Below are 259691 nucleotides of genomic sequence, written 5' to 3' on the forward strand. Positions count from 1 at the left end.
ATTGATGCATTGTCTTCTAACTGTCCAAGAATAGGATCCAAAGTTTTAGGAAATATTTGTTCCCATAAATACAAAGGAGGATGTCTCTCCTCATACCTCTGGCACTTTAGCCAGACTGCCAGACTGTGCACCACAGAGCCAATCAGGAGAGAATACATACAGGTCAACGGTGCCAATTGAAAGTCAAGGGGTGTGTCTGTGCCTTTGGGATTACTCTTTCTTTACAGAGAACCCCTGTGGTTCAAGTCAAGAGCTACTCTTCCCCTTTCAGTCTGCTCTGCGCATGTCTGAACGTGACAGAGCCAGCAGCCAAGAGAGTTTTTCACAGTGTCATGAAAAATTATTACACTTATGAATGTATGTGAAATGCTAATATGTATTAGATCCAGTACAATGGAATAACTAAGACCTGAATTTGAATGCAGTGTGTTCCGATTCCTCCTTCTCTTTCTGTCCAGCAGGGTCAAGCAAAAACACTTGGCCTGATGGTTCATGCAGATACTGGGGAAGCAATATAGAAATGTATTGATCCCTTAAATGATTTTTCTATTAAATGACCCATATCACAACCCTCATACCTCTTCACAAAAATGTACCCAAATCAATTTGGAAAAAGGATTTTACTCACAAAAGACGTAGGAAAATGGACAAACTAAAGGGTGTGCAATATAGAAGGATAGTCAGTGGACATACTGCACCTTGTTTGAAGTCATTAGGTCACAAGACCAAGGAGCTATTGAAATTTTACATTTAGAAAAATTCATATAAAAACGTGTGAGATGAAAATGGACAAACTAAAGGGTGTGCAACGTGAGTCGACATTCTGAACCTTGTTTGAAATCACAAGGTCACATGACCAAGGAGCTATTGAAATTCTAAATTTTGAATAATTCATGTAAAATCATGTGAGATGAAAATGTACAAACTAAAGGGTGTGCAATATAGAAGGGCAGTCATTGGACATTCTGAACCTTGTTTGAAGTCACTAGGTCATATGACCAATGAGCTATTGTAATTCAAAAATGTAAATAAATAATTTAAAATAGTGCAAGATGTAAATCAACAAAAAAAAGTGTGTGCAATGTGTGTCTATGCCATCGGGTTAGCTACAACCAGTTTTGAAAGTTTTAGGAGTAATGGTTAAAGAGCTATTGAAATTTGAAACATTTGATTTGTCACTATGTTGACGGTCCCTAACTGCTGTTGGTTGACGTAAGAAAAACTACAGGCGAATATCCAACCTGAAACTGTCTTCACCTCGGTTGTTCCCCATGTGTAAATGGCAGAAGAGTGCCTCTGGTCCAGGGCGTTAGTGCGAGTTCCTCCACTAGGCGTTGAAGGCGCCCTGGAACAGAGCTAGCAGAAGGGTAGCTAAAGCAAACTATTGTCATTAACTCGTGACCGTAAGCCCGCCCCGTGACATCGTACTTCAAAACAAGGATGCATCTCGACTTTAGAAATGGAATAGTTCGCCACAATCAAAGATCACGCGGATACGGAAAAGCTGTAGAAACTGCATACTTGTCAAGTTCTTATCTACTCAAAGGTAGGAAAAGTGTTGATGAAGACATTAGACTTTTCAAAAAACCTTACAGTGGGGCACATTTGGCATAGTCTATAGCAGGTGTATTCAACTCTTTCTTATTCTACGAGGTCCGGAGCCTGTTGGGTTTCTGTTCTATCTGATCATTATTTGCGCAGACCTGGGTCTGAATCAGTCCCTCCTGATTAGAGGGGAACAAAAAAACGCAGTGGAACTGGCTTCGAGGTCCAGAGTTTAGTTTGACGGGGCTATACGTTTCGTTTGCATGGGTTATGCTTCATTCTAATTATTTCTAAAGCAGTTGACAAATCAATTAGATATCAACTCAATGAAAAATCGGATACTTTTTGTTAGTTTACTTCTGATACATTGTAACAACATTGTAACATAATTGTGACATCGACTGTCAGCTACTGATGCAATTTGTAATGCATCGCTGCGTTCTCTTCTTGTTCTAAAGCCACCCTTTTCCATTTTAGTCAACAAATGTTGAAGTTGTCATTTTGGCAATAGTTTTTCACAGTTCCTAAAACTATTTTGACCTCATTGCTTTCGCTTCAGATGTTGTCACTTGTTGTCCTGCTGATGTTTCAACCAGGAGAGGGAGGCACCTCACCTATCTCCTGTTACAATGATCAAGGGGAAGCTGTTGACTGGTGAGAAAACAGCTTTGGGCAGACTGAAGATTGAACTGATATGACCTTCTTCCCTTAGGTCTGTTAGCTACTTAGTCACAGACAGTGTGCATAGCAAGGTATGCAAAAACAACACAAAGTACTGAGAATCAAACTCTATCTCTCCTTCTCTCTCGGTTGCTTTCTCTCAGGTTCTATCTCTACAAACTCCCACATGTTGATCGGAATTTCCCAATGAAGGACAGAGTTATCTACTGATGGACAAAGGGAGCGAGGGATGGACGGATGGAAAAGTGTTGGTGAATGACAGCACTGGAGCCCTGGGGAGGACAGTGGGCCAGCTGTATGAGCAGGGGAAGGTCTGATTCCGTCTATTATTAATATCAGACCACATTTCAATGAGCTGTGAAACTTAAAGGGAAAATCCACTCAAAAACTATCTGTTGATACAGGCCCAAAAGGTTTTTTCATGTTGATATGGCCAGTGACACTTTGTTTCATGGAAGTACAATATCTTGAAACTTGACTGCTGACAAGCAAACCATTTTGGGATTGTATCAACAGTGGACTAATGAAAAAAATACCAAAAGATAGTTTTTGAGTGTTTTCAAATCAAATCAAAGTTTACTTGTCACGTGCGCCGAATACAACAGGTGTAGACCTTACAGTGAAATGCTTACTTACAGGCTCTAACCAATAGTGCAAAAAAGGTGTTAGGTGAACAATAGGTAAGTAAAGAAATAAAACAACAGTAAAAAGACAGGCTATATACAGTAGCGAGGCTACATACAGACAGTCAGTTAGACAGGCTGATTGAGGTAGTATGTACATGTAGATATGGTTAAAGTGACTATGCATATATGATAAACAGAGTAGCAGCAGCGTAAAAAGAGGGATTGGGGGGGTTGGGGGGTGGCACACAATGCAAATAGTCTGGGTAGTCATTTGATTACCTGTTCAGGAGTCCTATGGCTTGGGGGTAAAAACTGTTGAGAAACCTTTTTGTCCTAGACTTGGCACTCCCGTACCGCTTGCCATGCGGTAGTAGAGAGAACAGTCTATGACTGGGGTGGCTGGGGTCTTTGACAGTTTTTAGGGCCTTCTTCTGACACCGCCTGGTGTAGAGGTCCTGGATGGCAGGCAGCTTAGCCCCAGTGATGTACTGGGCCGTACGCACTACCCTCTGTAGTGCCTTGCGGTCAGAGGCCGAGCAATTGCCGTACCAGGCAATGACGCAACCAGTCAGGATGCTCTCGATGTTGCAGCTGTAGAACCTTTTGAGGATCTCAGGACCCATGCCAAATCTTTTTAGTTTCTTGAGGGGGAATAGGCTTTGTCGTGCCCTCTTCACGACTGTTGGTGTGTTTGGACCATTCTAGTTTGTTGTTGATGTGGACACCGAGGAACTTGAAGCTCTCAACCTGCTCCACTACAGCCCCGTCGATGAGAATGGGGGCGTGCTCGGTCCTCCTTTTCTGTAGTCCACAATCATCTCCTTAGTCTTGGCTACGTTGAGGGATAGGTTGTTATTCTGGCACCACACGACCAGGTCTCTGACCTCCTCCCTATAGGCTCGTCGTTGTCTGTGATCAGGCCTACCACTGTTGTGTCGTCTGCAAACTTAATGATGGTGTTTGAGTCGTGCCTGGCCATACAGTCGTGGGTGAACAGGGAGTACAGGAGGGGACTGAGCACGCACCCCTGTGGAGCTCCAGTGTTGAGGATCAGCGTGGCAGATGTGTTGCTACCTACCCTCACCACCTGGGGGCAGCCAGTCAGGAAGTCCAGGATCCAGTTGCCGAGGGAGGTGTTTAGTCCCAGGATCCTTAGCTTAGTGATGAGCTTTGAGGGTACTATGGTGTTGAACGCTGAGCTGTAGTCAATGAATAGCATTCTCACATAAGTGTTCCTTTTGTCCAGGTGGGATAGGGCAGTGTGGAGTGCAATAGAGATTGCATCATCTGTGGATCTGTTTGGGCTTTATGCAAATTGGAGTGGGTCTAGGGTTTCTAGGATAATGGTGTTGATGTGAGCCATTACCAACCTTTCAAAGCACTTCATGGCTACGGACGTGAGTGCTACGGGTCTGTAGTCATTTAGGCAGGTTGCCTTTGTGTTCTTGGGCAAAGGGACTATGGTGGTCTGCTTGAAACATGTTGGTATTAGAGACTCAATCAGGGACATGTTGAAAATGTCAGTGAAGACACCTGGCCAGTTGGTCAGCATATGCACGGAGCACACGTCCTGGTAATCTGTCTGGCCCCGCAGCCTTGTGTATGTTGACCTGTTTAAAGGTCTTACTCACGTCGGCTACGGAGAGCGTGATCACACAGTCGTCCGGAACAGCTGATGCTCTCATGCATGCCTCAGTGTTGCTTGCCCTCGAAGCGAGCATAGAAGTGATTTAGCTCGGAACATGTTCCAGTCTGTGCTAGCAAAACAGTCCTGTAGCTTAGCATCTGCTTCATCTGACCACTTTTTTATAGACAGAGTCACTGGTGCTTCCTGCTTTAATTTTTGCTTGTAAGCAGGAATCAGGAGGATAGAGTTGTGGTCGAATTTACCAAGTGGAGGGCGAGGGAGAGCTTTGTACGCGTCTCTGTGTGTGGAGTACAGGTGATCTAGAATTTTTTTCCCTCTGGTTGCACATTTAACATGTTGATAGAAATTTGGTAGAACTGATTTAAGTTTCCCTGCATTAAAGTCTCCGGCCACTAGGAGCGCCGCCTCTGGGTGAGTGGTTTCCTGTTTGCTTATTTCCTTATACAGCTGACTGAGTGCGGTCTTAGTGCCAGCATCTGTCTGTAGTGGTAAATAAACAGCCTTAACAGTTTCATTTGCAGTAACACATAGCAGTATTTACCACTGCTGAAGTTGTATTTTTGGTAGCTGGCTCCTCAGAATGTTTTTTGTCACAGTGGAATGAGACAGAATGACACAGAAAATAGAAATGTGGAACTATAACTTTTTGTGGGTTGTTTGTTTCACTGTCTAATTTTCACTAAGGTGCAATTGGAGTTTTATTTTCACCCAGAAAGCCATGATAAATAAATACAGCATATGACGTTATCAAAGAACAAACACTATTAACACTATAATCCTTGTTTCTGAGTTTAGAGTATACAATATGCATGGAAGTGTATATCTTCTGATGATGAGTGTGTGTACTTTCCCTTGCAGAATGATGACATTGCATACATCCTGTACAATGACCAGAGACCACCCGAGGAGGGAGAAAGAGGATTTGGTTTCCTTAGTAGCCGAGGTGGCCACACTAAAGGCCAGGACAATATAAACCTCAGCTGTATACTGTATACAGGCATCACATTATAATGTTAATCTCAGCACCCGGGCATCTGGCCAGCTACTCCATTTGTAGTATGTTAATGTTTTTGTCTGTCAAGAAAGTACTGTTGTGAAATGACTCAGTGACTGGTATCTCCCTCTCTCCATCTCAGGTGTTGTCTTATTGGACAAGACACAGGGCTACTGGTTGGTCCACAGCACCCCTCATTTCCCCCCTGTAAAGGAAATAGGGAAATATTCCTACCCAGGTAGTGGTGTACAGAATGGACAGAACTTCATCTGTGTGACCTACCCACTGGAACGCTTTCAGGCCATTGGTAAGACTGTAATCCTGTAAAAGTCATTTGGAATACTATAGGTTTACCATAGAATTCTGAAAAAGGATCTTTGATTATCCACCCTGTTATAATGCATCAAACTGTGAATTGTTTCAATTTCATGCGACTGTTTCATGCTGAGACAGACTCTCTATGCGTACAACCCGATCCGACTGGGATATGTTCCCCATAGCGTCGGACAATAACATTGATGAATACGCTGACTCGGTGAGCGAGTTTATTAGCAAGTGCATCGGTGATGTTGTACCCACAGCAACTATTAAAACCTTCCCCAACCAGAGACCGTGGATTGATGGCAGCATTCGTGCAAAACTGAAAGCGCGAACCACAGCTTTTAATTATGGCAAGGGGACCGGAAACATGACCGAATACAAACAGTCTAGCTATTCCCTCCGCAAGGCAATGAAACAAGCTAAGCGTCAGTATAGAGACAAAGTAGAGTCGCAATTCAACGGCTCAGACACGAGAGGTATGTGGCAGGGTCTACAGTCAATCACGGACTACAAAAATAAAACTATCCCCGTCGCGGACGACGATGTCCTGCTCCCAGACAAACTAAACAACTTCTTTGCTCGCTTTGAGGACAATACAGTGCCAACGACACAGCCCGCTACCAAAACCTGTGGGCTCTCCTTCACCGCAGCCAACGTGAGTAAAGCATTTAAACGTGTTAACCCTCGCAAGGCTGCCGGCCCAGACGGCATCCCTAGCCGCATCCTCAGAGCATGCACAGACCAGCTGGCTGGTGTGTTTACGGACATATTTAATCAACCCTTATCCCAGGCTGCTGTTCCCACATGCTTCAAGAGGGCTACCATCGTTCCAGTTCCCAAGAAAGCGAAGGTAACTGAGCGAAATGACTATCGCCCCATAGCACTCACCTCCGTCATCATGAAGTGCTTTGAGAGACTAGTCAAGGATCATACACCTCCACCCTACCTGACACCCTAGACCCACTCCAATTTGCTTACCGCCCCAATAGGTCCACAGACGACGCAATCACACTGCACACTGCCCTAACCCATCTGGACAAGAGGAATACCTATGTAAGAATGCTGTTCCTCGACTACAGCTCAGCATTTAACACCATAGATACATACATGTGGTCTGCAGTTGTGAAGCCGGTTGGACATACTGCCAAATTCTCTAAAATGACATTGGATGCCACGTATGGTAGAGAAATTAACATTCAATTATCTGGTAACAGCTCTGGTGGATATTCCTGCAGTCAGCATGCCAATTGCACGCTCCCTCAAAACTTGAGACATTTGTGGCATTGTATTGTGTGACAAAACTGCACATCTTAGAGTGGCATTTTATTGTCCCCCAGTACAAGGTACACCTGTGTAATGATCATGCTGTTTAATCAGCTTCTTGATATGCCACACCTGTCAGGTGGATGGATTATCTTTGCAAAGGAGAAAGGCTCACTAACAGGGCACAACATCTGAGAGAGAAAAGCATTTTGTGCGTATGGAACATTTCTGGGATCTTTTATTTCAGCTCATGAAACATGGGACCAACACTTCATGTGTTGCGTATATATTTTTGTTCAGCTTAAGATGAGTGTCATTAAATTGTGATGGGAGTTCTCAGTGGAGGCCAACTTCCATCGTCCTCAAAACATTTTCAATGTCACGCTCGTGTGTAGAAACGGACCAAGGCACAGTGGATGTTGAGTTCCACATTAGTTATTAAAGTGAAAACTTAGAACAAAACAAATAAACAAAGAAACATGACTAAGTGATGCACCAACACAAAACACAACATAATATCCCACAAACACAGGTGGGTGAAACTACTTAAATATGATCCCCAATTAGAGACAACGATTACCAGCCGCCTCTAATTGGGAATCATACAAATCACCAACATAAAAAACAAACTAGAACACCACATAGAAATAAATAAACTAGATCACCCCCAGTCACGCCCTGACCTACAACACCATAGAGAAACAATGGCTCTCTATGGTCAGGGCGTGACATTCAATCTCATCTTAGCCACAGTCAGTGGTCTAATACGTACAGGCATTTGTCTGCTACTCTGTTTGAAGAATTTGAAAAGTCATCATTCTAAAAAGTCATGTAATAAGTCATATATTAAGATAGTACTTGTCTTGGAGCTTGGTGCCTATTGAAACACACAGACAGACAGATTGATCAGTCAATTACTTTTTACACAATTCATTGTTTGAAGTGTTCAATTGACATGTATTATGCTTTACATTGCAGGAGAGCAGTTGCAGATCAACCAGCCCAATGTGTATGACTGTGGTGTCCCTGCTTCCTTGGCCTCTCTGGTGCCCGCACTGGCTGACGTCTGTAACAACAGCCAAGGGCAGATGGCCTATAGCAACATACCGCACACCCAACCTGCATCCAATCGCAGTGTGTCTCTCACCTCATTGGGTGGAACCGAGTTCATCAGCTTTGCCAAGGGGAGATCATTCAATAATGGTAAAGGAACAATTTAGAAACTATTTGTTTGTAATTTTTTAAACTGTTGAAGTGTTGTTTCATGGTTAGAATGACTATTCATGTCTTTCCCGTTTTGTAGTTGTGAATGACCCAACATTTAACCACAATATCCCCATTTCCCCTCCTGTCTCCCATTAGATCTGTACCACTCCTGGGTGGCTCCCTCCCTCCAGTCAGACCTCCTAGTCCAGTTCTGGATCCCCTCCACTGGCATCCTGCCCTCTGACTGCTCCCTGGGCTGGAAGGTCCTGGACATCCAGCTTATCTCCCCAGGCGGGAGGATCACCTTCAAGGCCTCCAACGACCACTCCAAGTGGGCCGTGAGTACCACCGGGGGTGGGGTGGATAGAGCTGCTGGCTGGGTGTGTGTGGGCGACATCAACCGGAACGAGGCTGAGGAGAAGAGAGGGGGCGGGACAGCGTCTGCAGGACGCCACGGTGTGGAAGGCCTATCGGACAGCGGCGCTGGAGTGTGAGATGTGCGGGGGAGGGACTAGCGGGTGTGATGTGGACGTAGAGGATGCAAGGCACTACCAGGAAGATATGAATCAGTAAGCAGCAGTGTTTCATCAGTGTAAAGTTACTAGTATGCACACAGTTCCCTGAGCAGCTAGGTTTATTAGCATTATTGAGCTCCATGAACAAGGTACCCCATAGAATGTTGATTTAATAAAGTACCAGCATCTAATTCACTTTTTTTATGGCAGTTTTGGAGTGTTTCATAAATTGCCATGAATAGAAACATACTTGAAAGGGAAGTGGCACTCCTATAATAATTAAAGAATGAGCACTTTGCTAAATTCTGTGTAGTTCTATGAGTTGCTAATGACTGTAGGAAATGTTGATTGTGATCTCAGGTACATTTTATATGCGTCTGTTTTCAACCTTTTTTTATGTATAAATGATTTTTTTTTAAATGATCGTGCACAAATATTTTGCATAAGGTTCTTCATTAAACTTTCTCATCCACCAACAAGCTAGATACTAAACCACAGTCTGAATCTTTTATATGTACATCTTTGTACATTTATTTGATAAGAATAGACACAGCAGAATTACAGCACACATCCGGGGAGTTGCATAGAAATTACTCATATTACTGTCACATCAAAATGCATAGAAAAAGGAAATGTATCACACAAAACCAACAGGGCATATGTAGTGCATAAAACATGCCAGCTTCTACAGCACTGTGAATGTACATCATATGTACTGTACATTCCAATGCATATATCACAGAGGCTTCATGTCAAATAGCACCCTATTAAGCCCACTACTTTTGACCAGGTCCCATAGGGCTCTGGTGAAAAGTAATACAATATATAGGGAATAGGGTGACATTTGGGACACTTTAAGTGGTTCAAGCACCAATGAGACAAAGGCACTAAACAATCAGTAGCTTAGCCTGGCGCTAACACTTCATCAAATTACGTTACCCGGAATCCTCTCTCCTCTCCCTGGAACTACCGTATCTATGCTTCAGCCTTAGTAGAGACTTCAACAGCACTGGCCAGAGTTCACAAGAGTTCATCAGTTAGGGCCTCCGACAATCTGTCCCCCATGCGCCCTTATGCATACAGGTTTTTCTTCCTACTGGTCTCATCCTCATAGGAAAGAAGCAGAGCCTTCTGCAAAACCCTCTACATTCAGTTCCTGGACTAAAGACATTGCATAATGAAACCTTATAGCTGTCAGATCTCTATCAAATGTCAGAGGAAATATCAATTAAACATCATTCAGTGATTGGTGAGAATCCCTCACTAACCTCGCATGGGTCTTTGAGGACTGACTTTGGGAGCCCTGGTTGAAATACTCTTCAGACAGACTTCCATTCCAACTACCAACTAAACCCATTCAGAGACCATTGATAAAGATTAGCTTATGCTGTATTAAAAAGTATAGCATTAAGGTGCAATGGTAGACATCTTTTCAATACGCACAACATAGTCTGGACTTTCATTAGTGTCTTCACATGAATTGTTTAGGTTAGAGTTTGTGGGTTGGTGCTGTTATGCCTAATGGTTAGTACTCAAAATATGACTATATTCTATATGGGAGTGGCAAGGCTGTATATGTAAAGTTATTGTATTTTACATAAGATACTACCAGAACTATCATTCAATATGTATGCACAAAGCCCAAGCGAAATTATCATGTATATCTTTGACACGTCTTGACCCATTTCAAATGGTTGCAATTTGAGGCAATTTCATACATTTCATGTTACTTCACAATGAATAACATGTCATTCTGACACTTGTTGATAGCTCCTTGGGAATGTAAACACAATCATGACATCGTCCATACATAAAAAACATATACATACATACAAAGTACATAGTTAAAACATTTTGATGAGCCCCCGTGCTTTGCTATAATGAGAGGATTCAGTGACTCTGACACTTATTCAGGTGCATTATGTCATAATGTCAGCCCAGTGCTCTCCCCATCATTCATATTCCTGCTTGAATCCAGTCTCTATGGAGAAATGTAAGACTTTGTTGTGGTCAATTCAAAGAGGTCATATCACCCAAACTACTTTGATTTAATGAAGTTCTCTACTATCAACTCATTTCTAGGATGGCACCTGAGGCACATTCCTCAAATACTCAAGATGATTTGGATTCCTCAGTTGCTCTTGGTTACAAGGCTATTCCATTTGGTTAAATAGGAAATAAGATGCCAATGGTCAGAGAGACTTAAGGAACAGCACCATTCACCATCTGTTAAAGATTTGCATTGGTCTTGTTCTAGGTGTATATTTGCAGTAGTATGTATTGCCAACGAGAGAGACATGCACCCTTCTACACTAATGGACTTCCCTGGTGTACACAAACGGGCAGCATATTTATTGAAATGTCCCAGGTAAGAATACGTTCATCAAACAAGTTCAGACAGGTTTCAGGATACATTTAGCTAGAACAAGCTCGGTCAGAATGTGTTTCCACTTCGGAAAAAGATTAGGAAAGACAAGGCCACATCTCACTGAGATATCTGCCTGCATTCTTATCATCATTCAATATGTATGCACAAAGCCCAAACTATCGACCTGTCCTTGAGAAGCACTAGCTACATTATGTCTCAGATATAGCCTATTTGGGAAAGAGCTGTCTCCGCCCCTTGGCTTTGATTCGAGGGAAGGTGGCACTAGTTTCTGTGCTGATTGGTTGAGAGCGAAAAGGGGTGTTGCCTCCTTGTCTGCGCAGCAGGAAGTCCACACTAGAGGAAGTCATGGCATAGAAGACGTTTCCTGTGGCAGGGATGACCAACTCTACAGGGCAGAACAAGAAAAGTCATCACTACAATAAATATGAACAGTGAACTGTTAAAGTGATTTCGCATGATCGGGTTGAGAAATGTCTTTACCTTTTCCATCTGGCAATAGTTGGATCAGCTCATATCTGGATGCTTGTTTGGGGTCCTGACTGTGTTTTTCTAAGGCAGAACTGATCACAGTGGGCGTCTTGTCATTGCTTGTCACCTGAGGAAACAGAGAAGAAGAACGACAATGATACCAGACAGCTTGACTCCTAGTTATAATATCCTGTGTACAACCTGAGGAAATGTTTTGGACTACTATCATTAATGGATATTTGTGGATTAAAGTAAATGGTCATGAGTGCAGGGTGCAGTGCAGTGTATAATTTGATACCAAAAAAAGGCAAATATCTCTAATTAAATCTCAACTCAATATATCATTATCCCAGCTCAGTACCAGTATGCTTCTGTACATATTCCCATCTTGTAAATCCATCCGTATCCTGACGATCCGCATATCAGGCCCAGACCCTTTGTTGTTATTGGTGGGATTGTTGCCACAGGAGACTGATCGACGATGTGATTTGATGGGAGTGGATGGTGTCAATGCAGACGGGATGGGGTCATTGGTGGGAGGGGAGGAGTCAACATCCAGACAGGAAACTGAGGGGGATTTCATATGCTGAAATAATAATAGTGATGAAAATAATAAAAAAACATTATACTTACTGATATGACAAGATAAAAAGTGGCTGTTGCGTGAAGGCCAAAGCAAATAAAAAGACACAGAAGAGAATTAAAAGATCAAAGATTTTCCTCTTTTAAAAGTGCTCTTCTGTATGTTTTTACGACATTTGTTTTAAAACAATCATATTTGATTACTAGTAAACAGCAATACTTAGCAATAACTACGAGTATTTGCGCATGAATAGTAATTGCATGCTCTGCAATTCTAGCTGGCAATGCAAATATATTTTTGGGAAAGTAGGTAAAATAACTGGAAATAATAGGTCTCATTTTGTAATTACCTTGGTGAATTTGGAAAGAAAGTGACAGACGGGGGAGGGGAAGTCAAAAAGACCGTCACTGTCAGCAACAAGGCTGGTCCTGGAGGAATTCAGGCTGTAAGGAGGTGAGAGAATCATATCATGTATGTTCATCACGCACCGTAATCTGCATGACAACAACCTACAAAACATCTTACTCAACCCCTGAGAAATACATAGTAAATGTACAAGCTTGGCTTTCAGCTCTTTCCAATGTTGTATGTTAATTTACCAGCTCTTGCACTGTGTGAGGATATTTTTAATGGAAAACAGTACGGAGGACTTACCCCCAGACCCCCAAGTCAATTTTCCACAACTGATTACTTATGGCCACATTACTACAAATTTGACAGTCAAATAGTCAAGATAGTCACTATATATACAGTATATAGTATGTGGACACCCCTTCAAATGAGTGGATTCGGCTATTTCAGCCACACCCGTTGCTGACAGGTGTATAAAATCGAGCACACTGCCATACAATCTCCATAGACAAACATTTGCAGTAGAATGGCCCATACTGAAGAGCTTAGTGACTTTCAATGGGGCACTGTCATAGGATGTCACCTTACCCACAAGTCAGTTCACCAAATTTCTGTCCCGCTAGAGCTGCCCAGTCAACTGTAAGTGCTGTTATTGTGAAGTGGAAACATCTAGGAGCAACAACAGCTCAGCCACGGAGTTGTAGGCCACACAAGCTTACAGAACCGGACTGCCAAGTGCTGAAAAAATTGTCTGTCCTCAGTTGCAACACTCTCTGCCAAGTTCCAAACGGCCTCTGGAAGCAACGTCAGTACAATAACTGTTCATTGGGAGCTTCCTGAAATGGGTTTCTTAATCTTAACAATGCCCCCGTGTACAAAGCGAGGTCCATACAGAAATGGTTTGTCAAGATTAGTGTGGAAGAACTTGACTGGCCTGCACAGAGCCCTGATCTCAACCCCATTGAACACCTTTGGGATGAATTGGAGCGCCAACTGCGAGCCAGGCCTAATCGCCCAACATCAGTGCCCAACTTGTGGCTAGAAGCAAGTCCCCGCAGCAATGTTCCAACATCTAGTGGAAAGCCTCCCCAGAAGAGTGGAGGACGTTATAGCAGCAAAATGGGGACCAACTCCATATTAATGCCCATGATTTTGGAATGAGATGTTTGACGAGCAGGTGTCCACATACTTTTGGGTCATGTAGTGTAGTATAGTTCACAGACAATGCTGACTGGCCATTCTTTTACAATAGTACTGAGCCCATATAACCAGTGTATTTCACTATACATAGTGAAAGGTATCTGCAGTGAATACTACCGGCATGTTGTGTGTAGAGTGTAATAATAGGCCTCATTACTTTGGGCACCGTGTGATGATGACTGTAGGGTTCAGGGTACGACCAGAGCTCGGTTCGCACGGCACCTCAATTTCATTGGACAGTCTGTAACTGCAGACATCATGTAATGTGATTAGCGATCATCATAATTGTAGAGTTCCGTTTGAAATAACATGTATGTACAAACGTGAATGTTTTGATTGTAAAATGAATAAAACCTAAAGATAATCACGGCTTACCTTTCTTCTTCATTTAACGAGGGTACACTTTGGTACCACTGTAGGAATGCCTCGTCAGTGAGGAAAACACAGTTTTTACAGGAAGACTGCAGTAGTCGGATCTGAGCTAAAACCTCAAACTCCTGCAAAGAGAAAAACAAATCATTATCATCAAATTAATCTCCAGTAGTAATGGCACACTGTCAGTTAAATTGCTAGAAGTTAAACATTAATATGTGCATGAATGCACCGCTTCAGAATTCAATACACTGCCACACATTTAATGACACAACAGAAAAGCAATTTATAAAGACCATCTGCTATGTTGAGCCAGAGGCTAATGAATTGGTCTGGATCCTGGAATAACTGAACATGTGGACAATGGGCGATGAGGAATTTAAACAGTAGCAGTGCAAAGGCCCTGATTGCACCACTTACTCGTCTCCTCTTGTCAAAGTTGATGTAGCCGTTCTGAAACGGAGGAACAGGATATTATGTCACTGTCAATGCAACTTATTATTTTTTTTAAATGTACAACTTCACCACTAGAGCTTATGACCCAACTTCCTGTTGATGGACACATGATGAGGGATAAATGACTGTACATGAAGGGACTCACCTCTAGTCTGTCTTTGACGGCCGTGTCCAGCATGGTGAGGTCTGTGAGGAAGATCCCCAGGTAGGGTACTGTGCCCTGGGCTGTGGACTGTGTGAGAGAGGGGAGGGGTGGAGAATAATGAAAAACAGAGGCATAGGGCTTCAGGCTTCCCAGACACAGATGAAGCCTACTCAATGCATGCTCAGTGGAGAACCTTGGGTTAAGACCGGTGAATGTACTGTATATCAAGTTGTCCTTACTTAACCATCAACAATTCCTATATTGAAGAAATACCAGCATTGCATTACGCTACATCAGCAAAGGGGTATTTGATGCCCTTTGTACAGTATATTCCATGCTTCTTCCTTCAAGGAAAAAATGATTATGAGCTTTGTGAGTGACTTCAAACTCGCTTATAGGAGCACTTACCCCTATCTGTCTCCTGTTGGTCATCTTTCCGTCCAGGTTGGCGAACTTCGAAGTGCCCTCCTGAAAAACACAGACAAACATCTAAGCATGACAATCTGGAACACAATCTAGAATTTAGAACAATGGCTATGTGCTCCAAAGCCCTGTGTAGTAACTGTGTAGTAGGCCCTCAATTCCAGACAAACTGAGGAAGCAGCTTGCTTGGTAAATTATCAAAGCACAGCAGAAGGCAGTGTGATATTTTTCCAACATCAAAGCCTGGAGTGAAGCTTTCAAACGAAAGCTCCGGCATATGTTTCGATGAATTCCTGCGTGGATGCCTTGGTGAAATTGCAGCTAATGTAAGGTATTGATGCATGCGCAACGCATAACAGTGAATGAAAATGCTGCTAATCCTACCGATTTCCAGCCCCCCCCGTCAGAAATTCACAATGCAATACATGTTTAGAAACGGGTGAATTTAGATTGACAGGACATGGACATTGAGAGGCTGTACACTCCCAGATTAAGCCTTCCTCTAGGTTAAAAGGCATGATTCATGATTCAAAGTGATTTTTAGCCCCGGAGTAGTGCTTAATCTGGATCTGTGTAGCGCAACCGCTCTTGAATAGATATGAATTTGAGTTGAGTTAAACACGTTTGGTGTGATCTCTGATGACACTTCACATGAGACCTGTCCTCTTCTCATACCACTTGTATTATGGGATGTCTGTCAGTGCACTGTGTGTGTCTGTGTCTCTGTGTGTATGTGTACATGCGTATGTACATACAGTACGTGCGTGGTGTGTGCGTACGTGTGTGCAGTAACTCTCAATCACTGTGACTCACCTCTTTCAGCAACTCCCTGCTCTGGGAGTAGTTGTCCTTCTCAGAGAAAATGTTGGACAGCTCCTCGTATCTCCTCACTGCTTCCCTGTCAGACAGAGTCACATGACAACAACAATGAGCCATGCACCCAAAGAGGGTATTAGGGGCCTGGACTGACATTTCTCTGCCGTCTACTGGGCCTTACTATAATCCACATCCAAGCGAATCAGCGAGCCATGATTAGTTTAGCTACGATTGGGGAAATTATAGCAAGATGGGATGATCAACGCGCGGTAGTGTTTTGGAACGTTAAATGTGTTTGACTATGGGAAAGGATGGTGTTATATCAATGACAACGTGATTAAATTCCTGAGTTTTTGAAATGGCTGTGTTGTAAAAGACAGTTATGACAATGATATTGTTACGAGAATGACAATGTTATGGGAATGACAATACTTTGAAAACATCTGCAATACAAGTACGTTTTGCTGTGGTCAAGTGGTCTAGGCCGCTGCCTCCAGTGCATATGTACTGCTGTAGCATGGGTTCAAATCAGGCCGCCCATTTCAGCACACTCTCCTTTACCTAGAACCAAAAGGGTTTTTCAGCTTTCAGCATAGCAGAACCCTTAGAAGAACCCCTTTTGGTTCCAGGTAGAACCCTTTTGGAACCCTTTTTTCTAAGGGTGTATCGCTCTCTATCCAATAAACATACAAAGACAAAAAAAAAAAGTATGTTTTTCTGTTATACCAATCGGAATGCTTCCTCCACCAACCTGTCAGTTTCTAGCCACGTCTTCCTTAGTCTGTGTACTGGGTTACTCTGCAGGGCAGACACGATGGCGTAGAGAGACGAAAAGTTTTTCCTGGCTCTGCATTCCTGTTGAAACACACACAGTATAGCATTGTCTGAGAATACCTGCAGCCGGATCAATGGGGTTGTTTGGCACTCGCTGTCTGACATGGTCAACTATATACATTCCTAAAGTGACTTCTCCCATAAAAACCTGTTCATGAGGTGACGTGAGTGTTTTGGCAACAAACCGTGATATCTAGCCTGAGAGTGTGTGTGAGATTGTGTGTGTTTCAAACAAGTTCCTTCACACACACAGGAGCTAGCTAGGCTTTTAGTCGTGAAGGAGAAAGAGGTCTGGCAGTGACTCCATAACAACATAACATGTGTCCATAACAACCATGTGTCCATAACAACCTGAGGATGGTGTGTGTGTGTGTGTGTGTGTGTGTGTGTGCGTGTGCGTGTGTGTGTGCGTGTGTGGGAGAGCGTGTAAGCAAGTAAGCAAGAAAGTGTGTGTGATTGTGTGTGTGGAGTCAGCAGGAACAGCCCTGCTGCAAGCTGCTAATGTTCTCCTAAGTTACAGGATGGCAGTACTACATCTACTGTGAGCACCTTTACAGAGAGAGGAAAGTATTATGCGGAAAGTCAAGTACAGTGTAGTCTTGTTAATGTTTTGAGAAAGACAGCTTAGTATTCTGCTCCCAATTCTCTACTTCAACCCAAAATCCCAAACCTATTGCTGTTGTGCCCTTGAGTGAGGTATTTAACCTCGAACTTCCTCCAGAGGAATGCTGCTTCCAAACTCTCAACGGGTGTGTGTGGACAATAAAGTTATTCTATTGTAATGATGACCGGCTGACCTCTGCCACGCTGATCCATTTCTCCAGGAGGCAGGCTCTCTGCTGGCTGCGGAGCTGCGTGGGCCACAGGCACGAAGCCATCACGGCATTGGCCAGCCGGTTGAACTGGCGTACAGTGGCCCGGACGGACCAACATACACCCTCGCGGCCCTTCTTGTCTCTCTGAGACCACAGGGAGCCCAGGCAGTGGTACGGGACCAGACGCACAAACAGCTCCTGTTAGGAGAGAGTGGGGGAAGAGGTAAGGAGTGAGTGAGGGACCAGGATTGAGGGAATAAGAGGTAGAGAGTGAGTAAACATTGAGAGAGAGAAAGAGAGAGAGACAGAGAGAGAGAGAGAGACAGAGAAAGAGAGACAGGCAGACAGAGAGAGAGAGAGAGAGAGAGAGCAAGGCATAGCCAGAAAGATTGCAAGTATGAGTAAGTATGAGTAGTATGAGTAAGAAAGGGTCAGAGAGACATAACAATAGAAAAAGAGGAACACAATTAAGACTGTGGTAAAGTGCATGTTCCCATGATCTATATAAGGTTAGGCGGAGTAATGATACCGTAGGGGTCAGAGGTTAAACCCACCGTCTCTATCTTGGTGAGCTGCTCAGCAATCAGCCCAGCAGGGAAGCCCAGGATATTGGTGGGATCAAACTTAGTGGGGTCAGCAGGAGGGCTGGCGATGGTCCTATCTAAACGACAGAGATGATGCAATACTAATCCCAATGAATGTAGGTCTATATTAACTGATACAAATGAAAGGCTTATTCAGTCGGGTTGGCAGTGGAAAGAGACATTAGGGTGGTCTTACAGAAGCAGGTTCCACCAGATTTGGATGGTAGACAGCAGACAGTGGGAATAGAACACTGAAGATCATCACAGAAAACTACTGGAAACAATTTGGAGGAGAGTTCTGCCCATATATATCTATGGTTATGCCACCCACAAAATCCTCATATAACCTCAGGTTGGCAGTGCCATGACTGTCATAAACCCAGAGTGTATAGTGACCTGAACTAGAGTCAGGCAGTAGGGCCTGTTCATTGAGCTCCTCTGCCAGTCTGAGGAGGCGACCCCTGATCTCTATCCCAGAGGGGTCGGAGGGCAGCAGGGGGGCCAGGCGCAGCAGAAGACCAGGCTCTCCTAGAGAGCGGAAGTCCTCAGGATACTCCGACAGCCACATACTGAACACCATACACACCGCTCTGGGAGAGGGAGAGCGGAACGGGAGAAAATATGCATGAAGTGTGCGCACACACACACACACACACACACACACACACACACACACACACACACACACACACACACACACACACACACACACACACACACACACACACACACACACACACACACACACACACACACACACACACACACACGAGAGGGATCATATAGTATCAGACTCACCTGTTGAAGGGTTGCCTAGTCTGACTCCTTGTACTTTCTCCTGGTGGATGTTGCAATCTGGAGAAAGAGGGAAGAAAAGAGAAATAAATAGAGAGACAAAAGTTCCTTTGAGAGAAAAAAAAGCTGAATAAGAGATGGTTTCTTCAGGGTAACGCAGAGGCATCACAACGTCTCCTTTCCTTCCCTTGGTCTTTCAACAGCACTTCAAAAAGGTTTTGTAACACTACATACAACCAGTGTGCAATGCATTGTTTCCTCTGTCTTCCCTACCTGTCGATGAGGATGTCCAGCACTCTCTTGGTGGAGGTAAAGGAGCGATAGGTGGAGAGGAAGATGGTGATGAAGGAGGAGTCTCCCATGGCGAAGGAGTGGAGGAGGTGCTGCACCAGCTTCTCCTCTGTTCCCGCCTTCACACTCTGCGAACGAGAGCTGGACTGGAGGGAGAAAGAGAGAGATTCATAACAATACTACCATGACAATACAGACTTACAAAGATAACGTGTAAGGATGTAAGGTGTAATTATACTGTCATTTCTGTGCATTGTATAATGGTATGTATTCTCACTGTTGCACTGGTGGGGGCGCCATGCTGTTGCTTCACCACTACATGGTATATCACTCCGTCCTCTTCCTCCTCCAACACAGTAGACTGAGGAAGAGAGAAAGAGTATGATTAAGATTATGATTCAGAAAAAAAAGTGCATAATTCATACTCTGGCACAAATCTCCCACTGTCAACAAAATCTAGTTATTCATGCTTATCTCAAGTTGCATTGACCTACCAAATCCAGAGGACAGTACCAAGTTGTCTTCATGGGGGAAGTCTCCCCCTGTGGAATACAATAACATCCAATAAAAATAAGTGCTGTCACATGACCAGAACCAGAACCTTAGGTTTTAACATAAATCCCCGACGTTCCCATGAAGCATATTATGTTATTAGAATTGTACAATAATAAACATACATATTTAGGAGTTTCAGAGGGCAAAGCAGTTTTAACAGAAAATATCTGAATGGGTTGAAAAGAGAAAACAAACAAGCATGGGTGAAATATCATCAGAATCTGTTCAGGTTGTAAGTGGAGTAGTCTTAACACAAAACAACCCACAGTCAATTGTAAATGTAACTAAACCGATGGATCACAACATCTTTCATATGTTTTGGAAAGCAAACAATGCATCATTTCGACAGAAATGACAACATTACATGAAATAAACCCTCTGAATACTTGCAAAACAGCTGTGATACTGTACTGAAATGACCTGCTCACAGTTTCACTGAACCATTCCATGAAATAGGCCGACTATGAGTACAATAGCAAAACATCCTAATGTACCTGGGGGGGGGGTAATGCCTTAGTGGATATATCAGTTTACATGAAAATGTGATTTTCCATGCTGAAAAATGCATGAGAAAACACAGTGACGTCAGTCTGACATCAACAATCCATACCAGTGACCCAAACAGAAGACCGACTGGTCATATGTGAATCATTCAACATGTAAAACCACAACAACGTCAACACGTTTTAAAGCTATTTAGGGCATTGCACTGCCTCCTTTTGCATTAACTTCCCCCTTCAGTTGAGATCCAACCACAATATGATGATAAGCAATTTCCAGGTCAACATATACGTGCAAATGCATTAAGCACAAAGCAGGTCATATAGACCACTGACCAGACATCACAGTTACGCAACAACTGCTGTATCCTATAACATGTCTATCAGTTTCCTTTTTTGACATGCGGAGGTGCCTTCTGTAATCACCTTCAGTAACCACTCATTCAAGTCAATTGGAGTACTGAAGGTCCATGCTCAGTTAATGTAGTGAAATGATCTTATTTTGGGCTCCCGAGTGGCGCAGCGGTCTAAGGCACTGCATCTCAGTGCTAGAGGAGTGTCTGTCTGAGACACTACAGACCCTGATTCGATTCCAGGCTGTATCACAACCGGACGTGATTGGGAGTCCCGTAGGGTGGCGGAGAATTGGCCCAGCGCCATCCGGGATAGGGTTTGGCCGGGGTAGGCCGTCATTGTAAATTAGAATTTGTTCTTAACTGACTTGCCTAGTTTAACAAAGGATGAATAAAAAAATCCATAGTCTGTCTATTATCATGACATAGGTTCAGAACATGTTGGTCGACCTACATGTTTCTGTTGTTGATCTCATATGTCTGTTGCTCTTTCTCTTTCCCCCCTATCTGTACCTGACTGACATTGACCCAAAAAAACACAAGTTACCTTTGTCTCGACAAGTCCAGACAGGCTACAAGCCTTTAGCTTCTTTGAGAACTTCACAAGAAAGCCACAAACACCATCTTGTCCACTTTCTTTCATCGGTCTTTTTAGTTTCCTATTTTCTCCTTGACCGTCGTTTTTCAATGACCGAGGGATTGTTTGTCTTTCAGTTTGTCTGGCTCTCGGACACACATAAACACACCTGGAGCCGTCATTAGGTAGGGCCACCCCCTCTGTGTGCCTGCGTCACATGGACACACCCATAACACACACAGAGATAGACGTATGCACACGTATACACACACTCACTCGCAACCAGGCACACTCACTCACTCACTCACTCACTCACTCACTCACTCACTCACTCACTCACTCACTCACTCACTCACTCACTCACTCACTCACTCACTCACTCACGCAGGCAGGCAGGCAGGCAGGCAGGCAGGCAGGCAGGCAGGCAGGCAGGCAGGCAGGCAGGCAGGCAGGCAGGCAGGCAGGCAGGCAGGCAGGCAGGCAGGCAGACAGGAGAGGGATGATATAATATTATATAATATTATAATATATACTCACCTGTTGAACACACAGGGAACTCACATAGCCTACACACAATGAGAAGGCCTGCAGCTATTGGCTGAACAATACCTTCTCTCTTTCAATCCCTCCTTCCCTCTCCCCCACTCTCTTTCCCTGTGTGAATGACCTACGTTTGTAACTAAACCTGTTTAACTATATCTCTTCCCACAATGAATAGAGTAAATTTAGAGGCAGACCTAATTGACTAAACTCATCCTCCATCATCAACATTTCAACAAACCTGCTCTGAGGATCATTACATCCTCTGACACTGACCTGTTAATATGTGACATATGCTAATGACTTCATAAATGTTCCTAGTCAACTAATAAAGCAGGAAGCACGCCCTGTTTACTCAAGGGGCTAACGACACTATGTTGACACACAGGTGAAGACTTTCACAGCCTCACAATGATAGACTTGTTCAGGCTACAGCCTGTTAGCACTAGTAGAAGCTAGGTCTGGCTGTTAGCATGTTAACCAACTGACCTCCTCCTGCAGGGAGGAGGTCAGAGATCTGGCAGTGTGGTGCCAGGACAACCACATCTCCCTCAATGTGAGCAAGACAAAGGAGCTGATCGTGGACTACAGGAAAAGAAGGGCCGAACAAGCCCCCATTAGCATTGACGGGGCTGTAGTGGAGCGGGTCGAGAGTTTCAAGTTCCTTGGTGTCCACATCACCAACAAACTATCATGGTCCAAACACACCAAGACAGTCGTGAAGAAGGCACGACAACACCTTTCCCCCTGACGAGACTGAAAAGATTTGGCATGGATCCCCAGATCCTCAAAAAGTTCTACAGCTGCACCATCGAGAGCATCCTGGCCGATTGCATCCTGGCCAATTGCATCAACGCCTGGTATGGCAACTGCTCGGCATTCGACCGTAAGGCGCTACAGAGGGTAGTCCGTATGGCCGACTGCATCACTGGGGCCAAGCTTCCTGCCATCCAGGACCTATATCCTAGGCGGTGTCAGAGGAAGGCCCAAAAAATGGTCAAAGACTCCAGTCAACCAAGTCATTGACTGTTCTCTCTGCTACCGCATGGCAAGCGGTACAGAAACACCAAGTCTAGGTCCAAAAGGCTCCTTAACAGCTTAAGACTCCTGAACCCCCCCCTTTTGTTTTTACACTGCTGCTACTCACTGTTTATTATCTATGCATAGTCACTTTACCCTTACCTAGATGTACAATTACCTCGACTAACCTGTGCCCCCGCACCCGGTATCGAGTCAATATAGCCTCGTTATTGTTATTTTATTGTGGTCCTTTTTTTTCTTTTTTACTTTAGTTTATTTAGTAAATATTTTCTTAAAACCTTTTCTCAATAGGGGGTGCTGTTGGCACTTTGTAATAATTTCGTTCCCAAATTAAACTGCCTCGTACTCAATTCTTGCTCGTACAATATGCATATTATTATTACTATTGGATAGAAAACACTCTCTAGTTTCTAAAACCGTTTGAATTATATATGTGAGTAAAACAGAACTGGAGTTAGAGCAATTTTCCTATGAGGATGTGAGAATGCTGAAATCTGCCGGCTGTTCTGAGATCCGTTTATAAATCTGCCTGTCTTCTATTGGTTGAGATGCACTCCATACGCCTTCCCCTGGATGTCAGCGAATAGTGAGAATTGAAATGGTGTTGCTAGGCAGATCTGAGAGCTTATAAATGGGCTGGGAACGTGGGGTCCGTCCTTTGTTCTCTTCGCCAGGACGCAGAAAGGACCTCTGGCTGTCGTTATAGAAAGCTCCCGTTATAGCCCTTAGATATATCCGGCTCTGTTTTTATTCGATATAGGTGTTAAAGACATCATAATGTTGTTATTTTAAACCGAGTTATATCAGTTTACATCATTATATTGCGATTTTCGGATATTTATTTATGCTGCGTTTTAGTGAGTTGGACACGTCTTTGCCACATGGCTAATGTTTACTGCTAATTCCAACGTTGAAGACTACATTCTACAACCGAGCAACGATTCTTTTGGACAAAGGACAACTTGCCCAAGATTCTGATGGAAGCTCATCAAATAGTAAGAACTATATATGATGTTAATTCGTTGTTCTGTTGAAAAATGTTAAACTCATATTCCGCCATGAATCTCAGTGCGGTCTCGCTTTAACGCACGCTGTATGTCGTAGTAACGTTAATTTTAAAAATCTAACACAGCGATTGCATTAAGAACTAATGTATCTTTCATTTGCTGTCCAACCTGTATTTTTTAGTCAAGTTTAGGATTAGTTACTGATTAGATTAGGTGCCTCTCCCAAGATTTCTCCCGACATATTGTTTGCATTTTGGCTACTATTCTCATTGTATAACCACGATTTGTGCCGCTAAATATGCACATTTTCGAACAAACTCTATATGTATTGTGTAATATAATGTTATAGGACTGTCATCTGAAGAAGTTTGAGAAGGTTAGTGAAAAAATTAATATCTTTTGCTGGTTTATTCGTTATCGCTATTGTTGGCCTGAATCAATGTTGTTGGCTATTGTAGTAAGCTAATATAATGCTATATTGTGTTTTCGCTGTAAAACACTTAAAAAATCTGAAATATTGGCTGGATTCACAAGATCTTTGTCTTTCATTTGCTGTACGCTGTGTATTTTTCATAAATGTTTTATGATGAGTATTTAGGTAATTCACGTTGGTCTCTGTAGTTATTCTAGTTGCTTTGGTGAGAGTTGTGATGGTGGCTGCAATGGTAAACTATGATTTATACCTGAAATATGCACATTTTTCTAACAAAACATATGCTATACAATAAATATGTTATCAGACTGTCATCTGATGAAGTTGTTTCTTGGTTAGTGGCTATTTATATCTTTATTTGGTCGAAATTGTGATAGCTACCTATGCAGGAAAAAAATGGTGGAAAAAAAGTTGTGTCTTTTGCTATCGTGGTTAGCTAATAGATTTACATATTGTGTCTTCCCTGTAAAACATTTTAAAAATCAGAAATGATGGCTGGATTCACAAGATGTGTATCTTTCATCTGGTGTCTTGGACTTGTGATTTAATGATATTTAGATGCTAGTATTTACTTGTGACGCTATGCTAGGCTATGCTAGTCAGCTTTTTTACTGATGGGGGTGCTCCCGGATCCGGGATTGTGATGAAGTAGAAGTTAACTCTATTTCTTGAGCTGCATTGTTGGTTAAGGGCTTGTAAGTAAGCATTTCATTGTAAGGTCTACATCTGTTGTATTCGGCAGTCGTGGAAAAAGTCATACTTGAGTAAAAGTAAAGATACCTAGAAAATGACTCAAGTAATAGTATAAGTCACCTAGTAAAATTCTACTTGATTAAAAGTCTAAAAGTATTTGGTTTACAATATACTTAAGTATTAAAAGTAAGATAATAAATCATTTCAAATTCCTTATATTAAGCAAACCAGATGGCACCATTTTCTTGTTTTTTATTTATTTATGGAAATCCATTTACATCATTAACAAACGAAGCATGTTGGTTAGTGAGTCCGCCAGATCAGAGGCAGTAGGGATGACCAGGGATGTTTGGTTGATAAGTGTGTGAATTTGACTATTGTCCTGTCCTGCTAAGCACTCAAAATGTAACGAGTACTTTTGGGTGTTAAGGAAAATGTATGGAGTAAAACGTACAATATTTTCTTAAGGAATGTAGTGAAGTAAAAGTAGTCAAAAATATAAATAGTAAAGTAAAGTACAGATACCCCCAAAAAAGACTTAAGTAGTACTTTAAAGTATTTTTACTTAAGTACTTTACACCATTGGTATCCGGCGCATGTGACAAATAAAATTTGATTTGATTTGAACTCTAGCTAGCTTAGACTACTAGCCATTGTTAGCCTGTGTAGCTCTGTTTACCGGCACCTATAACCATACTTTCTGCACACATATGACTCTATGCAACAGACAGAAGGAAGGTTGTGTAAATACATGGACTGCAAACCAGTTGAAGAGGATTTCTAGCCTTGGTTTATTCACCTTAATGTACACAGAAAGAATATAATACACAAGGACTTTTAGAGATGATTATTTCTGTGTTGTCATCAATGCTAGCCTACATCAGGTCACGAAAAACAGTGACTACAGGCTTTGTACTGTAGGCCTACAGTAGCACTATGCATTCAACTAATCAGGGTGTTATAAACTAGGCTAACAGCACAGTCACTGTTTCTAAGAGACTGCAGTTGTAAAAGTGAGGCAAAATACAACTTGTTTACATTTTTAACATAGGTCTACTGTAGACCTACTTTTCTATGGTATTATGTTTTTGTCTCAAGCAGTAGGTCTAAGGTTAAGTTTACCCACAACTCTTCCTGGTACAGTTACCTACAGTAGAACCACTTACTTGGGACCATCCGTGTCAACCTCAACCAAACACAATCACCACATCTCAGTCTGTGAGTGGCGATGGAACAGGGAGGCACCAATGAGGATGTCTAATATTGTGGCATGTAACAACCCCTACAGTGTTTCTGTTCTACCAAATGCACAAAATCTTTGAATCTGTTTGAGTGCATTTTCCCCAACAATCAATGCAAGGACTTGGCTACTCCACTGTAAGGAAAAGCTGGCTCACGGAGCAGATGATAATAATCATGGAAGTAAGTGGCTGTGGTTCATTCCATGAGAAACATCTTGATAAGGAAATTTGCTTGACTCTCCTCAGATACCGCATCATTCAAATCTCCCATTTTGTCTGCTCATGTTTACAGATTTTGTCCAATGTTATCTTTCGTTCGCCCACTTTTTCCATCGCTGCTAGTTTTAACTTAATGTTCATACTCTTTATGTGGAACCTCTCTCATGATTCAACATGCTCCTTGTCTCTATATTTCCATCTTTTCTCTCCATAGAGGAAGTACATAATGAGCGGAGACAAACACAGGAAGCACGACGTGCTGTTGTGACGAGCTGCTATTTTTTCTCTCTCTCTTTCCCTCACAACCCGGCCTCCTCTGACCACTACGATAGGCATCGGTGCAGGGGGGGAAAGCAGGAAGAGCCTCCCAATCTCTCAATCTTCACCCCCTGTCTTTACACAGTCTCAAGTTCTACTTCCGTCACTTGTTCGTCAACATCAGACATTTTGGGCTATGTCTCTTTAAATAAGTATCTATGGTTGTTATACAGTATGATCAAATGGGTATGTGAGCAAATGGGAGCGTATTGTCATGTGAAAACGTAATCCCACCACTGAAACCAATATTGTTGACTACTTTACACAGCAGTACAATTGGGGCTCGTAAATATATCCTCGTAAGTTTTATTTAAAGATGCCTATTGTTTTTTTTTAGCTCCCTACTCTCCCTCTCAGGCTCCCACCCCTTCCTTCCCATCTTTCCCCGCTCTTCTTCTCACGCTTTCATCTGTGCATCCCATGGTACCCTCTCTACTCTTTAAAGTGAGCCCTGGTGGTATTCTAGAGCTGCTCTATTTCCTTATATCAAAGTCTTAAGGTTGTTTTAACTATCAGGGTCATATTGGCAAGACACTTCGTTTTTTTTGTTCAGAATGAATATTCAGTAGACTATATGGGTCACCACATATGACAAACCATAGGCCCCATTTTAAGATAAGCGGAAATACTACTGAAATGATTCCACCAAGCTATACCTGCAAAACAAATGTTGAAACCTGACCTAAAGAACATGTTGCCCTGTGTGGAAAAGTTTCATTGCCTGCAGGGGGGGGATGGATTGTCATTATGAGGCCTGACCCCATTGTCTAAATCCATTCACATGCATCTAAGTTTCCCTCATTAAAGAGTGAACAAGTGGCTTGATTCAATTCCACTTGATAGAATGGCCTCTGAAACCCAGCCTATGATATCTGAGTGGAGTGGGGGATGTGGCAGCTGTACAACACACAACACATAGACCCACCCGCTGGTGGCCACCCATAGATTATTTAACACGGGTGGCAGGGTAGCCTAGTAGTTAGAGTGTTGGGATAGTAACCGAAAGGTTGCAAATTCGAATCCCCAAGCTGACAAGGTACAAATCTGTCGTTCTGCCCCTGAACAAGGCAGTTAACCCACTGTTCCTAGGCCGTCAATGAAAATAAGAATTTGTTCTTAACTGACTTGCCTAGTTAAATAAAGGTAAATAATAATAAACACGAGACACCTAGTACAGTGGCCATGTCATGTGACACAAACAGAACAAGAGGGAAGTTACCACTGTAGCTGGTGCCTGAGTCAGTGTGACTTCTTTTTATAGCTCCGGGGAGTTTCTTGAGACTGCATGCTAAGTGAAGTCAAAGCCAATGAGACGAGCTTCATGTGCACTACGCACTAAAGCCAAGTAGCAAGTGTATGAGAGTTAGTCAGTTGAAAATTATGGAGTTAATTGACACGTAATTAAGAGACAATCAAATAAATCTTAAATTGAACTGATACGGTCTGCAATTATTGGGTGAATATAATGATTTGTCATATCAAAGTGATGAAATTACATTGGCCTAAGTGTCATAAAATTGTGGCCCCCTCCCAGTTAGGGGGAGTGATGAGCTCTACAGCAGTCTCACAACTCAATCGCTGGTTGAAAACTGGTTTCTGCTCCCAAAAGATAGAATTTGTAGATAATTGTCCCTCCTTCTGGGACTCACCCACAAACAGGACCAAGCCTGTCCTGTTGAGGAGTGACGGACTCCATCCTAGCTGGAGGGGTGCTCTCATATTATCTACGAACATAGACAGGGCTCTAACTCCCCTAGCTCCACAATGAGATAGGGTGCAGGCCAGGCAGCAGGCTGTTAGCCAGCCAGCCTGCCAGCTTAGTGGAGTCTGCCACTAGCACAGTCAGTGTAGTCAGCTCAGCTATCCCCATTGAGACCGTGTCTGTGCCTAGACCTAGGTAGGGCAAAACTAAACATGGCGTTGTTCGCCTTAGCAATCTCACTGGGATAAAGACCTCCTCCGTTCCTGCCATTATTGAAAGAGACTGTGATACCTCACATCTCAAAATAGGGCTACTTAATGTTAGATCCCTCACTTCCAAGGCAGTTATAGTCAATGAACTAATCACTGATCATAATCTTGATGTGATTGGCCTGACTGAAACATGTCTTAAGCCTGATGAAGCCTGATGAATGTACCGTGTTAAATGAGGCCTCACTGCCTACTCAATCACTTTTTATAGCTACTGTCACGCCCTGACCATAGAGAGCCTTTGTATGTCTCTATTTGGTTTGGTCAGGGTGTGATTTGGGGCGACATTTCTAAAATAAAAGGAAAATGTACGCTCACCACGCTGCACCTTGGTCTTCTTCCAGCATACAGGCCTCCTGGGTCATATACAGAGTTCCTCACTGAGTTCCCTGAATTCCTATCGGACCTTGTAGTCATGGCAGATAATATTCACATTTTTGGTGACTTTAATATGGAAAAGTCCACAGACCCACTCCAAAAGGCTTTCGGAGCCATCATCAACTCAGTGGGTTTTGTCCAACATGTCTCCGGACCTACACACTGCCACAGTCATACTCTGGACCTAGTTTTGTCCTGTGGAATAAATGTTGTGGATCTTAATGTTTTTCCTCATAATCCTGGACTATCGGACCACCATTTTATTATGTTTGCAATCGCAACAAATAATCTGCTCAGACCCCAACCAAGGATCATCAAAAGTCGTGCTATAAATTCTCGGACAACCCAAAGACTCCTAGATGCCCTTCCAGACTCCCTCCGCCTACCTAAGGACGTCAGAGTACAAAAATCAGTTAACCACCTAACTGAGGAACTCAGTTTAACCTTGCAGAATACCCTAGATGCAGTCGCACCCCTAAAAACAAAAACATTTGTCATAAGAAACTAGCTCCCTGCTATACAGAAAATACCCGAGTTCTGAAGCAAGTTACCTGAAAATTGGGACGGAAATGGCGCTACACCAAACTGGAAGTCTTCCAACTAGCTTGGAAAGACAGTACCGTGCAGTATCGAAGAGCCTCACTGCTGCTCGATCATCCTATTTTTCCAACTTAATTGAGGAAAATAAAAACAATCCAAAATTTATTTTTGATACTGTCGCAAAGCTAACTAAAAAGCAGCATTCCCCAAGAGAGGATGGCTTTCACTTCAGCAGTGATAAATTCATGAACTTCTTTGAGGAAAAGATCATGATCATTAGAAAGCAAATTACGGACTCCTCTTTAAATCAAAGCTCAGTTGTCCTGAGTCTGCACAACTCTGCCAGTACCTAGGATCAAGGGAGACACTCAAGTTTTTTAGTACTAAATCTCTTGACACATTGATGAAAATAATCATGGCCTCTAAACTTTCAAGCTGCATACTGGACCTTATTCCAAATAAACTACTGAAAGAGCTGCTTTCTGTGCTTGGCCCTCCTATGTTGAACATAATAAACAGCTCTCTATCCACCGGATGTGTACCAAACTCACTAAAAGTGGCAGTAATAAAGCCTCTCTTGAAAAAGCCAAACCTTGACCCAGAAAATATAAAAAACTATCGGCTTATGTCGAATCTCCCATTCCTCTCAAAAAATGTAGAAAAAGCTGTTGCGCAGCAACTCACTGCCTTCCTGAAGACAAACAATGTATATGAAATGCTTCCGTCTAGTTTTAGACCCCATCATCACTGAGACTGCACTTGTGAAGGTGGTAAATGACCTTTTAATGGCGTCAGACCGAGGCTCTGTATCTGTTCTCGTGCTCCTAGACCTTAGTGCTGCTAATGATAACATCGGTCACCACATTCTTTTGGAGAGATTGGAAACCCAAATTGGTCTACACGGACAAGTTCTGGCCTGGTTTAGATCTTATCTGTCGGAAAGATATCAGTTTGTCTCTGTGGATGGTTTGTCCTCTGACAAATTAACTGTAAATTTCAGTGTTCCTCAAGGCTCCGTTTTAGGACCACTATTGTTTTCACTATAAATTGTACCTCTTGGTCATGTCATTCGGAAACATAATGTTAACTTTCACTGCTATGCGGATGACACACAGCTGTACATTTCAATGAAACATGGTGAAGCCCCAAAATTGCCCTCCCTGGAAGCCTGTGTTTCAGACATAAGGAAGTGGATGGCGGCAAATGTTCTACTTTTAAACTCGGACAAAACAGAGATACTTGTTCTAGGTCCCAAGAAAAAAAGAGATATTCTTTTGAATCTGACAATTAACATTGATGGTTGTACAGTCGTCTCAAATAAAACTGTGAAGGACCTCGGCGTTACTCTGGACCCTGATCTCTCTTTTGACGAACACATCAAGACTGTTTCAAGGACAGCTTTTTCCATCTACGTAACATTGCAAAAATCTGAAACTTTCTGTCCAAAAATGATGCCAAAAAATTAATCCATGTTTTTATCACTTCTAGGTTAGACCACTGCAATGCTCTACCTTCCGGCTACCCGGATAAAGCACTAAATATACTTCAGTTAGTGCTAAATACGGCTGCTAGAATCTTGACTAGAACCCCCCAAAAAATGTGATCATATTACTCCAGTGCTAGCCTCTCTACACTGGCTTCCTGTTAAGGCAAGGGCTGATTTCAAGGTTTTACAGCTAACCTACAAAGCATTACATGGGCTTACTCCTACCTATCTTTCCGATTTGGTCCTGCCGTACATACCCACACGTACGTTACGGTCACAAGACGCAGGCCTCCTTACTGTCCCTAGAATTTCTAAGCAAACAGCTGGAGGCAGGGCTTTCTCCTGTGGAGCTCCATTTTTATGGAATGGTCTGCCTACCAATTTGAGAGACGCAGACTCGGTCTCAACCTTTAAGTCTTTATTGAAGACTCATCTCTTCAGTAGGTCCTATGATTGAGTGTAGTCTGGCCCAGGAGTGTGAAGGTGAACGGAAAGGCACTGGAGCAACGAACCGCCCTTGCTGTCTCTGCCTGGTTCCCCTCTCTCCACTGGGATTCTCTGCCTCTAACCCTATTACAGGGGCTGAGTCACTGGTTTACTGGTGCTCTTCCATGCCGTCCCTAGGAGGGGTGCGTCACTTGAGTGGGTTGAGTCACTGACGTGATATTCCTGTCCGGGTTGGCGCCCTCCCTTGGGTTGTGTTGTGGCAGAGATCTTTGTGGGCTATACTCGGCCTTGTCTCAGGATGGCAGAGATCTTTGTGGGCTATACTCGACCATGCCTCAGGACTACCTGGCCTGATGACACTTTGCTGTCCCCAGTCCACTTGGCCGTGCTGCTGCTCCAGTTTCAACTGTTCTGCCTGCGGCTATGGAACCCTAACCTGTTCACCGGACGTGCTACCTGTCGCAGACCTGCTGTTTTCAACTCTCTAGAGACAGCAGGAGCGGTAGAGATACTCTGAATGATCGGCTATGAAAAGCCAACTGACATTTACTCCTGAGGTGCTGACCTGTTGCACCCTTGACAACCACTGTGATTATTATTATTTGACCCTGGTGGTCATCTATGAACATTTGAACATCTCGGCCATGTTCTGTTATAATCTCCACCCAGCACAGCCAGAAGAGGACTGGCCACCCCTCATAGCCTGGTTCCTCTCTAGGTTTCTTCCTAGGTTCTGGCCTTTCTAGGGAGTTTTTCCTAGCCACCGTGCTTCTACACCTGCATTGCTTGCTGTTTGGGGGTTTAAGGCTGGGTTTCTGTACAACACTTTGTGACATCAGCTGATGTAAGAAGGGATTTATAAATACATTTGATTGATTGATAAATGAAGTAGTATAATATCTCACAAACACATTCTTTCCTAAAAAAGACACGAGAACTTACAATGGAAACAATTATCTGCGTACTTTAGGGTTGAAAAGGAGTAAAACCCAGACATTAGTGACAGAACAACAAGGCTGTGTGAGTATAGAATAACCCAGCAATGGACTGCCACAACTAGTCTGATAAAACCTTTACAGCCTCTGTCTCAGCCAGTGGAACATAAACAAAGGTTATACATTGTGAGAAAAACACGAATGCTGTCAACCTGTCCAGGTTTGCACACTTTCAAATCAACCAACACAACCCTTTCTGTTTCAGGAAAATTCAACTGGATATAAATAAATAGTGAATTATATTAGAAAATACATGTAATATGGTCATAAGAGTAATGCTCAAGAAAACAACATCTTAGCAGAAATGTTACAGTAGTCTACTTGGAAATCTCAAGACATGAGCATTTTCTTCAATGCTTGGTGGTCAAACATCATCTCATTCACTGGCATGCCTTGATGGAAAGTACCTCCTCTTTAGTGTCCGTCTTCGAAATCAAAATGACTGAAATCCCTGAGGTTCTTTGAAAACCAACTGACCGCATCTGCTGTTTACTCAAGGAACTGGTAGGGGAGCTCTGTTACCACGGTTTCACAGACCACTGCTCTAATACCCTAACCCCCTACCCTGGTTGGTCTGAGGAATGTGATACATTTTAAAGGGCAAGACTAAGAGGACAACCTGACTTAAAGCTGCAATATGTAACTTTTTGGGCGACTGACCAAGTTCACATAGAAATGTAAGTTATAGATCTGTTATTCTCATTGAAAGCAAGTCTAAAACGCTGTAGAGCTGTTCTATGTGAGCTATTTCTATGCTTCCCGGTCTTAAGTTTCATTTTTAAGACTTTTACTTTCGGTTTTGTACATCAGCTTCAAACAGCTGAAAATACTATATTTTTGGTAATTGAAAAGATTTTTCACAGCGGTTTAGACGGTAGAATGATTCTAATAGTTTGTTTTTTCCCTAGCACTGCACAGCCGATTCATATAATTAAATCTTGATGGTGAGTTGGTTATTTGAATAAGCTATGTAGTGTTAGGGCAAAAACCAAAATGTGCACCCAGGACAGTTTCTGTATCAAATCAGCCATTTGTTGGATTCCCCATAGATTAATTTATTTAATATGAGACCACTGGAGAAAGTTTGCTATGTGAGAGAACAGGAAACAGTGCCCTCCATAACTTCACAGGTATTAAAGTGCAACTGCACCTTGATGTATCCTTCATCACAATTTTCTTTATCTTTATTTAACTAGGCAAGTCAGTTAAAGAACAAATTCTTAATGACAGCCTAGGAAGAGTGGGTTATCTGCCTTGTTCAGGGGCAGAACAACAGATGTTTACCTTGTCAGCTCAGAGATTTGATCTTGCAACCTTCTGATTACTAGTCCAACACTCCAACCACTAGACTACCTGCCTCCCCAGATGAAACTACTCCTGCAGTTAATTGCTGTGAATGAGTTACTAACAGTACATGTTCCTAATCAAGTTAATCAAATATAAAATCACTTCCAACCTCAGAGGAGTTCAGTCCAGTACTCTCAGTCACTTGTCCTGATTGGCTGCTGAGGCGAACATTGTCAGGCGCTAAAGGCCGGTAGCCAATGAGAGGTACATCCCTTGACTCCACCCCTGGCAGGTCCATCCCACCTGTTCGCATACTACGAGGGATCATGGTGCCGACGGCTAGAGACACAAAATAAACAATAGGCACTTATGGGGTTAATTGGTTATAATTTAAATGTTCTACTCAGAAAATGAGAGTCAATGGCACAGGACCAACATAATTTTATAGTTCATGGACTTTAACCAACTCGGAAAGGCATAAAAAAATAAACACAATAGTATATATATTGTACAATAAAAATAATTGTGTACCAAAGCTTTGGTGGTAGCAGTTCATTTGTTTACATGATGATTTACATTTCACTGTGCCCTGCTCCAGCATTGAATTTGAATGCCAGCTCTTCCTTCCTTTTCCCTTCTCCCTCCCTGAGATGTGGATTGCCATGATGATGGAAATCTAGAAAACACTGTTACACCGTAGGGCAGGAGGAGGATGTTGACATGTACCACTATATATATTTAGAGACAGCAGATATTCATGTGACCATGCATTGCTGATTCACATTAGTGAAACTGTTTCAGAACATTTTTTGCCAAGCAAGTGTGGTGTAGGCTACTGTATATGAATGTACGGCATATGGATATGTCAGAAGACTTCTTGATCTTGTATGGTTAATGTCATTACTTCAGTAAGGATGCTAAATGTGTTTAAATAGGTGGAACAAACATTTTATGTTTACTCTTTATCTGTGTAATTAAGGGTTTGCTATTGTTATTTTATTTTACAGCTGCTCTTTAATTATTTGTTACTTTATTTCTTATTCTTTTAGGTATTTTTCTTAAAACTGCCTTGTTGGTTAAGGGCTTGTAAGTAAGCATTTCACTGTAAGGTCTACTACACCTGTTGTATTCGGCACATGTGACAAATACAATTAGATTAGATTTGATTTGGGCTACCTGTTATACATAGCTTTTTGTCTGTGAAATTAAATGCACTTTTCTACCCTACATGCACTGTTATACAATCGGCTTATATGGGACACTAATCAACTCAATCACATCATCTTTGGGAACATGGTACTAAACTTTGAAGTGTATTTCAGTCTTGAGGGCCTACATATAATTAGGCCTAGTGTTATTAAACATATATATATTGGTTATAGGAAAACATATCTGTAAAATGTGTCTATATACTGACTGTTAGTTTGTCATCATAAACAACCAACGGTTATCCACCAGTCTGAATAACTTCCATTCGTGACATTGCTGCCTTTTTGAGGAAGGCAAACATTACATTTTGGTCTGCATGAGTGAGTCCACACTGTAACTAGGCTACAGATGGTCACACCCCAATTGCATATGTTCCCTTTCAATTCAACCAACCGATGGGTGGTGCTGTATTGACTTCTCAACCAAATTGTGTTCACCTTCAATCATAGGAAACAAGACACTATAGGGGTTAAGCCTAATATGATGATAAAGTTTGCGTGTAAAGCATTTGTTTTTTTAGTAACCAAATACACAAGGTTTAGGCCTATTTGTAGAATGCCATATATATTAAATGTTATGAGGGCCCTGCAATTAAAGAGATGATGAAATTACAAAATGTCATTCATGGCTATATCGTATGATCGAACTTACTGAATGTTGAGTGTCCAACTACGGTCAGCTAAATTCCGCCAGCATTGGATAGCTGTAGTGTTTGCCGCCGTGGAATATACGGTTACCGGTTAGTGGACGAATGTCGCGCCCATCCGTTCCAGCACCGACGTCGGAAGAGAGTTTCTCACCCCCTCTATCAGTATCTGTGTCCCCCTCTGGTCGCCTGTCAAGCTTCTAGTGCTGATAGCAGCACTGAGCGCATTCGTGTGCCGCACACTCCCTCACTGCTTTCTGTGCTCTGACGGCGCAGTTCCTGTAGACGTGTGCTCAGCGCGTTTAGCAACATAGCCTACACTTGTCTCACTGGCTGAGAGAAGGGGAAAAAGTGGTACTCTCGGAAATATAGTCTATTTGGACTGTGTGTTTGGTGTACAATATGAAAAATGTCAAGTCATCTATGGGCTCCTAAAATTAGGGTTTAAGAACAAAACCAATAATTCCCTATGGAAAGCACACACACACACACATACGTGATTTAACCTAATATTTTATATGCTGGATTTTTGTGACATTTTCTTTTGGCTATCTGCCACATTTTTTTCTCAATGCTGACAGTAGCGGAAAACATTTCCAAAAGGAAATTGACCCAAACACTGCTGGAAGGCATTAGTGTGTCATGCCCATAGGGGCCACAAGGGTATGTGCCCCCTCAGATTTGTCCTTTTTTTGTTTGTTTTTATTTTTTCATGTAAAAAATCTCTCTATTATGCATGGTAATACCTTGGAACAGATTTCCAAAATTAAAATCACTTGGAGCTGATTTGCTGACTTTTAGCCCCCCCCCCCCCCCCCCCCCAAAAGAAAATAAAGGTTTTTATTTATTGGTTTGAAAACTTGGGGGGACAAATAAAATCACTCACAGTCCAAATTCGTCCTGTTGAGGAACCCTGCTCTGGTGTGTGTGTAGTCAGTATCGTCAGTGGAGGAGGAGAGAGAGAGTGTAGAGTAACACACATAGCGTTTCCTTTGATTTTATCTGCCGGGGATGGACTCGTAGGAGGAATGTTTGTAAATGAATTTGATCAATCTATTTAGACTATTGATTCCTTCTTGATGAATAAATAAAACAAAAATGTTTTATTTCTCTGTAATACTAGCCACTTAGCAATTTTATGAAGTTGGCTTTCACTAGCCAGCTAGATACACTACATGGCCAAAAGAATGTTAACTCCACTTCAAATGAGTGGATTCGGCTATTTCAGCCACACCCGTTGCTGACAGGTGTATAAAATCGAGCACACAGCCATGCAATCTCCATAGACAAACACCGGCAGTAGAATGGCCCATACTGAAGAGATCAGTGTCTTTCAATGTGGCACCGTCATAGGATGCCACCTTTCCAACAAGTCAGTTTGTAAAATGTCTGCCCTGCTAGAGCTGCCCCGGTTGTGAAGTGGAAACATCTAGGAGCAACAACAGCTCAGCCACAAAGCGGTAGGCCACACAAGCTCACAGAACGGGACGTCTGTCCTAGGTTGCAGCACTCACTACCGAGTTCCAAACTGCCTCTGGAAGCAACGTCATCATGAGAAGTGTTCGTTAAGCAACATTAAGGCATTTATATACAATTTAAAATATTGCATAATTCATAACACTTTACCGAATACATTTAGTGTGTTCCCTCAGGCCACTACTCCACTATCACATATTTACAATTCAACATCCGTGTGTAGAGTGCGTATCTTATCATGTGTATGTGTGCCTATGTCAGTGTTTGTGTTTCATCACAGTCCCAGCTGTTCCATAAGGTGTATTTTTATCTGTTTTTTTAATTACATTTTACTGCTTGCATGAGTTACTTGATGTGGAATAGAGTTCCATGTAGTCATGGCTCTCTGTAGTACTGTGCGCCTCCCATAATCTGTTCTTGATTTGGGGACTGTGAAGAGATCTCTGGTGGCATGTCTTTTAGGGTATGCATGGGTAGCTACCAAGCCATTTCAGGCTATTAATCAAGTCAGAGAAGCTTGTCTAACTATCTTAGCTGGCATGCCTGCTGGCAAGGTTGCTGGACTTTAGAAAAGCAAGCAATTACTAATGACTCAAATTCCTTTCAATCTTTTACCCAGATTTTAGTGGAGATGCAGAGAAGCATATTTAGGGCTATGATACTATATACCAGTGTGGTAGTTGTACTAAACTCCTAAGGTATAAAAGGTCTTGAAGAATCAATGTGCATCGTTCATTAAAATAACAATTGAATAGTTAAAGAGGTATGCTTAGATAACCCATTCAGATAAATATATTTTTAACATAGTCATAATTATTATGGCTCTAGATTGCAGGAAAAACATTGTCAGGTGTTTGAAAAATGCTAAATGCTCCAACTCAGGGGGAGGGGGGGGGGGGGGAGCAACCCCCTTCTATAATAATGGGTGCATAACCAAAGTTCCCTCATGACCAAAGTTCCCTCTAAGCTGCGTGTGTGCAGGCTTGCAGTATCCCTGAGACTGCCACGCAGGCAGAAGAAATATGAGCCCATGGAGAGAAGCACGAGATTGAACTTCATTCAACTTTCTAGAGTTTTCCCTGTTAGTTAACACTATTAATATTTCCCTTTACTGTGGCAATGGTGATTTAATCAATGCAATATTAGCCACTTTCAATGCAACATACCAAAACAAAACGAACCATAGTAAAACAAACTATGCAAGAGATTTTGCTGTAGGCAGAACGCATCAGCGTAGGATTCTATTACATTGACTCGCATGACTCAGCCCGTACTCTAAACAGACCTTGCGGCATAACCAATCAGAGCTGCAGTAGGCCTATATGCAAATAGACAATTCGATATATGGATCTGTGCCATTTACTTTGAACTGAACTGTGTTTACAGCATGAGCGATCGTGAGTAGATGTGCTTGTTTTGAGATCAAGGCGAGAGTTGCATGTAGCCATGTGAGCACATTTTGTTAATATTCTTTGCTAGTTAGTGAGTTAGCACAGTTATAGATCATTTGTAGTCAGCAATAGGGGAGTGATTGCTTCCTACAAGAGCACAAAACGTGTACAATTCTAGACTTCTTTGAAAAGCTAGTCAGGCAAACAGCATTTTTTTTGTCTTAAAGGGGCAGTGTTGTATTTTGAGGCATGCTTGAATAAATTCTTGTTGCCAATAGGCAGAGGGTAGCATAATTTGTCTGATTCTCTGTAATAATGGTATGGGAATAATAATGCATTTTATTTTGTAAAGTGGTTTCTTGCATCAAACAATACAACAACATTTTCAGTCACCTCCTTGTCTGAAGGACAAGTGGATTAACAGGTTCATGTCAAGATCTGTATGTTTTTTTTTAAAGTCTCATGGAATGTAGGCCTACATTGAACAGCACACATTTGCTGCTACTGTAGGCTGAATGATTAAACAGCTATTTCCATGTTAATATGTTATGGGAGGCTTTTTCTTCATTGTTTTTTGATGGTAGGCCACTCTGGTAGGCCTACATTATAATCAAATAGCCACAGTAGCCTACTTGGCCACTGTTAAAACTTTAACTTAAAGCGGGTAGAGCCTCAGGGCTCATAGTAAATGTTCACAATGTTCAAGTTTTCGCTCATCAGACCTGAAATTTGCTCAGTGCTCAATTAGAGGGAACATTGTTCATGACGCCCCTGGATGTAGTAGCACATTATCCTAATAATGGTGGTTATTTCCTTCTTTCGCTGTAAGCTGACTCTAATATTCTTAATTAAACCCTTCTATAGACACAAGCCACACTGAGCTTTTATCAGAAGCTCACTGAGTTTTTATCAGAAGCTCATGACTGTCTGCTTCCCCTCCTCTCTGTCTCATGACAGAACTGCTCACAAAGCCCCGGCTGTGTGTGTGAGAGGCATCTTTATTCCAAAAGGGAGAGCACATGAAAGGCATCAAGTTGTCACCCTTATGACCTCTGCACAAGCCCCGTATTAACCTGAATAGGGGTCCTTTTTCTCTTCTGTGATGATACTTAAGTTGGGCTAACGGGCTCACTATCCTTACTTGGTAAATAGTGAATCTTGCTGTGAGACTGCTAGAAGCATAATTCCGTTTTGCCATTATTCAAAGTGATCCTCATCCAAATGCTAATGATACATTTCAAAATATCTCTGTGAACTGAACTGTAGTTCAGCTAAATGCCACCACTGCATTTTTATTAGCCTCCCACTACACTACACTATTGACAAAGCAGTGCATTAGAAGGTGTAGTGTGCTCGCCATCTAGTGTTGCCAATGAGGAACTCATTGTCATCCTTTAGAAATGCCAGTGGCCATTTTGAGCACAATACTACCATATGCTTGATCAATTCAAATGACAAAAACAAGCAAATGAGCAAATACATATAATCTAATGATACAAATAACATATAAGAAACACCTCATCACTTGTTGTTTTGACTATTAAAATATAGGCTATGTTGCCTACTCATAGAATTGTCCGTGCTAAATTATGTTATGACACTTTAAAATGCCCTTTAATCTGCCGTTCATAAATTATATACATGAACATGTGTGAAATTTCTAGGGCTCATAATTAACCAATGGTAAATAAGTCAAATTGTTACTCATTCTGACATTGGTTATTACCATGTTATGTTATCACCCAGTTGTTGTGAGAAATGAAAGCTTGTGTGACCAGTGATATTCATGGTGATAGTGAGCAGTGACAAGTGATGATGACATTATTGAGCGTAGGTATATATTACCGAGCAGTAAAGAATAGATGATTGATCATAGATAATCAATATTTCACACACAATATGTGTATTAAGAGGAAATGTATAGGACAATTATAGACTATTGTAAATCACATTCAACAATTCCCTTTGATGACTACAGTGACAAGTGCTCAAAGTAATCCAAGCCTTAAATTATCCTTAATTACTTAGGCCTAATAGGCTAACTTTGTATAGTGTCCAAAACCTGAAAATAGGCTTATCTGGCAAGGGGACCACAAAGACTGCACAAAGTAACTCTAAATAAACAATCACAATGTTTATTATACATATTGTATATGGCAGCCTAGGCTATATAATGAAAATGTGTAGTAATATTAAGAAATTAGATAATTTATGATTACATTATGATTATAGTTTTATTTTAGCTGGAAGGAAATAAAAATACTTACTATAGCAAGAAAACTATTTATTGTGCAATTTACTGAATGGCAAAAAAAAAAAAAGTGAATAACACGTGTGAGCGCAGCTTCCACTGGCCCTTCTAAAACTTTCTCCAGGACTCCAAACTTGCAGCACCCTTCTTTGGAAGGTACCAATTAATGAGGTATGTAAACTTCCACTAATTGCCCACTTAAACTCCAGCGACTATCATCGTCGGCAGATTTTTAACTGGCTTTTATCACAATTGAGTTAATTCTTCAGTAAACACAGCTTGCCTTGTCATAACGGTTTAGAGGTAATTTCTTCGGATGTTAAGGTGTTCCCGCCGCCGTTGACCCGGTCCCCCCCTATCTCCCTCCCACTCTATCTCTCGGTGTTTTATGTCTGCGTCACAACAAGTCGGTCGAGAAAGAGGCAGGGATGATGGCGTCTCTCGCGGGTTGATTCGCGTGCTGCTCTGACAAACACGCTTAATAGCATCAATAGGTGGAGAAAAGAGAGCAAAGGCACGGGAACATGACGAAACGACGTCGCGGAGGACAGACAAACCATACAGACCGAGAGAAAGACGGACGTACCGACGGTGTCTCACTGACGACTTGACAGACATACGCGCTTGGCACAGACACATACATGCACATCCACTTTGGCACACACGTAGGCTTCACATCCAACCGGGCAGTAATTGAGACGAGAGGAAAACAGAAGAGATAAAATATTTCATGTCAAGCCGGCACAGGAATCGCTGTGACCCCAACGGAGAGGAGTTCGACTTGACAGGTAGCAATGGCTCTCTGTTGATCCAACAACACTGTCTATGTTAATTTTTATTGATTTGAAAATGCTATTATGTATCATGTGTCTCTTTGACTTGAGTGCCTGCACTGGAACAACCGCTGGATGTGCAGAGATTATGTCCATAGGCTACAGCGATTCCTTTCTATTCAAGTTTGTCGTTTTAGATTTTCAAAGAGGATACAACACAGAAGTGCATGAGAAAGCAAAGTATAGAGGCGTACAGTGGTGTTACAATCAAACTACAGTGCAGTCATCATGCAGTGGTGAATGCATTTTCTCACATGTGTTGTGTCATAATGGTTTGTCCTGCTCCATGCATGGGCATTTACACTCATCATTTAATCTGCTGGATTTTGACTGTGGCTATGCTGGGTTTGTGAGAATGTAACCCCGTATCCACTCCAGCCCAGTGCCTATGGAATGATAAGGCCATAAACCTCGGCAATGGCAGCAAAGTATTCAGTGAATAAATTGGATTTCCATTTCACATGAGCCCCCTCCTCTTCCTCTCCCCTTCTCTCTCTATCTCTCTCACTTCTCTTCAGGATGGGGGGAGTAAGTGAAGGGGATGATGTGTTAGCTCGATGGAGTGATGGACTACTGTACCTCGGCAATGTGAAGAGAGTAAGTGTGTGTGTGTGCGTATGTGCATGCGTGCGTGTGCACATTTGGAAAGTATTCAATTTAGGTTTGAGTGAACAATTCCACTCTGTTTCCATCACTCTCCTCAGGTAGATGGAGTCAAGCAATGTTGTCTGGTGAGATTTGAGGACAACTCGGAATTCTGGGTCCTAAGAAAAGACATTCACTCTTGTAAGACTTACAACTTACTCTTGTTTTCCTCAGTTAACACAAAACTTTTAACAGAGGGTTTTTCTGCACTGTGGAATTACTTTTTAATCAAAGAAATATCCCCTAAAATGTTGATACAAATATTTTACACATATCTACCCTTTCTATAGCTAGGGGGCTAATTGAGGATGCTCCAACTATTATCATATTTGAATCATCTTTACTTTTACCCTACCTTGATTCACCTCAGGGAGATTAAAGAAATTCATAAAATATTTTTAGATTTTTCTCTCAGCTTTGAAAAGTTTGTTCTTAATTTGATGCTCTCTCTCCATTCCGATCCATTGTAGTTCAAAAGAATGTTGCGCAATTAAGGTCTCTAGTCAAGGTTGAAATACAACATTCCCTGGAAATGTTGGCAATTCTGATGGGGTACTTTTAGGTGTAATTGGTGTATTTATGAATTTATTAGTGTAATGACTCCATAGGGAAATGGCGCCCCCACGTAGTTAGTGTAAAGTGAAGGGAAGCACAGCCAAATATCCACATGTCAAAAGGAGTGAAATCTGAAAGGGTGCAGGAGACATTGAAATCAATGAAGTGGCAAGGAAATGAATCAATATACATAAATTAACACTTTTGTGTGATCTCTCTCTCTCTTTCTCCCCCTCTCTGTTACTCACTCCTTTTCTCTGTTGCTTAAGTCTCAGTTGGAGTGGAAGAAGTTTGCTGTATCTGTGATGCCCCGCCTCTTAAAGAACCTCTCATCAATTGTCTTAAATGTCGTCACGGTAAGAAAACACAGCATGTTATGTACTCTTCATAGAGGTATTTTCAAATAATAACTTATGACGGATAGGCACAACTATTTTAAATAAAGTAAAAAACAACGGCATCTATTTTTTTCTTCAGGTTTTCTACCAGATAATATACACTGAGTGTACAAAACATTAGGAACACCTTCCTAATATTGAGTTGCAACCCTTTTGCCCTCAGAATAGCCTCAGTTGTCGGGGGAAATGGACTCTACAAGGTGTCGAAAGCATCCCACATAGATGCTGGCCTATGTAGACTCCAATACTTCCCAGAGTTGTGTCAAGTTGGCTGGATGTCCTTTGGGGGGTGGACCATTCTTGATACACTCAGGAAACTGTTGAGCGTGAAAACCCAGCAGCGCTGCAATTCCTAATGTTTTGTACACTCAGTGTATAATATTTAATGAAAAGAGACAGGGAAAAGCCCTCCATCAGTAACATATCCTTAGTATGTGAATTACAGTAAACACTCTCCATTCCATCAAAGGTTATCATCCTGAGTGCCACACTCCATCCATTGAGCCGGAAGCTGACAGCAATTCTTGGATATGTCGGCAATGTGTCTTTGCAGTGGCGACCAAGGTTAGACTGCTAATCTTTGTTTCACACGCTGCCTCTTGGCTCAGGGAAAATATCCAGTTCAGACTTGTCTTTTTTTTAAATCTATCCAGAGGATTTCAATACCAGTGTTATGTTAAACAATGTTGTCAATGGATATATCTGAAGGAAACCACAGAAATGTTACAACTCTGTATTATTCACCATAGGGATTAGATACTCTAAGTTGTGCCTGGACATCTGACCAGTTCGTCAATGCAGATTTTTTCAAGATTATACTGTATTATAGTCATTATGGTCAGTAATTCATGTATGCTCCAATTCTGTAGTGTAGGTGTTAGATGAGGGAGCACTGTGGTTAAGGGCTAATTGCTCATCGGTCAATCTCATTGACCTGACTTTTCTTAAGATATTATCTCACTCAGCTGACCTACAATAAAATGAGATGAATTGCTTTTTCTGGATAGTTCCCATCCAATGTCATCTATCTTGAATGTACTGACATGACCGTGAGTGGAGAGGTCGCTGTAGTGAATCGATTTGTCAAAATTGTCTTTCAGAGAGGGGGAGCCATCAAACGAGGACGGTTTGCCCGGCTCATGCAAATCATGAAACTTCGGCTGCCCTATCAGCTGTCATCTTTAGACTGGGACCCACAGCATCTGACCAATCAGCAGCAGTGTTACTGCTACTGTGCCGGACCTGGAGAGTGAGTGACAATTTATCGCTTCTAACAGATGCCCTCAGTAGATAAATTATGTTATACAACGGGTGGGTCTAATCATGAATGCTGATTGGTTAAAACCGCATTCCAGATGGTGTCTATTCTACAAGTTACCACCGGCTAAGTCTATGATGTTAAAATGCCTATTTACTCTGTTCCATCTGACTGCGCAATCCACTGATCTCCACTATAAAAAGCATCTAGACATTCTCACATTTCTTTTCGATTAACATTTCGTTTTTAACAGCGGAGATTTGTATGAACCTTGGTATCTGTCTCTCTGACATTTGCAACATTCTTTCAACATTCAAATTCTATCTCCAGCTGTCCTATCTCCAGCTGTCCCATAGTAACAAACGTGTTGGGAGTCGGGATGAGACAGACATGCAGGCAGCTTTTCTCAGCCAGTTGAAATTATGAATCAGCATAATTTTTATACATTTACATTTAAGTCATTTAGCAGACGCTCTTATCCAGAGCGACTTACAAGTACATACATTCATACTTTTTTTGTACTGGCCCCCCGTGGGAATCGAACCCACAACCCTGGCGTTGCAAGCGCCATGCTCTACCAACTGAGCCACACGGGGCCTATATAGATATATATACAAATAACTATCAATAGAAAACAGGTCAAACGAAACAAAGTGCAGCTAGTTTGCAGTCTTTCCATCTTCAGTTTGAAGTGATTGTGTTAGCTGTGGTGTTGGCCAGCTCCTACGAACAGCAGTGTCCTAAAGAGAAAGCACATTTTTTATGCCAGGCGAAATCGCGCATCATTAGCTCATTGTTATGGATGTATCCAAATAAATGTCACTAGAAAACAGCTTAAACAAATGCAAATGCAGCTACTTTGCTCTTGTTCTGGCTGCACTGTTTGACATGACTGTAAGTTAGCCGTAGTTGGCTAGCTAGCAAGCAAGAATAACAATGTTGCAAGTCAGTATTTCAATGGAACATTGAGAACATCCATAGATACAGAACAAAAAGACTGAACGACTGGGTCGCTTCTCTGGCAACCAAACCGATAGAACGAACGACCAGCCAGCTTGGGTATCAACCCTACATTTGTGTCGGGACTATATCTTGTGGAAGGATGAAATAGTATGAATAAATTAATCAAAATAACGTTTATAATGAAAATATGTCAATCATTATTTGAATATGTTGTTAACCCGTTGTATTAAAGTGATAATGCCCTCAAAGCCAGTGTTTGGAGGATATATTGGCATGGTTTGCCGGCCCTCGACTTCGTCTTGGTTCTAACAATACCCATACAAACACTGTTTCTCGGGCATTATCACTTAATAATAACATTTTATAACTAGTGTTTAGCACATGTATTGGTCAATAAGCTTTACTATTCATTTTCCTTACCAACAAAAACAAATAGAATATTCATGTCGGAACCCTGTATGTCCTTTTCACCATTATACAGCTCTACTGTCAAGACATAATGTGTTTTTCAGTTGAGTATTGCAGCCTCTTGAAAAATACATAATATACTGTACTCTCGTCAGGTGGCCACCAGATGTTAGCTATGTTTAGGCCATTGGGGAGTGTGGTTAATGTTTTTATTTATCAACTGCAGGTGGAACTTGAAAATGTTGCAGTGTGGAAGTTGTGGTCAGTGGTTTCATGAAGCTTGCACACAGTGTCTGACCAAGCCGTTGTTATATGGAGACAGGTGAGACCGAGTATTGTTATCTATAACCTTGTACTGCTTCTTTGCAGTGCCATTGTCAAACCATAACAGAGAGGTTATAAAACTGGCAGTGGTAGGGCTAATGCTGTTAGTGTTTATTGCTAATAGCAGTGCAGTTGTTATTCTGCCTCTCTGGTGTCCAATGTAATGTGGTAGAGGTAAAAATGAATTCAAATTAGTCCAGTCCACTACACCATTATTGTCACATTAACCATCTGTATTATCCTACTGGTTTAATGTCCATGATATATTATACTACTCTTTGTTTCTGCATAGAAAAATAATGTTTGAGATTGATGGTGAGGTAGAATGTGGTGGGTTGTTATATCTGCTAAACAAGTGATGGAAACTGGGAAGAATTTGCCGACAGTAGCAACCATGTGCTATGTTATGTTTCCATTGACTTTTATATCTGGTCAATCACAGACAAAAATAGAATCATCTGTGTTTCCTTTTTTTTCTGAAAGGTTTTATGAGTTCCAGTGCTCAGTCTGTGCAAACGGACCAGAGACAATTCAACGGCTACCCATGAGCTGGTAAAGCTATACAGTATCTGCTAAGAGAAGATTACATCATTTAAACTGCAGGGATTATCACACTGAAACACTCTTGAAAACAAGTTTCTTATGACAGGTTTATTGAGTCGTGTGGGTTACAATATGTTAATTCCTCTTACTCAATAATGTAATGAAAAGCTTTGTGATGTGATAAATTCTGAACTAACTTTTTCCTGGTGTGTTTGTTGTAAATACAGGGTAGATTTGGCCCATTTGGTGCTCTACCACCTCTCCTTGTGCTGCAAGAGAAAATACTTTGATTTCGACCATGAAATCATGTCGTTTGCCAATGAGAATTGGGACTCTTTGCTTCTAGGCTCGGTATAAACATTTCCTCACTTACGTGCTATGATGAAATGATGTGAAAGTGTTAGCTAGCGTAATTCTTAGCAGTCATGTGGTAATTATGTGCTTTGATTTCATTAGCTACTTGTCGTTGTTATTTAGCACATTTTAAATGGTAAATATCACTTGTATTTTATGTGGCTCTCAGGTACTACAGTTGCATTTAAATCAGTCATACACTTTTTCCATTAACTGTTCACAAATCACATTAATAACTAACTACGTTATCCATGGAAATGTTTACCTTTCACCAATGAATGTCAATGTGTCTCTAAATGTGTTAACATTTGTTTCAGGCTACCATCCACAGTGTTAATCAAGCTCTTGATTTTCATTCCTCCCTGTCCCCCAGCTCTCTGACACACCAAGGCAAGATCGCTGTCACAATCTGCTCAACGCTTTGAACTCCAACAAAGACAGGTGAGAGTCTGCATATGATGCGAAGAATAAATAGAAGCCACAGCTATGCTTGACCAAATTTATGATAGCGTTGCTTCTGGAATTGTACATAAGGGTAAAGAAAATACAGTTAGTTAATTGTTTCTTAACTCTTTGATATTATCAATAGAGAACGATAAGAAAACAGACAATAATGATAACTTGTTTTAAAAAGAATGGTGACCTGACTTTACAAAGTTGTTGTCTACAAGTTTCAAAGTTGTCTTTTTCTCTGTGATGTCATCCAGGTTTGTCTCTGGTAAAGAGATCAAGAAGAAGAAGTGTCTTTTTGGGCTCCAGGTCCGAGCTCCGCCTCCCCTGACCTCTGATTCGTCCCCCCTCATCACTGACCCGCCCATCAACATCACCCAAAGGAGAAGGTCAGAGTAAGGACAACTTCTGTGATTTATTATTCTCTCATCATCACAAACACAAGCCTCAGGACCCAACTCTTTATATGGATACATTCATTCTAGTAATTAATTACACATTTACAAATGTGAAAAAGAGAAACACCTTGTACACGGTGGTCCTTCCAGCTGGATAGGAACAACTGATACTAATTAAACAGGCACCTGTGTGCCTCATTAAATAATTTAAGGGAAGAACTCACTTATTTCACTCTGGTGAATATGTTTATAACTAATATTTTTATCAATAAATACATCGTCTGTAGTGTGTGTGCATATGTGCGTGTGCACATTCGCATGTGGACATTGATTCTCTCGCTAAACATTCTCAACACCATCTTCTCTTTTATTCTCTATAGGCTTAAAATAAAAAACACCACATTTATACCCTGACATATAGTACCAGTCAAAAGTTCGGACACACTTACTCATTCTAGGGTTTTTCTTTATTTTTACTATTTTCTACATTGTGAAATAATATGGAAGACATAAAAACTATGAAATAACCCACATGGAATCATGTAGTAACCAAAAAAGTGTTAGACAAATCTAAATATATTTGAGATTTGAGATTCTTCAAAGTAGCCTTTGCCTTGATGACAGCTTTGCACACTCTTGGCATTCTCTCAACCAGCTTCACCTGGAATGCTTTTCCAACAACCTTGAAGGTGTTCCCACATATGCTGAGCACTTGTTGGCTGCTTTTCCTTCACTCTGCGGTCCAACTCAACCCAAACCATCTCAATTGGGTTGAGGTCGGGTGATTGTGGAGGCCAGGTCATTTGATGCAGCACTCCATCACTCTCCTTCTTGGTCAAATAGCCCTTACACAGCCTAGAGGTGTGTTGGGTCATTGTCCTGTTGAAAAACAAATGAAAGTCCCACTAAGCGCAAACCAGATGGGATGGCATATCGCTGCAGAATGCTGTGGTGGCCATGCTGGTTAAGTGGGCCTTGAATTCTAAATAAATCACTGACAGTGTCACCAGAAAAGCACCCCCACACCATAACACCTCCTCCTCCATGCTTCACAGTGGGAACTACACATGCAAGGATCATCCATTCACCTACTCTGCATCTCAAAGACATGGCGGTTGGAACCAAAAATCTCAAATTTGGACTCATCAGACCAAAGGACAGATATTCACCGGTCTAATGTCCATTGCTTGTGTTTCTTGGTCCAAGCAATTCTCATCTTCTTATTGGTGTCCTTTAGTAGTGATTTCTTTGCAGCAATTTGACCATGAAGGCCAGGTTCACACAGTCTCCTCTGAACAGTTGATGTTGAGATGTGTCTCTTACTTGAACTCTGTGGAGCATTTATTTGGGCTGCAATCTGAGGTGCAGTTAACTCTAATGAACTTATCCTCTGCAGCAGAGGTAACTCTGGGTCTTCCTTTCCTGTGGCGGTCCTCATGAGAGCCAGTTTCATCATAGCGCTTGATGGTTTTTGCGACTGCACTTGAAGAAACTTTAAAAGTTTTTGAAATGTTCCGTATTGACTGACCTTCATGTCGTGTTTCTTTGCTTATTTGAGCTGTTCTTCCCATAATATGTACTTAGTCTTTTACCAAATAGGGCTATCTTCTGTATACCACCTCTACCTTGTCACAACACAACTGATTGGCTCAAACACATTAAGAGGGAAAGAAATTCCAAAAATGTACTTTTAGCAAGGCACACCTGTTAATTGAAATACATTCCAGGTGACTACCTCATGAAGCTGGTTGAGAGAATGCCAAGAGTGTGTAAAGCTGTCATCAAGGCAAAGGGTGGCTACTTTGAAGAATCTCAAACATAAAATATATTTTGATTTGTTTAACACTTTTTTGGTGACTACATGATTCCATATGTGTTATTTCATAGTTTTGATTTCTTCACTATTATTCTACAATATAGAAAATAGTAAAAATAAAGAAAATCCCTGGAATGAGTAGGTGTGTCCAAACTTTTGACTCGTACTGTAGTTTTCTAAGTAAAAACATTGCACCACTCCTCAAGTTATTGACTGTGTCTCTGTGTTGTTGTGTGGAGCAGCCCATTGTCACTGCCCTGCCAGAGGAGAGCGGTGGGGCCAGAGTCACGCAAATCAAAGCGGCGCATCATGGAGACACAGGTCAGTGCTTCTGTCTCGAACCAGGCATCAAGGGAGAGATCAGCCATCAGCCGCCCCCTCACTGCATAGCAAAGAGCTGCCTGACATTGGAATGACTTGTCAGTCACAGTCAGTCAGTGGGTGGAGAAAAGGTTCTCCTTATAGCCAGTGTTGTCTGTTTACATGTTCTTCAAAGCCCAGCCTACACTATTGAGTTGAAGCTGGTTTACCGTTTATGACTCGATCGAATATGACAACATGTTATGGTCACAGGTTTAGAAATATATATTTTAATATGAATAGAAAATACACATCCTTTTATACTACTGCTCAGGCTGCCTCCCTTATCCCGAGACAATAAATGTTATAGATCGGTCGTATTTCAGCGGGCAGCACTTCCAGCAGACTGTTGTATCCTGAGCGGACATGAATCATCTGCCATCTTGGGGCAGGTTGGTTATCCCAGGGAAAGTGAGAGGGGAAGGTACGCTGATATGCGGCATCTGGGAGCTCTTCCAAGTGCACTTTGCAGTCGATTACAGTTTGGCCAGGTGGCGCTGGCACTTTGACAGTGCAGCATTGACAGAGCACCTCGAATTTAAAGGGACAGCGCGCTATTAAGGGGAGGGGATAATGCTAGTATACCACTGCTGTATTTACTGTATATGTTGTGGGTCACAGTCCAGCATTGGAGGTTGACAGAGCTGAGGGTGTGCTGAGAACTGAGGAAGCAAAGGATATAGTACTGATGCTTTTGTTGTTATGGTAGCAAGCTCACACTGTAAGAAATGCTACCTCAGTCTCCACAATATGAATCTACTTATCGTAGGCAATGGAGGTGACAGATACTTTTGTATATATATAGTGTGTATGTGGACACGGCTATTTCAGCCACACCTGTTGCTGAACATCACACAGCCATGAAATCTCTATAGACAAACATTGACAGTGGAATAGCCTTGCTTAAGAGCTCAGTCACTTTCAACGTGGCACCGTCACAGGATGCCACCTTTCCAACAAGTCAGTTTGTCAAATTTCTGCCCTACTAGAGCAGCCCTGGTCAACTGTAAGTGCTGTTACTGTGAAGTGGAAACATCTAGGAGCAACACCGGCTCAGCCGCGAAGTGGTAGGCCACACAAGCTCACAGAACGGGACCTCTGAGTGCTGAAGTTTGTAGCACGTAAAAATCGTCTGTCCTCGGTTGCAACACTCACTACCGAGTTCCAAACTGCCTCTGGAAGCAGTGTTGGCACAAGAACTGTTCGTCAGGAGCTTCATGAAATGGGTTTCCATGGCTGAGCAGATCACCATTCGCAATGCCAAGTGTCCGATGGAGTGTTACAAAGCTTGCCGCCATTTGACTCTAGAGCAGTGGAAAGGCGTTCTCTGGGGTGATGAATCGCGCTTCACCATCTGGCTGTCTGATGGACGAATCTGGGTTTGGCAGATGCCAGGAGAACGCTACCTGCCCAAATGCATAATGACAGCTGTAAAGTTTGGCGGAGGAGGAATAATGGTCTGGGACCGTTTTCATGGTTCAAGCCACTTTTTTCCAGTGAAGGGAAATCTTAACGCGCATACGATGACATTCTAGACCAGGGGTGTCAAACATACGGCCCGCGGGCCGGAACCGGCCCCCAAGGAGGTTCGATCAGGCCCGCAGGATAATTTGAAAGTGGAAAAAATGCATAAAAGACATGGAATTAATATTTTTAATTCGCTGCAATTCATGGATTATCCGCTAAGGGGCGCACTCTTTCCATCAGAGTAGAAGACAAGCCGCATCACTGAGACAGACTGAAAACAGCAGACGGTATCAATGCGCCATCTGCTGCTTGTTACGACGTTGTTAATACCTTGGTCTCTACCTCTCCGCTACACCCTCATTAGCCAAAATGTCGTTATCCAAACGGAGAAAAGTAGATAAGGAGTGTAGAATTTTCAAAGAAAAATGGACCACGTCCTATTTATTTACAGAGATGCACGGAAAACCTTCGTGCTTGGTGTGTTTGCAACAAGTTTCGGTATTGAAGGAATATAATATTCGACGCCACTACGAGACTCATCACAGCGAAAAATATGACGGCTTGCAAGGACAACTGAGAAGAGATAAGATTAACGAATTGCTGGCGGGTCTGAGGAAACAGCAGTCAACTTTCATCCATTTTCAGTATGTATTGTATGTGTATGTATGTTTCATGTATGAAGTTTACAGATTTACAGGACAGGCGAACACTTTCTTCATTACACATTTAAAATCACTCTCCTTAGTTTGTAAGGTGTACGCAGGGATTACATTTAGATTTTATATGCGTATGTGTAAGTGGTTTAAAAATTCCTTTCTTTAAAAGTCTCATTTAATCTTAAAGTGCATTACTATATTTTTCAGTACCAATTAAAGTTTTGTGCCTTTGTACAATCAGTGGGATCAGTTGCAATGCATATTTGTGAATGATAAAAGTAAATTGCACATTTGTCTAAGGAAATATGAGGTGTTTCATGAAATGTTTTGTAAAAGGATAGTTCATTAAATTTCAATATTTTCCTAATGTTCTTGTGCTTTTTTACACCAAAACAAAGGAAAGACATGATATTTTGGTTATTTATAGCAGAGTATGGTATAATTTTAATGGTCCGGCCCACTTGACATCTCCCTAGGCCGTATGTGGCCCACGATGCGAAATGAGTTTGACACCCCTGTTCTAGACTATTCTGTGCTTCCAACTTTGTGGCAACAGTTTGGGCAAGGCCCTTTCCTGTTTCAGCATGGGCAATGCCCCCATGCACAAAGCGAGGTCCATACAGAAATGGTTTGTCGAGATCGGTGTGGAAGAACTTGACTGGCCTGCACAGAGCCAGGCCTAATCGCCCAACATCATTGCCTGACCTCCCTAATGCAAGTCCCCGTAGCAATGTTCCAACATCTAGTGGAAAGTCTTCCCAGAAGAGTGGAGGCTGTTATAGCAGCAAAGGGAGGACCAACTCCATATTAATGCCCATGATTTTGGACTGAGATGTTCGACAAGGATCATGGATCATGCTATGCCTTGATGAGACATAGTAAGTGATGATAATTAAGTGAATCGTGATACAATAGCAATATCATACTGTAAATAATTTCAAAGTTACTGCAGCAGTGTGTTCACGGCATACAATACAAGTGTGGGATGTGGAATTGTAATGCAGGTTTAAAGCTGTCACGTGAAAATATATATTTCCTTTTGGAAAGACTAGCCCTTTGTACTAACAAAGTTCCAGCGTCCGGCATTTTTAAAAGTGAAATGCAATTAAAATTTTTAAATGATATGTATCAAATGATACAGTATGTTAACAGACCTTGGTTTTTATTTAGATGTATTCACAAGCAGTATGGATTCTTCTATAAAGATAACATGAAAGGGCATGAACTGAAGTATCATGTCTAATGTGTGTTTGGATCCACTGATTTGGCGTCAGAACACTAGCTAATCAGTGTTTCTCCTGTGTCCAGCCTTGTCCGCCCCCGGTCCCAGCCACCCCAATAGATCTGGTGCCATGTTGCCATGGCTACGTAGGTGGAACTAACCTCTACAACTCCAGGAAGGAGGAGGAGCTGAATTTGGGGTTGGTACTGTTATTGTATTGGTTACACTTTAGATACTGTATAACAAGTAATAATGCATTGTACTGTATTTACAGACTGTTACCGTTTTTTTTTTACATTACATCCTCATTGATTTAGGCTACCCTTCTCAAATCAAATTATTGGTCACATACACGTGTTTAGCAGATGTTATTGCGGGTGTAGCGAAATGCTTGTATTAGACAGTATGTCAGTGGAAATCCATGCATTGTTGCTTTTTGTCCGTTTTTAAAAACATGTTTAGATCCTTGCTCTTTCCACAGCTCTCCACCTAAGAGGATGTTTGCCCTGTATCACCCCACCTATAACGGAGCCCCAGCCATCTCCAGAACCCTGCATCACTATAGGTCAGTATTAACCACAGCTCCTCCTGCTCTCTGGGGACTACCCTCAATCTAGACATATAGAGAGGAAACCATAGCTGTGCCTGGATGTCAATAGCAAAAAGTATGAATCGTGAAATATTAATATCTCTCTCTCTCTCTCTCTCTCTCTCTCTCTCTCTCTCTCTTCAGTGCGGAAGACCCTTGTCGAGTGCCGCCCCCCTGCCTCCCCTTCTCCCTGTCATCCTCCCACCATCACAACCACAACCACCACCAGCAGCACCACCAGCACCAGCCTGGCCAGAAGTTGGATCCCTGCCCCTCCCTCATGCTGCGTGACGTCCCTTCCTATCCGGGCGGCGTGGGGGGAGGGGGTGGGGGGGATGGGTCAGCTGCCAGGGGCTGGGGGGGCGGGGACGGGGTGAGGATTTTGGCGAGGCGAGTAACGCCAGACGGGAAGGTCCAGTACCTCGTGGAGTGGGGGAACATGAGTGTGTACTGAGAGAAAATGAGAGAGAGATGGGGGGGTGGAGGGAGGATCAACACACCAGAGTGCTTGGCAGCAAAGAGGGGATATTGGGGAGAGAGAAAGAAATAATGACTGTCGTGGAGGTGCCACATCAGAAATGTGTGGCAACTTCAAGTACAAGCAAAACAAAAACCCCACACAAGGCAAATCCAGGTTGCTCAAACGATATCGCCTCCATTCTATATCATCACACTACGTGTTACTATATCTCCCTATTTGCTAGTGTTTCCCCTATATTTGTACTGTATACCTTTGGAATATGCCTTTGCATTTATCATGTTTACGTTTGAAGATTGTATATACAGTATTTGATTATAGGCAATTTGTTACGTTACCTTTTGTCATACTTGATTTACATGATAGTATGTAATAGAAATATATTAGGAGCCGCAACAAGGCTTTTTGTTTTATAGTTAGATTTATATATTCACAATATATTATTATAGAATGATTTGATGATGTGGTTGCATAGTGCCTATCTGGATTGTGCATCTGCAGATTGAGAAGTTGACCTGAATCAAGGGATCAGGTGATTGAAATGTATGATAACTATTCTATAAGGTTTTCTTCCTCATCCACCAATTGCAATTTGAAGTGTCACGACAATGTTGTTTAGGCTTTCACACACAGAATTAGTGTAAAATACATTCCAAACAAATATCAAAACACTTCAAGATTACTGATCAAAATCTTTGATCAGATAGCCATGGAAAATGGCTGCTCTTTGAGCCAGATTTGACTGTCAATTTGTTGAGGGGTGCTTTACATTCTTTTAGGGAAGAGAAGTCAACAAAGGGTATTATGTGCAGGTGAAACTATTTGTACTGTTTTCCATTTTCAGGTCATAGACAGAGGAGTCGGCTCCTATCTTCCAGGTTTACACTGAGGATGAGAGATAGCGTTAACTCTGGCCCACTTCAATGCTGATACCTAAGCCCTAGTCTGGACACTGTAGATCTGACAATATTGGATAGATATGAGCAATATGGCTTATGTTACATCCGGCCTATCAGAGGGAAAGGTGGAGCTTTCATCATATTTCTCATATATCCGATCCTTTCAGATGTACCCAAGTGTCTAAGGGGTAAGGGCTATGGGTTTGTGTTTAATTTGGAACTGGGCCCCAGAGATCATAGTGGAACAGGAGGTTGTGTATAGAACTCTAGAATATCATAGTGCAAGGTTCAGAGTTTATATTTATACAGATTCTTTATTTCTGCCTTTGTGGGATAAAACACAGATAAGAGTAAATGTGTGTGTTGTATCCCCCAGAAGACAGATTGTGTTACAGGTATAGTTACAGTAAATAACACAATAGGCAGTTATACTGTTATAATCATGTCAACAGAAACCATTTTCAGTCATTTTTTTAAACCACAACAAGATGTCGCCCATTCCCCAGATTGAATGATGTGAAATATGCCATCTCTTACTTAAGCAATAAGGCCTGAGCGGGTGTGGTATATGGCAAATATACCACGGCTAAGGGCTGTTCTTAAGCACAACCAAACGCGGAGTGCCTGGATACAGCCCATAGCCATTGTATATTGGCCATATACCACAACCCCCAGAGGTGCCTTATTGCTATTATAAACTGGTTAACAACGTAATTAGATCAGCAAACAAGTAATTTTGTGTCATACCTGTGGCATATGGTTTGATATACCACATCTTTCAGCCAATCAGCATTCAGGGCTCGAATGACCCGGTTTCTAATAGTGAATAGATGATTGCTCAGCCTGGTCTCATAGACTAGACGTAACATAGTAAATGTAAATCCGGAACACTGAAATTAGTATGATATGTTACATTTGGTATGGTTAGATAAGACAGAAGGTTACTTAACCCTTTAACTTAACTCCTCACCTTAACCCCTAGTGTAGTTAACGTTAGCCACCTAGCTAACTTTAGCCACAACAAGTTGGAATTCGTAACATATCATACGTTTTGCAAATTCGTAACATGTACAAATTACAATTCCTAACATATAATACGAAATGGATAATGGACATCCACAAATTTTACATATCTAATTGGAGTGTCACAGATTTACATTTACTATGTTACGTCTACCCCTGAGTCCAGGTTGGATTGCTAAGGGTTTGGCACGTTTCTAAATGGCAGTGCAGGTCAAATGAACCTCCCAACTCAGTCCTTCCCATCCCAGTTTAGGACTTAGATCATTCTCAGTGAATTTGGCTGTAGTTGAATAGGAAGAGGTCTGTGGAACCATCAGTTCGATGGTAATGAATGTATCTGTATGTTTTCTATGGTAAAGTATGTCTATAGACCCGTCAAGTGTTTGTTACTGTAGGTTATAGATGGAACTATACAAAATTACTTCAAAGGACTGGGGTAAATCTGATTTTGAGTTGAGGAATAAGAAGCTAAGAGAGTCTCTATAGCCTTCTCTTTTTTTATTTGTAGTCAAGTCCAAGTTTGGTTTGATGTATTTTTGGACTTTTGGTCAAATTACGTTTATACATGTATAACCTAGGCTGACACAGCCAATGTAAAATTTAAAAAATTAAAAGTTGCCCTTCACATCTTACCAATGTGCTTTGAGTGTTTTCTGTTCATTTCTTGTTTAACTTACAATATGTATAGGCCTATTTGTATTTACAGTAGGCTAGCCAATAATAATATATGTTGAATTGCACTTCAGAGAGTTCTATTCTATTCCATTTTATTCTATTGGTATAGCAATAGACTCCACACCCCATTCACATGTAGGTATTTTGTGATGAATCAATAGCCCTTCTGCCAGGCAAACCGACTGGCTAGTCCTTATGGCTCTGTTGCCAAGAATCTCTTTGCCATGGCATGTCAAGAGCAGTTGATTCATTGCAGTGACATTTCAGATAGCCTACTGAATCTTAGAGGGCTATGATGATGCATACTGCAGTAACTGTATGTTATCCTGTATAGATGGTGTCATTCTAATTAGCAGATCACTATTGGCCTTTACATAGGTCGTTAGGCCGAAATGTATATTCAGCATTAAAGGTTTGGATGTAATAATGTATAATGCATGTACTTACCCACATTTCCCACTAGGAGGAGGTGTAAAGGAAAGATTAAAGTGCATTACCGTTCAGTCTCCAACTGCAGCTGCAAGAGTTTACCGCCAGGTGGTAGCCATAATCCAAGTTTGACACCGTACTATAGCAACTGAGCCGATCAGGACGCCATGTTGGCTCTATGGACCACTATTGGATCCAAGAGGAAATTATCAGCTTCCAACTGCACACGTGATGCCATTCTTGAGCCTGATAATGTGTAGGTAGGCTCCATATCAATTTGTGCATGTGTACATTGGACGAATAGAATGCACATGTATAACTACCTTTAGCTATATTCCTTTTAGGACACCAGCAACTTAAAATGTGTCGCTAAAAATGATCAATAGCCTTATCAATAATTTTGCCCATAATCTTTGTAATGGAACAAAAAAGTTCAGGAATAAAGATGAAACCATTTAGCTCTGAATTTAGAGCCTACAGGCAAATAAAAAAAATGTGGTTCGTTTTGACATTTGAGATGAGTTGGTGGAAGTCATTCTCGAAAACCATTCATTTAACCTACCCCTTGAGAATCTTTCCATTGACCATGTCACCAGACATAGGCTTAAAGCCTAAAATAAGTTTCAGACTTCCCAATAATCTAGTTTATAGCCTACCACCAAAACGAGAGAGCTATAGCGAACTGTAATGTAGTCTACCGCGTTATTGGCAGCAGCACCAATCGGTGTAGTGTGTTTGTGTGTGCGCACGTTTGTGTGTGACTGTGCGTGCGGTGGCGTGCGCGTTCGATAGCGGTAGAAGGGGCCGTATTCAATAAGGCGATTTTAGCCATCATTGCTTCTTGAACTTCAAGGAGCAAACATGGAACATACAATGCATAGATAGGCTGTAGATAAAATGGAAAGCGCACACACGCGCGCACTCACTCATCCGCCCCCTTTCTCTCTCTCTCTCTCTCGTGTTTTCCCCCCACACCTCAATAACGGTGCGTGCGATATATTTGTGCATATATTTTTATTCACAGGGATACATTTTCAATGGCTTTCGGTGGTCGTGGATTATAATTTATATTTCTGAACAGCAGTGGAATATTGCCTACCATCGACTCCAATTGTGAATAGCGTATTCCTTATTTTTTGACTGGTGTGTGGTATTTTTGTTGCATGCCGAGAGACTGTCAAAACTCGAAGACCACGTTCAATGCCGTTGGAACATGTCCTATGTCCCCTTTCAAGGTAGGAGAACACTATTCCACTATTGCATCTCCCTCCCTCCCCCTCATCTCTCTCTCTCTCGCTCTCCATCATACAACACAGAATTTAGCAAAGGGGTGCGTTAACGCGGCGTAGTGAAAACACAGGCAGGTACAGCAAGAGGTAGTGTCTTCGAGATAGCTACCTACCTGGTTTTTATCACTGTGTGCCAGTCAATATGTCACTTTGCCTGTGCATGCTGAGTAGGATAGTCCATCGTGTTGCAATGTGCTGAGGTGTACATGCCTGCTGGTATCACATTCTTGCAAGTCAATTTCCCTGTGTCCTTAGATCATGGTCACAGGCAGCCTACTGTATCTCCATGACACTGTAACTTTGCCCCTCTAGTATTGAGTCATATCTATTCAATGTGTGCAGTAAGGAGCCTGAAGGGGTACTTATTTGCTTGTTTTGGAGACTCAATATTCAATGAGTTTGTAGTGGAGGAAAATGGTCCATGAAAGTGTATGTTCAAGTCAGTTCCCTTGGTATTGTGACACCTCAACCATGACTAATGCTGTGTGAACGTGAGTGCAACGTGAGCCCCTTCAATCATTCGGCCTTCAAATGCTTTGTTTATGGTAATATATCTTGTTGATTGACTGTATGTGTAAAATGTTATGGTTACTTGAAAGTTTGGTGGGACTTTGAGAGATCCAAGCGTTGTATGGTACACTGAGTCCAGTCCCTATTACCAAAGTATCTCTGTACAGCAACTGCAAATCTTGTCTGAGGAGAATTTATGTGTGTGTGACAGAGAGAGAGAGAGGGGAAAGAGAGAGAGTGAGAGAAAGAGGTAAAGGGAGAGAGAGAGCGATAGAGAGAGGGGGGGGGGGTGAAGGAGAGAGAGGGAGACTTGAGGCTGCTGAGTTGTGATGTCTTGTAACACCGGGTACAGTAAGGACACTGCTGTACTGCTGTACTGGTTGTGCATTGACAAAGTTCAACCCAACTCATGTTCAGCAGCCAATACATGAATGTCTTAAAGTTATCAGTCATTCAAAGAGAATGGCCGGTTCAATCTCTGTAATATGACGCTTTTGGACATCTTCTAACACATCACATGCGGATATAGCCCAACAGCCTCTTGTGTGAGCACAGCAATAGAAGTTGGTTGCATAATATTGGTGAGATGTTACGCTACTGTATGCGAGCCCACTCTTCAGAGATCACTGCAAGAAAAATGTGTGCACAGTAGTATAATACCTTCAAAACCCATGTCAATAGGAATGTACAGGCCATACTCTTTCCACTACAATAGATGGCACCATTAACCTTTTAGATGTAACAGGTTTTCTGGGTAGAGGAGTCTGTGTTTGAATCTCAAGGTAATGTTATCAAAATTAAATCAGGTGATCAGTCACATCTTTTTTTACTTATGGCTGACTGAACAGTAGTTCCCTATAAGAACACTTGTTTTATCTCTCCTTGACGAACACCATGCCGAAATGCATCCGTTTTAAAGTTGTTAGACTGAAAATGCCATAGAAATAATATAGTATTTTGTGTTTTACACCAATGTTTAAATGTAGGCATCCCAATACCATGGTTACTCAAAAGTCATTAGGCCTATGTGAGTATCATATGGACATTTAATGTGAAGATAAGATACTGTAGGTCTCTCTCTCTCTCTCTCTCTCTCTCTCTGTCTCTGGCTGTCTCTGGCTGTCTCTGTCTCTGTCTCTGTCTCTGTCTCTGTCTCTGTCTCTGTCTCTGTCTCTGTCTCTGTCTCTGTCTCTGTCTCTGTCTCTGTCTCTGTCTCTCTCTCTCTCTCTCTCTCTCTCTCTCTCTCTCTCTCTCTCTCTCTCTCTCTCTCTCTCTCTCTCTCTCTCTCTCTCTCTCTCTCTCTCTCTCTCTCTCTCTCTCTCTCTCTCTCTCTCTCTCTCTCTCTCTCTCTCTCTCTCTCTCTCTCTCTCTCTCTCTCTCTCTGTCTCTGTCTCTGTCTCTGTCTGTCTCTCTCTCTGTCTCTCATGGTGCAGATGGACAGCATGGAGCACCAGCCAGCCACTGAGCCAACCCAGTCATGTCGATTTTACAGTAGTTTGATACAGCAGCTCTTGTCAAGCATGGGCATTCATTTTAAAGAGACAGTGCACCGCCAATGCACTGACTGCAGCACTCCTCTCGTGTGACATAAGGGACTGTCTTACACCCTCCGCCAATCGAGCTGTGCCAGGAACCATCATCTGTTAGGCTATTACTGTACTGTATGCTCGAGATCTACCGTGTTCGATGATCTGTCAGGGGAAAAGCTCATTCATTTTCCAATGGGTGTTGAGTACATTGGAGTTCTGTTTGCAGCGGATTGAAGTGTTATATAGAATTAATTATAAAATCAGTAAATGATTCCACTCACTAGATACCATCTCGTCTGATGTCAATTCATTGTAGTGATCATGGCATTTTGTGAGTTAAAGTGCCTGCTTCGTGAAGTTGGGAATTCAAACACCAACTTCCCTCAAGACATGAAAAGTCAACATTCAAGAACGTCAAGCGTGTCTATGCCTCAGCCTTTTTCAGCGATGCTAACAGCTAGCGTATACATGCAAGCAAAGACAGTGTTGTTCAGGATCCTCAAGGAAATATCGTTTTCATAATTTTGTCCCACAGACGTAAAGTCAATCAAAGTTCAACTGCCCCTCATTTGCTTGTATCTGCATACTGTTTAGCGTATTCACGGCATAGTGCAGCGAACGTATGAATAAGCACAGGAGGTGGCGTAGAGCAGTTTGATGGCAAGATTATTTACGCATATTAACATTTACTGGCTGATGCTTTAAGGTCTTTGGTTTTGTACTAGGTCAACCAACAACTTGCCTTTATCATAAAAAGTGTTCATATTGCACCATAGACCATGATGCTATACGGCACAGCGAGATAGGGTCCAGATTGAAACATGTTCCAGGCCCTAAAGTATCGTGCCTTGTGTTAGATAACCATGCTTAATTGAAAGTGTCCACTGCAGCATGTGTCATTCTGCCAAAGCACAGTATAAAATGTACACGGTTTATTACAGGGTATCACAGTGCTCCAATGTCCTTGATGGTTTCTGAGTGTGACATGATAAAGTGTCCTCTGGGTAGTGTCAGCAAAAATGTTATTTTGAGGGCTGCCAAATAAGCCATGTTGTCTGGGGGGAAGGACATGTTTGTTGTGGTTGAAAGACCTTAAAATGATATTGTAATAATGCTAATAGCAGTAGTCCAAAAATGAAATCAGACAAACTGAATGTTTTTTTGCTACTGTAGTTTGCTTGAGTACTGAGCGAGCGCATTAATTATAATACACACTATAATTCACATTTCCTGACTCAAATGAAGATCCTACATCTGTAGTCTATGGATATAGGACCATGTCAGGGAACTCTCTCCCCCTTGAACAGTTCTAGTACAGTGAGTTCAGGCATGCCGCTAAGCCTCTGTCCACGGCTCCACTCCCTCACTATCTCTCTGTTCTACAGCAGTACTGATTGAACCTGGTGGTGAAAAGGCCCAGACATACCCCATCCGCTAAGAACCTTACTGCTGATTCTGAGGAAATCTACATATGGATCCCATCAGAAATGAGTAGCTAGGAGAAATGGTTGCTTAGTGCAGACCACACTATGAGAAGGGGCCTCACTTATTCAATTCCACCGCAAAGCCTGGAGCCCAATGACTCAATGAGTTTGTGTTTAAAGGATGCTCGTCTTTTGATTGATCCTGTCAGGATTCACTCATGGCAAAAGGTCAGGATGAGCTATCTCCTCTCCTAAGCCAATCAGAGGGCTGCCAATCCGGGATAATGGTTGGCTCACAGGCCTTCCAGACATTATGTCATTGGATCCCACGGATTCTCATGATGCACAGACAGGTTGTGCCTTCAGATCTGGAGATATTCAACAACTTACTGTACATATGTCACTATATTAGTAATAGAAAAAATAATATGAGTCATGGAGTCAGAATGGAGCAGTTAGTGATGTTTGTAGGGACGATTGAATGACAAAAAGCTGATTATAACTAAAAACAGCAGGTTTCACTTGCAGATGTATCATTAAAAAATAACATTTAGTTGTTAAAGGTGTGATGTTAGTTTGTAATGTACAGGTAGGATCTTAATTTGATCAGCCTGTTGCAGGAGAACGTTCCTGCAATACAGGACATGTCAAGCTTGTAGTGTATTTGAGGTTTAAAAATGTATTTGTAATTTCCACTTAGAAATCTCAGACTTGATTTTCCCTTAAGAAAAATGCATCAACCCCTACAAAAATGTCCATTAATTATAATCCACATCATTCAAATTTCCAGCTGCTGCAAGATACTTTTCCTGCTGTAGCAAACTGGCTCAAATGAAGATCCTACATCTGTAAGATGAAACATTACTTTTATGTTTTTGGTTTATACCCATACTGTACATTAATATTATTTATATGCAATTAAATTATTTGCACTGTATAGGGCTTTTTCAAACAACCCTTTCTGACCCTTTTCCATCAAAGTATCTAAAATAAATGTCCTGTGATAGCTTTCGGGAGAGTCTGAATTCCACACCGTGTCATTTGAGATGCTGATAGTACAGCCTGTGATAAGTGCCCCCTAAAATAACAGATTATTAAAACACTCCTGTGGTGCCTCAAGCAGGATTACAAATTGGAGATTTGGGCTCACAAAGATAATGTTCACTGAAGCCTTCTATGCACCTGGGATCCAGAGTTACAATGAGAACCAAGAGATATTGCACTGTTGGGTAGATAATCAGTCACCTGTTGAGATGTCCAGTCCCAGACATTTGAAGTCTATTTTCAGTGTTATGTGTACATTTCACACTTTTTTTGTAAGTCAAGGGGGTAACACTTGATGTAGGATGTCATAATGTATAGATTGCATACATATTATACCCAGTTGTAATAATGATGTGGTGGCCATGACAGTAGCAGATAACCTCACATTACTCATTGATATACTATAGAACTTGACATTTGAATGTTAGTTTGTTTTCTGATATGGCGTAAGGTTTAGGAGAGTTACAGTAGCCAGTCATGACATCATAATGTGCTGACAGGACTTTACAGCCATCTTATTACAGTGTTATAAAGGCAGACGGCTAATTCAAATGTGCTCTCAAACCATCAATACCATGCTAGCGATGGGCTAATTCGTCCCTCCTCTCGTGACGCTAATAGGCGGCTGATATATGCAGTGTGCACTTTTACTGAAGGTGGTGAGAAAAGAGGCCTGAATTCTCACGGGATGTACCTCTCATTCACTTCAGATGCACAGATACTGCAAAGAAGAATGGTGCATTTTAATTAGCTGTAATCAAATACACTGATATGCTGATGCTCAACAACGGGGCCATTGGACCCTGACATTTCAGAGTAGTCTATTACCATTTTAAAGTGTTTCACTATTACACATTTAGGGTAGTGTCTCTACTTCAGAAAAAGATTTGTCATTTTACAAGGCTCACAAGAATGTGCGTGTGTGTGTGCCGTGCATGTGCTGTGCATGCTTTTGTGTGTGTGTGTGTGTGTGTGTGCGCGTGTTTGTGAGTGTGCTTGTGTACAGATATAGGATATTAATTTGATCACCCTGTTGCAGGAGCACTTGTAGTGTATTTGAGGTAAAAAGGCTTCTGAAGTTTGTAATTTCCACTTTGAAATTTCAAACTTGATTTTCCCTTACGGAAAATGTATCAACCCATTCAATATTGTCCATTGATTATAATCCACATAATAATACACATTTCCTGTCTCTGCAGGATTATTTTCCTGCTGTAGCAAACTGGCTCAAATTAAGATCCTACACATGTGGGTATGTGTGTTTGTTTGTGTGTTTGCGTGTGCGTGTGCGTGTGTGCGCGCGCGTGTGTGTGTGTGTGTGTGTATGTGTGAGAGAGTCTGTGTGTGTTTTTATTTGTTAACTTCTACTCTGAAGATCTCATAAAGGTTAGCAGGCTCACTCTGCATGCCTGGCGCTATATTTAGCATCTCATCTCCACCACATTTGAATCTTCACCACACAAAATATAAGTGCATTTCAACTGTATTTGCTGGCATTCATGCAATGTTTAAGTGATATGCCCTTTTGTTATTTCAAATAATGAATCATCTAAATTGGAGTGGATTGTTGAGAGAGACTGGAAATGCAATCCAATTTCTAGTGTTTTTTATGTAAGTTTTCTTTTCAGGAGGAAAGCTCCTGTCCTAGTGGTTTTCAGAGAGCCTATCTTGCAGTTGTTGCTCTGTTTGGCATTTCAATGTGGAGTTGAGTTGCTCTGTATGAGAGTGGAGATGATGGCAGAACATCCTGATTTCTTTGATCAGAGGCAGAGTCGAACTGGTAGAAATGGACTGCTGGGAGAGAAAGGTGTGAGACACCTATTAAACACTTTTAATTGTAGCTTCTCACTTCAATGCCATGTTTGAGGTCTCCTTTCCTCCATGAAGATACTACACTGGAATTCACATTCACTTTAACCACAGAACTGGCTTCAAAGTGTCTCAGTTTGTTTGACCTAGCGAGTGGTGAGTGTTCATATTAGCTAGGGGTGAAAAGTTGACTGAGATTGTGTTGACCAAGCAAGCGGGATTGAGATGAAGAACATGACACACAGGGTTATATGGACTGAACAAAAATATAAAACGCAATATGTAAAGTGTTGGTCCCATGTTTCATGAGCTGAAATAGACATTTTCATACGCACAAAAGCGTATGGAATTTCTCTATAATTTTGTGCACAAATTTGTTTACATCCCTGTTAGTGAGCATTTCTCCTTTGCCAAGATAATCCATCCACCTGACAGGTGTGGCATATCAAGAAGCTGATTAAACAGCATGGTCATTACACAGGTGCACCTTGTACTGGGGACAATAAAATGCCACTCTGAGATGTGCAGTTTTGCCACACAACACAATGCCACAGATATCTCAAGTTTTGAGAGAGCGTGCAATTGGCATGCTGACTGCAGGAATGTCCACTAGAGCTGTAACCAGAGAATTTAATGTTAATTTCTCTACCATAAGCCGCCTCCATTGTCATTTTAGAGAATTTGGCAGTACGTCTGCATGAGGCAAACGGCTGCATGAGGCAGATGGTGGTACTGATTTTCTTATCCACGCCCCTACGGTATCTGTGACAAGAGATGCATACAGTGGGGCAAAAAAATATTTAGTCAGCCACCAATTGTGCAAGTTCTCCCACTTAAAAAGATGAGAGAGGCATGTAATTTCCATCATAGGTACACTTCAACTATGACAGACAAAATGAGAAAAAAAAAATCCAGAAAATCACATTGTAGGATTTTTAATGAATTTATTTGCAAATTATGGTGGAAAATAAGTATTTGGTCAATAACAAAAGTTTATCTCAATACTTTGTTATATACCCTTTGTTGGCAATGACAGAGGTCAAACGTTTTCTGTAAGTCTTCACAAGGTTTCCACACACTGTTGCTGGTATTTTGGCCCATTCCTCCATGCAGATCTCCTCTAGAGCAGTGATGTTTTTGGGCTGTTGCTGGGCAACACGGACTTTCAACTCCCTCCAAAGATTTTCTATGGGGTTGAGATCTGGAGACTGGCTAGGCCACTCCAGGACCTTGAAATGCTTCTTACGAAGCCACTCCTTCGTTGCCCGGGCGGTGTGTTTGGGATCATTGTCATGCTGAAAGACCCAGCCACGTTTCATCTTCAATGCCCTTGCTGATGGAAGGAGGTTTTCACTCAAAATCTCACGATACATGGCCCCATTCATTCTTTCCTTTACACGGATCAGTCGTCCTGGTCCCTTTGCAGAAAAACAGCCCCAAAGCATGATGTTTCCACCCCCATGCTTCACAGTAGGTATGGTGTTTTTTGGATGCAACTCAGCATTCTTTGTCCTCCAAACACGACGAGTTGAGTTTTTACCAAAAAGTTCTATTTTGGTTTCATCTGACCATATGACATTCTCCCAATCTTCTTCTGGATCATCCAAATGCTCTCTAGCAAACTTCAGACGGGCCTGGACATGTACTGGCTTAAGCAGGGGGACACATCTGGCACTGCAGGATTTGAGTCCCTGGCGGCGTAGTGTGTTACTGATGGTAGGCTTTGTTACTTTGGTCCCAGCTCTCTGCAGGTCATTCACTAGGTCCCCCCGTGTGGTTCTGGGATTTTTGCTCACCGTTCTTGTGATCATTTTGACCCCACGGGGTGAGATCTTGCGTGGAGCCCCAGATCAAGGGAGATTATCAGTGGTCTTGTATGTCTTCCATTTCCTAATAATTGCTCCCACAGTTGATTTCTTCAAACCAAGCTGCTTACCTATTGCAGATTCAGTCTTCCCAGCCTGGTGCAGGTCTACAATTTTGTTTCTGGTGTCCTTTGACAGCTCTTTGGTCTTGGCCATAGTGGAGTTTGGAGTGTGACTGTTTGAGGTTGTGGACAGGTGTCTTTTATACTGATAACAAGTACAAACAGGTGCCATTAATACAGGTAACGAGTGGAGGACAGAGGAGCCTCTTAAAGAAGAAGTTACAGGTCTGTGAGAGCCAGAAATCTTGCTTGTTTGTAGGTGACCAAATACTTATTTTCCACCATAATTTGCAAATAAATTCATTAAAAATGTGATTTTCTGGATTTTTCCCCCTCATTTTGTCTCTCATAGTTGAAGTGTACCTATGATGGAAATTACAGGCCTCTCTCATCTTTTTAAGTGGGAGAACTTGCACAATTGGTGGCTGACTAAATACTTTTTTGCCCCACTGTATCTGTATTCCCAGTTATGTGAATTCCGTAGATTAGGACCAATACATTTTTTTCAATTGATTGTTGCATGTTGCATTTATATTATTGTTCAGTACAGGTTCCTTTCTAGGTTAAAGTATAATGGCCTTACCATCATTCCACACTGCCATTGACTATACACAGTCGCTTTCCACTGACATGTGGTGCTGAACATCAGAAAACCGATTCAGTCGCTGTCCACTTCAGTGGTGCTGAATGCAGAGGTAGAGTATCAGTGCTCTACAACAGCTTTGCTGTCAAAACAAGTTTTGTTTATTTGGTTCTACAGTTGACCTTTTTCACATGAGAGAGTAAAAAAGAGAGAAAGCACACACAACTATATATTTGTGCAACTTGATCAGAGTTATAGATACAGTTAAATTACACTCATTTTGTAGACCTTGGGCATACATGTGGCACAAGGGACTTTAACAACGATAAAAAAACATCTTGTTTACTTGATTGAAGTTGCAGTCATGGTGACCAGATACAGATCTAAATGATGTTTTTGGGGGAATATACAATTGAGATCAGTTATCCAAGTCACTAGTTTTTTGAATGGAAAATAATGTTAGTTGTTGAATGAGACAGAGGGAGACTACTTTACTGAGCAAAAAGTAATTTATTTGGCATGCATTTGATCAGATACACAAGTTAATCTTGTCTGCTCAAGTCCTCTTTCTTGTCCTTTCAGATCAGTAGCTTCTGTACGGCTCCTGTCACCCAGACAGCAAATGTGTCACCACATGACCACCGATACCATGATGACACAGGAAGTTGTATAACCGTTTGTGTCGATTGAGCGATCTGATTGATTCAGTCAGGGGAAGGGGTTGTGTAAGGTAATTGGGGTGATGATGATGTCATTGCTCCCTCTGAATGTAGGAACATTTGAACATGCGGAGAAAGATGAGGAGAATACACAAAAATAGGAAAAGCTGACTTACATAGTTAATGAAGGTATTGCAGTATTTATAACTGAAACAGACAGTTCACACACATAGTGGTCTTGGACGCCCAAGTACAATTTTAATGTATTTGTTTTAGTGCAACAAGGGATGAGATAACATGCGGTAACATGCACAGACACGTTTAAGAGGGTCTGGGACTCAGTTAGGGTTTGTCTTACTATCTCATCCCTTACACTTCTCATTTGAAACCTAATTCAATGTAATGATATTAATAAATAGAATCTGGCAGTAGGGCTGCTCTGTTCTGGTAGCCTGCTGCTGGTAGATCCTGTTGAGATTAGGACGTTTTTTTGCCATGGAAGGCATATGTCCATTCATGTTAATGTGTTAGCGTATGCACTGTAGAAAACCCTGAGGTGAGCTCTGTGCAGTTGCTTAATTCAGGGGGTTTCAAACTAGGGTCCTCGGAGGTGCTGCAGGGGGTCCGCGATTTTTATAAATATATTTTTGGGTGAAAATACTTTTGGGGATTTTTTTATGTGATTTCTTTTTTTGCTAGCTGCAACAGAATACCATCGTGTATACCAATTTTATGTTTCTGTGTCCAGTCTGAAAAAGTTCAACGACTGGAAGTCTACAGGAACAGTTAGCATGCTAGCTGTTCCTGTTCATCCGACTCTGGGAAAGTATATAAAAGGCTTCATTGCCAAAATCTCAAACTATCCCTTTAATATGGAGGAAATTACAGTCCGTCTAAGTGGTAATTTATTGGATAGAAAAGCAGTTTCAGTGTCAACTTAAATGACCAAAACAAGATAGAAAGCATGCAGAAAAGATATTGAACTATATACACTGAGTGTACAAAACATTAGGAACCCTTTGCCCTCAGAACAGTCTTAATTCGTCGGGGCGTGGACTATACAAGGTGTTGAAAGCGTTCCACAGGGATGCTGGCCCATGTTGACCCCAATGCTTCCCACACAGTTGTGTCAAGTTGACTGGATGTCCTTTGGGTGGTGGGCTATTCTTGAAACACACGGGAAAACTGGTGCACCTGGCACCTATTACCATACCCACGTTCAAAGGAACTTAAATCTTTTGTCTTGCCCATTCAACCTCTGAATGGCACAGTTACACAATCCATTTCTTAATTGTCTCAAGGCTTAAAAATCTTTCTTAAAAATCATGAACTTCACTCAGTACCAGAACATTTCAGCCCAAAACCTGATTGCCTCTGCCAGGAGGCTGAAACTTGGCCGTAATTGGATTTTCCAGCAAGTGGATCTTACAGCAAGACAATAACCCCAAGAACACATCAAAATCAAATTGTTAATTGACCACAAAATCAACATTTTGCAATGGCTATCTTTGTCTCCGGACATGACCCTCATTGAAAACCTGTGGTTTGAATTGAAGAGAGCAGTCCATAAGCACAGACGAACGATATCAAGGATCTGGAAAGATTCTGTATTGAGGAGAGGTCTAAAATCCCTCCCAATGTGTTCGCCAATCTCATAAATCATTTTTGAAAAATGCATTGCGTTATCCTCGCAAGGTGAGGTATTGAAAGGTATAGAAAAACAGGGGTGTCGATAATTTGACCCCTACCTTTTTGAGATTGTTTTTTATTACTTGTTAAACAAAATATATTTCTCTGAACAACTGTATTAGTATAAAACAATATAATTTCCCTTTTCAGTATTTGAGTTATTTATTTAATACAGTCATTTTTGCTCATCTTTATCAAGGCTGTCAATCATTTCAGACCCCACTGAACATGACAGACATCTTGGTGATGAAGTGAAAGCAGAAAACCCATAACTAAATTCCATTTAGATGGTCTCTGTTGATTCCTACTCAGACATCATTGCGTTGATCTGTCAAAATCAAGGAGGCAAAACGGTGCCATGAAATACCCCAGATGCCTCTGATCCAAGACACCTCTGGCTTTTTCTCAATCAGAAGGTTCTTTCATAATTCCACCAAGGGCAACACAGGGCCTCCCAGTCAGACTCCCCGCCACTCCTCTGTTTGTCAGACGAGATGAGTTAAGCTGTGTAGGAGTTTGAGAGATTGCCATTTTGGGTAATATAACAATGACACAGTTCTTAGTCTATCTCTGGATTGAGGACAGATCACTATAATTATTATTTATCTCTGAGGACCAAAGGCTTGACCTGCTTTCTCTCAGTGGAGCACCCCTCACATGGTGACATAAGACAGGATATGCAAACAGAGAGACAGAGAGAGACGGGAGAACACAACATGATAGATGATAGACGTGTGGAAATAAATACAGCAGCATTGTTACCTGTGAATGTGGATCACTGTGGTTTTGCATTCACAGTAATTCTCAAACACACACACACACACACACACACACACACACACACACACACACACACACACACACACACACACACACACACACACACACACACACACACACACACACACACACACACAGAGAGAGGCCTGTGCGGTGTCAGTGTAGTGCGGACCTCTGTGTTCACCTCTACATGAAGTCCCATTCATGTATATTTTCTCTATACTCAGCACATTGAATATCACCTTCACACAGGTTGACAGGGCAGAACAGCACATCACCATGAAGGGTTAGCAGACAAAGCAATCCTGCATCTCATTTTCTATAGATGTTGTTCAAGCCTTAGTAAAGAGAGTTTTGCAGCACAACTTGGGGGATTGCTGTGTAGCCCCATGGAATAGTCAAGTGAAGGGAAAGGAGAGAGAGAGAGTGATACTGTACACTCTAATAAGCCAACCCAACTCTGCTACTGGCAGTGCAGTCATTCCACCCTACTGCTCTAGCATCCTGGAGGAGGGACAGGAATGGAGAGAGAGAGAGTGTTGTGTAGCAGATAGTGAGAGAGACGGTGGTAACGAGAGGCAGGGAGAAGAGCGTGAGAGAAGTGAAAGGGAGACGGGTAGAGTGAGAGAAGGGGGACAGTAGGAGATACAGTACATGTGTGAGAGAGAGTGAGGAAGCGAGAGAAAGAGAGCGAGAGAGAGAAATGGGCTGTGGGAGTGGGGGACTGAGAGACAGATATGTGGAAGGGAGAGGAGAGCGATAGATGGTGGGGAGATGGAGGGAGGCTACCAGGGAGTTTGTGGGAAAGTTTAATTTAATTTTGATTCATAGTAGGATGATCGGAACATTGATTTCACCTTTAAATATTATAATTTGATTTTATTATCGCCATATATTCAAGCAGACGGCTTCCTTATAAATATATAGATCTTGTTTCCTCATCTTATGTTGTCTTACAGTAACAGTATTGAACGTTTTGGACTGTGGTATCTGTTGATGTATTTTACACAGCCGTGTAAGGAATAATTTAGTATTGTTCACCACCAACATATGTCTATAGTGTATAGATAGATAGATGGACAGAAAAGATGTGCGCGTGCGCATCAGAGAGAGAGAGAGCGAGAGGGAGGGAGGAACAAGTCCGTTTTTCATGGATGGCTGGGTTGCTATGGGAACAGGATGTGGGCTCCCTTTTCCCAAAAAAAAGTCTCCTCCTTCCCTTTTTCCCTCTCTCATCACTTAATTTATCGCTCTCCTTCTTCTCAGCATCCCCAGTTCTTCACCTCTCCTCTCTTCCTATCCCCAGCTCATCCCATCGCTTACCTCCTCTCCCCCTTCTTTCTATCTCTCCTATCATCCATCCTTCCCTCCTCCCACTCATTTTCTCTCTGTCTACTCCTCTCTCCCCCTGTCCATCTCGTTCCCTGCTGTCTCCCCTCTTCCACTATTCTCCCTCTCAATCTTTCCCTATCCCTCCATCTCTTCCTCACTTTCTCCTTGTCTCTGATCATCTGTCTCTTTAACACTCACTTATATTCTATTCTTTTCTCGGTTGTCATGGCAATAGGCTGGGGGCGTGAGGGAGAGAGCGCGAGCGAGCAAGAGTGGGTGTTTCGGAAGTGACATCTCTTGGGCAGTAACCTTGTTTCCTGTGTGTGGAGTTGGGGGCGGATTCACACGTAAAGTGCAGCAACAGTGACGCCGTGTGGACAAATACGTGGTAGTGGCGAGCCCTGCTGTGCCAGACAAGGGCTGACTGAATGATCTGATAGGTGAGAATACACACACGCGCGCGCGCACACACACACACACACACACACACACACACACACACACACACACACACACACACACACACACACACACACACACACACACACACACACACACACACACACACACACACACACACACACACACACACACACACACACACACACACACACACACACACACACACACACACACACACACACACACACACACACACACACACACACACACACACACACACACACAGGCCTGTGCGGTGTCAGTGTAGTGCAGACCTCTGTGTTCACCTCTTCCTTGAGGCCAATTGTGACACATCCCTGACATTTGACGTCTCTCATGACACTGATGGCCATGTACTAAATGCCCCGAATCAGCGTATTAAAGAACACCATTGCAGGCCAGTGTATATTTTCATAATTACATCAAATCTGGGCAATAAATTCAAAAGCATTCATAGAGTATGGAATGGTAGGATACCCCTGTTGATTCCGAATGATGTGATATAGAAGCTACGTGGGCACCAAATAACGTATAAAATGTGTACATACTGTACAGTACATTAGGCTTCCTTCCCTTGAAAGTAGCCAACAAGGCCATGCTGGCGTTGGTACGTTGCCCGACCCGGGCGGCCTGAGGATATTGCATGTTTATTTTTAGCTCTGCTTTAGAGCTTAGTGATGTGTATAAATTAACATTACCCCTGTTGGGCTCAGTAATGACAACGTTGAATAAAGCTGTCCAGTCATCTGATGGCTGCTCTGCTCCTTGGCAAACTGCAAAGGTAGGCAGGAAAGCATGGCGTTACGTGCCCACAGAGAGAGACCTCAGCACATTCTGAGAGCGTTAACAAGAGAACGCGAATACAGTGTTTTTTATATTTAGAACACAGAACTAGCCCACCTAGATTGGACCGCACCCACCGCATGCACCATACCCTACATGCATTTTAGCTTCTACTCATTGAAATTCCCTCCAAGGTTTTTCAGATGATGAGGCATGAAGGTGGAGGTACAGATTGTAGCTGGAGCACATATTGTGGGTATGATTCACTGATATCCCCAGTGGATCCACAACATTGTGACTTTCATTAGGTATGCTGCTGTAGGTCTAGAACGTTTAGTGTCAAAGACTTTCTCTCTCCTTGTCCAATGTGTCTCTGAAAAGGGGGAACTAGTGTCACACTCATATTTTGGGATTCCTGGGCCTTGGAATTTAGGCTATATGTTGTCTGCGGTAATGATGATGGTGTTTGGGGGCTCCTGAGTGGCGCAGTGGTCTAAGACACTGCATCTCAGTGCATCCGGCCATGATTGGGAGTCCCATAGGGCGTCGATACAATTGGCCCAGCGTCGTCTGGGTTTGGCCGGGGTAGGCCGTCATTGTAAATAAGAATTTGTTCTTAACTGACTTGCCTAGTTAAATAAAGGTTAAATAAAATTAAGATGATCATAATGATGATTGAATTGATATACTGTAGTCGTCTCAATACTCTAAACTTTTCTTTCCACATTAAAACATTGATATTGTGAATGTAAAAAGTAACACTTCAACTGCGAAACAAGTAAAGATCCATGTACAAGGAGGTACATCATTCTAGCTGTAGGACAAGATGATATGGTCTGTACATTTTTCTCCATGCCATTCTCAGAGATGATAAAGATTTGTTTAAATATATACTGTATATATACAGTACCAGTCAAAAGTTTGAACACACCTACTCATTCAAGGGTTTTTCTTTATTTTTACTATTTTCTACATTGTAGAATAATATGAACTATGAAATAACACATATGGAATCATGTAGTAACCAAAAAAGTGGTAAACAATTCAAAAGTAGTCACCCTTTGCCTTCATGACGCTTTGCACACTCTTCTCTTGGCATTCTCTCAACCAGCATGAGGAATTTTTTTCCAACAGTCCTGAAGGAGTTCCCACATATGCTGAGCACTTGTTGGCTACTTTTCCTTCACTGTGCGGTCCAACTCATCCCAAACCATCTCAATTGGGTTGAGGTCGGGTGATTGTGGAGGCCAGGTCATCTGATACAGCACTCCATCACTCTCCTTCTTGGTCAAATAGCCCTTACACAGCCTGGAGGTGTGTTGGATCATTGTCCTGTTGAAAAACAAATGAAAGTCCCACTAAGCCCAAACCAGATGGGATGGCGTATTGCTGCAAAATGCTGTGGTAGCCATGCTGGCTAAGTGTGCCTTGAATTCTGAATAAATCACAGACAGTGTCACCAGCAAAGCACCCCCACACCATCACACCTCCTCCTCCATGCCTCACGGTGGGAATCACACATGTGGAGATCATCTGTTCACCTACTCTGCGTCTCACAAAGACACGGCGGTTGGAACCAAAAATCTCAAATTTGGACTCATCAGACCAAGGGACAGATTTCCACCAGTCTAATGTCCATTGCTTGTGTTTCTTGGCCCAAGCAAGTCTCTTCATTTTATTGGTGTCCTTTAGTAGTGATTTCTTTGCAGCAATTTGACCATGAAGGCCTGATTCACACAGTCTCCTTTGAACAGTTGATGTTGAGATGTGTCTGTTACTTGAACTCTGTGAAGCATTTATTGGGCTGCAATCTGGTAACTCTCATGAACTTATCCTCTGCAGCAGAGGTAACTCTGGGTCTTCCTTTCCTCATGAGAGCCAGTTTCATCATAGCGCTTAATGGTTTTTACAACTGCACTTGAAGAAACTTTTCGAAGTTCTTGAAATTTTCTGCATTGACTGACCTTCATGTCTTAAAGTAATGATGTACTGTCCATTTCTCTTTCCTTATTTGAGCTGTTCTTCCCATAATATGGACTTGGTCTTTTACCAAGTAGGGCTATTTTCTGTATACCACCCCTACCCTGTCACAACACAACTGATTGTCTCAAACGCATTAAGAAGGAAATTAATTCTACAAATTAACTTTTAACAAGGCACACCTGTTAATTGAAATGCATTCCAGGTGACTAGCTCATGAAGCTGGTTGAGAGAATTCCAAGAGGGTGCAAAGCTCTCATTAAGGCAATGGGTGGCTACTTTGATGAATCTCAAATATAAAGTATATTTTTTGCTTACTACATGATTCCATATGTGTATTTCATAGTTTGGATGTCTTCACTATTATTCTACAATGTAGAAAATAGTAAAAATAAAGAAAACCATGGAATGAGTTGATGTGTCCAAACTTTTGACTGGTACTGTATATAAAGATCCCTCCATGCCCTGGCCTATATTCATGGCCTAGATTTTGTGATTTGGTCAAATTCTTAATGATATGTGAGTGTATATGAAAACCCCTAGGGGGCTCAGTCACAATAACCACAGTGACTGTGAGTCCATGATTGAAAAGTGACTTAGAGGTTGAAATCAGGGTTATGTAATCTCTCTTCATATCGTACGGTGAATCATACCTTGGATTCTACCACTGTGATCCCCTTAATAAGCTTTGCTTATTTAGCAACTCATTTATAATTCAAGGGCAGCTTTTTTCATAATTAAACTTTAATATAAAACAAACTCAGCTGCATTCGCTACAATTAGACAGATTGCCTTTTGTGCTTGGCTTCCTACTTGGGGGGATACAAGCATTGTGAATACAGTGAATATTTGAGAAAGCTTTTATTTTAAAATAAAGGTTCTGACAGGGTTGTTTGGTTGAAGTAGGCCTATTTTCAGGGTCGGAGTGGCTCTCTTTTTGGCATAGTGTCAAATGGACAGCATGGCCCGCTGCTGTGAGTGTGCCGATGGTGCTGTGTGTCAGCCGAGTCAGGGCCTGTTACATCATTCAACCTGCAGGGGCCTTTCCTTTCTCAAACATGGGGAAATGCGCAAGGGTTAAAGTGTGCTGTCTGGAAAGTGAAAAGGTGTAAGTAGACACTAGACAGCTGTTGTTTGTACCATCTACAAGATGTATGGGTAAGGGTTAAATAAAGTGTGTTAGAGGGTTGACTCTGGGACTTGTACAATCTGCAGATATGAAGTGTGTAAATTGTGAAAACAGTCTTGGTGTGAGGAGTGGGGAATGTCACTCGGGCTAACCTCTCGTTGAGGGCTTGTTTCCGGCCTTGTCGGGAGGTGTCTGTGGATTCACTACACAAGGCTGTCTGGAGTGAGAATAGCGTTGAGATGTTTGCTTCACATTCTGCTTGAAATGTAAAAATGAGGCGAATGGAAAGGATAGCAAAAGTGTTTTGATGAAAACATTAACATAGCCCCTGACATAACTTAGAGGGAAAAGAGAAAGAAATATGAAAGAGGGGAACATGGAAAGAGACTGGAGGAAAGACGAATAGGAAGGTCAATACGAGAAAGACAGTTGAGAGAGGGAGAACCAGAGGGATGGGCAGAGTGAGTATAAGTGATAGAGATACACACTAGGAAGTGGAGACTATGAAAGAGAGTGAAAAAGACAAAGCATCGTGCCCTGGTTATTTCTCAGTGACCTAGCATCATGCTGACTGCTCTGGCTAATTGACTCCAGCAGTTGTAGTGGATCACCAAGCTTCTTTTGCTCTGTTTCATGCCACGGCCCTTCTGCTTCAGGACCCCGGGTCTGTCTGAAGAGCTGCCTGTCTGTTATGGCCGTCTGGTCAGAGGGGGAACCTGGGGACGAACAAAGGCATGGCGATGCATTAGCGATGTAGTATGAAGATATGGTCATTTAGCACACGGAACTTTCTGGGTCCGGGGACCCCTTTTGTGAGAGCAACTTCATCAAGGACCCCCTCATAACCATAACACAACTCGCAGTGCGATGAAAATGTCATACAAGGAGATGTTTTACTGTGACATCTGCAGTGCATGGCTGGGCGAAACAAGTCCCGGTCCCAGGGAAAGAACATTTAAAAAGCCTGCCTCTTGGCATCGGAGAAATATATTTTTCATTTTCAAGCTAATTTCATGCAATAAAAAATAAATAATCATAGGCAGAAAGAAAACGTTGCAGTTTTAAAGATGAAATTATAGTGCATTTATATTCAAAACAAAGAAAAATGAAAAATGAATAATTGGTGGATATCCCTGTGAGCTTCCCAGGCCTTGCTGCCCATGGTTAATAAGAACCTACATTGTAGATGAATAATAATGACATTGTTTTGTGTTAGATCCTCTAAACCAGTGGTTCCCAAACTTTTTATGGTCCCGTACCCCTTCAAACATTCAACCTCCAGCTGCGTACCCCCTCTAGCACCAGGATCAGCACACTCTCAAATGTTGTTTTTTGCCATCATTGTAAGCCTGCCACACACACACTATACATTTATTAAACATAAAAATGAGTGTGAGTTTTTGTCACAACCTGGCTCGTGGGAAGTGACAAAGAGCTTTTATAGGGCCAGGGCACAAATAATAATATAATAATCAATCATTTTGCTCTTTATTTGTTTAACAAAAATGGTGAATAACTCACCACAGGTTAATGAGAAGGGTGTGCTTGAAAGGATGCATGTAACTCTGCAATGTTGGTTTGTATTGGAGAGAGTCTCAGTCTTAAATCATTTTCCACACACAGTCTGTGCATGTATTTAGTTTTCTTGCTAGTGAGGGTCGAGAATTCACTCTCACATAGGTACGTGGTTGCAAAGGGCATCAGTGTCTTAACAGTGCGATTTGCCAAGGCAGGATACTCTGAGTTTAGCCCAATCCAGAAATCTAGCAGTGGCTTCTGATTTAAATAAAATTCACAGAATCGCTTGTTGCAATTTCGATGAGGCTGTCTTGTTCAGATATCGGTAAGTGGACTGGAGGGCATGAAAGGGATAACGAATCCAGTTGTTTGTGTCATCCGTTTTTCGGGAAAGTACCTGCGTAATTGCGCACCCAACTCACTCAGGTGCTTCGCTATATCACATTTGACATTGTCCGTAAGCTTGAGTTCATTTGCACACAAAAAATCATACAATGATGGAAAGACCTGTGTGTTGTCCTTGTTAATGCAGACAGCGAAGAGCTCCAACTTCTTAATCATAGCTTCAATTTTGTCCCACACATTGAATATAGTTGCGGAGAGTTCCTGTAATCCTAGATTCAGATCATTCAGGCGAGAAAAAATGTCACCCAGATAAGCCAGTCGTGTGAGAAACTCATCATCTGTCACGATCGTCATTCGGTGAAAGAGAGGACCAAGGCGCAGCGTGATATAGATACATCTTCTTTTATTTGAGAAGATGAAAATGAACACGAACACTAATACACACTAAACAAAAACAACAAACGACCGTGAAGCTACAAACGAAAGTGCAGCCACAAGCTACTAACGTCAAACATAGACAATTACCCATAACCTACCTAATGCCTATGGCTGCCTTAAATATGGCTCCCAATCAGAGACAACGATAGACAGCTGTCTCTGATTGAGAACCAATCCAGGCAACCATAGACTTACATAAACACCTACACTGAACACAACCCCATGAACTCTACAAAACCCCCTATACAATACAAACACCCTAGACTAGACAAAAACACACAAACATCCCCCATGTCACACCCTGACCTAACTAAAATAATAAAGAAAACAAAGATCACTAAGGCCAGGGCGTGACATCATCATGCAAGCGGTCAGACAAGGGAAAATTATGGTCAGTAAAAAAAACTTTAAGCTCGTCTCTCAATTTTAAAAAAGTGTCAATACTTTGCAACCTTGATAACCAGCGCACTTCTGCTGTTGTAAAAGCATTACATGGTCACTGCCCATATCATTGTATAGTGCAGAAAATACACAAGAGTTCAGGGTCCTTGCGTTATCAAAGTTAACAATTTTCACTGTAGTGTCCAAAACGTCTTTCAAGCTGTCAGACATTCTTTTGGCTGCAAGAGCCTCTCGATGGATGTTACAGTGAACCCAAGTGGCGTTGGGAGCAACTGCTTGCACGCGCATTACCACTCTACTATGTCTCCCTGTCATGACTTTTGCGCCATCAGTACAGATACCAACACATCTTGACCACCAAAGTCCATTTGATGTCACAAAGCTGTCCAGTACTTTAAAAATATCCTCTCTTGTTGTCCTGGTTTCCAGTGGACCACACCTAAACGTAACGGACATATACCAGGAGCTGTGCCAGGCCCGGCACGTCTGTTGACTCATTCAGCTGTAACGCATAGAATTCACTGGCTTGTATGCAAAGCATTAATTGTTTCAAAACATCTCCTGCCATGTCACTGATGCGTCGTGAAACAGTGTTGTTTGATGAAGGCATTGTCTGTATAGTTTTTTGGGCCTTTTCCCTCAGCATTGTCCCAGCCGTACCCATGGCAGCAGGAAGAATTAAAGTCCTCCACAATAGTATGGGGCTTGCCTGTCCTAGCCACTCGGTAGCTCACCATATAAGACGCTTCTAGCCCCTTCTTATTAATGGTATCTGTTGCTTTTATACATGTATTACAACTCGAAAGTCATCTTAATTCTCGCTCAAAAAACTCCTGTGGCTTATTTTTCAAATTGGCATGTTTTGTTTCTAAATGTCTGCGCAGAGCGAAGGTGAGTTGTGAGATAGTACTGTTGCACATATAACACACCATGTCTTAGGAAAGGACCTATTCCCAATATAAGTGAACCCAAAATCAATGTAGTTCTCATCATATTTGCGCCTCTTCGATGGTCCAACGTCCCTGTCTGTTGTTCGGTGCTTTCCCGGGTAAGGGGGCAGTAGCTCTTTGCATCAGATTCACAACTGTCAGTGTCCATGCTAGCTGGGCTACAACAAATGTAGAATTACTGATGCTAGCATTGGATGTGCTCTTGGAAGCAGAACAACTTGTGTCGTCGTGGTGTAGTACTGCTGGTAGTAGCAGTACTACCAGTAGAGATTGTATGTCTCTCTATGGATGCGGGCCTTACTTTTTTTTTACCATTTATCAATTTTCGAGCAAATGGAATGAGCAGCAGCTACGTTTGGCTACATACGGACCGTTAGTGGAATTTCAGCGAGAGAGTAACGGTTAATGTGATTGGATGTTAATTATTTGACTAGGCTACCTGTATTTGACATTGTGTTGTTATTTCGCTTAACACTAGATGGTTTAATTTTATTTTTGGCAGTGAAACAAGGTTACGCAGGCTAGAAAAAAACCTCACCCAAATGTATAGCCCCGTTGGAAAATACAAATGGACTGTTTGAAAATGTGAAGAAAAAATATATATATATATTTTTAATGTGAATCACATTTTTATTTGGCATACCCCCGACGGCATTGCGCGTACCCTGTATTTTAAAAAAGTATTTATTTTATACATATTTAGAGATCTGGCCACGGACCCTCTGCAGTACCTCTTCTGCGGACGCCATTTTGGGAACCCCTGATTTTGCAGACCCTTTTATCCATATTTTAGGCTATGGCTACAAATCATAATAAATAAACTCTGTAGAAAGTGTGTTTTATTTTCTCTGAATCAGTGCATTGATTGGTGAGTTATTTACTGCATAATGGACCAGTCCTAGATTAATCTGTCCACTTCTTTCATTGAGCATTGTTGTTATGTGTGAAATGTGGACAAATGTGAAGAAGTCACATTGCATTTTCAGTGTTTTCGATTCAACTGATGCAGATATACCAGCTTGCAAACATAAACAACCATCTGTCGACGGGCATGTTCTGGCATGTCCTCCACCATCCAGTCACCCTAACTGACACATCTCCCCTCTCTCCTTCCCTCTCCCCTTGTTCTCTCTCCTCCCCAGATGCGAGGTGTGCTGTCCCCCCCTCCTATCGCCCCCATGCCCCTTCCTTTGCCGCTCCCTCCTACGACCACCCCGACTGGAACCCCCGTCTCTGTGTGATCTCCGGAAATCAGCTCTACATGTTGGACCAGGAGGAGGTACTTACCTACTGCTGCAAACACTATAGAAATACAATTTCACCCATCACCCACCCATTGACTTGAAAGGGGATTACCGTTCTAGGAATCATATTTCTATCTATTCTATGGCTCACTTTGCTGTACCATACTGTATTAGACTGGTTTGTTTGAACGGACATGAGTGTCTACAACACTGTCATGACAGTTTCTAAAGCCACAAAGTTTAATAAAAAATGACATATCTAAAAAAGGATATCACCACAATTGACCCTTTAGGCATGTAACTGTATTTGACATGACCTGACATTACATTGTATTCTGAGTACATTACATTGCCAATAAACATTGTCACTGATTTAATTCCCAGAGGTTTTCCTGACCACATGACATGACTAGGAAAAGCTCTGGGCCGGGTTCCTAGTTATAACACAGTATCTCATGTACATGTTGGACCTGAAGGAGGCCAGTGTTCATATTAAACACTCAAGGCAGGTGTCCTGGGCCACTGTCGCCTAAGGCTTGCTTATGGGAGGTTCAGTCCTGCACCTATTGTTAGCTTAGAATTTTGTGGCAAACAACTTTCGCACCAGTACCCCACCAGTACCCCTCTATACAAGTAGGTCACGTCTGGCTAAGATGGGCCTGTTAGACCAGTGCCCATAGCCTAGCAGTTAAGAGCGTTAGGGCCAGGAACCGAAAGGTCGCTGGTTTGAATCCCCGAGCCAACAAAGTGGAAAACATCATCTGTTCTGTCTTTGAGCAAGGCAGTTAACCCCCAACAACAACTGCTCCCTGGGTGCTGATGACGTTGATTAAGGCAGCCCCCTGCACCTCTCTGATTCAGAGGGGTTGGGTTAATTGCGGTAGACACATTTTGGTTGAATGCATTCAGTTGTGCAACTGACTAGGTATCCCCTTTCCCATCTGAGTGCTGATCTAGGATCAGTATACCTTTCAGATCATAACAGACATGACATGATTACATGACCAGGTGGGACCTGATTCTAAATCAGTACTCCTACTCTGAGACACTTTAGGAATATGGGACTCTTTCAAACTGACTGTTTATTGCTACCCCCCCCCCCCCTTAAACCCCCCCCTATATTATACTAAGTCGAATTTCAGCCTGCTAGCTCAGACCAGAAGGGGGTACTATTCCTTCACTTTTGTACCTGTATCGCCTTTGGACAGGTCTCTTTAAATGTAGACCTTGTAGTCAGATTTACAGATTGATATCCAATAAATTAATCCTAAAACACAATTAAAACACAGAGGTTTTACTTACACACTTAAGGTCTATTACACTACAATAACAGTGTTCATAGTACATTTGATTGAGAGTATGAGTCTATTAAAGATGATGTAATGATGTAATGGAGTACTGTAGCGGTACTTGCAGGGTAGCTAGCTGACAATATCTTTCATTCTCCTCACTCAGAAGGAGTATAAAGAACCTTATGATCCAGATAAGGGCCTTTTCAGCTATGGAGCGATGAGAAGAAGGCCCAAGTCAATTAATCAAAGGCTTATCCCTGTCTAATTGTGCCAATGAGGCAGAAGCTATGAATGGATTTGAGGCAGACCTGACGGGCCAATAGCCACCACCTTGGAGAGAGGATGAGAGGCGATTAAATATTCATGCCTGTCACTCACCTCATGCGGCGCGAGTGGGCCTCTCCATCTCTCTCTCTCCATCTCTCTCTTTCTCTCTCTCTCTCTCTGTCTCTCTCTGTCTATCTGTCTCGCTCAACCTCTCTCTCTCTCTCTGTCATACACACACACACCCCTCTTGATTAATTTCTGTTCGATTCAAATGCTTTTAGTGGCATGACAAAAAGCAATCATATGTTGCCAAAGAGGAGATAAGGTGGAACAGAGGGGTACCTCTCTCTCTCTCTCTCTCTCTCGCTCTCTCACACATTCTATTTCTCAGGCAACCTCTCCTCCCCCTGCTCCCTCCCTCCCTCTCTCCCTGGTGTGACTGACAGTAGTGTTTGGCTATCCCACAGACCTGCTCTCTCCTTTCTTTCCCAAGCAGCTCCATTGAGATGCCACTCTGTTTTGTTTTGTGAATGACATCCGTCAAAAGACCATTTTCTCTTCATTGCGGCTTCTTCAGTCTCAACTAAGGGGCTGCTTGAGGAAATAACAGTGCTCTGGAGGAATATGTGAAAATATCTGTCACGTCACCATTGTGCTATTCTGTGCTCCCCTATGTGCTTTATTCACCTCAGTAAACACGACAAGTGCTGAAAACTGGTGATGTTGAAAGCTTGACTTATGCATAGTCCGAATTAACCTAATAGATTAAGAGTGTACCCTTTCGTCCAAGTACAGAAGTCACTATACCTTCTGTTCAACACTTTATTGTTTGTGTAGCTTCTCCTACTTGCATACTCTCCACCTCAGAAGTCAATCTTAAAAGTGAACACTACACAATCCAACTTAACTTCACTCCCTAACAAAACAACTCTATGCTGCTCTGCCATTGACAGTAGAAGAGCACTGACCACTTCCCAGTGGGCTGCTGTTTGCCCTCTGTGCCCGTGGTGGGAGCGAGAGGATCGACAGTGATGGCTGCCACTGATATGAAGTGACAGAGCCCCGCATTGTGTGCACCAGACGCCACGCACCAGTGCCCTGTCCTCCAGTCATGTGCCCAGGCATCGCTCTCCCTCCCACTGTGCCCCAGTGTTACGCAAGCAATCAGAGGGCACTATTTCCTGCTAGCACGGCGCTAGCACTAGCATGTTAGTATCCTCTCTCAGTACTACTGAATCACATTAGCGTTAGCCTGCTAGGCTAATTCAAGATAAAGGGAATTAGAACAGGATTTGTCTCAGTATCCATGCATGGCCATTGTGTTGCATTCCCTGCCCATATGTTTGCAATGGCTTTGGCAGTGTTGATACTGTAAATTAATTCATTAGCGCCTGAGCCAACAATGCAGCGCCATGGTGGCATTTCCTGTAGCTACTGTTGTCACATTGCATAAAGCATGACTCAGGAGTAGTTAGCATTTTTACACATGCATGACCCTTGGGAACCCATTTGGAAACAGGGGGATGTGACAATTATGTAATAATAAGGCACACATGGATGGAAGGAGTCATGGGAAAGAAGCTCCTTCATTTGACCAATAAGAAAGCTCAATGCACTGTACATTGGCAAATCCTAAGGTTATTTAACAAGCGCTTTACTGCCTTTTGGCATTTGAATAACCATTACGCGCAACTGAAATAAGCCATTTTCAAAGGGTCACCACTTATTACATATTAGGGGTTATACACTGAGTATACAAAACATTAGGAACACCTTCATAATATTGAGTTGCACCCCCTTTTGCCCTCAGAACAGCCTCAATTTGTTGGGGCATAGACTTTACAAAGTGTCAAAAACGTTCCAAAGGGATGCTGGCCCGTGTTGATGCCAATGCTTCCCAAAGTTGTGTGAAGATGGCTGTATGTCTTTTGGGTGGTAGACCATTCTTGATACACACAAAAAACTATTGAGCCTGAAAAACCCACTAGCTTTGCAGTTCTTGACACACTCAAACCAGTGCGCCTGGCACCTACTACTATAACCCTTTCAAAGGCACTTAAATCTGGTGTCTTGTCCATTTTATCAAGGCAATTGGATTAATTTGCCTGGCTATGCATGTGTAAAGTGCATTTAAATGGAGTTTATCTAACATTCCAACTGAATGCAGGTATTGTGGGAAATGTCCACATAGGGGAGTAGTGGGACAGCTCTTCCACCAGTGCTCTGCAGCATGCTCAAATTTTACATACAAACAATGAAGATCAACTTTGGATTGGAATTTGGTTGGATTTAGTACTTAGGGATGCTCTCTAAATGCCCTCTTTTCTCATTCCAAGACGCCAAAAATGGTCTTAAAATCACTCTGTTTGAACGTTTCTCTTTGATTTTATCACATGCCAGTTGCTGTGTCCAATGCCTGAGGCGAGGGGAGGGAACATCTGTCAGTAATAGGACGTTATTGAGAGACTTGAGGACAGACAGTGGTGTTGGCCAGCCTAACTGTTTCTCATACTTCCAGGGACACAGAGGCTGATGTTTGTGTGTGTGTTTGTGTGTGTGTGTGTGCGGGAGTCTGTGTGTGTGCGTGCGTGCGTGAATGCGTCTGTGTGTGTGATTGTGTGTGCGCGTGTCGGGAGCAGAGGTAGTGGACTCAGCCGCTGTTTGATCACGACTCCGTTACAAAGTAATGGATTACACACCTGCCGCTCCATTACCACCCCCACCCCCCCTCCCCCCAGACACACAGCTCACACACCAAACACCACCCATCACAGCTGGGCCAGTAGTGACATATGGTCCAGGCAGCCTGCAGCATTGCTCAACTCTCCATGCCAGGCCCCCTCTCCTCTCCCTCTCACTCAGATCTATGGCTTTCATTCTCCCTCTACTCACCCACCACCCACCATCCACCCCTCCTTGCAGTGCCTGAGCACAGTCATCTGTCTATTTCAGTCTTAGCCACTTCTGCTCCTACTCTTGCCTCTGACTACAGTTTGCCTGATGCCGAAACCTAGTACAATTGACCTTCTTGTTAGCTATTAGAATTACCTCACGTATGAATGAGCTTATCTCTGACAACACTCAAGGGAGCCTAGGTCTGCATGCCAGTATTCAATCTACTTTTCAATTGAATTAAATGGATTGTTGACTCGCCCAACAAACACCGGAATACCCAGAGACAGAAACTCAAGGACAGAAATTAGGAAACACTGCGATACTGCATTAGATTCTCATTCCAATTATAGTCGTTTACATATTAGCAACGCAATCCCCATTAGCATGCTTTCTTGCTCCCTGCAGGTTTCAATGCTAGACCACTGCCCCTGTGTGATTGTCAGTGCGGGCCCCATGTGACCTCTGTCTAGTCTGCCAGTGTTGTGTGCCAACCTGCCTTGTGTGCCCACTCATGAGCATGGCTACCAGGGACGGTGCCAAGGCCGTGTCAAGTCCCCAGCTGCAGCGCCACTGTCCTAACCAGCCCCCCTCCCCTCTGCCAATCAAACACTGCCACGCAAGCTATAAATAGCGCTGAGGTGTTCCCTCTCGCAACCAGAAAGTGCTGTGTGTCAGAGTGGGTGTGTGTGTGTGCGTGTGTGTGTGCGTGTGTGTGTGGGTCTTTTCCATACACTTGTTGTGATGAATTGTGTCTGAATAGGGACACAGTGGAGATGAGGGGGGAGTGGGCTAACTGTGTTCAAGTGGACATCATTGTGGAAATTACCGTGTTTAGCATGCCATGATAGACTAGTATTTATGTAGGGTGTTTAAGATCAGTTTTGAGTCAGAGTTTAATGTGATCTAAACGGCCTCTCAGCTGCTCTGTGAACATTTTCAGTTCTTATTCTTAGTCAAAGTCACTACTCTCATTGAGGCAACTCCATGCCTTAGACTCAACTGAAGTCCGGAGCAGAACTTTCTGAATAAAAATGATTGATTAAGTAATAATACACTTAGATTATCAAAGCATTTAGCACTTACAGTATGCTGTATATTGATCACATTTCTTTATATTACTATTTTATGTGTATCGATACATTTAATTAGCAAAGTGCTCCTAGAATGCAGAAAGAAGCTCTGGTGCAGCACAGGCTCAAGGAAACAGGGGTAGAGAAGAGTGGATACAAACATTTAGGGACGTCTCTGAAGTCTTGTGAATGAATATATCCGTTAATTATCCAAAAATATAGCAACTATTACGCTTATGACATTATAAAAAGGCTTGGAGACAGATGGCTCATATTATTAACATGTTAGAGAGTATATCTGTGTTAGAAGGATATTCCTAGAGTGTTATGGTCCAATATTGAGGTAAATTTGATTACATCGAGAAATAACCAGAAATAATGTGAACGTTATAAACAGATGTTAAAATTAGGTCTGATGCATTTTAAACAGTGTGCTCGCAGTGTATCATAAAAAATATATAAACAGCAGAGCAAAGTCTTTCAGTGCACAAGCTTTTATGCATGCGGGTGCTGGACTCATAAAGATTGGGTGTCTTATAATACATTTTTCATAGAGGAACTCATTCCGTAACTTGCAATATATCTGTCCTCAGCGTGCGATGTATCTCACAACATACTCATTAGTGTGCACTAAGTGGATAATACAAGCATAATCATATATACACTTGATTTATGGTGTGTGTATCCCTGATTATGTTTTTAAAAAAAGAGGTAAACGTCAACAAAATGAATCCTGCCAATGACAGCGACGGGAGATGTCTTCTGGCTCACTGGGCTATGGGGGATTGTATACTGTGGTAAAGGACTCTATGGAGTGCTGTGCTCTGTGCTGTGTATCCACTAGATATGTCTAGCGCAGTAGACTGCATGTTATGTATGTTGGGGGGTGGGTGCTGTCGCCTGCAGTGGGTGTATGTACAGTTAAAGTCGGAAGTTTACATACACCTGAGCCAAATACATTTAAACTCAGTTTTTCACAATTCCTGACATTTAATCCTAGTAAAAATTCCCTGTCTTAGGTCAGTTAGGATCACCACTTTATTTTAAGAATGTGAAATGTCAGAATAATAGTTGAGAGAATGATTTATTTCAGCTTGTATTTCTTTCATCACATTCCCAGTGGGTCAGAAGTTTACATACACTCAAGTAGTATTTGGTAGCATTGCCTTTAAATTGTTTAACTTGGGTCAAATGTTTCAGGTAGCCTTCCACAAGCTTCCCACAATAAGTTGGGGGAATATTGGCCCATTCCTCCTGACAGAGCTGGTGTAACTGAGTCAGGTTTGTAGGCCTCCATGCTCGCACATGCTTTTTCAGTTCTGCCCACAAATTTCCTATTAGGATTGAGGTCACGGCTTTGTTATGGCCACTCTAATACCTTGACTTTGTTGTCCTTAAGCCATTTTGCCACAACTTTGGAAGTATGCTTGGGATCATTGTCCATTTGGAAGACCCATTTGCGACCAAGCTTTAACTTCCTGACTGATGTCTTGAGATGTTTCTTCAATATATCCACATAATTTTCCTCCCTCATGATGCCATCTATTTTGTGAAGTGCACCAGTCCCTACTGCAGCAAAGCACCTCCACAACATGATGCTGACACCCCCGTGCTTCACGGTTGGGATGGTGTTCTTCGGGTTGCAAGCATCCCCCTTTTTCCCCCAAACATAATGATGATCATTATGGCCAAACAGTTATATTTTTGTTTTCTCCAAAAAGTACGATCTTTGTCCCCGTGTGCAGTTGGTTGCAAACCGTAGTCTGGCTTTTTTATGGCGGTTTTGGAGCAGTGGCTTCTTCCTTGCTGAGCGGCCTTTCAGGTTATGTCGATATAGGGACTCGTTTTACTGTGGATATAGATACTTTTGTACCTGTTTCCTCCAGCATCTTCACAAGGTCCTTTGCTGTTGTTCTGGGATTGATTTGCACTTTTCTCACCAAAGTACGTTCATCTCTAGGAGACAGAACGCGTCTCCTTCCTGAGCGGTATGACGGCTGCGTGGTCCCATGGTGTTTATACTTGCATACTATTGATGGTATAGATGAACGTGGTACCTTCAGGCGTTTGGAAATTGCTCCCAAGGATGAACCAGACTTGTGGAGGTCTACAATTTTTTTTCTGAGGTCTTGGCTGATTTCTTTTGATTTTCCCATGATGTCAAGCAAAGAGGCACTGAGTTTTAAGGTAGGCCTTTGAATACATCCACAGGTACACCTCCAATTGACTCACATGATGTCAATTAGTCTATCAGAAGCTTCTAAAGACATGACATCATTTTCTGGAACTTTCCAAGCTGTTTAAAGGCACAGTCAACTTCGTTTATGAAAACTTCTGACCCACTGGAGTTGTGATACAGTGAATTATAAGTGAAATAATCTGTCTGTAAACAAGTGTTGGAAAAATGACTTGTGTCATGCACAAAGTAGATGTCCTAACCGACTTGCCAAAACTATAGTTGAGTGGTTGAAAAACAAGTTGGAATGACTCCAACCTAAGTGTATATAAACTTCTGACTTCAACTGTATGTATTAAACTTTTATGTCATCCATATTTTGCTGGAAGACCTGCTACATGTCTATGATATTACAGCTGACATGGTCATACGGTTAAACGTGGTTATATGACCAGCCGGCGAACCTCACACACATACAGTACCAGTCAAAAGTTTGGACACACCTACTCATTCAAGGGTTTTTCTTTATTTTTACTATTTTCTACATTGTAGAATAATAGTGAAGACGTTAACACTATGAAATAACACATATGGAATCATGTAGTAACCAAAAAAGTGTTAAACAAATCAAAATATATTTTATATTTGAGATTCTTCAAAGTAGCCACCCTTTGCCTTGATGACAGCTTTGCACTCTCTTGGCATTATCTCAACCAGCTTCACTTGGGTTTCCCACATATGCTGAGCACTGGTTGACTGCTTTTCCTTCACATTGCGGTCCGACTCGTCCCAAACCATATCAATTTGATATGATAAGTTAATTTGTGGAATGTCTTTCCTTCTTAATGCATTTGAGCCAATCAGTTGTGCTGTGACAAGGTATGGGTGGTATACAGAAGATAACCCTATTTGGTAAAAAGACCAAGTCCATATTATGGCAAGAATAGCTCAAATAAGCAAAGAGAAATGACAGTCCATCATTACTTTAAGACATGAAGGTCAGTCAATCCTGAAAATTTCAAGAATTTCAAGAAGAAAGTTTCTTCAAGTGCAGTCGCAAAAACCATCAAGCGCTATGATGAAACTGGCTCTCATGAGGACCGCCACAGGAAAGGAAGACCCAGAGTTACCTCTGCTCCAGAGGATAAGTTCATTTGAGTAAACTGCACCTCAGATTGCAGCCCAAATAAATGGTTCACAGAGTTCAAGTAACAGACACATCTCAACATCAACTGTTCAGAGGAGACTGCGTGAATCAGGCCTTCATGGGCTGAAATGGAACGCGCACACACACACACACACACACACACACACAGTGGTGGAAAAAGTCCCCAATTGTCATACTTGAGTAAAAGTAAAGATACCTTAATAGAAAATGACTGAAGTAAAACAGAAAGTCACCCAGTAAAATACTACTTGAGTCAAAGTCTAAAAGTATTTGGTTTTAAACATACTTAAGTATCAAAAGTAAATGTAATTGCAAAAATATACTTAAGTATCAAAAGTAAAAGTATAAATAATTCCAAATTCCTTATATTAAGCAAACCAGACAGCAAGATTTTCTTGTTTATTACGTTTACAGATAGCCAGGGGCACACTCCAACACTCAGACATAATTTACAAATGAAGCATGTGTGTTTAGTGAGTCTGTCAGATAAGATGCAGTAGGGATGACCAGGGATGTTCTCTTGATAAGTGTGTGAATGGACCCTTATCTGTCCTGCTAAGCATTGAAAATGTAACGTGTACTTTTGTGTGTCAGGGAAAATTTATGGAGTAAAAAGTACATCATTCTCTTTAGGAATATAGTGAAGTAAAAGTAGTCCAAAATATAAATAGTAAATTAAGTAGGGATACCCCAAAAACACAAAGTAGTACACACACACACACAAATCAGTACCATGGATAGCCACATCATATTTAACTTACGTTGACTGGACTCAATTGTTTTTGGTATCTTTTAGTTGTCACTGTATTAAACTAACCATCAGCATAGGTGATTTGATTCTGTTGAAATGTAGAAGTTAAAATGGTGCTGGAATAGTGGAGGCAGCTCCTGTTTTCTTTTCGACTTGCGGTAACTCTCCGTGGTTCTAAATCAATGGTTGTTTAGTAGTCCAAAAATGTCAGAAACATTACTTTGCTTGACCATGCTGTAGGTCATGTAACTGTCAGTTATATGCAATATGCTTTGTGGACTTCACTGGACAGAGGTTGCTGTCCGTTGTTTTGATGAAACATTGTTCTTCTTATTGTTTCAGCCTTAGGCCTATAAATCACAGTGTCAAGGCATATGAACTAACAGGTTATAGAGCAAGCAAGGTAATTATCACAATACCTAGGTTGTAATAAGGATTTTTTTCCTGGCTTGGCGCTACTGCTCAGTGATAGACATTTCAAGATACTATCCATTATGGTCTTCTGAAAATATAGCTTAATGCATTATGCATGTATGTTGACCTGACCTTGTCTCTCTGTGCATATGCAGGTACACCCTTTGTTGATGCGCGAGCGGCGCTCCGAGTTGCACAGGAACAAGCTGCTGCGGAGGACAGTCAGCGTTCCTGTTGAGGGGAGGCACCATCCAGAGATGGGTAAGTTGGCCATGGGCCCTTCTATCTCTCTGAATTCTTTCTGACCATAGAAATACAGTCAATAGCTTGGAACCTCTGACCATAAAGCACAAATGTAATGTTGTACTTCCTGCTTTTACTTCCTGCTTTACTCTTATGGGGACCCTCGCAATGGCTGCCAGTCCACCCATTATGGCGTCATTGACTTGAATCGGAGGCCCGTTCTACTCATTCTAGTTCTGTGTTTCTGACTCTACCTGTCATGGGCTGCTCTCACCTTTCTCTGCCTTTCTACTTCGGATATTTTGTGATTGTCTTTCTTACTGCCTCTCTGACTCGTTGTCTCTGCCTGCCTCTTTGCCTTACTCCACCTCTCTCACTCTGCCTCTCTGCCTCATGTATGTCTCAGCATTGATACACTCCCATCGTCCACATAGAGCGACTCTCCCCACAACAGTCTTGTGGGGATACTGCAATAGGCCACTCACTCCATATTTGACATGAACCTGTTCAGGTCTGACACAGCAATACTCTCCTATAACGGCACAGGCTACACAGGCCTACTGACTCCAGAAGAATGATGCTCATCACACTCTAAGCATCTCTATGATATAGCATGTCATCAAACAGCCTTCCATTGAGAGCCATCTGCAGTGAGAGCCCATCCACACTGAGGAGATGCCCATACTGAATGGGATCGATGCCCCCCATGCGGCCAAGGCACCCCAGGCATCCCATTAATGAGCTGATTAACAGAAACCTGCCATGCTGTCATCAGAATTCCACATTTACGGAGTCAGTGTCACGGGAAATGCTTGTGACACAGTGACCCATTTCAGAAAGACTGTGACCTACTGCATAACTTGGAACTGAGATAACTTAGTGAGATCATCATTGGGATAATCCTAAAGTGAGAGTAGATTGGATGCAAGCAAGTGAGTAGATTGCATACACGTGGATTGGATGGGATAAGGATAATCTACACTACCAGTCAAAAGTTTTAGAACACCTACTTTTTCTTTATTTTTACTATTTTCTACATTGTAGAATAATGGTCAAAACATCAAAACGATGAAATAACACATATGGAATCATATAGTAACCAAAAAAGTGTTAAACAAATGAAAATATATTTTATTTGAGATTCTTCAAATAGCCACCTTTTGCCTTGATGACAGCTTTGCAAACTCTTGGCATTCTCTCAACCAGCTTCACTTGGATTTCCCACATATGCTGAGCACTGGTTGGCTGCTTTTCCTTCACATTGCGGTCCGACTCGTCCCAAACCATATCAATTTGGTTGAGGTCGGGAGATTGTGGAGACCAGGTCATCTGATGCAGCACTCCATCACTCTACTTCTTGGTCAAATAGCCTTTACACAGCCTGGAGGCGTGTTGGGTCATAGTCCTGTTGAAAAACAAATGATAGTCCCACTAAGCCCAAACCAGATGGGATGGTATATCGCTGCAGAATGCTGTGATAGCCATGCTGGTTAAGTGTGCCTTGAATTCTAAATAAATCACAGACTGTGAACCCAGCAAAGCACCCCCACACCATAACACCTCCTCCTCCATGCTTTACGGTGGGAAATACACATGCGGAGATAATCTGTTCACCCACACCGCGTCTCACAAAGACAGGGCGGTTGGAACCAAAAATCGCAAATTTGGACTCCAGACCAAAGGACACATTTCCACCGGTCTAATGGGTTTCTTGGCCCAAGCAAGTCTCTTCTTATTATTGGTATCCTTTAGTAGTGGTTTCTTTGCAGCAATTCGACCATGAAGGCCTGATTCACACAGTCTCCTCTGAACAGTTGCTGTTGAGATGTGTCTGTTACTTGAACTCTGTGAAGCATTTATTTGGGCTGCAATTTCTGAGGCTCGTAAGAGCGAGTTTCATCATAGTGTTTGATGGTTTTTGTGACTTCACTTGAAGATGTTCTTGAAATGTTCAGCATTGACTGAAAAAGTAATGATGGACTGTCATTTCTCTTTCCTTATTTGAGCTGTTCTTCCCATAATAGGGACTGGTCTTTTACCAAATAGGCCTTTCTTCTGTATACCCCCCCACACCTGAGTAGGTGTTCTAAAACATTTGACCGGTATAAAACAAATCTTTGAAAATCCAATTTTGACAAGACTTCAAAAAAGAAAAAAAGGACACAAAGGCATGGAATCAAAATGACAGGCTAAACTGTCCAATGATACACAAGATCGAGATAGCAAACAATGCTCTATGGGGGATGAGGTCAAATAGACCTTCCGATGTTGTCCTCTACTCACTTAAGTGCTTCATTCCAGGGACACATACAGTACAAGTCATAGATTACTCTTGTGTTATAAAAAAAACAAGCTTGAATTTGTATCCATCTTGGTATGCATCCAATGTGTTTATGTACTGTATCTATACATCAAACGTGAATTTTCATTTATCATCGTTTTGATAAATGAAGACACTTGACAACAATCCCAGCTGGGTCCTGATGTAATGACCATCTCTGATGAAGACATTTGGCTCTGCATCTATGATTAGGGACACATACGATACTTCAGTACGCTCTTTGGATTGGATACGGAAAGTTACTCAGACGCAATTAGTCTACTTCCCCATCCACTTCCTTGTATTGCACCTTGAAAGCACGGAAACGGTTAAAGTTGGAGCAATCAACATGCAATTAAGGCATTCATCTTGCTAGATAATTGCAGTGTGCTGTAAATGTGTTATGCAAATATCTATTGTAATTAGAACTTCAACCTAAACACTATCCACAGATGTTCTGCATGCAGCCACACAGACCAACCCAAAGTCTTTGCTCTGTGCGGAGCTGTCCAAGGTTACTGAAACAGCTCTCATCTTTGGTGGATTTTAGCCCATGTTGGGCCCTCTGTCCATGGTGTTGAAACACCCTATGTACCCTGGACATATTTAAGGTACATATAAGGTACAGTAGTTACAATAGGGAGACAAAGGCCTCCCGAGTGGTGCAGCAATCTAAGGCACTGTATTGCAGCGCTGAGGCGCCACTACAGTCTGGGGTTCAAGAAGCGCGGCTTGGCGGGTCATGTTTCAAAGGATGCATGTCTTGACCTTCGCCTGTCCCGAGCCCGTTGAGTTGCAGTGATGAGACAAGATCGTAACTACCAATTGGGGGAAGAAATGGGTAAACATTTTTTTAAATGAAGAACAAAAAATGAATAGGGAGACAGACTGTGTGGGGCGGTAGTGCCAATAGTGGAGTATAAGGAATCTGGCTTGAATAGCAGTTGCTGCATTATGGTGGAGGTACTGTATTTAAACTATGTTAAAACCTTTTCTCAATAGGGGGTGCTGTTTTCACTTTGTAAAAATTTCGTTCCCAAATTAAACTGCCTCGTACTCAATTCTTGCTCGTACAATATGCATATTATTATTACTATTGGATAGAAAACACTCTCTAGTTTCTAAAACCGTTTGAATTATATCTGTGAGTAAAACAGAACTCAAGTTGGAGCAAACTTCCTGTGAGAAATCTGAAATCAGGCAGGCTGTTCTGGGGTCAGTTTATTAATTTGCATGTCTTCTATTGGTCGAGATGCACTGCATACGCCTTCCCCTAGATGTCAGCAAATAGTGAGAATTGGAATGGAGTTGCTAGGCAGATCTGAGGCCATATAAATGGGCTTGGAACGTGGGGTGCACTCTTTTCAACATTCGCCATGACGCAAGACAGACCTCAGGATGGCATTCTGGAAAGCTCCCGTTATAGGCCTTAGATATATCCGGCTCTGATTTTATTCGATATAGGTGTTAAAGACATCATAATGTTGTTATTTTAAACCGAGTTATATCAGTTTATATCAGTATATTGCGATTTTCGGATATTTCTTTGTGCTGCGTTATAGTGAGTTGGGCACGTCTGGGCCACATGGCTAATGTTTACTGCTAATTCCAAAGTTGAAGGCGACAATCTACAACCGAGCAACGATTCTTTTGGACAAAGGACAACTTGCCCAAGATTCTGATGAAAGCTCATCAAAAAGTAAGAACTATTTATGATGTTAATTCGTTGTTCTGTTGAAAAATGTAAAACTCCTATTCCGCCATTAATTTCGGTGCGGTCTCGCTTTAACGCACGCTGTATGTCGTAGTAACGTTAATTTTAAAAATCTAACACAGCGGTTGCATTAAGAACTAATGTATCTTTCATTTGCTGTCCAACCTGTATTTTTTAGTCAAGTTTCTGATTAGTTAATGATTAGATTAGGTGCCTCTCCCAAGATTTCTCCCGACATTTTGTTGGCAGCTTGGCTACTATTCTCATTGTATAACCACGATTTGTGCCGCTAAATATGCACATTTTCGAACAAACTCTATATGTATTGTGTAATATGATGTTATAGGACTGTCATCTGAAGAAGTTTGAGAAGGTTAGTGAAAAAATTTATATCTTTTGCTGGTTTATTCGTTATCGCTATTGTTGGCTTGAATCAATGCTGTTGTGTGGTTGGCTATTGTAGTAAGCTAATATAATGCTATATTGTGTTTTCGCTGTAAAACACTTAAAAAATCTGAAATATTGGCTGGATTCACAAGATCTTTGTCTTTCATTTGCTGTACGCTGTGTATTTTTCATAAATGTTTTATGATGAGTATTTAGGTAATTCACGTTGGTCTCTGTAGTTATTCTAGTTGCTTTGGTGAGAGTTGTGATGGTGGCTGCAATGTAAAACTATGATTTATACCTGAAATATGCACATTTTTCTAACAAAACATATGCTATACAATAAATATGTTATCAGACTGTCATCTGATGAAGTTGTTTCTTGGTTAGTGACTATTTATATCTTTATTTGGTCGAAATTGTGATAGCTACCTATGCAGGAAAAAAATGGTGCAAAAAAAAAGTTGTGTCATTTGCTATCGTGGTTAGCTAATAGAAATACATATTGTGTCTTCACTGTAAAACATTTTAAAAATCAGAAATGATGGCTGGATTCACAAGATGTGTATCTTTCATCTGGTGTCTTGGACTTGTGATTTAATGATATTTAGATGCTAGTATTTACTTGTGACGCTATGCTAGGCTATGCTAGTCAGCTTTTTTACTGATGGGGGTGCTCCCGGATCCGGGATTGTGATGAAGTAGAAGTTAAATGGTTGCAATTGCAGTAGCATATATAATGGAAACTATAAGCACTATAGAGTAAAAAGTGGTGGTATGTTGTGTACTGCTGCAAAATGTTAGATGTCACGTTTCTGAGCCATTCAGCCATAAAGGGAAGTTATTGAAACTGTGTAGCTGGGGTTGTCTCTGTACTGTAGCATGTTTCTGTATTTACTGGCAGGGTAAGTTACATTTGTGTTAACTTGTCATTTCGAACAGCTCAAAGAGCAGGTCTGACCTACCACAAAACCCCTGTTTACCATATCAGATGTTAACCAAGTGAAACTTAGGCTGTTTCAAGCAGGCCACCATAGTCCCTGTGGCCAAGGAAGCGACGGTAACCTGCCTAAATGATTACCACCCTGCAGCACTCACGTTGGTAGCCATGAAGTGCTTTGAAAGGCTGGCCATGGCTCACATCAACAGCATCCTCCCGGATGCCCTAGACCCACTCCAATTCGCATACCGCCCCAACAGATCCACAGATGACGCAATCTCAATCGCAATCCACACTGCCCTTCCCACCTGGACAAAAGGAACACCTATGTGAGAATGCTGTTCATTGATTACAGCTCAGCTTTCAACACCATAGTGCCCACAAAGATCATCACTAAGCTAAGAACCATGGGACTAAACACCTCCCTCTTCAACTAGATCCTGGACTTCCTGACGGGCCGCCCCCAGGGGGTAAGGGTAGGCAACAACACGTCTGCCACGCTGGTCTTCAACACTGGGGCCCCTAAGGGGTGTGTACTTAGTCCCTCCTGTACTCCTTGTTCACCCACGACTGCGTGGCCAAACACGACTCCAACACCATCATTAAGTTTGCTGATGAAACAACAGTGGTAGGCATGATCACGACAATGAGGGAGCAGGTCAGAGAACTGGCAGTGTGGTGACAGGACAACAACCTCTCCCTCAATGTGAGCAAGACAAAGGAGCTGATCGTGGACTACAGGAAAAGGCGGGCCGAACAGGCCCCCATTAACATCGACGGGGCTGTAGTGGAGCGGGTTGAGAGTTTCAAGTTCCTTGGTGTCCACATCACCAACGAACTATCATGTTCCAAACACACCAAGACAGTCGTGAAGATGGCACGACAACACCTTTTCCCCCCCAGGAGACTGAAAATATTTGGCATGGGTCCCCAGATCCTCAAAAATGTATACAGCTGCACTATCGAGAGCATCCTGACCGGTTGCATCACCGCCTGGTATGGCAACTGCTCGGCATCTGACCGTAAGCGCTACAGAGGGTAGTGCGTACGGCCCAGTACATCACTGGGGCCAAGCTTCCTGCCATCCAAAACCCATATAATAGGCGGTGTCAGAGGAAGGCCCATAAAATTGTCAGAGACTCCAGTCACCCAAGTCATAGACTGTTTTCTCTGCTACAAATAAAGTTTGATTTGATAGAGCAAGGTCAGCAAAGGGACTTGATTATGTAATATAATGAGAGAAACAATCCTTTTAAAGCTTTATTGGCATTGAAGTGCATGCTCCTGATCCTATTGGCTCTCTTGCAATAACATTCATTCAAAGAGTACATTCTGTGCTAATAGAAGGAAAATATATTGTTTTCTCTCTCTCTTATTAACCTCCTCAAAATTGGATGTGATTATCTGCATTAATGAAGTTGGCCTTCGATGTTATGTGTTTGAAATTGACTTTCACCACGGCTGCTCAGTCATTGAGAGAAATCCATGTTATCTGAATGAATTAACCTCAGGCTAAATCAAAAACATCATGTAGCTAGCTAACTGCTTATCTGATTGATAGCCTTTGGCTGAATGGAAATTCAATGTAAAAACACAACGTGTTGTTCGTATTTTCCTCCATTATAAACTTGTGTTCTCCGTCTACTGGGACAACATTGGCATTTGATATTTTATTTATAGGAGTTGTTCCACATCCCATCTTAAAGGTACAACACTAGCGTGTATAACTGAACTAATTTCTCCTCCAATAACTTTAAGAAAATGAATCATAATAAACAGTATAAATTATGGATTTTCCCCAGCCTTTTAACTCATTAAAACAACATGCAATGTCTTTGAGGTTCCACCAGGGACAAAACAACTGTCAGGGTAAGAGTGGAACTCAGATGTGGTTCATGTTTGCAGCATACTCCAGCAGCTACCGCTAACCTGCCAACCCATCAACAACCTCAGTACAGTTACCATGCATGTGCGTAGTTTGTATTCTCTAGCATTATATATTAGATTAGTGAGTCTGTTACTCAGATTTATCTTTGTTTTGAGCAATTCAGCCTCCGTTGACACCAAAGATCTACTGCAACATTACGCAATACGATCCCATTAGCCAACCCCAATTATGCTATTCTCTGTTTGCTACCACATGGGAATACTAAAGGACACTTCAATATGTTTTAATTGCAGCATGAAGCATACATAGTACTGTAGCAGTATCAACAACAGTATTGTTTGTTTTAGTGAGACTATTAGTACTATATAAAGTTAACAGTGCAGGATGACAGGGAGCCTGTGAGTCTGTCACTGATGGAACTGCAAATCCACCCCCAAAGCTGCCGCTTGTCTTTGGGGAGATTTGCTGAGTCATCTTGCTGTCTTAATGTTGGAACTCCGAATGAATACAAATGGAGCGCTACTGTAGCTTTGTTTAACGGTTCATGGACATGAGCAGGGGAACATTCACTGGGGAAAGGGGCAGAGAGAGAGAGATGGTTCGTGGAATTGTATGCCTACTAAGCTAGAATCAATACTGTTTTCTGGCAACATTTTACATCACTGTTCCCACACTTCTTCGAAATGACGTAAAGCTACTTCATGTGGAACAAGTAGTCAAATTATATTTCACTTAAAGGGAAGATTGTAGAATTAAGTTTATTTTAAAACATTATGATTTGTTTTATACCCTATCACTTTACATTTATATTTTGGGAGAAATTTATATTTTAACCGAATTTGACCGAAGTCAGGTCGGAAAAGCGTTCGGAAATGTAACATGAAGAGGAGCACTACAGGAGTAAGAGTGAAACCACTGCCCACATAAGACGGTGAATACCCACATCATACAGAGTCCTACTATTGTTAAAAATATATATTTTGGCACTCTGAATAAAGCCAATTTATCATCTGATCATATCCTGTGATTTTTTTTACTCTGTATCAGCTCATTAAAAAAATAAACACTAATACAGCTCGCTGGCCTTTTGCATAGCCCCTTTCCACCCCTGGCTTACCCCTACTAGCTAACCACTAGCAGTCTTGAAACACATCACTTATTAGCAGTTCAGCACATCAGCATTTCTCGCTGATACACAAAATCTGCTACACAACATCAAGATAAACCTTTACCATCATAATAGACATTGATCATCTATAACCGAACTGGCTAAGACTCTGTTGTTGGCCGATTGTAGCTATAGCTAATGACATGCTAACCTGAGTGCTACTACTAGCAGCAGTAAACCCAGGTATAATGGCTAAAACAAACATTGATTACCATGATATCCTGCAAAAAAAGATCAGTGTGTACTGCCCCTCAAAGCCGTAATGTTTTGTTGGTATAGGAGTTTCTGATAAATGTAATTCAAATTGCAAAAATATGTGTATAAGTGTATAGAATGTAAAAAAATCATTAACTTTTGTATAAGATGGAATATCAATCTACATTGTTAGATTTGTGGAAATATATTGTGCAACCTTCTCTTTAATAAGCGTAACAACTAGCAGTGTAGAGAGTGCTACTACACAGTAAATATGTATTCCTTGGGGCTGTATATTATAAAAAATTAGGCAAATGTGATTTAAAGATAATGTTTTTATAATTAACATCTTAGCTACAATACATTTTTTTCAAGACGGGTCTTTTAGAATCCTCTTTGTAATTGAAATTTTGACAAAAAAAATCCCCCTTTAATAAATGATTACTGATCAATTAGAAGGTACAAGAAATGACATGTTAAGAAATGGAGTGAAGCACCATTGAAAATACCATGCCTAAATTAGAAAATAGCTTTTTATGCAGAGCAGCTATGTAAATGTCGACATTATGTAAGTGCTCACATATCCTGTGATATATCCTGAGGATGAAATAGAGCAATAACAATAACAACAGCAGTAGCAGCACAGCTCCTGGTTTGACTGGCAGTTGTCCATGGGTCTCTTGTGTAGGCTGGTTTCCCTTCCTCAGCCCTGAGTGTGTAAGTCAGCTCTCATACATTGGTTGGCTGTAGTCTTAAAATACTTCCCTCTACAAAATATCTCTCTGCACCTAGACTAGGGTCAGGGATTTACTGCAACGTTCTTCAACTTCAATTAAACTCAGTCTCAAATAGCCACCTGTCCCTTTAAATAGCTGGGCATCGGCACACATTTCAGCAAATACATAAGTATTCAGACCCTTTGCTATCAGACTCAAAATTGAGCTCAGGTGCATCCTGTTTCCATTTATCATCCTTGAGATGTTTCTACAACTTTATTGGAGTCCACCTGTGGTAAATTCAATTGATTGGACATGAATTGGAAAGGCACATACCTGTCTATATAAGGTCCCACAGTTGACAGTGCATGTCAGAGCAAAAACCAAGCCATGAGATCAAAGGAATTGTCCGTAGAGCTCCGAGACAGAATTGTGTCGATGCACAGATCTGGGGAATGGTACCAAAACATTTCTGCAGCGTTGAAGGTCCCCAAGAACACAGTGACCTCCATCATTCTTAAATGGAAGAAGTTTGGAACCACCAAGACTCTTCCTAGAGCTGGCCGCCCGGCCAAACTGAGCAATCGGGGGAGAAGAGCCTTGGTCAGGGAGGTGACCAAGAACCCGATTGTCAATCTGACAGAGCTCTGGAGTTCCTCTGTGGAGATGGGAGAACCTTCCAGAAGGACAACCATCTATGCAGCACTCCACAAATCAGGCCTTTATGGTAGAGTGGCAAGACAGAAGCCACTCTTCAGTAAAAGGCACATGACAGCCTGCTTGGAGTTTGCCAAAAGGCACCTAAAGACTCTCAGACCATGAGAAACAAGATTCTCTGGTCTGATGAAACCAAGATTCAACTCTTTGGCCTGAATGCCAAGCGTCACATCTGGAGGAAACCTGGCACCATCCCTATGGTTAACCATGGTGGTGGCAACATCATGCTGTGGGGATGTTTTTCAGCGGCAGGGATTGGGAGACTAGTCAGGATCGAGGCAAAGTACAGAGAGATCCTTGATGAAAACCTGCTCCAGAGCGCTCAGGACCTCAAGACAACGCAGGAGTGGCTTCCGAACAAGTCTTTGAATGTCCTTGAGTGGCCCAGCCAGAGCCTGGACTTGAACCCAATCAAATATCATTGGAGAGACCTGAAAATAGCTGACAGAGCTTGAGATGATCTGCAGAGAAGAATGGGAGAAACTCCCCAAATGTGCCAAGCTTGTAGCGTCATACCCAAGAAGACTTGAGGTTGTAATCGCTGCCAAATGTGCTTAAACAAAGTACTGAGTAAAGGGGCTGAATACTTATGTGGATGTGATATCTGTTTTTTAGACATTTGCTAAAATGTAAAAAAAAGAAGAAAAAAAAGGTTTTTGCTTTGTCGATATGAGGTATTGGGTGTAGATTGATGAGGGAAAAAAACTGTTTAATACATTTTAAAATAAGGCTGTAACCTAACAAAATTTGTAAAAGGCAAGGGGTCTGAATACTTTCCGAAGGCACTGTATAAACCAAGGTCAAGGTCAAATTGCGTGGGACAAATTGACCCAGAACATCATGGATGTCACTATTCCGGTAACGGGTCTAATTTAATTGTAAAACATGTAATTATGGGGTCTACCGAGTGGCGCAGAATTCTAAGGCACTGCATCGCAGTGCTAGAAGCATTACTACAGACCCGGGTTCATTTCCGGGCTGTGCCACAACTGGCCGGGAGTCCCATAGGACAGCGCACAATTGGCCCAGCGTCACCCGGGTTAGGGGAGGATTTTACTTGGCTCATCGTTCTCTAGCGACTCCTTGTGGCAGGCCGGGTACCTGCGGGCTGACCCCGGTCACCAGTTGAAAGGTGTTTCCCCGACACATTGGTGTGGCTGGCTTCCGGGTTAAGCTGGCGAGTGTTAAGGAGCGCGGTTAGGTGAGTCATGTTTCCGAGGACGCATGACTCCACCTTTGCTTCTCCCGAGCCCATTGGGGATTTGCAGCGATGAGACACGATTGAAAATTGGGGAGAAAAAGGGCATTACAATACAAACAAACAAACAAAAAAAGAATTATGTGTTTTAGAAGTTTGAGACCCATACTTAGGAAAGTAGATGAAGGGTCATGGTGGAAGAGTTACGTAAAATAGTATTTTTGTGATTTTCAAACTCTAAGGGAAGCGTTAAATTGACAATAGTCTGCTGGGTGAGAATATAATCAATTGTTACATTTTATATGAAGAATCTGATGAACAGTGCAGCCTGAAATTGACATAGAGGCAGGGAAACAAAACGGAGTCCCAAAAAGTGACTTGTCAAAATGATCCTACAGAGTCACAACCAGGTAAGACGTGTTGATGTCTATATAATATCAGAAAGAGCAGATTCTGCAGTTTCCAAATGACTCTTAAAAATGACCCATTGAGCTGTTTTTCAAAATACAACTTTTGGGCAGAATTACTGTGATTACTGTCAACACTCAAAGCAGTTATATTTAAGCTCAAAATATGCCACTCTGTTTTTTAATGCATTTTCTTAAATTCATAATGTTCCTTAAGACCTCCAGGGGACCATGACACAATGTCCCAAGAACATTTTGAAAATGTCTTTGGGGATGTCCCCGGGTCCAACCAGGAACTACACAAATCCTCTAGGGGACCATGACACAACGTACTAAGAACGTTCAGGGGAACCTTCAGGGGTCAAACCTAGTACTATAAAAAGGTCTCCCAGAGAACGTTCCCTTGGGACCATTGCACAACGTCCTAAGGACTAGTAAAAATGAAAGTCATGAGAACGTCCGAGAAAGGTCCTGACATGGTCCTCAGTGACGTACAAGGAACTAGACAGAAGTACCCCAAAGAATTCTCCCTTGGGACCATCACGCAACGTTCTAACGTCAATGGGATAACATCCCACTGAGACCATTTAGGGACCTAATGGGAATGCCGCCGAATGTCCTCAGGTCATCTCCTGTTTGCTGGGATATAGACTAGAACAGTGGTCACCAACCTTTTCTTTATTGAGATCACTTTCTGAGTCAAAGTGCAAGCTGAGTTCAATTCTCTGCTGGGCACAGGAGATCAAGTGCGCCTACAACGTAGCCTTTTGTGTGATGTCAATTAAATGATCTGTAGCCTATAGGGCCTAACAGTGAATGGGAAAATAAGTACAGGGCAAAGTTATATTTCCAATGAAATTAACTTCCTAAAAATGATATGCTATTTACATTGACGGGAAAAAAAATGTGGCTTTTTTCATATGTAGTAAGAGAGGTCTGATTTTCTCCATGTACTGTAGGCCCTTATATTTCAAAACTCGAGTCTCAAGCTAGGTCAGTGGCGACCCGTCATTCAGGGCAGGTGGGGCAGAGCCTGTTATGAAACCCACCTGTTTAGTTTAAAAGAAAAATATATATTGTTTGCCTGTTTTGTTTGTTATTTTGGCATTAATGTGTTACATATCAGTTTGCAAACAGTGTAAAAAATAAATGTATTGAGTTGATAAAGCTACATGCAGACATGGTCTCTTTTTTGCTTTCTTGAGTAAGGCAGCTCCAAAATGCAAGTGTTTCAGCCTAGTTCAGTGCTTTCTGTGGAGGGGCAGCCAGCGGAAAATACAGAGCATAGGGATTGTTAATCTTCTCTAGTTGCGCCATGATTGGCTCAGTGTTCTGTCACTCATGGTGACATTACGTCATCTCAAAATCTACAGGGAGAGCTAGAAAGTTTAAGCCCCCTTGGGTGCTGCCATAGGTTTACATTAGAAGTGCCCATCCAAGAAGGCTCAAGGTCGTTGGCCACAGATAAAATGACATCAAATCACGTTATATCTACAGTAGCTTTGATTGGACTGATCATGTCAACATCATACTTTCAAAATCTTAACTAGCAAGTTAGAGAAAACAGTCATTATCATGAATCACACCAACAATCTACTGGTAAATCCTTTTCAATCCTTGTCATTTGAAGAGAAATGACAGATAAAATGTATCGGTGCTCATCGGCCATTGGACATAAACATTACACAACAACATATTCAACAATGAGTGGTTTGGAAGGAATCAGTGGCTAACTGCAAGCATTGCAAAGCAATCACTAATTTGCTTCCCGTGCCTGCTATTTGGTGGAGAGGGTGTGTGGTCCAAGTCTGGGTTTAAGGGTCTCTTTTCAAAGCTTAAAAGGATAAACATTCACACGCAACACCATAGGCCAGAAAAGGTGGAATACATTGGCCTTGCTGTCAATCCAGCATGACTTCCGACGCGTTCAAAACAACTTGAAATGCAGAACTGGGAAATCTCAGACTTCAGTGTGTTCTTGACAACTGGGAACTCTGAAAAAACGAGCTTCGACTGGGAAAATAAGTTTTGAACGGTTATCCAATACGGAATTCGAAGTCGGGAACTCAGGCCTCTTTCTAGAGCTCCGACCTGAAGATATCATGATTCGATCTTGTTTTTTTCCGAGTTCCCAGTTGTCTTGAAAGCACCATAAATCGAGAGAATGCCAGACTTTGATGACAAAGTTTCATGACAAAATTTGCCCACAATAAGGACCGCTGCACCACCTTCCTGTTCAAGTGAGCACAACACAATGGTGAGTCCTAAAATGTCTTGCTGCTGCATAAATTATGTAATATGCAAGGGAGATATGTATACTGCAGCTAAGAAAGTAATAGTAAGTGTATGTTGTGTAGTAAGCTGTTAGTAGCCCATGTGCATCACCTTAATAATTTGGTCCCTTTCCCCCTCATGACTTAGCCTACTGTTCTGACTTGGTGGTGCACATGTAGCCTACAGCCTGTTTTAGAGAAATGTCATCATCGAATATTGTAAGAGCTTTCATTGTCTGCTTATACAGTATGCCCCCTTTATTTATCCTTCGGTTCTGACTTGTGTACAGGGAGAATACTGTAAGAATGGCCCATGTTCTGAATTCTGTCGCTGTTCATTTCAAAAGTGCTGATATATAGTTATATTGACAACGTCCATCTTAGATGGCTCGTTAATGTCTTAATCAAAATTACGGATTGCCTCTTATTCGCTCATCGTTCCCTTATGCTATGGCTTGTACATCTTGAATTAATTGTTTTTCGCTGTGTGCTCGTCGAAGCTGCTGTAGACATGGTGACCTAAGCCAGGGGTTCTCAAAAATAATATACAATGTAATATTATGAATCTACAATGTATGTTCTTAACCCTGGGCAAAATAGGCCTGGTAGGTTTACAGGGATATTGGTATCCACAATAAGCCTATTCTCCACTAATTGTATTCTCCCCCACAATAAAAAAACAACAACATAAATGCACTGTAATTTAAGCTTTAAAACTGCACCCTTTTCTCTCTGCCTCATTAAAAAAATTGTAGAATTGCAGGACATTAGCTTTAAAGCTGCAATAACAATGAAAATCTCTGCCTCATTAAAACAACGGGTAGAATTGCAGGAAATTAGCTTGAAAACTGCAAGATGTTCTCTCCGATGCCAAGAGGCGGGCTTTTAAAACATTCCTTCCCAGGGCCCGAGACTTGGTTTGTCCAGCCATGCACTGCCGAAGTCATAGTAAAACTTATTGTATGCTATTCTTATCCCACTGGAGTTGTGTTCTGACTATGGAATAGCCTGCAGACTAAACTTAAACTTGAGACTCTTGTCCCTCTTGCCCATTTTAAATATTTATTGGAGGATTTTTATTTTTGTATTGCTTGTAACTGTTTCGGGTAATGCAAGTTCTTGTGCTGTTAGTAGAATAACATATGTGTAAATGTAATCTGTTCCTGTATTTTTTGTGTTATCTGTGATCGTTTTGTTTGTCTTGTGTAGTTTCTTAATCATTGTACCTAAACTATATGTGTAAACATGTATACGCAGGGCCCAGCTGTAAAAGAGACCTTGGTCTCAGTCTGTGTTCCTTGTTGAAATAAAGGTATAATAATTATGAATTTGCTATCACAAAAGGTGTCCCCTGCCCCCAAAAGTTTGAAAACCCCTGATCTAAGCTATCCAATTGGCCAGCAGAATGCCTACATGTGCACCTGATTTAGCTCTCTTGGCCTGCCGAGTTTGTATCTTCAGACAAATAAAATGGTTAAAATGGGAACACTTCGCCTACCCGGCATGCAGGGCAGATGAATCAAGTGCACCTATCACATTATTGGCGAAAAGGCTACTACAAAAATATATTTTTAAAATTGCCAGCATGATTGTACCTTTCGTTTAAGCTGCTGTACCAAAAGATTAGTTATCGCTGCATCCTCCACGTAAATGTCATAATGGGTACTGGGTGGCTGTATCACTGTCATTTGACCAAATGAGATCGATCGGGGCAGGCAGCCAGTTGCGGCCTTCTTCATTATCCCACATGAATCGTTCTGAAAACAACTGTTGAGTTCCATAAGTTGTCTGTCCAATATCTCATTCCATTATGCCTGTAAATCCAAGTTGCTCCTAACGGGGGCTGCATTCCCCACTGCATGGGTCCTGAGATCCTCAAAAGGTTCTACAGCTGCAACATCGAGAGCATCCTGACTGGTTGCATCACTGCCTGGTACGGCAATTGCTCGGCCTCCGAACGCAAGGAACTACAGAGGGTAGTGCGTACGGCCCAGTACATTATTGGGGCTAAGCTGCCTGCCATCCAGGACCTCTATACCAGGCGGTGTCAGAGGAAGGCCCTAAAAATTGTCAAAGACCCCAGCCACTCCAGTCATAGACTGTTCTCTCTACTACCGCATGGCAAGCGGTACCGGAGTGCCAAGTCTAGGACAAAAAGGCTTCTCAACAGTTTTTACCCCCAAGCCATAAGACTCCTGAACAGGTAATCAAATGGCTACCCAGACTATTTGCATTGTGTGCCCCCCCCAACCCCTCTTTTAGGCTGCTGCTACTCTCTGTTTGTCATATATGCATAGTCACTTTAACTATACATTCATGTACATACTACCTCAATTGGGCCGACCAACCAGTGCTCCTGCATATTGGCTAACCGGGCTATCTGCATTGTGTCCCGTCACCCGTCACCCACCACCCGCCAACCCCTCTTTTACACTACTGCTACTCTCTGTTCATCATATATGCATAGTCACTTTAACCCTATCTATATGTACATACTACCTCAATCAGCCCGACTAACCGGTGTCTGTATGTAGCCTCGCTACTGTATGTAGCCTCGCTACTGTATATAGCCTCGCTACTGTATATAGCCTCGCTACTGTTATTTTTCACTGTCTTTTTACATTTGTTTTTATTTCTTTACTTACCTATTGTTCACCTAATACCTTATTTGCACTATTGGTTAGAGCCTGTAAGTAAGCATTTCACTGTAAGGTCTACACCTGTTGTATTCGGCGCACGTGACAAATAAACGTTGATTTGATTTGATCTAACATGCGAGTTGCCAAACCTTGCTGGCAGTTTTCTGTTTCGGGAACTGGTAGCTACATCCCAATTGTGGATTCATCTGTAAGCTTAAGGATTTTATCGAAATCACCACCCAAGCCCACCCGTGCCTACGCCCCTGACACACACACACACACACACACACACACACACACACACACACACACACACACACACACACACACACACACACACACACACACACACACATACCTCACCTTCTCCTGACATGAAATGTGTTCCAGAGCTTTAGTACAGCAGCATATTATTATGGGAAATAAATGCCACCATTCAGTTGCTACTACACAGCAACCCCCCGCAACTCAGACTATTATGTTCTGACACCCCCCCCCCCCCCCCCCCCCCGACTCAGACTAGTACTGTATGTACTGACAACCCCAACAGCTAATGCTATACCATTCCAAAGGACCATATCTCTAACACAAGATGTCAATCATTTCTCTCCCTTATGGCTTTCATAGACCATGACTCGCTCCTTTTGCATACAAATGTATGCTTTTGCTATATTTCCTCTTTGTGCATCTCAAATAGGTGCCTGCCAGTTGCTACAAATGGGTTAGCCAAGAATCAGTAGTCGTTACTGCCATACACAATTAAATGGATGGAGTTGAAATGGAGGGAGTTGGGTGTTGAAGAAAGTGACCAAGCAAAGATAAAACAACCTTGGTCCTCACGTCATGTACAAGAGCATTTATGCCAGTACATCCGTTTACACAAAAGAGGCAAAAATAGCTATTGACTGGAGAGTATTGCTGAGAAATATAAGGACAGTGCGGTGTGGTCTTGAAGTCATAACGGATATTACATGTCATTATGATGGCCAACTTTCCTTCATGTAGTACAAATTGTATTAGAGCTTGCTCTAGCCCCTCTCTCTCTCTGTCTGTCTCTCTATCTCTCCATCTCTGTTTATCTCTCTCTCCCCCCTCTCTCTGTCTCTCTCTCTGTCTATGTCTCTCTGTCTCTGTCTATCTCTCCATCTCTCTCTCTATCTCTCCATCTCTCTGTTTCTCTCTCTCCCCCTCTCTCTCTCTATGTCTATGTCTCTCTCTATCTCTCCGCTCCTCTCTCTCTGTCTGTCTCTAACACCTTTATCTCAATGCCCCTATAGGTATGTATTGTATATCTATTAAATCTAACTCGGCTCTCTGGCTCTGTTCGCAAACGTAGAGTGTCGTTACCAGGCTCTCCAGCTGCACTAGTCAGGATCTTAATTGAATATTTGCACACAGCCATGTGCTGCAGCTCCGGAGGCACGTGGTTTTCCAGAGACAGAATACCGGTGTTGTCAGGCCAACACTCCCACTCTGACTGACTGTCAACTAAAGGCTCCACCGCGCTCTGTGAAGCTAGAAAGGAGCTCATATACTTGGTCTATCAGTAAGTTATAGAGTAAGAATGGATGGGAGATGGGGAGATACAGTATTCACACCATATGGTGGGTGAATGGGATGTTGTAAATGGGAAGGCGATGTATGTGTTATGGGTGTGAGGCTGTAGGGTATCTACAGAAGGTGTGCGAACATCCATGCAAATATCTTCACATGCAAGAGAATGCGTGGGCTTGTGTTGTGTATACCGCACTGTAATTGTGTGTGTGTTTATATGCCTGCTTGCATGTGTGTGTGTGTGTGTGTGTGTGTGTGTGTGTGTGTGTGTGTGTGTGTGTGTGTGTGTGTGTGTGTGTGTGTGTGTGTGTGTGTGTGTGTGTGTGTGTGTGTGTGTGTGTGTGTGTGTGTGTGTGTGTGTGTGTGTGCATGTGCGCATGTGTGCATGTGTCTGTACTGTAAACTGTGTCTGTGCCTCCAATGCGTTCCCAGTTTCCCACGTGCCTGTGCCTGTGCCCACCACTGCCAACATCCCAGTTTACTCTTCAGCCTTGGCACTCCACCTAGCCAGGTGGCACTGTGCACACTTCAAGTGTGTCCTCGTTTCATACCATCCCTCTATCCTATCTGATGGAGAGAGACAGGGAGAGAACTATGTGAACGGGTTGGACATTTGTATTGCATGGAGTAAGCAAGGGATGTGAAAAGAAAGAGTAAATGACAGTGGTGAGAGAGAGACGGAAAGATTACTACAATAGTACATCCGCCTTAGGTTCACATCACTAATGGTAACCATGGAAATAATTATAGAGCAGACACACAGACGTTAGAGAGAATGCAAGAGAGAGAGAGAGAGTGAGAGAGAGGGAGCAAGAGAGGGGGTGAACGAGATAAAATGTGTGTGTGGGAGGGGGTGTAGTAAATTGTTTTCTGCAATACTTAAATGAACCAATCCCTGTAATTCTTATAGCTCAGTGTCTTACTATCTGTAATGCGATGGGTTAAAATGTTGGTCCAAGCTTACAGTTGTCATGGAAACAGATCTAAGTCACCCTTTACCCATTTGGAAATACTGATTGCTTTAAATATACTATAAAGTGCCATCACCGGCGATGTCTTAAGTGACTGAAATTAAAAATGGCTGGCTTTTTAGCTGTTGGTGATAAAAGAGTACCGCAAATTGTGCTTTGATGTAGGTCTATGTGAAGATAGGCAGTGTTTTGTCACCATTACAGATGTGTTTGGGTACTTATGATGTACTCAGTTATCATTGTCTTTCCATGATAGATCCTGTTATTTGCATTGAAACCATTACACCTACCCCAGATTTGTCTTGTGTCTCTGTGTGTGTTTCTGTATGCATGAGCGGGTTGCAACTTTCAGTGTCATAGTCATATTGTTACGCTCATGCCTCCCACACACTTGGCCCTAGCTCTGCACCTCTCATTCTCCCAGATGTGTGTGTGTGAGTGAGAGGGGGCAGGAAGAGAGTGATGAAGGGGGTGGAGAGAGAGAAAGAGAGAGCGCATTCTGGGCACCTCATACTAGTACTGTACTTACAATCACTCCATTACTCGACTCCCACACCCTTTCAAAACATCGCTGTCCTATCCCTTTAACAAAACTAAGATAGAGCGAGAGAGGGGGAGATGTGAAGGCAAAGCAAGGCAAGGCATAAGTGCTGCTCCAACCATATACACCTGTGTGACACAGTCTCGTTCGACATAGGTTGGATAAGACCTCCATCGAAGGAGAGGCGGATTACTTGAGGATGGACTATACTTTCTAGAAACTGGATAAGGGATGCTAATTTGGAAATATTCACCCGGTTATTCTATGCTGTAGGACACTGTTCACTTTCGTGTTGCTGTTTCGCTGTTATTTTTGTATGACGTTTGCGTTTTGATGGTCACCAATGATTCGCGCTTCCTGTACTTGCAAGAGTAGCCTGTCCAGGCGCTGGCACAGCATCTGCTAAACTGCTGCTAGTTCAATATTCTCTGCCGATTTGGGAAATAAGAAAGCATCGGTCTATCAACGGAAAGAGGACTTCGAATATCTTTCCCTCTGCATAAGAGTAGGACTTGTCGGAGCGCATCCGAACGCGCACTAGCCTATATCCAATAATTGGCACACAGGACAGGCGGACCTCGCGCACCCCCCCACTCACACACATACACAGCTGCAGATGTCATGGGTTGATCTGCTTATTGTAAAAAACAAAAACTACAAAACATTAAATTAACCAAACATGTGTTATTATTATTTATTTTAATCAATTTTATTTTCTCCCGAAATCGAAATTGAGGTCTTGTAGAAAATATATCCTCCACACCTGGACAACATAATTTTGTTGATAGAAGGCATACAACCCTTAAAAATCATTGCTCAATTACAACCAAAACATGAGAGAAATTCGCCTCTGTAGATCTTCTGTAGGTTACCGAGGAAACGGCCGCGGGATTGGGGGCGAGGGCACCGGTGCGAGGGGACAGGGAGAGGCCGGGGAAGAGGAGCTCTCTGCGCGACTGCCCGCCGCGGAACAGCCGCTGCCGGTGCTGGAGAGCTTGGCTGGGGGGAGGTGGTGGAAGAATGAACCATACATCCGTGAGGAATTATAACAGTCGCTGACTTTGGAGACATAGCCTATTTCTAATTCTTCATATTTTTACATACTGTAAGAGACGTCTACAAATTCAATCAAGTATAGCATAGGATAGCTAATATTTTGGTGTTATTTATGGGTGGGGTAATAATAGCCTACAAAATCATCCTTATTCTGTGTAAGCTTACATGTGGCACTTTAAGGTCATGATAAATATATTTATGAGCACTTTTCAAAAGGATACAGCTTGAAGTTTAGACACTGCACCTTATGAGAAAACTACTGCCTCCCTTCATTGACCTATACACAAATGCCATGAGTAAGGCAATTCATTTTCCCTCTCCTAAATTGTACTTGTAAAAACCTCTCATATTTATTTCACTGAGTTAGAATAGATTTTTTTCATGAGTGAAACATTAAGTTGATCTAGAGATTTCTATTTCAAGATGCCTGGATAGTAAAGTCTGGTAATCAAGTCATTTATGTTTTTTTATGTGTTGAATATTTAAAGTGTGGACAAAGTTGTTGATAGTTATTTGGCTGTATATTCATTTTTGATTAGAATATATTCTACCGTCTTTGCTTGCTGGTGTTATTTAAATTGGATTCTTTGCTTGAGAGTTGACCTCAAGCACTGCCTGAGCAATATATCTGTATGGCCAACTCATATTCTCAGACCTGCAGTTGCTAAACTCAAAGGGTGAGGCACTCACCTGCTTGACAGCAACCCAGACAAATGCACTTAGGCTATCAGACAAATGCCATGACACACATTCACAATCACATCCAGTGTCAGCAGATACTCACTGACACCAATGTATTTAATTATTTATAGACACTAATGTCAAGGCATAGTGGAGGAGCATTGATTTACAGCAAGTTTGGGCCCAAAGGAATGTGACAACGACAACAATATCAAACAGACACTAAAACCTGTGGGAAACTATGGTAACTCAAGACAAAGTTGGATATCTAAAGTTATTTGCTTCGAATTGCCTCCACTTTCTTATCGTGGTCTGAATAGACGTTGGACATCTGAAGATACTTTAGAGGTCTGGGATCGAAGCACAACACCTCTCATCTTTCTTAGGTAGGAACCAACGCCGTCTTCTTTATTAGGTAGGAACCAAAGTTGTCATCTGATGTTTCATGTCCCATCTTGGTCATGACCAAGTATGTTGCATTCACCAGATTCTATTCAGGTTCTATACAGTAGGAACAGGCTTTTGGATTAAACAGGCATCTCGTTTTGTTGTACACACATGAAAGCATGTTGTCATGGTCCACTGTTCATGTATTACGGTCCGCTTTTATACTTTCCGAAATAGTAAGGAGATTTGTAACATCTTGCACCAATATAAGATGAAACATTTGAGTTGGGCAAGTTTAAGGTGATAGTTCACCCTAAACTCAAATCAAACCACTTTGAGGTCTGAAAACATATAGCAAACTTTGATTTTAGGATGAACTATAAATTTAACTCTTACAAGGCTACCTCCCTCTTCATTATTGGCCGTGATTGGCTAGAGCTAGACCAAGAGTAGAACATGCTCATTCTGGATATCTAGTTGAAAAATAGGAATATTGTATTGTCATGACAACGTATCCTTTCTGACATGCATCAAATTACACTAAGTAAGCTGCCGCTGCCTGCTAAGTGGCAAGCCTAAAAGCTAGACATAGTTTGTTTATCTGTTAAATCATTCATCAATTAAAACTCAGAAATTACTCCTAAGTGCGCATACCATAGAAATAATTAATTAGAACGGGTAAGGCCAAGTCAGTTTGACAGTACACTCAATATGGCCACCGGTATTACCCATCGCGGAACATTGACTTGAATGAGGATATCAGTTCTATAGATTCTATGTCTATGGCTCAGACATCCTCTAAGGCATGGTCATACATGTAGAGACAAGTGTGTTGAAATACGTCAAGAAAGATCAACATAGAACTACAATGGAGTATAGTGTATGTTGCACACAGGAGAGAAGATCCTACGTTTGGATTTACAGTTCTTGGATCAAAAGCTAACAGGTCTGCAGACCAGCATTCTATGAAAAACAATGGAAAACTAAATACAAAAAAGGCTCACAGCATTTCAGACACCCACTCCCTCTCCAGCCTCCATCGCTCTGGCTCTTGTACTCTCTCTCTCTCGCTCTCTGTCACTCTCTCTCCTTTGCTTTTTCCTTCTACCTTTCTACCTCTTGCTTTCTTGCGTTTACTCTCCTGTCTTGCTCTGTCCCTCCCACTCGTTCTCACTCTATACATCCATCTCTCTCTCCCTCTCTCTCTTTCCTCTCGCTCTCTGCTCTCTCTCTCTCTCGCTCTTTTACTCCCTCCCTCACTCTCCCTCCCTCCCCATCCTCTCTCTCTGAGGGACTAAGCTGGAAGCTGTTGCCACCCACACGTTTCATCTTCAGCTTTCGGCTTGACATCAGATTTACATTCAGAAGGAAAAGAGTGCACCATTTCACATGCCAATGCAAACTGACATGTTCACACATCCATGTGCATGCCAGTGCAAACTGTGCTGTATGCACACAGGCGCATGCGCACGTGCATCATTGGCATCATGTATGCTGTAGGCGGTGTATACAAACGCATGCACAATTGCAGATGAACACACACATCATGTGCATCCTATTGTATCCGTGAACACGTTCTCAGTATAAAAGGTTCTATGGGGTCAAATCAGATGCAGTAACAGAAGAATGAGAACCATATTGCTTTCTCCTCTATTTTTAGAAGGCTCGTTCCAACCATCTCCACATTCCTCTAACCCTCCCTTCATTATCTAATGCCTAGTACTATTTAATATACTACTATACTATTTAAGTCAGTCTAAGGCAATATGGTTTTTTACTGCTTTGCATTTGTCTGTCATTTCAGTTATGGTAGTACTAGACATGGTATACCCCAGATATCATGAACAATAACCGAATGATATCAGCATGACTATAGATTTTCCTTTCCCCCCACATTTGGAGCGTGTTTCCTCCCTCTGTTGCTTAGCGTTTGCGAAGGTGAATGTGTAGGATGTAGTTTATAGTCTCCTAAGTGTCTTTTCTGTTCGCTGGCTTTGTTATGTGTCTGTAACTCAAATGCAAGATACTTGGAAAATGTTGCCATGGAAACTAAATAAAAAGCCCGGGTTTGGATCAAGAGGGACTGGGTGAGAAATTGAATGAAATGGACCTATTGAGTCCCTTTTACCGATGGCTTTTTAACGCATAATCATAAATAAATATTTAATGTGGTCGATTATTGCTGAACACCATTAAGGAGTTCATATAGGACACAAATAATACTGGTGCTACTGAAAAACGTCACACAATTCACGCCTCTCGTTTGTCGCCACTTAAGATAGAAGTTGCTCTAACAACAGATCCCGGATCAGATTACTAATCTCTTCATCATAACCTGGACCGTGTAGGGATGTAAAAAGATCTGACCCTATATCAGTGTTTAGAAGCAACTTCAACACACTCATCTTGTCTCCCAACTCTGAGCATGAAGAGCATGAGGTGTTATAGTAACACATGGACATGACTGAACAAGTGAGGATATGTGAGGATAAGTGAGGATATGTGAGGATAAGTGAGGATATGTGAGGATAAGTGAGGATATGTGAGGATAAGTGAGGATATGTAGTTACATTTGACATGTATAAATAGCACATGTATAAATAGCACAGACCCTAAAGGATGTACGCTTGATCACACTTGACTACATTTTACACGTGTCTGACTCACCCATCATAATACATACATGATGCTGTTAGGATTTCAATAGCATGATTCCCCTCTCCCCTCCAACTTCATAACATCTGATTTCAGTTCATACAAAAATGACATACTGCTGCTATGACACGTGGGATTACACTTTCCTAATACCAAGTGACAAGCTAGCCCAGACCCCAGATGATCTTGTGTACCATGAACCCTACACAACAGTGTTAGGTCACTTGTCATTTACGTCTGCTTATGTCATTTCTAGAGCAGAACATTGTAGTATGAGGAAATGTTTGTGGTAATTAAAAGTATGTGGGTGCCTGGTTCAAAAGGAATTGTGAAAAAAGAAAAAAACAAGTGCAGGTTTTTCTTTTTTCAGTATAGAACAGAAAATTGCCCATAGTATGTTGTCTCTGGTCAGTTATACATTGTGGCTCTGTTACACACAAGTATACCATCTAGAATGAAGTATGCTAATGCATTGGGCAAGTAGTACGCTAGTATGGACATTGGAACATAGCACTACAGTACATTACTAGTGGAGATTAGTATGCACTACACTGCACTACACTGCACTACACTGCACTACACTGCCTCAGATCCTTTCTTGTAAGTTTGCATATCACTAAGGAATTGGAACAAAGACTGTTGGCATTTGTAAAGCTTTGAAATATCCACTTTTGGAGGTCAAACCGCAATGACTCAAACTCTCAACACCGTAATATTGTTTCTTTGTAGATAAAGCATCTAACACTTTATGTTTAAATGGGGCAGAAATCCTTGCTCGGCGATTACAAAATTTGCCATAATGAGAAAAAAGTGGTGTAATAAATATAATGTCGATTTTATATTACTAAAATATTGTAGTGAAACGGATCATTAATCCTAGTAATATTATCATAATGTTTTATTATGCACAAAGCTCTTATGAATAACTGCAGCCTATCAGGTATATTTAAGTGTTTTGTTCATAATCATTACCAAACATGTACATTATTTTCTTAATTTACTGAGCCAACTGACACTCAGACTTTGCCAAATGATTGTTGTTGCCTAGCAAGCGGTATGCTAAGGGAATCGCAAGGGTTTGTTCTGTTAGTACGGAAGCATCGGAACCTTTATTGCATAAACACTTCCACAATATCTGGTTTGGCTTCACGCTGTGATTTGAGAGCTTTGAGTGAAGGCCAATGGTGGTGAACAGCAGATACGGAACGACCTTGCTGAACTACTTCCCATTTCCGTAAACTCACCGTCACGCTGCAAGGCTCTGTGCACTTTCAAATCGAGCAAAAGGGTTCATTAGCCAATCATATCAGAACACAAAACCCAAAGATTTCAAGAGGGGTAACCCATGACAACCAGCGGTGACACTTTATTTGGATAGTCTGTAGAGCATCTACAGATGGACTATCAGCAACGTTTCAACTAACTATCTACTAACCCTAACCCTAACCATAACCATTACGTAACCCTTATTCTAAACCTAACCCTAACTGTTGCTTGTCAACAGATAGTTTGTTGATAGTATGACCATCTGTAGAGCATCTACAGATAGATTATCTGGACGATCCAAATCCACATTCATAAGAATAATATTTGCTGTCTTTTTGAATAATCTCTTTCACATAGTAGACTAAGCGTTGAAAAGAGTAAAGAAAACAGCTTGGTAGATCTCCACACAAATCAAAGGTTTTGCCCAATGAAATCTTCCACGAGACCAATATTTTCAGATAATCTTATGAATCTAAATTGGCAACAAAGGACAAAGTTTTCACCCTCAGGGAGAGAGCACGACGCCAAGTTGCTGACTGTTTCCAGCTTATCTAAATGCCTAGCTAGCTAAAGCCACAGAGCAGTCACACCTTAGGACTGTAGGAGGGATACCAGCTGAATTTTCATTTAGCTACTCAGGCATGGCTACAGTCTACTTGCTCTAGGAAAACTAATTTGTTTTGGGAACAATAGTTCCTCTTAGATTATGTTGCATTTTGACTGGGGCTGTATTTGGAGTTCATACATAATGACTGCCATTTTTCTAACTATGTGAACTGACCAGGAAAAGGTCACATGGTCAGGAAAAACTCTGGTCCCTAAAAATTTAGTTTTGTCTATGTCATAAGAGATCATGACACCAGGGTGCCTAGAGCCTGTAGTTTTCCTGGTTAGGTTATGTGGTCAGAAATACTAAGGTCCCTTAGTATGATAACTACCTCAATACAGATGTAGGATCTTAATTTGAGCCAGTTTGCTACAGCAAGAAAACAATTCTGGAGCAAGAGGAAATATTAATTATTATGTGGATTATAACTAATGGACATGTTTGTAGAGGTTGATATATTTTTCATTAGGGCAAATCAAGTCAGACATTTTTAAGTGGTAATTACAAATGTAAGAAGCCTTTTTAAAGCTGAAATACACTACAAGTAAAAATGTCCTGCTGTGCAGGAAAATTCTCAGAAACAAAAGAATGATCAAATTAAGATCCTGTGTGCTACCGATATTTACAAAGGACAATGATGGACTAGCAGTTGGTTCATTGGTCTTGGGATTTTCCGCTGTGTATAATGGACATACACCCTTTTTGGATTTCATAACCCTCTGTGATTCGTTGACTTGGTTATCATCACAATGAGGATCCTTCCCTAAGGCGCTCGCTCAGCTCAGTGCGTGGGCAGAGGAAAGTAGCATGACAGCAGAGTCATGAGAAAAGATTGACATTTTGAGAAGTAGAGGGAATGTAGAGACCAGATAAAGAGAAGGAATTCAGATAAATGAAAGGAGGATGAAGGAGAAGGATGGAGGAGACAATATACATTAAGTAAAGGGGGAAAGACGGGACCATGGGAAAACGTGAAGAGTGAGGAGAGGAAAGAGAGAGCGATGAGAGGCTGGAGAGAGGAGAGGATAAATGCACTTTTGAATTATGTAAAATAGCTGCGTGGGAGAGAGGAGTGTGTGTGTATGCCTGAGTATTTGTGTGTCTGTGTGATAGCAGAACCAGGGAGAGCGAGAGAAGGAGGGAAAGAAAGAGAGCAGATGAAAGAGAGAGGGAGAAGAGAGGGTGGGATAAAGAGAAAGACAGAGAATACAAGAGAGAGAGAGGGAGAGAGAGAGAGAGACAGAGAGAATAAGAGACAGGAAGAATATTTATAGCCTCAAATATGACGATGTTATCATTGATCTATCTCAAAAGAGGGTAGCAGAGAAAGGGATAGGGAGGGAAAGAAAGACTGAAATGAACGGGCCTCAGATGCTTTCCCACTTTCATTCCTGCTCCCTTCTTTCTATGATACTGCGTACATTAGTTATCTTCTCCTTGCCTTTCACAGATCTTCTCCTGTGTCCAGCCACTGGTCTCCTCCCGCTGGGCACACACTGGTTGAATGAATGTTGTTTCCACGTCATTTCAGCGGAATTCCTTTGAACCAACGTGGAATAGACGTTGAATTGACATCTGTGTCCAGTGGGTTCTGCCTTCCATCATGGATAGTACAGAGTGTTAGAGTGGGCTTGTGTGATCCATCTTCTCTACTGTCCGGCCACTGGTCTCCTCTGCCATCCATCATGGATAGTACAGAGTGTATTCCCTTACTGCCTAATTCACTGCATTAGGGACTGACTCACGGACGGTCAATAGGTGCTTTGTTTGTGAATGCTTCCCCCTGCTCCCCTCCCTTGGTCCCTGCCTCCTCTCTCCCCTCCCCCACCACACTCAGTGCAGATTGTTAACGTTTGCCTCTTCGAACGGCCAGGCAGAAAACCCATCCCTTTCAACTCACTCACCTCACCCCTCCTATGCCCTCCTCTTTCATCTTCCTTCCCATGCAGCTCTCCATCTACATCCCTAATTTTCCTGGTAGGAGGAGAAGAAGTGGGGGATGATGGAGATCAGGGTTAATGAGACATTATCATCGCATTGCTTCTCTCACCCTTAACCTTGCTCTCTTCCTTGCTTTTTTATACACACTCTACCTTCACTTCACCTTCTGTTTTTTTCACGTTACTTGTCAGTTTCTCACACTTTTCCGATCTCCCCTGACCGTATGCCTGTACTGTGTGTATCTTCTCTCTTTCGCTCCCGTCTCCCCGCTGACACACATGCCAAGTCCATGCCCTCTCTCGCACCTGTTTTTTGGATTCTCTCTCTCTCTTTCTCTTACCTGTCTTCTTCCCTCTCTCTCTCAGAGAACGCTCGCGCCCGGCGGAAGAGCATAGCCAACGTGAAGCAGCCAAGCATGGAGATCCCTCCCACTGCCCCCCCCCAACCCTTCCGACAATCCGTGAGTACCCCTCCCTCCTACCGCCCTCGCTCGCTCCCCCCGTCCCTCTCTCTCTCCCTCCCTTCCCACTCCCCACCACACACCTGTCGCAGGGCCAGTGGAACCCCTCCCTTCCCCCTCGCCCTCTCACCCTCTCTCTCCCCCTCCCTCCCCCATGGCCACTCCTGCCCTCAGCAACGCTACAAGAAAGGGGTCGGTACTCCCCCTCTCTCACTGCCCCTCTCCCCCTGCCTGTCCCTTAGTCTCCCCCACTCCCCCCCTTCTTCTAATTGGCCGGGGGACTGGAGGGTTGCCGCTTCCAGCACAGTGACCGGACGCCATATTGCACCTCTTCCTCCGATCGAGGTACATGACTCAGATGTCTCTGTATGTGGTGAAGAAACCCCCTCTAAACTTCACGTTACATCCTTTGCCAAATGCTATGGAGTTTTCTGTTCCCTATGCCAAATGTGATCCACCACTGTGATTCAGTTCTTCTGACTGTATGAGGCTTCAAAGTGTCAGACAGGCCGGCTAATCAAGCCAGAATGACTTATCTAGTCCTACCAGTCGGTTACTGTGACGGTCAGCAAATGAGTCAAATTTTTTGGTCACTTCTTTAAAATAGACTTCAGTGACACAAAGCTCACAAAAAGTGAATGGTTTGTCTCGATTCAGACCAATTCCTCGCAGAATGTAGTGTTCAATGTTGATGTGTAATGTGCAGATTGATATCTGAGTGGACGTTAGACATGGAGAGAGGTTGAACTCAGCCAATTCAGTAATGTAAGACTGTCATAAAAAGCATTGTGAGGTTATTCAGATACAATAGCAGCATGTCTCTCCTTCCACTCTGTGAGGAAAAGGCTGCATAGTAGCTGTATGGAACCTTATCCTGCATGTTGCGGGGAATGACATCATTCATTGATTTTCATTCTACTATTGAAGCCCTGTTCTCCCTGTCAGCACTTCTTATAAAAGACACAGTATCAACATAGATTAGACCTGTGTTATATACTGACTAAATCAGCTGATTAAAATCAGGGGAATATGGTTGCATGGAAGCACAGGACAGAACTGCACTGCAATATGAAGCTCCTATTTTTACTGAGGTCCAGTGTATGCTGTTGGATTGTGGGTATATTTATGGCACAACACCACCCACTGTTGGTTACCAGATGATACTACACTATTCTACTGCTGCTGTATTGTGGATGTATGACTGATATAATATGCAATAAATCTTTCTGTTGCTCTCCCCCTTCATGCATCTGTCATTCACTAAATCACATATGTCCTCTGTTCTTCTTCCAATCCATTTTGGGCACGGAATATCGATCTTTCCTTACTCACCCTATTCCCCCTCTCTACAACTCTGATCTTTCTCCTTTCCTGCGTCCCCTCCCTCCCTCTTTCCATCCCCGTTTCACACCCTCTCATTCTTCACCTCCTCCTCCCTCTCTCCATGGCTGCCCTGTTCAGAGTTTCCTCAGTAGAAGGTTGAAGGGCTCTATCAAGAGGGCTAAGAGTCAGCCCAAACTGGACCGCACCAGCAGCTTTCGACACATGATCCGCTTCCGTAGTGCCGACCAGGACAGGTACGAGTCTCTGTGTGTGTCTGTGTGTGATTCTGTGAGGGTGTGCGTGTGTTCCCTGCTCTCTCTGTTCCGGAGCAGGTCAGGCAGGCACTTAACTTGTCTTTCTAAGTGTGTGTGTGTGTACACTCCTACCTGTGTGTCCACATGTATGTGGGACTCTTAAAGATGCTTTCTTGTGCCTATTTTGGATACCTTTCAAGGACAATCTGGCATCTTTTACTATTACTCCTAGCTTTAGTGAAACCAGTAAGCCTTGACAGTAAGTGTTTGTTTCACAACCACCCCTTTCAGTGCCGCTGCACTCCCATTTTACATAGTACATTTTTTATGACTGCTTAATACATGGAGAATACCAATGGAAGATTTAATAAAAAAGTCCTGACCTCTCCATGGCAACCATCAGACAGCCGTATGGCCACAGAACAGACATACAGTTGAAGTCGGAAGTTTGTATACACTTAGGTTGGAGTCATTAAAACTTGTTTTTCAACCACTCCACAAATTTCTTGTTAACAAACTATAGTTTTGGCAAGTCGGTTAGGACATCTACTTTGTGCATGACACAAGTAACTTTACCAACAATTATTTACAGACAGATTATTTCACTGTATCACAATTCCAGTGGGTCAGAAGTTTACATACACTAAGTTGACTGTGCCTTTAAACAGCTTGGAAAATTCCAGAAAATGATGTCATGGCTTTAGAAGCTTCTGATAGGCTAATTGACATCATTTGAGTCAATTGAAGGTGTACCTGTGGATGTATTCCAAGGCCTACCTTCAAACTCAGTGCCTCTTTGCTTGTCATCATAGGAAAATCAAAAGATATCAGCCAACACCTCAGATTTTTTTTTTGAAATCCACAAGTCTGGTTCATCCTTGGGAGCAATTTCCAAACGCCTGAAGGTACCACGTTCATCTGTACATACAATAGTACGCAAGTATAAGCACCATGGGACCACGCAGCCGTCATACTGCTCAAGAAGGAGAGGCGTTCTGTCTCCTAGAGATGAACGTACTTTGATGAGAAAAGTGCAATCAATCCCAGAACAACAGCAAAGGACCTTGTGAAGATGCTGGAGGAAACAGGTACAAACGTATCTATATCCACAGTAAAACGAGTCCTATATCGACATAACCCGAAAGGCCGCTCAGCAAGGAAGAAGCCACTGCTCCAAAACCGCCATTAAAAAAGCCAGACTACGGTTTGCATCTGCACATGGGGACTTTTTGGAGAAATGTCCTCTGGTCTGATGAAAGAAAAATATAACTATTTGGCCATAATGTCCATCATTATGTTTGGAGGAAAAGGGGGAAGCTTGCAAGCCGAAGAACACCATCCCAACCGTGAAGCACGGTGGTGGCAGCATCATGTTGTGGGGGTGCTTTGCTACAGGAGGGACTGGTGCACTTCACAAAATAGATGGCATCATGAGGTAGGGAGAATGATGTGGATATATTGAAGCAACATCTCAAGACATCCGTCAGGAAGTTAAAGCTTGGTCGCAAATGGGTCTTCCAAATGGACAATGACCCCAAGCATTCTTACAAAGTTGTGGCAAAATGGCTTAAGGACAACAAAGTCAAGGTATTGGAGTGGCCATCACAAAGCCCTGACCTCAATCCTATAGAAAATTTGTGGGCAGAACTGAAAAAGCGTGTGCGAGCAAGGAGGCCAACAAACCTGACTCAGTTACACCAGTTCTGTCAGGAGGAATGGGCCAAAATTCACCCAACTTATTGTGGGAAGCTTGTGGAAGGCTACCCAAAATATTTGACCCAAGTTAAACAATTTAAAAGGCAATGCTACCAAATACTAATTGAGTGTATGTAAATTTCTGACCCACTGGGAATGTGATGAAATAAATAAAAGCTGAAATAAATCATTCTCTCTACTATTATTCTGACTTTTCACATTCTTAAAATAAAGTGGTGATCCTAACTGACCTAAAAGAGGGAATTTTTACTTGGATTAAATGTCAGGAATTGTGAAAACTGAGTTTAAATGTATTTGGCTAAGGTGTATGTAAACTTCAGACTTCAACTGCATCTCTCTTAGTCTCTCCCTCTGTTTTCTCATCGACCCTGTCACTCCCTTCTTCTCTAAATTACCCTCAGTTTACATAACAACTTGATTTCCTCTGAGAGGTTCTCTCTCCCACCGTCTTCCCCCTCTCCTTCTCTCTCCCTCTCGCCCTCTCTTTCTCGACCTCCCCCACTGTCCTTTATTTCTCTCATTCTGACTCATTTCTTTGGATCTATTTTTCTCTCTCTCTCCTATCTTTCTCTCTCTCTCTCTCTATCCCTCTCTTTCCTACTCTACTGTAAGTATTCAATGTTCTGATGCACCTTATGAGTGAATGTCCACAAAAACAGTGGCACGGGGAGAATGTGAGAGAGCTGGGTGCATCAGGGACATCATAGTAGGGAGACTGTTACCTTCTTTTCTCTGCTTTTTCTGTGTTGTGGTCTCTGTCATTCCCCTTTCTGTCATTCTGTATCTGTCTCCTCTTCAGTTCAGTGGCATTGTGGCATAATCGGTGTGTGTGTGTGTGTGTGTGTCTGTATGTATCAGTGTGGGCGGGCATGGCGGGCAAGCGTCATGGACAATTCTATTCACGTGTTGATCTGTTCCTTATGCATGTACAGTATGGCTGTCAATAGAAATATAGCTTTGTTGTCCAAGAACTATCATGATAACACTATTGTGGTTATGCTCAAATCTAATCTAATCCAGTGAAACTCTAATTGAATGCTAATGTGTTGACTTCTTCAGTTGACAATTAGACCCGTTGTGAGACTAGCGTCGCATTGTTTTTTGATGTGACCTCTTTTCAAGCTCACAGAACACAGGAGTTGTGAGTACAGACGGATTCCTTTGGCATGAAAAGCAGAATGGTTGCGTGCTGTTTCTCATTTTTTCAGGATCAGATATGCTCAAGTGTATCTCAGAAAAACTCCACTGGGCCTGCCGTTATGAAAGATCTCTGGCTCTCTGTGCCCTCAATGACTGATTGTATTCCACTCCGCTTGTCACAGTTCGATTTGTTAGTGAGATTGTAGGGAGCTATAAACAGAGGGTAGTCCCTTTAGTGCAAGAAGTGTAGACCGACATTCAAATGGAAAATATTGACAGTGGTTGCATTTTCTTTGGCCACATGGTGCCAGTTGCCTTGTTGACTTAATCATCCACCTAATCAAATCAAATTGTATGTGTCACATGCTTCGTAAACAACAGGTGTAGTCCTTACAGTGAAATACTTACTTACAGGCCCTTCCCAACAATGCAGAGAAAAGAATTGAAAAATAATAACACAAGGAATAAATACTGCTCCTTTTGACGGTGGACGGCACGCTGGAGTCTTACGTGGGCTCCACACTTCTGCGCACCTGAACCACTCATCAAGCGCAGGAGCTTCAGTCTGGCCCATGATCCACGGAGCCAGGTCCGGCTGAAAACCCAGAACACACTGGAAGGTGCTCAAACCAGTGGAGGAGTGTCGGGCAGAGTACGCCCAGAACTCACTACATGGGAGGAACCGAGCCCCCAGACGCTCGTCGGGGGGGGGGGGGGGGGGGGGCACTGTCACGTCTACTCCCGCTCCTCCCCTCCTCTCTCCCAGACAGCTGTGGCCCATTCCAACACCCGCTCAGTCAGCAGAGAAATAACCGTGGCAATCTTGGAACTCTCGGTGGTGGGGGCTCCCATCTGGTGCGTAAAGTAGAGGGAGCACTGAAGTAGGAAGCCACGGCATTTAGATGGGGTGCCGTCAATTTATCCGGGAGGAACAAACGGTCATCGCTGACCTGAATGGGTTGCGGAATGGGCTGTTGTCCTGGCTCACTGGGTCGACTGGTTGTAGAGTATCCTCCGCTAGTTGACGGCAACGCCTCCCGGGTATGTTCGAGATGTTGCACACTGCGAAGAACCTCTTCCATAGCTGTCCCCATTTGTGCCAGCTGGTCATGGTGTTGACGTAGAAGGTATCACTGCTTGTCGACCGTCTGGGAGATATTCTGTTTTCCTGCTGCTTCCATTGTTGGAGTCAGTGATGCCTCATGATGACGTGCAGGTGCACGTAATGTTTGATTGCAGGTGTGCATAATGATGGATTCTAGGATCGGTGGTTAGTATACGGGCGACGTCGAATGCCGGAGGGGAGGAGCGGGAGTAGACGTGACTATCAAGGCACAAGGCGAGACCCACATGCAGACACAGGAGGTAGATGGTTGGAGTCCTACAATGTTTAATAATCCAAAGGGGTAGGCAAGAGAATGGTCGTGGACAGGCAAAAGGTCAAAACCAGATCAGAGTCCAGGAGGTACAGAGTGGCAGACAGGCTCGTGGTCAAGGCAGGCAGAATGGTCAGGCAGGCGAGTCCAGAAACAGGCAAGGGTCAAAACCAGGAGGACTAGAAAAAGAGAATAGCAAAAGGAGTACGGGAAAAACACGCTGGTTGACTTGACTAAACGTACAAGACGAACTGTCACAGAGAGACAGGAAACACAGGGATAAATACACTGGGGGAAATAAGCGACACCTGGAGGGGGTGGAAACAATCACAGGAACAGGTGAAACATGTTCTAAAACTTTTGACCGGTAGTGTATATGTGGCTGTTTGGCTGTGGGAGAGTTACCCTTTATAACCACAGTTCAGAATGCTGTGTACTGTATCCTTGATGCGGTGTAATGTAATGTCTGGGATTCACTCTGCTCCTCTCACTGTGTCTCTGCTCCCCACCCAGAACGCGCCTGATGCAGAGCTTCAAAGAGTCCCACTCCCATGAGTCCTTGCTGTCTCCCAGCAGCGCAGCCGAGGCGCTGGACCTCACCCTGGACGAGGACGCCATCATCAAGCCCGTCCACTCCAGCATCCTGGGACAGGAGTACTGTTTCGAGGTGAGGCTGACATGACACACACACACACACAAACACAGATAGCGCTACTAATTAAACCTGGGTTCAAATACTATTTTGAAATCATTTGAAATCATTTTGCTGGGCTTGATTGAGCTCTGTGCACTGGAACCAATAGAAGAAGATAAAGTTCAAATCCTGCCCATCTGCCACTCCAGGCAGGCTAAAGCAAACACATGAACACATATTAAAGGTTTCAAGTAGCATTTGAACCCAGGTCTGTCTACTAATGTTACTAATGCTACTAATGTTAGGTAGAAGTCTCTCCATTGGCATCAATAAAAGGATTTATTGAATAAGGCTGTGATTTTTTTAAATGTAGTTATCTGTGGAAAAGATATCAAAAAGACAGCCAACAAGCGGCTCGAAATGAGCTCATGTCCCAAGTTGATTTTCTCAGAAATTTGTTGTGAAAACGGCTTTCACTGCATGGCTCACTTTCCCATAGCCGACGTGTACATGACACAAGTCTCTATGATTAAAGGACGTTGTTATGCCACTTGTCATCTTCTCCCAAGTTGCTAATGGTTGTGGCTGTTGATGTTACCGTTGGTAACCTCAGGTGACTACGGCTTCAGGAACCAAGTGCTTTGCATGTCGCTCGGGTGCAGAGAGAGACAAATGGATCGAGAATCTTCAGAGAGCTGTCAAACCCAACAAGGTGGGGAAACAACGACGAGAAATTAAGTTACTTCTCTGTCTGTCAGTGCTTCTCTCCTTCTCCCCTGTCTTCAATATGTCTGTGTCAATCTGAGCATTTCCTCATTTTTTTTACTGTAACCTCCATGTGCTCTCTGTTTGTCTATATCTGTAATGTATAGTCATCAAATACAGTACATGTTAAAACACAGCACTTCTACACTATCATCAGAGTTAAATAAAGAACGAAAAAGACGCAAACTCAGCACTTTAGATGCGGTTGATTAAAACAGATCTTCTAATTTCAGCTCAGCTTGATCTCCTAGGTCTGCGTAATAGGCCCCTTCCCCCCTCCCTCTTATCAAAAGAGACATTACACGAGACAGATAACTGCTCTTGATGGCAGCAAGGGAGCTGCAGTTATTAAGGCAAACCGAGAGGAAACATCAGCCCAAGTGGATTGACTCATCCAGATGCTGTGACTGCAGGGTTCCTGGCTGAATCACGGGGCTCCAAGGACTCGACACGGGGGCTCCGAAATATCCTCTGCACCCTCATGAATCTCCAACCAGATACATGATGGGAGAGATAAGACGAGGTGCGATGTCGATAGAGACCAGGATGTTCATTAGGTTTCGTCAACCATCGCTGGGTAGACAGACGCTCTTGATTCTTCTTCCTACTGAAATTCCTGATGAACGGTTGAAAGGGTTGTATCGGCGGACGTCCACATTTATTGTCAGGCGGCATACCAATGGAGTACTTAAGAAATAACAACTTTGGAAAATTGGTGATATACTTAGCAATCTAAATTCGGTATTAAGAGCTGAGCTAAGCCGGGGCTGAGTGATCCAGTGGCATTTCAGACTAGTTAAAATGACTGACCCCTGACTAGAACATCACTCTGTGCAATCTGCACAGCACGCTCTCCTCCCATGGGGGATTTCAGACATAGTTGGCTCTTTGTAAACATGTTCAGAAGATGCAGCTCTCTGCTGCAACATTACCAATCACACATCCACTTTCTGTCTCTCATGCCTCCAGTACATATGTGTTATCTAATTTATCTCCATCCGTATGTGTGCATATTCTTCTTAGACTGTTCTTAACCAGTGGTGGAAAAGGTACTGAATAGTCATACTTGAGTAAAAGTAAAGATACCTTAATATAAAATGACTCAAGTAAAAGTGAAAGCCACCCAGTAAAATACGACTTGAGTAAAAGTCTAAAAGTATTTAGTTTTAAATATACTTAAGTATCAAAATTAAATTGCTAAAATATACTTAAGTATCAAAAGTAAAAGTATAAACCATTTCAAATTCTTTATATTAAGCAATCTTGGTGGCACAATTGTATTTTTTTATTGACGAATAGCCAGGGGCACGCTCCAACACTCAGACGTAATTTACAAACAAAGCATTTGTGTTTAGTGAGTCCGCCAGAACAGAGGCTGTAGGGATGACCAGGGATGTTCTCTTAATAAGTGTGTGAATTGGACCATTTTCATGTCAAAATGTCACGAGTACTTTTGGGTGTCAGGGAAAATGTAGTAAAAAGTACATTATTTTATTTTGGAATGTAGTGAAGTTAAATATAAATAGTGAAGTACAGATACCCCCAAAAAACTACTTAAGTAGTACTTTAAAGTATTTTTACTTAAGTACTTTACACCACTGTTCTTAACCCACTCAACCCTCCCTCTCCCTTTGGCTTTCTTTTTCTCTTTGGTCTTTTTCCCTTTGGTTTTCTTTCCTCCCTGTTCTGCCTTGTCCTTTTGCCACCCTCTCTTTGCCCCTCTTCAGGACAACAGTCGGAGGGTGGACAACGTGCTGAAACTCTGGATCATCGAGGCGCGGGAGCTTCCCGCCAAGAAGCGCTACTACTGCGAACTTTGTCTGGACGACATGCTTTACGCACGCACCACCAGCAAGCCCCGGACTGACACCGTGTTCTGGGGTGAGCACTTTGAGTTCAACAACTTGCCAGCCGTGCGCAACCTACGCCTTCATCTCTACAAGGAGACTGACAAGAAGAGACGCAAGGTGAAGCGACAACTCTCTCACCAGTGTGCTAAACGGGATGAAACTGGTTAAAATTAAATTTTTTGCAGGCTGGTTAAATCACTGCTGGGGTTTAATGACAGCAGCTTGCCCAATGATTAAGACAAATAAATATACTTTAGTTTCATTACTATCCTCTTTTTCTCCTCTTTCTTAAAGGCCCAGGCCCCATAACTCTTGACCACAAAGTCCCACATTAAGTTTCTCTGATTTATGCCTTATTTCCCCTCTTCTACCAGGAAAAGAGCACATACCTGGGACTGGTCAGTATCCCTATCTCCAGCATCACGGGCCGACAGTTTGTGGAGCAGTGGTACCCGGTCATCCAGCCTAGCGTCCTGGCCAAGGGGCAAGCAGGGGGCAAGATGATCAATGCCTCCCTACGCCTCAAGTCCCGTTACCAGACCATGAGTATCCTGCCCATGGAGCTGTACAAGGAGTTTGCCGAGTATGTTACCAATAACTACCGGACTTTGTGTGCGGTGCTGGAGCCTCTACTGAGCGTGAAGAGTAAAGAAGAGGTGGCCTGTGCGCTGGTCCACATACTACAGAGCACAGGGAAAGCAAAGGTAAGTATTGGCATGATACATTAAACAAGTTGTTACTTCAGTAGTACACGGTACAATGCAAGGTCATATTCCTGTATACACCAACCTCACTGTATCCTGTGTATATACCAGATAAATGCTGTTTTTGATTTGATAACATAATATTGATGGAACTTGAGCACATTATAGTGAGAATGTATGCACCTTATATTAATTCAACCACCTCAAATCACCATGCTCTGTTGACTACAACTGCTAAATGGGTGGTGGAGGGGGGGGGGGGGGGGGGGGCATTACTGCCAAATAGATCAGTGTCATAACCGTATTCTTTAAATACATAGGATGCTGTGTTGCGATGTAACCAGTGTAACATGTGTCATGCTAATGTAACCATCCTATTACTTGATGGCCCATGTTCTACCAATATGTCATGCAGACGAGCCATTGTTTACTTTACTGGCTACACTGGATATTCATTTGGGCACTTCATGGTAGGGCTCAATGCCATGCTATGTAGGAAATGTGCTGAACAGGCAAACATCGCTTCCATTGGTCAATTACCAATCAAATTATTATTGAATCACAAAACATAACAAAACATTCCATAGCATTTTTTACCTCTCTTTTGGATTCTTCCACAACCACAACCTCAGGTTCCCTTCGAAATCAGACTGTCTCCACCAGTATCTCCCTGAGAAATAAATGTTTGTGTGATGTCACTGTACCGAATGTATAGCTAGATGATGCATTGTTTGGGTGGTCCTAGGTTGAAAATGCTGTCAACCATCTAGCTAGCTAGCATTATCATCTACAAACCAAACACACTATCATGTCAACAATCTGTATATCTAGCTTTAGCTAGTTGAAATAAAGGCATTGGGTATCTAGTGTGGTTTATGCAGTGTATACATGATGTAGCTAGTTATCATTAGATTCTTTGAGTACAACAAAACAAAACAGTCCAAATACAAAAGATGTCGGCTAGCTAGCTAGGTAGCCATGTTAGCAAGCTTGAACATTGAACACACTAAGGTTAGCAGCTAATGTAGCTAAAAAACACAGGCTAAAAACGCAACCCAACACCTACCTACCTGTTCATGAGGATGGTGGCCATTTCGGCACCACTCTTCCACCTTTCAAAATTTATTCCAATGTTTATCCGGTTTCTGGGTTGGTCATGAGCAGTCTTTTTCGTGCTTCTTTTTCTCTTTTGGGGTCGAGTTGATTCAGATCCAAGAACTGAGAATGATGCTTGTTTTTGTCTACATTTTCTGAAAATGCTGACCCTGCTACCAGGACAGTTTATCTGCAAACAAGTTAGCTAGCTTGTTGGCTTCGTCTGCTCTGCATTTGTTTCTGGTGGCTGTAGCTTGCAAGTGACTTTCACTTCCTCTCCAGCTCAGGAGCATGGCAGCAGGGTCGTTCGAGTAGACAGGATTTAGTGCGAAGACATACCTTGCCCAGAAGGCCAGCCCAAGGCGGCTCAGTGCTCAATCCCCTTGTTTTCGTTCAAAGTGAAAACACAACAAAAGAAGTGGGGCGGCATGGAGGCGCCCACAACCTGCGGATTCTATCTTTAAGGCACTATGAACTACAAAATGAACATTAGTTTGACTACTTCTTGGTTTTCTTACCAAACCATAAGCCAAAAGAGATAACAAATTACATTCTGACCTGAGGAAAGGCGTTATATCCTCAAAATTGAATTTGAGAGTACCCAATAGATTATAATTTCATGTTTTAAAAAGAAAGTCTATGCTATGTTGACGTTTTGTTTTTTCCCAGGATTTTCTTTCGGACATGGCGATGTGTGAGGTAGATAGATTCACTGACCGAGAACACCTTATCTTCAGAGAGAACACTCTGGCCACCAAAGCCATAGAAGAGTACCTCAAGCTGATTGGACATAAGTACCTCAAAGATGCAATAGGTGTGGCCTTCGAATGCTTCACATTAATCACTCAATACATGTTGTTGAACTGTTCTTGCTGTGATATATTCATTATCTTTCTGTGTTTGCCTAATGGTCAGTGATATTGTGTTTGTTTCAGGGGAGTTCATAAGGGCACTGTACGAATCAGAAGAGAACTGCGAGGTGGACCCCATGAGGACACCACCCTCTGTCCTTCCAGATCACCAAGCCAATCTCCGCATGTGCTGCGAACTGGCACTCTGTAAAATCGTCAACTCCCATTGGTCAGTAGATGACATATGAGTGCTTACTCTTTTTTTCATTCAATCAGGATTACTCCTGGGCTACAGCACCCAAAGACTTATTTACAGAATTTTGATTGTTGAACACCAGATTTGTATTCAGTAGTTGGGATACACTGCCTGACTAAAGCAGAATATCCTATCAAATGATAATAACACACTGAATATTTGTGTCTCTCTGCAGTGTGTTTCCTCGAGAGCTGAAGGAGGTGTTTGCCTCGTGGAGGGTGCGCTGTGCGGAGAGGGGGAGGGAGGACATCGCAGACCGCCTAATCAGCGGCTCCCTTTTCCTGCGCTTCCTGTGTCCGGCCGTCATGTCTCCCTCCCTGTTCAACCTGACCCAGGAGTACCCAGACGAGCAGACGTCACGCACGCTCACCCTCATCTCCAAAGTGGTGCAGAACCTGGCCAACTTCTCCAAGTCAGCTCATTCATTCACTACAACTTATAATGTTATGCTTATGCTAAAACTTTTGTAATATTTTGAGTATTTTTCCAGGACACAGATTAAGCCTAATCCTGGACTAGAAAGCGTGCTCAATGTAGATTCTCCATTGAAAGTGCTTATTAGTTATTAATCCAGGGTTGGGCTAATTCTGTGTCCGGGAAACCAGCCAATGATGTAATCTCTCTGAGTATACAGCATTTTGACTCTTCTTCTTCTCTCTCTCTTTCACACTCCCTCAGATTTGGTATGAAAGAGGAGTACATGTGCTTCATGAATGAGTTCTTAGAGATGGAGTGGGGCTCCATGCAACAGTTCCTCTATGAGATCTCCAACCTGGACAGTGTGAGCAACGCGGGGGGCTTCGAGGGCTACATCGACCTGGGCAGGGAGCTGTCCATACTGCACAGCCTCCTCTGGGAGGTCATGGCCCAGCTCAGCAAGGTAGGGAGGATCAGGGTAAATATTAACAATATAACCTCTACAATATATGACCAATAGATAACCAATGTGATGTTATTCAATAATGATTGAGTCCAATTAGGAATCAGTACAATAAAATAACTATATATGGTCTTGACACACCAGTAATCTGAAAGTATGAGTCAGTAGAATGAATGGAATGATTAAGTATACTTGCAATTTTCAAGGATAAGATACTTGAAAAATTTAACCATTTGAATGCTTTTCCTATTGTCATTGCTAACTTGTATTCATGTCAGTCTTCTAACCCTAACCCACAGGATGCTATTATCAAACTGGGTCCCTTGCCCCGCCTCTTGAATGACATCAGCATGGCCCTGCGTAACCCCCACCTGCAGAGGCAGCCCAGCCAACAGAACCAGACAGATAGAGTCCATGAGAGACAGACGGAGAGGCTGCTGTCACGACCCAGCTTCCACAGGGGAGTCTCCTCGGAGTTCCAGAATCTCATGATGAAGGATCTCAACAGGTAGTGCCCTGGCTTTATTTAATCCTATGGGCCTATTTCCTGGAAACAGGTTAAGTATAGTCCTGGACAAAAAAGCATTTTGAATGGAGAATTTCCGTTGAACATACTTTTTTGTCTAGGATTAGGTTTAATCTGTGTTGGGGAAACCAGTCCTAGGAGGATGGTTGGTTGGTACGTTTGTTAAAGTTTTGCCTTTCCCGCCATAAGGCTGTAATTGGGTTGTGCCTTTTGTGCCAAACTTATAATACACCTATAACCTTGTCATCGTCTTCTCCAATCTGTTGCCATGTGTTGTTGCCTTTCTTCAGCTCCATAGATATCACTCGCTTGCCTTCCCCTACATCTGGTGTGTCCGGTGGGGGGGTCATGCCGTCTCGTGCTCATGCTCAGCTGAGTTTCCAAGAGCGTGATCACCCACATCGAGCCTCCAAAGACGTTTTCTATGTAACCCGCCCTCCCTTGGCCCGATCCAGCCCTGCCTACTGCACCAGTAGCTCTGATATCACCGAGCCAGACCACAAGGTTAGTTGAATTCTAGAGTTTTGATAGCATTAAGATATGTTAGGAGCCATGTTCTACAGGAAACTATGTAAACTGCACATCTCCTTTCCATGTGGTAGCCAAGTCTGGCAGACGACTGCAGGATAGTATGGCAGCTGTGCGCTCATAGGAAAATGATGCATGTACCTTAGTGGTAAGTCATGGGACATGCAATTCAGGTATACAACCACCCCCCTCAATAGATAAAACACTTAATCAACTTATTGGCACTTTAGAATTGGGCACACAAGGGTGTTAGCTATATCAATCTAGTCTAGGTGCTCAGTGTCAATAAAGTGTATATCTATGATGGACCTCCAGGACTCCACAATGAACAGCGTGTCTAACCTGCAGTCGGTGGCCATGCTCAACTCCTCCCAGGCCTCCATCACCGGCATGGGCAGCTTCGGAGGGCTCAGCAGCCATGGTGGAGGAGGCCTGGGCTCGGGCCTGAGCGGCCAGCTCCGGGCCGGGGGCCGCCACTCGGCCGGCTCGGGGGGATCCAGCATGTCAGGGGGCCTCCGGCTGAGCCAGTTGAGCCAGATGGGCACCACCACCGACTCGCTGTCCCAGCAGCAGCAGCAGCAGGCCGCCGCCCTGAGATACCCGCTCTCCTTCCAGAACCCCCTGTTTCACCTGGCCACCGGCACTGCAGATGGACCCCACCTTCACCACCAGCACAGCAGGGCCCATCTCCCGCCGCCCCTGCTCCTGGCCCCGGAGCCTGACCCCGGTGGCTCGCACCAGGCCTACATCCCCCAGTTTGCCCACGGGGGGTTCTCCCGCAGCGAGGACCTGTCCACCCTAAGGACCGGGGCAGGGCACCTGGGGCAGCCAGCCATTATCCACTCACACAGCTATAGCGACGACTACAGCAGGGCTGATTACGCACGGCGGCAACTATCCATGCATGGGCAGGTATGGATTAATTTAAGGTCAAGAATGTGTTTACAATCATGTTCTACTTTTGTGCAAATTAGCCTTTTTGTCTCTCCTACATGATAATAATTTAATTGTTTGTAGCCTACATTAATAGGATTAGCATAATGTAAACATCTGAAACTTGGTGTTCTCTAATTGTCCTTGTTAGGATAATCTTCAACAGCAACAGCAGATGGGCATGGCCTCTCAGACTGGTACCTCCCACTCCTCCCTGGCCACACCCCCCTCCACAGTCCAGCCCGCACGCCAGAGCTCCATCGCCCCGCCTTCCGCTCAACGCGTCAAATCACAGACCTCCCATCAGCTGTCTGTCAGTGCGGCTGCTGCTCCCACACCATCCGCTAAGACACGACCGCCCAGTGCCAACCTATCGCCAGAGTCGGGCTACGGAGGTCGGCAACAGGCACCGCGGCAACAGCTGTCGGTCAAAGACAACACAGCCCCTGGACTGCCCCACCAGCAGAGCTCTGTCAGGGAGAGCCAGGGCCCCCAGGGGCCACCGGGAGGCACTACAACGACCATACAGCAATTGCAGCAGCAGCAGCAGCAACAGCAACAGCAACAACAACAACCACAGCAACAGCAACAGCACCTGCTTAAACCTTCCATCAGCAAACAGGTATGCAGGCTACTGTACTCTATTGTGTAATTCAATCTACCCTTAAATCTGACAACAAACTCATAGCTGTCACTGTTAGTTCCTCTCACTCTGAAAAGAGCATTATATAACAATTCCAACACACCTCTCAATTACAGTTCAACCATGCTATCTCTTGCACAGTTGTTTCTAACCAACCCCAGAGTCCCAGTGACCTGTACGATTAAATAGGGCCAAGGGTCACCCCCTCATGTAGTACACAGTAGTGGTGCGTGGGTAAAATCACTGGGGAAGTCAGAAAAAAAAGCCATATTACAACTTATGTGTTGTGATAATTGCTTTGTTTGCTCTATAACCTGTTAGTTCATATGCCTTGCGACCCTGATATATAGGCCTAAGGCCTAGTTAATAAGAAGACACAGTGGTAGAATAAATTCAACCACACCTGGCGAAGTCCACAAAGCATATTGCATGTAACAAACAGTTGCATGATCAAGTTAATGTTTCCAACATTTCCGGACCACTAAATAACTATTGATTTAGAACCACGGAAAGTTACCACAAGACGCAAAGAAAACAGGAGTTACCTCAACTATTCCAGCACCATTTTTTTTTTTTATTCAACATTTTGGGGTCACTTAGAAATGTCCTTGTTTTGGAAAGAAAAGCAAATTTTTTGTCCATTTAAAATAACATCAAATTGATCCTAAATAGAGTGTAGACATTGTTAATGTTGTAAATGACTGTTGTAGCTCGAAACGACTGATTTTTAATGGAATATCTACATAGGCGTACAGAGGCCCATTATCAGCAACCATCAGTCCTGTGTTCCAATGGCACGTTGTGTTAGCTAATCCAAGTTTATCATTTTAAAAGGCTAATTGATCATTAGGAAACCCTTTTGCAATTATGTTAGCACAGCTGAAAACTGTTGTTCTAATTAAGGAAGCAATAAAACTGGCCTTCTTTAGACTAGTTGAGTATCTGGAGCATCAGCATTTGTGGGTTCGATTATGGAAGTTTACATACACTTAGGTTGGAGTCATCAAACTCGTTTTTCAACCACTCCACAAATTTCTTGTTAACAAACTATAGTTTTGGCAAGTCGGTTAGGAAATCTACTTTGTGCATGACACAAGGAATTTTTCCAACAATTGTTTACAGACAGATAATTTCACTTATAATTCACTGTATCACAATTCCAGTGGGTCAGAAGTTTACATACACTAAGTTGACTGTGCCTTTAAACAGCTTGGACAATTCCAGAAAATTATGTCATGGCTTTAGAAGCTTCTGATAGGCTAATTGACATAATTTGAGTCAATTGGAGGTGTACCTGTGGATGTATTTCAAGGCCTACCTTCGAACTCAGTGCCTCTTTGCTTGACATCATGGGAAAATCAAAATAAATGAGCCAAGACCTCAGAAAAAAAATTGTAGACCGCCACAAATCTGATTCATCCTTGGGAGAAATTTCCAAACGCCTGTATGTACCACGTTCATCTGTACAAACAATAGTACGCAAGTATTAACACAATGGGACCACGCAGCCGTCATACCGCTCAGGAAGGAGAGCGTTCTGTCTCCTAGAGATGAACATACTTTGGTGCAAAAAGTGCAAATCAATCCCAGAACAACAGCAAAGGACCTTGTGAAGATGCTGGAGGAAACAGGTACAAAAGTATCTATATCCACAGTAAAATGAGTCCTATATCGCATAACCTGAAAGGCCGCTCAGCAAGGAAGAAACCACTGCTCCAAAACCGCCATTAAAAAAGCCAGAATAAGGTTTGCATCTGCACATGGGGACAAAGATTGTACTTTTTGGAGAAAAGTCCTCTGGTCTGATGAAACAAAAAATAAAACAGTTTGGCCATAATGACCATCATTATATTTGGAGGAAAAAGGGGGAGGCTTGCAAGCCGAAGAACACCATCCCAACCGTGAAGCACGGTGGTGGCAGCATCATTTTGTGGGTGTGCTTTGCTGCAAGAGGGACTAGTGCACTTCACAAAATAGATGGCATCATGAGGGAGGAAAATTATGTGGATATATTGAAGCAACATCTCAAGACATCAGTCAAGAAGTTAAAGCTTGGTCGCAAATGGGTCTTCCAAATGAACAATGACCCCAAGCATACTTCCAAAGTTGTGGCAAAATGACAACAAAGTCAAGGTATTGGAGTGGCCATCAAAAAGCCCTGACCTCAATCCTATAGGAAATTTGTGGGCAGAATTGAAAAAGCGTAGGCGAGCAAGGAGGCCTACAACCCTGACTCAGTTACACCAGCTAATTGAGTGTAGGTAAACTTCTGACCCACTGGGAATGTGATGAAATAAATAAAAGTTGGGGGGAGAGCTAGCATGTTGGAGTGAACGGCTGTGTGTGAGAGGCTCCTGCAACTTTTTTGCGAAATAATCTAACTTAACCTACTTTATGGCACTTTTTACAACAAACGTTTCTTTCCAATACAATATTGTAACTTTCTATGTGAAAATGCCGAGTAATAAGCGACCAAAGGACAATAAATCCACATCGGAGGCCTACTCCCCACCAAACAACGAGACAGACATGGCGGAAGGCACAGGTAACAACGTGACACTTACAGAACTTACCCGGGCTTTGGGAGAACTATGTGTTGCTATAGCTGAGGATCTTAAGGCTACTATTGCTGAACTGGACACCAAAATCGAGAGCACCATTTGAACGGTCGCTTCGCAGGGCCCGAGTATTGTGGACCTTGAGAAAGCTTCTGAATTCAACGCTGGTAGGATCGACGAGTTAGAGAAGCTATGCACGTCATTGCAGGATAGGGTGCAGAGGCTTTCTGTGAAAGTGGTCGACCTGGAGGGCCGATCCAAACGTCATAACCTTCGCGTTGTTGGTCTGGCAGAGGGGGTGGAGGCTGGCTCTCACCCCACCGACTTCTTCGCCAAGCTATTGAGGGATGCAATGGGATCGGATGTTTTGGCTTCAGATCCCCAGCTGGACCGTGCACATCGCGCCCTTGTCCCAGTGCCTGGACCAGACCAACGTCCTCGTCCAGTAATCATCTGTTGTCACAGTTTCAAGACCAAGGATCTTATCCTGCGCGAGGCTCGAATGAGGGGTAACCTGTTACATAAAGGGCACCCCTTCCGTGTCTATGAGGATTATGCGCCCGATGTGGCAAAGCATCGCGCCGACTACAGAGATGTCATGACCAAACTCCATCTTCGCCCAGCCTTGCTCTTCCCTGCAAGACTCAGAATTACCCCGCCTTCCAGTGAGATGATTTGGTCTCCTCTGTTTTGGACGCAGATAAGTTTATCCAGGAATATACACCAATCCCCCGTACGGGTTAGAGTGCCTTGTCATTATGTGTTAGGGTCTGCTCATGGACTCGAATCCACACTATACCATAACGGGTGAAATCGTATTAAACGGTCTCAGCAAGGGCTACCGAACATGTAAGACGCTGAGCCGACCAATGGAGGGAGGTCAGAGCTCTCATTTAACGTTAGTTTCACTTTCATTCCGGCTGGGTTCAGAGCGATGCCTGTTTGGGTGGCCTTCCAGGTTTGATCATTGACACTTTCGGATGGATATACTTATATTCCCCCATTTTTTTAGTTTTGTTTCGTTATTTATTTTTCAATTCTTACATTATTCTTATTACCATACCATTTATGTATTGCTTGCAGGGGACTGGGGGTGATGGTTGGGAAGGGGCAGACACCTGGATAGCAAGTTGATGTTTTGTGCCGTTCTGCCTTTGTCATAGCCGTGGGCCACTCCCCCGATTAGATTCCCACCAGCCCTCTGCGGTGCTTGTGTCTGTGTAGGTGTGTGTACATTAATTATTATTTGTACTTTATTATTATTTTATCTCTTAGCATTTTAGTATTATTATGTATGTGTATATTTTAAATTAGTGTAGATTATTATTCTGGGGTATGAATGTTTGTGTATGTAGATGTGTGTGTGTGTGTGTGTGTGTATGTATCTATATATATATATATATATATATATATATATATATATATATATATATATATATATATATATATATATATGTATACATTTAAAAAATATATTTTTGTATATATATATATTTATTTTTGTGTGTGTATGTATATATATATATATTTTTTTTTTTTTTGATTGGAGGTACGTTTAATTTAGCAAAATCCTTGTTCCGATCTCCTAACCCACAATATGTAAATGTACTGCTGTCTATGTCGGTTGCTGATGGTTTATGTTTAGACCGGCATTGCTTAGCAATATAATCTTGTGATGCTATATCTTGCTTATCTCAGGGATTGACCCAAGATGACGCTTAAGTGCGCAATATGTTTAAGTTGCAACTTATTCTGTTTAGGTTTATTAGATGCTTATTGAACACTTTATTTGCGGGAGCCTCCTCAGTTCATATGTTAGTAGAAGTTCTAGGATAGTGAGAGGTGAACGTATAGTTGGGATTTTATTTTTGTTTTACCTCTTGTTCGAGGTCGCGCTGTGCTTTTTTGGCATCGGCCAGACAATGTTTATTATTTTTATTTTTCTATGTTTCTCTCCTATTTGTGTATGCCTGTTAAATGTGGGTTGATGGGGGGGGGGGGGGTAAATGTTGGGGAAAGTAGGGGGACAGGGTGGAGAGTAAAGGTACTAGCCGGGGGGGGAGGGGTTGGTTGGATACTGCTCGGGTGTAGGTGCTACATATGCTGATCGTGATGGTTTGGTGCGCTTTCTTACCTTTTTATTGAGTTACATGTTATGCAGGCCACCATAGTAACTACAAACGAGAGGAGGGCGGGGCTTACATTCACTTCCTGGAATGTCAAGGGTTAAAACGAACCAATTAAGAGAGGCAAGGTCCTAGCCCACTTGAAAGCACTCTCGTCTGATATTATATTTTTGCAAGAAACCCATCTGAAAAACAATTCTCATAGCAGACTTAAATGTAGGTGGGTGGGGCAAGTGTATCACTCTAATGTCTCTGCCAAAACGAGAGGCACAGCGATTCTGGTACGGAAAGGAATTCCCTTTCTACATAAAACCCCTATTGCAGATAAAGAGGGTCGTTATGTGATCGTAATAGGAGAGATCCACTCTACTTCTGTAACTCTACTAAATATCTATGGGCCAAACATTGATAACCCCTCTTTTTTCAAAAGAGTCCTTGCCCTGATTCCAGATATCTCCCATACTAACCTGGTCATTGGAGGGGACCTTAACTGTGTGCTAGACCAATATTTGGATAGATCCTCTACCCGGCAAACCCCTACCTCCTATTCAAGCGAATGCTTGAATACCTACATAAAGAATTCTAACTTATTTGATATATGGAGGATCTCTAACCCTACGGGTAGGGAATACTCCTTTTACTCTCATGTTCACAATGTTTATACTCGAATTGACTACTTTTTGGTTGATGCGAAATTACTCCCCTATACCTGTAATGTGAGGTATCATGACATTATAATCTCTGACCATAGTCCACTCACCTTCTCCCTGAGATTGGGTGACATCGTACCAAACAAGAGGGTCTGGAGGTTGAATCCTCAGCTCCTCACAGAACCAACATTCTGTGAACATCTTAAAGACCAAATTACATTTTTCTTTGATACCAACGACAACACAAAGTCTTCCCCAGCATTATTGTGGGAAACACGGAAGGCTTATTTGAGAGGCTGTATCATCTCCTTTCAGGCTGCCAGGAGTAGGCAAAACAGAGGAAAATTGGTAGAACTGGAGGGACAAATTCACTTACTGGATAGGGAGAATGCTAGCCATCCATCTATGGAGAAACACAAAAAAATGACCTCTTTAAAATTTGAATATAATCAGATTCTCTCAGCTAAAATTGCTAAATCTTTTCTCTATGCCAAGCAAAAATATTTTGAGTTTGGTGACAAACCACACAAATTACTCGCCAGACAACTTCGAAAAAATGTGAGTGACCGAATGATTCACAAAGTTAAATCTGCATCTGGGGAATTACTCTCTTCCCCCAAAGACATCAATGACAGATTCCGTCAGTTTTATGAGAATCTATATACATCTAAAGTGGATCCTAACCCCTTAATTATGCAAAACTTTTTGGAGGACTGTAATCTTCCTGCCCTGAACCAGGAAGATTCTAACTTCCTGACTAAGGAAATATGTCTTGAAGAAATTCGAGAAACAATTAAATCTCTAAAGAGTGGCAAGACCCCGGGCCCAGATGGATACCCTGGTGAATTCTATAAAACATTCAGTAACATGCTCTCTCCCTACCTGCACAAAATGTTGGTTTAGGCCAATGAGGATGGAGCTCTCCCATCTACTTTGGATGAGGCGTTCATTACAGTTATACATAAGAAGGGTAAAGATCCGGAAGAGGTAGGATCATACAGCCCAATATCCCTCCTTAATACAGACCAAAAGATTTTAGCAAAAACTCTGGCTAACAGAGTTAGCTTTAATTGGCAAATTGGTCCATTCGGACCAGACCGGCTTTTATCACTAACAGAAACTCAGTCTTCAATCTCAGGCGCCTCTTCAACATTATGTATTCTCAGAGGTTACCTAACGTGGACCTTGCCGTTATGTCTCTTGACGCCGAAAAGGCCTTTGACCAAGTTGAGTGGTCCTATCTATTCAAGGTCCTACAGAAATGTTATATTGGAGATTGTTTATATAGGAACCCTTGTGCGAGAATACTCACTAACCAATCATTGTCACCCCGATTTAACCTTTACAGAGGGACAAGGCAGGGTTGTGCGCTGTCGCCTATGCTCTTCGCCCTAATTATTGAACCTCTCGCTCAGGCGATCAGATCTCATGCAATGCACGGCTATAATACTAAAGATACTCTAAATAAGATTTCCCTATACGCAGATGACATTCTCCTCTATGTAACAGAACCCCAAGCTAGTATTCCAGCTATTCTTGATGTGATTAATTTGTTTGGTACCTTCTCAGGATACAGAATAAATTGTAACAAGAGCAAATTAATGCCCAAACGGTTGCAAAACACCTCTTGGCTAGAACATCTTCCAGTTAAGTTATTTTCAGAAAAGTAGTTACCAAACAATACTCCTCACTATTTAAAGAGAATTTCCCCTCTCTGATGCAAAAACTCAAGGCTCTGCTTGGAAGAATTAATGCCATTAAAATGGTCTTCCTCACACAACTGCTCTACCTATACCAGAACATCCCAGTATTCATACCTAAATCCTTTCATAAACAACTGGACTCAATTATCAATCCTTTCATCTGGGATTATAAAACACACAGGATAGGTAAAAAACACCTCTGTAAATCCAAGATGGAAGGAGGATTGTCTCTCCCAAATTTTATATTTTACTATTGGGCCGCTAACCTCCGTGCTGTTACGTTTTTGCTGGATGACGCACCTCCGTCATCCAGCTGGCTTTGTATAGAGCGGGAGGAGTGTCACCCCTTCTCTATTGGCGCTGTGATTTTGTCGCCTGTCAATCTGGAGATGTCACTTTATCGTAACAATCCTATTATACATAGCACAGTCCGAATCTGGAAGCAAATCCACTTTGAGCTTAGACCAATATCATTGGTTGCCAGGAATCCCTGCTTTGCCCCCTCTAACCTTGATAACACTTTTGAGCGATGGGGAGAGTTAGGGATATGTACCATAGGGGATTTATATATAGAAGGGACCTTTGCTTCCTTTGAGTTGCTGAGGGAAACTTATAATCTTCCCAGAAGAAACTTTTTCAGATACCTACAAATTAGAGACTGTTAGACAACACCTCCCAACATTTGGGAATGCTAAACCTTCCATGTTTGACGGATGCATAAAAATATGCCCCACCTCAGACAAACTGATATCTCGTCTATATGATGCTTTTCAATCTGTTAGCACACCTTCTACAGATGCCATTAAGACAAAATGGGAGGAAGAACTAGGGCCTGACATTTCTGTGGCAGACTGGGAAGATAGCTTGGAGTATATCCACACATGCTCCATTAACTCCAGACATCGTCTCATACAATTCAAGGTATTACACAGATTACACTATTCCAAAACCAAACTGCATAGGATATTTCCTGATACATCCCCTATGTGTGATAAATGTCAGGCTGCGCAGGGTACACCACTCCACTGCTTTGCACTATGCTCTAGCTTGTATGGTTATTGGTGTGGAATTTTTAAGATCCTCTCTGAAGTTCTGGAGACTTCAATAGACCCAGACCCGCTTCTGATAATCCTGGGAGTGTCTGATTCCCTAAACGGATTAACCAACCCCCAAAAACAACTAATCTCTTACAGTCTCATTTCGGCAAAAAAATGAATCTTGTTGTTTTGGAAAAGGAGGGAAGCGCCCTCTACCAAATTATGGCTCAGCGAATTGGCAAACACTGTACACTTAGAAAGAATTAGATATATTCGGAACAATAAATTATCAACATTTGATGAAATCTGGCAGCCTTTCCTCTCTTACTTGGACCAGTCGGCGCTGGGAATTTGTACATCTTAACACACTCTCAATTGTAATCTTTTAATTTACCTTTGGGCAGCATGTGCTGGCCCCGCCACCCGAGCAGTCAGGAGGGGAATAGGGGGGAATAAGGGGGGGATAAAGGGGGAGAATAAGTTGGGGGTGACATCTACCCTCTTTCTTTCTACCTGTTGTTCTCTATGTCGTGTTTTGTATTATTTGTTTTGTACCCAGAACTCTGGGTCTTGTTGTTTCTGTCTGCTCTTTTATGTTTAGATAAGAATTGTATACTTGTCTTTTATACCTATACACCATTCTTGTGTGTGTTCAATAAAAAATATTTGAACGTGAATAAAAGTTGAAATAAATAATTATCTTTACTATTATTCTAACATTTCACATTCTTAAAATAAAGTGATGATCCTGACTGACCTAAGACAGGGCATTTTTACTAGGATTAAATGTCAGGAATTGTGAAAAACTGAGTTCAAATGTATTTGGCTAAGGTGTATGTAAACTTCTGACTTCAACTATATATTATATATATATATATATATATATATATATATATATATACACTGCTCAAAAAAATAAAGGGAACACTTAAACAACACAATGTAACTCCAAGTCAATCACACTTCTGTGAAATCAAACTGTCCACTTAGGAAGCAACACTGATTGACAATAAATTTCACATGCTGTTGTGCAAATGGAATAGACAAAAGGTGGAAATTATAGGCAATTAGCAAGACACCCCCAAAAAAGGAGTGATTCTGCAGGTGGTGACCACAGACCACTTCTCAGTTCCTATGCTTCCTGGCTGATGTTTTGGTCACTTTTGAATGCTGGCGGTGCTCTCACTCTAGTGGTAGCATGAGACGGAGTCTACAACCCACACAAGTGGCTCAGGTAGTGCAGTTCATCCAGGATGGCACATCAATGCGAGCTGTGGCAAAAAGGTTTGCTGTGTCTGTCAGCGTAGTGTCCAGAGCATGGAGGCGCTACCAGGAGACAGGCCAGTACATCAGGAGACGTGGAAGAGGCCGTAGGAGGGCAACAACCCAGCAGCAGGACCGCTACCTCCGCCTTTGTGCAAGGAGGTGCACTGCCAGAGCCCTGCAAAATGACCTCCAGCAGGCCACAAATGTGCATGTGTCAGCATATGGTCTCACAAGGGGTCTGAGGATCTCATCTCGGTACCTAATGGCAGTCAGGCTACCTCTGGCGAGCACATGGAGGGCTGTGCGGCCCCACAAAGAAATGCCACCCCACACCATGACTGACCCATCGCCAAACCGGTCATGCTGGAGGATGTTGCAGGCAGCAGAACGTTCTCCACGGCGTCTCCAGACTCTGTCACGTCTGTCAAATGTGCTCATGTGCTCAGTGTGAACCTGCTTTCATCTGTGAAGAGCACAGGGCGCCAGTGGCGAATTTGCCAATCTTGGTGTTCTCTGGCAAATGCCAAACGTCCTGCACGGTGTTGGGCTGTAAGCACAACCCCCACCTGTGGACGTCGGGCCCTCATACCACCCTCATGGAGTCTGTTTCTGACCGTTTGAGCAGACACATGCACATTTGTGGCCTGCTGGAGGTCATTTTGCAGGGCGCTGGCAGTGCACCTCCTTGCACAAAGGCGGAGGTAGCGGTCCTGCTGCTGGGTTGTTGCCCTCCTACGGCCTCCTCCACGTCTCCTGATGTACTGGCCTGTCTCCTGGTAGCGCCTCCATGCTCTGGACACTACGCTGACAGACACAGCAAACCTTTTTGCCACAGCTCGCATTGATGTGCCATCCTGGATGAACTGCACTACCTGAGCCACTTGTGTGGGTTGTAGACTCCGTCTCATGCTACCACTAGAGTGAGAGCACCGCCAGCATTCAAAAGTGACCAAAACATCAGCCAGGAAGCATAGGAACTGAGAAGTGGTCTGTGGTCACCACCTGCAGAATCACTCCTTTTTTGGGGGTGTCTTGCTAATTGCCTATAATTTCCACCTTTTGTCTATTCCATTTGCACAACAGCATGTGAAATTTATTGTCAATCAGTGTTGCTTCCTAAGTGGACAGTTTGATTTCACAGAAGTGTGATTGACTTGGAGTTACATTGTGTTGTTTAAGTGTTCCCTTTATTTTTTTGAGCAGTGTATATATATATAGGACACACATTACGACAAGAGAGACAACACTACATAAAGATAGCCCTAAGACAACAACATAGCAAGGCAGCAACACATGACAACACAGCATGGTAGCAACACAACATGACAACAACATGGTAGCAGCACAAAACATGGTACAAACATTATTGGGCACAGACAACAGCACAAAGGGAAAGAAGGTAGAGACAATACATCACGCAAAGCAACCACAACTGTCAGTAAGAGTGTCCCCGATTGAGTCTTTGAATGAGATAAAAAAAAAAAGATTGAGATAAAACATTTCAATATCACCTATGCTTTGTTTACTACAGTGACAACTAAAAGATACCAAAAACAATTTAGTCCAATCAACGTAGGCTAAATATAATATGGCTGTCCATGTTTATGATTCCTGTGTGTACGTGTGCGTGCATGCGAGTTTGTGCAAGTCTAAAACACATGTTGACTCACCTGTCAGAGTCTATCTAGAAGATAGTGAAGGAGTCAGGCGCAGGACACAGGTAAGAGTAAAAAACACTGTATTTACTCAAAACAAGAACGTAACAAAAATCGCGTATTAAAACAGGACATCGAACTCCAACACACGAAAGACAATCACGCACAAAACAGAAAGGGAAACGAGAGGGTTAAATAAGGAACATAATTATGCGATGGGAACCAGGTGTGTAAACAGACAAAACAAAAGGGAAAATGAAACATGGATCGGTGGCAGCTAGAAAGCCGGTGACGTCGACCGCCGAACGCCGCCCGAACAAGGAGAGGGAACAACTTCGGTGGAAGTCGTGACATCACCCTACTTGAAGAGAAAGGCCAATGCCATCCTCCTCTCTTTCATGTTGATAAAATAGTCTATCACTCTGTCATACAGTACACGCTTTTATTTTTTGTTGTCCTAGGCTACCTGGCTAAAATGCTTGCTCGCTAGCCTAACTTTCTTTCATGATCAACATTAGCTAGTTAACATTAGCCTTCTACATTTAGATACATACTGAACTTCCATCCTCTCAGGCCAGGGGCACAATGTATGAATTAATAGTTGGATCAGAATTGCCGTTATAAACATTGGCCAGTTCGGAGAATTAAGTAAAACCACAAGTCCAAATCCCTATCTCCACCCATGGCCAATTTAGGAAAGGGCAACTTTATTTAGATAGCTAGCCACCGGAGGACAACTACACAACGAGATTCAACAATTCAAGTTGTTTCTCAATGCGATTTGATAGGAGTGATGCCAAATCCAAACTGGCTTCCCTTGACATTTATATTTTATGCGCCAGGACCATTCACAGTTGAGCTCACTCAGTTTAGCGCAACGCTGATTGGCTATTATTTAATACTTTTTTTTAATCAAGGAAAGCCAAATGCTCGTTGGCTTCTCTTGCATTCAATGCTACGTCCGGCAACAATGTCATACTCTTTTGGCCCAGACAGCATCAGATAGATGGCCTACACATACAGAGACAGAGGGGCAGTGTTTTGCTCGCTCGGATGCTTTCTCCAGTGGGATATATTCAGCCTCTTGCGAATTGAAGGATAATTATGAAACACAGAGAGACGAAAGATAAATGATTTAATCTTTTCTTGTTCAATTTTTGGTGAAAGCCTGGCTTCCCTTGGCACCCATGAATACACGCCACTGCTAGTACTAGTACATATTCTTCATATCTGCTTTTTGTCTTTTTCCCCAGGGTTCTGGCCAGTCGCCTTCGACTCTTAACCCCCCGACCCCGGCCAATGAGAGAACAGTCGCCTGGGTCTCCAACATGCCTCACCTCTCCGCTGACATTACTCTGGAGGCTAACCGCATCGACCGCGAGGAGTTCAAGCTGAAGGAGTACTCCAAAAGCATGGATGAGTCTCGCTTAGACAGGGTAGATACATCTCTCCCACCACAGCTTTTGCAATACAAAGAATGGTAGCCTAAATTTGACATTTTCAATGTGTATGTGTTTATATAAAAAACAGTAGATAATTGTCTTAACAATATACTGTAGCTTTGGCATTGAAATCCCAATCTTCTAGGAAATCGACAGTAACAAAACGATGCCTCAAAAGAATGCAGAATTCGACTTAGCAGCATATTCAGCAGCAAACTGTGAGACTAGAGAACCGTAACACTGATCTGAGTCATATCTCCTTCTTAATGCACAGTGCAGATGTCAGGGATGTGCAAGTCAAGTCTATCAGTGGAGAGCAGATGGTACCGAGACACTTATTTATGAATAATTTAGATAGAAACAGCTGAGGATGAACTTGAACAACAGTGAGTCATTGAAAATAAACAAACTTTTAGCTCGCATATTCATATTTGACCGCATTACCACATTCAGACACCGCATTACCACATTCCTTTGTCCGAGTGAAGGTGTGTTCAGTCAACCCCCCAAAACATTTGTTGGTTGCTTAGTCATGTGTTGCTAATAAACAGTACAAATAACAGTACAAATTTTTTTTTTCAATATATTCCCTTCTGGAGTTATTTTCATAACAGACATAGCTAGATCTTTGTGCATAGTGAGCAAGTGAAAAGGGATAAACTGTGTGTCTTAGACTTTAGTGAACACTGGACAACAATGTGGTTGCCTCCATATTCCATGGTGACTTGTCGACGTGTATGACAATTGCTCAACCATTTTCTATTTCCAATGCGTTCTCTTCTCTCTGTCTGTCTCAGGTAAAGGAATACGAGGAGGAGATCCACTCCCTAAAGGAGCGACTGATCATGTCCCACAGGAAGCTGGAGGAGTATGAGAAGAGGCTCCTTTCCCAGGAGCAGCAGACCAGTAAGATCCTCTCACAATACCAGAGTCGCCTGGAGGACAGCGAGAGGAGGCTACGGCAACAGCAAGTGGAGAAAGACTCCCAAATTAAAGGAATAATCAACAGGTAAAAAGAGGGGTGGTGGAGGAGAAGGAGAATGGAGATGTAGAGATTAAGAGAAAGAGAAGACAGGTGTGGAGAGAGAACAAAAATGGAGTGAAGAAAATTAATTAATGTATTGTTGAGAACTATTGTCTGATTACATTTATCCAAGAAATATCCAACAATCTTCCTTAGGCAGGTGCTGATTTTTGGAAATCATCTGGGGAATATTGATGAATATACAGTATATGAGAGGCTAGATAATGTATAGTTATAAAATAGATACATTAATGTATGGAGAAATAATGGGGAGGCCTCAACCTGCACACTCAAATGTATGTAGGGATATTTTAATTTAAAAAAAGTTAAATGTAACTTTTATTTAACTAGGCAAGTCAGTTAATAACAAATTCTTATTTGCGATAATGGCCTACCCCGGTCAAACTCGGACAATTGTGCGCTGCCCTATGGGACTCCCAATCCCAACCAGATGTGATACAGCCTGGATTCGAACCAGAGACTGTAGTGACACCTCTTGCAGTGCCTTAGACCACTGCGCCACTCGGGAGCCATATATATATATATAATGGGACAGCTTCAAACTAACTGCACATTCATTTGAAAGGTGAGAGGTCAACAGTGAAAACCATTCATATGAATGATTCATGTTTGTACCTTAGGCAATTGGTTTTCACCCAGTCAGTAGGAAAATGTTCATTGAACATTCTTCTGACTAACGTTGACAAATTGACTTGAGATAAGGGACTTGAGAGAGGAAACTATTTGTGTAAATGTTCTGCTTTTGTTCACCACTTCTAATAATCTGCAATTGATAGTTAGATATGTGTCACAGGGAACTTTGCTACTTTTAATCCATTCCAGGGAAGAAGAAATGGAATGAAGACCGAGACAGTTCCTGGCTGTACTTAATGGAACCAATCCCATCCATAACCCCATAACTTGGTGCATAAAGAACCCAAAAGACATGTTTAGGCCCTTTGTGCTATTGCACTATTTGGCAGCCATTTTATTGCCAGTATATCAAACATGCTGCTTGTTTTTTTCCATCAGTAGTTTACCGGCGTCATCTGTGGTGTTTATTCCGATAACCGTAAACTGAGAGGGATTCACCTAGATTGAATCGAAAAGCACAATATGGGACTGAAAGGTGACATCATATGACTTCTATCTGCCCTATACAGTATGAGGCCATAATGGTGTTTTTGATCAAAAATGCATGAAACAAAGACTAAGGTAGTACATGACATCTTGTTGTCATCACCATAACAGCTTGACATGAGGATGAACAATACCAATCTTTACAAACTGCGACCACAGTTTGATAGTATTTCCCTATCTTATGATGTGTAAAGAGAACACAGAGTAAACCTAATTTAGTATCTAAATGACAAGTTCTCCTTCCCCTTTGGCATTGTTACAGTTGACAAGGTAATCTAGAGGATTCTATAAGTAGTGGATGGCTGCAAGGTTTTAAGACAGATTCATATGCTGTCAATGAATGAGATGCTATTAGCGTTTTTTTTATTGTTGATGGTAGAGAGTATGTTTCAAGCAATTTCAATGGCTCAAGTGGTTAAATCCACTGTCCTCCAAAAGGATAATTAACCATACATTCCACATTTCACAAAACCCAAACTTCTATCATTGCTTTTCAAATCTCATTCCCCATTCTTCTTCGAAACTACTTCAGATATTCTTTGAAAGCCTTTTTTTGTGATTTATCTTGGTGCCTCTAGAGTAGCAGTTATGTTTCTTAAGAGGAATATGAAAGATTATATTATATCAAAGAATATCAAACACGCTAGAGTAACACACTTTATCTAAATGTTATCAATACCATACTGAAGTACCAGTACTGTACCAGCCATACCAATAAGGATACTCTAAGATTCTATATGTACATTTTGTTATGATATTACCAATGTAATTAACTATTTTAATCTATTGAAATAGCAATATTGTAGCATTACGAGATGTGCAATAATAGATTACATTTAGCATTTATGAACAAAAGCATTACATATATGTATGTAGGCCTACATTCAGGCACACAAAGATATTGAGTATGTATACCTTACATGCATAGATACATCTATCATATGACCATACATACAGAACTCATACACTTAAAGGTTTTTTCAGGTCCCATTCAGTATCAAATGAACCCATATCAACATAAATTATATTGAGACTTCTGCATGTATGACCATGTATCCTGTAAACCCCTAAATACCATAGATACAGCATATGCAGTACTGTACAAAATAGTTTATAACTTATATCTTTGACTTACACATGGCTGTATAGTGTATTTGAACAAAAATGTTAATCGTGTAGCCAGATGGATATTGGTGCCATTTATCTAAAGTGTTAAGATTTATTTCTGTTATAATTTTGCTCTATGTCGTTGGTTTAAGTTTTGATCTGCAGTAAGTCATAGGAAACCGAAGGGTAAATGGGGTCGTTGTTTGCTAAAGTTAGAGCTTTGAGGGAGTAATTTTTTGAGATACGATGTGGAACAAGAATTGTTCACTATCATAAGATTGCCCCTCTTTTGGCATTGTAGCAAGCATAATATTGGTAGTCTGTATAGATGTATAATATTACATCAGTATTACTTTGAAAGTTTTCATAGAGATATAACTTGTCACTGTGCAATAAAGTCATTTGGATTGACATGGCAAATAGCAGCACATAGTGAGGGTTTACTGTTGATGTACATACAATTGACTACATGTGACCTTTGACTCACCCAATCGCCTGCCTTATTTCTATGTAACAGACAAGTCAGATATCATGACCTGTCCCTGACTTCATATTGACAAATACCCACATTGTTTTGACTGCATGTAAGACTTGACCTGACAAGTACACTACTTGAACTTGAAGTAAATAGATATACAGGTTTAGGTTTGGTACATATCACCCATGTGAATCACTGTCTGCCTTTTTTAGAATTCTACTGTATACTCATGTTACATTTCATTAGATCAGTGCCAATGTTTCAGTCAGTGCATACGTTTGATTCCTTTTCCCTTTCTTATTTTTGTCAAATAAATCCCTGTACATTATTTATGTAATAAAACATCTAACACCAATGTTTGAAACTTCACCTGTGGATTTTCATTATTTATTAATGTTAAGCATCAATTTAGTTGTATGTTAAGCATAAAGATATTCAGAGAATGCTTTCTCTGCGGAATTGCGACAGCTTGATTATGGTGGCAAATGACAATGGGTGATATGTTATCCTCTGTCCAAACCAACCACTCATTTTGGAATAGTTTGACTAAAATCTGTGCTATTTCTGTTTTTAGCTTATCTTATTGGCTCAGTTTTTGCACCAATCACATCGGCTGTCTGGTCCTCACTTTCTCTGTTGCCACTGCACAATGTCCTATACAGTTTCTTCAGAAAGTATTCATATCCCTTGACTTATTCCACATTTTGTTGTGTTACATCCTGAATTAAAAATGGATTAAAAAAAAAATCTCACCCATCTACACACAATAATGACAAAATGAAAACATGTTTTTTTTTATTTTAGCAATTTTATTGAAATACAGAAATATGTCATTTACATAAGTATTCACAACCCTGAGTCAAAATACTGTATGCTAGAGTCACCTTTGGCATCGATTACAGCTGTGAGTCTTTCTGGGTAAGTCTCTAAGAGCTTTGCACACCTGGATTGTACAACATTTGCACATTATTATAACAATTTTTCAAGCTCTGTCAAGCTGGTTGTTGATTATTGATAGACAGCCATTTTGAAGTCTTGCCATACATTTCCAAGTCAATTTAAGTAAAAAATGTAACTAGGCCATTCAGGAACATTCAATGTTGTCTTGGTAAGCAACTCCCGTGTATATTTGCCTTGTTAATTTCTTCGCCACATTTTTTTGCAGTTTTATTGTATGTTGTTGATCCAGTCTCAGTTTTTGCTTATCACAGTCTTTAAACTATAACTGTTTTAAAGTCACTGTTGGCCTCATCGTGAAATCCCTGAGCGGTTTCCTTCCTCTCTGGCAACTGAGTTAGGAAGTATCTTTGTAGTGACGGGGTATATTGATACACCATCCAAAGTGTAATAATAACTTAACCATGCTCAAAGGGATATTCAATGTCTGCTTTTTTTAACCATCTACCAATAGGTGCCCCTCTTTGTGAGGCATTGCAAAACCTCCCTGGTCTTTGTGGTTGAATCTGTGTTTGAAATTCACTGCTCGACTGAGGGACCTTACAATTATCTGTATGTGTGGGGTACAGAGATGAGGTAGTCATTCAAAAATCTAGTTAAGCACTATTATTGCACATTGTGAGTCCATGTAACTTATTATGTGACTTCTTAAGCACATTTTTACTCCTGAACTTATTTAGGCTTGCCATAACGAAGGGGTTGAATACTTATTGACTCAAGACATTTCAGCTTTTCATTTTTAATTAATTTGTAAACATGTTTAAAAACATAATTCCACTTTGACATTATGGAGCATTATGGGGTAACCCCAGCCAGTGACACACAATCTCAATGTAATCCATTTTAAATGTGGAAAAAGTCAAGTGGTGTGAATACTTCTTGAAGGCACTGTATTAAAATGAGTCATTCCTTTTGTGTAATTAGTCCTCTCTCAGCATTCTGTTCATCTCAGGAGTTTAACACTCTGAAGTTCATCCACTTTGTCAGCAATTTTTCACAGCTTTTCTGTATGACGTTAAATGAAAACAACCATGTCATTCAGGCGGAAAGTAGATGTGATAAGATTGAAGACAATGAAATCTATAATGAGCAGAGCAGAAGAATTTCATTACCTCAGAAATATTGACCAGGTAGGAGTTAGGATGTCATATGTACCCTTGTTCATTGAATCTCCATCACCAAACAGCTGATCGCCATCTTGGATTTGACTTCATGATTGCAGACTTTTAATTCATCCTTCACCTTTTGTGTCTGAAGAAAATATCAGAACCATTGCCTTGAATGACCCAGATCTTGAAATTCCAGAGGCAAGTATTTAATGATCCATGTTCCCTTCTCTGGAAAATAATTCTGATGCTGAGTAATCGTGTCAAAATGTGAATTTGCAAGGCAAGAAAAATATCCTGTGGAGACTGTAGCAATAAGCTTCCAAATATCCCTGCAAGACGACTCTTTGAAATTGTTATAACAAGGATTTGGAATCTGTATCATGTTGTGTCAGTTCAACTATTCCATGAGGATGAGGATGTATTGCTAATTAAACCCCATTCAGAACACGATGACGGCAAAACACCACAATCTAGACATCATTAGGCATGATTACATTGGAAAACACCCTGAATTGGACAGACACATCATGCTGAATCCCTTGGGGAAATATGCACTTCAACTGCCTCAAAAATGCTTCCTCGTATTACTAGAGCAGTGTATGTTAAACAGTTACAGCATTGGTTGAATAGATTATAATTTGGCTACCAGAGGTTTTAACAACACTACTATAGACCAGGTAATCGGTATAATTGACAAATCAACGTTTTTCAGGGCAATGACAGATCCAGCTTGCACCTGGACAGTCTTTATAAGCCTTACGCATTACACTTAGCTACTTAGTGTCTAGTTAACTCACAATTCTCTCACAACTGTTTGAACTCTCTCTCTCTCTCTCTCTCTCTCTCTCTCTCTCTCTCTCTCTCTCTCTCTCTTTCTCTCTCTCTCTCTTTCACTCTCACTCTCAGACTTATGGCTGTGGAGGATGAGATAAGGGGAGGAGCCGTGGTTGAGCCGCCAAAAGCTAACGTTAGGGTCTTCGCCGATCAGGTCTGTGATTTTCTTCTTCCGGTCGCCATGTCTGTAGGATGGCCTGTGTCTTTATCTCTCTATCCTTCTCTATGTTGTTTTCATCTCTTTGTTGATTTGTCCCTTTATTTTGTCTAGACAAGTCCTTGGGTTTGGGTGAGACTGTCATTTGTCTGTCAATCCGTTTAGGTGCTTTGAAGGTCAAAGAACGTCTGTTTACATCTTGTGTCTGTCTCTCGATCAATCTGTTTATATTCTGTCTGACCACATCCGGGTTGTAATCAAATCAGCGTCTGTGATAACTGTACATCTCAGACACGTCTATCAACTTTGTGTGAACTATATGTATTAAGTCAAGTTGTATTACCAGTCCAACACAAATGCAAGACAAAATACACGACTATTGAACAGTTTTGGTCCTGAGGATGAGTTAATTTGTCAGGCCGACAACGTCTCCAGCATCCACACTCAATGTCTCTCGGTCCATGCTTTTAGCCAGCCACTCATCTCCTATCAAACTCGTCAGGCCCGCCCTCAATCATGAGTCATGCTGCAAAGACATACCAGCTTTCAGTGTGTGTGTGTGTGTGTGTGTGTGTGTGTGTATCTGTGTCTGTGTCTGTGTGTGTGTGTGTGTGTGTGTGTGTGTGTGTGTGTGTGTGTGTGTGTGTGTGTGTGTGTGTGTGTGTGTGTGTGTGTGTGTGTGTGTGTGTGTGAAAGAGACAGAGTGTGTCAAACCCCAATGTCTCTTGCAAACGACATCACAGATGTATGCTCAAGCTTCTTTCATTCGTTTAAATCAAATCCCTGTTCCACCAGAAGATGAGTCCCACCCAACCGCTTCCCCAATCCAAACTCCTTCATCCCGATTATTCAGACTGAGCACCGGTCAAGCCCACCCTCAATCATGAGTCATGCTGCAAAGACATGCCTGATTTCTGTGTGTGTGTGTGTGTGTGTGTGTGTGTGTGTGTGTGTGTGTGTGTGTGTGTGTGTGTGTGTGTGTGTGTGTGTGTGTGTGTGTGTGTGTGTGTGTGTGTGTGTGTGTGTGTGTGTGTGTGTGTGAAAGAGACAGAGTGTGTCAAACCCCAATGTCTCTTGCAAACGACATCACAGATGTATGCTCAAGCTTCTTTCATTCGTTTAAATCAAATCCCTGTTCCACCAGAAGATGAGTCCCACCCAACCGCTTCCCCAATCCAAACTCCTTCATCCCGATTATTCAGACTGAGCACCGGTCAAGCCCACCCTCAATCATGAGTCATGCTGCAAAGACATGCCTGATTTCTGTGTGTGTGTGTGTGTGTGTGTGTGTGTGTGTGTGTGTGTGTGTGTGTGTGTGTGTGTGTGTGTGTGTGTGTGTGTGTGTGTGTGTGTGTGTGTGTGTGTTCAAAAGAGCGTGCGAGAGAGAGTGAGTATGTGTCAAACCACAATGTCTCTTGCAAACAACATGACACATGTACGCTCAAGCTTCACTGAGTCCCACCCAGCCACTTCCCCAATCCAAACTTCTTTATCCCAATCTGAGTCAAATCAGACTCAAAGAGGCAACAGACATTTTCTGACATGCAGAGATAAAAACAAAAGCAGAAAGTTTGAGCGGTGTGAACAGACAGTGCTCCCGCTATGTCCCAGATAAGAATGCAGCTGAATGCAGCACCCCTGCAAGGTGTCGAACGGTCAGAGCTTCAGCCACGCTTCCTCAAATGAGCAGTGATCCAATGCGTCTCTCCTGTTATTTCTCCATTCTGTACACAGCTCCCCCAGTGAGGGAGAGAGAGGGTGAGGGAGAGGAAGGGAGGGAGGGAGAGGGAGAGATTAGCCAGAAAGGCTTAGAAACTGTGGTTGAAAGGGGGTAAAGCCGTCCAGCGATGCATGGCGTTGTGTTCAGTTGCCAGACAAGCAGCATTTACATTTTACATTTAAGTCATTTAGCAGACGCTCTTATCCAGAGCGACTTACAAGTACATACATTCATACTTTTTTGTACTGGCCGCCCGTGGGAATCGAACCCACAACCCTGGCGTTGCAAGCGCCATGCTCTACCAACTGAGCCACACGGGACACGGGAGCCACACGGGAGCAGCAGACCAGAGTTTTGCGCTCGCACTGTTTCCACTCGGTCGAACGTGGCCAGTCTGTGGTTGACATGTAGTTGAGGGAGTTTCATGGTAGACTTGGCCTACAGCCTCACACAGCATTGGAATCGGAATCTATTGGTTCTTTCTGAGGGCTGAGAGATATAGTTTGAGTAGCTCTTCCCAAGTGGTCGTAGGAGCATTCAAGGCTGGGCATCCATCTTGATATTGGTTTTGTTTCCAAGCTGAAAGAGGCAGATTTGCTATCCAACATGAAGCTGTTTGGGTCTATTCCTAGACACAGTATTAAATCACAGCAGTCCAACATGGAACTTCTGATGACATTCATTATTTCCATGTCATGCTTCCACCCAGGTTTTATTTTTTCTCATGTTAATTGTCCATTATCATGCAACCACACGAACATTTCTGTGTATCTCCATTGTTCTGAAGGTTATAGTCAAGAAGATTATAAAAGGAAGCCATAAATTGTTGTGGGCCAATTGTTTGTGTACCATTACATTCCCATCATGGCTATTCCCAAGCAGAGCACTTCGGCATGTTTTAATGATTGCGTTTCCAATATCTGTCATTATTTGCAGTGAGCTGGCTACCATACAATCACTTGTCCATCGCCATGGCAGCAACAGGTGTTTAATGCTGGGTGTCTAGGTGGGGGTGTCGGTGACTCATAGGGTTCACGTTATCTTTATTACCCCAACAGTGGGCAGTTCACTAGGCTTTCAGCTTTTTACGTGGAATTTGTGGATTCATATTCCCAAAGCATTATGTTGAGAATACCTCCACCCCCTCTCTAGGAAATATCTGGTTTTAATGGGATTTCATTGTCAAACTTGATTAATGAGTTAATTTAATAATATTGCTTGAGTTTTTATTACTACCGTTTATACAAATGTTCTATCTTAATTTGATCTGTTGTAACAGAGAATTTTCCTGTTCAGCAGGAAATGCAAACTTGTTTATATTTGAGGGTTTAAAAAGCTTCTAACGTTTGTAATTTCCACTTTAAAATGTTTGACTTGATTTGCCCTATTGAAAAATATATCAACCCCTACAAACATATCCATTAATTATTATCCACATTCCTGTTGGTGCAGGATTATTTACCTGCTGTGAGAAACTGGTCCAATTAAGATATTACACCTGTAGGCAGCAACTAGTGGTAGCACTCTTGAAAGTACAGTAGATCAACCTGTCCTTGTAATGACTCATAACAAATAAATCATAATTTGGATGTTGTACTGTACATATCCTCTCCAACTTAATGTTGTATGTTCCATGCATCATTGTGAATATAATGCATGTCTCACTTTACATGGTTATCTCTATCACATCAGTTATCTACTGTCTCTATAACCTTATATGTCTTTAAGTGTGTTATGTGTCATTCAACCTTTTTTACATGTGTATGCATATTTATATTGTTTAACTCTGTTTTTTAATACTATTTATTCCTTGTTGCAGTAATAGTGGTGTTTAATATTTTTGCCAATGATTACTGCATCACCTTTTGCCTCAACTTCTAACCCCTCAGCTTCAGAGGAGATCAGAGATACCATTTTTCTGGACAAGACTTTTCAGTCTTTGGATCAATGAATGACATTTAGCTTGATTTAAAATGCAGCTATCTTTACTGCTAAACCAACTCAGTGGCCTTGTTGTTAGTGTCCGCCCTGAGATTGGAAGGTCGGAAGTTCGATCCCCGGCCGAGTCATTACAAAGACTAAAAACGGGACCCAATGTGTCTCTGCTTGGCTCAGCATTAAGGAGATAGGTCGGGGGCTATGGCCCTGCGATAGAGTAGCATCATGTCCAGAGGGTGTACTTGTACATCAAGCTGCCTCACGTTCTGGCTTGCACAAGATGGCTACGAACCCTCTTTACTGCTGCATGTGTGTATCAACAGCCTTGGTTTGCTTCCTCAGCATGCAGACTTGGTTGACATGTTGGGCCCTCTTGTGCTTTCAGGCTGCTGGGTTTGTGTTGGCGCGAATGTGGTGTGCGTTCCTTTGTGTTTGTGTGTGTCCTGTGGGCGTTGAGTATCCCTAATGCTCCTCAACCCTCGACACCCAACTTCTACCTTTTAATTTCTTCAGTGCACACATGCCTAGCCTCTCCTCTCCTCCTTTTCTCTATCGTTCCTCTCCTCTTCTCCTGTGTTGATGAGATACGGTGATTTCTCTTAGGGGAGGCGCCAATCCATCCTAGTGCAGCCCCGTCTCGCGCCCGTCCCACCCCGAGTACAAAGGTAATAAACCAACCAGCATACACTTCAGTGGTACTGCCTCTCTCCATCCATACATTCTGCCTCTTCACTTTGACTCCTCCACTGTACTGTATGTGCGTCATTGACCGTATGCAGCACCAACAGAAGCAGTTCTTGACTTACACAGACATGTCTTATACAGAAATTTGCACGTATTATCAAAAGCAATAGTCTTTCTTTCTTTACCTATTGTTCACATTATTTAGGTTATTTTGATTTTGTCAACAGCGATTTGAATAATGTCGAGCTTTACTGTAATAGAAAATCAATAAATGCTGGAGCTGAAATGTCAACCCAGAGTCAGGGGTAGACATAACATAGTAAACCAAAATCTGGGACACTCAAATTAGTATGATTGTTATGTTTGGTATGGCATGTATTAATATGTGGATGTCCATCATCCATTTCGTATGATATATTACAATTCATAAAATATGCTACAAATTTGCAATATGTATGATATGTTAAGAATTCCAGTTTGTTGTGGCTAACGTTACGTAGGTGGCTAGGTGGCTAACTCTAATGTTAGCTAGGTGGCTAATGGTAGCTAGGCTAGGGGTTAAGGTTAAGGTCAGGAGTTTGGTGAAAGGGCTAGGGGAAGGGTTAGCTAACATGCTATGTAGTTGCAAAGTAGCTATATGCTCAACCATCCGCCCCGACCAACTACGCTCCTTTAATTTTTGCCTTAAGTAACCTTCGGCCTGATGTAACCATACCAAACATAACATATCATACTAATTTGAGTGTACCAGATTTTTGTTAACTTTTACATCTAGTCTATGAGGCCAGGCTGGACAGTGCCTTTGGAAAGTATTCAGACCTCTTGACCTTTTCTACATTTTGTTACATTACAGCCTTAATTTAAAATATATATTTTTTTTAAATGCTCAGCAATCTGCACAAAATACCCCATAATGACAAAGCGAAAACAGGTTTTTAGACATTTGTGCAAATTTATAAAACATTAAAAACATTAAAAACTTTACATAAGTGTTCAGACCCTTTGCTATGAGACTCGAAATTGAGCTCAGGTGCATCCTGTTTCCATTGAGCATCCTTGAGATGTTTCTACAACTTGATTGGAGTCCACCTGTGGTAAATTCTATTGATTGGACATGATTTGGAAAGGCACACACCCGTCTATATAAGGTCCCACAGTTGACAGTACATGTCAGAGAAAAAACCAAGCCTTGAAGTTGAAGGAATTGTCCGTATAGCTCCGAGACAGGATTGTGTCGAGGCACAAGTCTGGGGAATGTACCAAAACATTTCTGTAGCATTGAAAGTTCCCAAGAACACAGTCTTAAATGGAAGAAGTTTGGACCCACCAAGACTCTTCCTAGTGCTGGCCGCCCGGCCAAACTGAGCAATCGGGGGAGAAGGGGCTTGGTCAGGGAGGTGACCAAGAACCCCATGGTCACTCTGACAGAGCTCCAGAGTTCCTCTGTGGAGATGGGAAAATCTTCCAGAAGGACAACTATCTCTGCAGCATTCCACCAATCAGACCTTTATGGGAGAGTAGCCAGACGGAAGCCCCTCCTCAGTAAAAGGCACATGACAGCCTGCTTGGAGTTTGCCAAAAGGCACCGAAAGGACTCTCAGACCATGAGAAACACCATTGTCTGGTCTGATGAAACCAAGATTGAACTCTAGTCAAGATCGAGGCAAAGATGAACTGAGCAAAGTACACAGAGATACTGGGGCGAAGGTTCACCTTCCAACAGAACAATGACCCTAAGCACACAGCCAAGACAACGCAGGAGTGGCTTCGGGACAAGTCTCTGAATGTCCTTGAGTGGGGCCCAGCCAGAACCCGGACGTGAACCCGATCGAACATCTCTGGAGAGACCTGAAAATAGCTGTGCAGCAACACTCCCCATCCAGCCTGACAGAGCTTTAGAGGATCTGCAGAGAAGAATGGGATAAACTCCCCAAATACAGGTGTGCACAGTTTGTAGCGTCATACCCAAGAAGACTCGAGGCTGTAATCTGAATACTTATTAAAATGTGATATTTTTATTTTTATAAAAACCTTTTTGCTTCGTCATTATGGGGTATTGAGTGTAGATTGAGGGGGAAAACAATTTAATACATTTTAGAATAAGTCTGCAACATAACAAAATTTGGAAAAAGTCAAGGGGTCTGAATACTTTCCGTAGGCACTGTACAGTGTAGCACTATATATTGGACATTTAGATTTATGTATTGTACAGATTTAATATACACATAGTGTATACATTAATGTATGTGACTCTTACACCACTCAGACAAATGTGGCAACATTGTTTGCACAAATTCAGTCATATACGGAGACTTCCTGAATGTGTAACTCTTTGCATTAGGTAAATTGCTTACCCTCTGAATTCAAACCATAAAACTCCAGCATCAATGGTAGAATTCCTGACTGAAATGCATCGAAATGTTCAGCTGTTTAATTCAATGCTCCATTTCAATGCTCCACTATTATCAAATGTTGGCATTTGCAAAACCTTGCAACTCCTTCATCCTTCTTCACATCCTTCATCCTTGTTCATCTCTCCACTACTTTTTTCTTTCAATTCCCTGTGTTGTTTTGGGATGATAAGCGAACTGTTTGATCAGGATATAGATGGTTGTAATATATACTTAGGGCTAGATTCAATCAGATTGACAGCTGAATAGCCGTTGTTTTGGCGGTGTCGGAACTGCGTTCGAGTTGTCAGATTCACAAGAAGCAACGAAACCACACCCAACGTAATCCGACAAATTCCATGCAGCCGCATTAGATATTTATGCAGCCGCGTTACCAATCAAACACTCAAATTAGATTGATAGGCTATAAATCTCTCCCATTAGCCTAACATCAATGGATTGACATTACATTTGAGAGTCATTATTTCTAACATCGATAGAGCCTACAATTTCTAGCACCGTTTTGAACTTCTAACGTGGTAGGGATAACAAGGAAGGGAATGGTTTGTGACGGACAAGAGCACACACTCACCGATATGTCAGCTCATGAACATCTAACGCGGTACGGATAATAAAACATTTGCTCTGCAGATGTCGGCCAACACTGGTTAACGATGGTTAATGCTCGATCTGATTGAATCCAGGCCATAGTTAGTTCTAGTTATGACAAACAGCTTGACAATTCACAGATACTCTATTAGGTACATGTACAAACACTGATGGCTCTGCTGCAGTAATACATATAAGTAGGCTCTATTTCAAGAACCAATATCAACAAGGTAACTGACTACATGCATATACAACAATACCCCTGCTCAAATCAACACAAACTCACTTACACACACCGCACGTGTCTCACAGAGGAACACGTTGCGGTGGGTCATCAACATATCCATTCAATTCGACTCATCTCCCCTCCCACCACTCCCCCAAATAAATGACGGGAATTATGGGAAATCTCCGTATCTGACACAATCCTTCCCTGAAAATAAACAACTGGTGTGCATATATGTCAATGTGTGTGTTTCTTTGAGAGTGTGTTTATATATTCCTGTGTGTATGTGTACTGTATGTATATGGCACCTGAGCACATAAGTTGATCCAATGTTCATGTATTGTCATTGTGAGTTTGATCAAGTGTGTCGCCAGTACTGTATTGTTGTTCTTTTTGCTCTGGGTCATACTTGGAGAGTTGTCTAGTGTCCTTTATATCTATGTCAGTCATCTACTGCTGTTATGGAATATTTGGTTGGTTTGTACGTCTAATTTCCACAATGATATGCCTAGTTTGAAACAGAAATGGAGTATTCATTTCCTATTCATGTTGCTGAGTAAGAACATTTGAGAATTGCGTACCAAAGCATACTAACAATGCACTTAACATTGCACAATTCATCCGCTATGTGTTGTTTTTGTCTACAATTTCCTAACTTTTATTAGTTGCAGCTTTTGTACAAACATAAACACCAGTTGTTCAAGTAAGCAAACTCTGCACATATGGATCTTTAACAGTGAGTGATGCACGTTTTATTTAAGTTGATTGGATCGCTGCTTCTTTTATTAGCATAGGTTGGCTATCTAGCAGCTATCTAACTTTCTTATCATAAAATATTCGCACAATTTTCTCAGTTGTATTGGCAGGTCTGGCTAAACTTGGATAAATAATGTGAAAGGGTTTGTAGTAATTTTTGTAGAACTGGTTTGAAAGTAATCCAGCACTGGTAGAGAAATACCACTTGTTCCTCTTGTTTCCATAACACATTTCCTGTTACTGTTGCTAGCACCAAGTAGGGAATGGGATTAGCATTTATGCTAACGGTAATATCCGTTGAAATTGGTTATCGCCGTGTGCTTTACAAGGTTCTGAGTGAGAAGAGAAAAGGTCTGCCAGTTCAATTCCACTTTTTGAAGGACATTTTTTGTTCCCTTTCTAGAGATGGAAACATGTGCTACACACAATGGACACACCCACCCTGATATTTAATGCTAATTAGTTTTGAAATCAAATGGCCTGTTTCCGACTAATTTCTGTACTAGATGCAGATCATAAAACCCTCTTGAAGTACCTTTTTTCTGACTTTCACTTCTCCAGTGCATAGTTCACATCTTAAGACTTCATACTCCTTGGTACAATCATATGAATGTTTTTTAGTCCTTATTGTTCAATGAAGTTATTACACATTTGAGGAAAGGAATTGGCATCTCAGTAAATGTCAATTCAGATTCTTCTATACGTGTAGAAAACTTTTAAATGATTCCACATTCCTGTTTTTACTTGGATACGTTAGACACCATTTCCTCAATCGAACACAACCTCTGTCAGTGCCAATAACCCAGCTATTTTCTTTCCTACTGCTCTAACAGACTGTACTGAACAGGACTGAACATGATGACTTGCATTCAGAGCTTGATTTAATTAATAAGTGAAATCAATCTGGTATTTGCAATGACGTTATTCTGCGCCAATGTAGGTAAGGATAGATAGCAAAACCAAACTTTGACTTATTCACTTATTACAAATTCCAACCCAGTGCTTTACAGATTTGGTAAATTAATGAGCATCCATTGATAATTGGTCAATGGGTATGGGTTAGAAATTCTGATTGGTGGATTAGACACAGTTGAGAGCTCTTGAATGCTAGCTTCTTATACAAGCTTTGTAGATCAGTATTTAGTCATTATGTTCTCCAATTCACATCTAAAGTTCTAAGAATTACTGTAACACATCTGCATGTTAGACTATTATAGTAATGCAATACTATAATATTATCATCTATAATGTTTTATTTTAAAGTACTTATTACTATTTAAATGTTAAAGTACTTATAAGGTTCAATGATGTGTGGGAATCAACCACACACTTGACAAGGGAACAAAGGTGCATGAAAAAACAATATCGAATTTCTGCACATTTATTGTGGTCTTAGCTAAGCTTTCGGTGAACGCTTTATGTTCTTCATTTATTTTCTTCTATCTGTGAAAGTTTTGCTCTGACGAAGGTCAATTGACTGAATGCTTAGCAAAAACCATGCTAAACCTGAAATGCGCATGGATTCTAATGTGCGTAAGATTAATTAAAGTGACACAATTGTATCACGTTATAGAGTCATAACAACTATTTGTGTCACCATGGTTTTCAAGCCTTTACTAAAGTATATTTAAGGAATAAGGCACGAGGGGGTGTAATACCACGGCTAAGGGCTTTTCTTAGCACGTCGCAAAGCAGAGTGCCTGGATACAGCCCTTAGCCGTGGTATATTGGTCATATACCACAAACCCCTGAGGTGCCTTATTGCTATTATAAACTGGTTACAAATGTAATTAGAGCAGTAAAAATAAATGTTTTGTCATAACCGTGTTATACAGTCTGATATACCACGGTTGTCAGCCAATCAGCATTCAGGGCTCGAACCACCCAGTTTATAATACAAATTAGAATGTATAGAAATTCCTTGAAATTAATCTCATTGGCTAAGACTGACACAACTCTCATTCTACTTGACTGCTCGGACTCCTTTTGACACCCGTCCCTGACTAGTACCCCCTTCTAACTCAGCATCATACGAAGATGAAGACACTCTGACATGTTGGTCAACCCGAGATTGTAATTCCTTCCACCATTTCTTTTTCTGACTGTATCCCCTCTCCTATGCTGTCCATCTCTATTGGTGTACCTCATACTTCTGCTCTGTAACTCATTTTCCTCTATTTCTCTTTCTCTGTTGTTCCTCCCATCCCTTGTCACTTATTTCTCTCCCTCCCTTACTCCCTTTGCTTTCTCAAATTATCCTTTCTTTCTTTACCTCCTGCTTTGACCCTCTCCTACCGGGACCCTCATCACCCCACACTATTTCCTCCATTCTATTCTTTTTACATTCGTAACTGATTCACCTATTTACTCTCCTCTACCCACCTGTTTGTTCTTCACTGGCCTCCTCTTTTTATTTGACTATTCCTTGCTTGTTTATATCACCCATACTCCCTCTCCTTCCATCCTCCCTGATGCCTTCTCTCCCCACATTTCCTGCTTCATATATGACTCTTTATATTGCCTCACTCTCTCTTTCCTGGATTGGCTGACTCGTTTACACCCTTGTCCATGCCACAAATCCCCCACTGAATGCCCCTTCTCCCACTCCCACTCCCATCTCTCCCCTCTCCTACTCCTCTTCTCCCTCCCTCTCTCTGTCTTGCTAGGGGGCCCAGCATTCCTCCCTGGGTTCAGCAGACCCCTGTGTGAATACTGAAGGTGGAAGAGGAGGAGGAGGAGGAGAAGAAGGAGAAAAAGAAGGAGGGATGACTACTGATCCTGACCCTACTATCTCTTCCTTGGGCATCTCCTCCACTGGCTTGCCCCGGAACGAGAATGGAGTCCCCTCCCCACCCGTAGACCCTCCTCCTCCCCCCACTCCTCATCTCCACCCCAGTCCACCCCAGAATGGAGAGCTCCGTGTCAACCCAACATCCTCCCCAGTGACAAGCACGGAGGCAACTGAGAGCACTGCAACAGCAGGACTGGGCATAGAGGAGAGGGAGCAGGTCAAAAACAACACTAAACCAAATCAGAGAGAGAAGACACAAATAAAAAAGTCTTGCCACATTTCCTTCCTTTTTTGAGGAGGACGAGATGACTGCAATCTTTCCCGTTTCTTTTATGTGTACTCAAACCAGAGAGAGAAGAAATGTGTGGGGGGCAGCAGTCATTGTACATTTAACTGTACAGTACGTTCAGCATTATCATACAAGACAACAAAAGGGCTTTCCAATGGACCTAATTTCCGTCATGCTCAAACTGGTCTTTGGTCAGTATCTGTCTTGCAGGACAAGATAATGATACCTTTTAGTTATCGTTGACATTGTGGGATCCTCATGTACTGTTTCAATCGATCAAACTAAAGAGCCTATCATACACTTGTATAGGCATAATCCCCAAACCAAGCGACTATGTGAGATTTTGCTTTGTGTGTTTGTTTAATCAAATAAAGACAGTAAGCAAACACTATATAACGTCTCACTCCCCAAAAACTTCTCAGTAGCCAATAGCATCCTACTATATACATGCGTGTAGTATCCCATAATTCCATCGATAAAGGTCTAGTCATTTCCTGTCCTGAAAACTCCAGCTCTCAAATTTAATTGGTAGAAATGTGGTCATCTGGCTTTGTAGTCTGGTTTCCTTAGTGCCTTTGAGTGTATTTTAACAGGGTTTTCAAATAACAGGCATAGATGATATTGACAGAAGGATTATTTTAACTGATGATAGTACATAAACAATCTAATCAAGATCCAAAAATAACTATGCTGTTTGAAATGCAGACTAACTACAGAGTCCAGAACAAGCAGAATACGGTTTCATTTTTGGGATTTCATAGACATGCCCTATGGCCTAAGGAAAGTGTGTGATGTTTTAAAAAATGTGTAAATTAAGGGACTTCCCATTCGTGGACTGGACTTGTGCAATGTTTTCTCTTCTCAATCTCAGAACCTATGTGTGATCAACTGGTGCTACAGACACAAACAGTGCCATTTCCAAATCAAGTGTGTGTGTCATAGCACTGCCTCTCATGTTTCCCACTGTCTGTATGTCTGTCTCTCTCACTCTGTCTGTTATTGTCAAGGTAGCCTATTTCTTTTATGTATTTGTCTATGTTTGTTTGTTATGTGTGTGTGTCGTGTCCTTATGTGTGCAATTGTTTAATGGAGTGGGAGCTGGGTCAAGTAGGGTGCTTAAACCAAATGAGACAATAACAAAGTTGTCAGGTAAAAAGTTTACCAGCAATTTTAAGGGGTTGAAAATATCAAAGGGATACTATTTGTGGACCTTCAGTGTCCAGGCATATAACGTAGTCACTTGTAACACCTAGTACACTTCCAAAATTGTTGTCATGGCTTTTTCTGTTTAGTACCACGTAAACTATTTATTTGATTCTTATTTTGGGGTAGCCAGTTAAGTCTAGCCTTTAAGTGCCTCGGTCTCAGATAATGACATTTTGGCCAGTAGTCAAACAGCGTTCAGACAAATTTGTATGTGGCATAGACTTTCTTCATGTCGTTTCGAGGGACTATTTTAAGTTAACGTACCATTCAGCTGAGCATGATGAATGCTAATGTAACAACATTTTGAGAAAACAAAGATTGTTTGGGGCATCGTTAGTAAAGAGTATTTCAAATCTAAAACATGTTACACAGTGCACTAAAAGGAATTCATTGCTTTGTGTCAACTGTTCAGATATCACCTGTCATTGAATACTGTTATACTGTGTTGTCATGTCCTCTTGTTTTGTGTATAACTTGTCCATTGTAATCTTTGTTTAGATGTGAACTTGGGTTCATTTTGGCCCTTTTAGATTCACACTGGTGGTGCTTTATAACTAGTTGGATAACTTTCCTTACTCTGGCTTAGCGTCTCAAGTGAATTAACATGCTTCAGACTGTCCTGGTTTTGCAGAACACAACACCGGTCTTATTTCACTTTTTTATTTGATTAAGAGTCAATTTACTAAGGGCCAGATCCTAACTTGATTTATATTGTTGCAGTTCTCCCATTGGCATCATGCATTACGAGTAAGTCTGAGTTTAACATGCAGATCTCAAGTTAGGATTCGGCACTTTGTGCATAGGGTCAAAATGCCTCCGCCAATGCTGTGTCGGTCAGTACTAGGGGATTAGCCATAATGTAGAGTGGATGAGATTCAGCGATATGAGAGAGATTTAGAGTGTTGAATTAAAAGTTAACCAAATGTGATTATTAATAGGGAGAGTTTGTTGTAGTTAACTTGTGTTAAGTCAGCTAATATGGCTACCTTTCGAGTGCCAAAACATATCAGTAATAAAATGGCTTTTAAAGCAGCTAGGGTTTTACATCTGCATTGAATAAAGATATGGGACTATACAGGGTCACTGGTTGATATATGAGCATTGACATTAATATACCTCAGAGATGCAGAATTGAGAGACTCAGGTTAACAAATATTTGCCTCAGAGCTAAACACAAACTGACAAAGAGATTAATCCTACTTTAGAGTGACTGCCATCCGATACAGTGGTTGGTCCAATGACATGGATTAAATTCACTTTAGTTGACAACTCAATCAAATGTAAATCAAAATTAGACGTTGAAATGACGTCTGTGCCTAGTGGGATGGCTATGATTGGATAGCAACTCATCAAGCACCTCCCCGTTCCTTCTCTCTCTGTCTTCCTTTTCTCCCCTTAGCCAATCACGCAGCTTCGTGGAGGACAATCTGGAACCTAATTGGCTGAGGCAACATGGGCAGCCCGCATGGCCTGGCCATATATCAAGAGCGCTCTCTCGTGATGCGATTGGCTGACAAAGGGAGAAGTTGGGCCATTGGTTCAATTCTCCTGACCTAAAGGATAGTCCAGAGCCACAGCTGGCCATGTAAGGATCTGCTGTGTTATTTACCCTACTTTACTTGGGCCCTCTCTCTCTGATTGGATGGCTGGACAATCTGTATTTGACGCTTGTGATTAGATATTTGATTTTCTTTTCAAGACGTGCCAATCTCGGGAAATGGTTTTGTTGGCTCATCAAGCATGTGAAGAACAGCTATGCAGATTGACATGATATAAACCTTTTGGGATTGAGCAGTAAGTGAAATGAAAGAGGGAGAGCTGCTGTGTGTAAGATGCATTTCAAAGGTGCTGTAATTTTTCTTTCCTAACATTTTTCTAAGATCTCACAATTTGTTGCTTTCATTTTTCCTTCCTACCATTTTCTACAGTCCACCCACTATCTACCCATTCCTCTTTCTATCTATTCTTAACCACCCACCTCAGTTTTTGTTCACTTTTAGACTTTTTATGCTCCTGTTCATATCTGCCATGGTTTTGGTTTTGTTCTTTCTTCTTTATCTCTATTAGTTTTACATTTAAAGGAAACTAATTATGCACAGCCTATTACAAGTGAAACTGCTACAAAACAAAATATTGCTTCAATTAAAACTTTGAAAAATGTAGACAATGCTATGATTTATATTTCTATAATAATGCATTATTCTTACCATAGTACTACAAAAACTATTAATTGGAAATCTTCCTGCGCAAATGTTTATTTCTTGATAATGACAAGACTCTAGTATCTAATGACAGTCCAGAAATGATCCATTTTATATCAACTGATTTTTCTTAAGACAATCTTATGGAACATTACCCTTTTGTGGAGAAAGATTGCCCTGGGATTGTGATGGATAAAAACACAAACTGTTGTTTTACCTGCTCCCCTCACAATGATTTGCACGTTGCTGTGACCTGCACCCCTCCACTTCTCTCTTGTAATCCCTGGAAGAGACATGTGAGGATGGATGTTGATTTTCTACTTGACAATCGCTGGGGAGCTCTCCATTTTACAGACGATCTAAAACTCCTTAGAAGAGGACATCCTTACCATCACGTTTTTGTTTTCTTATTTCAGTCTCTGATGTAAGCTTAGTGGAGCAGATGCGAGTTTATCATGTTTTTCCAGTGTGGTGAGACCGAATTCTGGAGCCAAATTTCTGTATAACTTCCATTTGATTTCTTTGTATGGACTCCACTAACACAGAAGCTAAATAAAACCCTGTGCCCTCCTTCACCTCTGACCACTGAAAAATGACACATCAAAAGAGCGAGAGATTAGAGGTTAATACCTTTTAAGTGATTGAATGTGTGTGTACATACAGTGTGTGTACAGTTGTTGTGTATATACTGGATATGTGTGTGTATATATGGTGTGTCTATGTGTATATACAGTTTGTTTGTATATGCAGGGTGTACAGTTCTTTCCTCAATCCTCTAATCTCTCTCTCTCTTAAATGACGTATTTGACTCCTCAAAGAATAAATGTTGGGGAGTGGAGAGGTTCACACTGGCAATTTAAAGGACAGCTGTCTGGGAAGCACTTTCTGTGCAGACACTGACCAATCTGACACCTCTGAACACCTACACACCTAATTATGCCTCTCAAAACAATCTCTGGCTTGCACTCATTTTCTCATCAACTGAGGCATTTTTTAAAATTATATTTGGGTGACCAAGCAATGTTTGTACATATACAGTATATAGAATAACTAAGATAATATTTCCAGTGACCTCCATCTCCTTTTCTTTGAATTCCTGTAACTATTATGATTCTTCGTTGTTATTTGATTTAAGTTTTACGTTTCTCTACATTAAATGTTTGCAATGGTTGTCATTCAGATTTATATATTTATCCAGACAACCCTTATCTAATCTTTCCAATTTAGTTCCCCGAACTCTGCCTCTCATAGACCCCTCTGTCAGGCTGAACATTTGGTTCAGATCACACTGTTACTTGTGAAGCAACTCTACCATGCAAGTAACACCATGTTATTAGCCATTTCTTCAAGTTCTATTAAGTGTGCCTCCAACTCGCCAACCCTCCCTCACCCTTGAACTTTCAACCCCACAGGTCACACATAGTCATACCCCTTGACAAGCCATAGTCCCCCAACCCCTCTATTTTGGTTTTAAAAAGGACAGACATTCGGGGCTTTGTGTATATTAATGGAAGAGTGATATTGAAGAGTGTATTGCCATTGTAAATGGATTTGTTATGAATGTGGATATTCTGATTATTTAATTATTATTGTAATAATGATTATGATTATTGCCACTTTGATTTTCTTGATTCATTCCTTTGATGCGGTCAATAACAATTCCTTCATTTCATTTTTGAATAAACCGGAATTTATATTTTTCGGGTGGGTGAATCTTGGAGATAGAAATACTTAAATAAATGAATAATAAACAAATAATTAACTTCTTAAATTAAGATGTGATATGTATTTTTTGTATAATTCCTACAGAACAGTCACCACAGTGAAAAATATCTTGAAACTCTTACAAAGGCCTATTGGCCATTTCATGGTTGATGCGGCCTATTCTGGGGTCCATATCATGAGTAGTTGACATTACCATAACCGATCATGTTTGCAAATATTATTTGATGAGGCTGTTGGTGCATTTCATGTGAGATAAAAATGAAGACTAGTCTTTTTAGTAAGTATTCACACCCCTTGACTTTTTCCACATTTTGTTGTGCTGCAGCCTGAATATAACATGGATTAATTTGAGATGTTGTGTCACTGGCCTACACACAATACCCCAGAATGTCAAAGTGGAATTATGTTTTTAGAAATATATTCAACCCCTTTGTTGTGGCAAGCCTAAATTATTTCAGGATTAAAAATGTGCTTAACAAGTCACATAATAAGTCGCAATAATAGTGTTTAACATAATTTTGTAATGACTACCTCATCTCTGTACCCCACACATACAAATGATTGTAAGGTCCCTCAGTCTCTGCAGTGAATTTCGAACAGAGATTCAACCAGAAGGACCAGGGAGATTCACCATGAGGCCAATAGTGTCTTTAAAACATAGTTCAATAGCTGTGATATAAGAAAACTGATGTTGGATCAACACCATTGTAGTTATTCCACAATACTAACATAAATGACAGAGTGAAAAGAAGGAAGCACGTACAGAATAAAAATATTTGCAATAAGGCATTAAACTAAAACTGTAAAAAAAAAAAAAACAATGTGGCAAAGAAATTAACTTTATGTCCTGAATACGAAGCGTTATCTTTGGGACAAGTACATCACATCACTGAGTACCACTCTTCATATTTTCAAGCATGGAGGTGGCTGCATCATGTTATGGGTATGCTTGTCATCTGCAAGCACTAGAGAGTTTTTTTAGGATAAAAAGAAATGGAATAGAGCTAAGCATATGCAAAATCCTAGAGGAAAACCTGGTTCAGTCTGCTTTCCAACAGACACTGGGAGACAAATGAACCTTTCAGCAGGACAATAACCTAAAACACAAGGCCAAATATACACTGGAATTGCTTACCAAGATGACATTGAATGTTCCCGAGTGGCCTAGTTACAGTTTTGACTTAAATCGGCTTGAAAATCAATGGCAAGACTTGAAAATGGCTGTCTCGCAATGATCAACCACCAACTTGACAGAGCTTGCAGAATTTTAAAGAGAATAATGTGCAAATATTCTGCAATCCAGGTGTGCAAAGCTCTTAGAGACTTACCCAGAAAGACTCACAGCTGTAATCGCTGCCAAAGGTGATTCTAACATGTATTGAGTCAGGGGCATGAATACACATGTAAATCTGATATTTCTGTATTTAATTTTCAATAAATGTGCAACAATTTTTATAAACATGTTTTCACTTTGTCATTATGAGTTATTGTGTGTAGATGGGTGAGAAAAAACTAATTTAATACATTTTGAATTTAGATTGTAATACAACAAAATGTGGAATAAGTCATGGGGTATGAATACTTTCGGAAGGCACTGTATGTAGCCTGATACATCATCCGGTGATAGCTTGCTAGCTAGTCACCATCTGACATAATGCAATAAAATTGTTTGGAAAGGTCCTTTCAGGACCTCTGCAAGCCAGAATGTTGAATACAGTTACATTTGAACTTACTCTACTGGTTGTTTGGTGGTTGGTCATTATGCTGGACAAAATATCCACAGGAAAGTGTTATTAAACTGACTTTTCTAAACCACCCCCTGGATTTTAGCATATGCTCTCATCATAAGCCATGACAAAATATGTAGAATTGCAGGACCCCCAAAAACCAGAAAAATAGCAAACATTTTCAAGAAACAGAAATAGAAACAAAATAGAACATACAAAAATAATCCATACCGTTCGGGAACAGAACTGTTATTTTAAAAGCACAAGAACCCAGTTAATAACCTTCTTTTAAGTTGCAGGCATTTTTACTAGTCCCACAAGAAAACGCAATAAAGCGCCTATGCAAAGCGCTCACTCTGTCACTCAGAAACTTATTCCAGTGTCTGCCTGCAAGCTGAAAATCTTTGTAAGTGTGTGTATTTAGGCTACCTGCCCATTCCTCTTCCAAAGCATAGGCTACTGTACTGTTGTTAGAATCGTGATTCAGAAGATAGAATCTATTAACTTTTTCAATGCTAGTTAAAAACTTCTACTTGCACACAATCCCGGATCCGGGAGCACCCCCATCAGTAAAAAGGCTGACTAGCATAGCCTAGCATAGCGTCACAAGTAAATACTAGCATCTAAATATCATTAAATCAGAAGTCCAAGACACCAGATGAAAGATACACATCTTGTGAATCCAGCCATCATTTCTGATTTTTTTAAATGTTTTACAGGGAAGACAATATGTAAATCTATTAGCTAACCACGATAGCAAAAGACACAACTTTTTTTCCCCACCATTTTTTTCCTGCATAGGTAGCTATCACAATTTCGACCAAATAAAGATATAAATAGCCACTAACCAAGAAACAACTTCATCAGATGACAGTCTGATAACATATTTATTGTATAGCATATGTTTTGTTAGAAAAATGTGCATATTTCAGGTATAAATCATAGTTTACCATTGCAGCCACCATCACAACTCTCACCAAAGCAACTAGAATAACTACAGAGACCAACGTGAATTACCTAAATACTCATCATAAAACATTTATGAAAAATACACAGCGTACAGCAAATGAAAGACAAAGATCTTGTGAATCCAGCCAATATTTCAGATTTTTTAAGTGTTTTACAGCGAAAACACAATATAGCATTATATTAGCTTACTACAATAGCCAACCACACAACAGCATTGATTCAAGCCAACAATAGCGATAACGAATAAACCAGCAAAAGATATACATTTTTTCACTAACCTTCTCAAGCTTCTTCAGATGACAGTCCTATAACATCATATTACACAATACATATAGAGTTTGTTCGAAAATGTGCATATTTAGCGGCACAAATCGTGGTTATACAATGAGAATAGTAGCCAAGCTGCCAACAATATGTCGGGAGAAATCTTGGGAGAGGCACCTAATCTAATCAGTAACTAATCATAAACTTGACTAAAAAATACAGGTTGGACAGCAAATGAAAGATACATTAGTTCTTAATGCAATCGCTGTGTTAGATTTTTAAAATTAACGTTACTACGACATACAGCGTGCGTTAAAGCGAGACCGCACCGAAATTAATGGCGGAATATGAGTTTTACATTTTTCAACAGAACAACGAATTAACATCATAAATAGTTCTTACTTTTTGATGAGCTCCCATCAGAATCTTGGGCAAGTTGTCCTTTGTCCAAAAGAATCGTTGCTCGGTTGTAGATTGTCGCCTTCAACTTTGGAATTAGCAGTAAACATTAGCCATGTGGCCCAGACGTGCCCAACTCACTAGAACGCAGCACAAATAAATACCCGAAAATCGCAATATACTGATATAAACTGATATAACTTGGTTTAAAATAACAACATTATGATGTCTTTAACACCTATATCGAATAAAATCAGAGCCGGATATATCTAAGGGCTATAACGGGAGTTTTCTAGAACGCCATCCTGAGGTCTGTCTTGCGTCATGGCGAAGGAAGGAAAGAGAGGACCCCACGTTGCCAGCCCATTTATAAGGCCTCAGATCTGCCTAGCAACTCCATTCCAATTCTCACTATTTGCTGACATCCAGGGGAAGGCGTATGCAGTGCATCTCAACCAATAGAAGACATGCAAATTAATAAACTGACCTCAGAACAGCCTGCAGATTTCAGATTTCTCACTTCCTCATAGGAAAATTGCTCCAACTCGAGTTCTGTTTTACTCACAGATATAATTCAAACGGTTTTAGAAACTAGAGAGTGTTTTCTATCCAATAGTAATAATAATATGCATATTGTATGAGCAAGAATTGAGTACGAGGCAGTTTAATTTGGGAACGAAATTTTTACAAAGTGCAAACAGCACCCCCTATTGAGAAAAGGTTAAGAATTCAAAAGGCCTAATTATAGTGTTTCACAAAGGATTTATTAACTACAAAAAGGCAAGATGTGTTTTTAATTCTGGTGCCACTCGGCACACACAAGCTTGTTAGCTAGCTAGCTCAAAGGACATTCAAAGTTCTTTCATAGAAGCCGGCCCTCTTAGGTATAATTCAGTGGACCTAATTCAGATAATGCATTTCATAACAAGATGCCCAGCACTTCAAGCCTCCTCCACTACCCTCTCTCGCTCTCTCCCCTCCCCACCAACAAAATGTCAGTCACATCTTGCGCCATAGTCTACACTTGTCTGTCCATCACACATGTAAACAACTACCTTGCTTGCTCTATCCACATTGATTGGTCAATTAATTTAATGAGCTAAATGTAAAAAACTGTTGATATCACAGGTTAAAAAAGGAACAGTAAGGAATGATATAAACCGGTTGTTTTGGGGGGTTTGAACTAGTTCAGAACTTTATTTTGCTGGTTGGAACAGTGGAACGGAACAAAAAAAATGTGGTTCTGTTCAGAACGAAATAAATGGAAAATAATTCTGGTTCCAACCCCTGGTTGTGGGGCCCCCTGGAGGTAGGTGCCCCAGATGTGGGGATCCGGCCCCGCTAGTATATGCATGCATTGTGTGTATGCATTTACATTGTTTGCTCAAACAAACCATGAGAGCCACACACAGATCCGTGTTTGGAAGTCCATTTAAGGCCTACTTTCCTGTGGATAATGGCTGTGTCCGAAATCTGTCTTGCCTACTACTTACTAAAACTGCATACTGTGTACTAATCATAGTACATACTATTTAGAACGTACTGTTTAGTAAAATCATATGCAGTAAGCAACAAATATCAACATACTAAGCTCATCCATATTGAGAATGCTCATCTAGTGCGCAAATGAACAATTGCATTCCGCCATTTGTTAAGTTTGGTATACCGCATCATCAAAGGCCTATTATCAGCTGTTATCAAACACACTTGGGTCTAGAAAGACGATTCTCTTCCTCAATAGTGTGCAGAGAATTCAACTAGAGGAAATGCCTAAATGAATATGACAGCGTTTCCCAAACTCTGTCCTCGGGACCCCAAGGGGTGAATGTTTTGGTTTTTGCCCTAACACTACACAAATTATCAAAGCTTGATGATTAGTTGATTATTTGAATCAGCTGTGTAGTGCCAGGGCAACAACAACAAAAAACGGGGTCCCGAGGACCGAGTTTAGGAAACCCTGGAGTATGACATCTTGGCATTTAAAGCATACTAAATGTATTTTTATTTCACATAGGCCTACTATAAAACGTTCTATTTCGCGTACCCAAAATGCCTACTATTTAGCAAGTATGGGTATTCAGACACGACCAGTGTCTCAGATTTTCAATGGCATAAGGACGACCAATGTCTAAGATGTTCAATGGCATATGGAAGTACTCAGCAGACACTAGGGCTGTGTTCAATATGACAAAATGATGTGCAATGTTCAATTAAACGGAAAAGGTGCTGTTCTGATCGACCAGTTGAAAAACGGAATGGGGAACGCTGTCAGCATGGCCACTGCCCTTTAAATACGTCACTTATTGTTCAAGCCACACCCCGCCACACCCACCAAATGGAGCAAATAAAATAAAATAAATGTTTATTGGGCAAGTACACAGCTTTGTATATATATATACAGTGCCTTCAGAAACTATTTATACCTCTTGACTTATTCCACATTTTGTTTTGTTACAGCGTGAATTGAAATTGGATTAAATGTTTTAAAAAATCTCACCCATCAACACAAAGAACCCATAATGACAAAGTGAAAACATGTTTTCAGAAATGTTTGCACATTTATTGAAAATGAAATACAGAAATACTAATCTGCATAATGTAAGGTTCTGTATTTATTTTCTTAGTCAACCTTGTGTTCTGTTTCTTTGTGTTCTTGAACGTAGCCCTGTCTTTCATTTTTACTCATTGATTTCACCTGTGTTAGTTACTCACCTGGTCTCATCAGCTCCTTATTTAAATACAGCAAATACATTGAGCACAACCCCACTAACTTTGCCAACGACAAGAGCAGGGTGGATTTTGTTGTGTCTCTACTCACAGGCAAAGCCCTAGATTGGGCCACCGCCATATGGACTGTCAACAGCACAGAACTCGGCTCCGAGACCCATTTCCACACCCTCTTAAAATAGGTATTCAATCACTCTCCTTCCGGTCGTCCTATAGGAGACCTCCCCATAGAACTTCAACAAGGACGCAATTCAGCTGCCGAGTATGCCCTCGAGTTCAGCACCATGGCTGCAGGGAGTGGATATAGTGAGGCTGCTTTACTTACCGTCTACCGAAGAGGGCTCAACAGGGAAGTTCAGGCGGAGCTAGCCTGTAGAGGTGACCCTCAGGATTTAAATCAATACATTCGTATGTCCATCTCCATCGACCACCTCATCGCCGATCGCCGAAGAACTCTGCCACCCAGGAACCCGAAACCTTCTCTTTCCGTGATTCCGTCATCCCGTCCGAGTCTTCCAGAGCCCATGCAGTTGGGTCATGCTCCTCTCCCGTGTATCGAACGTCAAAGGCGAATCCAAGAAGGGCTCTGCCTATAAAATATAATCTATTCAGCCATTGCCCTGGCAATGGAGAACTACATTGATGAAACACTCAAACGGTTTCATTCGTTCTTCTTCCCCGGCTGCGTCCAGCTTCTTCTTTGTTGGAAAAAAGGACGATGGTCTCCGCCCATGTATTGATTACCGTTCCCTGAATGACGTCACGGTCAAGAACCGTTTCCTTCCTCTGATCCCAGCGACCCTTGAACAAGTGGGCCGCGCCAACATCTATACAAAACTCGACCTGCGAAGTGCATATAACCTTGTCCGTATACGTGAAGGCGACAAATGGAAGAAGGCCTTTATCACCGCATGAGGGCACTACGAATACCTGGTCATGCCCTACGGCCTTACTAACGCCCCAGCCATCTTCCAATTCTTTATGAACAAGGTTTAACAGGATAGGATCAATCGCTTTCTCATCGTCTACATTGATGACATCATGATTTACTCCAACTCCCTGAAGGAAAACATACAGCATGTGCAAAAGGTTCTTCAATGGCTCCTTGACCATAACCTCTATGTGAAGACTGAAAAGAGCTCCTTCCATGTAACCTTGGTAAACTTCCTCGGTTTCGTACTGACACCTGGAGGGGTCAGCATGGATGAGAACAAAGTCCCCGCCGTCAGTAACTGGCCCAAACCCACCACCATTAAGGAACTCCAACGTTTCATTGGGTTCTCCAACTACTATCGCCGGTTCATTCGGAACTTCAGTTCTACTGCCGCTCCCCTCAGTGCCCTTACCAGCCAAAAAACCCGTACCCGTCAATGGACTGATACCGCCCTGACTGCTTTCAACAACTTGAAACGCCTATTTACCTCAGCTCCTGTTCTTCGCCAACCTGATCCGACTCTTCCTTTCACCCTGGAGGTGGATGCCTCCGAAGTAGGAGCCATACTCTCTCAGCGGGTGGGAACACCTTCAAAATCACATCCCTGTGCCTTCTTTTCAGGAAGTTATCCTCTGCTGAGAGGAATTACGATGTGGGGAACAGAGAACTCCTCACCATCAAGCTGGCCCTCGGAGTAGCGCCACTGGTTGGAGGGCGCACAACATCCCTTTCTCGTCCTAACAGATCATCGTAATCTGGAATATATCAGAGGGGCCAAGAGGTTAAACTCCAGACAAGCCCGCTGGGCTCTCTTATACACACGCTTCCATTTTCATGTTACTTACATCCCCGGAAAGAAAAACGTAAAAGCTGATGCTCTCTCCCGCCAGTTTGACCTTCTGACCAGTAACTCAGACCCTACACCCATTCTTCCTTCCTCTTGCATTATGGGGCCGGTACTGTGGGAGGTTCACTCAGCCATACAAGAAGCCCTAACCTCAGACCTGGCTCCTCCTGAGACAACAGCTGGGAGGAGTTACGTACCAGCAGCTGTTAGACCCCTAACTGATGCAATGGTGTCACACGTCCTTAGAGTCCGGCCATCCGGACATTACACGAGCCACCAAACTTCTAGCCCGTAAGTTCTGGTGGTCCTCACTGGCATCCGACGTAAGGGATTACGTACTCTTCTGTCCAGTCTGCGCCCAAACCAAAAGCCCTCGTCATCTCCCTTCCGGGAAGCTTCATCCTTTGCCAATCTCTCACAGACCCTGGTCCCACATAGATGTTGACTTCATCACAGACATTTCTGAATCCTCTGGTAACATCACCATCCTTGTCATAGTAGACCGTTTTTCAAAAAATGTGTCTGGTTCCTCTTCCTCATTTACCTAACGCCATGGAATTGGCTGAGTGTATGTTCCAGCAGGTGTTTCGTCTGTATGGGATTCCGGAGGACATCGTCTCTGACCGTGAGCCCCAGTTTGTCTCCCGGGTGTGGCTAGCCTTCTGTGACCAGCTGGGGGTCGCCCTCAGCCTCTCCTCCGGGTACCATCCCCAGACCAACGGGCAGACGGAACACCTGAACCAAGAAATAGGGAAGTACCTCCGCCAACAATGTTCTGGTGGTACTGTAAGGTTCTGTGTTTATTTTCTTAGTCAACCTTGTGTTCTGTTTCTTTGGCTTCTTGAACGTAGCCCTGTCTTTCATTTTTGTTCATTGATTTCAGCTGTGTTAGTTACTCACCTGGTCTCATCAGCTCCTTATTTAGTTCAGTTTATTCTGTTTGTGCCTTTGTGGGGTATTGTTTGACTCTGCTAAGCCTTTTTCTAACTCGTTTGTGAGAACCAGTTATAGCCTTCAGTCCTAGTTTTGATTTGCCTACCTGTGTATGACCATTGCCTGCCTGTGACCACGATTCCTGGATTCTGCATAGGCGAAATAAACACCTGCCGCACTCTGCACATGTATCTACACCTTTTTCTCCCTGAGTATTCATTACACAAGTATTCACACCCCTGAGTCAATACATGTTAGAATCACCTTTGGCAGCAATTACTGCTGTGAGTCTTTCTGGGTAAGTCTCTGGGAGCTTTGCACACCTTGATTGTAGAATATTTGCACATTATTCTCTTTAAAATTCTGCAAGCGCTATCAAGTTGGTGGTTGAGCATTGCTAAACAGCCATTTTCAAATCTTGTGTTTTAGGTTATTGTAATGCTGAAAGGTGAATTTGTCTCCCAGTGTCTGTTGGAAAGCACACTGAACCAGGTTTTCCTCTTGGATTTTGCCTGTAGCTCAAATCCGTTTCTTTTTATCCTAAAAAAAACATCCTAATCCTTGCCGATGACAAGCATACCCATAACATGATGCAGCCACCTCCATGCTTGAATGTGTTGGATTTGCCCCAAACATAACACTTTGTATTCAGTATTACTTTAGTGCCTTGTTGCAAACAGAATGCATGTTTTGGAATATTTTTATTCTGTACAAACTGCCTTTTCACTCTGTCAATTAGGTTAGTATTGTAGAGTAACTACAATGTTCCGTCCTCAGTTCTCTTATCACAGCCATTAACTCTAACTGTTTTAAAGTCTTTGTAGTGACTGGGTGTATTGATACACCATCTGAGATGGAATTAATAACTTCATGCTCAAAAGGATATTTAATGTATGCTTTTTTTTAAATGTTTACCCATCTACCACTAGGTGCCCTTCTTTGCAAGGTATTGGAATGCAGTGTTTTGTTTTCGCCAGGCATCATGAGACCCATGTCAGCCAAAAAGTTGACTGACGTTTGCCAAAAACACCTGGAAGCACCTTGATGATCATCAAGACTCTTGGAAGAATGTTCTATGGACCGATGATTCAAAAGTATAGCTGGGTCCCATTACGCCTGGCGAAAACCAAACACTGCATTCCACATTTAGAACCTCATACCAATGGTCAAGCATGGTGGTGGTAGTGTGGTTTAGGGATGCTTTGCTGTTCCTGGATGACTTGACTAGAAGAAACCATGAATTCTGCTCTGTATCACTATATTCTACAGGAGAATGTCTGGCCATCCGTCTGTGAGCTGAATCTGAAGCGCAGCTGGGTCATGCAGCAAGACAATGATCCAAAACACACAATCTAGTCTACATGGAAATGGCTAAAAAGCAACAAATTTGACGTTTTGGAATGTTCTAGTCAAAGTCCAGACCTAATCCCAATTGCGATGTTGAAATGAGCAGTTCATACTTGAAAACCCACAAATGTCGCTGAGTTAAAGCAGTTCTGCATGCAAGAGTGGACCAAAAAATCCTCCACAGCCATGTGAGAGACTGGTCAACAACTACAGGAAGTATTTGGTTGCAGTCTTTGCAGATAAAGGTGGCACAACCAGTTGAGTGTAAGGGGGCAATTACTTTTCACACAGGGACATGGGGTGTTGCATAACTTTGTTTATGAAATAAGTATGTAATTGTTGTGTTATTTGTTCACTCAGGTTCACTTTCTTTTATTTATTATGTTTGGTTGAAGATCTGATAACATTCAGTATCAGAAATATGCAAAAGTAGAGAATATTAGAAAGGGGGTAAATACTTTTTCACCGCACTGTATATAGGATGAGTCATGACTAGAATACAGTATATACATAAAGTGGGTAAAACAGTATGTAAACATTAAAGTGACCAGTGTTCAATGATTCTATATACATAAGGCAGCAGTCTCTTAAGGTGCAGGGTAGAGTACCTGGTGGTAGTTGGCTAGTGACAGTGTCTACAAAGACAGTCATTTAGTTCAGTTACCTTCGCTTTCTTGGCTACAGGAACAATGGTGGACGTCTTGAAGCAAGTGGGGATAACAGAATGGGATAGGGAGCGATTGAATATGTCCGTAAACACTCCAGCCAGCTGGTCTGCACATGCTCAGAGGACGCGGCTTGGGATGCCATCTGTGCTGGCAGCCTTGCCCGGGTTGACACCCTTGAATGTCTTACTCATGTCGGCCACAGAGATTGGGAGCACACAGTCCTCATGAGCGGCGGGGGCCCACATCGATGGCTCCGTGTTGTTTTTCTCAAAGCGGGAAAGAGAGTGTTTAGCTTGTCCGGGATTGAGGCATCGGTGTCTGCGACGTACCTCAAAGTCTGTTCAAGAACGTTGAACATTTTGGGGAAACATGTCGTTCAGTACAAACCGTCACACAACGTAGCGAATGTAACTGAACACACCCTAGTAGAGTAGCCTAAAGTCAAATGAAGTTTATGCAACAATCTTACGTAAAGGGACTGTTAGGTCTTCTGGAATCTACGATAAGTGTGGAGATGTTCACACTCAGAAGCGTATAGGCTAAAGTGTATGCTACACTTATGAACAAGGTATGCATCTAGTGTATGAGGCCAGTTTAAAACGAATGAATCACTGCTTACCTGGTGTGTCGGTTCATGAAAAACGCACCCTAGCACACTACATTATCGAATTACAGAGCCATAGCCAACCAGCAAAGTGGCCTAATTTAATTCCTAGCACTTAAACCTAGGCGGAAAAAGAGATAGCTCATGTAGCTACAAAACAAGAAGCTCCAGCCGATTCAAACTCTCAAAGAACAGCATTAAGGAACAGCACTTACCTTTCTCTGTTGAAATAGATGTGATGATGGCATTCAAACTGGATCATGTGGTCCTTCGGTGATCGCCTTGTCTATCAATCAAAAACCAACAAGAAATTTTTATTTGTAGCCTAATTATTTTTTTCTCCAAAACATAAACCCAGAATATTCAGTATTCATCTAAATCACTCCTATGGGGTGACCATCCTAATCACAGCTCCTGGTCAGTCCAGTCCAAGCTCTTCCCTGTTCTGACACCCCAAAGGTGGAACCAGCTTCCGCCTGAAGCTAAAATATTTCCAAAATAGGAAATTATATACTGAACAAAAATATAAATACAACATGCAACAATTTCAAATATTTTACTGAGTTACAGTTCAGATCAGGAAATCAGTCAGTTGAAATAAATTCATTAAACCCTAATCTATGGATTTCACATGACTGGGAATACAGATATGTATCTGTTGGTCACAAATACCTTAAAAATAAGGTAGGGGCGTGGATCAGAAAACCAGTCAGTATCTGGTGTGACCACCATTTGCCTCATGCAGTGCAACACATCTCCTTCGCATAGAGTTGATCAAGCTGTTAATTATGGCCTGTGGAATGTTGTCCCACTCCTCTTCAATGGCTGTGCGAAGTTGCTGGATATTGGTGGGAACACATTGATCTAGAGCATCCAGAACATGCTCAATGAGGGACATGTCTGGTGAGTATGCAGGTAACAGGAAGTGTGTACAGATCCTTGCGACATCGGGCTGTGCTTTATCATGCTGAAACATGAGGTGATGGCGGCGATTAAACGGCACGACATTTGGCCTCAGGATCTTGTCACGGTATCTTTGTGCATTCAAATTGCCATAGATAAAATGCAATTGTGTTCGTTGTCCGTAGCTTATGTCTGCCCATACCATAACCCCACCTCCACCATGGGGCACTCTGTTCACAACGTTGACATCAGCCAACATGACGTCATTCACGTGGTCTGCGGTTGTGAGGCCGGTTGGACGTACTGCCAAATTCTCTAAAACAACGTTGGAGGCAGCTTATGGTAGAGAAATGAACAATAAATTCTCAGTTTTGGTGGACTTTTCTTGTCCCCAGCACAAGGTGCACCTGTGTAGTGATTATGCCGTTTAATCAGCTTCTTGCTATGCCACACCTGTCAGGTGTATGGATTATCTTAACAAAGGAGAAATGCTCATTAACAGGGATGTAAACAAATTTGTGCACAACTTTTGAGAGAAATAAGCTTTTTGTGCGTATCTTTTATATCAGCTCATGAAACATGGGACCAACACTTTGCATATTGCATTTATATTTTAGTTCCTTTTGTGAACTAACACTTAACTCTTTTCCCTCTTACTAACTCAGACTTTTCTGATAGCTACTTTATTGAGGAAAAATGTACTTACTATGACAGTGATATAGCAGTGGGCTAAATCACGGTCACACAGTGTTTCTTGTTAGTTTTAAACAAATCTACTTTGAAACAAAAGTATACACCTCACACACATGCTCATGGGCTTAAAAAAAAGACATCTGTACCCTGTCAGATAAATAGTTGACATGTATTCAATTTTGAGTTTGCATCCCAATATTACACTTTATATACATCTCAGAAGACTGAAAGATAACAAAACTGTTTGGCATAGAAACACCAGATTTTCATTTTTTATTATTAATTATGAAAACAATATGAATAACATTCTACCCTTGAGGCCACTAGGTCATTTGACTGCAGGAAAGAGGTACGATGAATGCACTAACTTTAAGTCGCTCTGGATAAGAGTGTCTGCTAAATGACTAATGTAAATTGCCTAGGCAACCAAAGTCTTGTTTGCTACAACACCTTGCTTGTTTCAGCAATGTGCAACAAAAGTTTCATCAAGTTCTAGAGTCCAGAAACGAACTCAACTGCACAAATGCCCATCAGTCCCGTCTTCAGTCAGGCGGTTTTTTTCGGTGGTTATCACTCTTATTTCATTTTCATGACAGTCTTCATCAATAATCATTGGTTACCCGGTTATTGTGCCATGCAGCCCTAATCACCCCAAAAATATATACAAAGTTTTACATTGCCAGGGATCACAAACAAATTAATCATAATGACTCTGGCTGTCTGGCAATCTAGCTAGGTTTCCACTAGATTCTACAGCCACAAAGAAAATATATTTTTTTGTTGCTTTTTGGTCTTAATTCAAGGTTAGACATAAGGCTAGCAGTGTGGCAAAGGTTTGGGTTAAGGTAAAGTCATATTTTAATTAATTAAGAGAACTTGTAGAAATGGCGGTGTTAATGACTTTGTGGCTGTGGTAACTAGTGCCGGTTCCGCGCGAACGCAGGTCTAACGTTTCACGCGAAGTCTCGCGCTGTTCAGGCGGTCGCTGTTTAATGGCCGCCCTCTTACTCGTAGCGATGTTTGGAACGGGGAATAACACAAGGAAACCATCGGGGTGTGATAGCTGACCGGGAATTAACACAAATACTGGGGCATTCCCTCTCCTAAACGGTTTCCGAGCGGATGGGCAGTTTGCCAAGCGACATAAGATACGAAAGCGACATAGTGGTTAGCGGGAGAGGATAGAGCTGCTATCTAACGTTAGCTAGTCAACACAGTTGTCGCTGCCGGTGAGGCAAGCCCGGAGCAACCCTGACAAGAGTGGGGTTGAAGAGGGTGGGAACGCAGACTCTGTTGGACTGGAGCGTGTGACTCTTGGCACCAGATGCTAACATGAGTGGACCTGGGCAGGATAGCGAGCCAGAGGCAAAAGTCCTCCTCATCAAGCGTCTATACAGGTGAGTTAAAGGCCTTTTGCTGGGAAACATTACATTAGCTAGCTAACAGTAGTAAAATAAATGGATAGCTAACCTTAGCTAGTTTGCTAACTAGCTAGCCATCTATTCAACTAGCTAGTTAGCTAACTACCCAGTCACCTGTCTGTCTGACTTGCATAAGCTAACGTTAGCTAGTTAACTGTACTTGTCACGAAGCCTTCGTCGAAGGGCAATGACATTTTTACGAAGTAGTCGGACATTTTCGATAGTATGGATTTTAAATAGCCAGATGTAACACAGTGGGAACTTATGAAGCGGATAGCTAATTAGCTAACTAACGTTAGCTTCTAGACAACTGAGCACTAACAGCACAGTAACAAGTTACTGTGCTATTAACGTTAGCTAGCTAACTTATTCCTGTGTCAACTTGCTTTCTAAATAACGTTAGTTGTTTAACTACGTTGTGATAGCTTCAGCTGTCAGTATTGTCACAGTACTAGTTAGATGATAGGCCTATCCTTGTTTGCTAACTAACGTTACCTAGCTAGTTAGTTATTTAGCAGCTAACTAGAAGCGTCTAACAGAACATCACCACATTAATAATGTCGACTGGCTACTTTTAACATGCATAACTAGGCCTAGTTAGGGCGAAACAACTTTTTTCACAAGCCCCTTTAGCTTTACCTACCTAGTTAGGAAGCTATAATGTCAAACATGATCTCAGTGTGAAACATGTATAACAGTTTATATATTCCAGTTATAGCTAGCTAGCTAACGTTAGCTCCCTACGTTGATAAGAATGAGTTTCCTCATTCCTCCAATGACCATTACCAAGTAATTCACCTGCCATAATAACTGTATCTTGCGTGCTCAGGGCAGTGGTTGAGTCGGTACACAAGCTGGATGTCATCATTGGCAGCAAGTCATCGTACCGGGAGGTCTTCAAGCCTGAAAACATCAGCCTTCGCAACAAGTAAGCATTTTACTCTACTCCAACCTTTGCCATTAACACTAAGGCAAAAGGCAAGCACTAACCCCAACCTCATCTGTCTTCTGTGCCCAGGTTGAGGGAGCTGTGTGTGAAGCTGATGTTTCTCCACCCTGTGGACTATGGTCGCAAGGCTGAGGAGCTTCTGTGGAGGAAGGTCTACTACGAGGTCATCCAGGTCATCAAGACCCACAAGAAGGTACTGAATTTAAGGGTGCTTTCCCATATAGTCCTCTTTAAAATAACCGATCTCCGTCCTCTTTAAAGTGAACTTTGTGGTAAAAAAGAAGCTAAAGAACTCTGTTCTCACTGTATTCACACTTCCCTTGCTTTTGAATGAGGACTCTACTCTTTTGTGGTCCAAGTCCTCTTTGCATTCACATTGCTATATTTAGAAATGACCCAAGATCTTTTTCCAACATTCACTCAATGCGCTCTGGGACAAGCCACTTCCATTCGGCCATCAGATTTGCCACCAATGCTCCTTATAGGACACATCACTGCACTCTATACTCCTCTGTAAACTGGTCATCTCTGTATACCTGTCGCAAGACCCACTGGTTGATGCTTATTTATAAATCCCTCAATCCCCCATATCTGAGATACCTACTGCAGCCCTCATCCTCCTCATACAACACACGTTCTGCCAGTCACATTCTGTTGAAGGTCCCCAAAGCGCACACACCCCTGGGTTGCTCCTCTTTTCAGTTCGCTGTAGTTAGCGACTGGAACGAGCTGCAAAAAACACTCAAAGTTGACAGTCATCTCCATCTCTTCATTCAAAGACTCAATCATGGACACTTACTGACAGTTGTGGCTGCTTCATGTGATATATTGTTGTCTCTACCTTCTTGCCTTTGTGCTGTTTTCTTGTGCCATGTTTTGTGCTGCTACAATGTTGTCACGTTGTGTTGCTACCATACTGTGTTGTCATGTGTTGCTGCCATGCTATGTTGTTGTCTTAGGTCTTTCTTTATGTAGTGTTGTGGTGTCTCTCTTGTCGTGATGTGTGTTGTCCTATATTTTTAATGCCAGCCCCCGTCACCACAGGAGGCCTTTTGCCTTTTGGTAGGCCGTCATTGTAAATAAGAATGAGTTCTTAACTGACTTGCCTAGCTGTTTGAAATATCTAATATATCTATCTATCTCTATCTATCAAATAATACATTTAATCAAAATATGTTATTGGACAGATATACCTACTTACATTTCGGAATCTAATATATTGCATTTAGTTAAAAGATGAGACAAAGTAATTGTAATCAGAATATACTATTAACATGTAATTATTATTGGTAACAGAATAAATAGTGGAAGAATAACTGCAGATTAAATAATGCTGTAATTGAAAATTGTACACCCAATGTAGGCTGCCGCCCCTTAAAGAGCTAGAATAGATTTGGACGTTATGTTGATTCTCACCAAATATGTTTTCTCACACTTCCAACCCCACAATCAAATAAACAGTGTATGAATCTCTCATATAGATCACATATTGCAAACAAATAATCTGAACTAAAAACACTACACATCTTGGAATGTCTGTGCGTCCTTGACAATCGCTAATCAATATCCAAAAACGGCACAGTGTTTTTTTTCTTCTTTTTTCTCTCAAACCTGCACATAATCTTCTCTCTTGTGGCACCAATGTGAGGGGTTATGGCAGGGAAAACAGTGTTGCATTAGTGTGTGTAATCACAAGCGAACCTGGGGAGCATTGCCCTAAATAATGGAACCGGACCACAGAATTCAAGTGAACTGAACTCAGACCACCTCTGGAGATGGTCTCAGTTTGCTTCGGGGCTCTTTTGAGGGGTCTGAGTTCCTTTTGGAGTGTTAACACTGCATTATGCAAACCACACTGAGTTCACAAAAATGTGCTAAAAGGGACTATGTGTGAAAACACCCTAAGTTATTGGGGATATGTTGACTGTGTGGCCAGTACAGTGACTGCTGAGCTCTCAGACATGCACACTTTATCTTTCCTCATGCCCTACACACAACCCTTAACTTTTATTTCTAATCTCTTCTTTTTACCTGGCCCCCTATTATCTCTGTCTTTTGCAGCACATCCACAGTCGCAGTGCCCTGGAGTGTGCCTACAGGACTCACCTGATAGCCGGCGTGGGCTTCTATCAGCACCTGCTGCTCTACATCCAGTCCCACTACCAGCTGGAAATGCAGGACTGCATCGACTGGACCCATGTCACCGACCCCCTCATCGGTGAGACACACACACACTCAGGTCAGCGGTGTCTGTGATTGACACAGTGTATAAATGATTGTATTTGTATTTGTAGGTCGGAAGAAGCCGGTATCAGCCACCCCTAAGGAGATGGAGTGGGCCCAAATGGCCTGCCATCGCTGCCTGGTGTACCTGGGAGATCTAGGTAATACAAACTTTATCTTTCTCACCAAAGAGATTTGAGACAACCTTATTTCTATGACCATGGAATATCATTCCCCAAATCCAAGGTCACGTTTATTTGAATGTACAGGAGAGGTTTACGGGAGGTTGTTTGAATGTTTTCCACAGCCCGTTACCAGAACGAGTTGGCTGGGGTGGAGGCTGAGCAGCTGTCAGAGCGGTTCTACCACCAGGCCCTGTCAGTCACGCCGCACGTAGGTGAGTTGACAACAAGGTGTTACCGGCTCTCCCTTTCACAGCACATTAACCACCATTTTTTACACTAACCGGTTTACTCACCACACCACCATCTACAAATGAATCACTCTTGTTATATTGCCCACATAGTGATGAACTCACACAGCACCTATTGATTGAGCTTTATTATATGACTGGTCAAAGCTTATGCAACTCATAGTGATCTAGCTGAACGGTTAGCGGGCTATTTGAGCCAAGAAGGGGAAATTCAGTAACTGTTAGTGGGCCAAAAGAGTGCATTCAGTCTCAATAAATCACTGATCCACATTTGAAACGTTCTGTCTTTTTGAGAGGGCTTCAGAGGGCTTCATCAGTCGAACTGAAAGTAAATATTAAATGGTCGCTGCTAAAGGAAAGCAATGTCTTTAGTGTGCCATGATGTTGACAAGTGTTTGATGTTTTGTTTTCAGGAATGCCTTTCAATCAGTTAGGTACACTGGCGGGGAGTAAATTCTACAATGTGGAGGCCACCTATTACTACCTACGCTGGTGAGTGGAGACTTCAACACGTCTAGATTTACTGCAGCACATCCACAGTCTATCTATGACTGGTCTGTAGACTATGCTGTGCTATTGTTCTCTACCTCAGTGGGGCAATGTAGTCACTCTGCTGGGGAGAAATATTTTCATGGCAGCAATTCTTATTTGGATCACATCAGTAGGCTCTATGTAGCATGTTTGAAATGGTAGAGGTTCTGAAACCAGTCTGTTAGGAGAAGAAGCCCAACTTCGGATCCAGAACACGTTAAAAAAAGACTTGCCACAGAGTGGTACCGGGACTATACCAGTATTGCAATACTCGTTAGTGGTGTGTTTACAAAACACAAAGCGGATTGAACTTTTGGAAAACAGCCCTGATTTTGGAAAGAAACATTGTTGTCATCCAGTCACAATTATTTGTTTTCCAAGCTATAGCACACACTATTTTACATACAGCAGGTTTTTAAAGGACCAAAGAGTTGGGTCTGCTTCGTGTTTTCATTGCCATGGGAAAATAATTGCGATACTGGTATCGTCACACCCCTACCACCAAGTATTGATCATGGTTTTCTCCTTTATGGTCCCGTGTTTGAACAGTATACAGTCGGAGACTCCCTTCGAGGGGGCCTACGGGAATTTGAAGCGTCTGTTTGATAAAGCTGCTAAGATGTACCACCAGGTGAAGAAACAGGAGATGAAGAAGCTGTCTCCCTCACGGCAAAGGTCAGTCTGGTTTCCTCACACCACAGCCCTGAAATGACAAATCACTAGGTCAGCATTGAAACAGGTATTGAGATAGTCCTCTTTGGGATTGTTACTCTTTCTTCAACTGTTTTCTTTCCAGATCCAAGGACATCAAGCAACTTCTGGTGAGCTTCATGTACCTACAGAGTCTACTGCAGCCCAAGAACAGGTTAGGACTCACTTTTAACCATTTAGGCCCTAGTCATTTATCTCAATAGGAACCTTGACATTTTGTCCATATATGACAAAGCTATCTGATGATAATAACAATTGATTGAATTTTTATAACCCTGTTTGGTCAGTCTCAACCTGCTTTCTATTGTCTGCTGGGTCCGTGTTTGTAATGTCTTACCATTTCTCTCCTCCCTGTGAGTAGTCTGCTGGAGACAGAGCTGACCTCTCTGTGTCAGTCGGTGCTGGAGGATTTTAACCTGGTGCTGTTCTACCTGCCCTCGCCGCCACATGGCCACGAGGCCACTTCCCCCAGCGAGGAGGAGCTTGAGGAGCACGACTCGCCCTGTGCCCTGCTCCCCGACGCCCTCATCTTCAAGATGGTGGTAACCTGCCTCATGGTGGTGCACAGCCTGAAGCGGGGAGGTCAGTAAGAATATAGATGTCTTTTTTTTTTTTTACAAATCGTTTTTCAAACATTATGCGCATAGGGTGTTGTAAGTAGAGCTGAGTCGGTAGGCATGCGAGGATAGTGACATACTGCAAGGGAGAAATAAGGGGATATGTTGTTTCGTTGTATTGCAAAGTTGATATGTCGACTTGTTTGTGTAGGGTCCAAGCAGTACAGTGCGTCAATAGCCTTCACACTGGCCCTCTTCTCCCACCTGGTGAATCATGTCAACATCCGCCTGCAGGCTGAGCTGGAGGAGGGGGAGAGCCAGGTGCCCCCGCTGCAGACCGACAACACAGGTGATAACAACACTCCCAGTGAACCTCATGCTGCCTATACACTATTCATGTTCTGTTAGTCCTCTGAAAACAAATGGAACGATAATGATATTTGTTTGCTCCTAGACGACTCTGAGTTGAGAGACCCGTCTGACCCGTTGACCTCGGAGGAGAGGCCCCTGCAGAACGGCTCCCTGGACCATGAGGATGAGGAGGACGAGGGGGGCCACCGGAGCACTGTGCCCCAGAAAGCAGGTGTCGGTGAGCGGAAGGCGGAGGAGGAGAAACAGAAGCAAAAGAAGTACGCCCGCCTCTCCATGCTGCGCCGCCGCCGTGCCACCTGCAAAGAAGACGAGAGCGACCTGAGCGAGGGCTTCGAGAGTGATGAAGAGGAGGAAATGGAGCAGAGGGGCTGCGCCGACTCCGGGGGTGCCTCGTCGGGAACCCCACTCACCCCCGCCACGCTGAGGAAGGAGAGCAAGAGAGGGAGGGAGCACCCGACAGAGGGGACCTGGGAGAGCGGCTCAGAGGAAGACGAGGAGGGCGGCACGGCCTTCGACGTGGAGACTGACTCGGACATGAACAGCCAGGAGTCCCGCTCCGACCTGGAGGATATAGATGACTCAGAAACCCCGGAGAACTTGGACACCCCTCCTCAGGGGGAGGTGCAGCCCGGAGAAGACGATGAGGAGCAAGCCAATCCCAGGGAGGACGACGACGGGGACACCCCTCCGGCCACCAATGGCCCCCTCCTGCCCAGCGACCCCAGTATCAGCAGTAACCTCCAGGCCATGTCATCCCAGCTGTTCCAGGCCAAGCGCTGCTTCCGCCTGGCGCCCACCTTCAGCAACGTGCTGCTGAGGCCCCACAGCTCCGCCACCAACCCCACACCCACCACCACCGACCCAGACGCCTCCTCCACCACCCCTTTCCAGGAGACCCCTCCTCCCCCGGGGGACTCACCCTGCGACGCCGGCCCGGGCACTGCCAACGGAACCAACGACAATGGTCAGTAACCTGCCCACACACATTGACGCTGTGTTGATTACTATGTCATTTTTGTATAGTGCAGGATATGAGTAAAAAAAAAAAAAAAAGATAAACTTCAATATAATGATGTACTTCTAGTCTGTTTTTAGTCTTTCCCAAAGACTACATTGAGTAACAGCACATTGCTAAAATATGCCATTTTATAACAGCACATCTGAGGTTCCCCCTAAGAAAACTAGGGTGTAGATTAAACACATGTTCATTTCTTTATTTGTCCATTCCCTGTAGAGGTGGATTCCGATTCAGAGTGTAGCGTGCACAGCAACCAATCGGTACACAGCGAGAAGACCCTGTCAGAGAAACTGGAGATTCTGACCAATCAGGGGCTCATCCAGGTGGTCAAGGTGTTTGTGGATTGGCTTAGAACCAACACTGACATTATCGTCATGTGTGCACAGGTAAAGGGGCTGGATTTTTCAGTAACCTAGGAGCACTTACAAACAGTATGCTTTGAAAAATACAAGTTAATCTTTGTATCAGCTGACTCGGGGCAAGGGTTTATAGTCTTCATCATTGTTGGCGTTTGTTTCACTGTCTGTCTTCCGCTCAATGTAATTCCGTTACTCTGTCTGTAGAGTTCTCAGAGCCTATGGAACAGACTGTCTGTGCTACTCAACCTGCTGCCTGACGGGAACAAGATGCTGGAAGCAGGCGAGTTAATAAATGCACCCGTTCTTTTTATGGGTTGTTAATCTGCGTTTTTTTAAATTTAACCTTTATTTAACTAGGCAAGTCAGTTAAGAACAAATTCATATTTACAATGACTGCCTAACCCGGATGACGCTGGGCCAATTGTGCGCCGCCCTATGGGACTCCCAATCACGGCCTGTTGTGATACAGCCTGGAGTCAAACCATGATCTGTAGTGACGCCTCTAGAACTGAGATGCAGTGCCTTAGACCGCTGTGCCACTCAGGAGCCCGATGTGGGGGCTTGAGTTGGCCAAATTCGTCTCTCCCCCTCTCTCACATTATATTTCTCATTCCATCTGTTCTCTATTCCTCTCCTTTGGTTATTTTAACCCATCTTTTCAGGTATGAAATTCCGAATGTGTCTCATTCTGTGGAGCACATGTGACAAGAAGTCACTTCTTAATCTCTCTCTCTCTCTCTCTCTCTCTGTGTGTGTGTATTTTAGAGCTGGGTCTGAACACTGAGGTGACGGAGCTGCTGAGTGAGTGTGAGCAGCCTGGCCTGGTCCAGTCCCTGCTGCTGCCTGAGGACCTGGCCCTGCGACACCTACCTGCCCTCAACCTGGCCCACCGCCGCCTCGACTACACCCGCCCCAGACCTTCCCTCAGCCCCGTACAGGAGGTACACACACCTAGCTTCCCTTAGACACCCTCACTGTTTTGCTGACCTCTCTCTACTTTACTATCTCACTTGATCTCTCTCTTTCTCTCCCCATCTCAGTGTGTGGTGCGCGTATGCTGCATCCGCAGCTTTGGCCACTTCCTCACTAATCTCCAATGCAATGTGCTGCACTTCAACCCGGAGGCGGGCATCTTCACTAGCATCAGCCAATCGGAGCAGGACAACCTGGTGCAGCAGGCCAAGGCCCAGATCCGCATGGTGAGCGGCAGTTGAATGAACCAATGAGACCAAAGCAGCAGCAGTCACTCTAGTTTCAGTATTTGTTTTACTTGTGAAGCTCAAATGACTGCAAACTATTATCTATTTCAACACTGTGTGTGCTTTTGTGTGTCTAGGCAGAGGAGGAGGCTCGACGAAACCGCTTGATGAGAGACATGGCTCAGCTCCGACTACAGGTCTTTCTTCTGGAACATTCCATTCTATCATAAACCAAACACTATCAATCTAGCTATCTGACACTATACTGAGTGTACAAAACATTAGTAACATTCCATTTCCATTACATACTGTAGACTGACCAGGTGAATCCAGGTGAAGGCTATGATCCCTTATTGATGTCACTTGTTAGGCCACTTCAATCAGTGTAGATGAAGGGGAGGAGACAGGTTAAAGAAGGATTTTTAAGTCTTATGACAATTGAGACATGGATTGTGTATGTGTGCCATTCAGAGGGTGAATGGGCAAGACAAAAGATTTAAGTGCCTTTGAACTGGGTATGGTAGGTGGCAGGCGCACCGGTTTGTGTCAAGAACTGCAGCGCTGCTGGGTTTTTCACGCTCAACAGTTTCCTGTGTGTATCAACAATGTACCACCACCCAAAGGACATCTACCCAACTTGACACAACTGTGGGAAGCATTGGAGTCAACATGGGCCAGCATCCCTATGGAATGCACTTGACACCTTGTAGAGTCCACACCCTGACGAACTGAGGCTGTTCTGAGGGCAAAAGGGGGGGGTGCAACTCCAATATTAGGAAGGTTTTCTTAATGTTTGGTATACAAAGTGTATATGTCTTAATTTACTTTTGCACCCAAAACCTTGAAGTGAATTTCATTAGATTTCAGCTGATGATGGTTAGGATGATTCCAATGAAGTATATTACTTAATGTTGAATGTACAAATACACTGCCCTCTGTAATTATTGGGATGGTGAAGCATTTTTTTCCTTTTGGCTCTATGCAAGAGTTTGGATTTGAAATCAAACAATGACTATGCGGTTAAAGTGCAGACTGTCAGCTTTAATTTGAGGGTACTTTCATCCATATCGTGGGAACCTTTAAGAAATTACAGCACTTTTTGCATGTAGTCGTCCCCCCCATTTTAGGGGAGCAAAAGTTTGGGACAAATTCACTTGTGTATTAAAGTAGTGAAAAGTTTATAGATTTGATTTCAAATCCACATTTTTAGGGTATAGAGCCAAAAGAAGCTGAAATGCTTCACTGTCCCAATAATTACGGAGGACACTGTATTATCCACTCAACATCCCATCAAGATATGCAATTTGTCACACGTCTTACCCTACAGTTGGAGGTGTCTCAGCTAGAGGGCAGCCTGCAGCAGCCCAAGACCCAGTCATCCATGTCTCCTTACCTGGTACCCGACTCTGCCGCCTTGTGCCAGCACCTCAACCTCCTCAGACATCTGGCTGGCAGTGGCTGCTTCATCATCATCATCCCCCGCACAGGTGAGCACAGAGCCATGCCCTGTCTGGGTGAATAAACCCAGTGTTAGACTGCATGACTGGATGAGTCTGTTTGAATGCAGTCATAATTTAAAGGTTTCTCACCAGAATTGCATGGAGATAAAATGGTGATAAATATGATTTCTATATTGCAGGGTTATTGAAGTATACGGGGTCCAGATTTGAATCAGGTTATTTACAGGGTGGCTAGACATCTTATACATGGGATTACTCTTATAAAGCATATTTATTAAAAGTACATTTTAAGTGCTTTAAGATAAGTCTAATTCAGTGCATGAAATTGTTTAAATAATGGAACACATTTATACTTGTAACACAGTTGACCTGCATCACATTAATTCCTACTTTCCTGTCTGTTTTAGACGTAGCTTCATCTTTTGTTTTTGTTTACACATAGTGAACCTTTTAGGCATAGCATATCTGTTGACCAGCATCATATTCTGTTCTATTTTCTTTTTCTTTATCATTTTGTTATTTTCTGTTTTAATTTTTTTACTTGGAAACCTCTTTATGCATGTCATATCTCAGTTGACTAACTTGTGCAGAGAAGTCTCTCTCCCCCCGCATCAGTAGAGAACAACTCCCTGTAACAAACTGCACCACCTCTGTGGGAACTTAAACTCCTCAAATCTTGTTGCAAAGTCCGCTTTCAGTTTATCTTAAAACTCTGACATCACGGGAGTGATCTGTACTGATGATAACTGAATATAGTTGCGCAGTGTAGGGAAATCAAATCAGAGGAGAAAATAACAAATCATGTCAACTGTTTTATCCCTCCCCTGTACTCCCAAATTTAAATCCTTTCAATTGATTGAAGATGTCACTGAAAAACGAACATCTGATACGGACTGTTCATCAAGCATTTTCACTAGATATGTGTTGGCTTTCTTGTGGCGTCAATCACGGAGAAAAGCAAGCTAAGCTAACACAGGCTGCTCTCTTGACAGCATTATTACCCGTGCTTAGCCACCGAGCATCATTATGTAAAAGTAGATCATGATGCTCAGCAGACCACGAAACAAGTGATGTTGCAGGCTAGATGTTGATTGGATAAAGTTTATCATAACCATGGCTGAGTCTGTGGTGTTTAACTCACTGCTGAGTTACACTATAGCATGCTTTGCGCTTATCAGGCAGTGTAGTGATCTCATCTGCTGTGAAAAAGCCAATAGGCGGGCAGACAGACCCTGTACCACTGTTAGCAGCTCTGATTGGCTGTAACTGGTGTGTTGGGTGATATTGATTGACAGCATTTAATGGGCGGGACTACAGGGAAAAAGATTCCCCCATTGGAGAATATTGAACAAGAGCTCATTTTGGCTCTAAACATCGCCCCTAAAAAATTGTTGCAGGATAAAAAAAAATAAAAAACTTTTCAGAATTGATCAGAAGCCCGTTCTAAATTGATAAACGGGCCTGATCTGTCCTGCTGGCAGCCAGTTGAATAGCCCTGCTATATTGTTTCGGCATTGGCTATTTGCTGGCTGTGTTTTGTAAGTTCCCGAGGGGATGACTGAAGCTGTGTTTGTCTTTCTAGTTAGAGCATGAAATGAATAGATACCAAAGTTAAAACATGATGGTTGACTGTTATCTGCTTCAGTGATTGATGGCCTTGACCACCTGAAGAAGGAGAATGCCGGAGCGAGAGACGGTATCCGCTTCCTGGAGTCTGAGTTCCGTAAAGGCAACAGGTATGTGTCTGTCTCAATCCTCAAGTGTGACGTATCGTAATATAGTGGGCCACATTTTAAGATCTGACAACAACAATCAGCCAACCCAGCACAAGGGAAGCCAGATCTTGTGTCAGAAGCATAGCCTGTTATCATTGAATGGGATATATTGAGTCGACAGTTCTCTGAAAATCGCCCTCTTTATCTTTTCATTCAATGTGCTTAGCCTTTATCCGGTGTGAAACCCTAGAGCCAATGATACACAGGTCATTGTTCCTTTTATATCAATGTATCTCACGTAACCGATTTCAAATGAGCTGGCTGTTGGGGCCCATATTGCCCTTACTACTTCAGATCTTAACAAAACAATGTTTCTAACTATAACCCACTCTGAATCTGTGATCCAGTAAACTAAAAATAGGCTGCGACCCATATGGGTGAAGACACTTGATGTTGTAAACCCCTCTTCCGTCCCCCTCTACCTCAGGTACATACGTTGCCAAAAGGAGTCAGGGCGGAGTTTTGAGAGGGACAAACTGAAACGCCAGGACATGGAAGCCTGGTGAGCCTCCATTTTGTCTTTCTGCAGTCTCTTCACATGGCCACCTCTCAATACTTAGCATTCTTATTCAAATGCTTCAAACGTGGTAAAAGATTTTATGAAAGCTGTAAAACTCCTTCCCAGTGTTAACTGTTTTCCTTATGTCCTGATTTCAAGGCATCTATACAAGACGGTGGACAGCTGTCGTCAGCTGACCGTCTCCCAGAGCAACGGAGACGAAGACACAACTGGCATGGTCACTATTCTCACCGGTCACTCAGTGGAGGATCTGTGTACCCGCTCTGCACCCATGAAGGTCAGTGAGCAACAATACATATCATAAATACAATCACTCACTCAGTTCTTTAGGCTCTCCAGCAACCACTGTTGTTATGGGCGGCTGGTCTGACTACTGTGTATTTCTGGTTTATCCCTTGCGTTGTACAGTATTGCTATTAATATTTCCCGGTTATAAACCATTTTGCAATGGTGTAGATCTTTGTAGAGAGCCAGAGTTCTTTCTGAGAGCAGTTTGGCATGTTCGACCTCCCCCATTCATCCTTCCGTGATATTTACCTTACTTTGTATGTTCATTGGCGTTAGAAGAGTTGACGTCTTACCCTCCATTGTCTGTGTCTCCTTGGTAACAGTCGGCCGTCCAGGCAGTGGCGACAGCAGGCATGGAGCTGAAGAACATTGTGGAGTTTTACCGTCAGTGGAAGGAGATTGGCTGAGAGGGTCGGGGGCGAGGTCGGCACGGCGGACAGCTGATCACACACTCACTCCCTCTCTCTCTCCCACTCTGTTGCTCTGTCTGTATCTGCGTCTCCAAGGAAAATCAACTCTCGGAAAGAAAGAAGGGGGTGATGTAAAACAGTTGAAGGAAAGAAAAGGCGAGACACATGGGCAAAGGGGGCAATAAGAAACAGCAGAAGACCCCCAAACATAAAGAAGTGATCCCAGAGGTCGGGGTGAGAATTAAGTGGGGACACTACGCACTTAAAGTGCCCCTGGTTCACATCATAACCAGGCATATACTGTATATGATAGAAACGAGTACATTACGTGTCGAGAGAGAACCACTCATACACATTCACGCTCAGTTAAATCCATTGGTTTAGATGTGTAGAGCAGTGTTTCCAGTTTCCTCCTTTCCCTCTGTTTGTGTTGTGAAGGTGGGACTATGTCAGCCCTATGGCTGGCTGGGTCTGGTCTGCCAAGGCAGGAGGGTGTGGAGTAAATCCCAAAGAGAACACATCTCTAGCGTGCCAAGCGATGAGCCTCTCGATACCGGAGTCTTGTAGCTCAAGGGTTACAAACGGGTTCAGGTCAATGGACGTACACTTCTCCAGGATTGTTTTCTTTCCTATCAGTTTTTTTGCGGTGTACTTTTTGTGTCCAGTGATTAATGTATTGTGTTATCTGTGTATGAGGAGAAGGAATAATGATGGTTTGTGCCCTGCTATATTGTTTTAATTTGGATTTTATTTTTGTACCCAAATATACTTTATTTTGTGTTTTTGTAAGCTGTGCTGAATACACACAGGAATGAAATGCAGGGGGAGGGATGGGGTTGTCTTATATCGTTTCCCTAAACCAGTCTGATAATCCTTTTGTTCTCAAAGAAATAGTCCTGACTTCTGTGTGTCATGGTGTCGTTTTAGGAAGAGGTAGACTCGGGTGGGTCAGCTTTGTGCTGTTGCTAGATGTTAAGGAGAGCGGGGCCTGCGGTTGTCCCAATATGGCGGTGCGAGGTGTTTGTGTTTTGACCCCTGTGAACTCCTGATATATCCCATCTACCATCATCACTAAATGTCTCATCATGCACAGTGCAAAGGAACTCGGTATGTGTGTGGCCACGCATTGAACAATAAAATGAACTCATTTTAAAATGTCTTGTTTTCACTCTCTTGCAGAAACCATTTACGGTGGCAACTTTACAAAGCTTTACACAATTCATGACACGGAACAGAACACTCTGAATTGGGAAAGCAACCTATTTGAACTGAACATACTCATGGCTGCACCCTTATGACAATAATAGCCATTGTTTCAGTAAATTGAACTCATCCAGAGACTGACCGGCCAACATTAAAATAAAATATTGTGTTTCAAATCAAATAGTCTGGTTAGCCATTTGATTAGCTGTTCAGAAGACTTAAACTCAGCAAAAATAAATGTCCCTTTTTCAGGACCCTGCTTTTCAAAGATAATTTGTAAAAATCCAAATAACTTCACAGATCTTCATTGTAAAACGGTTTAAACACTGTTTCCCATGCTTGTTCAATGAACCATAAACAATTAATGAACATGCACCTGTGGGACGGTTGTTATGACGCTTAACAGCTTACAGACGGTAGGCAATTAAGGTCACAGTTATGAAAACTTAGGACACTAAAGAGGCCTTTCTACTGACTCGTAAAAACACCAAAAGAAAGATGCCTCGGGTCCCTGCTTATCTGCGTGAACGTGCCTTAGGCATGCTGCAAGGAGGCATGAGGACTGCAGATGTGGCCAGGGCAATAAATTGCAATGTCTGTACTGTGAGACGCCTAAGACAGCGCTACAGGGAGACAGGACGGACAGCTGATCATCCTCGCAGTGGCAGACCACGTGTAACAACACCTGCACAGGATCGGTACAACCAAACATCACCTGCGGGACAGGTACTGGAGGGCAACAACAACTGCCTGAGTTACACCAGGAACGCCCAATCACTCCATCAGTGCTCAGACTGTCCGCAATAGGCTGAGAGAGACTGGACTGAGGGCTTGTAGGCCTGTTGTAAAGGTAGGTCCTCACCAGACATCACCGGCAACAATGTCGCCTATGGGCACAAACCCACCGTCGCTGGACCAGACAGCACTGGCAAAAATTGCTCTTCACTGACGAGTCGTGGTTTTGTCTCACAATGGGTGATGGTCGGATTCACGTTTATCGTCGAATGGATGAGCATTACACCGAGGCCTGTACTCTGGAGCAGGATCAATTTGGAGGTGGAGGGTCCGTCATGGTCTGGGGCGATGTGTCACAACATCATCGGACTGAGCTTGTTGTCATTGCAGGCAATCTCAACGCTGTGCGTTACAGGGAAGACATCCTCCTCCCTCATGTGGTACCCTTCCTGCAGGTTCATCCTGACATGACTCTCCAGCATGACAATGCCACCAGCCATACTGCTCGTTCTGTGTGGGATTTCCTGCAAGACAGGAATGTCAGTGTTCTGCCATGGCCAGCGAAGAGCCCAGATCTCAATCCCATTGAGCATTTCTGGGACCTGTTGGATCGGAGGATGAGGGCTAGGGCCATCCCCCCCAGAAAAGTCCGGGAACTTGCATGTGCCTTGGTGGAAGAGTGGGGTAACATCTCACAGCAAGAACTGGCAAATCTGGTGCAGTCCATGAGGAGGAGATGCACTGCAGCGCTTAATGCAGTTGGTTGCCACACCGGATGCAGACTGTTACTTTTGATTTTGACCACCCCTTTGTTCAGGGACACATTATTCAATTTCTGTTAGTCACATGTCTGTGGAACTTGTTCGGTTTATTTCTCAGTTGTTGAATCTTGTATTGTTCATACAAATATTTACACGTTAAGTTTTCTGAAAATAAACGCAGTTGGCAGTGAGATGACGTTTCTTTTTTTGCTGAATTTAGTTTGGGGGTAGAAGCTGTTAAGAAGCCTTTTGGACCTAGACTTAGCGCTCTGGTACCGCTTGCTGTTGGAACACATTTAATGTTTTTTATTTTATAGGCGTGTTCCAAAGTTTCAAAACACCCTTACCTATTGAAATATGGTAGTTCTGTTCCACTTTCCTCTCTAACTTCTCATTCTGAACCCGTTCAGTGTAGTCTGGCTCATCAATCAATCTCGGTCCTGTGAGTAGGTCTCTGTGTGCCATCTATCCTGGTCTCTTCTGTTGTGAGGTCTCGTGCCCCTCACTACCCTGGATGCCTGGGCCCCATGCCCACCATTCTGCATGGCAGTGAGTAACCAATCCCCTGGCAGCGGGGTCAGCGCCATCCCAACAGAAGATGGTTGGCACCACACAGGGCTGGCCCACTTTCTGGTGTTGGGGAGGTGAACAGTCCAGGGCCCGGTTTCCCAAAAGCATCTTAAGGCGAAGTTCATCGTTTGAACCTTCGTAGGAGCATATGATAGCAGATAGCAAAAATGTGTAGAATTTTAGGAAATTAGCTTTAAAACTGCAAAATGTTCTCTCAGCCTCATGGCAGCACTTTTTTTCTCTGCCCCTGGCAGAATTGCAGGGCATTCGCTTTTTAAAAAAAATGACAATGTATAGAATAGCATTAGAAAACAGCATTTTTGTCTCTCTGCACCATGGCAAAATGTGCTAATGCACATTTTGGCAGAGGTTAATGCCCCGTGGCCCCCTTGACCCCAAATGCGGTAGTCTGGCCCTGGGGGTGCTGAGGGAGGATAAAAAGTCCTAACAAAGCATTTTGTCAATATGCCTCTCAGTCCATGAAAAATAGGCCCTGTTTTTCATGTAGATTTGGTTCAGTTTGAATATTATGAAGTGACCTGCCTGCCTTGACTTACTGAGTGAGAATTTCTGAAAAATGTCAACTTCGCCTATATGATTATGGTATTGAATTGGCTACAGAAGAAAATCAGCACCATTGAAATCACCCAATAGTCTTCGGATCTGTTTAAACAATGTAATGTGAAAAACGTTTCAATGTGGCATTTTTATTAAGGAAATTATATAACTGTCTGTGCATGTAAATTATAATAATTATGCGATGATATGGGATTCCTTAAAAGCTTGCTCTCTGCCTTGTCTCCTGATTCTCCATAACAAGGTTTTCTTTCTTGTCCCCGTCCAATCAAAAAGTCGCTGTGTGAGGAGGGTGGGATTTCGACGTTGGGGCAACGGGTTTGCAGTGTTTTTATTCGCCTGTGAAGGAATGCAGGACATAGACAGTTTATACAGATTTACACCAGCCTCCAATGGTCAGGATAATCGGATTTACAATGGAACTATAGTTTATTACAAGCAACAATTGTTCATTTTGGTCAGTGACTACATTGCACCAGTGAAGATTCGCGCAGATGAGATCACCGCCAATATAAAGCTGAAAGGTTTGACTTCGTTTCTTTCTCTTCACGTCCCATAGTTTGCTTGTTACAATGTAACAACCTATAGTGTGTGTGTAGGCTACTGGATATGATTACCGGTAAGTGGCGTTTTTCTTTCCAAGCACTGTCTGTATTACTCTATAGGCCTACTTCTGAAAACCATCACTTGTTTTTTTATTGTTGGGCTACCTCTCACATCGCTATATGACCCCTCCCACATATAGATAGATAGGTCTATAATATATCAACCAATGTTATTCGAGGTCTTTTAAAGTACATTTTTTAGTGTGCGATGTTTCTTTCGAATAGCCTATCGAATAGCCTATCGATTTTGATATTTTCGTTTTTGTTTTGATGCTGTGTGGGTGTATGCGAGGGTGTACCTGCGCGCGTGCGTTTATGTGTGTGCGCCACTTGCGTGTAGGTAACTATGGAAATCCTGAAAATGTTATCTAGGAATATGTCTCCACGGAAACAGACTTTTCAGCTATTATGCAAATTATATTATGTAACCTATATATCTTGTCATTTAAAATATCATTACACTGTTTTGTCGGCATATTTGACTTTTTGTGTTCACATAAAAAATGGATTGATGAAATTGGCAGTGTAGCCTGTCATGAGTGTGTAGGCGTTTTATTGTCTGAAGTGTGACAAATTTGACATTGCGCCCGAACATATAGGCAATTGGCCTATAACAATTTTCATACAATGTGATAACAATATGGTAGGCTATCCGACATGAAAATTAAGACCAAATAGTCTCTGAAAATAGATTAGAGATCCAGTACTCCTCTTTCTTGGAAAGCAAACATGCATTAAAAACGCGCACGGGGGAACATTCTTGGTCTTGTAATTTCTGGCCCGCAGCACAGATAATGGCTTTTGTCTTGTTATTGTTGCTGCAACAGCACACGTGATCGCGCAGAACATTTCTTCAATCTCTCCAGGGTTCTTCTGGGCAGGGGCTGTGTAGAGAGCTACTAGGATAGGCCGATAGACCGCCTACAGTTCACCAAGACTGTGAGGCAGTCCTTCCCTGGTTTCACATCTCGGCTCTCTTTAGAGCATATTCTCCCTCCACATGCCCGACTCCCACGGTAAATGCTATTCTCTTGGGAAAAATAGATCCCAATCTCTCACCAGAAAGTTTCTCTCTGAGATTGTCTTTTTAGCCTGTGCCATAACAGTTTGTCTGTGATTGTTGTGTGTCTGCCTTTACCATTTCTCCAGTATTAATGTCATATGAATGTGACTTCAGGCATTGTACATTCCTATAAAAAGTCTTATTCATTTGAATTTGAACAGGATATAGGATTGAGTGCTCTTTGTGAGAAACTGTGTCCAATTGTTGGATCTCGTTTCTCTCATGAAGCTATGCACTCAGCATTTATTCTTTCTTTTGCTATGTTCATGTTGTTGACAACTTCAGAGCAATGAATTGAGTTTCACCCTCTGCCCTGCCTCTGGTACAGGGCGTTAGTGCGTTACTCTACAAAGGTAGGGCGAGAGACAGGTAGGACAGCTACCTTGCCCTACCTAGGTTATATGAGTTAAACATTTCGTAGACCAAATGTAGATCTCTTCCCTACATATCTGGTTGGTCTAGTCTACTGTTGTTGCCACTCTATTGCTATTGCAATGACAAGTTGTAACTTCTTATAGTTAATCACAGATGATCACACGTGATATTACTGGTTGACACCACACCTGCAGCAAGGAACTGTGTGACCCTGTTTAAATCATGTCAAATGCATTGTGAGAGAGTCATTCAGCAGTTTGTAGATTGGTGAAAGCAAAGGTTCTGTTACGCTTTAAACAATGTATTCATGTTAGATCAGTGATTACAGGAAAGAAGCGACGAGAGGAAGGATGCATTTAAGAAGAAAAAAAATCTACCTCTTACTGGACTTAACAGGTGATATTCTAATCCATTTATCACTATCCTATAATAATGTCATATGGCATAGTGGCATAGTGTGAATTTAAAGTCCTCAACAGACAGTGTTAATGAGTTCTCCATCTAGGTCAATGGGAGGGTCTGATAGTTAGTTCAGCTATACATGGAGTTATTTGATGGATTTATACCTACTGCAGTACAATACGGACAGAAACCGGTGAATCCTGTTGTTCAGGGTACACTTGACCGTCAGTCATATTGTTTGTGTGTGTTGAGGTGATGTCTTCCATGTTCCATTCCCAGTACAAACTGTACAGAATCATGCAGCTAGATGACAATGCAATGTTCTATGGGGCGAACGATGTGCCTTGTTCTTGTTTGCATAAAACTGACATGTGCCCATGTCAACATGCTCCCCACATAGACTTCTTATCGTCAGCTCCTGAGTTATAAAGTATTCTATTGAGGAAGGTCACGTGACGAGAACACGAGCGAGGGAAAGAATTTCAGAATTCAGGAGTTGGGCGAGAGAGTGGAACAGAAAGAGGGAAAAGTGGGAGAGAAGCTGCGTATTCAAAAGAGGTGGAGAGGGGTAAAGGGGAGGTGAAGAGGAGAGAGGGAGGAAGGAAGGAGGGAAAAATTTGAATATTTGTAGATTGTGAAACATGTTGGTAGGGGAACTGTGGATGGTCACCGCCACTGGCAGTCACTGTTTAGAGTGCTTGTTTTCCCCTTGTTTGCGGTATGTGGCAACCATTACCATGCTCTTGCACACAAACAAACAAAGACAGACACTCACTGATACTTAAACAAACACCTCTGACGGAGGGTTTAACCTACCTCTCACTTTCTTGTTACTGCTTTGCACAATTGTATAGTATTGTAGATAGAAAGTCACAAATGATCAAGTCCTTGCCAATAAATTATTCTGAAGAGAAATGTGTTGCTACTGTGCAGAACAGCCTTGTGAGTGGGTGGTGTAGTTGAGAGTGGGTGGTAGTGAGCACATGAGAAGTGGTTGTTATCACAGAGGCCCATGAGCAACACCTCCAAGACCTCCCGTTATTGGACTACACCAGAAGTAGACAAACAAAATTCCCATTCTACTACTGATGGAGACAGTGGAGGCTGCTGAGGGGATAACGGCTTATAATAATGTCTGGAATGGAGAAAATGGAATGGCATCAAATGTATAGAAACCATGTGTTTGATACCATTCCACTGATTCCGTTCCAGCCATTACCACGAGCCCGTCCTCCCCAACCAACTGTGGATGGAGAACGAAATCGGATTCGGAAAGGACCGCACACTGTTAGACACACCCTGGAATCCAAACTGATATGCTCAGTTCCACCATTGTTTTAGATTCCAGGCTATAAATCTGTGTTATTCATAAGTAGTTTGACTGGTTGTGACAGAACGTGCAGTTCTTTTAAAAGTAAACTGAGAACTGTCGTCTATGCGCTCATTGCAATGCGCTCATTGTCATGAGATCTAATCAGATAAATCGGTTTGGACCATTACCCAATCATCACCTGGTCACTTAGCAGATCTTTCCCATAAACACGGACATGGATGCCAATAGTTTGTGCTTGGCAATTCAGATTCCAACAAAGTTAACAAAATTGGGGCGTACCCTAAGCCAAAATATGTGGACATGTTTATTTTCCACTCTGCAGTGAGACTATTTCTTACTCACATGATCACCTGACATTTTTACAGCTGATTAGCAATGAGGCTGCTGGGAAGAGTCAGTTTGGGAGAGGACAGTTGGAGTCATGATGAGTCCACTTAGAATTAAAGATGACTTCATAGTGGGGTGGGTTAGGATTAAGAATAATTCATTTAGGCTTGTTTTCCTTACCACAGTTTCTCTGCTGCAGAAAGGAAGCCAGGGACCGTATTTACAGTCGGATCTAGGATCAGGTCCTCCCTGTTCATTCAATGTTATTCATTATGATCTAAAAGGCACCACTTATGCAAGATCAGCAATCCTACTCTGAAACACTTTCTGAATATGGCCACAGATGTTTTAGTCATCTATGTCTAGGTGGTGATTTGTGGTAACCAAAGTGAGTATTCCGTACACTCCCAAAGTCCTTTTACATTATACAGGCAACATTTTGACCCTATAACTAGGTTTTAATCAGGACCACATTTACAACATGAACTTGCTTCTTGGGATTACTCAATTAGCAGAATAAGTATGTGTGCATACAGGTGGGCATACAGGTAGTGCCATCCCAAGGAGCACACGAATCCAATGAAAAGGAGAGCCTAGGAGGCCAAAATGGAGGCCACGGTGTATTCACAGGACCACTGAGTGTACAAAACGTTGGGAGCACATTCCTAATATTAAGTGGCACCCCTTTTGTCCTCAGAACAGCCTCAATTCATCGGGGCATGGACTCTACAAGGTGTCGAAAGCATTCCATAGGGATGCTGGCCCATGTTGACTCCAATGCTCTGAAAAAACCCAGCAGCGTTGCAGTTCTTGACACACTCAAACCGGTGCTCCTGGCACTTACTACCATACCCCGTTCAAAGACACGTCTTTTGTTAAGCCCATTCACCCTCTGAATGGCACACATACACAATCCATGTCTCAGTTGTCTTAAGGCTTAAAAATAATTATTTAACCTGTCTCCTCCCCTTCATCTACACTGGTTAAAGTGGATTTAACAAGTGACATCAATATGTCAGTCTATGTCATGGAAAGAACAGGTGTTCCTAGTGTTTTGTACACTCAGTGTATATCATATCCATATGTGCAACCCACTATCAAAGCTTATTGTGAATTAGACACTAATTACTTGGATTGCAATGTCATACAGAATTCAATATAATATTGTGTGTGTGTGTGTTGAGCAGAATGGCTACTCATTTTCATAGAGCCCAGGCCAGTGTGTAACAGTTGGCCCTTGGTCCTGCTCTCTCCAGACAGGGCCTCAGTCACAAAGCACACTTTGTCCCAGTAAATAGGATACGGCCTGCAGCTGGGCCACCATGCAGTGTCCTGTCCCCTCTCTCTGTCTCTGTCTCCCCTCACACACTGTCACATCACAGAGCCTGAGGTATGCACCATAATGACAGGGCAACCTCCAAGTAATATTTAAACTAGCCAACACTGAGATAAGTGCTCTGACTATGACATATCATCAGACCAGAGCAACTTCCGTTCTGAGCCTTAGGATAGGACTTATATGAGGCTGTTGTAGTAACTGTACTCTCACAAAGGAAACCGTATGGATGGTGGTCACAGAAGGTTTGTGGCACCTTAATTGGGGAGGACGAGCTCGTGATAATGGCTGGAGCGGAATTTAGTTTGATTGTGCTCTTTAACATACACGCTTAGAAAAAAAGGTGCTATCAAGAACCTAAAAGGGTTCTTCGGCTGTCCCTATAGGAGAACCCTTTGAAGAACCCTTTTTGGTTCCAGGTAGACATCATGATCCTTCCTCTCCTGGCATGTTTATCCATCCTGTTTGCTTGTTCAGCACATACATGCTCTGCTGTTTGTGTGTGCCTCAGTGGCTATCACACAGTATTTCCTGTAGTGATGGGAAGTTTGACTCTTTTTACTGACTCAGATGAATCTTTCGACTCATTTCGTTCATTTGATTCAGTACCTAGAGCGCGCAGGACCCCCTGCCGGCGAACGATTAACTTAAAACTTGAAAGGCTCATGATTCTACAAGCCTCCCGTTCACCACAGGGGGCTTATTGGAGCTGTCATTTGTGACTGAGACTTACTCAAGTGTGCTTCAAACAATGTACATTGGTGATAGCTAGGCATACAAACCAGACTAGATTGTGAACGACTCTTTGCGGAATGACTTGACTGCCGAGAGGGAGATATCGTTCGCGAACTGCTGCAGGCCCCCAAACGTTTCGTTCTCGATTTTGTTGAGCAGAGGCAGGCTGTTTAGGCTTCTACAAAGCTGTGTAGCTTTCAATAATCAACTAATTACATTAATTCTTACACCATGAGATCAAATACCAGTTCTAAACATGTATTCTTCTTCTCTATCTATTTTCCTGCACGCACATATGATAAACAGCTGGTGGTCGGAGCACGTCTCTGGAACCACTGAGCCGGAGAAACGCGTATGAATCATCGTGGCCAGCAGAGCAGGTCAAACGAACGACTAAAAGGAACGAGTCACTCTGAAAAATATACCATGACTCTCAAGTCAGTTAAAAAGGTTGTTAAAAAATAATCATTTGTGAACTGCACATCACGAATTTCCTGTTCCTCACAGATTCACACAAGTCACTTCAAAGTCTAGCGTGCTCCCAATTACTGCCTCTTCAATTTTAATTATATTATATTGAATTCGGTATGACGTTGCAACCCAAGTCATTTGTGTCTATTTCACAATAAGCTTTGATCGTGGTTTGCACACATTGATATGATATACACTGTGTACAAAACATTAGGAACACCTGCTCTTTCCATGACATAGACTGACCAGGTGAATCCAAGTGAAAGCTATGATCCCTTATTGATGTCACTTGTTAAATCCACTTCAATCAGTGTAGATGAAGGGGAGGAGACCGGTTAAAGAAGGATTTTAAAGCATTAAGACAATTGAGACATGGATTGTGTATGTGCCATTCAGAGGGTGAATGGGCAAGACAAAATATTTAAGTGCTTTTGAACAGGGTGTGGTAGCAGGTACCAGGCGCACCGATTTGCTGCTGGGTTTTTCACGCTCAACAGTTTCCTGTGTGTATCAAGAATGGACTACGACCCAAAGGACATCCAGCCAACTTGACACAACTGTGGGAAGCATTGTAGTCAACATGGGCCAGCATCCCTGTGGAAGGCTTTCAAAACCTTGTAGAGTCCATGCCCTGACAAGTTGAGGCTGTTCTGAGGGCAAAAGGGGGTGCAAGTCAATATTAGGAAGGTGTTCCAAATATTATGTACGCTCAGTGTATTTCCATAAAGGGTATCTGAAATACCTTTCAGTTATAGAGACAGTGAGAGATGATGAGTGATTTAAATATCAGTAAGTAGGGCAAAATGAAACTTCCTCAACAGAAACTCTCAATAGACGATGACAGATTTGCATGAAACCAACAAGCGTTTTTTTGTGTTTTTGCCAGCTGATAAATGGCAAGCACAGCATGCCTGCAATATTGAACATGGTGTGGGTTGCTGGCTTCATAAGCAAAAGGCTCTTATTGACAATCTCCCTTGCTATCTGAACAGAAGGAGTCCTCTGTTCAATACTACATAGCAGGAACATGTTATTGTCATGCTAGCTTTGTTAGCTAACAGCCCACCATAATGTGACAATGCTAACCACTGTCTAAATCTGAGTCCATGTCTGGGGATGTCTAGAGAAGGTTGACACAATGGAAGACTGTGTTGAGTCCAGTCAAAAAGGACATTATGACAAAAGAAGGAATACTCATTTTGATGGAACCACGAGAAAATTCTATGGAATGTTTTTGTATTGGTTTGTAATTTGAAATCAAGTGGAAACAGAGTGAACTATTCCCCAACCGATTCACATACAGTGGATGTGTCATGTGTGATATGTAAACACATTTCTCGTTCTGATGGGTATGTAACAGTCATCACACAATATATCTGAGTGTATGTCAGTACAATTTCTAGAGCATTATATCTAACAGCCATTTTCTTCCCTTTCTCTCTCTGCAGTGTTTCCTTTGTGGTGGGGGGGTGGGGTGGCCAGCGGTGGTGGGGGCTGGGCCCAGGGCTGGGGCCAAGGCTGGGGTTGGGACCGCTGTATGCAATGGGAACCAGGGCCTGGAGAGGGGGCCCAGGCCCCAGCGTTTGACTGCCCAGTCTGGTGTGTCCTCTGCCGGGGATGCAGGGCCAGGCTCAGGGAGGCCTGCCAGAGAGGGAGGGGAGCCATCAGACTGCCCACAGACATGCTTAGCATCAAACTCCCCCAGCTCTTCGACATCCACCAAGTCCCCAAGGTAAGAGTGACCATACTGAAAGAGAAACCTTTCGCAACCATTTCACAAACCTTCAGAGGTTTCACAGACTGAATATTCAACCCATTTCTGTAAATAAAAAAATAAAATAAAGATTGCCTTTCGTGAACTAAAACTCGCACTTGACTTTTCCCCCTACTTGCACTGACTTTGCTGAAAGCTACTAAAAACGTACCTACTATGACTGAGATATGTGGTTGTCCCACCTAGCTATCTTAAGATGAATGCTATCTTAAGATGAATCAACACTCCTGCTCGAAGACACTTTTTGAAATACAGGCCCAGATGTACCAGACTAGGAGGACAGGTCTTGATGGCCTCCAGTTGTTTGTTAGATAATCTCTATAGTAGCCTATGTACTGTGTATCACAGTGTTTTGCCTTCAGGTGTTCCGGGAGGATGGCATCATCTCGGGATACCGTCACCCCCAAAGCTCCGCCCTGGACTGCATCCTTAGCAGCTTCCAGATGACCAATGAGACAGTCAACATCTGGACCCACTTCCTGCCCACATGGTATGTACACCAATGCAAACACTCTGAATGTAGACAAGGAGATCAGATCCATAGATAGCTGGAGGTATTCTGTAACAATTAGGGCTGGTTTAGACTGGAAAGCATACATATCAGATTAGTGTCTTCCTGTCTTCGTATCAAATCTTCCGATCACTCCCCCATTTCATATGAATTGAAACTGACGGTGTTGCGACGCGTCTCATTTCCCAGGTACTTCCTGTGGCGCTTCAGCGTCCTGTGCTCCACACTGAACTTCCTGTCGGAGAGCTACACCTGGCCGCTGCTGGTGTACATGCTGCTGATCTGCGTGTACCCATTCACCTCCAGCTGTGCACACACATTCAGCACCATGTCCCCCGAGGCACGCCACATCTGCTACTTCTTCGACTACGGCGCACTCAGCCTCTACAGCCTGGGTAAGGCCCGCTGCATGACGTCTGACTGTCTGCACTTCACAGTTAGACTATTAGTGCTTCCTTTACCTTTAGTTATTTTTTCTGGTTACATTTCCTCCAGTACCAAGTCTGCCTACTCTCACAGTAGGCTACTGCTTCCACTAATCCGACCTGGTGCAATACCACAGGGTAAAGGCCACGTGCAATCTTTCAAGTTCCAAAAAGTCTCGGCGAACTTGGGCAATCAGTTGCACGATTAGAACTTTGTATACTACTTCCCACATTTGTAACCATTGTTTGTGTGGTTACTTCATTGTTCGTGTATGTTTGATTTGGCGCTGTGTGTGTCGTGTTGCTGTGCTGTCTGGGCTTGTCAGATTCACTGTAATGAAGGTTTTTTCACCCACAAAACCTCATAATAATACATGTCTTGTTCAAGTATCAGATCAAATCAAATCAAATGTTATCGGTCACATACACATATTTAGCAGATGTTATTGCGGGTGTAGGGAAATGCTTGTGTTCCTAGCTCCAACAGTGCGGTAGTATCTAACAATTCACAACAACACGCATAAATCTAAAAGTCAAAGAATGGAATTAAGAAATATTTCAAAAATTAGGACGAGCAATGTCGGAGTGGCATTGACTAAAATACAGTAGAATAGAATACGGTATATACAATTGAGCTGAGTAAAGCGGTATGTAAACACGTTCGACAGCTCAATACCAACAGTGAAATCAGAGTTTGTTTTCTTTTACAATTCTTTCACCTTGGAATAATGTTTGTCTTTTGTTTAAGACATCCAGCCTGAGGGTTGCTCATCCAATAGAGAAGCCATACAGGTCTACTTACAAACAGAAAGCATGTCGCACCAGATTGCACTGTCAGATTTAGGTCAACAGGCAGCATAGATTAAAATATCAGCATATGTTTTCCTCTTGGATCCAGCATCTGGGGAAAGTTTTTATGGATGTGTGCATACCACTGTTCTACACCTTCACATGTACATTTTCCATGGATTCATGTCTGTGTCCACGTGCTTGCTCAACCAATTCACATACTTGGGTATTTGCATTCTGCTTGTGAATACGTGTGCTTTTCTTGGGTGTGTGTTTGCTTGTATGGGTGTGTGTGATAGGCTTGTCCCTCTCTTTCAAACATAAACCTTGTCTCTTACTTTGAAAACGTGCCTTTTCAAATCCATATTAATGGATATGAGGCCCCTGCAATATGATCCTTGATCTACCACAATTCTCCTTACTGCCGAAACATACCCAGCACTAAATGTCCAGACGTTTCTGGGATAAGAATTGCAAATGTTTACTGTAGATGGTGTTCTGCAGGCAAGCTTATTTAAAACAGCTTCTAGATTAATTGGAAGTACATCATTGGGATTAAAACGGGTGTTGAAGCATATATACAGCAAGTGCAAGGCCAATGTTTCATTAGTAGGTTATTAAAGCCTAATTGATACATTATGATCATTGCAATTTATAATTATTTCAAGTGCTTGGTGAGTGTATGGTAGGTAAATGCATGGTAGATTTAGTTTCAGATATCGTATGTTTTTTTTAAAACCTTTCAGTGTTTTTGTGTGTTTGTGTCCAGGTTGTGCCATAACCTATGGCTCCTATGTGATGCCTGACTGCTGGGTCAACAGCTGGCTGCACCAACACTTTGTGCCCATTGCCATCTGCAACACACTATTCTGCACCAGCCTGTCCTGCTATTCTAGGTAGGCAGACAATACGGTATCCTACCCGTGATGCATCCCTCTCCTCGTCGTTGAAACCATTGTAACTTTCCTCCCTCTGTTTTTATTTGTTTATAGATTCCTGGAGATGCAGTTTCCACACCGCAGTAAAGTTCTCCGGACAGGGGCATTTGTCTTTCCATTCATCTTTGACAACATCCCTCTATTTTACAGAGTGAGTGTATTTTGAGAAAGTGTAGACAGAGTTCACAGAAAGTCTGCTTGTACAGTCATTGGGTTGCATTCTGTTTGTTATGTTACAGTTTAGATCCGATTAATGCCTCTCTTTAATACATTGACCAGGACTTTTGGCTCATTAACTTAGAAACTGATTTTGTGTAGAATAAATAAAGATTTGACCACATGCTGTTAAAGCTTTTAATCCCTTGGCCGCTGTTTGTGCCAATGATCTTATGTGGGTTTGTATATGTGTGTGTGTGTGTAGCTGCTGCTGTGCTGCGGTGGCAGCTGCTGTCACAGTGAGGCCCTGCCCAGTCACTGTTACCACCTCCTCTTCGCCTTCCTCACCTGCTTCCTGTTTGCCTCACACCTTCCAGAGAGGCTGGCCCCGGGGCGCTTCGACTACTTCGGTACGTCCACGCCCGGTTACCATGGCAACCGGAATTGGGAGGTTATATCAGTTATTGATCAAGCTTTAGCTAGTCTGGCCTGAGGCCAGTTATTGTTGTCGCATATCAGTGTCCTTTCTACTGTGTCCGTGATGGCACTGTAGGCAAATATTTGAACAGTGACAATTTGAGCAATCCTGGTAAATCCTTATTCACTGCAGTATGATCAAATTCAAGCATTTCTAATGACTCTCTCTCTCATTGATCTCTCTCTCCTTCTCTCTCTCCTCTCTCAGGCCACAGTCACCAGCTTTTCCACATCTGTGCCGTGGTGGGTACCCACTTCCAGATGGAGGCGGTGCTAGCAGATATGACCTCACGCAGGGCGTGGCTCATTGCGCAGGCGGCCGTACCCTCCTTCCTGAGTACCCTGGGGGCACTGGCCCTCAGCATCATCCTCAACCTAGGCATCATTGGCATCTTCAGTGCCCCTCTGCTGTGGGACCCCCACCACAGTGCCAACCACCCACTGACGCCACCCGCGAAACGCAAGCAACAGTGACACTCCCCACAACCAGTGACCAACCAGTATGTTCAAATGAAAAGGGTTGGCTAAACTATTCTCCCAGTCGCGAACTTTGGAAATAACAACCATAAGAAGTTGTATTCTACCTTTTAAAACCAGGTAGTATTTGTATAAACCCATTGCATTATTATCACAGGATGTTTTTTTTTACATGTTATTCTAACGTCATTATAAGGTTTGTTTAGGAGTTTATTAATGTGTTCACTGTTTACTTTGAAGCCGAATACCCAGCTATTTTTATGAAGCCTTTCAGTTATTCAGTAGCATTGTTTACTGTTTAAAGTTGTGGAAGTATTTCGAGTTAAAGTATCATATGCCAACTTCTTTTCACTTATTCTTGAAAGGATCTGGGTTGTATGAAGCATATGTGATGTCTAACAACACATAAAAGTGCCTTCTTTTATATATAGTGACCCAAATGTTACCTAAGTACCCGTAACATTATTTCTGGTTTGTGTAAATCTCAAACTGGAAAAATCTTTAACTGTAAATTTGCAGGGAATTTTCATATTAATATATAAGTATTTAGCTACTGTTTTTCAATTGTCCTATATATTTGTAAGCCATTATTAGAACATCTCAAAACCCATATTTAATATAAAGTATGACTATCCATTACATGATTCTCATCACTAACTGGACTACTTAGTAGGATTCCACCATTTTGTTTTAATATTCAAAAACCATCTCATTTAAATCTCCACTATGACTTGAATAAATGTACAGACCAGTGTAGTGCTCTCTTAGATTGCCTGCTCTAAACGTCTACACTCTCAGAAAAAAAGGTGCTATCTAGAACCTAAAAGGGTTCTTCGGCTGTCCCCGTAGGAGAACCCTTTAAAGAACCCTTTTTTGGTTCCAGGTAGAACCCTTTTGAGTTCCTTGTAGAACCCTTTCCACAGAGGGTTCTACATGGAACCCAAAATATTTCTATCTGGAACCAAAAAAGGTTTCTCCTATGGGGACAGCCAAAGAACCCTTTTGAAACACTTTTTTCTAAGTGTGTACCTGAAAGCTACAGCACTGTACCATGTCTATGATTAAAAGACAGGTGCCATTTTACAGAGGTACGTTTCCATGGAAACTCCATGGTTCTTTGCAGTTTGTGTTCCTGTGAATGCTCAGTCACTTTAATTGTTCTTTGGAGTACTCTTATTTGTTACATCTACAACATACATTAATGGTCATTGGATACATTTTTTGAAACACTACGTGCTGTTTAAATGTCAGGGAATTACTGAAATTCTCTCTAAAACATACCCATCATTGTAACATCGATAGGACATACCAAATGATCTTGTTTATAACAGCTATCTGATGGAAGAAATCTTAGATGATGGTGCACAACAGAACTGAGTGATGTCTCCTCATCTCCCAGGCATGTGGATGTGGTCAGTGAAGGTCAAAGAGTCTTGGCACTGTCGTATTCATGTGGTATCGTGGTGGTCATTGCAAGTTTATGGCAAACCAATATACCACTCACCCCATGCTGATATAACATTGTCAGTGGCTATTGTTTACATGTATCCTTGAAAAAGAGTGTGGTATCTCTTGAGTATTTAATCCTTGTAGTATATATAACAGCACTTACTGTTTCTGTTCAGTTGTAAAGCGTAGTGCATATGTACAGGTAACTGCCAAAATAAAGGAAACACCAACATAAAATGTCTTAATAGGGTGTTGGGCCATCACGAGCCAGAACAGCTTCTATGCCTTGGCATAGGTTCTACAAGTGTCTGGAACTCTGTTGGAGGGATGCGACACCATTCTTCCACGAGAAATTTCATAATTTGGTGTTAAATTGATGGGGTGGAAAATGCTGTCTCAGGCGCCCCTCCAGATTCTCCCATAAGTGTTCAATTGGGTTGAAATGTGGTGACTAAGAGACACACACACCCTTTAAGCACCCTATGCTCCTTTGAGACCCCTCTTTCAAAGTCACTGAGATCTCTTCTAGCCATGGTAGCCAAAATAATGGGCAATAGGGCATTTTTATACATGACCCTGAGCATGATGGGATGTTAATTGCTTAATTAACTCAGGAACCACACCTGTGTGGAAGCACATGCTTTCAATATACTTTGTATCCCTAGTTTACTGAAGTGTTTTCTTTATTTTGGGCATTACCTGTATATTTGCATGATTATTTTTGTAAATATTATAGATTAGGAAAAATTATTAATAACATCCCCAACATCATATGATCATTTCTTGACATAATAGCACTTACATGTACCACACTAGACCTAACACACGTCATTATTTTATCATGTAGCTCTGTATTCAGTATGTAGGGGAGACCAGGGTTGGTTGTCACAGTGCTTATAACTTCCAAACTAGAGGGCGCTGTGTTATAATTTTAAGATTAAAATGTGTGAATTCTTTGAAAGAACTAATCCACCTGGTCGATTCATGTCATCTTAACAAAACATTTATAATTTTTTTAATTCATAGCTGAACGTTTTTTTTTTTTTAAAGTTTTCGGAATTTAAAAAAATATATAATGTTTGAATTATGGAAGTATACATGTAAAAGGATATTTACATTTACATTTAAGTCATTTAGCAGACGCTCTTATCCAGAGCGACTTACAAGTTGGTGCATTCACCTTATGATTTTTATAGGGAGAGCTACATTCCAAACCTATTTCTGAGTTCCTAGGTCAAGTCATGTGGTAACTAGCATCTTAATTAGCATTGGGTTCTTTTGCTGTAAACCTTCCTTCCCGCCATATCAAAATGTGTTGGGAATAATATATGTAGGGTGGAGAGCGTTAGCACATTGGGAAGATGTCGCCGAGACATCAGAATAGAGTCTTGATGCCTGGCCGACATATATACTATATAGAACTGTAGAATTTAAAGTGGAAGTATTCTAAAAACATCTGTGAGACGTCTTGCCAATTAGCAAACGATGTCTAAACTGCATCTTCCCCATTCATCATGTGTACATCCATTGGCTAAAGGTTTCTCTGCTATCTGGGTTTGTTGCCTTTCTCTCCCAAACATATTTTTTCTGTCACACACCGACAAATGTACACATGTGTGTGCAACACACGCACACACAAATTGACTCAAAATGTCATATGTTATCCTGCATTTTGTTAGGAATATCATTTGATAAAAGAAAGGCTATTTCTAAGACGCTGTAAACTATATTGCTTGATTTCCTTTTACAAAAGGAATAAACTACTAGCCAACATTGTGACAACCAACCCCATCAGTGGAGACTGCCTAGGGGAGAACGGCGCATAGTAATGGCTGAAACAGAGCGAATGGAATGGCATCAATCACATGGAAACCATTTGTTTGATATTATTCCACTGATTCCACTTCAGCCATTACCACGAGCCCGTCCTCCCCAATTAAGGTGCCACCAACCTCCTGTGAACCTCCTGTGTGACAACCAACCCTGCGATGGGGCTGGTTGTCACAAGTGGACAGAGTGTGTTTGATGGCTTATTACTCCTTGTTGGAATAAGACATACTAATAGGATCCCTATTTCAACCCAAGACCTTGGTCTTTCTGTTAATGTTGAAAAGAGTCTTGTTATATATACTGGTGCTGAGAAATACACACCAGAGTAAAACGTGTGACAACCAGCCCAAGTCTCCCTTAAAGGCTTTGGGTGGTTATGAGGGAATAGAAAGTGATATTGTGTCAGTGAGGGAAATGGACTGTGTTGCAGGTCGAGCAGAGTGTACAGGCAGTATAGGCAAACACACATACACACATAGACACACTTCATTTATCTCCAACGAGAGCCCTATTGTTTGAAAACCAATTTTTGTTTTGAGGGTTAGTGTATTGAACACAGAAAGACCTATATATTTGCCCTTTTCATCATCATTATACCACTCAGTTTTCCACTATTGATTTTGGTATGGTGCTTTCATCGTCTTACAACTTGTTTCTTGGGAGTGGGTCGTGACTAGCGTGTGGCCGACCATATCGACCATAACTGTATCTGAATTGACATATTGTAGTGCTGATATACCTGCAGTTGGCGCATATAACCTATTGTCCTTTAAGTTGTTGAATATTTGAATGTTTAACTACATTTCTAAACATTCTGTTATGCTTTTGTCATTGAAATCTACTTTCGTTCAAACTAGATTATCGCTGGGGGAAAAAGTGATGACCTATTTAGTTCAAATGCGTCTGTTTGTTCACGTCGATCCCTTTCATGAAGCTAATATGATGATTCCCAAAGTGTGTTCATATTGAATGGCATGTTACAGTAAGTAAAATAGGAAGCTATGCAAAGATTTGGTTGGATGACACAACAAGCCACACACCAAGGAACTTCCAGTGACTCCTGAAGAGTGCTCGGTTTTAGCAAAGAGGGAAGAAGCGGTTTGAATGAATGTCTGTGCCTATTTTCCTTTCATACTACCTTTAATTCAACTTTTATTTTAATTTAGTATATATGCTGTGTTTTGTGTGGAGAAATTAATATAGTTCCTGGGCAAAAAACTGAAGAGAAAAAAAATGTCATTGTTTGCTATCTTGTTACTAAAATTGTGTCAATGCTGCCTTATTAGAGTGTATTCATCACTGGAATCATTTCTCTAATAAAAATTACTTACCACATATTTGACAGCATTAATGTGTTTGTCTGTCGACTGTGTATAACAACTGTATCAGTTGAAATGTTGGATCGTATAGGGGAGGACTGCAGTTACTTTCCAATACACTAGATGACAACCTTTCACTGAGCAATGATCTACTGTAAAACAACCAATGTTCTACTGCAAGAGAGAACCAAGTATTGGTGTATGTATGAATGTGAGCAGTAGGGGGCATGATTGAACAAGGCTTATTTTTTTGCCTTGTAGCCAACAGTATGTAGCCCACCCCATCTACAAGAGTGGAAAAGATAGTTATTTTGACAGATTCTACCAAATTGCGATAACATACAACAAAAAACACTGCTTATCTTGTTTTGAGGCAATTTTAGGTATTTTTTTCTCTCTCAGTCAATGGTGAAGATGCTGACATATTGGTCTCTAAACTTCAGATGGGGAATAGAGGCTCTCTGTGCCTTGGGAAAGAGTGTGTATTAGGGTATCTTATTAAAAAGGAGGAGTGATAATGAGGGAGACTCGCTTGGCCCTAGTCCTGGAAGGAGATGGGCAGTGGAAAGTATATCTCTATAGGGGGTTGAAGGTATAGTCCCGTCTCCGCCTGTAAGACGTCATAGGAAACAGTGGTCCAGCATGAGCCTAACAAGTGTTTTCATTTCCAATACACTAAAGAGAGGGAGAGAGCCAGCGATATAACATTACTCACAACCCATTAGCCCTCCTAAGGGAGTGGATATGGAGAAAAGGGAGGGAGAAAAAAAAGTGTGAGGTGAAGAGAGGCTGCTGTAATATATCCAAAGTGTGCTTGTTTGTTTGGGGGGGTAACCTAAGGTCATATAAAACTTTATTCTTCCAGTAACTGATGTGTCTGGTGAGACTTCCAGTGAGAAAGTACTGCTGTGTATGAAAGGTGCTTTTGCAGGCTAAAACGTTTAGGTACAATTAGTCTGTATTTGTTCATCCTCCGAAATATTATAAAAACATGTACTGTAAGATGGTAGACAATTGGAAACTGAGCTCCTTGAACCAAATGGTTGTTTTATTCATGGGCAGACGATATACAAAGTGTTGGGGTAACAATATTTGAACATTGCCATTTTTTTTTACATCAATAAAGTATATGTACATATTTACATTCAAAGGCGTCCAAATTGTTTTACTAGTCTTGTAAAATGTCTGCTTTTATTTTCAAGGTGAAAGGTTAAAAGGGAAAGTAGACCTTGTTGTGTCACGGTCTCTATTTCAATTCCATCTGTCACTCTCCTCCTGAAGCTTCGATCATTGTTATCCATCTGTTACATGTGAAACCATTTCACTGTATCTCTCTCAACCATCTTGTCCCTTACTGGACTTCAGCAGCTTGCTTTGATGTTAAAGGCTGATGTTAAATGCTTTGGGGTCACTATAAGGCATGTTAACATGGCTATTTCCTATGAAAGCTATGTAACTGTACCTGAACCTATGAGCTATAGTTTTGCACTGCATACACATTTTTGTATTTGTAGTATACTCACTGGCCTTGGACAGAGAAATCATTATACAGTATTTAAATGCAAAAAAAATGTAAGAATTGTATGTCAGGAAAAACACCTTCCTGGCCTTTAATAGAAGTTCCCACGCTGTTTTTTCAAAAATATTCCTATTTTACAATTAGTCGTCATTGTTTTGTCCTCTGACAGAAAATTATTTAATATACAGTAAAACATTTTAAACAGAGTAATACATTAGATAAATAATGAATAAGTCAAAAGAATAACTGTACAACTCTACTAAAATGTTTGTAAATATAATATTGTACATTCGAATTAGAATGAGTAGGCGGAGAAAGGCAAAACATTGTACTGTATTCCATTAGCTATAAACAACTGTAGTGAACAATATCAACAGTAGACGACGTCTGGTAAAACTTACCATTGCACACACACACACACACACACACACACACACACACACACACACACACACACACACACACACACACACACACACACACACACACACACACACACACACACACACATTACTGTATTCAGACATTTTCAATCCAGATGATGGTTGGGTTTTGGGTTATAAACAAATTGGGTTATCAAATAAGATTATATTGATAAGGAGCATCTCCCTTAATGACCATTTACTGTTAGTTCATATTCCAAAATGCTAATTGATAATTGATATCCCAATGCAATGCAAGTGATAGCCATGAAGAACACAAACTTTGTATGTAGTTTCTTTACTATGGTCTGGGCTATGCATATGAAAAATGAAGGATCTGATATAACTGCCTAACAATAGAAAGCTTTCTGATTAGTGCACTTGACTTGGCACAATAGGTTTCTCTATATTTTCACTCCTGCTGATTATATCACACAGCTTGAAAATGGAAAGATGGCGTCTCACTGTTCCAATACATCTTGAACATAATGGTAAAGCTGTTATTATCAAAATTGTAGATGTTTGAAATTTCACCTATGAAAAGTATGCTTGGGCTTGAAAATCACTGAGCCCCTTAAACTTCACTAAAGTAATTCAACTTTCCATGTTCTCAGGCAACAGTAAATCCCAGAAAGTATTCAGACCCCTTGACTTTTTCCACATTTTGTTACATTACAGCCTTATTCTAAAATGGATTAAATAAATAAAAATCCTCAGCAGTCTACACACAATACCCCACAATGACAAAGCACTTTTCTTTTTCTTTTTTACATTTTAGCAAATGTATTAAAATATAAAAACAGAAATGCCTGTTTTTACATAAGTATTCAGGTCCTTTGCTATGAGACTCGAAATTGAGCTCAGGTGCATCCGGTTTCCATTGAACATTCTTGAGATGTTTCTACAACTTGATTGGAGTCCACCTGTGGTAAATTAAATTGATTGGACATGATTTGGAAAGGCACACACCTGTCTATATAAGGTCCCACAGTTGACAATGCATGTCAGAGCAAAAACCAAGCCATGAAGTTGAAGGAATTGTCCGTAGAACTCAGAGACAGGATTTTGTTGAGGCACAGATCTGGGGAAGGGTACCAAAACATTTCTACAGCATTGGAGGTCCCTAAAAACACAGTGGCCTCCATCATTCTTAAATGGAAGAAGTTTGGAACCACCAAGACTCTTCCTAGAGCTGGCCGCCCGGCCAAACTGAGCAATCGGGGGAGAAGAGCCTTGGTCAGGGAGGTGACCAAGAACCCAATGGTCACTCTGACAGAGCTCAAGAGTTCCTCTGTGGAGATGGGAGAAACTTCCAAAAGGACAACCATCTCTGCAGCACTCCACCAATCAGGCCTTTATGGTAGAGTGGACAGTAGGAAGCCACTCCTCAGTAAAAGGCACATGACAGCCCCCTTGGAGTTTGCAAAAGGCACCTAAAGGACTCTCAGAACATGACAAACAAGATTATCTGGTCAGATGAAACCAAGATTGAACTCTTTGGCCTGAATGCCAAGCGTCACATATGGAGGAAACCTGGCACCATCCCTATGGTGAAGCATGTTGGTGGTGGCAGCATCCTGCTGTGGGGATGTTTTTCAGTGGCAGGGACTGGGAGACTAGTCAGGATTGAGGCAAAGATGAACGGAGCAAAGTACAATGGGATCCTTGATGAAAACCTGCTCCAGAGCGCTCAGGACCTCTGACTGGAGCGAAGGTTCACCTTCCAACAGGACAACAACCCTAAGCACACAGCCAAGACAACGCAGAAGTGGCTTCGGAACAAGTCTCTGAATGTCCTTGTGAGCCCGGACTTGAACCCAATCGAACATCTCTGGAGAGACCTGAAAATAGCCGTGCAGCAATGCTCCCCATCCAACCTGACAAAGCTTGAGAGGATCTGCAAAGAAGAATGGGAGAAACTCCCCAAATACAGGTGTGCCATGCTTGTAGCATCACACTAAAGAAGACTCAATGCTGTAATTGCTGCCAAAGGTGCTTCAACAAAGTACTGAGTAAAGAGTCTGTATACTTATGCAAATGTTTATTTCAGTTTTTTATTTGTAATAAATTTGCAGGAAAAAAATGTTAAACTATTTTTGCTTTGTCATTATGGGCTATTGTGTGTAGATTGATGAGGGGGAAAACGATTTAATCAATTTTAGAATAAGGCTGTAACGTAACAAAATGTGGAAAAAGTCAAGAGGTCTGAAAACATTCCCAAAGGCACTGTATAGTCTGCATTCCTCCAATCATGCAAAACCCTTCATCAGGACAACACCCATTCAGTCACACAATAAAACACTCACAGTAAACACTTGACAGGTCTTCGCTGGCTCATCCTTTTCCTCCCGCTCCCAGTCAGCGGCACACGGAGTTAGGGCTGGGTCGTCATGAGACGAGGCGAGCTGGGGTAGTAGGCAAAGCTGAAGCAGCATGGATGTTGCCAGTGTCCGTACAGTATGTCCAGCTTTAGGGTTAAGAAACAGTGACCAGGAAGTAGGAAGTAACCCCCATCTTCATAGTCTTCCCATCGCTTCAGGGTAAAGTTTCTCTGAGGCACAGATCTGGGATCAGCTTCCCCTCCCCCAATCCTATCTGTAACCATTAGTGGCCCAAAAATACCCAATATCAGCATCTAGGAGCAACTTCACCCTACTCCCTTCCCAACACAATGGTCCCTATCAGACCAGATCCTAGCTAAGTCTGACCTGAGCAAATATGCAATCAGAGGGGGTGTCGGTGTGTTTAAGACACATAGAGGTAAATGACTGCAATGCTTAGGTTCAGGATTGCCATCGCACAGTCCTTTACCTAACTCCCACCCCTTCCCAATACCCATCATCCCTGACCGTAAGTTCCCCTACTTCCCCTTGCCTGGACACTGCCCCAGCCCCAGACCTCCAAGCCTCTACCCCAGGATGTCCAGGTAGATAGGGGGGCTCTTGACAAGGGCAAGGAGGCGGCTGTGGATGTCCTTGATGACCAGCCTCTGCTGGGGCTCCCTTTGCCAGCAACCCTGCATCAGGCCGTGCACCTCTTTGGGGCAAGTGCGTGGTCTCTCCAGCTCCCGGCCCTGTGTAATGCACTCGATAGCCTGTGGGGGTGCAAATAGAGGCAGAGGGAGGGGGTTAGAATTAAAAGGTCTGCTAGCTACAGTAACTCCAGGTTTTTGCAATGCCTCTTTATTTGGGGCTATTACCGCAGGGTTTGAATGTTTTCATGATTGTCACTTTTCATTCATTTGACCAGACAAGCTCAAGCTACGCCAGAGAGCTTAAGGTGAAGACACTTGGGTAAGAACAATAAGTGGAGTTGTCAAGATGAGTCGACAACTTCTGCGCAATTCTGGAGAACGTTCTGTGAGAACCAAAGATGTTGCCTCTAATAAGCTGGTGATCTTTCAAAACAATGGAATGGTATTCATCAGAAAAATGTCAAATTGACACATTCTTGTCAAATTGTAAAATTTACACATTCTTACACTTGGCATGGCTCGATGCATTTATCACTGTCAAGAACTGAATTGCACTATGCCTATTCCCATTCAAGGACAGCCCTTGGCCCCACACCACACAAAGAGCCAGCAACTTAACCCTTTTAAAGAGTTCAATATCCCTAACCTAATCCAATGAACTGAAGAGACCTGTCAGCACTAAACCTCATGATACTATAATGCCCAGCTAGCACATTTGGGTCCTTGGAAGTTTTGGGAACGTACATTTTTGGTTTCCCATTGGTTCTGGGAACGAAGCCATACATTTCCTGACCAGTAAAGCAGAAAGTTTTTTAAACGTTATTAGATTTGAAGTGATAATTTTGCCTGATATTTTTAGGTTCTGAAAACGTTTTACTATAGTTCCCTGAAGGTTTTCCTCTGAGGTTTTATTAACATTCTCAGAACGGAAATTATAGGTTATTTGAAGGTAATTAAATAGCATTCTGAGTTTCAATAACACTGCTAGCTTAGAATCATTGTTTTGAAACTCCAAGCACAGATAGGACTCGTGGAAATGAATTTTCTTAGGCATTAATCATGTAAAAACACATGTATTTTTTATTGTGGCACAGCGTCAGTGAGATTCAAACCTATGATCTTCTGTTCTTCAGCCATGGAATTTGTCCACTGCACTACCAGGATGGAGCTAGCATGCCATGTTTTTTTACTTATACAAAGCTGTACATTTTTGTCATTTTAGTTTATAACTTTTAGGAAATGTTCTGTTAAAGTAATGAAACACCAAGAAAATAATGTTTTTTTGTAAAGTTTCTTAAAAGTGCTGAGAATGTTTCAAAGCAACTATCCTGCACCATTCCCAGAAACTTGTGGAAAGGTTGTATGCATAATAACCATAGGACAACCACACTCTTACCGAGCTCTAAGAAACATAAGGTTCTCAGAACATTGTGTGCATCTTCATAAGTGAACAAAAATGTATAGTGACTTTCCAAGATGGCCGCCCGTCTCCTTATCTCAGACCTAGATGAAGTGTTTGGGATGATTTATCCCTGCCTTCCCTAATTAGACGACATGATAATTACACATGTCCATCATTGGCGGGGAAGGATTAGGTTAACAAGGTTAAACGTCATTGGCCCTGGGCAAAGATGAGAGCCAATGAGATTAGAATTGAGTAGACGGGAAAATTGATCTACCCTCCACTTGAAAGGAAAGAGGGTTCTAGTCCATAATGGTGTGTTGCGGTCAGGACAGAGTCCACTTCTTGGGGTGCAACCTAAAAGGGTTGGACTGGGCCCGCCATGATTACTATGAAGTCATTGATTGGCTGTATAGCAGACGGGAAATCCTAGTGCTCTAGTCTCCTTCTATGATCAAACACTTCCCCCTCTATCCACTGGCTGAATGATGATGTGGTACCGTATTTACACTTTGCCTGGACACTGTTCCATTACTCAACTCAAATAGATATCAGAGTTATAGCTACTTCATTATTACTATGAATTTAGAAGGTTTTGATCACCAATACAAAGATACCACTTTCACAAAAAAAGGTAGGTGCTTATATTTGTCCTATTTCACATGTGAATTGGAAATGTGTTTTTGCATATCCCACTCTCCCTGAGACACCATCAGAGAGTAGGGTCACGGCCAGAGTCTGCCATTATGAACAGCACCTGGAGAAATGAGCGTTGCTCAATGGAACATCAACAGATTCTTCACCTTGTCAGCTCAGGGACTCGAACCGCCATTCTTTCAGTTACTGGCCCAATTCCTACCTAGTGCCCAGTTCCTTACCTCACTGTTGGAGAGCTGGTACCAGGGCTGTTTCCCATAGGTGAAGATCTCCCAGAGGACCACTCCAAAGCTCCAGATATCACTCTCCGTGGTGAACTTCCTGTACATGATGCTCTCCGGGGGCATCCAGCGAATAGGAAGCATCGTACGGCCACCCACCTGACAGGAGTGAGGTCAATGGTCATTCAATTGTACATTCATAGAATTATAATTAATATGACAATTGAGATGTACCATGCTACTTCATATGTGATAAGCCTATACATTGAAAATATCAATATGTATTTTTTTGTAACATAGAGTTGGATATACTCTTTTGTGAAATGTTACGTGACAATGACGTGTTAGATGACAAATCCCCACCCTAAAAAAGTATTTCACTACTTCCACCTTTACCCTGTAGTAGTCTGTGCTGTAGATGTCCCGGGACATGCCAAAGTCTCCTATCTTGACCATCAGACCCTCTCCCATATCTCCCACCAGGCAGTTGCGTGTGGCCAGGTCCCGGTGCACGAAGTGAAGGGAGGCCAGGTAGACCATGCCCGAAGCGATCTGGGCGGCGATGTGCAGCATCTGGGGAAGAGTGAGCTGGCCCAACGGGGGCATCTTCACCTCCTCCAGGATATGGGCATCTGGACCGTGCGCCCTGGAGGACACGGGGAGGAGAGGTCACGACCTTTCGAGTTTTACAGGCTTTTTGGTGAACGGCGTGTGACATACTTTGGCTGACATCCATCGGGACCCGTATTCACAGAGTCTCAGAGTAGTGTTTATATAGGATCACATAGCCTTTTAGATCATAATGAATATATGGACCGGAAGACCTGATCCTGGATCAGCGCTCCTAATCTGAGACTTTGTGATATGGGCCCAGTTCTCCCAGATTAATTTAGGCTTCTGATTGGTGCTTCGACGCATGAACTTTTGCACCAACCTAGTGATGCAATATCAACATACAGATGGATGATTACTGCATGCAATCTGCAGATGGAACATGTTGGATGTATACAAGATCTTTTAAGTGTAATAGAGGCGGTCAGCTAGAGACCAAGCCATAACAAAACAACTTAACAAGATGGTTAATAGGAAACATAAGGCTTGTTATACGCCTTGCATTCATTTGGAATAATTTGATTCCGAGATGCATGATAGCCTTACTCTTCAAACGTTCCACAGTTTCTCTCAATATGGCATCCACCCCACCCACTCTGACTTGTAGCTCACTCCCAATAAGCTCCTCGATGTGTCCATCAATCCTAATAGAAATGTGTCACTTGCAGGAAGTTATCTATTCTATCACTATTAGTTTAACAGGCAGGTGGTAGGGTAGACGAGCAGCTGCCTCATAGGCCAAGAGACACACATCCATTCTGTCTGCTTGGAAATGTGATTTCCATCTATCCATGAATCTGGATAGTGTGTGCTGTGTCTGTGTGCGCATTGAGTCTCCATTCCCAGTCTGGACCCACTGGACACCTGGCAGTGGCAGACATACACTGTCGATGTCTGTTTCAATGGTGTCTCAGAGTACGTCCCATCTACAGTATCAACGTGGTGCTCTGTCTGAGTGCTCAGTGAACATCTCTCCTGCATCCATGTTGGACCAGCCTTGTCTTTAGAACTTCAGAGTGTAGACAGGCTATGAGAAGTTCTGTGGTTGACGTGGATATCTTCAATGATATGATATCCGAAATGCATCTAAAATCACATATTCAGTCATCCCAGATCACAGAAAGGATTTGGTACTCCCAAAACGATGTGTCCTTAACCACTGCAACACATTGTTGGTCCAAGTGGTCCACCCCAAGTGGGTTGTTGTCTTGGGAACACAACAGGGTAGAGCAGTGAGGACGATGGTGTCTACAAGTGTGGATTGGCATAGAAACAGTTGCATTTGTGTGGTTCATCAAGGTCAATTAAGTGGCTTTGCTGAAGAGCAGTGGACACAACGTTGCAGAGATGTCAGAACCAAACCCTCGGCTTCTAAATAGTTACCATGCTGAAGCTAATTAGGAAGAAGTTAACAGGGGAAGGTTAGCATGGGCGGCCATGAGGTTATCCCTGTGGGGATTTAAGTAGGTTCTGTTTCTTTTCCATACCTGAGGAAGCGGTTGAGGTCTCCATGTCTCATGTATTCAAACACCATCGCCAGTGGCTCTCCGTCTGTACACACTCCATAGAAGCGAACAATGTTCTGGTGCTGGAGCACTGTGAGCAGCTCAGCCTCTCTCTGGAAGTCCTGCCGGGTCGACTCATTGGCATCCTTCAGAGTCTGACCACAGAGAAACACAGTCACGGGAGGATATGACATCATCACGTTTAGGAGGTCTAAACTTCATGTAATGCACCTCTGAAAGTGTGGCCATGGATGGAAGTCTCATGCATACCTTGATGGCCACCAGCATTTTGTCACTGTCCGGACTGAGGTTGGCACACTCTGCCAGGTAGACTTTGCCAAACGCCCCCTCACCCAATTCCCACTTCAGAACTACATCCTGTCTTTTGATGTGCTGCACACCTGTACATACAAAGAGAAAGGCTTTTAACATTGGGCCTTATGAAACATTGTAAGATCACTGCATTACCAACTTTATCTAGGGAAAAACATGGTAGATATTAAATGCAATCATAATGAAGTTAGCACGTATCCACTCCCTAGTTGTATTCCGATTCCACTCACACATGTCTTTGTCTTTGAAGATGCCACAGAAGTACTGGGGGTTCTCCACAAAGCTGGACATGCCAGAGTCGTCAGAGGAAGGAGGGCTGGCCCCAAAGTTCAGGAAACGCAGTGACACAGCAAGATCATCCTCTGTTCCCAAGACAGATGAACCTGGAGAGAGAGAGAGAGAGAGAGAGAGAGAGAGAGAGAGAGAGAGAGAGAGAGAGAGAGAGAGAGAGAGAGAGAGAGAGAGAGAGAGAGAGAGAGAGAGAGAGAGAGACCTGAATGTGATACATCCATTTATTTTTCAGCAATTTATGGATGCATTGTTCAGTAACAAAGAAAATGTTGGAAGTGGACGTCGGAGCAGTAAGCAACTACTGTATTTTCTGCAGACAGTATTAAAAATCGTAAAACCCACTCAACAAGAAAACCACAGAACCCCCAGAGCCCCTGATAGAAAATGGTGGATGGCAGCAAGCGAGGGGAAACGAGTTGGCCAGGAGGGGGCCCACTTAGGCAATCAGGCCCACTTAGGCACTTTCTGGGGGGGTCCGAGAGGACCTATCACGCCTTCAGTAGCTGGTCTCCATCAGTCTTCTTTAATGGCCCACGCTGCTGCTAGGGGCTCCTGACGCCGTTCACTGCTCTAATTAAGGCACTCTAACCGAGCTGTTGGGCTGACAGTGTGCAAAGTTACAGCCTGGCGGAAACCCTATTTTGCCTGGCCTCATGTGAATTACTTTTAGAAAGGAATACAATGCTTGCTGTGGAACTATTGGCAATTCCAAAGTGATAATGAAATAAATGAGTTGGCATTGTCGCTGGCTTTTGGTTGTTTCAGTTTGGAATGGATATGCATTTTCAAAGTCTTTACCGTTGGCAAAGTGTCATATTCTCCTGGGGTTGTCTCTTATTGAATTATCCAGACAGGGAAATGTCAGAATTCAGTCTCAACCCTTCACTTTCTAACAACTGAGGTGTTTTGAGAACAGCTAACCCATCACAGGTTGTTTCATAGCCGTCTTCTATGAAATCTCAAGTAACGTGTTGCTTCCTTGTTCAAAATGACAACCGACAGACACTACTGTGGTATTTGAAACACATTGCATAGTAGAGTGTGTCACTTACGGTGAATACCAAACTTGGACTGCTGGCCGCACTTGTTGATGACCAGTACCATAATGAGGAGGAAGGCGCAAGCAAACACAGCCAGACCCACTGCCACCGACACCTGCACAGAAACATAATTAGCATCAACATAGCTTAGCATAGCATAACAGAAATTTGCTAAAACATTTGCATTCCATACTGTATGTTATATTATTACTATGTTTCAGACCCATTGAATGGTGTCTCACCCCAAACACTCTGCTCTCCGTGTTCTCAGTGACATCCTCATTAGATTTGTTGGTGGGAACTGGAGGGAGCAGAAAAGGAATCATTAATGATGGATCGTTACTCACAAATCACCTTGATAACCACATATAAAGTATGCAAGACACGGACACAGTGTATAAAAAAAATGTTGGGGGGGATACGTGGAGTATCTGAAATCAACATCCTGGGTAATTTACACTCCACTACCTGTGATAAGTATTTTTTGTTCTCGTTAGGTACAGTTTAGAAAGTTATCTGTTTCTACAAGGTAATAATCACTGTCAAAATAACATTCAAAAGGTTTACCTGGATCACTTTCTTCAAGGACTGGCATGAAGAAAAGGAGAGGATGACAAATTTAGACTAAGTATACAGTACATACTGAACATTCAAGATGAGACTGTATCTAACATAACACAAGTTGGTGAATAGTGAGGGTCAGTATCAGTATCATTGAGATCCTATTAAATTACTATTATTATTATTATTATTATTATTCTATGACCTTTAATTTCAGACAATCACCTGGGATGATGCCCTCAGGATCAAAGGGGTCAAAGGGGTTGTCCATGAACATCCCCGTGGCCGTGGCTTGGTCCACGCCCAGTCTGTTCCCCACGATGATGGTGTAGAGGCCGTTGTTCAGGTGGGTGGGCTTGTTGAGAAATAGACAACCGTGCTTCACAGAGCCGTCGTCCGAGTCGGGAATGAACTGTGTGTAGGTGTAACGGCCCTCGGTCAGGTTAAAGCCGTTGAAAAGCCAGCGGATGGATGGCTCAGGGTTCCCGTCCACCTTAAAGGGGAAACACCAGTGGTGCTGTGGCTCGGCGTTGTGCAGGAATATGATTTTGGATGGAACTGGATGGACGACATGAGATGTGGTCCGTTAGGATGTGTGAGTGAGTAAGGCGATAAGGTGAAACAAAGGCTATTTCTGAATTCAGAACACTGGTCAACCTACTGTACAGTGAGCAATACCCTCAAAATCGTTGACAATAAATGTGTGTAAATCATTAAACATGATATTAGAATGAAATCACATTTAGCTGAAATAATTATCCACAAAGCTATAACCATAGTTATCTACACATAAATGATCTCTATGTGCTGAATTTTCAGTTTACCACATCCAACCTGTTTCAGACAAAGTTATTGGTTGGTCAATAGAAGGTACAGCCTCATCCAAGTGCCCTATACTGTAGGTTCCTCCTATGCGTTTCCATGAATCAATGTTCTTTCATCTGCACTGTCAACCTGTTGACCTGGTATGAATAATGAATCCAGGTTTTGTTAGGGCCCCTAACCACAAGAGCTACCTGGAAGCACGGAGCTGACAAGAAGCTACAGGAAATGGCTTCTTTAGATCGAAGACTATGCTGATGCAGAGAGACCCCTCACTCTGACAATTTCCACCAACCATTCCACTGCTCTTAACCTATGACCCTACTGCAGAAAATGCTGTGCTAAAGGGATACCAAGGCATTTGTTTCTTTCCTCTTGAGATTATCTCTGGAAAGAGATGCTAAAGACAGTCATGGACGGCAAAAAAATAGCACAATTAGCACAACCCATCAGGTTTGACTTAATGTCCCCAATTTAGTTAATAGTGAGTTAGAAAAGAGCCCAATATGAGCTTTGTTGAACTCTGTACGAAATGAAATAATAAATTATAGTTAACCGTTAAACGTTTTCTTCGTAGATTAGATTTGTTTGATTGATTCTTGCAATCGGTTTCTGGGGTGTAGTCTATATTTTCATTTTGATAAACCTTTTCCCAAACAAGTTAATTTTATATATATTACTGAATGGATGCTGCCTCTGCAGCACCAATCGCTTGAATCCCAGGAAGTGGTCAGACCAGCCACTCAACAGAGCAGAGCCCTGGCTGTAAACACCGCACTGATCGGGGAGCTAATTAAGGGTAATTAAAGGCTAGCGGTTAATGAGTGTCCATCCACCAGGGGGAATGATGTTGATAGATTAGCCGCGCTAACGCACTTACAGGCTGCCAATCACTCCGGATGAATACTGTGTTCCGGAGTAGGAGGGAGAAGTCCATTAGCCATGGCTCTTATCGAATCTTATCACGCTTATCAGCCCATTTTCCTCCCGACATTCATTAACTGTCCCTCGATGCTCATGCATTTGGCTGCAACTCTTTTTGGGATTTATTTTCCAATGAGTGTCACTGAGTTGGTGAAATGATATTGTTTGGCCAATATTTACTGTAATGTATTGCTAATGCATCAACGCACTCTCTTCTGTGGGATCACAGTTTGCAGAAATTCAGATATTTTTCAGTAGTAAAGCTGGGCTAAGGCAAAACCACAGTCTCTGACAGTATAATGTCTCTTCTATAATCAGATGTCTGTTTTGTTCTGTCATCTGTTTGAGGTCTTTGTCCGCGTAGGGTTGATAAATGAGAAAAATGCAACTATAAAAATAATGCATCACCAATGTAACGTTACAGTGATGTATTACCAATGCTGTGGCAACTCGTCATTCAGGGCAGGTGAGGCACCTGTTTTGAGCCCCACCTGTTTAGCTAAGAATATATACATATACAGTACCAGTCAAAAGTTTGGATACACCTACTCATTCAAGGGTCTTTCTTTATTCTTTACTATTTTCTACATTGTTGAATAATAGTGAAGATAACAAAACTATGAAAAAACACATGGAATCATGTAGTAACCAAAAAAGTGTTAAAGAAATATACAAAATATATTTTATATTTGAGATTCTTCAAAGTAGCCACCCAGAGTGTGCAAAGCTGTCATCAAGGCAAAGGGTGGCTACTTTAAAGAATCTCAAATCTCAAATATGTTGTATATTTGTTTAACACTTTTTTGGTTACTACATGATTTCATATGTGTTATTTCATAGTTTTGATGTCTTCACGATTATTCTACAATGTCGAAAATAGTACAAATAAAGAAAAACCCTTGAATGAGTAGGTGTGTCCAAACTTTTGATTGATACTATATATATATACAGTTGAACTCTGAAGTTTACATACACCTTAGCCAAATACATTTAAACTCAGTTTTTCACAATTCCTGACGTTTAATCCTAGTAAAGATTATCTGTCTTAGGTCAGTTAGGATCACCAATGTATTCTAAGAATGTGAAATGTCAGAATAATAGTAGAGAGAATTATTTATTTCAGCTTATATTTCTTTCACCACATTGCTAGTGGGTCAGAGGTTTACATATACTCAATTAGTATTTGGTAGCATTGCCTTTAACTTGTTTAACTTGGGTCAAATGTTTCGGGTAGCCTTCCACAAGCTTCCCACAATAAATTGGGTGAATTTTGGTCCATTCCTCCTGACAGAGCCTACAGGTTTGTAGGCCTCCTTGCTCGCACACGCTTTTTCAGTTCTGCCCACACATCTTCTATAGGATTGAGGTCAGGGCTTTGTGATGGCCACTCCAATACCTTGACTTTGTTGTCCTTAAGCCATTTTGCCACAACTTTGGAAGTATGCTTGGGGTCATTGTCCATTTGGAAGACCCATTTGCAACCAAGCTTTAACTTCCTGACTGATGTCTTGAGATGTTGCTTCAATATATCCACATAAATTTCCTCCCTCATCATGCCATCTATTTTGTGAAGTGCACCAGTCCCACCTGCAGCAAAGCACCCCCACAACATGATGCTGCCACCCCCGTGCTTCCCAATTGGGATAGTGTTCTTCGGCTTGCAAGACTCCCCCTTTTTCCTCCAAACATAACAATGGTCATTATGGCCAAACAGTTCTATTTTTGTTTCATCAGACCAGAGGATATTTCTCCAAAAAGTACGATCTTTGTCCCCATAGTCTGGCTTTTTTATGGCAGTTTTGGAGCAGTGGCTTCTTCCTTGCTGAGCGGCCTTTCAGGTTATGTCGATATAGGACTCGTTTTACTGTGCATATAGATACTTTTGTATCTGTTTCCTCCAGCATCTTCACAAGGTCCTTTGCTGTTGTTCTGGGATTGATTTGCACTTTTCGCATCAAAGTACGTTCATCTCTAGGAGACAGAACGGGTCTCCTTCCTGAGTGGTATAATGGCAGCGTGGTCCCTTGGTGTTTAAACTTGCGTACTATTGTTTGTACAGATGAACGTGGTGCTCCCAAGGATGAATGCTCCCAAGGATGAACCGGACTTGTGAAGGTCTACAATTTTTTTTCTGAGGTGTTGGCTGATTTCTTTTGATTTTCCCATGATGTCAAGCAAAGAGGCACTGAGTTTGAAGGTAGGCCTTGAAATACATCCACAGGTACACCTCCAATTGACTCAAATTATGTCAATTAGCCTATCAGAAGCTTCTAAAGCCTTGACATGATTTCCTGGAATTTTCCAAGCTGTTTAAATGCACAGTCAACTTAGTGTATGTAAACCTCTGACCCACTGGAATTGTTATACAGTAAATGATCAGTGAAATAATCTGTCTGTAAACAATTGTTGGAAAAATTACTTGTGTCATGCACAAAGTAGATGGCCTAACCGACTTGCCAAAACTATAGTTTGTTAACAAGACATTTGTGGAGTGGTTGAAAAACAAGTTTTAATGACTCCAACCTAAGTGTATGAAAACTTCCGACTTCAACTATATATATATATATATATATGTGTCCTTTGACAGCTCTTTGGTCTTGGCCATAGTGGAGTTTCGAGTGTGACTGTTTGAGGTTGTGGACAGGTGTCTTTTATACTGATAACAAGTTCAAACAGATGCCATTAATACAGGTAACGAGTGGAGGACAGAGGAGCCTCTTAAAGAAGAAGTTACAGGTCTGTGAGAGCCAGAAATCTTGCTTGTTTGTAGGTGACCAAATACTTATTTTCCACCATAATTTGCAAATAAATTCATTAAAAATCCTACAATGTGATTTTCTGGATTATTATTTCTCATTTTGTCTGTCATAGTTGAAGTGTACCTATGATGAAAATTACAGGCCTCTCTCATCTTTGTAAGTGGGAGAACTTGCACAATTGGTGGCTGACTAAATACTTTTTTGCCCCACTGTATATATACTGTATACAGTGCATTCAGAAAGTATTCAAACCCCTTGACAAAGTACAGAGAGATCCTTGATGAAAACCTGTTCCAGAGCGGTCAGGACTTCAGACTGGGGCGAAGGTTCACCTTCCAACAGGACAACGACCCTAAGCACACAGCCAAGACAACGCATGAGTGGCTTCAGGACAAGTCTCTGAATGTCCTTGAGTGACCCAGCCAGAGCCCAGACTTGAACCCGATCGAACAGCTCTGGAGAGACCTGAAAATAGCTGTGCAGCAACGCTCCCCATCTAACCTGACAGAGCTTCAGAAGATCTGCAGAGAAGAATGGGAGAAACTCCCCAAGTACAGGTGTATCATGCTTGTAGCGTCATACCCAAGAAGACCTGAGGCTGTAATCGCTGCCAAATGTGCTACAACAATGTACTGAGTAAAGGGTCTGAATACTTATGTAAATGTGATATTTCAGTTATTTTATTTTTATAAATGTGTAAACATGTCAAAAAAACTGTTTTTGCTTTGTCATTATGGGGTATTGTGTGTAGATTGATGAGTAAAATCAATTTTAGAATAATGTAATTTTTTTATTTAACCTTTATTTAACTAGACAAGTCCGTTAGGAACAATTCTTATTTACAATGACGGCCTAGGAACAGTGGGTTAACTGCCTTGTTCAGGGGCTGAACGACAGATTTTTAGCTTGTCAGCTCAGGGATTCAATCCAGCAACCTTTCAGTTACTGGCCAAAAGCTCTTACCACTAGGCTACCTGCCACCCCAGTAAGGCTGTAACATAACAAAATGTGGAAAAAGTCAAGGTGTCTGAATACTCTCCGAATGCACTGTAGATATATATGCCCCGTTTATTTATCCTACTGTTCTGAACTGGTGTACAGAGAGAATACTCTGAGAACTACCCATGTTCTGAATTCTGTCGCTGTACATTTCAAAAGTGTTGAACAAATAGTTATATTGACAACGTCCGTCTTAGCTGGCTCGTTAATGTCTTAATCGAAATTATGGATTGCCTCTTATTCGCTTATGAGGCTAAATGAACTGTTTGGCTGCCAGACGAGCCTCTGCTGATAGCCAGGTGTAACGATGGTAAGGATTCACACTACGGTGCTGAAAAGAAAACTCTGCTGTTGGAACAGAAGACTCTAACAGTTTGTGAGCACCGTTTGTCACCGCTATAGTGAAATTAATGTATTGTTTAGTGTTGTGTTATGTAGTGGCTTTGCTGGTATGCATCAACAAAAAAATTATAAATGTTTGCTCCACCAAGATTTCCATGCTAAAATCGCTACTGTAGTTATGTATTATTGAGTGACAACTGATAACAATAATAATCTAAACAAAAGACCTGTGGCATGTTAAAGCAAAGTGACAAGGTGGGCTTATTTTTTGCCACAATTATTAGTACAAAGTATTTCATTCTGGGGAATGAATGTCTGGCTATACACATTGCTGCGAGAGAAAAATTGACCAAAAATTTCTCTCCCTCTACCTCTCCTGCTTTCATCGCAGTATGACAGCTCTCACTGAGTCTTTTATCTTTCAACACCCTGACAGCTTTAATAGTTCATTGGCACTCACATTCAATGTCCAACGTCACTTTCTCTTCCCCAGGCCCGGCCCGGTTCTCTGCCTCACAGGTCAAGTTGTGCAGGTTGTCTTCTGAGGACATATTCCACAGCTGCAGCTCCAGCTCCAAAGTGGAGCCCCAGAACCTCTCCTGCAGATGGAACAAGACGCAGAGGACAGCAGGGGTTTAGCTACACATGACAGTTTATAACAATCATGGAGACATCTGAGATGCAAGCAGAGTCTGAATGATCATGACAACGTACACGATAAGGAATCCTAAACACACCATAATACTATTTTAGTTTTAGTTCTGAATATTCCTTCATATATGACCCTGATCCTGTTACTAGAGTTTGTATTTGAACAGATGTTAGGCATATTAAGGGGAACAAAAAGTGCATTGTGCAATATCTCTGAAAAAACACTGCTCTAGCAGGTTTTCCCCAATCAGTATGTCCAGGTGACATCATCACTCAGTACCTGTACAGTATAGCGAGACAGCAGTTTATTCGTGCGCCACCTCACTACAGGCATGGGCACTCCTGTCACCTGACACACAAATGTCAGGTTGCCACCCTCCTGGACCTTGGTGTTGGCATGGACAATGGCGACATCCGGTACAGCTGCAAAACAATGGACCGAGAATGGGTTGGAAAATCTATTGTTTGGCCTGGGGTACTAAATGTTGATAATGACGTTTAATAGCAATCCTATCAGCAATGCCACTAATGCAATTAAGTCTAATAAAGCCTTGTCAGACTATTTCCACAATGATTGAACTATACGTGTATATGATATTCATACATATATTACTTTGTAATAATAAAGTACAATTTATCTCTAAACTGAGTAAAAATGGATCAATTCAACTCACTGCAATTCTCCATCTCTAAGGAGTCCAACCGTAGGGCATGGCCATTGGAGAAGCATTGTAGCGGTTGGTTGTCGAGGTCACTGTGGTCGTTAAGCTGCCATTGCTGCAACCAATGGATATCACAGGAGCACTCAAGGGGGTTGTCCCTCAAAACCCTGAAAGAGAACACAGAGAAAATCGGTCTCTTTTGTCCGAAAGTTTTCTCTCAATTGTGTAACCTTCTTGTTCTTTCTAAAGGTCTATACAAAGTATTCGAGGTCATTATTATCAAAGACGCACACAGAAAATAGAACATTCTAGAATTAATAGAGTGAATAGAGAGAAAAAACTCCATATAGAAAAGAATTCATCAGTGAAATATGTGTTGAAAATTCTCTGCAATCAGTTCCAAAACAGAGTGGAATGGGTCTATTTTGCTCATACAAAGTGACCATCTTTGAGTTGATAGTTCAGTCACAGGTTGACTAGTTGAAGAGAGTACAGAAGTGATGTTCTGAGTGGTGTTTTACTCACAGGTTGAGCAGGGGAAGAAAATGGAACACCTTCCAACTGATATGCTCCAGGGAGTTAGAAGCCAGGTTTCTGTGTGATACAATAAGGAGACAACATCCATCCAACAGGACATTCAGCATATAAATGGCAAAAAATCTAAATACAGTATTATACAATTTGTTGTTGAGCCTATGATTCCCCCCCTCTTTTCACCCATGTTAAGTTTTGCATAAGAATGGTCTGTGCATGGCAAACAGCTCAATATTTAAAACAAAAGAGAGCATTTTGTTTTTGCACTGTTTCCATGTGCTCGTCTTTGGACGCCCAACGTGTCAAGAGTCCTCACATTCACCCACAAACAATCAGCAGTCATTACAGCCTGGCTGTTTGTTATGTTTACACATGTCTTTGTTATATCTATTCAAATAAGTTTTTCTGTTCTACCGTGTGTCTGACACCTGTTTGTTTTCTCAAACGCTGCCATAAATGAGGAGAAAAATCCAAGTCTGTAATAGACTTTTTTGTGTTATCTATAATATTTTTGGGGGGATGAAGTAAATAAACATCCATCTGGAGAGATGGTTTTGTAAAATGTATGTTTTTATGTTGTTGAAATGAATCATATTGAACTAATCCCAAGATATGTTCACTCACTGCAGAACAATGCGGACCTGCTTAGAATTACTCTCTGCGTGGACACATTAGTGCCTCCAAATATACTCTGCTCAATTACCCAAGCAAGTCTTTTACATCAAGTGCTACATTCACAAACATCATTAGCACACCTTGTCTCACCGTTCTGTACATTAGGTGATTAGCCCAAACACTTCTCTGAGACGGTGGGTGCTATACTTGGCCATCGATCACTACTAGAGTGCTCAAGTTATATTAGCCTGATGATGCTGCTTGTACTTGTAAGAGGAGAAAGGAGAACAGGTTTTACTATATCAAATATTGTGTATTAGGAGTATGAGGTTAATTAATTTGATAAAAAATATGAAATATTGCGGGCGATTAGCAGTGGATTTCTGAGGCATATCACTGCTAAGATATGCTATCCCCTATGTATCCCTATTGTATCTTTTTAAACGTGCTGCAGATCACCATGACTGCTCTAAAATGCTTCTGCTGCTGACTGAGGGTGTAAATAAAACCTCTCAGAAGATGACAGCAGACCACACTGGGGAGTCCGCTCATGCAACCGATACATATTCACTCTGGCAGGTCCAATGGGGGCCAGCAGGGGTTCAATTATTTGTTTTCCTTGCTCCCAAAAGTTCATGTCAGATGGGTTAGCCATTGGGGCTTATCTATTACCAGCTCGATTCCTCCCAGGCCACAGGGGGAGGGAAGATGGCCGGGAATGGCAGCTGCTCCTAGCATCTTAATTTATAAACTGGGTGGTTCGAGCTCTGAATGCTGATTGGCTGACAGCCATGGTATATCAGACCGTATACCATGGGTATGACAAAACATGTATTTTTACTGCTGTAGTTACGTTGGTAAGCAGTTTATAATAGCAATAAGGCACCTCTGGGGTTTGTGATATATGGCCAATATACCACGCGTTGCGTTGCGTCGTGTGTACGAACAACCCTTAGCTGTAGAATATTGGCCATATACCACACCTCCTCGGGCCTTATTGCTTAAATATCTTAAGGATCAAGGAAGGGGGTACAGTATCAGAGCCCCCCCCCTCCATGTTCTCACCCGTTTTGGGTGGGGCTCTCAGTCTAAGACACACATCTGTTACACCCCACAGCCCCCTCTTTGAAATATTGATTAAGCGATAATGGACCCTTAGTGGAGTGTATTTATTATGCAGCAGTTGTCGATAATCCACCAAAATGAGCGAGTAAATGGTGACTGGTGGAAGTCTTCTCCGATTTCGCCAGAACCCTTTCAGAGCCCTTCCCACTACACCCCCTCCTCCTCCCAAACCGCCTGTCTTTCAGATTAACAACATCGGACATGTCACACACGTTTAGTAAGATGATGAGGACAAGATGGTGGAGATAAGGGTCAGCTACTGATGGAGGGATGATTGCCATGGATACAGGCAATATTGGGGAAGCTACTCTGAAAATATTGTTTACCAAGCTACCAATTACTTCACACTGTAAGAAGTTAAGCTACACTAAAGCTATCGTTAAGAAAAACATAGTTTGCTTAACTAAAGTTACTTTGAAGAAGTAGTTCACTACATCCATACTACATTGTGTGGAAATTAACATATCTAAATCGGAAATGTCATAGACTACAAATTGCAAGAACAGTTCACTCTGGGATCAGATGTTAACAGAATTAAGGGGTTATATTACCAACCACAGTTTTAGTTGGTATCCTATTAAAAACTAAAACAGTGCTTTAAGTGAGAATTAGGCAGGTCTGATAACGAAAAAGTAAGGAAATTCTTGCCTACTTCACCCATATTTTGTTTTATTTTCGCAAAAGAAAGTTGTGTGTAGTTCCAGTAGTTAGCTGCACCCCTACCTGATTCAAATGGCATTGACTACTGAAAACACTACCAAGATTTGAATTTAGTTCAACTACAACCAAGTTACTGCTAAATGTAGTTAAATTACTAGTTGTACAACATGTAGTTCACTACTCTCCAACACTACATATGGGCAACACTAATGCTAGTTTGTAGTTGTTCTTTTTCAGTGTGCTGTATAGTGTGTCTTTAGAAGGTAGTTGAAGGATTCCATTTGTGAGAAAGTTTGTATCACAGTGTTAGAAACACAAACATCAGAAAAATAATCTACAATTCACCCATCAGTGTTTGTTTTTCTAAAATAATTGATTATAAACGTTCTAACGAGTGGAATCCAAATCATTTCAATATGCTAAAAGTGGTCCAATATGTGGTGCATTGATTGTGACTACATTTGTAAAAACAGGTTGGTCTACATTGTGTCAACCCAATCCTTTTAACTTTAAATTGAAATGGCATGTTTCTTGTAAAACAAATTTAAAACACTGTTAAAGATGTAAGAATCTCAGGTAAGAATCTGTCCCGCATGGCCCACTACTGTTGAGCCTCTGATACTATACCAATGCATTTTGTGCCTTAATAACTTACACAGTGTCATTGTTGAATAAAATGGTATCAAATGAATTATGATTACATTTCAGTCATTTCAATCTGTATTTCAGCAGAAATCTATTGTTATGCAATTGTTATATTTTTGCAGTGACTCTGCTGAATAATAAGCTCAAGATCTCAAGGCTCGGGAGGCTTCCCCTTAATTGACAGCAACAAAGAGCTTGACCCAAGAATGGGTCGAGACATGACAAGGAAAGACAATCCCTTTGTAAAACCAAGGACACTTACACATATTGGAGCTTGAGGTTGTGTTGGAAAGCATTAGCCGAGATGTACGCCAGCCTGCAGAACGTGACCGTGCTGGGGGGTAGAGACACGACAGACAAACAAAAGACAGAACAGGAAGTGTGAATCACTGATTATGCTACTAATTAGCCACAGTAAACCCATAGTGTGTATATTAGCCAGTCTGTATTAGCTGTATTAGTTAGCGCCAGTCTGTATTAGCTGTATTAGTTAGCGCCAAACCATTTCCTTTCTTTGAATACGGTAGTGGTAAGGTACTCAGAAGAAGGGTTGAAATGAAATTACTGTACAGGACTGCAGGTTATGGTGCAGAATAATGGCCAATGGGCAACACAGGAGGTTTACCCCCTTGATTGAAAGAGCCATAAAGGGAATGAAATGTTGAGCTGTAAAGTTTAGTACTGCAGATTGCTATAACAAGGTAGAGGGCACATTGGAGAGGATGAATAGGGAGGGCTTATGTACTACAAGGTGGAGTGTAGAGAAGACTACTCACTCAATGACAGGACCAACCAAACATTTAAAGCCAAGTCATTCAAATCAACTGCTAGGTGTATTGTAGAACATTTTGCTACAAACAGACATCTACAAAAAATAATACAGCATTAGAAAAATACTGTACATATTACAAATTATGCAAGGTTACTCACAGATTCTTCAACTCTCTATAATTGGCAAGGTCTACTTCTGTAATGTTCTCCAGGTCGGTTTGATTTTCGATGTAACTGGGTAATGAAACAAAAAAGAAATACAATGTAAAAATTAAAAGGAAACATTTAATTATGGCATTCAGAGTTGATTTGAGTAAAAAATAAAAAAAAGCAACAAAAAAAACACTGAAAAGTAAAATACAAAAATACTGTCTAGGAACAATGAGCTGCGTAGGCCTATTATAAACAACAAAACAAAATGCTTGAATGGAAAATTATCTTTATTGTTATCAATTATTTTTACCCACAGCAATCCAGACCAAGCAGGACAGTTAATATAATGACCAATAGAAAAGGGTTTACATGTATTAAACGTGATGAAAGCCCTAAAAAGGTACTGAATTGACACAGTACAGCAAAGAGTATTATATTTTATAGTGAAATTCATGAGTGCATTGTCCAAACCATGGGCCTTTGTGGGCAAGAGCCTGACAACTGATAGCATAACCACACCAAGGCAGATGCAAAGAAAACAAACCACAAAGCTAATATCAAAACTAAATATACTGTAGAGAAGACTTGGAAAAAACATTTGTCTTCTTGTGAGACACTCAGTTGACATTGCTGATGGTAAATTCTTTTAAATGAGTAATTTTCCACTTTTCCAGACGAACCTATTATTTCACGAGAGGACAGTATGTCAACTCAACACTCATTTAACACAAGGTCACTTTACTCTTGAACTACAGTATCTTGAACCCCTTTGTATGTTCAATCTTAGAACAAAAATGTGATATCTAGAACCTAAAAGGGTTCTTCGGCTGTCCCCATAGTAGAACCCTTTGAAGAACCGTTTTGGTTCCAGGTAAAACCCTTTTTTGGGTTCCATGTACCCCTACACAGAGGGTTCTACATGGAAATGAAAAGGGTTCTTCTATGTGACAGCTGAAGAATCCCTTTCGAATCCATTTTTGTAAGAGTGTACAGATGTAGGATATAATTTGAGCCAGTTTGCTACAGCAGGAAAATAATCTTGCAGCAACAGAAAATGTGAATTATTATGCAGATTATAATTATTGGAAATTTTTTAGGTGTTGATACATTTTCCATAAGGGAAAATCAAGTCTGAAATGTCTAAATGTAATTACAAACTTCAGAAGCCTTTTTAAACCTCAAATACACCACAAGTTGAACATTTCCTGCATTGCATAAAAGTTATTCTGCAACAGGGTGATCAAATTAAGATCCTACATGTGTACACGACGTGGCCAGAAAAGTTAATTTTTATGTGGACTGTTATATAGCATCTATGATATTTCACCATTACTGTATCAATAACCATAAGTAAAGCAGCATAAAAGGACCAAGGGGAAAATATTTTCCTTCACTTGAACAATTTTATCAAGAGAAATTACAAGCTTTTTTCACATAGCCAAATATGATAGCTTAAAAAAGCAGCACTCAACCCTTTTTCATGACAATACCTGGGAAATTTGTCCTATATTTTCATTTGTGTCTGGTTGACATGACGACCGATAACCAGATTACAACCAGGTGAAGACTTCTCTTTCTGATCACTAAAATTGTCCTTTTACAGTCAGTATACAACCTGACCATGACGTAACAAAAGACATCAGCCAGACATCATTGCAGCCAGTTTTGCCCGCTGGGCAATGCCCCAAACATCTCCATCACCAAATATTTCCTTCTTTAACAGTGGGGCACTATTGTTTCAGTCTGTCACTACGCAACACAGATATTTATTTGATCCACGGAGCAGTAATGTAATTGCAGGGCAGGTGGAACGAGAATCAGCAATTGCCCCTATGCTTATTGGATTGAGCCAAGTGGGTCATATTTCATCTAGTGTTCTCAGGCGGGCATTTGCTGCAAATTCGCAAAATTTCATTTATAACTTAACAAATTAGGAATTTGGGCCCCTGTTCCACAGTTAATGGTTCCTTGTTTGTTCCGCTGAAACACATGCCGGAAGAGCAGCTCTTGCTTATTGATTGAATTGATTCAGAATGAATTTAGCAGCTCTGCTGGAGTTCTAAGTAACACGTTTTGCCACAGGTACTGAGAAGAGAGAGAGAGAGACGGAGAGACGGAGAGACAGAGTAACAGAGAGAAAGAAAGAGAGAAAGAGAGAGCCAGAGACAGACAGACGGAGAGAGAGAGAGAGAGAGAGAGAGAGAGAGAGAGAGAGAGAGAGAGAGAGAGAGAGAGAGAGAGAGAGAGAGAAGTAGAGGTATAGAGGGTGAAAGTCAAGTACTAGCTGGACATGCTGTAGATGCAGTCTCCCCCTTAACAAGCCAGATCGAGTGTTAATTGTTGAGAGCAGTAGAGAGGAACAAAGACAGAACAGCATGGGATTACAGCAAACGGCATTTAGTTCTGTGTTTCATTTTCAGTACTGTATTGCCTAAGTATAAAGCCATTTTCCAATTATCTGAAAAGAGTGGACAAAAGTGTGTACTGTAAAGTAAAAGATAACTCCTAAAAGATGCATCCTCCAGCTTTTGTATAGTTTCAGGCAGTTTTGAAAGTGGTGCGCATGAGCTAAAAGTGGTCCCCGTTTATTGTGTACTACGTCATCTAATTGTGTACTATGTCATCCATTTTGTGTGACATGTTACACATTTTTCAATTGGTATGATATCATATGAATGTTGCAATTCGTGTGATATGTAACAAATCCAACTCATGCAATATGAATCTGGATCCCGTAGTGCATATTTAGGTGGAGTGTACTGTGTACCCGTTAAAATATTATATATGTGTCTCTTCTATGGCAGTTTTATTTAAGTATATATACTCTGTTGGCTAATAGTCCTTCAGGGAACCACAAGCCTCCTGTACAACAACATGTTCTCAACAGGTTTGTGAGGATGACCCTCACCAGGCAAGGATGTATGTATCTGAACACCTTGCTGCTATAGTGCCTCTATGACTGTTTGCCGTCACCAAGGCAGAGTATCAGTGAAGCAGTATCAATATCAACACAATCCCACAGACCTGATCACTCCACTACCACCAACTCTGCTCTTATCGACAGTGTTCCCTTACAGCGCATCGCTCCCCAGTTCAGCCTGTGCGAAACCACCAGACACAAGATCAAACAGACTCTTTAACCCCAACTCAAAGCGGGGGAGTTCAGTTCGATGAGTTCTTTGAGTGGAATTTGTTCACTGGAAACAGAAATTGAGAAACTCCAGTTGTACAAATCATGGAAAGAGGACTAAGAGTAGAAGTCTCTGATAAGATTTAAGACGGATCATCTCCGGATACATACTTTGATACATACTCTTTGAATCTCATGGACTTTTCATCTTTAATAAGTGTAAGAACAGTTCTGTGAAACGTCACAAAAAGTGCCTGCACAGAGTGTCTTTTGCCAATCTAATTTGCAGAAGCAATCATCAAAGCAAGAACACCAATCAAATAAAGTCCGTTATCTAACCAGCTCATCACCATACTAACACACACTGAAGGCCAGTGGTCATACAAAATGTACTCAATCCATAGGGTTACATAATTCCCCTTTCCAATCGCCTTGATTAAACTCCCTACTGGACTATATTCACCATCTCCTATTAAGACATGTATTTGTTGTTCCACACCCAGCATTGCTTCAAACAGCTCAAGCTGGTCACGCAACCAACGTCAGATCATCAAAGCAACAGATGAACCATTATGCCAACCCAACTCATTATCGACACTGCCAGACACCCCATCCAAGACTGAGCCAACAGATAGATAAGCAGAACACTTGACAAACACACACAACAAACCCAGCAGACCCAATCAACCAACCAGCCATCCAAGCAACCAACTGCACTCACATTTCCGTGACGTTCTCGCTCTCCTGTAGTGCCAACGCGGGTATAGTGGCAATGCCATTGGGCTCCAGGCACTGCAGCATGGCGAAGGAGCACCGGCAGGCGGATGGGCACCCTCCCAGGGCTGGCACTGCCAGGGTGATTGCAAGTAGAACCAGGGCCAGTGGGGCTGCCCATGGAGCGGAACCCACAACCACTGCCATGATGATGGAGATTGCGGAGGGGCAGCTCAGAGAGTTGTCAGTGCAGACTGAGACAGAGTAGGACTAAACAGGAGAACAGACTGGGAGGCACCACACAAAGCAGATCTTCTCTGGGCTGACTCGCAGGGTTGTGATCCCAGCCAGGAGTCTCTGGTATTGAGCCACAGCAGCAGCGAGCAGCAGGAGCGAGGCAGGCAAGGGGCCCTGGGGATGCTGGTGGGCTGCAGCCTCCCCACCCTCACTCCCTCCTCCCTTCTCCCTCTCTCTCTCTCTCTCTCTCTCTCTCTCTCTCTCTCTCTCTCTCTCTCTCTCTCTCTCTCACTCTCTCTCTCGGAGGGAGGGGCAAGGCAGGCCATTAGTTGACTGTGTGGGAGAGCCACAGTCACCAGACACCTCAGAGAGAGAGAGGGAATTGGGGGGAGAAAGAGATGGAATGGGATGATGGAGATATGCTCTTCTGCCTCTGAGTGAGATGTCTCCTGTCCCACCAGTGGTTGCAGGTGTGAGGCAACTAAGGAGTCAGGGCTCTTGGGTACCAACTAGTCTCATGCAGTGAAGACGGTTGCAAATGGTGAATCCATCTATCTGCATGGGTTTATGAATGAGGTGACTTCCCTTGTAGGTTTGTGATATCAGAGCTAATAAGGGATTTAGTGGTGGCTGTGGACAAATCGGGGAAGATACAATACTAGGAAACCCTAGTCAACACAACAGGCTATGAGGCGGTCAATCACTTTTTGACAGGGTTATTATGCATGTAATTATTTCATTTATTTACAAAGGGGTAATTGTTACACTATTTTGTGTAACAATGTGTAACAATCAAGCATTCCTACTCGACGATTAACGTATAATGTGATTTTGAATTATGTATCAAAACCCCCCTGCTTTTGTGTTCCAAGCAGACGCCCACAGAAAGTGATGCAGTGCAGAAGCATGGTGGATCCATGTTGCAACAGAGCTTAAGGCTGAAATGTTTCATTAGAGCACATGGCAAATGGACTTTGTGCTGTATGACTAAGTGATAAAATATGGACTCCAGCCTGCTGGCCTGTGTCACTACTTGTGTCCCTTTTTGTTTGTTTTGTATGTTGTATGATGGTTCTAACTAACATGGATTTTAAGCTAAACGTAAGAGAAAAGGATCTTTATGTAAATGAAATATGGAGACGATGAAATCGAATTGAATTGAGAAACTTTGTGCTGAAACCTTGGTAAACACCAGTCCTTAAAATAAATGTGTTGAACTGTCTTTTTGTTGTCTGCCTCTGCCTTCACACTGCCTGCTCAACCCAGACCCAGATCCTGTCACTTTTCTACCTTGTGACATAGTCATAAGACAGGGTTAGCATGATTATCTGAAAACCTCATGTCGGAATATCATTTGGCTCCAATTTTTCTCGGCAGAATGTTATTCGAGGAAGGCTAAAATAGCTCACTGCAATAGCGCAAAGACAATCATATAGAATTAGCATTACTTGTGGCCCTCCATCTCTTGACGTCTATGAGATGGAGCCAATTTTTACCCCAGGGACAAATAGTATGCCCCACCCCCATCCCTCTTAGTCATCATACACATGAATAAGGTCATAGTGTCCTGACCACAATTACCAGCTATAAGCTGAATTGCCATTTCTGCTGCAGTAGTCAGGAGATAGTGATGGCTCAGGACTTCCTCCCTACTCTCTGTACTTTAACTGAGCTCAGCAAGGCAAGGCGGGAAGGCAATAAGCAATTTGACAAGTGTTCTACTCAAATCAAATCAAATTGTATTAGTTACATGCGCCGAATACAACGGGTGTAGACCTTACAGTGAAATGCTTACTTACAAGCACCTAACCAACAATGCAGTTAAAAAAAATATGGATAAGAATAAGAGATAAAAGTAACAAGTAATTAAAGAGCAGCAGTAAAATAACAATAACGAGACTATATACAGGGGGGTACCGACACAGAGTCAATGTGCGGGGGCACCGGTTAGTTGAGGTAATATGTACATGTGGGGAGAGTTACTAAAGTGACTATGCATAGATGACAACAGAGCGTAGCAGTGGTGTAAAAGGGGGGGGGGGGGGGGGGGGGACATGTCAGGGCGGTCTTTTCAAACAGCTCATTCACTTAAAGGGCATTATCATAATTTTCACCATTTCACAGTAACCTCATAGTGTAGAAATGGTTGTAATACACCTATCTAGTACTGGGTCAGACCACCCTTGGCCTTCAGAACAGCTTGAATTCTTTGGGGCACGGAAACATTGGTCAATTGGTATCAAGGGACCTAACGTGTGCCAGGGAAACATTCCCCACACCAATACAGCCTGTACCATTGACATCAGCCTGTACCATTGACACCAGGCAGGATAGGGCTGTGAATCCTGACTCTGCCATCAGCATGACTCAACAGGAACCGGGATTCGTCAGGCCAGGCAATGTTTTTTCCACTCCTCAATTGTCCAGTACTGGTGATCACGTGCCCACTGAAGCCGCTTCTTCTTGTTTTTAGCTGACAGAAGTGGGACCCGGTGTGGTTGTTTGCTGCATTTAAGTACCACAGTATGAGTCATACTACCCATAAAACCTAGCCGTAAAACACGGAAATGGTTCCAATCATTTTTTCGTTATACATTTTTGCGTTGGGGATTTTAGAATTACTTCATATAAGGTCTGTGTTTCGTGTAGGTTTACCCTGGTGTGACACTTTGATAACCGTGCAAATCTCTCTCGGACAAGGTAACTTTGATCAATATATTCACCTGTAATTACCCCTACAAATTGAAATGCTAATTAGCCTCTAATGTGGCTCGCATACAGAACTACACATCTTGATGCAAGCTTTGACATCATCTCTCAAGGCACATTTCTGAATTTAAACTCTTCGACTAGTAGCAAATAACCTAGCAAGTAAATAAGAATTTGTTCTTAACTGGCTTGCCTAGTTAAATAAAAAATATATTTTTTAAATAAAGTAGATATTATAGCCTTTTTATTTTCTCATGTAAATAATTGATTGTGTTTCTAATATGTATTCTTGTTTAGCATTTTTCAAATTATCTCGCTAGCTACCTTAGCATTTTTTTATTACTTACATTTTTTGAATTACCCTCTGGCCTTTGTAGCGAACTAGCTAACCTTAGGTCTCTTCGTCGATCAGAAGCAAGGATGGTTCTGTGCTATGTACTGGATTGTAACCACTACTCCGATTTCAGCGTTTTACAACCTCTGTAAGCGAGAGGCGTTGCTGGAGAAGTGTGATAAGGTAAGCCCTGTTTGCTAGCAGCTAACAAGCGATTTTGGTTAGGTCAAAGATCTGTGGTTAGCTAGGTGCTCATGAAAATGAGCTAGATACCCACCGACTGTAGTTGCATGTTCAACGCACATCACCTTCCTTACAAGTAAAAAGAAAACCAGCATAGGCTAGCGTAATGACTGTTTAAAAATCACAGTTATAAATTCCCACTGTGCCCATGATAAAATGCAATGTGAATTGTACTACTGAATAAAACTGTGAGGAAATGTACTCAGACCAGCCATTGTGATTAAACTTACGTTAACTACATTACTTTGGTTGGCTGCTTTGAGCAAAACTTGTATGTAATATAATCTATTCTGGGAGTCTATTGTTTGTGTATGATCTTTATTCTTTGTCACTTGTTTTTCAACAATGTCAGGTACAGGCAGGGATGACTTGGACCTTCATCAAGTAAGACACAGGGGATAATTTGAACATCACAGATATATATTCCCAATGTGCCCATGATAAAGTTAACTACATTACTTTAGTTGGCAGCATTGAGCAAATCTTGTATGTAATGTAACCTATTCTGGGAGCGTAGTGTGTGTGTGTGTGTGTGTGTGTGTGTGTGTGTGTGTGTGTGTGTGTGGTGTGTGTGTGTGCTATGTGGAATATTTTTGGACCACTGGCTTCGCTGAAAACAGGTTCTGACAGGAGAAGCAATATGAGTCTGTAAGAGTGTGTAAGACAGAGAAAAGAGGACTTCAGATCATGGATTGGGCACATAAGGTCTCTGATTGCGCTGTTGAACGGTAGCTGACAGTGTCGGCTAGAGATGACGTGCAGGAGCTTCCTGCAGGAATTTGTAGTCTTGCTGAGGTCTTCTCTGTTTCTAATTAGCATTTTTAATTTTTGAGAGTAAATTGAGGGGAATATATTGGGAAAACTCACCTTGTCCGAGAGAGAATTTCATGGCTATCAAAATGTCACACCAGGGTAAGCCGACACGAAACACAGACCTTATATGAAGTAGGTCTAAAATTCCAGATGCAAAAATGAATTGGGAAAAAACTATTGGAACCATTACCGCGGTTTACCTCTAGGTTTTATGGGTATTATTATGAGTCCACTGTGCCGAACTATAGCCCGTCAGTGACAAGGACGGACGAGTTGTGTGTTCCGAGATGCCGTTCTGCACACCACTGTTGTACTACGCCGTTATTTGCATGCTTGTGACCCGCCTTTCAGCTTGCAAGATTCTTGCCATCCTCCTTCGATCTTTCATTAACGAGCTGTTTTCGCCCACAGGACCACCGCTGACTGGATGTGTTTTGTTTTGTCGAGCTTGAAAAGCCCAGGAGCCCACCCGTTTCTGAGATACTACAACCTGCACGCCTGGCACCGACGATCATACCACACTCAAAGTCGCTTAGGTCACTTGTTTTACCCATTCTAACGTTCAATCGAACAGTAACTGAATGCCTCGATGACTGTCTGCCTGCTTCATATAGCAAGCAACGAACAACAGTGGGGGTGTACCTAATAAACTGTATATAGTGTATATAAAACAACATGTTTTAAAGGCCAGTGCGCTGGGCCTTGATCGCAACAGAAGGTTGACATTGTTCCCATTTGGTCACTTCATAATGACTTCGTCATAACCGTGCTCTCTGATTCGTCCCTTCATACCGTAGTAAACAAAACACCCCGGGGATGTCCCCGAGACATGCCGGGAACGAGGGAAATAAGGTGGACCATGACACAACATCCTGACGACTTTTGGCGACTATTTCAGGACGTTCTGGGGACGTCCTAACAACACATTTTTGTTGCTGTGTCTGTCATTGCATGGCCTGTTTGGTTGAACTGTTTTTATTAATCTCAGTAGTGTATATTTATTTCCATTTATAAAGAGGCTTCTTCCCCATTTTCTTATCATTTAGAAATATCTGGTCATTTTTAGGTAAGAAAAGGTTATTAATAACCTACATATATTTTTTATAATAACCTACATATTTTTTATAATGTACTATTAGATTAAATTACTATGTTCAGGCACCATGAAGATCGATGGTCAAAGATGAATTAACGGCTGCCCTCACTCCCATGAATCCATCTTCCTCCTGTCATGTCAAACATAACCACAGTGGTTTGGACATCACTCATTCAAAATGGACTTGGTCACTGTGGTGCATATTGTAGGTTTGGCCCCAGGTCTAGACCAACCATCACCTTGTCCACAAAACCATGTGTACAGTAGTTATACCATCCCTGAACAGCCCCACTCTGTCTCTCTCTCACACTCTTTCTCCCTGTAGCTTTTTACCATTATTCTACAAATTACTGTTCCATTAGATTAAATTACTTTATGAAATGCTTGCTTCTTGAAAGCCTCACAGGCTCACACCTGCTAATTAAGTGCTCTCTTGTAAATTAGAGTTTTACAAGGGCTTTTGCATATTCTTCGGGAAGCATTAGCTAATTGAGTGGAATGACATGTTCATTGTCTTTGTTCATTGTCTTGAAACTCAAATGAATAGCCACGATCCAAGACATAACCATAAGCAACAATAATTAAAATCAATGAAAGGTATGGCAATATACAGTATATTAACTATTAATGTGCAGATGTAATCCATTATTATATCTTGATCTCTCCTGGGTTATCAAAGTAATCCCATACATTCTCTGAAACTTTACCAAAGCACAGATTAATTAACGGCTGTGGAAATGGAAGGCAGAGAGATAGAGGGAGGGAGAGAAAGGGAGAGAGAGAGATAGGAAGAGAGAAACAGAGAAAGAGAGAAACAGAGAAAGAGAGGGAGAAAGATAGAGGGGAGAGAAAGAAAGAGCGAAAGAAAGAGAGAAAGCGAGGGAGAGAGATAGAGAGGGGAGAGAGTAGAGGAGGCTAAGAGAGGCTATACCTGTCGAACATTAAAACAATACTCAATTCACTTCATATTAATGTCCTAAAGCCAGAGTGCGTGAGTGAGGGAGCTAGAGCGTGAGTGCAGAGTAAAGCGAGAGTGAGTAAAAGTTATTTTGGACCAGGTACAAGGAAAGGCTTTTACACGGAGAGTGGTTAATGCACACAGTGCCCTTGTCCAGCCTGCGTTGCTACACTACGGTTGCTGTACATTGACCAACTCACATACAGTCCACCAACAAAATGGCCGATAATAGTGTGACATCGCACAGATGTCAGTCTGAGAAACCTGAGAGGCGTAGCTTAGGAAAAAGGCTTCCAGCCAAGACATTGACAGTAAATTGTCCACACGTTCCTTTTTTCCTCCTTGATTAGGGTTGCAAAGGGAGGGAATGTTACTGGTAACTTCCGAAATATACCAGTAAACTACGGAATTTTAGGTAAATAACATGTCAAATATATAAAATAATAAAATAAGATATTTTAAATATGAAAAATTGAATGGCAATGCTGTAAAATAGTATCCTAAAAACCAACCCATCAATTTAGTGAATACCGTTTGTGTTCAACATGAGGGTTTCAGCGTGGGATATCCTTTATATTTTAACACACTTTGATTTATTTAAGTCTATATGTCTTCGTTGTAAATGTTTTGGGGCAAAACTGTTGTCATTGTTGATTAGATGCTTTTTTAAAATTAATTACGCTATTTTCTCTTGAACCATGTGGTCTTTCCACTAGAAACTCATGGACAATACGGACACATAAAGATTAAGATTTCTTTTTAAATTACATGATTTTTAAAAAGTTATTAAAGTTTAAATTACCAACATTTCCATAGATTGCCAAAAAGTATGTTCTTTACTAAAATTACTGACAATTCTGGCAACTTTGGTAAATTACTGGTAGTTTTGCAACCCTATCCTTGATACGAGGAGCTTGAAATGCAGGATTCTGAAAAGGAAAATGGAGCATACGGATTTTTGATTGGCACTAATGAGTAATTACACTGAAGCAGCATATAGAGTAGGATTTGAAATTGCTTAATGCTACTGATTGAGTGGAACAGAGAAAACTCAGAGAAAAGCTCAGGTGGTTGTGAAAGTGCCCTAGACAGTACTTCATTACCTTCAGTACTAGACCACCCACTCTCAATTCCCCTTGTATTCTCCTCTCTCCTCCTCTGACTAGGTTTTATAGAATGCCCACAATCTGTCTCCCCTGTGAAGCTTGAGAAATGCGTCCTTGGTTTGATCAACAGGGGGAGGGATTGTTCTATTCTAAAACTTCCTTCAGGGACATCCTACCCAGATACTGTATGTCCTGTCCTTGATACTCCAAGAATCCAATTTCAATTTTCATTTCATTCCTCTTGCTAAATCTTAAGAAATTATTGTTATTGATTGTTTTTCCCCAGCTCAACCGGTTGTTATGTGAAGCCTCATTGCCAGTATCTTAATGTTCGATCAGAATACATGGCCTGTGACATGGACTCTGAAAACATGGTTTTATCTCCAGATCTGAGGGTAGCGGGAACAACACCATCGACATCACTGCTCTGGTCGTACAAAGTCTCTCCTCCGATCGATGGGTGTAGCCGTCTCAAATTCATCACTCTTCTCCTCTTTTTTTCCCCCTCTCTCTATCCTAGCCGTATTATCTTATTTTCCATTTGTTTCTCTCCATGGTAGTGGCCCAGCATCAACACCCACCCAGCCAGACAGTAGTGCCCTGCCCTCGCCAGTGTGTATATGAGTGAAACTCACATGGGTAAACCCAGGATCGATACCCAGGCTGGAGCAGGGCAGGGTAAGGGTGAGTGTAACCCAAATCCCCCACTCCTCTCTCATTAGGACCAGGGACACCAGAGGCCCTAGCTGCCTCATGCAGATGAGCTGAAACTCAAGGAGCTATATGAGAGAGGAGCAGTTAGCTCCAGGACTAATGAACACACGTCTCGCTATTCTCTCTTTCTTCCCTCTATTTGTCGCTCCCGCCTCCCTTTCCCTTTCTCTTTCTCTCTATCTCTCTCCCTTTCTCTCTCTCTCTTGTTCCAGTTTTCTCTCTCATTCTCTCTTTCTTCCCTCTATTTGTCGCTCCCCCCTCTCTTTCCCTTTCTCTTTCTCTTTCTCTCTCTCTCTCCCTCTCTCTTTTCTCTCTCTGCTTCACACATGTGTTCCTCTGTATCACTCATTCTTTGTCTCTGGCACCTCTTGGACATATACCACAGGCCCAGGTTTAATGTTTGGACTAAGGTACAATAGATGGAATATACAACTTATCAAAACTTAGAAAAAAAATCCCTTTCTGTTTTCTTTCTCACTTTCACTCTCTCCAGCCCTCCTCCACCTCCTCTTTCTCTCTCTCTTCCCTATGATGTTATTCACAGCTAATATTCAAATGTTTACAGCGATAGAAAGAAGGTTGTAACTCCATTAGTAGATTGAAAGATGAGAATAAACGGCCATTGTCCATACAAGTTGTTGCTTTGACCCCTCTTATTCATTTCATATACATCAGTGCAAGGATCAAGCGAAATAAGGGATCATACAAGGAAATGCTATTCAGTTATACTTGAATAGGCAACAGCAACCAATAAGCCAATGTGAATAGAATATACTCTCTACCAATAGGAAAGTGAATTTGCAGTGAAAAAAATTGATTGTGTATTGACGCAAAGTTTGTACTGTAGCTGACATCAAATTAAATAAATGGAAGATAACAGATTTGGATGGGCTTTGAGCGTAGGTAGATGATTAGGTAATAATCCTAGTTCTATGTACATATCTACCTCAATTACCTCGTACCCCTTCACATCGACTCGGTACTGGTACCCCGTGTATATAGCCAAGTTATCGTTACTCATTGTGTATTTATTATTACTTTCATTATTACGTGTTTTACTTTTCTATTATTTCTCTTTTTTTTTCCCTCTCTGCATTGTTGGTGAAGGACCCGTAAGCATTTCACTGTTAGTCTACACCTGTTGTTTACAAAGCATGTGACAAATACAATTGTGTTTTATTTAAACTCCCATTTTGAGGTCCAAGGCCAATCGCCTCCCATCGACAGAGAATATGTTCTCTCACTGATGAATCTCAGTGCTGATTTCAAATCAACAGAGATTTTTTTCAACCCATTCTAATCTATTCTGAAACTACATTTAGCTAAAAACCAAATCATTTATTCATACAGATGATCCGTTTCACATTGAAAATCTATTTTACAAGAGAGACCTGTTATGTCCCAAGAACGAAGTAATCAAACACTTCTAATCTTACCATCTAAAGCATTTGCATCTCAATCCAATATTGTGTTTTTGTCCTGCTATATATACGTTTAACCTATTCCCTAATATTTTTGGACCTATCAAAATCCCAACCCACCAGACCCCTCTGATAGTTACTGTATATATTCAATAAGACATAAGTGCTCTCCTTACAGTTTGTTATACATTTTCCCCTAATTCTATTGATTCCTCGGCCCAGATCTCCAGCTCTATCTTTGGGAGCATCATTAATAATGTTTTTTAGCTGGAGAGTCGTGCCCCTGGGGTACACACTCTATAACTGAATTAGACACAAGGAGAGACCTACAGCACTCATGAATGCACATGAACACACACACACACACACACACACACACACACACACACACACACACACACACACACACACACACACACACACACACACACACACACACACACATACACAAACATAGTGCAAGTGTTTTAAGCAGGGCAGTACAGCAAAGTACACAACACTCATAAATAGTTCTAGGAAAGGTCCATATTTCAGAGAAACATATTGAGGGAAAATTACAAGCATGTACCCTACCGATTATTCAGTGGCAGAGTAGTTTAATTTATCAATGGGATAAGTAATTACTAACCTGTGGATAACATTGATTAAATCATATATTGATTCATTTCATGATTTATTTTTGAGGTAAAGATTTTCATAGCCTGGATATGAACCATGTAACTGGAACAACAGATTTCGTTCTGTAATCAGTCTTTCACTGCAAGTTTTTGATATTCTGTGTGTTGGATACTCTAAGTTTCCAACAATGTCTTTAGCAAGACGTTTGTCAAGACCAGGCGAAAGGAATGTGAAGCCTCAGTGGGCGTCCATCCCAGGTGACTTAAGTCTGTTCCTGCCAGTTCCACAAGGATGCTTGGTGCGTGACTTGGAATGAGCTGCGTCACTGATCTGACATTTCTGGATTGGATGAAAGCAATGCAATGGGAGCCTTGCTCTCACCTATTCAATCATGTTAGATCAATCATTGAGTCAGAGAACATCAAGAGGAAGTCTTGCTAACACATCCCATGCACTCGTGCAGTTCCATTAACCCTATCACGATACAATGAGACTTCTGATCAACATAAGAATGGAGAATATTGATTAATCATTTCAGCATGATGTATATTGTAAAGCATCAAAACTCGCATCTGTTCAAACTCGCTTTTGCATTATCATTGATTCATTATGAACGGTTCAATCTATGGGATCACACTCCAGTAGAAAAAGAAGCAGACAGCAGATAACCCACAGTAGAGTGAGTGGCAGGCTGTGAATACTGTAAATTGGCTCTGGCAGTGAGGCGATGAATAGAGTGCCAAACCCTGGGGCTCAATGCCTCAATCACATGTCAAATGCGTTTCATTGTTAGAGTCCTACTTCCACACAGGCCCCAGCCCAGCCCACCGGCTGACAGAGAGCGTCCTATACGGGGCTATAAAGCTGCCAATTGGCCAGGATGGATGGGCCGGGTCTATATGGGTGTGAGGGTTGGCCCACCAGAAGCCTGGCAGTCATTACCGTTGATTGATGCTCTGATTCAGGAGCTAAGTCAACTCCAAACATCAGATGGAGATCTGCCACAGTGAAAAATAAAGCCAATCATAGAAAAAAACGATACAGAAAAAAGGCACTTGGACTCGGTAATGGGGACAGCGAGTGTATGACTGTTGAGTGTGCTACCAACTGATCCTGAGACAGGAGATGTCAGAGATAAAGGCCCAATACCAAACCAATCTCCAGCCCCATACCCTTAGGGCCCCATGTTGATTCCCTGTCATGGATCTGACAGGAGGGAATTACCAAGGGTCTGGGATAGGGGCTAGGGGCTAGGGTGTGGTTTGGAATTGGGCCAAAAAAGAGAAGCGCTACCCCTCATCTCTGAGTACTTAGAACACTGCTACTGTCTGAAGCTGAGGACTGACTGCTCCACACAAATGAAATCAAATAAACTCATTTTTTGCCCAGTTTCTTATAAAATGTGAAGTATTATCACACAGTCTTGATGTTTTCTCAAAGCTCTTCAGTTTGTATGTCAATGTAAAATAAAATTATATTTCTCCATCCACTGAAGAAATAATGAAGAAACATATTGAATGAACATTGACATAACTCTTCCCTATTGTGTGTTTGTTGTTCTGCCGTGGTTATTAACCTCTCCTAGGATCTGTCCAAACAGTGGTCGCGACCCAAGTGACCCACTTGGCCTGTGTGGGTCAGAACTAGAAAAGCTCTATCCCGCCTTGCAGACAGATCGATAGAGGCTGAGCCCAGCATTGATCAGGGACAGAGATAGTATCATCGCTCATCAATGATCAGCTTCAACCTGTTTGTCTAACTACGGGAGATAAGATAACAAGAGGATAGTGTATGATAAGGGACAGAGCACAACCCCAACCCCTTCTTTCTACATGCACGTGTACTACACAATACTACATTTCTTACGGTTGTCTTTGGTCTAATGTGTTATTCTCAGGCATGTAAGTAACTGTGAAAGAGTGGAGAGTATAAAGAGAGAGTGAAGAAGAGGAGGATAATTAGATAGTAGAAGGGGCATGTGCAGGGGGTGAGTTGAAGATTAATACAAAAAAGAACTGAATTGAAGAAAAAAAAGAAAAGGGATGAAAGAGGAGAGCGAGAGAAATGTAAAGTGAGAAAGCAAGAGACAGAGGGTAGAGCGAGAGAGCGAGCGAGAGAGCGAGACAGCGAGAGAGAGAGAGAGACAGCGAGAGAGAGAGAGAGAGAGAGAGAGAGAGAGAGAGAGAGAGAGAGAGAGAGAGAGAGAGAGAGAGAGAGAGAGATGATTTGTGGGCCTCTCTAGTGTACTAGCGTTACAGGAATGGCCCTCCTGGGCAGCATGAAAAGGCTCTTGACTGTTAGTAGTGGTAACACGAGCCTCCAGCTCCTTGCCCTGATAGATTTATTTACATTTCAGCGCCTGGGCCCAAATCTAAAAAAAGAAAGAAGAAGCTGGGCGGGCATCAATGTTTGAAGTAGTGATTATGAGGATGTTTTTTTAACCCACCCCTACTCTTTGTTTGGGATGACTTAATGCTCATCTTGGCATTAGGATACCATTTTATATCACAGTGTGTATTGTTGCACTGATCGGTCATTGGCTGTCCTCAGAGGAGTAATGTAGGGCCTACCTCTATTTGTCAATGTCGTCAGATTAGATCAAATATCTGGTCCATAGGGCGGCACACAATTAACCCGGGGTAGGCCGTCATTGTAAATAGAATTTGTTCTTAACTGACTTGCCTAGAGAGATTTTTGTCTGTTTTTCTGTCCACAGACTGTCTGCACATTGAATTATTTGTGTATCTTTTCTATGATGTCATGAGCTACAATTGTCTGAGGATGGTCACATTTATTCAACTGTTCTATCAGTAGTATAGAATCAGTCCTACTCGTTTGAACTGTTACAGTGGTCATTTTTGCCATCATCGCTTCTTAGGCTGATCTGAT

At 42.1% G+C, this 259691-nt stretch overlaps 6 protein-coding genes and 1 pseudogene across 7 annotated transcripts; 5 read left to right on the forward strand and 2 right to left on the reverse strand.

The window, feature by feature from the left end:
* Positions 1-1318: 1318 nt before the first annotated feature.
* On the forward strand, positions 1319-9291 carry LOC120047601 (annotated as a pseudogene).
* A 28-nt stretch (positions 9292-9319) lies between these two features.
* On the reverse strand, positions 9320-35984 carry LOC120048386 (ral guanine nucleotide dissociation stimulator-like 2). Its single transcript, XM_038994317.1, has 19 exons — positions 35763-35984; positions 34072-34241; positions 19599-19682; positions 19304-19467; positions 19034-19090; positions 18632-18825; positions 18206-18312; positions 17634-17849; positions 16754-16857; positions 16000-16084; positions 15172-15231; positions 14764-14850; positions 14583-14615; positions 14166-14287; positions 13948-14037; positions 12589-12682; positions 12018-12242; positions 11669-11783; positions 9320-11573 (listed from the first exon to the last, which is right to left on the reverse strand). The coding sequence occupies exons 2-19, from the start codon at positions 34228-34230 to the stop codon at positions 11395-11397; spliced, it is 2175 nt and encodes a 724-aa protein (XP_038850245.1). The 5' UTR covers positions 34231-34241; positions 35763-35984; the 3' UTR covers positions 9320-11394.
* A 5330-nt stretch (positions 35985-41314) lies between these two features.
* Positions 41315-54568, forward strand: LOC120047157 (PHD finger protein 1-like). Its single transcript, XM_038992691.1, has 15 exons — positions 41315-41663; positions 42227-42305; positions 42413-42494; positions 43178-43264; positions 43776-43870; positions 44407-44555; positions 46162-46257; positions 46743-46811; positions 47030-47153; positions 47530-47597; positions 47864-47995; positions 50063-50141; positions 53612-53724; positions 54007-54090; positions 54259-54568. The coding sequence occupies exons 2-15, from the start codon at positions 42228-42230 to the stop codon at positions 54566-54568; spliced, it is 1566 nt and encodes a 521-aa protein (XP_038848619.1). The 5' UTR covers positions 41315-41663; position 42227.
* Positions 54569-80101: 25533 nt separating this feature from the next.
* Positions 80102-179350, forward strand: LOC120047159 (ras/Rap GTPase-activating protein SynGAP-like). The gene is made up of 22 exons (XM_038992692.1): positions 80102-80120; positions 81322-81458; positions 91612-91717; positions 120286-120725; positions 121842-121957; positions 126703-126856; positions 127437-127535; positions 129316-129555; positions 129813-130142; positions 131907-132051; positions 132173-132317; positions 132520-132756; positions 133023-133224; positions 133503-133732; positions 134041-134254; positions 134594-135190; positions 135363-135833; positions 148103-148285; positions 149089-149300; positions 155013-155094; positions 166087-166428; positions 178847-179350. The coding sequence occupies exons 1-22, from the start codon at positions 80102-80104 to the stop codon at positions 179348-179350; spliced, it is 5205 nt and encodes a 1734-aa protein (XP_038848620.1).
* A 6287-nt stretch (positions 179351-185637) lies between these two features.
* On the forward strand, positions 185638-200028 carry LOC120048387 (protein SMG5-like). The gene is made up of 22 exons (XM_038994318.1): positions 185638-186044; positions 186898-186996; positions 187087-187210; positions 189079-189235; positions 189312-189401; positions 189548-189637; positions 190087-190165; positions 190754-190879; positions 191001-191069; positions 191277-191497; positions 191684-191821; positions 191927-192808; positions 193079-193248; positions 193426-193501; positions 193987-194162; positions 194262-194420; positions 194558-194617; positions 195748-195907; positions 197526-197616; positions 198083-198157; positions 198314-198452; positions 198787-200028. Exons 1-22 carry the CDS (start codon positions 185980-185982, stop codon positions 198868-198870), a joined length of 3330 nt encoding a protein of 1109 aa, XP_038850246.1. The 5' UTR covers positions 185638-185979; the 3' UTR covers positions 198871-200028.
* A 10858-nt stretch (positions 200029-210886) lies between these two features.
* On the forward strand, positions 210887-215768 carry LOC120048390 (membrane progestin receptor delta-like). Its single transcript, XM_038994321.1, has 7 exons — positions 210887-211097; positions 211502-211629; positions 211840-212045; positions 213634-213760; positions 213857-213953; positions 214224-214368; positions 214644-215768. The coding sequence occupies exons 1-7, from the start codon at positions 210903-210905 to the stop codon at positions 214907-214909; spliced, it is 1164 nt and encodes a 387-aa protein (XP_038850249.1). The 5' UTR covers positions 210887-210902; the 3' UTR covers positions 214910-215768.
* A 7817-nt stretch (positions 215769-223585) lies between these two features.
* Positions 223586-247026, reverse strand: LOC120048389 (high affinity nerve growth factor receptor-like). 2 transcript variants are annotated; one of them, XM_038994320.1, is made up of 17 exons: positions 246561-247026; positions 242716-242790; positions 242048-242119; positions 238732-238800; positions 238219-238373; positions 237825-237967; positions 237354-237492; positions 231273-231605; positions 231054-231074; positions 230729-230787; positions 230499-230601; positions 229386-229538; positions 229093-229223; positions 228805-228977; positions 227102-227351; positions 226706-226864; positions 223586-224545 (listed from the first exon to the last, which is right to left on the reverse strand). In XM_038994320.1, the coding sequence occupies exons 1-17, from the start codon at positions 246758-246760 to the stop codon at positions 224360-224362; spliced, it is 2421 nt and encodes an 806-aa protein (XP_038850248.1). In that variant the 5' UTR covers positions 246761-247026; the 3' UTR covers positions 223586-224359. The 2 variants fall into 2 exon arrangements, with proteins under 2 accessions (XP_038850248.1, XP_038850247.1); XM_038994319.1 differs by having other exon boundaries at positions 227096-227351.
* Between the last annotated feature and the right edge of the window lie 12665 nt (positions 247027-259691).

This window comes from Salvelinus namaycush, chromosome 5, assembly GCF_016432855.1.
Source record: "Salvelinus namaycush isolate Seneca chromosome 5, SaNama_1.0, whole genome shotgun sequence".
Classification (NCBI taxonomy): Eukaryota; Metazoa; Chordata; class Actinopteri; order Salmoniformes; family Salmonidae; genus Salvelinus; species Salvelinus namaycush.

Bases quoted from the DNA above. Each gene is read 5' to 3' on its own strand.
- LOC120048386 (XM_038994317.1), bottom strand. From the start codon at position 34,230: ATGATCCCTCGTAGTATGCGAACAGGTGGGATGGACCTGCCAGGGGTG. The intron at 19,683-34,071 runs GTTGGAAGTGAT...TCTCTTCCTCAG, and splicing joins CTGGACTGAACTCCTCTGAG to TCTACTGTGTTGGAGGAGGA. The intron at 11,784-12,017 runs GTACTGAGCTGG...CTGTTTCCTCAG, and splicing joins ATATGTACAGAAGCATACTG to GTGACAAGCAATGACAAGAC.
- LOC120047157 (XM_038992691.1), top strand. From the start codon at position 42,228: ATGGGGGGAGTAAGTGAAGGGGATGATGTGTTAGCTCGATGGAGTGAT. The intron at 42,306-42,412 runs GTAAGTGTGTGT...CACTCTCCTCAG, and splicing joins ACCTCGGCAATGTGAAGAGA to GTAGATGGAGTCAAGCAATG. The intron at 44,556-46,161 runs GTGAGTGACAAT...TATCAACTGCAG, and splicing joins TACTGTGCCGGACCTGGAGA to GTGGAACTTGAAAATGTTGC.
- LOC120047159 (XM_038992692.1), top strand. The intron at 130,143-131,906 runs GTAAGTATTGGC...GTTTTTTCCCAG, and splicing joins AGAGCACAGGGAAAGCAAAG to GATTTTCTTTCGGACATGGC. The intron at 166,429-178,846 runs GTCAAAAACAAC...CTCTATGTGAAG, and splicing joins GCATAGAGGAGAGGGAGCAG to ACTGAAAAGAGCTCCTTCCA.
- LOC120048387 (XM_038994318.1), top strand. From the start codon at position 185,980: ATGAGTGGACCTGGGCAGGATAGCGAGCCAGAGGCAAAAGTCCTCCTC. The intron at 187,211-189,078 runs GTACTGAATTTA...TGTCTTTTGCAG, and splicing joins TCATCAAGACCCACAAGAAG to CACATCCACAGTCGCAGTGC. The intron at 190,166-190,753 runs GTGAGTGGAGAC...GTGTTTGAACAG, and splicing joins ACCTATTACTACCTACGCTG to TATACAGTCGGAGACTCCCT.
- LOC120048390 (XM_038994321.1), top strand. From the start codon at position 210,903: ATGCAATGGGAACCAGGGCCTGGAGAGGGGGCCCAGGCCCCAGCGTTT. The intron at 211,098-211,501 runs GTAAGAGTGACC...TTTTGCCTTCAG, and splicing joins ACATCCACCAAGTCCCCAAG to GTGTTCCGGGAGGATGGCAT. The intron at 213,761-213,856 runs GTAGGCAGACAA...ATTTGTTTATAG, and splicing joins AGCCTGTCCTGCTATTCTAG to ATTCCTGGAGATGCAGTTTC.
- LOC120048389 (XM_038994319.1), bottom strand. From the start codon at position 246,760: ATGGCAGTGGTTGTGGGTTCCGCTCCATGGGCAGCCCCACTGGCCCTG. The intron at 228,978-229,092 runs GTATGCATGAGA...CTCTGTGGTCAG, and splicing joins AAATGCTGGTGGCCATCAAG to ACTCTGAAGGATGCCAATGA. The intron at 227,352-228,804 runs GTATGGAAAAGA...CGTGTCCTCCAG, and splicing joins GACCTCAACCGCTTCCTCAG to GGCGCACGGTCCAGATGCCC.